The sequence below is a fragment of the Accipiter gentilis genome, chromosome 14, assembly GCF_929443795.1.
Source record: "Accipiter gentilis chromosome 14, bAccGen1.1, whole genome shotgun sequence".
Taxonomy (NCBI): Eukaryota; Metazoa; Chordata; class Aves; order Accipitriformes; family Accipitridae; genus Astur; species Astur gentilis.
Genome location: NC_064893.1, coordinates 9,035,952 through 9,320,333, shown reverse-complemented (window position 1 = coordinate 9,320,333; position 284,382 = coordinate 9,035,952). Strand labels below are relative to the sequence as shown.

The 284,382-nt window shown below is 38.6% G+C and overlaps 7 protein-coding genes across 13 annotated transcripts; 2 read left to right on the top strand and 5 right to left on the bottom strand.

Moving 5' to 3' along the window:
- The first annotated feature begins 71,849 nt into the window (after window positions 1-71,849).
- NPHP3 (nephrocystin 3) lies at window positions 71,850-98,868 on the top strand. Its single transcript, XM_049817051.1, has 27 exons — window positions 71,850-72,467; window positions 72,836-72,961; window positions 74,211-74,361; window positions 75,886-76,038; window positions 77,353-77,486; window positions 77,738-77,898; window positions 79,791-79,938; window positions 80,477-80,551; window positions 81,090-81,269; window positions 82,639-82,742; window positions 83,451-83,565; window positions 84,441-84,584; window positions 85,134-85,231; window positions 85,715-85,817; window positions 86,429-86,511; window positions 87,567-87,705; window positions 88,521-88,685; window positions 89,206-89,303; window positions 90,148-90,270; window positions 90,619-90,808; window positions 90,951-91,192; window positions 91,585-91,660; window positions 92,762-92,889; window positions 95,104-95,344; window positions 97,299-97,424; window positions 98,300-98,415; window positions 98,616-98,868. Exons 1-27 carry the CDS (start codon window positions 72,114-72,116, stop codon window positions 98,794-98,796), a joined length of 3,954 nt encoding a protein of 1,317 aa, XP_049673008.1. The 5' UTR covers window positions 71,850-72,113; the 3' UTR covers window positions 98,797-98,868.
- Window positions 98,869-100,915: 2,047 nt separating this feature from the next.
- UBA5 (ubiquitin like modifier activating enzyme 5) lies at window positions 100,916-111,669 on the bottom strand. 3 transcript variants are annotated; one of them, XM_049817063.1, is made up of 12 exons: window positions 111,427-111,668; window positions 110,232-110,277; window positions 110,051-110,140; window positions 108,764-108,873; window positions 108,253-108,339; window positions 107,651-107,735; window positions 106,701-106,805; window positions 106,396-106,523; window positions 105,066-105,201; window positions 104,512-104,587; window positions 103,674-103,780; window positions 100,916-103,104 (listed from the first exon to the last, which is right to left on the bottom strand). In XM_049817063.1, exons 1-12 carry the CDS (start codon window positions 111,570-111,572, stop codon window positions 103,021-103,023), a joined length of 1,200 nt encoding a protein of 399 aa, XP_049673020.1. In that variant the 5' UTR covers window positions 111,573-111,668; the 3' UTR covers window positions 100,916-103,020. The 3 variants fall into 3 exon arrangements, with proteins under 3 accessions (XP_049673020.1, XP_049673022.1, XP_049673021.1); XM_049817065.1 differs by lacking the exon at window positions 111,427-111,668 and having other exon boundaries at window positions 110,056-110,140; window positions 110,232-110,253; XM_049817064.1 differs by lacking the exon at window positions 100,916-103,104 and having other exon boundaries at window positions 103,679-103,780; window positions 104,512-104,580; window positions 105,058-105,201; window positions 111,427-111,669.
- Window positions 111,670-111,967: 298 nt separating this feature from the next.
- On the top strand, window positions 111,968-146,155 carry ACAD11 (acyl-CoA dehydrogenase family member 11). Its single transcript, XM_049817052.1, has 20 exons — window positions 111,968-112,104; window positions 114,043-114,142; window positions 114,376-114,501; window positions 116,150-116,311; window positions 116,771-116,935; window positions 118,518-118,665; window positions 119,285-119,406; window positions 122,079-122,185; window positions 122,329-122,452; window positions 124,180-124,257; window positions 124,649-124,787; window positions 124,900-125,007; window positions 126,185-126,283; window positions 138,787-138,853; window positions 140,358-140,443; window positions 140,712-140,783; window positions 142,695-142,849; window positions 144,636-144,752; window positions 145,205-145,314; window positions 145,782-146,155. Exons 1-20 carry the CDS (start codon window positions 111,968-111,970, stop codon window positions 145,894-145,896), a joined length of 2,337 nt encoding a protein of 778 aa, XP_049673009.1. The 3' UTR covers window positions 145,897-146,155.
- Window positions 128,278-133,794, bottom strand: ACKR4 (atypical chemokine receptor 4). Its single transcript, XM_049817066.1, is given in 2 exon segments — window positions 128,278-130,247; window positions 133,715-133,794. Coding segments are annotated over 2 exon segments (1,161 nt in total). The 3' UTR covers window positions 128,278-129,166.
- A 1,245-nt stretch (window positions 146,156-147,400) lies between the features above and the next one.
- Window positions 147,401-205,698, bottom strand: DNAJC13 (DnaJ heat shock protein family (Hsp40) member C13). 2 transcript variants are annotated; one of them, XM_049817049.1, is made up of 57 exons: window positions 205,467-205,698; window positions 198,597-198,677; window positions 193,580-193,655; window positions 192,936-193,085; window positions 192,549-192,590; window positions 191,245-191,445; window positions 189,948-190,154; window positions 189,772-189,867; window positions 189,530-189,621; window positions 188,589-188,755; window positions 188,410-188,489; window positions 188,163-188,332; window positions 187,214-187,313; window positions 186,879-186,986; window positions 186,174-186,329; window positions 185,316-185,372; window positions 183,883-184,004; window positions 182,634-182,709; window positions 181,512-181,607; window positions 181,217-181,360; window positions 180,049-180,063; window positions 179,459-179,541; window positions 178,082-178,235; window positions 175,783-175,886; window positions 175,545-175,704; window positions 174,462-174,524; window positions 174,031-174,132; window positions 173,772-173,876; window positions 173,170-173,372; window positions 172,624-172,708; window positions 172,031-172,185; window positions 171,070-171,115; window positions 170,696-170,850; window positions 169,874-170,075; window positions 169,002-169,117; window positions 168,084-168,162; window positions 167,356-167,491; window positions 166,070-166,254; window positions 164,570-164,644; window positions 164,247-164,366; window positions 163,226-163,405; window positions 162,160-162,327; window positions 161,449-161,562; window positions 160,994-161,110; window positions 160,258-160,435; window positions 159,158-159,249; window positions 157,565-157,664; window positions 157,033-157,107; window positions 156,759-156,871; window positions 156,174-156,343; window positions 155,759-155,801; window positions 154,654-154,827; window positions 153,636-153,815; window positions 153,246-153,386; window positions 152,611-152,754; window positions 151,716-151,815; window positions 147,401-148,366 (listed from the first exon to the last, which is right to left on the bottom strand). In XM_049817049.1, the coding sequence occupies exons 2-57, from the start codon at window positions 198,662-198,664 to the stop codon at window positions 148,269-148,271; spliced, it is 6,738 nt and encodes a 2,245-aa protein (XP_049673006.1). In that variant the 5' UTR covers window positions 198,665-198,677; window positions 205,467-205,698; the 3' UTR covers window positions 147,401-148,268. The 2 variants fall into 2 exon arrangements, with proteins under 2 accessions (XP_049673006.1, XP_049673007.1); XM_049817050.1 differs by lacking the exon at window positions 180,049-180,063 and having other exon boundaries at window positions 147,402-148,366.
- Window positions 205,699-223,704: 18,006 nt separating this feature from the next.
- On the bottom strand, window positions 223,705-244,713 carry LOC126045656 (prostatic acid phosphatase-like). Of its 4 annotated transcripts, none has more exons than XM_049817059.1 (11): window positions 244,586-244,713; window positions 238,798-238,893; window positions 237,539-237,625; window positions 236,424-236,576; window positions 233,686-233,784; window positions 232,094-232,198; window positions 230,929-231,061; window positions 229,432-229,514; window positions 227,546-227,652; window positions 226,809-226,978; window positions 223,705-225,862 (listed from the first exon to the last, which is right to left on the bottom strand). In XM_049817059.1, exons 1-11 carry the CDS (start codon window positions 244,697-244,699, stop codon window positions 225,744-225,746), a joined length of 1,266 nt encoding a protein of 421 aa, XP_049673016.1. In that variant the 5' UTR covers window positions 244,700-244,713; the 3' UTR covers window positions 223,705-225,743. The 4 variants fall into 4 exon arrangements, with proteins under 4 accessions (XP_049673016.1, XP_049673017.1, XP_049673019.1 ...); XM_049817060.1 differs by lacking the exon at window positions 244,586-244,713 and adding an exon at window positions 242,932-242,979; XM_049817061.1 differs by lacking the exon at window positions 223,705-225,862 and adding an exon at window positions 225,999-226,397.
- Window positions 244,714-253,734: 9,021 nt separating this feature from the next.
- LOC126045661 (prostatic acid phosphatase-like) lies at window positions 253,735-267,697 on the bottom strand. Its single transcript, XM_049817068.1, has 10 exons — window positions 267,584-267,697; window positions 266,147-266,242; window positions 263,532-263,618; window positions 262,727-262,879; window positions 260,485-260,583; window positions 259,264-259,359; window positions 256,707-256,839; window positions 255,358-255,440; window positions 254,363-254,469; window positions 253,735-253,891 (listed from the first exon to the last, which is right to left on the bottom strand). The coding sequence occupies exons 1-10, from the start codon at window positions 267,695-267,697 to the stop codon at window positions 253,735-253,737; spliced, it is 1,125 nt and encodes a 374-aa protein (XP_049673025.1).
- Window positions 267,698-284,382: the final 16,685 nt, after the last annotated feature.

The following is a 284,382-nucleotide window of genomic DNA, read 5'->3' as shown; positions in this document are numbered from 1 at the left end:
ATGCTATATTCTATCAAGGGGTAAGATAATTTAAAACATTTTTTTACTAACTATCAACTAAAAATACACCCTATTTCTGAGTCTGACTATATACAGTTCAAGAAATTTGGCTAATACCCTTACCCTCACAGTCATCAGAGAAGTTGTCACCACTGAAAACCCACTGCTTTTGATATTTTTTCTTGGTGAAAGCAAGAAATTCTTGTCCAGGTAGGTGACAAGCCAGTGAAGATTTTTTTGTGTTTGTCAGTCTGAGACAGAGTGTGTCCTATCTCAATCTTATGTTTACCATCCAGATTAAAGCAGAGGTCATACCAAAGGAAGAAGATACTTGGCATGTGAAAGACTATGATGAGTTGCTGGACCACTGAACTGGTGGTTCCAAAGTAGGTCCCAGCTTGATGGTATTATAGAACAAAGGGAGATACTTGTGATGCTAATGGAAAAAGACCCAAACAAACAATTTGGCTATTATGATCATAGGCTCAGGCCAAATTATCAACTGGAAAAAGTAGTTCATAGATAACAGTTACTCTGGACTCTGGCGAAACCAGTCTGGCTCAACTGCTGCCTGTGCCAAAAGGAAATGGCTCATCTGAGAAAATGAATGCTTTTTGGAACCAAGGCTGATGTTGGCAGGGCTTATACCATCCTACAATAATGCAGTGGACATAGCCAAGATTAAAAGGATTTGTAAAGCATGATTTACATGATAGGACAATAGAAAATGCTATTTACTGCTCACCTTTCTAGCCCCGTTATTCATTAGAGTAACACATGATGTTTTCTTTGAAGTCCAGAGGTGGAAGAAAGGCTTGGACAGACTTCATTGAACTGTAAACTCCCTGCCTACGTTCCATGCACATCAATGTTGCTTTGAGATCACTTCTGCAAGGCTCTGAGCACATCCTGAAAGGTGCTCCTTCCCTCCTTCCCCAAGCATACTCAAACTCTGCCTTCCTCCTTTTGCCTCAGACTCTACTACATCATTTTCCATTACTAAGTTTATCTGCTGACTCGATCCATTGGCAACCTTTGCAAAGTTCCTCTATTTATTATTTTCACTCAGCCTTGTCTCTTCTGTTATTTCTAATACACAAAGAAGAGTAAGAAGAAAACCTAATATATATGACACAAAGTTCCTATCTTCTGGTGTGTTTATTGGAGTGATCTTGCATTGTTGCTTCTATTCTGACCACAAGGAACAGAACAGCTGTTTTTTCTGTCCATTGGAATCATTGCATGTGCCTCTCAGGCCATTCATTCTGAGCTATCTGATGCTCCTCTACTTGGTTGCCCTGTATAATGCTTATTGCAGGTAAGGAACAAGAAAATTGCTCCCAAATACTATGTCTACTGCCACACAGCAATCAGCTCTAGGGAGGGACTACTGCTCCTTCATTCTCTACCCTTCTCTCCTACGGCAGACCTGAGGCTATGGCTTTGGTTTTCACAAGCTCAGGAGGATCAGGCCAGCACCGTACTTGACAATGGGAGCTTCAGCCCAAAGCCACAGGACCTGAAACAGTTGCTGTGCCAAATCAGTGCCTATGCAGTTCCTTACCACCATGGCGATGGGCATGATTGTCATCCAGATGATGAAACAAAATTGATCCTTTGGGCCTTTGCAGATCACTGAAAATCCCAATGGTTTGGATGAAATTACTTCCAGTGTCGTGTAGGCCACAGTAAGTGATCTGTGCCCAATCTGTGCAACGATATTGTCAGGAAGATGATGGCTTTGCATTGATAAACCAGAAATGCTGAGTGCTACATGGCCTAAAATGTTCAGGAATCCCTTTCCCAGAACCAGTCCAACCTGGGTAATTATATTCTAGGGACTTAAATGCCCAACAAATTTAAAATGGTCATTTGGGTTATTTTCTCCTCCATCCTCTAAGCCTCCATCCTCTTGCTACTTCCTATTAAATAAAAGGCCTCATATTTATGTAAGACACAAACTCACAGACATTATACAGACATGCTACTATGTGTGTATACCTTTTTGATGTGCTTTGAGGTGAAAGGCAGTATATTAACATGAGATTACTATCTTTTCTTCAATAAGAAATCAAAGGGAAAAAAGATCAAAAGGTAGTGATTTCATATAAAACCACAATGAGAGGTCTCTGTCTTCATGTTTTGTCTACCAAGTTATTTATAACCTGTAACTATTACTGCCCTTTCCATGGTGTAACTAGGTTGCACATTGTAGATTATTAGAATGATTATTTGGTATTGGTCAAACCTTAAGGTCCTAATTAATTCCTAGTACAAGTGAAATGATTAAAGTCAGTCACAGCTTTATCTACAAATGGAGTAAACCCAGACCGTTTTCTCAGCACCTGGCCTACTGCTTTATTTCACAGTTTTATTGTCATCTTTATCTTCACTGCTTTATCCAACATAAAGCATTTCCACTGGCTTTCTATGAGAATGAGACTAACAAAGATGTGTCATCCCTTGGAGTAGCTTTGCCAGGACCAGCTAAGAGGTAACACAAACCAGCACTGCCTTTTGGTACCACATGTTGCTCTTTTTTCCAACAGATCTAATTATGAAGTATTGCTTAAAATCCTGCTTGTTTATATCACACTGATTTCCAGAGAAGGTTGCCTAAGTAAGGGTGTAAAATGAGAACTGACTTCAGGTTCTGATCCAGCTTTCAGCAACCACCAATATTTAAGAAGTAGACTGAGAGATACCATCAATGGCAAAATGCACTGAAGGGAGACTACACAATTTCCCATGCTTTAAATTCAGTACCTCAGTAGCAATAGACAGGTTTATCCCTACATTAAATATCAAGTTTCAGTTTGCATTGCAGATTTATTGAAAATTATGATGGGAAGCAAAGCATGAAAAAATGGAAAGCGGCTAGTGGGAACTGCTGCATTTCTGGGAATCTAACAACAGAGTACACAATACCTACATTTCTGAATTGAAAGTTGAGAGAGATAAAGGGAGTTTGACCTGAATATCGGATCCAAAATATCGGATCCAAACTCTGAAACTAAATTTGGTATTTTCCCTCCATATCCATACTTGCCTTTTATTTACAGAGTGTGCTGTTCCAGAATTAGTGATTCCAGTGTCATCATATTTCTTTGACTCATAAGGCAAGTTGGATGTGAAACCAGATTCAGATTTTTCAACTCAGCCCAAATCACAGTGCATGGCTGGTATAAAATTTCATTTAATTTACCCCTCTATTTTAAATATCTAAACAGACTAAGTCCCACATCCATTATAAGTAAAATAAGAAAGACAAAGAAGTAAATAAAATCTCAGAATTTTATTACACAGAAATGCTTTGAAAAATAAATTTTCCATCTGCAGGTTAGCAGAGAAAAAAAGGAATTCATTTTTACTTCTTTTTCAGTAAATGCCAAGTGTTTCATGTACTGCCTATAAGCTGCCAAGTTTCCCTTAGTCTACATACTAAGTGAAATCTGATCACCTTAAAGCTCAAAAATATATCAGAGGACAGAAATAATAGCTGTAAACCAGGACAGATGTCCTTCTGATGAAGTGATGCCAAATTATACTTCTTTCATCTCATGGTTATGTAGATGCTAAAAAAAATGCAATGACCTCCACTACTGTACCCCATAAAAATTATAAGAATCTGAACAGTCAGCAGTTAATTCGGAGCAATGCCAAGTGCTGTTTTTAGAAGATGATTATGTATCATTCATTTCACATCCCTTGTTGTATCATTTGTGCAAACATCACTGGCATTTTACTGAAGATATGATTTTATTCTGGATCTCCCCTAAGTATTAGTTTAAGTTATGGAGGAAGGAGCAGAATCTGTGCTGAACAATTGTAACCCATTAATACAATGGATTGAAAACATGACTCTAACCTTATTGGTTTCATATTTTGATTAAAGGAGTCTGATAGAGAAGCAGAAAAAAATCTTAGTGTATTGCACTCAGAGAAGAAAGAACATGTGACTGACAAGGTGCTAAGAAACAGTAGGAACAGGGGAAGGATTAGTTACTCTGGAGTGCTGAAATCTTGAGTATCATCCCATATTGAACCACTTGAATATCTATGCCATACTGCATATTGCATGTGCCACATAAATTACAGAAAATATTTTTACATGTTCATTGCATTGTTTAGAAACCTTTTTGGGGAGTAAAACATTTCTATCTAGATGCAGTAGTAACAATAAGGACAATGCTCAGGTCTTCCTCTCCAATAAACTGCAGTGTTTTTCTTAAGAGTACCGTATAATTAAAACCTATTGCCTCTACAAAGGAAGGCCTTTTAATGAATGCTTTTGTACAGCTGGTCAGGAAACCAGAATGCATGAAAAATTCCGAGATTTCAGTCTTTGGCTCCTCTCGTTATAAAGAATTGCCAATATTTTCTCAGGAAGAATGAGAGACATGCTGAACACAGATATTTAAGTCAAGGCAAACAATGCCTTACATGTGAAAGGCACAGTTCCACTGTCCCGCCCTTCTTGAGTTGAAGAGCAACTTGAGTCTCCCATATTCTAAACAAGAGGGAAATCTAACCATGCATCACAAGAGTTTGTTGCTCTGGTGCCAAGAGCGGTGGAGTTCTTACACAAAGCACAGTAACTGAATCCAGGGAGTCTCAGACTCCCATCCTGGAAAGCTAACCATGTCAGTGTAAGGCACTCATAGTGTGTGTCAGTGCTTGCTTGAGACCTTGTTCCATATTAAACATACTGATGAATTAACCAGACCTGTTCATATCCCAAATGAGTGCCTTTGTTAGTGGCTATTAGCAGCTGTGGGATCTTTCTTCTCCTCACCTGCCCCTGTTACAGAAGCCCATATCCTGAATCTAAAAAACTCCAAAATTGGCACATTTCTATTTTACTGTTTCTTTCTCAGAAAGTCAGAATTTTTTGAAAAAACAGACTCCCAAAGAGAAAAACTTGTTGAATAACTTCAGTGATGTATATGCTATAGGGAGGTGAGGAATTCTTTCAGCTCCCCTTTTTAGCCTAGTGAGATTGACAGAAAGCTAGTTTTTAGGCAGCTGTGGCATTTTTCAGGAGAGGAAAATCATGACCTACCACTTTGGAATACTGTTTGTTTTCAGCTTTACCCAAATGTGCCTTTTCCCTAGCAGGAAGAACACAGTTTAAAATTTGAAGACATCCTTGTGCCATAATGATCTTTTCCTTAACAAGCAGTTTGAAATAGTAGCACAAATGTGAAGGAGATGCATTAATAGTACGTTTGGCACCTTAAGGCCAGCAGCAAATGTATTTCTCACCTAGTGCTAAAATTTGCTGTGCAGATTGGACAGGTAATCCTTGCAAACTTTCAAAGGTACTAGTGTACCATTAGCAAACACCACCCTCATTTTAAGAGGCTTAACTATCTCTAATAGGTATCAGAGGCTTCCTGTTTGTCAGAAAAATAAATTTTAAAAAACATGAATGACAGTATAACAGAAGTTAGAAAGGGAAGAGATCTATGAGCTTCTGCAATACATTTTCCTACTGAGGATTCATTTCCTTATTCTAATTTATCTGAAATGTTCAGGTGTGTTCTAATTTTAGCATTTTGAGAAACAACTTTTTAAGAATATTTGAAGAAATTGACTTGCTTTTACAACAGTGAGCTATATGGGAGGTGTTTTTCCTTAGAGAGCAAGGAGTCTAAAACATCAGCAATCTGTTCCTGTGTTTGGAAATCATTTACCTACCACCCGGGAACATTACAAAGTGACATATGGTACTGTCATTGTCTGCCTCCTGGCAGCTAGTGGAGGGTATCTACATGAGAGGAAAGTTTAGCCTCATTAGCACTAAAGAACTACTAGAAAGAAGAGAACCATATTTTTTTCCAAGCGGAAATTGCACTTTTAAATAATTCTTAAAATATTGAAGCAATAATTAGAGACTAGGAGGGATCGAGCTTGCCACACTACTATTTTTAAAGCTAGAGACTTAAATAAGAAACAAAAGAGAAGAACAATTTAACACAATAAATAATTCAGCAGTGGAACTCATAGCCACAGGAGAACACATTTATGAAGAGATTCAAAAGATTACTAGATAAATTCATGTAAGAAAAATCCTTAAATGGCTATCAAGTATTACAGATGCGAACTCCAACCCAAGAGGTGCCCCTAATGTGTTAAACTGACAGAAGTTGGGAGGATGTACTGATAGAAATGTCACTATATGCTTATCATTTTTTAATACTCTCTCTAAAGCATCCACTATTAGACATTGCCAAAGATATTGGGGAAGGTCATCTTCTTGTCTGACCTGCTGTAGCTGTTCTATGTGAGAAATGTTATTTACAAAATCATCAGTCATCATGTAACCTGTGAGTCGAAAGGAATACCAAGGCATACCTTTATTACGTATTTAGTCATGTACTTTTATTTATGTGTCTAAATACAGGTGTAAATGTCAGATTATAGGCATTCACTTTCAAAACTTTTAGCTAAAGGACTTTTTAAGAATGAAACATAAACTAGCTGTGTAAAAAATGGATATATGGCACCTCATATGTGACAGTTATGACATAATTTTATACAGGCTCCAAATATTATTTCAAGACCTTTTAACATCCTGCAGTCTGCCTTTTATGTTTATCAGCCTACATCTGCTCTGGTTGCAATAAAGGAAACCTAAAAGGAGAAGGACATTTCCAGTCTACAGCAGAATATATTTGCTAATCACTAAATATAAGCAAGAGTTCAGCTAATATCCTCTGCCACATCATTTGCAAATCTATGATAGTCACACATAACCTGTTTCCTGTTATTAAAACAATGGAACTAGTTAAGTAACTTGCATACACCTGTCATGGTTTAACCCCAGCCAGCAACTAAGCACCACGCAGCCGCTCACTCACTCCCCCCCATCCAGTGGGATGGGGGAGAAAATCGGGAAAAAGAAGTAAAACTTGTGGGTTGAGAAAAGAACGGTTTAATAGAACAGAAAAGAAGAAACTAATAATGATAATGATAACACTAATAAAATGACAACAGTAGTAATAAAAGGATTGGAATGTACAAATGATGCGCAGGGCAATTGCTCACCACCTGCCGACCAACACCCAGCCAGTCCCGGAGCGGCCATTCCCCGCCCCCACTTCCCAGTTCCTAAACTAGATGGGACTTCCCATGTATGGAATACACCGTTGGCCAGTTTGGGTCAGGTGCCCTGGCTGTGTCCTGTGCCAACTTCTTGTGCCCCTCCAGCTTTCTCGCTGGCTGGGCATGAGAGGCTGAAAAATCCTTGACTATAGTCTAAACACTACTGAGCAACAACTGAAAACATCCGTGTGTTATCAACATTCTTCACATGCTGAACTCAAAACATAGCACTGTACCAGCTACTAGGAAGACAGTTAACTCTATCCCAGCTGAAACCAGGACACACCTGGAGAAGGAATGACACTAACAACATGGGTTTGAAGTCCAAAGGTTGCAGTTGGTAACCTTGCAGCCAGTCTAAAGTTATGCAGATGGATTAAGAATTTACTAACATTTCAAATGCAAATGGTTTATTGATCCTGGATAAAAGATTAATCTGGTGATTATGTTTCTGGAACTTATGTGATTTTATTGGTGAACAGCTCTAAGCCATGGGGCAAAAAAAGCCACTAGAATGGAGTCAAGCAAACCTTTCTAATGGGAAAGCAACCGAACCTCATCTTCTCTTCTGTATGGCAACCCTAGTCATCTTTAGAGATCAGAAGCCTACAAAGGATGCAGAAAAAGCTTAGTCCTAAGCAATCTGCATGAATTTTTTTTACCTGTCCTTGGACTCTCAGGTTTTAGAAGGACTAATGAAATCACCATTCTTTTATATTTTAGTGGAAAACCTCTTAGCAGTTATTTTTCATTGCTGCTTAACAGCAGCAGTAACACAGCAGCAGAAAAGATAACTCCCTCCTTGATGTGTAATCCCCCATCACACTTAAATGCTAGATAGTATCATAGTATATCTCAGCCATGTAACCCTTACTTTTACTGCTTCCCACGACAGCTCTAACTGAGCTCCACACGCTCTAGTCCCTGGTGGAGATAACAGTTGACTTCTGAAAACCATACAGCAGCATAATATGGCACTGTGCTGATGCATTCTGCAGTAAGCGTGTTGAAGCCTGTATCAATGGTCTCTGCAGCTCAGGTATGCCCTGCTCTGTTTAGTGCTTCTCACAGAGATGTCTCTGTTTTGAACAGTCATGACAAACCATCTGTGCTGCCAGTGGACTCCGACTGGAAGCCTCTCCACAAGAAAAAGCATGGAAAAGCAGGGTTACAGGGCTAGGTCTTTAACTGGTTTTGATCCAAATAGCTCCAGTAATGTCAGTGGATCAATGTCCATTTTCATTACCAGAAGATATGGCCTACTGTCTGTGTGAGGAAGCTACCAACTTACTTTTTTGAAGAGACATAGTGCTGGACATAAAGAATTTGTAGTTCCTGAACAAAGACCCGATTTCCTCCTGCTTGATCTTGCTATCTCTCAGTATAGGTATAGCCCTAGCCTGCTCTTTCATGACCATACAACATCGAGTTGGACTGGGATTTAGACTGAGAGCTGACAGATAACATTAACAGCCTCTGTGAAGAAAGAGACAGGAGTCAATCAGCGAATGAATTCTTCTGTAATGGAAGTAGTGCACAGGGAAAAGTATGCAATGGAGTAGAAAAATATCTTCCTGATAATAACATATTCTTACAGGCAACATCTTGTAAAACTCCAGGCTACACTCCTGAGTGTAGCTTCCTTGAGGAAAGCAAAAAGGGAAAACACTGACTTAAAAAGCTACCGGATCAAAACTAAACATTTTGGGGGGGGGGTGGGGGTGGGGTGGAACATGGTGAAAATTAAAATTGGAGGGATAGTTGGGAGCGTGCTACATTACTGACATGTACAAAACTGGACTTTCTGTTTGAGTTTACATCAGCAACCCCAGAAAGCACTTTGAGATATGCAAGAAGCTCTTTTCCTCAACATTTAATGTGTATCCCGCCCTTTCACCTGGTTTTGTAAGCTTGATTTTCTGTGCAATGATCCATAAAATGTAAGAGAGGGGACTGCAGGGTAGTAGTTAAATGGAAATACTACCTTATTTTTCTAGAGTCAATAGTTTCCAACACATTCAAAAAGTCAAAAAGTTGTCTTTCTGGATTGTAAATATGGACCATTTCATACAGACTGGTTGCAGAGTGATGGTAACAAGGAAAGCAACCTGAAGCACAGTTAAGGAAAATTGTCCTTATTTCTTTGCAAAAGGATTAATCTTCCTACCATCACTCAGGAAACAAGGCTTTAAAAGTCACACTGGGTGAAGGAGGGAACCAAAAACAGCATGAAGGAGTGGGGAAAGAATGTCTCTTGTTCTTAAATAAAAACTCCTTAAAATTTGCCAATGGCAGACAACATTTTTATTGTCACATATTATTCTCTCCTTTATATCAAAGCACCAGATTTGCAATGGCAGCCACACAAGCGGCAGATTTTATTGTGGCCTAATATTTAAATGTTGGCAATGGAAAAGCAGGTGCTGCCACTGCACACAGTGAACAACAAATCTGTCAACTATCTTTTACTTTACTAGATTCTTAGTAGAGGGCTTATAGCTGTCAGTAGGTCTCACACCAGGGAAATGTCATTGATTTCAATTAAATTCTTCCTTGACATTGGTGTAATTGAAAGGAGGCTTAGGGCCTATAGTTTCCTTCTTCCATCTTGATAGTATACCCAAGTTTTACTTCGGTCTCTTGCAAAACAACAGAGAGTAAATGCATTAACATGTAAGACCAAAAGAGGAAGGTAATCAAAGGGGATGCAGGAAATAAAACCACTTTTATGCCTTTAGAGTTTGATGTGTTAAATTGGGAGAGCAGTAAGATTTATTTCTTTGTGTCATATCATCCAAAACCAACATATCTCTCCAAATTTGCAATTTAATGCTAAAAAAGAGTATTTACTTTCCACCCATCCTCATAAATAATGGACGAGGTCTAATTTCTGGTTCAGATTGCTGCTGTTAAGATTAACGGCATTTTACTTGCTTTGGTATGCAGATGGGGAAAAGCCAAAGGACTGTCTATGAACAGAGATTGTGCAATCTTTTCCCTCTTGCTGTTGTTGCTGCAACCATAGTTTTGGATGCAGCCCTGACAACTGCCATTTTTTAGTTATTTAACAGCTGAATGTGTTTAATTGGACACGAGATCAAGTTCTACCTCAACTGTTATGGAGAAGGCAGGGAAGCAGAAATGTGCCACATGCACATCTGCTACAGAAATCCATTGCGCATAGTTGCTCTGTCACCTGGGTTGTGCACGACTAATACTTATTCCTGACTTCAAAAAAATGCAAGTAGTTCAAATGGCATGCATGAAATGAACGGGTAGTCAGGTCAGAGCACTTTCACTTATCCTCACCTAGCAAGCAATCCATGGCCAGCGGAAAAAACACCCTGACTTCTTATTTCCTGTAGGAGGGAAAGGGTGCCTTAAACTCCTGTTCTTCATGACACCAGAAAAGAACAGCTTAGGACCTTCATTCAGTGCCAGCCTGTGACACAAGTGTAGGCTTCCATTTGATTTGCGCTGACTTTTACAAGGAGGAGAAGGAGAACAGAATCAAAGTTGCTGGTGGCTTTTCAAATATCTAATTACCAAAGAAATCAGTCTTGATACAGGGAAGATGTTCAATTTCATCTAATTTACAGCATTTTGAACAGAAAACCAGAGAAACAATGAAGAGTTGAATGCCATCTGCTTTGTTGACAAGACTGAAGGAAAGCTCATCATATCTGACTACATTTGATGACAACCTGATTGACAGCCAATATCAAATACAATAAAACCCCAACATAAATGAATCCTTCTCCCTCTCCCCAAATTAGAAAGCAAGTCAGAATTCTGATTTACGTTACTTTTACAAAAAATAATAAACATATATTACTTTATGCAGGTTTACTTAAATGTATATTTAACATTATAGATTTGCAGAACCAGAACCCAATACTCAGTGCCAATTGAAACCGACATGTTTTAGCTATTGTAAAGGTCAAAATTGGATATATGCATATATGTTCCTACATATGTTCTTATAGAACATTTCCTTCTTCAAGGCTGGAAAAGATACTTCCAAGATATCAGAATACTAGAAATCTCTTCAGCTGAGGCTGAGTGGAGCTTGAAGTGCCCCAAACCTTGACTTCAGATGTACAAATAACCTTGGCTTGCTCTAACAAATGAACAAATTAAAAAATATAAAATAAAAAAAAGCAAGGAGGCAGGTAGAATATGACCAATACGTGTTTTCTGTAGACATGACCAAAAGATTTTCCAAAATTATTGCACCACTTACTTACATTAATTACTTTGAGAGGATATCATAGATCACTACTTCCTACATTGCAGGTATGTCTAAATAATTGTGTTTATTCTCCTACTTAAAAAAGAACAATTTTTCTCTTTCACTAAAAATAATTTTTCCTTACTTTGCTGGAGAGGTTTTCCTTCATCATTACAAAGTTAAAGTGAACTCATAACTCTCACCAGAGCTGAAATTGGTTCAGTGTTTAGTAGATCTAACATTCCTATGTATTTTGAAATGGTAACACATTAAATAACATAGCAAGGAAGAGTAAATTACTAGGAGTTTGGTCATCCAATCTTTGTATATAAGAACCATTCTGAAGTTAACAAGAATAGCACAAACATAACTAACAAAATACCTTATGCAGAGAAGAACGGAGAAAATCCACCTACGCACTTTTTTTGCATGCATTACCTCAATAAACTGATTATCTGCAGACTCCTTATCATCTGTGTGTTCTCATTCTACCCTCCTCCCATCCATACAAATTTCATTATGCCTGAATTTAGGCACAGACCTGGACCTTCTCATGAAAGTTCTTGGTCCAGACTATAATCAAAATGCTTTAAAAATAGACACCTCTTCCTGACAGGGCCTTGTGCTTGGCTGCTCTTTAGCACTGCTGGGTGCTATAACCATGAAATAGCAATACTGCAACGTGAAAGAAAGGACCATTAAAATGATAATGCATTATTAAGTGGGCACTGATCTGGACCTTCCAGACAGGTATTTGTCACCTGCCTAATGAGATTCAGAGTACAAAACAGACTGAGAAATTCATGCTATTACTGAAGGAGTTGCTCACATGAAAAAAAAAATCAATGGAAGAATCATAAATGCAACAAAATTAAACAAGTGTGCTCCAGGGGAACAGCTTCTGGCTGCAATAATGGAAAGATAAAATGAGGGAAGGGATCTACATGCAACACCTCTTACCATTTTCATTTGTCTACTAGAGCTGATGCTTAAACCATCCCTTCTGGACTTTGAAAAGAGGTAGCAAAAGGCTGAAGTGTTTGGCAATAGCTGCCTTTAGGTTGCTTTATGATTATCTGGTTGTACCCTTTCCTTTACAAGCATTTTTTAAAGTCAGAATTAAGTTTATGCTTATGTATATTTTGATTTGTTCTTTTATGATGAACCTGCCCAGTGGCATTTGAACTTGCTTCCTATATTCCTTTCTCCAATCTAAAATCTTATTATAATGTTATTATGGCTTTTTACGGCCATAGAGAGGCCAAAAACTTGTGTTACAAAAGCTATTGAGTCAGGAAACCTTGATGTCATTGCAGTTAATAGTAAATCACAGGTAGAATGGGAGCTGTCCTCATTTAAAGTTAAGCAGGTTCTGTAGTTCTCTCATAATGATGTTTTTTCCATGATAGCTCTCAGCCATATCATCTCACCGTAATTTAGAACTGCTGTATCTAAGATGTCCACTAAACAGGTGAGGGAGTACATAATGAAGGTGAATTGCTGTTACTTGGTACAAATTACAGGCTTTTTTATGTCCTTTGAGAGCACTACATTTAGAATAACAGAGTGGATGGACCCAGAATGTCTCTTCTTGCAGCAACCTTTTGCCTGTTTGAAAACTGGTATTACATTGCCTCTGATTACTCTTCTCTAGGCTACTTTTCACATCCTCCTTGTGTAGACTTCAAGGGGGTTTTCTGCTGTGTGTATGTGTTTGGTGGGGATGGAAGCATTTGCTTCCATTACTTATGTAGTGTTATTGCAAACCCACTGTATTTCAAATTTGTATACATGAAATAAAAATATATAAATTGTAATGTACATTTTAATATGGAAAATCTCTATACCATGATGCCACCACTCAGCGAAAGGACACTGTTAGTTTGCTGTTTTACTGAGGAAAAAGTTGAATCCAACACAAAATGCATTTATTAAGGCTAGGAAATAATATTTTAAAATCCTAGAATGGATGTTACTCACGTGACCCTCCAGATTTACAATACAATCTTTTTTTCAAAATGCAACATTACTAGGTTTCAATCTTTTATATTTAAGTTCTGTAATTATAATGAGATGAATATTTTATCCTCTATCATATGATCACCCTAGGCTGTCTAATTTTAGACCATGAACCGTATTTTAACTAATACATTAAAATGTAAGATATCATCCAAAATTACTTGGGTTATTAAATACATTGATATATGGCGTGAACCTTACAAAGCACTTTCACTATACCTCCATTTACTGTGAAATCCCTATTTTCTCCACACTTATCACATTGTAAATACATGACAAACTATATCAGCATTACATTATCACAGAGAAACCTGCAGAACTAAAGAGGTTTCATCACTCAGAAAGTATGTGGCTCTGTGCAAATGCTGCCTATTCCTGCTTTGTTTCTCCCAGTGTTGCTAAAATCCATGTCTCACTCTGGCAACCTCCACTATCCAAGGCATGAAAGACAATGTCATGGAGCCAGTCCTCTTGCATCAAGACATTTAGATGCTCCAGCATATCTCCCCACTGCTCTGTTTTCTTCCACCCATTGTCTCTTTCACTTCCCCTACTGTTACTTCTTCTATCTCTTTTTCCATTACAGAGGATGCCAGAAGGATTTGAGCCTCTTTGCTTAGCAGGCTACAGCTGTGAATGCTTCCATCCCTTGTCATGGTACACAGGATCAAGCTCAATGAATGGCAGCATTGCTTTGCCAGATTTTAGGACACTAAGGAAGATGACAATACATGTGTCGTGTTCCTGATAGGAATAATTGTTACACACCTCTGCAGCTGATTCCATTTGACTGAGAAGACTCAATACTGTCTTGCCAAATGTCTCGAAACCCTAACTTGAGTACCTCTGCAGAGCACAGCCTCTTACTAGGTTTAGGCTAGTCTTCAATATCAGGACCTAGTCTGGATTAGTGCTCAGGGCCATCTCCATGTAGAGCCAGAGACTGCAGAGACAAAGTCTCACTCTCCAACATTACAGTTACTTGTACACTTTCCTTGTTAGATCAGTCCAGTCTTATCACTGGCCTCTTTCACATCTGCACCTTGAGGTGGGACAGATGGCAAAGAACACTGGTACAATTGTAGAGGCTTAAAGATGCCCTTCTGTGTCTGGCGTGAATATTGCAGACCCTTTCAAACTTGTCTGTTCAGCACATTCAAGTCTCTGACTGTGACAGAGGAAGAAAATCTGCATTCTTGTATATATATTGTATGTATATATATGTGTGTGTGTGTATATATATATTCCAGTTGGTGACGAACCCAGAATGCAGACAGCCAGAGGACAAAGTGCTCTCCCTGATACTGGCACTTGTGTTTCACTGTACTAAGCTGTTTCAATGGATTATGGCATATAACCAATATAAATTTACTGCCTGGCTGGTAATACCAGGAAAACTTAATAAAATGCTAATCAACACAATTGAATAGATGCTTTCCTCCTCAGACTTCTGAGAAAATACTTCTCTAGATTCATTTTGAAGGTGTCTCTCTACAACACAAATTATTTGAAAAGTCTAGACACATAAGTATGCAAATTCCCTAGGAGCTCTAAGAGCTCTGCTGCAAGCTTCTGGCCAGATGATCTCTCTTGGAGACGTATTCTTTGTGAGATCTCCTAATGGATTCTCAGAGCTGCAAAGTGCTATACAACACCTTTGTTGCTGCCAGCCCACAGTCCCCAGAAGAGAACACATCTGCTCTTTTACATTTCAGGTCACTTACTACGCACGTGCAGTCCATAGTCATGCTTGGGCATTCCCTACAGAGCAGACCAGGGTATTAAAACTTGTGTAAGCAGGTTATGCACATCTTTTGGTCATCTCTGAGGTTAATTAATATCCCATAACAAATACAAAGTGGATATTAGTTGTTTCAAGAATGTTATCTAGTACTCACTGAAAATCTCCAAGTATGCTGCAAGTATATGGGAATTTTAGAATAATATCCCCTAACTTCAGAAACATGACTCTGTGCAGCACCTGGAGGTTATTTAGTGTCTTTTTAACCATTTCGCTAAAAGGTTGAGGTTCCTTACATATTTGGTGACAATAAAGAGGCAGACTTCTTCAGAGGGAGAATGCATCCACATGCATGAAGAGCCTTCTCTCCACACAGGTGTCCATACTCCTATGTACCTCTTAACGGAAGCACACAAGAATATTGCTTTTTCTCTCATTTGTGTGAATCAGAAGCCAGTAGTATTAACAAGAGAGAAACAAATCATGTTCAGCCTTTGAAGTGTTCCTCCTTGCAATTAATTAATTTCTTTCCCTTTGTGTTGTGGTTTATTTGTTGGGTTTTTTGTAAATCATAATCTCTTGTATCAAAATAGAAAGATAGTGACTTATAGTATCCCTCTCTTTTGAAGTTCCTTTTAGAATACTACTCTGATGTGAAGCAAAGGCATAATTCAAAATTTGACTGGGTTTTGCTGTCATATGTTTTAAAATATATCCTTTAAAGTGTGATGACAGTTTATTTAAAATGGGGTTCTAAAAATTGCTATTAACTTACCACTTCAATGTCCTTTCACATAAAATCTTCTTGCAGAGAACCTAAAGAAAAAATAAAGCTAGACAATTATTTGGCTGAATTTGTAGGTTCATTTCAGCCTATACTGTGATTCAGCTGTTAGCTAGACTCCATACTTTTCTCTGTGGGTATTTTTAAACGGCTATCTTCTCCTCTCTTCTTTTAGCACATTTGCCCAGAATGTCTCCTTTGTCTTTACAGCCACAGCAGTGAGACAATTTCATTATGAGGATGTTTCTCAATGTTACCTCTGTGTTAGAAAATACAGGGTATTGGACGCAGCTATTCCCAAATGTAAAAATTTAAAATGTCTTATAAGTGCTGGTTTTAAAAGAGAACGTAGGAATCTGTTGTTTTTCATGGGAACAAACATTATCTCCTACAAACTCAACTCTATCGGAAACAAATATCAAGTAATATACAACCAGCGTGCTGTGGTTGTGCTGCAGTTTCTACAGAGAATTTTGGGTATTACACTTCTAAAATAATGACTAAATCTATTCAATATCCATCCTTAGAAATATAAAAAAAATCCATCACCTGAAAATGCTTAATGAGGCCTAATATAAGGAGAGTCTCAGAGTAAGAAAGCACTATATAAATAAGAGCCTTTAGATGTCTGTGCTGTAGGGAGTGTAATTGGAATAATAAATGGGGAAGTGTATTATTGCATACTCCATTAGTCTACGCAAAACCCAGAGGTGGTTCATAAGCTTAGCAGCAGTAGTACATACATTGTCACCAGAATTTTTTTCTGGAGAAAAAATGGCTTGGCATTAAACTTCTAATCTGGAAGTCCTTTGCTATCTACTAAATGTATGGTATGGATAAATATCACATAGTTGCAAATTTATCTCATTTTCAGGACCTTCCCCAGAGATAATCTCTCAAAGCTGTGTCCCAAAACTCACATAATGATTTCCTCTCAGGTTCTGGGAAAATCTGTTATTTTAGCATCATGTTTTATATTGAAATTAATGGACCTCTTGCAACAAATAACACACTTTATTGGGTTTCTGTTTGCTCAGATAATATTATTAACAATTGTCACCAATATACACTTGAAAAAAGTCAATAATCTGAAATAAAATTTGACACTACATAATTGGAATTGCAGATAACAATACAATTATTTTACAGAAAATGTCCCCCCTCCTTAAGAAACAGATAATATAAAATTTAGATTCCTTAATGCAGATATATCAGTTAAATTGCTGATTTTATAATCTCTGCTCACAATGGAAAATTATATTCCCTTAAAAAAACTAATTACCATTTTCAAGCATTTTCCCTAGCTCCTAAGACTTATATCAAACCCTAACAAAGGATGGAATTGCCATAGCAACTGCCAATCTGCTTGCTTTTTATTGCTCTTTTTGTTTTCTCACTTAGAAACCCACATAATAAAACCATTTCATTAAATGACCAGCCATGGGAGACTGAAGTCAGTGCTTTTGGAGAAGGCAATGCTTTTCTACCAGAGTAAGACATTGAAAGTATAGAAAACAGCAAATGCAGATGACAATTACAGCCTAACTGCACTTTGAAACTTCCAACAGGATGATCAATCTTTGTCAGGATCACTGAAGTATCCAAGAACACACTGTTGCTGCAGAAAAAAAACATTTCCTAGTATTGCTTTTACAAGTTTTACTCCACATCAGGAGATCTTCATTGGTCTACTGGCCTCTAATATGTCAATACAATGTGGCTCAGCAAAGCTGCAGCATTAAAAACCAGCTTCTTGGCATGGTAGCAAGACCTTTCACCTATATTCACTTAGGCAAGTTATGCCCTAAGAACACAGTAAATTCTCATCACCAGACATAACTGAATGGCAAAACCATGTGTAATTTCTGAAAGGAATGAAATAAACTGTAGAAACCAATGAACTGCTAAAAAGGGCCCTTAGGACTCCTTACGTACTTTCTTCAAAATTAAATAATAGCTCTGAGAAAGCACCTAAATGTTCGAGCTCTATGGTACATAACTCTTATTCTGCCTTTATTGCCACTAAGAGTACTTTTGATGAAAATATATTCTTAAATTGTATACATGTTGAGTGAAGAAACTTGAGAGTCTGAAGGTGCTGGAGTTTCACTCATAGAAAATCACACTCTTGCCTTGGCATCTGAGAAAAAGGTTCACTGGTCATTTATTCAAAGACTGTCATTCACCACTCAGAAATGAATGAAACAGTTAAATTCTAAGAATGTTATTGTCTTCAGCTGTCTTAAATTCTGTATAATTGTTCCATGCAGGATTCTTTGCAAACTTATTTAGATTATTTTCAATTCTCCCTACAAGCTCACTATCGCCATTTATTTATATCATGTCCAAGAGCATGGGAGTTGTAAGGTTGTTCTGGAGAACAGGACAAATGTGGGATTGCAGAGAAATATTTCAAAAATGTCAGCTGCGTATAGCATGCGATGATTTAACGGGCCATATCAATCATTCTTGCAATTTAAAGGCAGTACTGGTTTCAGTTCAGCTGACAACATATAAAAAGTTTCTGTGACCTGTTCCTGAGGTTTTGACTCATGGTAGTAGAATGAGGAGTGGGAAGTGGAACATTCAACAGCATATTCATCCTTTGCCAATATTGCCTGTAATTAAAGTCACCCAGCACTGCCTACACAACAGATTGCTTTGGGATCCTTCTAAAGCATGGCCACCCAAACAAGCTTTTTCTATTTCTGTTCTTAAACTCACCATGGTGGTGATACAACTTCTCATTAAAATAATCAGTTTTAATATCTCTGAAATCCAGATTAAATGGAATAGACTTCCAAACAACTCCTAGTTTTACTAGAGCAGCAGGACAAAAGCACTAGCATATGCCTTACCCATAAAACATTAGTAGCTGCTTCAATAATATCTGGAGGAGAAATGGTTTCCATAGATATTGAAAAACTTTCCAAAGTAGAAACAATGTGATATTTGTGCTTTTCATCACAAATTTTGGTTTTAGTGTAGATGCTGGAAATGCCAGAGATCTGCTTACATATTTGGGTAGTGTTATTTGGTGGATTTTTTTTTTTTTTTTTTATGTTAGAAAACTGACACATGTCATAAAATGAAAAATTAAACAAGATCTTTTTGACTCCAAAAGGGTCTCAGCTTCATAATTCATCCCTTCTGGTCCTAAAACCACACACACCAAACTCCAATTCCTTCTCTTTCAAAAATTGCTTGAAACAACTTTTTCCAACACCTCTCCTTTTTGGGGGAAGAAGTAAAAGCAGTCTCTCGATCCATCTTTCTACAGAAAACAGGTAAAAAAATATCTATGAAACAAAACAAAGCTTAAAAAATACGCACTAGAGGTCTCTGCTGTGACCTGACAGGCAAATCAGCCCCACCAGCACCAGTGGATGTCAGCAGCTGTACTGGTTGTCTTTCTTCCCTTTTAATTTTTTTTTTTTTTTTTTTTTTTTTTTTCCATTTAGGGTGCCTCAAGCTTTTGTCTGACTTGGGGTTCTATTTGCTGACTATTTCCTCATGAGTGCGGACTACTGCAGCTTTCATTTTGAGCTAGATCTTACGCTGCTGAGGATCCAGGCTGAAAATGAAAGGCTGGATTATAGGTTAATAGGCCCTGTCACAAGCTGCAATAATCTCTTTCTCTGCAAACATGCAAAAACTGCATCAAAAGCTTCTACACATACATATGTATGTATAATTTCCCTTTTTACGTATACTGTGTATACTTTTTAGGTATCTGTATATTGATTAAAAATAGCTTTGCAGTTTCTAGTGTAACTACTTAGAACAAGTATTTTTATAAAATAGATCATATTCTGTGACTTATTGCCATAAAGAAGAAATCCCAGCCCTTAAGGGAAAATACAGAACTTTAATAAAATTTACACTTAAAACTAAATATCCTATTTCTGTAGTTCCTTAAAGTCACTTGGGCAATAGATGATGAAGAATTTGCTTCACCAAGATCAAACATTCTTTGCTGAATCATCTTATTAGAAAATCTGCATGTTTAGTTGGTACTTATTTCTTTTTAAAAAATTAAGTAGCATTTATGACAGCTTTTTGAAAATCACACTTGTAGTTGTATTTCAATTAAGAAATGTAAATATTTTAGATCTGAGATGAATAACTGCATTATACTTCCTTCCTAATTTACACGTGAAAGTACTTGATAGCTATTAATGAGGTATTTATTACACTAGATAGTACATACACCTCTAAGTACACCAAATAACACACTATTTCTTTGCAATCCAATTTGCCCTTTCCTTCAGTGGATGGCAAAACTTCAGGTACCTCAGGAAATGCAGAAACAGGACCAAAGCCCATTTTTGTTACATACAATAGAAAAACCCCAAACTACCTGAAATAAGCAATGGAATGAAGACTATGGTCTGTACTGTATACAGTTCAGGAGTAGCGTGATAATTTGTAATGGGTAAAGAGACACTATGATTTCACCTTATAGAGTAACCTTTAAAATCACTGTGTCTCTACAGAAGAGAGATCCAATATCCCCTGATACGCAGTGCTGTCTCCAGCAAATGCACCTGCCTCTGAAGACCCTGGTGACGGTTTACAATTCCCAAGAATCCAACTGTCTTGCACCTTGTTCTCACTGAACATGCATTGCTATTCTGGACTGGCACTGCTGAATTAAGTTTGTCCCATGTGTTTTCCTCAGAGTCTTTAATGAATGTGAGCTGCCTAGAAGCAAAGCCTTTGGGAGCACAAAGCAAACGAAGGAACAAACTTTTAATCAAAGAACCTAAGTATGCTCAGAGCTCAGTTGTGTGAAAGACAGGGGAAGCTGAAAGGTTCTCAGCACCCCATAGGAATAAGTAAATACAGGGGAAGGTGAAAAGCTTGCAGCCAGAAAGTCAAAATCACCCATTCTCAAAAATCAGATTTTATAATGCATACCATGTAGAGAATGATTCACTAATAATGGCTAATTTGCCAGAAGAAATTATGTATGTTCTGAAATTAAAACCCTAATTAAAACCATATTAAATTTTGAGATGCATAGAGCTGTAGTCTAAACTGTAGGTTTAAAAAGCTAGTTAATGGCTTTCTGATATCATTCCCCTAAAAAAATGTAAAAAAATCACTTTCCCCTCTTCATGTAAAGATTTTAAAAGAAATTACATTTTGCCAATTCAGACAGAAAAATTATCCATTTAAGGGCAACTCCGGAATTTCCAAAAATGTGTCAATTTTTCTGTGAATTAATCATTACAAATTACAGTCATTTTGAACCCCTGTTGCTCAACCAATGTTTTGCAGTTATTTTCTTAGGCTTAAAATACTCATGTGAGGACATGTTTCATACATCCAAACCCCATTTTACAATAGTTTTTACTGAGAAGAAAAGGAAGACATAATTTCTTTCTTATCTGACTATGTAATTCAGACGGGGAGGATTGCATATAACAGTGAAAACCTCATAACCCACCTAGAATAGAATGTAATATCCCCAGGTGATCTTCAGATTTGCAAAACAGTACTCAAAGGTGAGATTTCTGTATCTTTACAGAAGACTTATTTTCACAATAACACTCTGCTGGATAAGATCTATTCAGATAAGAAAACGTTCCCAGATACGGCTCCTAGAAAAGGTTATAGATCCACAGCATCATTTATCAAAAGATATAAGTACCCTTGAAATCAAAGGCACATGTTCAATTCTGCAAGAGCATGCCTGCTCCCGAGCCAGTTAGCTCTGCAGTACAACCCGAGTACCCAGGCGTGCTGGCAAAGAACTGTGAAACCCTATGGCACGATTCTAGGTCATGTCAAGGTCTCTGCACTGTCTCATGAACCTACCTAAAAAGGCTCTGTGCAGAGCAGAAGGATACCTCTGCACTGTAATGATGGTGACGACAGCTTAGGTATGTAAACGACAGTTTAAACTCATCGGTTAGCTAATTCTAAGCTAGGTAGGAAATTTCAAAATGTGTACCTGTAATGACACAGAGCTCAGTTTGTGCCACAAAAACCACCGAGTAAATAAAATAAACACCTAAACTGTTATTCTGTGTTGACCCTGGCGGCAATAGCCAAACTAATTAACTTACAAGTAATTTCACTGTGTTCACAAGACCGTCACTGCTGCAATACAAACACACAACACCTGCATGACAAATGTCCACTTGTCCTGGCAAGAGGAATGGTATGGAGGCTGCAAGTGCAATGTGCATTTAGCTAAGCTTTATGCTGGTGAGAACCTCTAGTGCCCGAGCATCTTCCGATAGAATCACAATCACTCCCTTCCAGAAGTACAAACTAGTTCTATAGCCAAGATTATAACTCTTACATATGTATTTAAGCTACCCCAAGATTCATGCTGGGGCTGAGGAGGCTTTATATTTGGCTGCCTAATTTAAGACATAATCTCTGGGGGCAAACAAACCCTGTACAGGTTTTTCCAATAAACAAGGTTATAGTCTTTAATCAACTCACTCCATTTTACAAATCTTGGATTATTTTAATAAACATATCAAAGGGAGAAAATAAACTAGCTAGTACTTTTGATGCTGGATAATAGTTCTTGTTCACTTTTGTATTTTATTTAATTACTCTGTAGCTCAGACACTTGCAGATATACCATTTTAAAAATATTTCAGATGTGGTTAAAATATTAGGGATCTCTTTCATGTATACTACCAAGATGGGTCTATCTGCCAGACCCTTATAACACTTACTTGAAATCCAGCATCATCTATTGATGGAAAATAATTAAATTTTGAATGTGAATAGAAAGTCACTTTTCTTGGGATACTCTGAACATGTTCACTTGAAATACATTTCACTTTCTGTAACAGTTCCAGATCTAATGTTACAAGATGCTGAACACCTTCCTTTCTTGAGGGCTGTACCCAAAATGTTTTTTCCAAAACTGTGTATATAAACTGTTTTCCACACAAGATCTTTTCTGCTAGAAAGTTACCCCTGCTTTAAAAAAGCTGTTGGCGTGGGAGGTGTTGGACCAGATGCCCTCCCAGAGCCCTTCTAACATAAAATATTTTGATTCTACTATTTTAAGGCCAGCCAAGTTTTGACAGGACACAGCACACCATTAGATGTAGTGCCACTAGATACAGTAGCACAGTCCACAAAAAACCCCAGGATATCAACAATTAATGCCTGGAAGATATGTTTCTAAGCACTCAGAAAGGCAACAGAGAGGTGATCAGGCTCAGCTCTAGAAATGGGCTCTGCTGCAGAGTTGAGATACAGATAAAGAACTCCTAAGTCTCAGCAATTGAAAATGTATGTGTTTAGGTTTCATTTGGATATATGTGGATTTCAGAATTATATAATTAAATGGAAGAAAATCCATATGTCAAATCACAAATAATCCATCTGAAACCTTTGGTCTACATTTATTTTCTATTGGGATTTTGGGCCAAATTTCACTTAGCTGTCATTCCTCTTAAGTGTCTACTTTGCAACTGTGACTTAAAGCATCAATTGTCACACCACAGTGTTCTGAGAGCTTCATTGCTGGTGATTACGAGAGACCCAAGGGTAAGGAAAAAGTTCTCCACAGACTCTTGTATTCTGCGGATTAGTGATGATAGATCTGCCTCTCTGGTTCCTGCTTGAAAATATAAATTCAGAAAAACAAAGGACCTGGCTTTAAGCCCATTGTGATCAATAGGACAAAGCCTATTAATTGAAGTGTCCGAGGAGACTCAGAGATGTCAATGGAATATTGCATCTGACTCTGGTTAACCCTACAGAAGAGCAGTAACTAATCATGGGATGGACATACTGTAAAAGCCAGGAGCCCTGAGTGCAACTCCTTTCCAGATCCTTAGTTGCTTCTGCGATAACTTTCTCTTGAGTGTTTTAGGTCAGAGACTTGTTCCATCTTGAACCCCTAATTCTGCTCTTGCCCCTCCCAGTGGGGCACACAAACATTTTTGGAAAGTCACTATGAATTTTCTAACTGGAACTGAATTTGTAGCTCAGAGTGCAGACTAGATCTCCAGGAAGACATGACCATATTCACCTGTTTTGAGTTTAGGGGATGAGGACACAAGGAAATCACGACTTAACTTTTGAACTTTCTGTCCACCTACCACGTAAGGGATTATAACGTAGCTCATCGTGGGAAGATGTCTCTGCTGAAAGACCATATATTTAAACATGGTACTTGCTATGGAGACAACACCAGCACACACACTACTTTCCTATTAGTTATTTGCAGTACTTTCTTCCTTCTAGCAACATAGTGGGAAATTCTAATAAAGTTTATTAGTTAGTCTGTGAATTTTTAACCCTTGAGAACAAAATAAGCCAGCTGCAGGTTGTCTTTATTTTGGTGTGAGTTTAATTTTGTGTCCTCATTCTTAAATAAGACATTAGTTATAACTGAGTACACTGTTCTGTAATTAAGCTGCCACAGGGAAGATGCTGATATCTTGGAAACATCTTTACAAAGAGTCATTTCTCTTAATGAAGCCTGCATTTTATAAACAAATTGTTCCCATTTCAGAAGGACTTATGAAACCAGAGACCTTAAAAGTGTAGTATGGATGTTTGCAATTAATGTAATTGTGCAATAACACACTATTCTAAGAATTAAATATTCTATCATCTTAAGCACTGGACTGATACGCCAATGGGGACGACACTAGTCAGAAGGGTGCTTGGTGACTTTATGTGGAACAAGAATGACCTATTTAGAACCATTCTATCTCTGCCTTGAAGAAGGAGCTGCAGAGTTTTAATTCTTAATTATGAAGAGCATCATTTATATTGTCTCAAGCTTTCTGTCATCTCTCCAGCTCATCTCAGTCTCTGACAGCTTTCAGAATGAAAGTTTTTTTGCAACAAAAAGCTGCTCTAAGATCTGGCTTTTATTTCTATTTATTTATGACCCTGTTTTCTACAGTCTTATTACCAACTGCTGAGGAATATTCTGAACTCTCAAGCACTGTGCAGCTGGGTTCCATCCTAGGCTGAAAGGACATGATAGTAAAGAGCACCATGAAACTTGTTACACATTTCACAATTCAGCTTGATTTTTAATTTTGCACTTACAAAGTCCTAGAAGTTTTCTGTGTTTAATGACCTCCTTCTAATTTCTCTATGCACGGTCTCTACCTGGGCCCAGATATTAACAATTTCAGAATCTGATTTAAAAGCCTTCCAGTCCTCCCTTACTCTTTCTCTTTTTGTTGTTATTTTTTAATCCTCTCTCTTCCCTTTCTTTTCCCATTTTTTTCCTCTTCTTCATTGTCACAAACAAGTAGTAAGGTCATTCAGTTCAGTGTACTTCAATTGGTCTAGATCCAGGTCAAATCATACTTTCACAAATCTTAGTTCTATACAACTTTAAATTAATGACTATCCTACTTGTGAGTCCAGGTTTGTCTGCTTCCTGCAGTGGACATACCTTCAGTTTATGGGCTCTCCCAGAGCATGGAACAGTCTATCCAGGGAAACAAAACAATTTGTAGTTCAAACGTCTGCAACACTGGTATTTATATGATAAAGAATCATTCTGTCTGGAAAGGGGCAAACTGACTGATCCAATAAGGTATTTCCACCCCTGATTAATATCAGAAATTCTTCCAAGTAAATTATTCTCCTTTTCAGAAGTATTATTTATTTTATTTTTCAAACCAAAATCCAAGTAATTCTACTACTGTTCTGGGGCTTTTGCAAATGGAAAAAATACAAAAGCACAGTGAAATGCAAATAAACAATGCTATAAAATGTAGTGCTGGAAATACTGAAGTAAGAAGTACTTGATTTGATTAGCAAACGTTGATGTACAGTGAAAGAATAGATCTCTATTATTTTTCAGTCTGCCTTGCACTGTTATATCCTACAAAGAAACAGATTGCCAATTGGGCTAATTACTGACCAGTTCCAGGAATTTACCAGTTACAGTTGAAGGGGGACTCTGACTGCTAATGGCAGGTTCCTGACTGGATTAATTTTGCAGGAGTTCCTATTGACATTTTTATTGGTCTCATGCTATAGATATGTTTTACTGGTCTCAGTAATGGTAATTAGCACAGCTCTGCCTTTAGGTAAACACAACTATATTATTTCTAGTATTTGATCTAATGCAGATATCCCTGTACAGTGCTGCTTGGTGCTGGGTAGCTGCAGCCTTCTGGCCACTGATCCTGCACAAATGCTGAATCTTTTTATTCAAACATTACATTTTTCAGATGACACCGAAATTTACTGCTTATGGGAGACTTTAATAAGGATAAAAGCATCCAGAGCAGGTGGATAACTAACAGAAAAGAAGCTCCTGTCTGTAGAGACTTTGAACAATATCACAAAAGAGAAATTAAATTGTAATGTATGGTTTAATAATGGTCCGTCATATACTATCCCCACACACACACACTAACCTTTTCAAAATTATTTTGCAGAGATTTTTCTGACCACATGCTAAAAATAAAAGCAAATAAATAAATACAGATTAGCAACTCTAAGTGGTAAAGCCAAAGGCAATAGATAAAAAAAGCACTTGACCTCTCTTATTGAGTCCTTGAAAATCTTAAGCTTTTAAACAGTAACTGTTTAATAATAACATTAAAATAAATAAAATAAAATAAACCCAAAACACCTATGTGAAACATACACCCAAGCCATTTTCTTCTATGCTGTGTGTATGATTCGCATTCTGTTTAAGAATTGTTGTTGGTGGCTCTCCCAGAAAAAAACTGCTGAACTAAAGGAAATTGTGAGATTTTAGAAAAGTAGACTAAAATAGAACAAATAAAATTCAGAAAGAAATGTAGCACCTGCTTGGACAAGGCAGCTATACTAACACAGCTAAGGATGATGTATTAACCATGTGTTAATGGTATCGTCCTCCTCAGTACCTTGAGCAATTTCAGGGAATTACTAGGCTTCTGTTAGCTCCACATAGACAACTGTCTACCATTGGAAAATCACTTATATTTGACAGGTATCACAAGCACACTGGGACTTGGGACTAAAGTACATTACAATGGGCACAAACAGCAATCAGTCCTACCTGCATTGGTTCTGGGCACAAAGGATTTCCAGTTCTTTTCTTCTCCAAGCTCTGAAGTCACAGTATACTCAAATACAGAGGGAGAAACTTCCCTGTACCTTTCTTGTTTCTTCTGATAAAATGAAAAAGAAAGGCACAGCTATCTTCCTGGATTTTGGTATGTTAGTCACTGAAAGAAAAATTCATCACTTTCCCCTGGAAAAAGAGGTGGGCTTCTCACCCTGTGGGTCACAGGTCTACATTTGACCTTTTTACAGGTTAATCAAATGCAAAATAAACCACACCTTTATCTCCTTTTCCCCTTGGATTTTTTTACATTGTTCAGTTGCTGTATCTTCCAGCAAAATTACTGTTAAACAGATGACAGTTTTAAATGCCTCTCCATAAAATGCCAGAAAAGCCCATCATCTCATCTCCATAGGTTTTAAATGATTTGGAGTTTGCAGTCAAAACTGCATTTTCCAGTTCAGTGAATCCTTTCACTGACTATTGCTCCAACATCCTTGTTGTTTCCCATTACTGAACGGAAAGTCACCATATGACTCATAATAATTTGAATTTAATTGTAAAGATACGACTTTGGTCCAAGAGGATAGTATAGGAGGGAGGGGCAGGGGGATTGTTCCCTTTTTCTAAAGCCGTGATAAGATTTCTTTGAAACATTTTCAAATCTCCAGCACAACATGTTCACCCCAATTCTGAAGGTCCTTATTAGATTTCCTCTAATCTAAAATATTCCTGGGGTTTCTCGCTTGTGATGTTATTGCCTAATAAATGGTGTGGAAACTTGGAATCTTTCATAAAAGCTCCAACAACATGAAAATAGTTTCCATAATGAATAGATTTCAATCTCTAACTCCCTCCGTAGAAATGTTTTAATCATGAAAGACAGAATGGAGTTCTTGTAGGCCAGTTGTTTAAAATAGTAAAGAAAAATATTTCCATCTATTATACAATTGTGAAATATGGCTTGGTGCTTTGTTTACAACGGGCAAGCAGACGGTTATTTTACTGAAAGAATTGACTGGTGTCATGCATGGATTTTTGAGAGGGAGTGTATTTGTGCTTTGTGAAATCCTCATATTTCTGACAGTCTGAAACATGATATTGTTCTCAGTCTACATCTTGATATTATTTGTAAGGGGATAGCCAGCATTTGGAGTAAGAAAGAACCTTTCCATATAATATTACTTACATATATTTGAAGCAAATGAATAGCTTATATGAACAGCAAGATTCTGTCAAATGCAGTATTCTCCCATAGCTTCATGGTATTGCTATCTCTAGAATGATGATAAAGAGGATAGGGCATCAATCTGAATTTCTCATTTTCTACCTCCACATTTTGAAGCACTAAAGATGGAAGGAATACATAAAGGCAACCAAGTATGCAGATACTGTTGAACATCTAAATAACATGAATCTGGGCTCTACCTACAAACAGGACTGCAACACCAATATTTCACTCCAGCTGCACATCCTGCATTTATTAGCAATTAACACCATTTTGATCTAATTTCTAGCTTCTTCTATTCCTTTTTACATATGCAACATGTACCACACAAGCATTTGAGTTTAATCTTCTAGTGGGAGTGATAAATATGGATGTGATGGGAGGTTCATGACTCCACAGCAAAAAACCTCTGGGATTTGATTTTATGTATAATTAAGTAATTTAAATATTAATAAAATAGATTATACAATTTCATTACTAATCTAATATTGGATGCACAAATAGGGAAAGAGTAACAATAGCCTTACTGACACATGTAGCTCCCTGTGACCACAAATGCCCAGAAAAGCATGTTAATTCCAAGTGGTTTACGGGATGACAACTTTATTAAACTATAGATAGGCTTGCATTGGAAGAAGTAAATTGACTGGAATATTTACTTAAAACCAGTATTCAATAAATCCTTGAGTTTGAGTGAATTTTAGTTTTCATGTTAGAATAATTTGCCCTGAATATAGCAACACAATTGTATTTCAGGGAATTGTTTAAAAAGTGTTCAAGATTCTCTTGAATCTATCAGCAAACAGATTGGAACATGGGGCAAGCAACAACAACAAAAAGAGAACAGATTCAATTTACAATGGAAACCAAACATTTGCCTGGAAAAACAAAAAAAACAAACACCTTGAAAAACTGTTTAATTCAGAAGTTCAAAATAGAATATTTTTTGTATCATTAATTGAAAGCTTAGTTAGAGCAGAAGTACTACCAAATAAAGGCAAGTAAGTCAAAATTAAAAAGTCAAGTCAACTTCTCTAACCACAGCTAGAAAGCCATCAAAAGCCAAAAGCAGTAAGGGATCTAATGTGGTATTAAAGATATTTAAAATATAAAGGTACACATATACTCCAAATGAATGAAGATTGAGACAGCATCTAACAAGCCAGGAATCATTCAACACTATCATATTCTAGGAATATTTTGTATCTCTTTGTCTCTATTTATAGGGCCTATTAATAAGGCCTTTCTAAAATTTATGAACATTTTCTCATTGATTTTCTCCTTGAAAGTACATTTTGTTATTCAAATAAATGAATTTATTTTAGTGTTGATTATGACTATACTCTTACGGAAGAGATTTATACAATGCCATTTAGAAAACCAGAGATTTTTCATAGTGTCTTATCCTTTTGAATTGTCAACTAAAGTTCATCCAAAAATGAAGGGTTATATCAGGCATAAAAACCCATAGGGAAAAAATAGCATGTTTTAATAAGAGAAATGTGTTTTTAATAATAACATATGTGGATGCCTACTGGTTTTATTTCTATTAGCTTGCATAAGACTTTCCCATTGGGGTAGCATATTGATCTCCTAACTCCTGCTAAAGTGTTGCATGTTACTATATTGACAGAAGAAGCGGTGGGATAAAATGCTCAGTAACCCTTGAGCTAATAATCTGAAGAGCTCCACAAGGACCTATTATAAGAAAGCAATTGGATGATATGATGACCAGATTAAATGGAATGTAGAAAATTGCAAGGAAGTGGACACTGGAAAGAACAATTTAAGCTACTCGTATGCACTGATCCTCACTTTCAATATTACATGCAGGTGTGTGATCTCATCCCAAAAAATGATACAGTAGAAACAGAATAAAGAAAAAATATGACTGTGCCATAGAGACAGGTAAAGACCATCACAGGACCTTTCCTAATGAGAAGAACCTCAAGAAAAAAAAAGTTAGGAGTAGAGGAAAATAAGACTCCAAAATGGTTCCCAACCTGTACAGGAATATTCAAAAGAAAAAGGCAAAGAGGATTTCATTGTAGGTAAAGAGCCAGTGTGGGAGGGGAAAAAAGATACAAAGAGACTATGCCAGAAAAATAGAAAATAAGACAAGCAGGAACATCAGCAGATCTTCTAGTTCATCCCTCAGGCCCTAGACAGCCCCTAAAATGAAAGTCTGTATTTCATGCTTGCCCGTGACTTATATTTCACAGCAGTCCCATGGGCGCTAACGTAACGGTAGTGACGATTTAGGCCAGAGATGTGCAATCCTCCCACTGACACCAATATGGAGAGAGGATTCCATTGCTCCTAGTTCTGCAGAATCTACCACATTTGGATCTTTGGGTAAGGTCATGGTTTGGACATTCAGATACAAGTTGATCAAAAGCAGTATATTAAGTAATTGAATGTTCAAAAAAGGCCCAATTCGTATGCCCCACAATGTCAAAACAAGTAACATGCACTTTATTTGTATATACACCGTATTAACTAGTGGTGTAAGATATTACTAAAGCAGAGAGTCTGGTAGAACTTTAAAAAACAACCATGGTGAACCAGGTTGTAGTAAATAATCAGCAACTGCAACTTCTGTACTACCTTGGGTCGGGCACATCCTGTCCCACAAGCCACTTCTCAGGCACTGGCATTTTTTTCCTAGGCAAAGCAACACATTACAGGAAGCAAAACACAGCATATTTCAGTATGCACTGTAGCAAATAACATGCTTCTGAGTCAGGAAGAAACTTCTACCCAAGTGTGGAACTTCCTTAGTCACTTTTTGAGGTATTCTTAAGATACCACAGTACCAGGTGCATAATAAAAGCCTGAGAAGATTAGGTTAACAAAAAAATAGGTCATTTTTATCAAGAAATATTTTCATAATCACCTAAAGAAAGCTATAAAAATAATTTCTACTTAATCCCTTCCAAAGAAAACAACTGAATTATAAGAGATCACGAACAGTACAGTCTTTAAATAAAATTAACATTTGAAAAGCAAAGATGACACAGTTAGTTATTCTCATCTTGGCATCTTTACTAGGGTTCTGGTTTCCCTTTACCCATCATTTCTGGAGATACATGTTGAAAGTAACAGTGTTCATGTTGTTTTGGGCTGAATGGGAGAACATGAGTGTCTTGATTGCAATTCCCTTCTGGAATTTATTTGTGTTGACTGCTGACCAAGCTGTCTGAATCTTAACAATAGAAAGACAGGAATTACTTAGTCACTGTCTCTTTTCTTCTGTGTCTGTTTCAATTCTACACATCTCTGCATACAGTGAAGATGAAAAGACATGCTCATATTCCTGTCTGGATACAGGCTCACAGTTTGTACAGTATTTGTCTCTTCTGTAGACATATGGGTAATTGATCTGTTTTATAAAGAAAAATAAGCAGCAAATGTCAGACTTATGCCAATTTTATCAATACTGGATTTTAAAACCCCCAAACATAACAACTACAGTAAGAAAATTTTGCTGGAAAAAATATGTCCTGACTTTCATCAGTTGCAATTATGCTCTTGTATCAGTGGACTACTGACAATTTACAGCTTGGGGTACACTTCTATACTACTACTACTTTGTAACTCTTCTTTTTCTGGGATTCTTGATTCTCTCATTTCCTTTGTTTGCAGGTTTCATGTTCACAAAAGGATTTACTGCACTGTCTGATATGAGCAAAAGAGACTGTCAACAAAGAAAATATTGAATGTAATGGAACTCTTGGAACTGTCCTTATACTATTGTTAGGGCAGAAACAGCACCTAGGGAAAGCTGCCTCTGAAGGACCTAGATGCCACATAGATAACATCTGTTGATTTATTTCTCCTTTACAAATTGATTTGCATCTCGGGATTTTTTGTCAAGTTACTTTATCTCAAGTATTTCTGAAATGGTAACTTGAAGAGGTAAAAAAAGTGAAATAATTTGGGGAGAACTGAAAACACTACATCACTGAAATACAGTTTGAAGTCTTACAATGAAAAAAGTTGCCACTCTAATGAAGCCCCAAATCCTACAGGAGTCTGTATAAAAGGGAACAAATATTGAACTGTTGAGGTAGGCAAATGGAAGCCAAAGGTTTGCACAAACGAAGCAAAAAATATCTAATACAAGTAACTAAGTCACTTCATATTCAGCACTTCTTGGTCTAAGTAAATTTTGGTTTATGCCTTCATTACTTGGTTTATATGTCCCATTTATTTTGACAAATCAGCCTCTTGGTCTTCAATATCGTAACTTTCCGGATTTCCCCAAAGGCATCTTAGTTTTTCATTTCCTTTGATGGCAACCTGGCTAGAAAAAGTGTTTGTGCTTTCCTCTAGGCTAGCATAATATTGGCACAGAATGTACTCCACAACTTTTATTATGTTGAAACTTACAGAGTTAGATTTGATCTGTGTGAGGCCAAAGAGAACTTCCAGTAGCTATGTTATTTGGTTGACTGGGGAAAAAATGTCAGGATTAGCTCAGAAAGAAGACAGTCAAGTTACCTGTGTTGATGACAAGAAAGGACTTGAAAGGCTAACCTGGAATTTATTTTCAAAAACTCTCTCCTTTTGTTTCTGTGGGAAATGGATACTATTGCAACCATTTTTCTACTATCAAACATAGATTATCTCAGTCTTCTTCTTTAGTACATTTATTTTTCATGGTATTAAAATTCTGAATGCTGACTAGCAAAGGATGAAAAATAAAGACAACTTCCCTCAAGTTTAACTCATTTTACTAAAATAAAGTTTTCCTCAAGCTGGCAAATTACTATCTTAACCATTCAAATATTTCTATAGACAGGTTCAATTGCAATTACAGGAATGAGCTGGCAAAGAGATGGAAGAAATGCAAATAAAATTGATAATTTATATGAACCCAAAGGTAAGGTCACATTTCCAGATAGCATACCAAAACCTTAACAGTGTAATGATATTTAAAGGCAATTTCAATGGCACTGTATTAATTTCAGTGGAATTGTACCCATTTACCAGAATAGCAAATCTGATCCATGTCAGCATTTTTCAGTTTATTACAGAAAACTATAACTAGTTCTGACAGCTGAAAAATGAGGCTACAAAATTAAGACTGGGTTGTTTTCCCCACCCCTCACTGATGCTGATTAAGTGCAGAACAGCCTAAAGGCTGTGGAAAGTTCCCTGCCATTACAGCTTTTAACTACAAATAGGTGGCCTCCTAAATGGACTTAATGTGTGAATTACTAATTGCAGATTTATTATCTGTACTCTACAGTAGGAACTGTTAGATCATCCAAATGCTCATTTTGATTCCACAGTCTTAAACAGCTAATCCTGGAAGCAAACCAACAAGTAGATACACACATTTCCAATATAACCTTGAATATCATTTTTGAATGTCTTCTTACGGCTTACTATTCCTGATGACCAGATCAGCTGAGCTACTCATAGAAGACTGTCTTGGAATACCTGGTCACCAGTCAGGGTCTAACTCACGTTACCGTTGCCCACTTCTTGGATGAAAGAGTTAGTCAAATTTGGCACATTTCAGATTAGTCCCTCGGAGAGGAAAAACTGATAATGGAAGCAGAAATGCCTTTAATGTAACCTCCTTTGTGTACAACAGGAGTAAAAACTCCTGTTTCCCTGAACCTCAGTAAGGAATTCCCTGCCTTACTGCAGTCAGCACTCAACCCAAGACTGCCCCTCCCTTCATTTCTCAAAGATCATTGTGACTTTGGCTTCTTTGCTGTTGAGTCGGCTGCATTTCCTTTTCCTTTTCCCCTTTCTCCAATCAATCCTAGTTTCTCCATGTGCTTTATCATTTCCCAAGAAAAGGCTTTAGCCTAAATGGTTTCTGCTCATTCTTATGCAGCTTCTACTATTTTTGCTATGGCTGAACAAAAGGCAATTAACTGCTCCTTCATTTAGACTGAACGGAAGGACAACTGCTTTATACAACAGCTTCAACCCAAATTGTCACAAGAATTATATTTTTACACACACATAGATTTCTTTTAAAGGTTTTTTTTAATTCTCTGTTACATATATTTTGCACATACTAGATTTTGGAACAGATTGAGGACTGGTGGAATTAAGCAATCCCCATTGTCAGAGTTTAAGAAATGCTCATATAAGCATATGGTCTTCTTTATAATAAATCCATCAAGGCCTTGCTTCTAACATTAACATGCTGCATAAGAATAAAGTAAAGCTATGCAGGACACATGACTTCTACTAATGATATTTTTCTGTAATAAGAAGCAGTGTTATGAAAAGTCAATATAGAGAGCAATATACAAGTACAAAGTCACACTATGTGATCCATTTTGCACAGCATGGATTTCAGTGAAGATCAACCCTACATGGCAGAAGAGCCATGAGGAATGAAAAGGATCAACACTAATATGATTCTAAAAAGTGATTTGTAGAACTGAATAGGAAAATAATCACCTTTACTACATAGCATGTTTCCCTCTTTCCCCCCAAACAACCCTGTACAAATGTTACTTTAGAAATAATTCTAATAGGACTTTTCAATGAGGGCAGGATGAAAAAAATCTTTTCTTGGTTCCTCATTTAATTCAGGTAAGGTACACATCATTGTTAGAAGTGGTTCAAACCAAAACCACTTTGAACTTCTTCAAAGCTTGTCTATTTAATCTTCTAAATACATCCACCACCAAACACATAGCCTGACTGTACTTCCAAAGAATGTAAAACATTTAAAATGCATTCACTGTTATATGCCAATTAACACCACCACATAACAGCATGTAGCCTTTCCATACACTGTGATGTGATGTTACTCAACAGAATAGCTTTTGCCAAAATTATAACAGTCTTCAAATTGTCGTCTTCTCACCCAATAGTACATGGGAGCCAAAGCTGCTATTTCAGATATATAGATTGTACTCTTCTCATTACAAAAACATTCATATAAAAAGACAAACTTGTGTTTTGAATATAGTAATATATTTATTATTATTAAAACAGTGTCACTAATAAAAATTATAGAAAATATAGGCCTCCATCTTCTGCACTGCTTACAGAAATTTAAAAAAATCTGGTAACGCGTAGTGTGTCATACATACGGCTAAATTTCTAAACTTTAATGAAGACATGTATCTATAGCTATGTCTTTCCTTTTTGAAAAAATATATAACCAGCTGGCCAAGTTACACTGAATTTGAAAAGCATGAAAATATTGAACAATTTCACAATTATAAGTTTCACAATTAAAAGTATAGCTAATGTTTTCAGCATTCAAGTAGATACAGTTTTGTTATTGAGTATCAATTCTGTGATGGCTAATATAGATCAATAACTTTAAGTATATTTCTACCACTCTACATGATCATGTCTCATAATGACAATATATCTCAATTACAACAGCTATTTTACTTTACAGTATTTTAGCAGAAATCTCTGTATATGAAGGAAAGTGAGAACAGTAAAAATTAAGTAAAGAATTTCAGCAGTCTGTTACAGCAATTCTAAATATACAGCAATCATAAATTTACTTTTAGAAATTACATTTTTGGAACACAGCTAACTGGGAGGATACAACAGAAACCACAATAAGCAAAACACCTCCAGATTAGTCCAACATCAGAAAATGCAAATGACAGGCTCACACAGCTGGGTTTGCAGACAGCAACTGAAAATACCCTCAAGCCAACTGCACAAGAAGAAAAAAAAGCCCACCTGTCTCAAAGAAAACTGGTTTTCCCAAAGGAGATTGCAATGCAGAAGCAAGGAGTGCTGGAAAAGACAAGTGTTCAAACAAGCTTCACTGTCACACCTTTCAAGAAATCTCAACAAGATCTTCACCTGGCAGTCTTTACTCTAACAAGTTAAAAGTGACCTTACCTAAATAAGAGCTAAATAAAAAGACACACAGTTGTTTCACTGATGATGTTCTTCAGTAAAGCTCACTGAATAAACTACTTGTGAACCACTGAAAAAGAATTACAGATAAATTCATCTGGAAATAAAATGATGCTTTCAGGCTTATGAAAATATAGAGGACAAGATGATGCATAAGATATTTTGAGTGTCTGACTTTTCTGGAACGAAGAGTGGGAAAACTCAAAATTATCTTGGTTTTCCAGCCAAGGAACTACTTGGTGAAACATAGCATCAAAATGTGAAAAGAAATTAACACCATTATGGAAACATATCTATGCCTGGTTTCCTACAGAAGGCTTGAGAGTTAACGAGCAACTGGCATTCTACAGTCACTGTTCATCCCACCAATTGTAATTATTTTATTAATACCTGGGTATGTGTTGCATCTGCTTAACAAATGTTTAGAAGGAACATCTCCAGTCCCTGGAAGACATTTATGGTTTTGTATAACTTGAGTTGTGTTTATCACAAACAAGCCCTGATTAGAAACCAGATCTTCAAGCACCTGGATAAAAACTTTGAGTAGGAACTCTTGCTCCCCCCCAGCCTCTCTTTAATATCCATATCATATATATGGCTGAATTTTCAGCTCAGAAGATACAGAGACAGGAAAACTTGTAGCTTTGGGAGCTGGAATCTAATGTATGACTAACAGTAAGAGCAGGCTTTCCTGCTGCCTAACATTTAACATAGTTATATCAGTGCAGAGACTTGAAAGACTGTATAAACAGAATAGTGCCTTTTGTAGAGATATTACTAAAACAGGACAGTGGCACACACACACAAAGAAAAAACAAACAAAAGGAAGGCTAGCCCCAAATAACCTTCATTCATTGAACTGAAATAGATTCTGTTTATTTTTTAAACATAGACAGTCATGTTCATATGCTATGAAAATGGATGACAGAAAATGGACTTCAGAGGATTTAAATGTAGCACTTACAAGAAAGAAGTGAAATGAGTGTTCAAGATATAAAGCTGTCATGGCCAAAGTCTGCAAACTTTTGGCTACTTGCAAAATCTTGTTTCTATTAACAGTCATACTAAGTTTGAAGTGTGAAAGCTGAAGACTAGATATTTGTATCTGCAAAGATTTAAAATAATTATTAATGTTTTAAGTATTATGATTGAAAAGCAAGAACAAAGAGTTCTCAGCTTAAAGGTACACTTTAAACAGAGGTTTCCAGCTACATGTATCTCTGCAGAAGAAAGGACCATCAGATTCACAACTGGGTAGGTAATTCAGTGTAGCTTATAGAAAAAGCTTAAACCTGATATTCTATCAGGCCTCAGAATATCTTTTTAAAAAACGTCTGTGAGACAGATTGAACAGATTATACCCAGCATTTCTGGGGTTTTTTTGGTTTGGTTTTTTGTTTTTTTGCTATTTAAATTGTTTTTATCAAACCACTTCCCTCAAAACACACACAGGCCCTGACCTTACCTCTACGAGTACTTCATGAATATGTCAATTATAATGGCACTATTTCAACAGGATCATGATAACTCTAAAGAGTTAGTTACTTCCTAGGCACCAAATGGACTAATTTTCTCCCAGCTCGTTTTTTTCTCCTTCTTTTCTATAGCTTTTGAGGAAGTTGTGAGAAAATGGAGATACACTTATAAGAAGTGTTTTGTCAGAGCTCATATTGTAATTCTTAATCCATCATAGAGAGTGCCCAGAGCACTCGGTGGATGGCTGCAGATGGATTTAAAAAAACTCAGAAGAATAATAAAGAATCAGATATATTCTGCACTCATTCTACATACAGAAAATATGCCTTTTCTATTCTTACTGAACTGACCTGCTGTTAAACTGGGTTAAATATGCTTTTTCAAAAGGATTTCCACCTTGAGCATATATGTCTCATACATTTGACCCTTCAAGGTCTTTCTAATTAAAGACAGACTATATGATCATTTGATAAATGCACTTGGAGTTAATGTAATTTACCATGGCATTTCTAATACATTACAAGACATTTTACTTGGATTCCAATATGAAATAGAACTACTACCAACATAATGAAATCATTACAGCAATTAACAAAAACACAGTTGTATAAAATCCTGACCCTCCAGCAGAAAAACCTGAGTGGAATAGTAGCTAACACAAAATAGAGAGACCACTTCCATCAAAGCAGAGACAGGCACAAATGCAATCTAGCAAACAAACGGTACCAGGGTTAGGGAACTTGACATTGTCCCAGTCTGCTACAGAGCTTAAGCTCACACAAACCTAGTCTTCACAAACTCATTTAAAATGGTCTGCTTGGGGAAAAAAACTTTCAGGCATTCAACAGTTGATATATTTGATATGCTGACCTATCCTCCACCTGTTCCAAATTCCTAAACTATTCCAATCCTGTAAAAACAGCAAGATCAGGAAGAGAAAGAAATATGCCTGTTGACTTAACTAAGCAATCCTTGGTTGCAATTTAATAATAAGCAAGGGAATGGTGTTCTGCTGTATATGTAGCATACTGCAGCAAAGGGATAAAAATGATTGAAGGGAAATGTCCTGACTTACCGAAACACTGAGGCTCTTTTCCCTGAGCATCTCACACTCTTCATCTAGAGTAATGAGTAAGCCACTGCTCTGGATATTGTGTTCACATGACCATTACCTAATGTAACTGTATAAATTCCTTTAAGCATCACCTCTATCCTTGACTGCTTTGAGTCAGTTTATTTCAGATTAGTGTCCTGGTTTCAGCTGGGACAGAGTTAATTGTCTTCCTAGTAGTTGGTACAGTGCTATGTTTTCGAGCTAGGTAGGAGAAGAATGTTGATAACACACTGATGTTTTCAGTTGTTGCTAAGTAATGATTAGTCTAAAGTCAAGGATTTTTCAGCTTCTCATGCCCAGCCAGCAAAGGCTGGAGAGGCACAAGAAGTTGGGAGGGGACACAGCCAGGGCAGCCGACCCAAAGTGGCCAAGGGGTCATTCCATACCATGTGATGTCATGTCCAGTATATAAACTGGGGGGAGTGGGTGTGGGGGGATCACCACTCGGGGACTAACTGGGCATCGATTGGTGCTTAGTTGCTGGCTGGGGTTAAACCACAACAATTAGTAAAGTGGTTGTCTAGCTGACTTTGCCACTCATGTCATCCACTCCCACTAAAGCTAATGCAGCCTGCGGTTGATTTGACCACTGCTAAGCACGATGCCTTCTCCTTGTCTATTCCACTTGCAGCAGAGACTGAATGCCAGTGAACGCTCTTCTTAAAGTGATGCTGAAACTTTTGGTGATGCAGGTGCAAAACCCAATCAATCAAATAAAAATGCTTTAATATCAGGCTCCATTTGAAATGGAATGGAGGTGATGCTGAAAAAAAATAAAATCCCTGATAAATATAAAATCATTAGTGAATTAATTTTTTTTTCAATCTTAGAAACCATTTCCATAAATCATCAATCAATAAAACACTCAAATCCCTTAAAAAAATTTCTCTAGCTGTATCCTTTTGATGCTTCCAATACACTTTAAAAATATTCAGACAACTGAGAAGAGCATAGTCAGGGCCTTGCAGATGCCATGGATTCCTGCAGAGTTTAAGACCAGCTTCCTGCAGAGTAAACAGGTCTTGCATCTAAGAAACTGATTAAAGCCACTAGCTCCTTAATAAATTAGGGGCCTTTTTTACTGTAAGCAATAACTAAGCAGCTGAAAACTTAAGGCAGTGAATATACTGAAACTTTGCTGCATTACACTCAGGTTGTATCTAAAATGCACTCACTGTGCCTGCACACATGGGAACTAGCTCAGACACCAACAGTAGCACAAAATGACTGCATGTGCAGTATTTGGTGAGGAGCTGGGTACGTATTTGGGCTTTTAGACAAAGGCACTGCATCAGACAGCACTGGCTTCAGATGGAAGCAGAACAGGTAGTAGGAAATGGAAGATGGAGAGAGACCAGAGGAAGAGACAGAAAGAAACTAAGGGGCTATAAAGATAAAAATGGAAGCAGGTAAGAGAAACCAAAGAATACAAGGGGGGAACAATCGAAGCATTTTTGTCAGATTTCATACACAAATTATTTACGTGCAATGACTGAATAACCACAGTGTGATGTAGAAATAACCTACAAAGTCTCCGCTACTCTGAACCTATAGCCCTCAAACTACAGAACGTACACAGAAGGGAATCCCCAGTGGTGACGAGCTGGCTCAACACCAACTTCATTTAACAGTGAGGGGCAGAGGAAGAGACAGCAGTGTAGACACTTCCGGCAACTAGATCATTAGCATGGACATTTGGTGCATAGGTGGAACAAAGAGCTAATAAAATATCCCCTACCACTGCATTTTTATCCTCTTTAGAGGCTGAGAAGATGCAGAGAGTAGAACATCCTTTCTCATGTGCTGTCAGCAAAATAAAGTGGAGGCAGATAGAATAAAGAGGGAGCAGATCTAAAGAATTGTTTTGGAAGTTGTAGTTTTGATTTCTGCACATTAAAACCACACGCATATGTACAGCAAACTGTGGCCATATGGATAGTGGTACTATTTTTAGCAGTAAGGATCCAACTGGACATTCTCACATGCAGAATCCTGTATTATTTGAAATAAGGGAATTGGATCTGAAAAAGTAATAGTTATAAAGCAGCCAGATTCTAAGGGGATTAATATCAAACCACAGTATTATTGATACATACAGAAACTACACAGAACTATCCCACCACAAGATGATGCAAAAGTACCTAATTCCTGACCATAACCATAGTTTAAATGAACTTTCTAGGTGGCTGAAAGGCATAAGAAGCACCGGTACTCTTCAGGCTCTGCTGCCACATTACACAAACTGCAGTTTGGACAGTAAGCCATGCTCTAGTGCCTTATTGCATGTGGCAATCTATAAATAATAATCAGATGGAGAAAATCAGACAATCAGACATACAATCTTATGCTGACTGCTGAGTAAAATTATCCCCTGATAGATGGTACTAGACTTCCTGTTTATAATGCCTATGAGATATTCCTTTATTCTTAAGTCTTTGTGTGAAAAAAATGCCAAATCTCTTCCTAATTAAAGTGCACATTAAGACCTGAAAAGTTCAAATAAATTTCAAATTGTTGTACATTGTCAAATCGTTTTAGCTGTTGAAATGCTTCAATTTATTTTTTTTCTGCACTGAACAATTTTCAATGTTGGAAGCAAGCCAAAAAGCCCAGCTTGGCCAGATAAAAAACATCTGGAAAAATACCACTTTCTAAATTTGTAAATTAAGCAATGAAAATAAAGCTGGGGGAGAAAGAAAAAAATATCTCTGTCCCTGTGCAAGACCCTTTTATGAATCAAGCATTAAATAGCAAAAAGAGCTAATAGAAAAAAACCCCACCCAACTTCTAGAGCCCCACTTCAGCTGGATGCAAATATTGTTATGCATCAAAAAACAAGTTTATGCCACAAGCAAGAATTTGTACTTGCAAGAATCTGTGCATGTGAAGAGAGGTATATAGAAATATAAATAGGGAACTTGAGTTCCTAGAAAAAAAAACGTTGCTCAGATGAGAAAGAGAAAGCCTGAGGCTTATATAAAGCCATACAAACAGAGCATAGCTTTGTACAATGTGCGTTTCAGCTCCAGCTATCTATACCTTGTCCACTTACCAAACACAGACCCAAGGAACAGCTGGAGAACAAGCAGCTGATGGACTAGTTGTCATCAGGCAGGATTTTTTCCTTATTTTGCTCTTTTTCCCATCCTACTCTCCTAGTAGAGATTTAGTCAGGCAGTGCTTTGACTGGAAGCATTAATGTCTACCCTGACCCTATACAATAGATCACACTAAGTTCTGTAAGTGGAGATGCCCATCAGATAGCTTTCATGTGGTTAGCTAGTGTACCAATTAAGCAAAGATGTGGACATGACTATGAGTTACACTGCCAGTCACCTATGTTAAATGGAGAAAACTAATAAAACAATGTTACTTACTTGCAAAGCTGTGAGAGAGTTTAAAGAAGCATTTCTGCTTTTATTCTTAAATTGCATCAGAAGTATATAGCTGCTGGTTTATTTTCTAAACCCACGACACTTTCCTTTACTCGCTGTCATATAATATTTATAAGGTACCTACACCTCCACCCCTAGGGTGCTTCATGAGCAATTAAAACGCAATCATCATAATAAAGAAATAAATAACCTTAATTAAAACATTGCACAGGAACCTTCCTCAGATGCAGAGCCAGTGGGGAGCTGTCTGTCTTCATGAGATTTTACATTTCTGTCAGACTGAGATCCAAATGCAACATCAGGTTTCATGGACATCATCCAGATTTATTTTATTCCCTGAGGGCCATGGGTTCATACCCCACCAAACAGATGACACTCAAATGTAGATTACTTATTTGTTAGGTAAGATTTTTTAATTGCTTCATTTAATTGCATTTTAAAAAGAGTTCTGTGTGCCTGGACCACACATAATCTGCCCTACTTTCAAAAACAAATAGAACATCTCCAACAACGTCTCTTCCCACTCTACATTTTGTTTTTCCACTCAGGGCTTTTATATTATAACCTTCGTTACTTCCTTCTACCACTCTCCCTTCATGCTGTGTTTACCAGCCCCTTGTCATTCCAGGCAAGGAAGAAATCTGCAAAATATTCTCCCCTACCTGTTACCCATCAGCAGGCCTAGATTGTTCTCAATTAAGTTGTTTTAATCCTCAGTTTTTCAGTGTAATATTCCCCAGAGGGAGAAGAAGACCACAGCAAAAGAATTCTTCTGGTCTGAAGTACGGTCGCTTTCAAAACCACTACACTGACCTTTTCTGGGTACTAAAACTTCAGAACCAAAGGAGATGAAGAAAAAAGAACTGATTTATTTAAAGTGATTGGACACAGAATCACAGTTCTTCCTGGGTCAACACTCCTATTTGACAATATAATTTATTTTCCAACTCCAAAGCAATTTTTTTGTGCTTTGCTTGGCATTTTGTTTAAAAGCTTCATATAAAATTATCCATCCCTTTTAAATATTTTGATACATATTAAGGAAATTCTGAACAGTTTATGATTCATAATATCAAGTCTGCCACTGCCACTTTTAATACACAAGCTTACCTGCCCCAGAACATGTGTCTAACTCATTCTTTCTAGTGTAACACCAGAACATGTAAATGCTCTGCCAATTTTGAAGAGCATGGTGGCAACAACCATGACTCTAGAATGTCTCTGCTAGAGATACTGACTGTGGCACCACCCTTTCACACTTTTCATGAAGAGTCCAGGCCCTTAAGGATAGTGATGTGCTCTATTACAGCTGTAGCAATGATGATGGCTATTTTCAAAGTAATCCATGCAGCTCTTCCACCCAGGACCTTTCCTCGTGAAAGTTGTCATGAAGCCAAGGGACTCAGGGCAATACTGAAAGGAAGATATCCCTCATCTAACATGGAGGCACAGAGATTAGTATGGATGGCTCTTCCCTCAAGTGAGTGCATGGTTTCCACAGATAGGTGGAAAGAGGTATATCTCACCTTCCTCACAAGCTGGCCACCTCTCTTTTTGTTTGGATGAAGAGAATCCATCTAAGAGCTAAAATCATACTGCTGTGTTCAGCTAATTCCATGTTTACAATTTACTGTAAGGTTGCTAAGCTGTATGTATAATCTATGATGCCTTTCATATGCTTTGAATATGTTATTTTCTAATTGTATCTGTACCTATTGGTATTCACTGAGGACCATGCAGACTCATGGCTCTCAAGTTTAGTACTGAAGCATTTAGATTCTGACTGATGCATTTTAATTTCAGGAGATATCTCAAGTTCTAGATAGGTTTCAGAAGAGTGAAATACAACAGCATAACATAATTCCCTTCTTTTCCAGGAGGAATTCAGGATCTTTCCTTGCCCAAGGCATTTACTATTTATTTTCAATTAATTACTGGAGGGGAGTTTATACACCAGGCTTCCTCCTATTATAACTATGTTTAGAACATATTCTCCTTCTTCTGAGCTGCCCTTTTATATTTTCATTCCTCCTCTTTTGAACTAAAGGGAAATGAATTATAAATAGCTAAGAAGTGTCAACATACATAAGGACAATATGGATACAGGCAGAACTTTTACTGTATCAATTTGAAACAAAGCAGCTTTGTATGCCATGATCTACTTAATTTAGTGTACAAACAACTATTCCTTTCACAGGTCTTCCTACAAGATACTTGTAATCTACTATTGTGCTCAGGTAAATACAGCTAAGAACTACATGCTGTTTTCTCAATGATAGCTGCATTTGGCAACTTCTGACATTACTCTTAGGATAGTTTTACAAATTCAAATAATGTGCTGGATGAATAGAAGGCATCATAGCCTCAAGACGATGTCACATATACCTCTGCATTTTATTTCTGGTATTCATGAGTGCATACGGCACACACTGTCACAGTGCAGGTTGACTGCATCCCCTCTGAAAAAGCAATCCAAAACCCCACCAAACCTCATGTCACCATCATTATTCTCTGTGAGTCCTCCTGTCATCTCAACCTGAAGCAGCTGCAAAGGCTGCAAGCAGTAACCAATCCTTTCTTTGTGTTTGTTGCAAACACATACAAACATCCTCTTCCCTGAAACAAAAAAAAAAAGTTTTATTCTTGCCTTTTGTCCTTTCTTTCTGAGAATGTGTTTGAATGATCAAAATCAAAACAGCAACACTGGTGAATGGACTGCAATTGTTTTATACCATTTCATACTACACAGTTGATCGTTGTTGTAGCAGAAAAAATCAATGTATGGTTGCAAGATGAAAAAATAGAACTTGTATATTGTATATAATCTACATAGCGTAGACTGTACTATGCTCTAGAAATTCAGTATGTCAGTAAAAAAAGACCTTAAAACTCACAGCTTTTTCTTTAAAATACAGAATTCTTCCACTAATAATTCCAAGTGAGTACAAGAGAGCCACACATTTATGAGAGACTTACTGTTTGTCCATTTCCAACTGAATAAACATTCCTGAGAGAAGAATTTGTTCTGGACTACCAAAAACTGTAACCCAGATCAGAATAGAATTGAGATTAGACTGAAAATGCATGATCCTACTAGATTTTCAAATAGCCAGACTTTGACAGCAGTTTAGACCAGCCTATTTGTATAACTATCTTTGCCAGAGAATGAAAGAGAGCTGGAGTTAATTTTGAAATTAAAACATGACTAAAAATTCAGTAACTGATATGTATGCAGGTACATCAAAATGGATTTGATTCTAATGAGAAGGCGAAAGTTCTTTTAACATCTTAAGTTTTGGGAGGAAATGTTAAAACTTTAAATTATATCTTCTTGATATAGATAATATCTTAGGTACATACAAAAGAGTATATATGTGTATATATGCATATTTATATGCACTATAAATATGATGTAGGTATATACAGTCTGTAATGTATATGAAAATGGTCAAAATTTTTATAATTACATCATTTGCATGGATACAGATAGGTTAAATGAGTATATCCATCCTTGCCTTTATTTCTGTGAAAGCTTATGGAGTTACAGGAAGGACATGCAAGACTCTCTTGACTTGTAAATTCTATTTTAAAATGCACCTGAAGGTGGGTGTTTTGTTCATCTACAGCCTTGTTTAGATGAGGAAGTTAACAGGTGAATTTGAAATTCAGTAGCTAATACACACTAATTTCCTGTGTTAACACTGTTTCCTGTATTAACACTAAGTATACAGAATAAGTAGAATAAGTATGCAGGATAATGTTTCACAGAAAGTAAAGAGATGTCCGTACTAGGAGACAGAGTGGAACTACAATTTAAAATTACAGTTACCAGTACAAGCGAGTGGGATAAAGAGAAAACTATCTTCTATATATTTTAATGGCATTCAAGCAAGTTTCAAAACAGAATAGTTTCAAGATTGCCCTCTCACAGGGATTTATAACACAGTAGACTGAAGAAGAGAGTTTAACTGTAACAGAAAGAAGCTAAAGGCTCTAATCTTGTACGTGAGATCTAGATCATTTTAGTGACTGAGCTCTTAAATATCTAAATATTTTGCATGGGTTTATAGTACAAAAATTGTAAGGAAGTCTTTATTGCTAATCTAATTGTAAAGTAATTACATGGTGACTAGATTTATCTCATACTTTTAAGTATCAGAGCTCTTTTCAACAGTCATTACTTAATAAAAATATTGCAAAAACATTTCTAAATCCAAATCTAATACTTTTCTCAGTTAAAGGAAAGTGGAAGTAATAATTTCTACATTCCCCATTATTTGTATTGTGGAAGCATGCAGCTGTAGCAATTGATTTGAAAATACCAAAATTCTTCCTAGTAGGATAAATGCTCCATTATACCATTTAATTTTACTCCTGGCAGTTTCTTCTCACATTAAGTATTCCTTCAAGTAAAGAAGCATCTTACAGTTAATATTAAATCAATGTAAGTAGCAAATAATTGCTTCTTAGATCCATACACAGCTAAGGCTTTTAACTCACATATAAAAAACTAGACTAGCCAAAATATTGTTGAAAATAAGGTTATTACCTCTTGCTGCCCTGCCTAACATCTACACACACAAGAGAACTCCAAAGGATGAGTGGAATGCCCTTTTCATATTTTACAACTCTCATTTTTTTCAAGAGAGAAGATAAAAAGCATTTTACATTTCATCCCATGGTTTGTCATATGTAATTTATTTCCATAAATTGGGAGAATTGCAAAGATTCATCTAAAGATCGTCAGACAAATTATGAGTTTAATTTATGCTGTAATTGAATTACTGCAGCTATAAAGTATATAATAAATGAAATAATAATTCTGAATTTAAGTTTTAGTTCATGTTAATGTCTTAAATTTTGCAATGTAATACTTGAGCCATAGCTAAAGTCCCTATCCAGACAACTGTATTACTAAGGTCACTTGTGATACATGCATGGTCATACATCTCACCTACCAAGGACAGATGTTCAGAATTTGTTTTACTGAATTTGTCTCCATTGACTTGAAAGTTGCACTGACTTTCAAAACATATTGCATTTTAAAGAATAGCTTGTTTATTCAGACTACAAACAAACAAATTTGGTTTTAATTCTCACTAGAGCCTCTCACTAGAGGCTCACTAATGAAGCCTCTCTTCAAGCACTCATCATGGGAAAGTATCAAAGAAATTTTCCTTATCTGTTTCCCTTGTGAGAGATTTGAGTTCCAAATCTCAAAGTGTTAAAATGATAAAGTCACAAGGGTCTGGAAAATCACTTTTGTGTCTTCTTCCTTCCAAGAAGCAAAATGGTGATGAACATAGTTGCAGAAACAGCAATAACGGGTTTGCACTCACAACATCGTAAGGGGCATACAGCAGTCAGCCTAGAAATATATTATAAACCAAAGTGACATAGAGGATTAATTTACCATGCAAGAAAGAAGTCTGATAACTGCGAAGTGGCATTGCCTCCCACCCCCCAAGAAAAAATGAATCAAGTTGGGTTTTTTTCCCATTGTAATTAATAGATTGTTTTAATTTAACTGCTGTCATTAGCTTCAGAAGACAATGAAGTGTAAGGACTAAATTCTGCCTTTACATTGCTGCTGCAGATTGGTAACTAGTGAAGTAGCTAAGATGTTGATGGCAGTACCCGTGATTAAGTTACAATCTGATGATGATTTGCCACACTCCCTGAAAAATGAAGCCTTACATCCACTGCATTTGTAAAACTGCAGACAGGCAAAACACAATTACTGTGTAAGTGAAAACTGCCATTCCATGAAACAATTAAAATAAGTCCTATAACTTTACCAGAAACCAGAACACAGCATTCTGTTTGTAAACAGTCAGTGCCATTTTTTAAATGGCCCTCAGAAGGATGGGAAGAAAACTGAGGACTAAATGTAACAACTAACCTTACAAGGAAAATTTGCTGTAAACCCTTGAGCATATAGCAGTTATGGATCGGTCAGACATGGGGCCAATTTCAGTGGCAATGTAACTTCTTAAGTCAACACAGTTACAATCTCTTACTTAGATCCAATTATAATAATCTCCCAAAGGAGTGAAGCATTTTATATCAAATGACTCATTTTGTAGTAAAACTGAAATCATCACACAAATGATTTCATGACAGTTTACAGAAACAGGTAAAACTCTCCCTTGTCTTCCACCAATACTACTCTGGAGCAAAGCAATTCATTCACTTGCTCACACAAAACATAAAGGGGTGACAATATATCAATATGTGCATGTAGGTGGACAGCTACGTGAGGAATCGAATCCTTCCAAACTACTGCTTTATAGAAACAATCTTTCAAAACAACATAATGTCTTACATCACAAAGACAAAATATCACCTAAAACTGGAAAGCAGAGGGGGAAGAGGTAGAAGGGAAGAGAGGCTGAAATAGAAAACCCTCCAAAAAATGAGCAGTGGTGCAAACCTGGTATTTTCTTTAGTTATTATCTAAGAACATACTGAAATGACTGAAAACAAGTAACTGATTGCTAAAAGTCCATAATCTTCTCCTTTTATAACACAGGTACATCATAGCAAATTTCTAGTCCATTTACTTTCTCTCTAAAACCTTTGAACTACATGTCCATATTTATAAATATAGGGAGAATATATATATAAAATGAAAATCTAAAAGGAGATTTGCTGAACACAAACAAGATAGTGGCATACTCGGTACAGAACAAATAAGATTATTTTTTTTATCTGTTAAAAGTTTACTGGCAGTATCAGTATAAATAAGCAATCAGATCAAAACAGACATGATATATGTAAGACATGAAAAAAGAACATTTGGCATGTGTTGTAGACATTGAAAGACAGGGACAGTTTCTTTATAGGAAATATAAGATTATATTAGGATTTGATTCTAGTAATCCCCTGAGTTCTTCAGAAAATACTTATCTGCTGATGCAGAATTCTGTTCATCACTAAGATCACTAAGCTTGTGGAAAGAAACAACAGCAGAGAGCCTGAAAGACTGATTGTAAAACTGAGATAATCTTTAATAGACATGCGTTTTGAGCAGCTAGACAGCAGACTTTTCACACATAAACCAGAAGACTCGTACAGCTGTGATTAATGGGTATTGCTACCAGAAAGAAAGATCAGTGACTACTCCAGAGCAGTTAACAAAGTATTTCTTGAAAGTCTAGAAAGTCAGATAAGCTGGAAATAACAAGACCACTTCTGCAATCACAGGAGAATAAATTGTCTTTCTTCTCTAAACTATTACAAGAAGCAAGTACTGTCCCCTTGTGAAGCCTAATTATGTATATGTATTACATATATAAGTTATCCTGTACAGGAATACAGGATATTCAAACTCAGTAGAAGGTCATTAGAAGAAAGCACTCAGAATGTGAAGGTCAAGAGGAGTGACAAGGATAGAGTTATCCTTGACAGTTATTGGACAGTTGCCTTGAGGCATCCAATTTGTATCATTAATCTACACCAAGGCTCCTGCATGAAGATGGAATATCCTCAATAACACTAGCTACAAGGATGTTATTTATCTATACTACTGTTGTTATTTTTTAATTTAAGACAAAATGAAGGTTACTCCGAATACTTGTCTGGAGAGCATTTTCTTTGCAGAAGTAAAAGTGAGTCAGAAAGCAGAAACCTTGTAATGCAGTAGTCTAAGAGCAAAGCCTGAAGTAGACTAATCTTAATTGCCAAATCTTTCTGCTCCTACTGGACTTCAATGGGAGCAAAGGCAGCTCAGCACCCTGTGCATTGTACTCACAAGGACTTGTTTCCAGCCAAACCCTGCCTAACTTTGAGAACTAGGAGTCAGATGATTTCATCAGCAATGAACCTAGACAACACTTAGACTGGATAAAATGGGTTAAATTTCTTTAAGTTGTTTGGGCTTCTGATGCCCTGTAATTATTGGGAGTGCTCTCTCAAATGGAAAATGTCCAGCAGCTATTAAAAATAGCCTTATAACAAACTCAATTTAATTGTCTTGTGGATACCATGAAATTGAATACACTAAGGTCATTAACCTTCAATACTCAAATTCTGTTTTTCTATAATTATGTTTACTGATCACAGGAACACTGCGTATCAGAGTCAACAATACACACATTACACTACTAAACAAAAGTGAAGGCCACAGGGTCGGTTGACCTTCACATTTAACATTCATAGACAAAAATACTTTCTAAAGCAAGCATTTTTTGTTTTAGACCACTTCCCCTGCTGATGGACATCATTCTAAACCTCAGAATTATGCTATGTTCCTTCCTTTGGCATGTTTTGCCCTTAACAATGTAATGAAAATGCTAGTGCAATTCATATTGCGTGGTACATACTAGCTATTTTATTGCTTATGTTATATTTGGAAATAAATATATATAAATTCAATCTATCCATCCTATATGTTGCAATCTCACAGGATTATAGCCCTTCATTTAAAATTCTGGGTGTAGTTTATAGAGTAATAAATACTTAAAAGCATTGTTTTCTTCATGATCACTCTTTCAGAACATGAGGTATCAATTCTCACCATAACTTTCAATACATTTACACTTAACTTCTTATTTTGTAATCTTTCCTTATATTACAGTCTCAGCACATATGGTATTTAGCAACTCCTTCTTATAAACTGTAGTGCTTACAGGTCATTTCAGAAGAAAACCTACTCCATGGAAACAGTTTGTTTTCTACATCACTACTGTTTTCTACATAATGTCTAAATCACTGATCATCTCAGCTGTCTGCACAGTAAGGGGAAAAACCAAGAGGTGGTAGAAATCTTAGCATATGATCAGGGCTGTGAAATAAATGGCAAAGCACAGATCCAATGGTATAACTCAGTTGCCCTGTATTTCATTCAGTTTGTTTCAGGAAGATAGAAAAGACAGAAGGTGATGTTAGCTTGCACATGAAGGATTTTCTCTGGAGCCTAGAATGTGGATGAATCCACTGAAAGTCTGAGAATGAAAAAGAATAGAGGATCTCTTCTGGAAAGCGTACTCATGAAACCAAATCAGCAAAATCAGATAAATCAAGATTTCTGTAGGCCTTTTGAAAAATCATTCAAAACAAACTGAGTGGTGGGAATGAGACATGCTAATTGTCCAGGTACCTCTTGAGGAAGTACATGTTTTGTCTAGTCAGCTCTTAAAACACATTGGTCAAAAAGAACTATGCACAAATACTCCTCAATATTTGTTTCTAATATAGGAAGCAGCTGCTGGAGAAGACTGAACTAGAAAGCATCTCGGTCTTCAATAATTTCATAGGAGAATATAGAGGAAAAAAATGTCCCCATGAAGGCAGTTGAACACTGAAAGAGGATGCTCAAAGAGGCCACCAAATCTCCATTCTTGGAGGTATTAAAAACTGGACAAGGCCATTAGCAACCTCATTTAAGTTGGCATTGCTTTGAACAGGGGTCTGAACTGGGAGGACCTCAAAAAGTCCCTTCCAAGCTATAATGTTTCCTTGATTCTATGATCCTTTATGAAATGGCAGCGTTCTCAGTCCTCAAAAGGGGAAGGAGAAAACAATGTGAATATACACTAAAACTGAACCTCAGTAAACTTAAGCACCAAACCAATATATACCTAGCTCAAAATCCTACCTGCATCAGTAGCTGACCTATGAACTGAAGTGACTATATTATTTTTGCATGAGAAGAATGGAAGGTGGCTAATATGGCACCAATCTTTAAAAAAAAGGGTTGAAGGGGATGCTCAGTCTGCAGCAAAAACAATTCAGGTTAGGCACTAGGAACAACATTTTAGTGGTAAAGGTAGTGAATCAATACAAAAGACCAAGTAGATAAGCTGCAGAAGCTCCAACACTGGAGACTGTTTAAGAATACGTTGGACAACCGTATACTCACCCAGTAACGTTCACTAACATGAATTAAACTGAATGACTCAACTGCCTTGTCTCACAGACATCCACTCATCAATATAACTAAAACCAAGATACTCCTACATTTTGGTTTGATCTCTCCGTTTTGTTTCCTTTACCAATCACCAAAGCTCTCTCATCAGTATTCATATACAGCAGCTGATAACTGCTTCTCAGTTAGACTTCCCTCTAAAATTCCCACACCCACATTACATCTAAATCTCAATCAAGTTAGAAAGCTCCGCTCCACGTCTAAGATTCTGTACATGCTATTTAACCATAGGATCTGGATCTCATTACCTGTTATTCATAACACTGTAACCTCCTTTCTATTGGTCCTGATCAGTGCAAGCTGGGTCTGCTTGCACATATCAAGAAAGCTGCTGAAAAAGCCATTTTCCAAGTTCAAATTACACAACTGTCTCTTCGCATCCTTCCACTGGTTCCCCTCTTTTATTGCAAGAAATCAGAAAAGACTGGTATGCATTCTCAAAATGTGCATATGTATCTCTACCCTATCAAACAATTCTTACTGAGATGATGATCTGCCAATGCTGAACTCATTTTAGGCTTACTAAATGAACAGGCAAGCAAGCAAACAGTAAAATAATTTGTGCTTCCTTCCCTTCTGTCCTTGATACTTTGGGCATCTGTTAACATCAACATCTGCATAGCTGCCTCGTTACTCTCCCCACATCTATCTTTGCTTAGGCACCCTTCACAAAATTGCAATGCTAGTTAAATTGCTGGTGTGCTAACACAATGGGCTGAAACCCACCCACTGACTGAAACCAGCCCACTGATTCCTTGTCTTCCCTTTTTGGTCTTCATTTACATCTATTTTATAATATGCTGACTTGTATTTAAGATTTAATTTTTCTCTTCTGTGTGCACAGTACCTAACAAAATAGCATAACAACGTTCCCACTACTACAGCCTGGCTTCTCAAAGGTATTTACATGTTCAAGGATCTGGATCTGAAAACCTATAGTTCCTTTGCTTAGTGTTTAATGTTACACAACAAACCTAAGGCCAGCTATTTCCTAAATGCCCCTTGTAAATGGGGAAGCTGCTGACTCTCAATCTCCCCTCTGCAAATAACTACACTCTTCTGTACAAGCTATGGTTTTAAACAAAGGTAATTCAGTGTTTCTCTAAGCTTAGGTGTTGTAGCTTACTGCTGAATACACATTACTTATACTATTTGAAGGCTTTTTTTGCAAGGACATAAAAGGCAAATGTAGATAAACAAGACATCTATGTGTCTGAACCACCAGAGCACAGTAAAGCCAAAATAAACCATTTCTTTAGGCACATGGAAAAGTGCTCAGTATGTCTTCCTTCAAAGAGCAGGAGTACAGTTCTGCTGTTAGATACGAGCTGGTAGATTTCATCTGCCTGCAGGTGCGATCCCCTACTTATTGTGATGAAGAAAGAAATATTATCAGAATGATCACTTCCCTCTCTGCAAGCAGAAAAAGCAACATATGAATGGTGAACCTGAAATCAAACACTGCATTGTTTTCATTTCATCATTGCTTGAAACAAGATTAAAAACTGTTTCACACTGACCTTATTTTGTTAACAGGGCTATTTTTTTAAATCAACCTTTTCTTTAACCTGCACTATCTTTGTGAAGTATATTAAGACTAATTTTATTCAATTAAATTCTTGTAAGCCTTTAAAACAAATAGACCAGACGATAAACTGGGACAGAAAAGCACTCAGGTGTACACCAATGACTTAAAAAGGCTTCTTCATGGCTACAGAGATCTGAGCTATCATATCCCAGTCGAGGGTCAAGGCCTCACCGTTGTAATTCCATAGGGATGCTGAACAAACTTTGCCTTAACAGCATTTGCCTTACTGGAAAGGCACTGAAAAGGGTTTTGTTTCTCTTTCCTAAGCTGTAAGTGTGTGAATGTTAAATTGCAGCTCTCTCCCTAAATCAAACTATTTTTAAGAAAACTGAAAGTACAGCAGTCAAAAGGCTGTCAGTCCATCTAATTTATACCATTACTGGCACAGACTCAGAATTGCAAAATATTGTAAAGTTGATATTTCTTTTCTTTTTAATTAAAAAGGTACTTTATTAAAATACTTGATCCCCATTTATCAAGGGGACATACATAACATGGTGACCTTTTTGATATTTAGCAAATATTATTTAAAGTATTAAATTAAACTGTTTATTTGAACTAAAACACTGTGTAGTGAAATATCACAGCTATCATATCTAAACACAGGGCTTCAGTGCATGCAGAATAATAATTTTAAAATGTGCAAAAAGTTATTCAACATGATAGAAAGCATAAGAGTTTTTCTTTCAGTAAACATTATCTGGCATTCATATATTTCTCACTATGCAACACCACAACTTTAATAGGGAAGTACTCAGACTGAAGCTGTCTCATTGTAAAAGAGGTGCGAACATTCTCCAGAAGTCTTTCAACATCTTCTCATAAACAACACTACAAATTTGATACTCTGCGTGCCCCTCAAAAGTTCACTTCTCCATTTGAAGACATGAGCCGCAAAGATCACTGCACCTTAGAAAGTACAGAAGGCTAAAGAATGGTTCATAGGGAACAGTTTCATAGTTTGGTTTTGTCTTTAAACAAATCTGCTTTTAATTTTGTGTTATCCACGGTTGTATGCCATTTAAGGAGGCAACAGCTCGCTAAAACATTTAGTTAGATTCTTCTTTATTGGCATTAAAAATCAAAGTAAAATTAGACCTTTTTTCCTCCAAAGGTTGTATGCATATGTTTTCTTTTACACACTACAGACAGTCTCTACTTCAACTATTCCTATCCCCTGGGAAGTTACATACCTGTATAAGCCTGAAGTGTAACAGTGCCCTTGTACTTTCTGTTAAATGCTTGCTATTGAATGCTTTGATTGAGTGGAAAAGCTAGAAGCTTGCTGTAGGTGGCTGAACTCTTTTTCTTGCTATGCAGTTAAAAAATATGGAAATAAAGTACCTAGGCAATCAGCCCCAGAGATTGCTTTTGTTCCATACAGATGAGGGGGGAAACAGTTTTCAAAAAGGATAAAAACAGCACAGGAAAAATGCAACAGTCAAAACTCTAATATGGTTAACCAGAGATATAAAATAGAATCTATGGAAGTACTTGACAATATTCCTTTAAATAATACTAGAAAGGTTTGAAAAATCACAGTCCTTGACTGCAGTAAAAAACACAATTAATCTTAAATTCAAAAAGAAGAAAAAGAAGATGCCCAAATATATGATACAAAGTTTTTTTATTGCTGGCACTTGGTTCTGAAGGGCTATCATTAATTTTTAAAGTTAACACAAATCAGGAAACTTCATTTTTATCTATTTCATCAATGAAGAAAAGCTCTCAGTATTCAAGCAATCTTAGGACTGTGAGCCATTCTTCTTAATCAATGTAGTAACACAGTTATTTTGTGTCAATTAGCCTATGCAGTTAAGTTAAGCTGTTTTCTCAGTAGTGGACATTGTTACAAACTACTGCAGGGTGGGGCTGCTGACATGGTCTTCCCTGGGTTGAAATGATGGTTTATATCCTCACCTGACTCCAAGACCTTGGCAACCTAGAAATCAGTAGGACAGTGTACATGTAAGAAACTCACTCCTCAGACACCTGCTGTTGAAGTAGAAAGAAACTGTTTTAAAGAAGCAGCAGTATGACAGCTTCTCTTTCTTGCCAGTGCCTCCAAAAACATTTTTTTTAAGCTCTGTTCATCTTTGGGTACCCGTCCTAGGGCTGATATAACTTGTAGCTGTTTAACTCATTGCAGTTCTTTATTTCTTGCATGATCAGTGATTGTTCATAGGTCCTATCCCAGGTGGATTTGATTCAAAACTCAGAAATGTCTCGAGATATTCATAACCAACTGCTACCCAAATTATCAAATAGCCTTTCCATACTACTTCGAAATTGTAGAAACTCCAGATTCCAATTTACTGGAAACTTTTGGAAAAAACAGGAGCTGATATGGATCCAAACCCAGAAGTTCAAATAATATATCTCTGTTCAATTAATATATCTCTGTTAATATAGGATGGGAAACAGAGTAATTGAACTATTTTGTTGTCATTGTGAAGTTATTAATACTACAAAACAAGCCAGCAGATTGTTTTTCTGATTCACTGGACAACTACATTCATTGCCATTCCTTGACATAAAGCAAAAAAAAAAAAAAAAAGGCATTTGAAATATTTTCCCACAGTAGAATTAACGTATGCAATCATATGTTACCTTTACAGGACTCTGTGGTCAGTGTACATAAAAGTAAATGAGCTACTCAATAAGATGGGAGCATGCATCTATCATTTCATAACTTTTTCACTCAGAAATCAGATAAGCGTTTTGTAAAATCAAGATTACTCACTCTTTTTTTCCCCCAGCACTACTGTTCCTCTTCTTGGCACTGTCTATCAAACACTTTGGCCAAACCCTTAAACTGAGACATAGCTGGATTTAAGTCAGTGGAATAATGATATTTTATATCAGCTGGTAATCCCTTTGTAGAAATCAGTCTGGCACTATGAGGTACCAGTGTTTGCCATCAGAAGCAGCAAAACAAATCATAGGAAATATACAGCTGTTATGTTATCTAATGACAAGATCTATTTATAGCTACTTGGCATAGTAACTAAGCTGATAAATTTCATTTTGCATTGTAGAAGTAGCTGCATTATTCAAAATGCATTTCATAGCCTGTTGGCCTTCAGAAACGTCTCCATTTTCCTGTCTTTTGATCAGTACCAAGCAAAAGAAAGATGGAACCAATCTAGCTAGACTGGATAGAACTAGCATACCTGAGAAGTTGAAGGCTTGGCCACCTAACTGCAGAGCTTGGTTCTGATGAAATGTGCAATGTAGCAAATTCACCTTCCATCAGCTCTGCCCCTTATGCTTGCTTTTGTGCTCTGTCAGTCACACTCTTCAGGCTTTCTGAAACTGCTTGCTCATCTATGTCGTCCTTTATCTCATTTATTGTATACTTCTCTCTTTTCATGCCATTCTGTTCTCTGTCTTCATTTAGTGGTTTCTAACTTCCACATCCACGTCACCTCCCCAGTCCCCTCCACCTTTTTCAAGACCCAGTGTCCATGCAGAGAACAATGAAACATTTCAAGATCTGAAAAGAATTTATAGTCATGTAACCTGACAGAGATTAAAAAAAAAAAATTCTCCTAGGTATTACAGAGCAGTCCTTGAATCTATCCCAAAATTTGTGGTTGAGAGAAATTAAGTGATTAAAAGGAATCTAATGGTGATTGAAAAATTTTGAGTGATGCAGAATTTGCCATCCTAGGAAATGCAGTTCTGATGTATTTATGTTGCTCCTTGCAGGAATAGGGTCCAAGTTTATCATTAGTCACTCTAAAAGAGAATTATAAGCATATATGCTCAAGGTGATGGAAAAGAAAGATACACTCACAAGTCTGGGCTTTTGCAAACACAAAAAACCTGATGTACGAAACTTGCAAAAGCTCTTTTTTGAAGACTTAAAATAACTGGTGCAAAGTCTCCTTTGCAGAACTTCCTTTTTTTTCTGAGCTTATTCAGGGAGATATTGAAACTCCAGAAGAGGTTTTTGGGTTCAAACCAAACTTTGTACTGCCACGTTAAAGAAGCTGTATTAAGACAGGATTACACTTTCTTTGGAAAATTTATGATGTGAACTGTGTAATTGAAATAATCTTGCTTTTTCTTTTTGAAGATTTTTATAGAATAGACTTTTTTTACTTCTGTTTTCAAAGAAAAGCAGTTCTCTTTCTTTACATCTTTTATTATATTCAGTGATATTTCTAGTGGTTCTTGATATTTTTTGCAAAAAGTTCTAGAGTTCTTTACAAGTAGCTTTTATTTTTTTAATCATTTGCTTTGTTATGAAACACGTTTGTTTGCAAAGTGAGTACATATCTTAGTGAAACATTTAGAAGTCACTTGTTTTTCTTGAAAGAAGTGGATAAATAGAACTATGTGGTTTCCTAAAGAATTTTGAAATGTGATGAAAATGGTGCCATGTGTGATACTATACTTCAATTTTCATCCCTCCCCCAGAATGTGTAGAAGATATATTTACATCCAGACTATGCTTTTCCTCTGCAAAAATGGAAACGCAAACAGTAGAAAGTCCTTCCCTGTCACAGCCGTATTCCAAGGTGAAATGTCATTTCTGGAACTGTTTGGGTTCGGTCCCTCCTCACAGACTTCAGGCTAATTCAGACCCACAGGAATTACTCCTGCATGAAGAAGACAGGTAGGCCTAAAGAGTGAAGGCTGTGGATTGCCAGCACTGCTGACTGTACCAGCTTTGCAGAAAAGACATGGATGAGTGATTCTTGCCTATATGTGCACACAGATGATTCAGTAATGTTTGTACTAGATACAAATGGAAAAAAAACAAGAGCTGTTGAAACTACATCCAAAGTGGATGTATTTTATCTCAGGACCAAAAGCCCGGAAGAGCAGCTCAAATCCAAATATTACATAATCTCATAATTCTTTATAATTTTGTTATCCAGTATGTTGTCACCCAGTAAAGACACGTGTCAGCAAACATCTCTGAACTGCATTCAAAATTTCACTGTCTTCCAAATTTATTCCATGTTACAATTTCAAATCTATTTAGTATGTATTATTTTAAAATGCTTAGCTAAAGCATTATAGCAAAGTAAAGCAAGAATGACTGAAGAGAAAGAAGATAAGAAAACCAAGTAGCAGGCACAAAAAAAAAAATACTTCTTTCATCAAAAGCAAACATAGTATTTACAACAGACATTAGTGAAGATTTAAAAGGTAAGGTTCTGCAGTCCAAGAAGCATAAAATATCATGTAGACTTTCAAGATACAAAAATGAAGACTAGAATAGTCTTCTCGGCAGTGGTGTTACGAGTCTAGGAAAGAATCATGTATTAAGAAAAATAATTCTTCAGGGCACTTAATATCTTTCCCCCTTGGTTTCTCCTTTACACTTTTAGTTCATTTCCTACTCTCTTCCGCCAGTACTACTGCTTACTATTCAGCTTCACAAGCCAGCTTGAGTGATTTAAGGGAAAAGCATAACAATATTATTTCCCATTTTCTACCTTTCCTAACAAACACAAGCATTCTTTAAAATAAAGAAATATGGGTACACATTAGATAGAGGAATTTAGGCCCCATTTTCACACTCATTCAGATAGAGTTTAAGACCAAATCAATATTGCTCTAAAAAATCTGATGAAAAAGTAAGTTAGACTTCTAAGTCACCTAGAAGCTTTTTTAATATTTTACCTGGTGTTTAATTAAAATATGCTATGGCCTGGAGTGCATCTCTGAATGAATCGGCTCCAAGCCGTAATAGGAAAATGTGTTTTTGAGAGGAGCAAGCACACAGCTGCTTAACCATATGGAAGTGTAGCTGCATGCAGCTCTGTGAATATCCACTTCTCACCTCCTCACTTATATCCAAACGTGTTGCCCTGGAGCAGGCTCCCACTTCCACCTTCACTCCCCTGCAGCCTCCTACTCTTACCATCCTTTTGTCCTCCTGTAATACTTCAATTGTTCTGAGAGCTCTAGCAGGTCACCCAGTGACATGACCTTGAACACTGACAAGCATCCTGCCAAATATACCAAGTCCTCCACAGCTTATTTTAGATGAACATTATATGTCTCTGGTAACCAAATATACATGCATCACTTACTGGAAAAATCAGCCAAACAATTTCACGTCCTTTCCATACAGCTAGAATCCTGCAAAGTGACGGTATTGGTTTGCAGGGGATATATACTGGTTTTTCAGTCACTCGCTATGTGTAGGTTTATACATTAATATGATTTGATCCTCTTCATTCTTAACTTTTCTGTAGCAAAACTTAAAAGGAAGATAGATGGGGCCCAATGTACAGAATTCTATGCTTTGAAAAACTAGATCATAAATTATGCATATGACAGCTAATGAAGAGCAAACCTACAAAAGGAGTTAAACAGCTAGATTAATATCAGAAGCATGAACATGTCTAAACCAATTTTCTTTACCTGATAAACTTACTGATAGGTTTCAAGTTGACAAAGAAATAATTTATGTACCACACACAAAGGCCGATTACTTTCTCTGTTGAATTTGGCATGGATATAAGCATATTCCCCATTTATTAGCACAGAATCAGAGAGGGGAACTTTTTAGCACAGACCTGATTGCTTACTAGACCTGTTTTTCACCAGTTTGTTTTAAATAACTGACAGAAGAAGACTCCAGTTCTTCTCCCATGATGACAATAGAAACATGCTATAAGACAGCAAGATACTCAAACATTTAACATATGAAAATTTCCCTAAGGTGTGACTAACTAAATAGGTAGCTCCTTGAACCTCATCAAAATTCACATGACTGCACTGAAATACAAAATCAGAGCCTGCTACCAAGCACACAGTCTCTACCCAACCATCACTGAAGAAAATGCATGCTCAATTCTGTTGCTCGTTCCCTGTGGGCTTCAGGCACTGCATCCCATCTGTGCTCTCATCATTTGTCTATGAGCTGTGTTCTTAGACTGGTATTCTGCTTTCACACCCCTCAAAGTGCCCGGAGGGTAAGGAGACACTTCATATGGAACATACAATTGCCTGTGTTCAGAAAAACAAACCATGCCATTTAAACACCGTTCTATGTTGCAGGCTGACCAAAGACATGTTGGCCTTTGAAAAGGTGAATCCAAACACTGTAGCACCCTCTCCAGGGTAGTAAGTTACTCTGTGTTAATACCATGCCCTAAACTGTAACAGGAGGAGGACAGAGACACAGCCTCATTTCCTTAGCACATCATGCAGAGAACATGGCTAAGGACCCTGGAATACAATTCCCAAAAGGCATTGCCACGTTCCCAACAGAAGGAATTTTGAGAGATTGGTTTCTGAAACCAAGCACCTGAGCTTGCTGTTCACTAGATATGAATACCCACCTCAGTGCTCCTGATGCACTGAGGAAGCACTGTCATGATATCCCAAGCAAAGGGAAACTGAGCACTTGTGCCCAGTTCATTTGCAAGCTATTCAGGTATTGTGGGGGAAAAGAAAAGCTCATTGCTACCTGAGTTCCTGACACAACCTGGCCCCTAACCCAGAAACTACAATTAGTTTCTTCCATCATGTGTGTACATAATATAAGTACAGCAGGAAGAATAGGGTTTGCCCTTACTCTCTCAATTTCTCTTCCATGTGGATTAATTTTCAAAGGAAACTCTGAATGTTTCAAGTAGCCTTGGGCTTTTCTTTAGCAGGTGCATGAAAATGAAGTGACAGGGTTTAGGGAGGATGGGGAAATAAAGTAATATTTTGAATGTTTCCTTTACTGTTAGATATCAGTAATGTTTATTCTAACGTATCACCTAATCTAAAGTCATGTCAATGGAAAGGCTTCACCAGAGACTGCAACAAATTGTTTACTCAATAAAGGTCATTCAATTGGTGCTGTTCATCATTTAGTTCCATTGTGAACATAAGCCCAGCTCTGACATTTAACAATTTAAAGCTAGGTAGGGTTACTGTTTCCAAGACTAGTCTCATTGCCACACAGAATTCTAGTAAAATTGTTTTGAAGATGCAGTGTGAAATGTTTCTTCTGATTTAAAGGCAGTATGTTTTTTGACAGGTCTGAGCTATGAATTTCATGGCTTTAGTTACCTCATTTAAGAATAAAGTGACTATCTGCTGTTTATAAATATGTTGAAAAAGTGTTTTATAGCATATTTTCTCTTTGAAGTCAATATAAAAGGTCTTTAAAAAACAAGTAGAAAAATGCAGAAAAGACTTTGCCTGCTTTGTTTTTGTTAGAAACTGCTCTGGGGAGTTAGGTCTCTCTTCTCATTGCAGCTTGCTTGCTTTGTGCAGAGCAGAAGCTTTATAAAAAGTTTAGCCCTAGTGACTGCAAAGACGGGTTTCTAATGTACTTGAGATACCAGCAGGTATTAAAGATTGTACCTCACACCAAGCACTTTGCATTGTCTTTTCCCAGTGATTTGTAGCACCTGTGCTCTGCTCCCTACCACACAGAAGATGAGAGATTGCAGTCTTCCAGTTGCCAGAAGATACTTTCATCTGTGTTGACTCCAAGCCACAAAGATCTCTCTTATCTTTTTCCCTTTCCTTTACCATATGTGATGTCTCTTCACACTGCACAGTTGTGTGTTAAAAAAAAAAAAAAAAAAAAGAGACAGAAGACTGAATTAGGAGCTAAGGGGATGAAGCACAGGCAGCAGTCAGACTTCTGCATGGAGCAATACCTGAAGGAATGCAAAGAAATGTCTGGCTGTTGCAACACTTGTACTTGAGTAGCAGGAGTGAAGAGGCCCTGCTAGTAGCTATCTGGTTGTCTTATTTCTCCTTTGGCATGCATTGAAAGATAGTGAAAGGTGGAATGGGATGGAAATGAAGCCTGGGAGGGAGAAAAAAAAAGAGTTTGTGGAAGGAAACGGACAGCATGGCAAAAAACTTTTCAGAAATGAAGTAACAATTATGCTGTATGTCCCTCATTTTGAAGTGCTCAGGACATTTTCAGTAATGTCTACTTGTAGTATCTTACGCAATTGTGAAATGCCTCTATGTGTACTGCAGAGAAGCTGTGGCTCCAGGTACAGAGCACATAAAAATACAATTGTTATGTAAAAGTGGAGTTGTCATGTTTCCCAGACACAAGTACTATCGACACAACGCAACTTGTAGAGCATGCTCTATAAAACCAGTATATGTCATATGGATCAGATCCATTGAACTTGAGCAGATCGAATCATAGAATTGTTTAGGTTGGAAAAGACCCTTAAGATCATCGAGTCCAACTGTTAACTGAGCACTGCCGATTCCACCACTAAACCATGTACCTAAGCACTATATCTACACGTCTTTTAAATACCCCCAGGTATGGGGTATGGTGACTCAACCCCTTCCCTGGACAGTCTGTTCCAATGCTTGACAACCCTTTCGGTGAAGAAATTTTTCCTAATATCCAATCTAAACCTCCTCTGGTGCAACCTGGGGCCATTTCCTCTCATCCTAGCACTTGTTACTTGGGAGAAGAGACCAATACCCACCTTGCTACAACCTCCTTTCAGGTAGTTGTAGAGAGCAATAAGTTCTCCTAGTTCTCCAGGCTAAACAACCCTAGTTTCCTCAGCTGCTCCTCGTAAGACTTGTGCTCCAGGCCCCTCAGCAGCTTCGTTGCCGTTCCATGGGCATGCTCCAGCACCTCAATGTCTCTCTTGCAGTGAGGGGCCCAAAACTGATAATCTGTACAACAGATGTATGTTGAGTTGACACTTCCTACAACATCAAACTCAATTCACAGGCACAGTGGAGCTGATGATTAGCATGTGCACAGTGGGCAATCTTCTATACAACGACCAGTCAGACCTACCTGATAAGAACTTGTACCACTTGACACTGTGAAGATACTCCTCAATCCCAGACTTTCAGAAGCTCACAAGATCACAACCACATTTCCTATCCAATAATGAATACGCTCTGTTTCCAGGTACATATACATATTCACAACTTATGAACTGAAGCCCCTCCAAATGTGGAGACACAAGGTACCAATTAACATACCACAAAAAACTCCACAAGTGCACATTTCTGCTGTATGCACTACAGACAAGTCTTTTTTCCTTCCTCCCATTCTCTCTGGTCACAGTTCATTGCTACAAAACTCCTGAAGGAAGATGAGTTGTGGCATGAACCTGGAATGTAATCACAGACCTTTACACCTTCAATCTAAAGTACTCCCAGAAGAGTTACTGTAATGGCATGCCTCACATGTTTCAGAGAAAAATTAACTAGACCTTTTGCCATATTATAGCACATTGGTCTAATTTCAGCAATGCCATAACATAGCTTCAGTATGTTTAAATAAGCTGTAACTTAATTTAATATATATCTGACCACAAAGCCTTTCTTCATTCAAGTCACATATAAAAAATGACATATGTTTAAAGGAGTATATGCAGCTCCACTGTTCTCCAACCATTCCTATTATGCAGTGGTTATCTAATCTCTCTATGTGCCAGTCAGCTCTAGCCTCAGGACATTCAGAATCGGCTGCAGTTATAAAAAGAGAAACATCATTTGGTTTCAATACACATCTCATATATAGAATTCAAACACAATAAACAATGAAGTGCTAAAAAGACCCTGCTAGTCCAATAGCCCAAGAAATTTTTTAGGAAACTATATAAACTGACTCCACAAATATGCCACATAACCGTTTAGAGACAAAATTCTACATCATGTAGTTGTCAGATTCAGCTCATACATGCAGAATTAATATAGCACACAAGTAACTACATGCTCTTTCTAATAATATGAACTCCATGGAAAATACCTAAGATTCTTCATTCACTTCAGCAATTTCCACACTATCCAGATTAATTTCTTGAAATGATATCCTGTTCAGCATGACAAATAAAAAAAATATAGCCTCAGCCCTCAACAGTGAGCACTTCTAGCTACACAATTAAAACTGGAGGGATCAATAGAAAACTAAAGGAACATAGTATTTAATTTTCAGGTAGATGAGAAGGACCCTTCTCTGGAAGGGTCAGAGCATCTAAGCCTTTACAGGGACCCATTCCGAGTTGAAATTAGAGTTTCAAATGTACATGCTAAGAACTTCTGGGAAGCTTTCTAGCATTTATCTTCTTAGAGCTGGGATCCAACATCCCACATGCCACGCCTCTGTTGGCACTTCTACCACTAGCCTAGCAACACAGGGGTTTCTGAACAATCTTCTCACAGGATATGAACATAATTTCTTCTGCATTTGATCCAGTCAGAAAAAAATATCTACGTGACTGTCCTTATAACTCCTAAAAGCAAACTTGCTTGTGCATGAAAATAAAAGAGTAACACCAATCACAAGAAAAAAATGGCAGGAAGGGATTAGCCCCTTGGATATCAAAGTAAATACTGATGTGATTACAGATTAGGCATGATTAAGGACCTTGCTAAATTGATACCTTAGTGAACTGCAGTCATTTGCATCATTGAATAAAGGTTGTTCTAGAAAAGAGACTTAGGTATGGCATCTTCTAGTACTGTCACACCAATCTCTTAAGCTTCTTGCCCTCATGGTGCAATCCATGACTTTAAATGTCTGACTTCTCTAGGCACTGCAGAGGGAGAGTCACACTTGACCACTGACAGAATACTGAAGAATGGAGACAACAGCTACCTAAAGGAATGACGGAGAATGGCTATGTTTTATACCTGATCACTCTTGAGATGTCAGGTGCCTCCCTAAACCAGACATCTAAAATGAAGTAAGAGTTCATTTCAACCTCATCTGGGTATAGCTGAGTACATCTGGAGACATAAGACTTTTTTTTTTTTACCTTGCTAGAAGAGAGGAGGAGTCCTAATCACTGAATTAGAGAATCATGATCCTTATAGTTCTTTCTCTCTGGCCCCATAAACCATGTATTCTCTGCTGCATGACATACTAGTTCTCCCCAGACAGTTGCAGAAGGTCCAAGCCCAGTCCTCCCTACAGCCTCTTGGTCAGGGCATCCTTCTGTGAAACAAAAGATTCAGGATCTAATTGCTATAGGCTAAAGAAGCCAGTGAACCCACTCAGGTATCAAGCTTTCGGATTTTTGAAGAAAATTTGGTCAGATTTAAGATGCTTGATTTGCAAATCCAGATTGGGATAAGCTATTGGAACACTCGGCTCTGCCAAGAAGGCAGATTTCTGGGTATGAACAATACAACGTGAAAGTACTCAGGAAATTTCCCTTGGGTCCTATTGAATTTCACATGCTCACTAGCACAGGAAGGTTTTGCAAAGAGCACTTTTAAGTGATCTTAGAAATTATTAGGCATAATCTTCAGCACATTTCTTCTATATTCATCCCTTGTTATGCACCATTGTAGTTTTGTGGCTCTAGTCTGAAGCAAAAAAGAGCACGGCAACAGCAATTGCTTGTCATTAATATCTCTCAGTTTTGCTGTTTATTTGGTCATCTCCCTCCCTTTCACTCCACTTCTCTGGTGAACAAGATTAGTTGTTCCTCAGCATTGTGACCACACATAGTATTAATCCAATTGGCCTGGAATGAAATGGCCATGAGACTGCAAAATCTGAGATGTCCTTCTCAGTTCAGTGATGATTCAGTGACAATGAAATTGATGTTCAAGAGCTCTCTTCTTGTAGGGATTGTAACTCATTGCAGAATTTTCAGTTAAAACTCAGTTCAGGCTTACAAGAAACTAAGGTTGCTTCAAAGCCTCTTTTGAACTTTTAATGGAGAAATGTCATTGAGTGACTTGCCGTAAAGAGTAAAGAATTTTATCTTGTCTGACATACTGAAACCATGCAGGTGAAAAGTTTGGTTCTGATTATGAATTGCATTGTTCTGAACCCATTTCTTATAGCTTATGTTGAAACATTTAATGAGTCCTTGCATTACCAGTTGCAAACATAAATATGGCTAAAGTAATAGATAGGTGTAGAGGCAGAAGATTCCTTTGCAGTGCTTTTGGACTACTATTTCCATTCTAAATAATGGACTGTAACAACCTTCCTACATAAGGGTATCTAATACCTTCATCAAAAATCAGAACACCTACCAGCTATTTAAGATTGCAAAGCCAAGCCCTATTCATACTGAAATCAATACACAACTATCTATGAATTTAATGGAAGCAGTATATGGCTCTCAAGACTAGTTAGTATTGTGCTTTTCAGATAATATTATCTATGACTGATAGGCAAACCACTACATCAAAACTTCATCTTTTATTTATCTAAGTGTCTCCTCTTTAGTTTGTCTTGAAACATCTTTCAAAACTGTCTTAATTCTTTAAGAAGCTTGATTATAGCTAGAAGCATGTAACTTCTGAACTAATACTTTCTTAACTCCTGTGTATGCGATTCCTTTCTTTTTCTCCCACCTCCTCACACAACCCCGTTTTCCTGAGGTCTTGCTGTCCTCTAGTGGCGAAGGGCTATGACATGTAACATTATAGTGGCATTTAAAAGTAGATGTCCTCTCCTTCATTATGATTTTCATCATCTCTGCTCCGGGTAATTTTCAGGTCTCGCAGTAAATGGATTCTCGAAAGAAGCTGATGATCTCAGCTTGAGAGACTGTAATAAAGTTACTGACCGAAACATAGTAAGTTCAATAGCTATTTGAACTTAGAACTCTGCCCCAAGGTTGAGTTTGTTAGGCAGTTTACAATTAACCACCTGTATGTTGTATCATTTTTAGCTTGAAAAGAAAAAGCAGATGCATCAGAAACTCTCATAAACATGCCTATGGAAATATATTATCTTAAGGCTTTAGATGGGATTTTCAGCATATTTCTTCAGACTTCAATTTTACAGTCCTACTTCTAAAACTTAAGTTTATGACAAAGTCTTGCTTATGAATGTAAACTTCTAACTTGTTGAGCTAATGATGACCTGTAATCAGTTTCTTAGTTACTCTGTCTCCTATACTCACTCATGACACCTCAAATTACTTGAACCCCAGTTATACAATTTCATGTCAGGTCACAGAAGGACTGCAAGGTGTAAACCAGTCATAATGATGGATATAGCCCCAGCCACGCTGGGTAATAAGAAACAAGGAAGAAGACCTCTATCTCCCCACCATCTAGCAGACATTCCCTTGGCTGCACACAGGTCAAGAACCCTACACACCAGTCATGGTGGCTGGTGAATCATGGTAGTGCTGCCACTTAGCATGAAGGTCTCAGAGGAGGACAGAAGCAGATGCCTTTCATGCTGATGAACAAAATGCAGGTGTTGCAACAGGGCAGAGATAACAAAGTAATTCTCATGCTCAGAGCTAAGATCTGGCAGATTCAGGCTTTTATGGAAGAACTAGAGTACCAGATTCAAAACAGATCATCTCAATTGAAAAATTCCCCTGACTTCATTGTGTTTTAAATCAGGCCTCATGTTATATAAAAGAAGAAGGTGAATAAGAGGATCAGTCATTTGGCTTATTCAGGTTTGCACTTCCTGTACAGGGTGGAGTCCTAGGGAAGAACAGCCCAATAATAAGCAACCTTTTAGAGCAAGGTCTTCATCGTCACTAAAAAGAGGGAAGTAGAAACATATATAATCCAGGGCAAAACTAATCTTTAAAAAAATTACCATACTACATCTTTTCACTGCATATCCTCAATAGAACTCTCTTAATCATGTTCCATCAGTCACAGATATTTTTGAATAATGAATGGTATCATAAAAAATTATCAGCTTGATTCAGTGCAGGCACAAACAATTTAATAGTGATTTATGAAGGGCTTCTAACACACTTTGCTTATGCCTGTGGTATATAGCCTTAAAAGCCACTCCCACATCTGACTTAACAAAAAGGATGTTGTGTAGAAGTTTGGTCAGCTGCCTTCCATTTAAAGCAACTTCTTTCAGGTCATTATCAACATTCATTCTAATCATACCAACTCTTATTTTTAATGGGTAGTCAATCTGTGGCAACCTATCATCTTCAAATCTTTCTCAGCTTTCTCTTATCTTGCCATATCCTGACCTTATACACTAAATTTTACAGGAATGCATAGGTAATAACATATGAAATATATTATTTTATAAAATGAACATCCACTAACTTGGAGCTGAACCTAATAACACATGTAAAAAACCAACCTTCTTTCAGAGGGCCAGTTCCTGCAGCTGTACTTTTCTCTATGGGACAGATCCTTAGATCCATAGGTTTTGTTTGTTAACAGTCACCAACCACTCCTAAAATGAAATAAAGAAAAGAGTAAGAAACTTCAACAATAAACCATGTAGTAATATAGTGGATATATCAAAGACAAAAACAATACCCCTAAAAATGACACATAAATGTTTTTAAACTGTAGCCCAGTCGATTTTAAGCAACAACAAATAAAGCATTTACAATGTTTGCACAAAATTGTCTATGCCATAAAGCATGAAAGTCCATGGGCTTCTAAGTAACACACACAACAAAAAAAACCATAGTCTCAGTAGGAGGAGAACATTGGCAGAGTAGTTGTTCCATTGCGGATCAGAAGTATAGATTGCATACTGACCCCGAAGGGGTAGGTAGAAGAGTAAATTTGTCAGAGGACCAGCCAATATACTGTATTGCTCATTACGTGGATTCCGGGATGGAGAGCAGTCTGGTTCTATTACAGCTGAAGTCATGAAGGAGCTTTACAAACTACAGGTCCTCATCTGACAAATGTATCTGTACTGCATCTAGCTGAGGTAGAGCTAATTTTCTTCACAGCAGCCTGTATGGTGCTGTGTGTTAGATGTGTGACTGAAACAGTGTTGGCAACACACCAGTGTTTTAACTATTGCAGAGCAGTGCTTGCACACTGTCAGGGCCCTCTCTGCTTCTCATTCTGCCCGCCAGTGAGTAGGCTGGGGGTGTGAAAAAGTTTGGGAGGGGATACAGCCAGGTCAGCTGACCCGAACTGGGCAAAGGCACATTCCATGCCATATAATGTGATGCTCAGCAATAAAATGTGGGGGTAGTCTTTCCAAAGTAGTTGTTCCTCAGAGACTGGCTGGGCATTGGTCTGCTGGGAGGAGGTGGTGATTGACTGCCTCTGCAACGCTTTTTTTTTTTTTATTCTCTCTTCTTTCTTTCCTTCACTAATTGAATTGTCTTTATCTTGACCCACAAGTTTTTCTCGGTTTTGCTCTTCCTGTTCTCTTCCCCATCCCACTGGGCTGGGGTAGTGAGTGAGCAACTGGTGGGTGCTTAGTCACTGGCCTGGGTTAAGCCACCACATCTCACACATGGATTGTCTTACTAACCTTTCTAAATTAGGTAAATAATGTCAATGATAAACATGAAGCTGTTCAAGTATCCCAAGTGTCTTCATTGACTGGTGAAATGACCGGGAACTTTATGGCACAATTTCTCCAGCATCAATACCCTCAAAGGACTAAGGATTGGGCTACTCCAATTGAAGCTTAAAAAAAGTAACATAACATGACAAAGCAATTTTTAAAGAACTTGGTATTATATTTTCTCCAGGCATCGATTTTCTGGGTCAATTCATTTTTGAAAGTTAAGACAGCTCATCCTCAGATATTCTGAGACACTGTTTCCAACATCTATGCAATGAACAGTTGGATTTCTTTCTGAATTGTCCTAATCGGTGATTTAAAGCAATCTTTTGATAGTTTACAAATTAGAAGTTGAAGCAAGCTATTCTAAACATTATCTAAACATCTAAACATCTAAAACAACTAAACATTAGGAAAACCAATCCATGAAGCAACAGGGAAGCAGTACAATTTTTCTGTTTAGAAAGGGTTGTGTTAATATGGTCTCTACTATCCATAAAAATTCTGTAATACACCCAGAGGCAACATTAGAGAAACAGCATTTACAGTTCTTCCAATCCATTTGTTAATGTCAAGTGGATTATTAGAAGGAATCCAGTAGCTCTTACAATACTACACTTTTTATTCTAGGATTAAAGCTTGGAAATTTTGACTTTCACGAACTCAGAATATGAGAACAATTCAGCTGAAGCACCAGCATGAACATGTCTTTAACTATTCCCAGAGCTCAAACAGCAGTGAAAGAGAGAAACAGCCAGATACCAACATGCAAATGAAGAAACCAAGAGCTTTGCTTTGTTACAGAATTACAGGCTCATTTGCTGAATCACCTAATACTGTGCAGGCTATGGTAGTGTCAACATTAGGGAAAACATAGTAGCACCCTTCCCACAATTGTCATGTGTAGTACCTGTCTTTTTCACTGAAGCAAGGTTTAACTGGAATAGATCACTAATGTAACCATAAATGATATTCAGACAAGAAATCAGTTTTTCCTTATGAAAACAAAGGGCTAAAGTTAGGGCAAACAGCACATATTCCCAAAACCCAGAGTTTTTACTCAAGGAAATAAAGCAACACCTTTTCTCTGTTGTACACAAAAGTAATTTTCCCCTCCAATAGATTTTGAAATTCAGGGATGTATCTCTGAAAAGACATTTCTAAGATTTTTTTTTTTTCTCCTGTTAAGGGGAAATGGCTAGCCCTGTCATGACTAACAAACCTGGCACATACGTGAGGCAAAACTTGCTTTAAAGTAGCGACCTTTTTGTTATTCGTGCCAACGGTAGGGCAGGTTCTGAGATTTGGGAACAAATGGACGTTCTCCTCAGCTTCGCGGATCTGCTCCTCTGAAATCCCCAAGGCAGGCGAAGGAACCAGGTAGGGTTTTTTGAAGATGCAAAGAGGGGAAATAGCATTATGATAATTAAAGGGGCAGATAACCTACAACTGCCTTATTCCTGAAAGGGAAGGTCTTCAAACGGAGAATTCATGAGTTTCAGATGAGGCCGAGAGGCAGCACAAGGTGCAGGCACCGAACTCAGGTGTGACAAGGCACTGTTACCCAGCACTTACTTCTTGGTGGACCCACTGCCATCTCTTCTCAGGTCATCTCCTCTGGAGTGTGCCAACTGGTCTCAAAGGTCACAGAACACTGAGGAAGAATTCCCCCAAAAGGTCTCTACCACACGAAAGCTTGTGGCACAACCTGCACACCTCTGTTTGGCCGAGGAGAACCGGGCGTTGTAAACGTGTAGACCAACCCGGGGTGCGGCACAGCCTGCAGGCTTCGGGGCAGGTGGCGGACCCTGTCGGGCTCTGCTCTCTGAGGAGAAAATGGACGCTTTTTTGGCTGAGGCTGCCCGGCCAGGCGGCAGAGCCCGGCGGGGCTGAGGGCTCCCCGGCGCAGGCTGAGGTGGTGCGAGAGGGAGCGGGAGGGTTTGCCGCGCCCTCGCGTTAGCTGCCGCTTTCAAAAGCAAAAACCTAACCCCCCCGCACTCTTCCTCAGAGGACCAGATTCCCGCCCTTCGGCCGCCGCCGCCAGGCCCCTCCCGCCCACCGCGGCTCCTCCTTTCCCCGGCCCTCGGGGCGGCTCCAGCAGCGCTCCTCGGGAGGCGGCCGCCGTGGGACGGGACGGGGCGGGAGAGGGAGGCGGACCGCGGGGCGGCTTCCTCCCGCCCTCCCTCCCTTCCTCGTCCGGCCGCCGCAAGGAGCGGGCCGTAGCCCGCGGGCTCGGAGGGCCCGCCGGCTCGGCCGGGCCGGGCCGGGGAAGCGGGGAGGGGCGCTGGCCGGGGCGAGGCGGGTAGCAGCCGCCTTTGGGAACGCTCCGTCTCGGGCATGTCCCCGCCGTCGGAGCCCGCCGGAGGCACCGGCTCCTCCGCTCGCTGTTAAAGCCTCACCCGGCCGCGGCGTCCCCCGGCCATGGGGACGGCGTCGTCCCTGGTGAGCCCGGCGGGCGGGGTCGGGGAGGTGATCGAGGACGCGTACGGCGGCGGTGGCGGCGAGGCCTGCGAGATCCCGGTGGAGGTGAAGCCCAAGGCCCGGCTGCTGCGCGGCTCCCTGCGGCGCGTCGGGGCCTCGCGGCCCGGCGGCCTCATCGGGGCCAGCTTCAAGTCGACGGCCTCGGTGCAGGAGCTGGAGTGCGTGGCAGAGTACGAGCGCCTGAAGAAGGAGTACGAGATCTTCCGCGTCAGCAAGAACAACGAGGTGGCCTCCATGGTGAAGAAGGAGGCCAAATTGGACAGGGAGAACAAGCGGCTGCGCGCCGAGCTGCAGGTAGCTCCTGACGCCCTCTCGGGCGAGGGGGCTCGGCGGCGAAGCGGGCCCCTCGCGCCTGCGAAGGACTCGTCTCGCTGCCTGGGAAGGCCGCGGCGGGGAGGCAATGGGTGCGATGGCTCGTCCTTCCCGCAGAAGGCGAGGTGCCAGGGAAGTGGCAGGTGCCCCCGGTGCCGCGCTGGAGAGGCGTCGGGGTGCGGTCAGAGCGTGCCTACGGGGACCGGGACCGGGCAGCTGTCTCTCCCCGGGAGCGAGGGGAGACGTAGGGTGCCGGGATGACATTGTTGTAGTCAGACCTGAAGAGTAGTCTAAAACCTTTTGTCGGCGATTGCTTTCGCTCAGAAAAATGGTATGTTAAATGTTTTCAGGCGCTTCAGAAGACTTACCAGAAAATACTTAGAGAGAAAGAAAGTGCTTTAGAAGCTAAATACCAAGCCATGGAGAGAGCTGCTACTTTTGAACATGATCGAGACAAGGTCAAAAGGCAATTCAAGGTATGGCTTGACTTTTCCTGGTAAAATGACCAAAAAGAAGATAAATGTCGCTTGGCCACATTCCCCCAATAAACTCTTCTCCAATAGCTTTCATGAGGCACTCGTCTTCTTAAAAAATAAAAAAGGGGGGTGTATCATAGCTGTTGCTGCCTATTTCCTTTAAGATAATCCTATCAAAAGCTCTCTGTAAAACTATGAGGAAAAAATAGAAAATAACTTTTTAAATATTAAAAGGAGGATATGCAGTGATGCATCTTAAACTAAATTCCTGCATTGTTTGAACACAAGAATATATTCATATTTGAGAGCGACAAGAAAACATGGGCTGCAAGCTGACACATACTGAAGGAATGTATAAACACAGAGTTCCATTATTTCTGAATAAGTTTTATATATAGCATTATAATGTTTAGCACTTGAAAAGTGTGTATTGGCTGCTAAAGTATGATGGCCAGTTAAAGACAAAAGCCTTTCTGCTTTTTGGAGGGGTGACTTGAAGGGCCAAGCTAATGCTTCTGCTTTTCCCCTGCTGCAGATAGTGATACTTCTACCACCCAAACAGGGCAATAGGTCCTGGTTTTGCACTGTTTTCAAGATTCTTGATATCTTTAATTGTAACAGGTGCTAATGTTTGGCAGATACATAAAACCAGGATTGGTTTTGACCTTATTTAAGAAAATGAGACTTTCAGAAGATTTCATCTCTTTGAATTTAAATCTAGGTTCATGTGTTCTTCCCCACATGATGGTAATATTTTACAAACAGGACAGCTGGAGGTGCTTGATCACTTTTTATCTTGGGAAATTTAAATTTCTGCAATGATAAAAAGTAAATACAAGAGTATATGTAATTGTAAAAATATACATGGAAGAATAAAAGGGAACCTTTGGAAAAAATATTACATGTCGTGAGTTTAGAAGACAATAAACTTTAAAAATGGCAAGTAACTTTCTTCACCTTTTAGCAGACTTCCCATAATAATGCAGACTTCTAACTTTCAGAACAGTATCCTAAGGTTTAAAATGGTAAAATTTTAAAAATAGATAATTTAAAACTGTGTTTTCCTGCTCATTTATGGGCTCCTGGTGGGTTCTTGTTTACATTTTCATGCCTTTGCCTGCCAAATGAATGCTAGAAACTTATTTTTCCAATTGAAAGCAGATAACATGAATTCAGGAACTGATAGTGAATTTTAAAAGGTTTATGGTTTGCATTTCTCTTTTTATTTTTTCTCCTTTCCTGCTCATAGATTTTTAGAGAAACTAAAGAAAATGAGATTCAGGACTTACTGAGGGCCAAACGAGAGCTAGAAGCAAAACTTCAGAGACTCCAGGCCCAAGGAATCCACGTGTTTGATCCGGAAGAGTCTGATTCTGATGATAATTGTACAGACGTTACGGGTGAGAATTTCATCCCCAGCATTTTGTGTTGGAACATGACTGAAGTCTCTGAATATTAAAGCACATGACAAATATTTATGTTCTTTTGAAAAAAGTTTTATTAATCCAGGTGAAAAGTAACATAAAGCAGTTTAAAGGGTAAAAGCAGCTGACTTGACAAACTTGATTTAGGTTGTGGGAACCCCACGTTTCTGGTCATAGAAATAGATGAAGAAAACAGAGCACTGTCTAGACACAGTGACTTGAACATGTTTTTTTTAAATGGTTCCATGAGCAATTCTGAGTTTTCTAGTCTTTTCTGAGTTTTTTTGATTCTAGATCTGAAAGATCATGTTCCAAAGAATCCAAAAAGCACGCCTGAAACGAGGGAATCTTGGAGAGACTTACTGTCTATGGATGATGAAGTGTGCCAGTCTCAGCTGCTGTACTTTTCAGAATAGCAGAGTTAGATATTTGACAAACATGAACTGACCAGAAGAGTTGTTTTATTATAGAATCTTTTGAAAGGGAAGCCGTAGCAAACCTGATGACATAAAAGGCAAAACCATGTGCGTGCTGTAAGAGGTATTTGATAGCACAGGGGGGATTCAGGTAGGTATGTGGTCAGTCCACTGACTTTGTATCTGGTTCAAAATAGAGCAATACTTGTAGCAGACAGTTAGCACCGTAACACTCTTAATTATGGCCACCATTACTTCTTGCACCATGAAGGGTTACTGAGGAAAAACTGCATGCAAGTGCTGTTGCTTAACCTTTGTTTTGCTTATTGAGACGTATCAACTGTCACATCTTGGAAGGAGTATAAATGTGCAATCTTTAAAAGTAGAAACGTTTCAAAATGCAGCGCTTTTTGCATAGTAACAATGCATTTGATAAACTTTAATGGTACAGGTAGTCTTGTTTCCTTTTCTGTGTTTTTTCTGTCTTCTTTTGTTATATCAATTTTTAAATTTGTACTTCCCTTCTTAACTTTTTCTAAGTCTTCCTCAACTTCCTTATTTTCTCTGTGGAAGATTTACTTAGTGTCTTGAATGTTGTTGTACATTGATTGGCAGAAGTGTAATCCAAGCATATTATGAAGAGATACTGTGAAAGCTCTTTCACACAGCACAGAGAATATAATATATTTCAATCCTGACATACAGCCCCTTTAGACTTTTTCAGCGCTGGAACATTCCTGAACAAGTTGTCAGTTTTGTGATGTCCCCAAATGACTGCAGCCATACTGTGAACTGATTTTCTGATTTGTAATGCAAGTCAGCATTTGAACCCAACAGATGTAAACAATCTATATAATAACAAATATTAGCAAATAACCTCATCCTTTAGCAGCATGGCTTCTCATTAACTTTGGACAAGCGCCCATTTAGAAGTACAGCACACAAAGGTGTGAGCAAATCTGCTAAAGGAGAAAAAATTATGTTCAGTGACATGTGGTGGTAGGTTTCAGCTGCAGTATTTAAGACTGATAATTTACCTTGTTTAGTGAAAATGAAGAGGTTTTTTTTGTTTTCCAATTCTTAGCTACTGGGGCACAATCTGAATACTGGAATGGAGGAGCTTTGGGAAGCGAGCCATCCATGGGTAGTATGATGCAACTTCAACAGTCTTTCAGAGGGCCTGAATTTGCTCATAGCTCCATAGACGTTGAGGGACCATTTGCAAATATAAACAGGGGTAAGTAATGGTGGTTTGTTTTGCTGGTATTATAGGTTTTTATGTCATTTTTCTATCCATTCTTAAGTAATTCTGTTCTTTCCTTTTCTGTCCATTTTTGGATACTTTGACTAAAGGGTTATTTGGAATTCTTCTTTGTAAAAATAAAAGGAACTGTAGCTGTACATGCTGAATTATGTTTCATGTATTTGGTGACTATGGTACTTGAAGCAGTGATTTTGGCAAACAGCAGACAATGGTGCTTTGTTGTGAGTAAACCAAATACCATTTTGTTGCTTGTGTTGACTAGGGAAGGTAGAGGTCTTTCTTTCCATATCTGATGGCCTTCTTTTTTCCATTTGTATTCAAATTCTCTACTTTCTGTGAACATTACATTTGTATTAGAATAAACTATATCCCTGGTTTTCTTCATTGGATTTGCATGGGTTTTGACTCTGCTTAGGGGGCCACTTATGGAAATCTGATTGCAAGACCAGGATGTATGCATCGTTATGTGAATCAGTGTTAGATATTTTCTTGTCAATAATTGTTGCTTTTGAACTTCGTTTCCCAAATGGCCTCTTGTAAATTGTCTTCCAGTGCTCTGATTTCCCTCACTGTTGTCCTGGCCCTGGAACCCCTCCTGCATGTAGTTGACCTTGCTGGCAGTTTCTTCCTTTTTTCTTCAGTCCTTCAGGCTCTGATTAAGAAGTCTGTGCTTGCAAAGTGGGAGGGGAGGGTCTGCTCTTGATGGCTCCAGCTTCATACACTTAAGCCTTTTATCATCCTGTGTGGTACTGAAAGGAGAACCTATTCCTTTCTTGGAAGAATGACCAGCCACAAAATGAAGAACCTAAGAAAGTTTTAAAATCCATTGCCTCTATAGGGAATTGACAGACAGTACTACAGAAAGCAATGGACTTTTGTCTCGAGAAGAGGAAGTTCTCATAATGTTTCTCTGTCATTTACTCGAATGGTCCAGTTGAAATAGATATAGATCTGGAGGGGAAAAAGTTTGATTATGAATGATTTTATTATTCCTGCATATTTTTACTTATTTTAAAACTATCAGCTTAATTCTGTAAATACATATCAATCCTATTTAAAGGAAGTATCTTTGTAATGATATTATATTTAACACTGTTGTTTTGCCACATTATCAAATTATATGGCTTTATCAGATGATATGGGTTCTCTAAATTTGAATTTAGGAAATTAAAATAGTTGAGTAAAAATGTTACTACTGTGTTAAGAGGTGATGACTTATCTGTTAAGCAGTGTAATCAGATGTGAAGATCTCTAGACTTCATTTTGGGGTTTTTTTTTCATTGGCAGATGATTGGGATGCTGCTGTTGCCAGTTTATTACAGGTTACTCCTCTGTTTTCCCACTCTCTGTGGAGTAACACAGTAAGATGTTTTATTGTTAGTACTGATGAGACTCAATCAGAAGTGGACATCTTCATTGGAGTGAGTACCTCACAAACTTATGCTAACTTATATGCTGTTTTGTTTCCACTGTGATACTTACTCAGCAATTTGTCAAATACTTCTTGAAAGCTTTAGTAGGTGTAGGCTGATTTCGGTGAAGTCAGTGAAAGTATTGTCAAGGACTTCAGGGGAAGAAACTGTGTAGAGAAAAGAAACTGAGATTTGTCTAGTAGGTCCTTAGTGCTATGCAGATTTAGTAATAAAGCACCGTTGCTCAAATTTGCTTTCAGAACTACTCACCAAAACTTCAAAGAGTCTGTGAAACAATGGGGTACTTCTTTCAAGTTGTTCATTTTTCAGCAGAAAATGAAAGGCCTCTTAAGGATGTAAGAAAATGGGAAATTGAAAAAAGCTCATTAGTCGTTTTGCTCCTGCATTTAACTTTGCCAAGGTAAGTATTTTCCAGACTGGTAAAGCAAATAGAAACTGGTAATTTATGCAGAGTGCATAGCTTATTAAAACATATGTGATGCTTTGCTCAGTACATTTCCTGAGCTACTATCTCCTAAGTGATACTCCTTCAAACTTTAGGTTTGCTAGTGCAGACAGTTAATAGAATATATCAGCTCTGTATCATTTCTTTTTTCTTGTAGCTACAGATTCTCTTATGAAGACACCTTTCATGCTGTATTTTAACACAGAAATGTTTTGCTTTCCAAGAGCAGCTGTCTGTTGTGCATATTGCTGGAGTCTTAGGAATTTAAGATGGCTGGTGTGAATGTCCCCAGTATTTTTCATTTGCTTATCTAGCCTTACACCTGGCTGTAGTATTTTGATTTTATTCTGTCACATGTTATTTTCTATCTTTGGTTGTTTTTTGGACTGATTTCACGGGTCTCCTGTGTGGTACCTTATGCTAGCTTTCTACAGCTTAATTTACTGAAGTCATGATGTTTTATGACAAGTGATGATGCAACGTGTTCTGTCTGTTCAGTGAGTAATTTCCTAATCTTCTCGAAGAAGAAATATGACTTACTAAATGAAAACCACCAAATTAGGAATACTTCTGGAATTGTTAGGACTGTTTCTGTTATGCATTTAGCAATTTTGGGTGGAATTTGATTTTGATGTTTGGGGGAGGGAGGGGTGTCCTTTTGCTGAAGAAAAGAGAAAAAAGGATTAGAAAAGATAATATTAAGAATCACAGAGTGGTCATTCCAAAACATCTGTATGAATGCAAAAATCTGAAAATAATTGGTATGCATTAAGTTTCATACTAGGAGTAGATTTTGAACTCTAGGGATTTCAGATACTGTTGTATTATTAGAGCTCTTGTATTAACTAGACCTCCTGTTTCTGTAAATAAAATATCTGTCCAGAGAGAATTAAAGGCTGGTTTAGGACACTAGTAGCTAAGACTTACAACAGTGGCGTGCTTCAGGGAACAGCCAGATACCACAGAAGATGATGTTTTCTTTTCATAGAGGAATCAGACTAGAGCTGCCATACATTTATGCTCTCAGAAAGATAACATCGGCTCCTGAGGGTATATTGGCACTTCGCAGGGATACTGTTGCCAAATAACCCAGTTTTAGGTATGTGGGTCACAAGTGTTTAAGAACAAAATATGCAAGACAAAAACAAACCATAAAGGAGTGTTCCTGCCAACAGTATTCACTTAGAGAGTTCCTCTTAGAAAAACTGATGAAAATTGTAGTGCTCGTATCAAGAACATAATATTTGAGAGACCCTGCCTGCTATTGTCAGCATCCCCAAGTTGTATAGTTCCTTCTGTGGAACAGCAGTAGATTGCTAGGAACAATATTCATGGATATCATTTGCATATATAAATACAAAGTGCTTTTGAGTTTGGAGGTGTGTAGTTCTCCTTTTCAACTACTATAACTTAGAAGACTACCCTACATCTGACAAATACTAAAGGACTTTTCCTAAAAAGGTCAAGGAATAGAACAGACCCTTCAAATAAGTGAAGGCAGAGCATGTATACAATGCTTATTAATTATGTGTGAATCCATGTTCTTTCCATGCAAGGCAATTACTTTTCACTCTGCATATTGGTATGACCAAGGAAGATCAACTTTAATTTACATCAATAAATGGTTTTAATGCTTCTGGTACAAGTAGCATAATTTTTTCTCTTAGCTTTCCTTGCTTCAGAGTTTATCTTAAATTCTCTGCTGAAATATTTGCTTGCCCTTTGTTATAAATAGATACGAATTTTGAATTAGATTTTGCAGTGAAACGCATCTTTGGAGCTTGTGTTGATTGAACGGTTTACTACAGCATTGTAATATAGCACAAGAATGCTGATTTCCAATCTAGTTGTTTGTTGGAGGACTGTGAAGAAGCCTTCTTGAGAAATCCAGAAGAAAAACCCCGGCTGATTTACCACAGAAAGGTGGATGGCAGAGTCAGTTCAGTCTCAGTGCAACAGTTAATTGAGCAAATTTCTTACATGAACAAAGCAAAGGTATGGCATTTTAAAGACTGTTGAATTTTAAAAGGCTTGCTTTCCTGCTATAAACAACATTGAGTGCTAGTAGTCTCAGATTTTAGGAGAAACTGCATTATACTCATTGCTCTGGATGCTCATTATATGAGCAGATTGATGAAGCTGAAATTTATGAATATTATGAAATTTTCATTAGCAGGGGAGAAAAAAAGCCACTGCATTTTCACTGAAAAAAAAATATCCCTGTGGTAGAAGGATAGAATTTCTCACCTGTGATTAGCCATTTAAATGGCAAAATTTTTTATCTAAGGTCCCTCTGTAACCACTGAAGAGAAAGAAGTGTACAGCCAGAGAGATTCCTCCCATCTGAAAATAGATCAGTTGCCATTTATTTCTCTTTACAGAGGGAGCTGTTGAGAACAGCTGAAACTAGATGCCCAACTTTTAAAATCTTAGACAAAATGAATCCCACCTAAGGAATGCAACAGAATGCAATTGAAATGTGTTCCAGAATGTTTTTGTTGGTTGCCTCATGCTTTCCCATTTACTTTTTCAGGTGATTGACCATATTGGGGGTGTGGAGGAAGGAGCGTATGAAATCTATACTTGTGTGGAAAAGATAATTAAACAGGTAGAGTACACGATGCATTTCAGCTTTTTCTGTTCCTACACTTTAAATGATGTCAGTGTGATTACTATATGCTACTTAGATGTAATTCAGAGGATCTTTTTCTGTTTTATCACTAATATCTGCCAAGCAAAGAAATCTCAAGTGGAAAATAAAACCCAAAACTGAGCAGTGCTTTTACGGACAGAAGCAGAAATAACGGGAACGGGATCTATTTGTGGCCTAAATTCCCTTTTAATTTCTCTTTATCCATATCATAGGATAAAGAAAGATTGGGTAGTCCATTCGCTCCTTATCCTTCCTTATGGTGAGTTGCTTCCACTATGAGAAGACTAAAACCAATGTCTCGAGAGCTGTGCATTCAGTTAACTTGGTTTCATCTAATTGCTCATTTACTTGTGTTCTCTGCTAGCCTCAGAGGAAATGAACATACTAATGTTGAAAGAGCTGCACTCATATACAGTGGAATTGGGACAAACAGTGCCTGCACTGTTAAGAATTATAGGTGCAGTTTTCTCCATGTAATTTTCTTTTTACTTAGGATATATTGGGGTGTGAAATGACAGAACTAGAAGGCAAGGATTTGGGTAATAAGGAAGAGTCCTCTGCTCCTGAAGAAGAAGTTTTTGGTGATGTATTGTGGGATGCCCATGACGAACAAGAACAGATGGAAGCTTTTCAGCAGGCCTCTAATTCAACATGTGAGCTGGGATTTGAGAAAGTAAGTACATTGGAAATGTACATGGATGAAGAGAAAGTCATCACTCATTTCTATCTCTTGTTAGGCAGGATTTACTTCTACAGAAGAAGCTGTGTCTGAGACCATCCTTGAGGCTATTGCTTCTTAGGCTAGAAGAAGCCATATGTCTTATATAGAAGGCTTGTTTATTTTCTGGGAGAGATGGCAATTTGTGTGTTGTTCAATGACATTGATGAAGAAGCAGTTGTTGTTCCTGCACTGGAGAAAAGCACTATAACAGTGTGCCAGAAGTAGGGTGTCCTCCTAGACTTTGGTCATCAATAGAAAAGGCTCTGAATGTCTTTGAGGAAATCTGAGCTCTGTCTTGACGCCTGGAGTTAGGTCTTTCAGAGGTGGCTAATGAAAAGATTTCATATCATCATGTAGCCATACATATGGGAGAAGAACATAGGAAACGTCAAAGTAGAGAGCTGCTGAATAGGTCAGTACTTACTCATTACTTGAAATAAAATTTTTAAAACATTTCAAATCGGGTATCGGGAACAGTTATATGTAGGGAAAGTATAAAGAATGTAGGAAGGAAAAATGTTGAAGTGGTCATGGAAAGTGATGTGACTGCTTATTTGGGCAACATTCCTTGATGTTACATTATATATAACATAAGCATGCAGTTCCTTTGTTATTGTATTTAAATTGTTAGCACCCCTATTTTTTTAGCACAGTTTATTCTTTTACTTCACTACTCAAATACTGGCAATGGTTTTGGGGGATTGTGCCATCTTTACTATGTTCTAGAACAGTAAAATAATAGAACATTATGTGTATCTTAATGCGCCTCCAATTCTTTTTTGCAGACAAAATATTTCTCCCATGTGGATGAGGTGTTGTTTTTGTTTTTGTCATCCTGAGCTCTGCTACAACATTCTTGGGCATTCATGTGGTGAAAGAAAGCCTTTCTTTTGCATGCTTAGTGCCTCAGAATTCATGGCAGATGCCAGCTTCAAAGGTTTTGTCCTGGCAACCATATCCAATGCAGTGGAGTAGCTGCAGGGGGAAAAGGGCAGCGAGGAAGCCTGAACAAACATAGTACCCAATTGCTTTACTGTAGTAACACTGATTCAGTTTATTAGCACTGAAAGTTCCATTTTAAATAGTGTTTTGAAAAAAAAGTTTGTTTATTTTACAGTTCTTTAAAAGAGATAATAAATTCTGTGGTTTGTATTTCATTACAAAATTTATTTCCATTTGTATTATATTGCATTTCAGTAGTTACTCCCTTACATTAATAAATCTGTACATGCATTTGGTATCTAGATGGTTTACAATACCAAGCACTATGTTTCTCCCTTCAGCAGTGTAATATTTTGTAATGATTGTTTATTTTTTGTAGTATTTTGAACGTCTAAATGACCTAGTAGCAGCACCAGCACCAATTCCACCTCTGCTTGTATCAGGAGGGCCAGGCTCTGGGAAATCTCTCCTTCTATCGAAATGGTAGTTTAAACTTTTTATTTTTTTGCTATGAATTTTTTGAATGAAATTTAAGAAAAAAGTCTCCATTACATTTCAAACATCATATCAGTTTAATTGGAGGTAAAATGGGAGCATTTACAAAGTGCTGAACTTAGTGAAGTATCTTGGAAAGATTTGTTATAATTGAGCAGCTAATTCCATCTGGACTGCCTTTAACATCTCCCTGACTCCAGTTGCAACACCCTACAGATCTGTCTTTGCACAGCATTAATAAGTGGTTTCAGTAGCCCAATAGTGTTGCCCTTCTCTGATGCACAAGAGGGGTCCTTTTTAACTGAAATAAAGGAAAGATCAGACCTAATAATTTATCATAGAAATGCATTTTATGGTCACTTGTAGGCTATGACAAAATTTGCTGCCATAACAATAAATCAATAGTGTCATTTTTCTTAGAAGCTTAGTGACGTGTGACTATCCAGTGCCAGGAAGGGCACTTGTTGGTGGCTGTCAGTACTGGGGAAAGCAAAAATGGAATCTGACATAAAAAGTTCAATTGTATCTCAGGAAATGTCTATCCTATTTTGTAAGATAGCCGTGGAACACTTCTAGCTCAGACACTCGTATCTCCTTTGGCAAAACTGATGGTTTTTATTTGAGATACACTTGCAAAATTATAGTCTTTTAAGTGCTGCTTTTTTTCTCCTTTTTTTTTTTTACTTCTCACATTAGGATTCAATTGCAACAGAAGCATTCACCAAATGCTCTAATTCTTTATCACTTTGTTGGGAGGCCCATGTCTACTAGTTCAGAATCTTCATTGATAATTAAACGCCTTACTTTAAAGGTATACTGTATTATTATGTACCCTGCATTGCATGATGTGCCTGTGTGTATGTTGAAAGATAAAATTTTCTACAGGTTTTTCTATATCAGTTAAGAGTAATACAAATGTAAGGCATTATAGAATAGGGGGAATCTGATCCTACACATTGAATGCAGATCAATTAAGTAGCATCTCTGGGATACTCATAATAGATTGGCATTAGTAGTTGCTTCCAGTGACCTATATTGATGGCTTATAAAATCATATAAGCTTCTTCCAGAATTTCCTGCCATCTGGCCAATGAGAGAGGCAGGTGGTATCTCTTCTGTCTGTGTTTAGAAACCTAAGGCTGTATTCACCAGTTGGCACCATATTGTTCCTAGACTAGTCTCTCTCCTATGTTAATTTATTTTTCAATTGTGTGTTAGATATGTGGGGAATAAGTGAGGAGTATTTTTGTGCCAGGGTCTAAGCTTTCTTTTCCTTCTCAGGGTGGCACTAAGGACCTCCCAGGACTAAAACCTTTAGAAAAATGAAATGAATTGTGCTTTCCTTGCAGTTTTTTCATGTATTTTAGAAGTCTGCCTATTTAATTTGTGCAACTTGAAAGCCCTTTATGTCTCCAGATTCCTTGCCCATTGCATAAACTCAGGTTATCTCTCTAGAGTTTACGCGAGTTCAATAAATACTCATTGTTCTGCATATGCCAGCTTTATGCATATGCTAGAAGGAAAGAATTCTGTGTAAACTTGACTAGAAAAATTGTCCCAAAATCATGTGTTGGTTTTGTTTTGGGTTTTTGGGGTTTTTTTGACTCTTGCATCTATAGGACTTCTTTCAACTATCCTAGTTGATTTTTAAGGTAGAAAATGTTTTATATGTTTATAATTCTGCAGCTTATGCAACACTCTTGGTTAGTGTCACCTCTGACTTTGGATCCAGCTAAACTTCTGGAAGAGTTTCCCCGCTGGCTGGAAAAACTTTCTGCACGTCATCAAGGCAGCATTATTATTATTATTGATTCTATTGACCAAATACAGGTATGTTTTCAAAATACTTGCCATTTGTCAGTCTAAAGGAAACCTTGACTATTGTCATAGGTTCAGCTATATCTATGTAACAGAAATACTAATGTTTGCTTTGCTCTAAAGAGCACATACAGAAAATAGTTTTGCAAAATGTGCAGATGAGTCAAGATCGTTTTTTGGTTTCTGTAGATAAATTTTGTGTTGGGTTGGGGTTTTTTTCCTCCTAAATTTATCCTAAGACCTTAATTTTTGAGCTGTCCAGTTACATTATTTATCCGAAGATTGAAGGCTGTGAGCTGACTTATTGGGCATATACATAGCCTAGTCTTTGAGGTGAATATTTCAACAGTAGTATTCTTCTGTTTTATTTAATGTACAGTCATGCTGGTACATATCAATGGATCACTTAGTACTATTTCAAGAACCAGATTGTGAACAATTTTTAAGGACAATGAAGAATTTAAGACTCCTTTCACTAGGCTGTGCAGTTAATGAAATGTATCAACATCTGGCATTGTTTTGAACAACCTTTGTATTAAGTAACCAAAATTTGTTTTTAAGCAAGCTGAGAAGCATATGAAGTGGCTGATAGATCCACTGCCAGTGAATGTGAGAGTGATTGTATCGGTGAATGTAGAAACATGTCCACAGGCTTGGAGGTATGTTATATTTCTGAGATGTTTCAAAGTAGCCTGGGTTAGAAATACTGTTTTAAATTAGTCATTTGTTGAAGAGCAAACAGCCAGATTTGTCAAGACCTAGAGATTTAATAGGATAAGGTTTTGCAACCATTGAGGACAAAGAAAGCTTCTCTATTGTAACTGCAATGAGGACAGGTTTTAGCTGTTGGGAAACCAGGTTTTTGTTTTACTGTGATGGATCCATCCACATGACTACATGAAAGAAGATATTAAATGCAGTCATATGCACATAAAGAACTGCAATACCATGATATAGATCCAGGATAAGGCTAAAAGTGGAATTTGAATTGTGATGACTAGAATTTCTTAGTAGCAGAAAATAGCTTCAATTACTGCTTTCATATAAATCTTTAAAAAGCTGTGAAACTTCGATGTATTTTTTTCCTTTTGTGTGCTATTTAATAAAGTCTGATTTTAGGACTTTGTTCTCTCTTATCAAAGGTTGTGGCCCACTCTTCATCTTGATCCACTGAATTCCAAAGATGTTAAATCTCTCATTAGTGCAGAATGTAACTCTGCAAATGTTAAATTGACTAAAGAGCAGGTATGTCTGTTGCAGTTCTTCTGAAGCATGTTACTGTAATGTAACTTTTAATGAAAACAAGGAAAGATGAAATAAGCACAGCTGCCAAAAAAAAAAGTATTATATTTAGCTAACTAAATACTACTGCTCAAGATAGCATGCATTTTGAGTATTTTTACCCCATGGCTTATAGCACTGAAACTGATGGAACATCATAAATTATTAACACAAAAACAGTGCAGTTGCACATATTGCTGTAAACATGTTATTTTATTTTAGAATAATAGAAGGTTTAGTATTGCATAATACTGCAACAACGATTGGCAGACTGAGGAAAAAGGTATTTTACCTCTTTGCCTTGGAGACGAATTCTGTAAGGTAATCCTTATCTGAGAGATGTAATGGTTAGATCCTAACTCTTTTCATCTTAAATCAAAAGGAGACTTTCACTCCTTTGTGCTCCTATTGCTAGAAAAACATGTAATATTTTGTGCACTAGTTATCATGTCATAGTCTTCAGGTGTTACAGATAAAAGCATATCTAGAACTTTTATTTTCTTGTCAAACAGTGAACATTTTATTGGTATGGTTAATTTCATCTTGGTTCACAAGTTTTGTTTAAAATGTTGTAGGAGAAGAAGCTTGAGAGACATTGTCGTTCCGCCACAACTTGCAATGCTTTGTATGTCACTCTCTTGGGCAAAACCATTGCTTGGTAAGTTGAGATGATCTTGAAATTACTATGCTTACCACTAGATTAGAAGACTTGAAGTAGGTTTGTTAGCATTATGAGATACATTCATTTAACATAAAATGATTTTTGTTAAGAAAAAACAGTGGAGCAGTATACAAAGTTTTCCCCCTTCACTGACTGTGAATGCAATGGCAAGAAAAATCGGAGCGTATACAATGGCCATTTTGATACTAAGTGAATCCAAATAGTTGTATCTGTCTGTGTTCAGCTCTTCAGTTTTTATTTTATTTTTCTGTTGTTCTGCTTTCTGGGTATGTCAGTTGCTTCAATGCTTTTTAAAGGTATTTGGAGAATGTTGGTATTGTTTTGTTAGACAGTTTAATTCAGGTCTGTTGTATTTACTGATGTACCAGATAGTTTGCCTCATAGATTTTTAAAGCTAAAAGGAAGTTCAACAACTGTTTAGTTTAACATCCTGCTTATGGTACTTTTCCCTGTAATTCCTGCTGTGGAGGAAATTAATCTTTCCTCTTGTGCAAGAGAATACTTAATAAGTGCATTGGCTTATTATTAACCTAGACTTCATCTTGTTGAGAAAGATGCATTTTTGGTTTAGAGACTCCCAGAAGACGATACACAGATTGATGATTTACTCTGGGTGACTGATTTTCATTATTTTTTGTTTCTTTTTTATGTCCTATAATGCTTAATTGCTCCTGAAAGCACACTTTGTAAATGCATTAAATGAAACAGCAGCATGTGGGTTTATCTTTATCCAACCTGATGTCCTCATACTGAACTCCTGCTGCAGAAAAGAACACTGCAACTTACCTTTTTCTTTTTTTTTGGTAAATAAAAATGTTGCTGCTATTTAGAACAATCAGACAATATGACAGAAGGTGGTTTTTCAGGAATTCACCTCTTCTGTGTTTTGTCTTACCAGGTGCTGTGCACGATAAAAAAAAAACGGTAGAAATTCAAAGCACTTTTGAGATAGGGCTCTTCAGTAGTTTCAATTCATCTTACTCAGCCAGATTTAGTATGCTAAACGATACCCTTTTTGTCCTTCTGTTCAGTGTTGGAAATACAGGAAATATTGATGAAACCCTTCAACAGTGTTTCCAGTGTCAAGACACAGTGTCACTGTACAGGCTTGTTCTGAGATCAATTCAAGAATCATTGCAGAGTGATAAAGAGAGAGGTCTTTTGAAAGAGGTAAGCAGAGAATGTGTCACTATTTCTACAGGTAATGTATATTCTTTCCTGTAAAGAGTTTTTCTTAAGTTAAAAGTAAATATAAATATATGTTGATTCGTATGTATGATTTGGAGATTACTGTATTATTCATGTAGAAAGGACAAATTTATTAATCTAATTATATCTATTTCGTAACTATAGAACATATGACTGCTTTGTGTTAGATTTCAGCTAAGTTGTCTCACAAAACAAAACAGAACTTTTCCACTATGATGTAATATAGAATTAGAACTTCCTTGCTGATCACTACCCTGATCCCTGATTAACTACATTGAGCATAGTAAATGTAATCAAAACATGGCATCTTGTGAATACATGGCACCGCTTACTAGATTTCCAATTCCTCTTCCTACCTTTGCAGAATTTCCCTGTTGTGTGGAACGTCTTTTTGATTAGGACATGATATTCAATAATTGCCAGAAGTTCTTTGGTGCTGGCAGCATAAGACCTTCAGCATATTTTTCTTAGATAGAAGTTCCCTATGATAATGGGAATTATTTTTCCCCAGTGTTATAGAGAAAAGTCTAAGGAGCCATTTGTTTGTCCCGGAGTGTCCCATTTGGTGCTTTATCTATTAGAATATTAATCCATTAGCACACAAGACTGTTCTTTGATGATGGAAGAGGGAAAGGGCTTGTGTAGGCAGGTTTGGGTTTTTTTTTCCCTTGATGTATAAAGTTATACACAGTGATACACAGTATTTTTCTTTGAATTTCAGCGTAACTAAGCTCTGCAGCAAATACTGTGTAAAATAATTTTTCTGCTTTATGTAGATGCTCTGTGTCATTGGTGTTAGCCACAATGGTGTGAGTGAGTCAGAGCTGATGGAACTTTATCCTGAACTGTCTTCTGCAGTGTTAGCCTCGCTTGTTCACAGCTTGCACAAAATGTGTTTGCTGACATATGGCTGTGGTTTGCTGAAGTTCCAGCACCTCCAGGTAAGTTTTGTAGTTCTAAACGTGTGCAAGTGAAACCCCACCCCCTAAGTCCCTGCTGTTTTTTAGGTAAGTTCTGTTGTTTTAACTAGGTAGGCCATGATATGTTTGTGTTTGCTCATCCATTTTCCTTAATGTCTGGTCTGATGTTAGAATCACCTTGAAAACTACTAGCACTGTGATACCAATATTGGTCAGCATTGTTCAGCAGTTGAAAACCTGGCATTTCAAACCTTCAGAAATTTCTGATCTGTTAGTTGTTAACTCCATGTGTCCTAGAAAACACTTGTTCCACAAAAAACAAGCAGAATTGAAGGAGAAGGATTATTATCTGAATAACCAGAGCTTTGGTTATGTAGGACATAATGTAGGACAATCTGTTTGTAGTGCCTTTGTCATTGAAAGATTTTCATTCTATGAGACATCAAGTGTTTCATAAAGAAATCTTGCATAGCACGCTGTGTATCATCAGCATTTAATAAACAAATTACATGCATTCTCTTTCAATTGTACTCTCTTTCAGGCTTGGGAGATGGTGAGACTAGAGTATATGGAAGAAGGTGAAAATGTTATTTCTGCCTATAGACAAAAATTAGTGGAGTACTTCACCATACAGTTAAGGTAGGTCAGAATTCCTCAAGATGTGCTAAATTGCAGGCTTTATGCCTCTTGGATGTTTTTGTTTTCTTGATATAGCTTATTTGACTCATTTTAGTAAATTATTATGGCAAAATAACTCTGCAAAACCCTAGCTGTCAGTTCAGCAGTTTATTATTGATATGTTGCTTTTTAATCTTGGAAAAGATTGAAAACTATGGAGGTGAATGGTCATATAATAAAGTTATCATGTGAAAAGGTAGGGCATGAATTTATACCACATCAGTTGTTTTGTGGTAACTGATCCCCGTGTGGATTTTTAAGTCCCAGTAAATGCTAGGAAGTTTGAGGCTGCATGGAACCTGAAGAAGTCACAGAAGACCACTTGTGTTCAGCAAGGAATTAGCACATACACAAGAGGAGGTCCAGTAGAACAGCTGAACAGCTAGAAGTTCATATCCAGCTTGAAAACTGATTTGCATTTACAGTCCTGAGTTAGTGTGTCCCAGCTGTGGGCTACTGCTTACTGCTTCTCAGAGCACCCACTGTTGGGTAGCAGAAAGCCAAGAGGGCCACAGTGTACCAGGCAAAGGAGGCACAAGGGGACAGTGGGCTGCTGCAGCGCTGCTACCAGCCACAGATCAGCCCATATGGGAGGGAGGAGCAGCTTTGTGTGGGGTACCTGGGGGTTCCAGCACCCTCTGAGATTAAATTAAAAAAGATGTGAGAAATAGGAGTACATAGGTCTTAGTAGTCTGTTTAGACATTCAGGTATGGTAATTGTATGCTTGCCTAGTCTTCACATCAAATTGACAAGTTCTGTTAGGCCTCTCAGAGTTTTAATTTTGATTTGCTTTTCTTTCAATAGTCGAGACCGAGTGACTTGGAGAAGTGCAGATGAACTTCCCTGGCTCTTCCAACAGCAGGGCGATAAGCAACAGCTACACAAGTGTCTTTTGAATCTCTTTGTGTCTCAAAACCTTTACAAAAGGTACAAAGATAGCCACTTTGGTGGTTATAAACATTTCAAAGTGATTTTTTTGTCAATATAAATCAGAAAATGACAGATATACTTTAAAGGAACTTAAATAGTAGAGGCTGAAGTGCTAAATGCTGTTATCATATAAATCACCTATTTTTTTCTATTTTGTTATGCTTGGGGGTAGGTAAAGGGATAAATACTGCTGTTGAACAGCATTAGTGGCCATGGATTGTCTCTGTAGACACTGTAGCATAAAGACAAAATTCATGTATATGGCCCTTTTCTTTGAAGCTAGCATCAGTCTGAATAGAGGGGTATCAGAGATAAGATGAGCTTCTTATTTCCTTGTTAAAACAGGGGACATTTTGCAGAATTGCTGAGTTACTGGCAGCTGGTTGGGAAAGATAAGAGCTCTATGGCAGCTGAGTATTTTGACTCTCTGAAAGAATATGAAAAAAGCTGTGAGGGAGAGGAAAGTATGATCTGCTTGGCTGATCTTTATGAGACCCTGGGACGGTTTCTTAAGGACCTAGGTCTTCTCAGTCAGGTAAGTACATTTAGAGATTGTTGTAACAGCCAGGAGGCAAATCAAGCAGAGCTCAGTGTGTGCTTTCTGTTGCAGTTGTTAAATTGTTGTAGCATACAGGATGCTGCCTGCTGCCAACATATTCTGAACTTCATTGTTACAGGCTGTAGCTCCTCTGCAGCGATCTCTGGAGATTCGAGAGACTGCGCTGGATCCAGACCACCCAAGGGTGGCGCAGTCACTCCACCAGCTGGCAGGAGTTTATGTTCAGTGGAAGAAGTTTGGAAATGCTGAACAGTTGTATAAACAGGCACTGGAAATCTCTGAAAATGCTTATGGAGCTGAACATCCTCGGGTAGCCCGTGAACTTGATGCACTTGCGACCTTATACCAAAAACAGAACAAGTAAGCTTAACTACACTGGTATTTTTCTTTTATGTGGAGGTGGTACAAAGATAACAGCAAATATTTTCTTCCTGAAGACAGAATGTTTCTTTGGTTCTTTCTTAGAGTTTCATAACTTCCAATGCAATCATAAGCATCCCCTCTGTAGGGACCACCCAGTAGGGGCCAACTTTTGTGTTTAGTTGTTCAACAAACCTCTAACAAGTTAAAGGAGGAGCATTGTCTGGTCCTAAGCATTTTGGATGGTTTTATCTTTGACAAAAAGTGTGAATTTTTTCAAGATTTTTAAATTCTTTGCAGATTTGTATGTTTAAATAACTTAGAAGCTTTCCAGAATACCCAATGATGCTACATCTGGCATTCTTTCTAACACTGTAAATAACTGTTTTCAGATATGAACAAGCTGAGCAACTGAGGAAAAAGTCCTTCAAAATACGCCAAAAAGCAGCAAGGCAGAAAGGCAGTCTGGTAAGGAAGTATTCGATATTTAATAAAAATGCAGGGCATGTTGTGGCTCTGCTAATCTGATGCTCAAGTGCTTTTGATAATTGAGGGCTTAGGCAGTGAAGTAGCCTAGCAGCAGCTTTGGTAACTGCCCTTTCAACTCTGCTGGAAATGCAGATGAATCAGTACAACTGGTATGGAATTGAGAGAGGTGGAAAAGAAGTAAGTGGATATATACGTTTCGGGGGTGCAGAATTACTGCTGATAAAATTGGCTGTCAAAGTGGCAATGGTAAAAGGTGTTCACCAGAATAACTGAGATCCTACAAATACTATTGAACACAGTGCTTACTGCAATGGATAATCCTGGTAATAGTATTAGGTGCCATACTGAGTTTTTCCCTATCTTTTCTTCTGTGTTTTTCAGCTACAGAGTTCCTCTTGTTTGTTATGTAGTGCCTGTACTGTAAGAATTCAGCTAGTAACTCCAGAGCTCTAATTATAGCTCTAATGAAAATAGTCAAAAGCCATAAAAAGTTGCTATTTCCACAGTGCTTAAATATAAATGAATTTGGATCATGAAGATTTTGCCCATTTTTTGTAATGAGTTCTGCTGCACAAATATTAAGACTGCAAAGATCAAGAACGGGCAGAGTGTGTAACAATGACTGCGCTTTTTACTTGTAATTCACTCTGCATGCAAGCATTAGCTTGGCAGCCCATTTTACAAAGACCCATGTAAAACCTTGAGTAATACTTAATATGTATTTGTATATGGAATTTAGAATAGGATAACTTGGTTTTACGTTTTGAGCTTATAAGCCTAAGAATTTGATCTGAATCAGTTATTTGAACCGCAGAGTTCAAGCAAATTAGCATGTATGATACAGGGAAAATAGAGCTGTATGACAGCACAGTAACTTAGATTTCCTTGAAGCGTGTTTGGTGAAATTCACTGTTAGATTGTAAATAAGCAGAATGCCTATGTGCCATTTAGCTTGAAAACAGAACTTTAGTAGGATTATTGTGCTCCCTCAGCACCAAACAGTCTTCTGATTTTCTGTCTTTAGTTGTACAGTCTAAAAGTAACGGTGATTGGCTTACCTTACCTTGTGCTTTGCTGTAGCGCGGCTTTGCTCTCCTGCGTCAAAGAGCCCTGCAATTGGAAGAGCTAACGTTAGGCAAAGATACACCGGATAATGCTCGAACCCTCAATGAGCTTGGAGTCCTCTATTATCTGCAGAATAATCTTGAGTAAGTTGTATTAATTGTGACACATCCCCTGAGTGTTCCCATAGATCTAAATGGAAGCAATGAATTGAGAACTAGCATTAAATGTAGACGTATGATCAAATACTTATATTGCTGTCCTTGATTCATTCTACTGGTTTGTTTACTATGAAATTCACTCATATTTTCTAGAGTTGATGCTGTTAGCATGTGAGTATTTACCAAGTCAGTTCATTTTCTGCATTCAGAATTGATGTTCCACATTTAATTTTAACCTAGCCTTCATTGCAAATACCAGTTCTCTCAAAATTTATGCCCCTTCTACTCAGCTTCACTATTTTGTGACCCTCCTTTTTAGAGTTCATCCTTGAACAGCAGGATTGTTGGTTTTCCATGAAAAACACTCAAAATGCTAGTGTTACAAGGAATCATGAGTTAAATATTCACTGTGGTTGTAATCCTCAAGCTCTTACCCTGTTGGCCTTTTTAAAGGCAAAAGAGGACAGAGCAGCACAAAGGTGTTCTGAAAGCAGATGAAGATAAGCAGGGGTGTTGAAAAGAGGTGCAGAACAGTTCTGATTGCATGGTTAGCCAATCTTCACATCAACTTCTTCAGTCCACGGAGTAGTCTAAAACTGTGTGTGGTGAGGGAATTGTAAAGTCACTGTATGGAACTGAATCTTTTCAGAGAAGAAAGAAAGTGTACAGCAAAAAAGCACAAAGTTCTGGAAGTATTTTTACGTTCTTCCTGTATCTGATTTTTATGTCGCCAGTAGTTGTTGGATAACTACAGAAGTATATCATAATTTAGGATCTGCACACAGAATCTCTGTTAAATGCAGGTCCTTCACAGTGAAGGAATTGATTTTTAACAGTTGTTGGAAATGCGGGTTTTTCATCAGTTTACTCTCATGAAGTCATGACGAAGTGATTGATTATAGAGGATCAATATCTAATCTCATACAAGATAATTTTATATTCCACATCATTCATACATAGTTCTGTCCAACACAGCCTACTTCTAGAGTAACCATACCTCCACTATTTCATAGGTGAGCATAAGTATAAACTTTCTTATAGGGAAGGTTTAAGTAATTTTTTTTGGATGGATATTGTGTCTCTGTTCTGAATCAGCAAGTCCAAGATTGAATTTTTTGATCATTTGATGTGGTTGGAATGAAATCAATGGCAGAAGGATATGTCACTTTATTAGTTGTTGTATGTTATATCACACATCATCTTCTAGCCCTTGCATAGAGTGAACACCTTTTGACACTTGTCTGAGAGCTCCAGAACTGAACCTACAGTTCTGTCTATAAAGGTCTTTTTTTTTTTTTTTTTTTTCTCTAATGCAAAATGGATGGGTTTTTCCCATTGACTAAGCTGACCTCTTGGGAATAGTGTCACACAGAGTTTGTCTGTCAGGATGACAAACTGCGTAGTTGTAATGGATGCTGCCAGTATTATGTGGGGATCACCCATCATGATAGAGGAGCTGCTGTAAAATCTCTAATGGAATAGTAGCACCCTACTCTAGTGAGATAAATATGCCGTTTTGATAGGGAAACGCTTGAATGGTGGCATTACACAGAGTCTTTTCCACTTTGTCACTTCTAGACAGATTCTACTGTGAGCATCTAGCTCATGACATATATAAAACCTGTTCTAGTCTCTCCACCTTTGGTGTGAAACCTGTCTGTTGAACCCTATAATATGTTCTATACTCTTTAAAGTCACTTGAAAAATATATGGTGTATTCTGAACCTTTACCTCGTATTCCTCTATTGCTTTATCCATGGAAGTACTTGACTACTATGAGGAGTTGCCCAAAAGCCAGTAGAATGTTTGAATTCGGAAGGATTACTTGCATAACTGAAAATGTAGGTTCAGTTAAAGAAAAGAGCAGCTATGGGGTAGTGTAATGTTTGCTGAAATTTGCTAGACTGGCTTTTCAGTCCTGAACAGGGGGGATCCAGGACTGCACAGGAATATATTAACTAGATCTCTGTGTACATTCTTATGATTAGCCTGCAGAGCAGGACTACATCTGGGATGTATAGTTCTTCACTGTGTAAATGAATTGCTGATCCAGTATTTGCTTATTCTGAGGCAAGTCCATTACCAGATGTCAGTATCTGTGCAGTTTCCAAGGCTGAGTTTGTTCTGTTTCAAACAGTCACTTCAGCCTGTATGGATGTTACCAGCTTTAAAATATCACTGAACGAATGTGTTCTATAGGACAGCAGAGCTTTTCCTGAAGCGCTCCTTGGAAATGAGAGAGAGAGTCCTGGGACCCGACCACCCAGACTGCGCGCAGTCTTTGAACAATCTGGCAGCCTTGTACAATGAGAAGAAGCACTATGACAAGGCAGAGGAACTGTATGAAAAAGCTTTAGACATCAGGAGGAGAGCACTGGCTCCAGATCATCCCTCCTTGGCTTATACTGTGAAACATCTGGCGGTGCTGTACAAAAAGATGGTAAGCACAAGCCTCTTACCTTTTCTCATCCTCTAAATTAACTGTAATGCCTTGCATTGTTACAGCCTTCAGTCCAAAAGGAGTGGGGCATGGGGATTTAGTCAGCTATTGGTGTTCTACATGCACACACATAAAAGATGTAGTCAAGCAGGCTCAGTCTGTTTCAAAAAAGCCCGGTAGCTTTTTCAAAACACACTTTGCTTAAAGAAAAGCTATTTCTGAATAATGTCTTTGGTGTCCTGCATGCTCAGTATTCACCACGAAGAATTTCTCATTTGGTTAAAAGCTAGTGTTTTGGCTGCAGTGAGGGAAGCTCTTCCCAGCTGTAATTGAGTTCTTCACCGTCTACTGTGTGACATCCATGTACAAGAGTTTGGTCACATGTGTCTTAATGGAAAAATTAGGTTTTAGGGTATAGTGATAGTTCCTTTTACACAACGACCTTGAACTTTACAGTCAAAGTGAGAGTAACTTGAAGGCTCATGAGGGAGATAGTACATTACAAATAAACTGTCTGGCTGAGCTACCTCCAGCTTATGTTGATTCAGTGAAAGATGAGAGTTACTCCCTTGTGAAATGCACTATGGGGAATAACATTAACAGTAGTGTAAAATTCTGCATTTCAGCATTTCAAAATGTTTTATGAATACTTTGTTTGCAGATGGTAGTTCTAACCATTTGATACCAGTGTAAGAGTGATGTAAAGTTTTCAGCTGTTGAACCAAGATCAAATTCAGAGGATGACAAGAATTTTTTTCTTTTATATTTTCACATTTTACCATTCTTCAAAGAGTCCTTGAAGATAATCCCTTGGATCAAATGCTCCTGTAGTTTTCTCAATAATTGTTACCTACTATTGCATGCATGAAACTGTTTTGGGTCATCTATTCTCTGCTCACTTGAGCTTCTAATTTTCATGCTGCTAGAATGTGCAAAAGCATGCAATATTTGCAGCAAAAAGCTCTTTCCTAGTTTGAAGGAGCACAAATTAAAAACCATGGTGAACTAGTGATGCAGGGAAGAGTGGAGGAAGAGAAGGGACAGGAATCAGATGTAGAAAATCACAATTATTTATAAATAAGTATTTATTCCAGATGAATTACTCATCATCTTCAAACTGTGGCATGGTGATGCTTTGAAGAAACAAGGAGAAAAATTTAATTTTGCAATTATAGTGAAACATTATATAATGGACATTTGCAGTATTTAATTTTTAATTGCTATTAAATATGAGAATTCATATTCTAATAATAAAAGCCTAAGCTTACTTCTGAAGTATATCCAGTTAACGTGTGAGCAGATTCAAATTTGGAAGAAAACAGATTGGCTAGAAAAATAACCTACAGTAAAACTAGTTGGAATACGAGAGTATTTTAGAGAAACCAAAGTCAAGAAGCCAAAGCCTCAACACGGTGAATGGGAAGCAACAGGTACTTGAAATGGCATTGGATGCTGCAGCTGTTCCAAAGATGATGGGAACACCACTTCAGTAAGCAGAAAACTGCTCAAAAGTTAGGGCAGCTACCATTCCCGTTCCTGTATCACCAGTAAAAATCTAGGTCCTTTAAGACAAAAAAAATAAGCTCTGCTCATTTACGGCAGGATGAGGAAATACAAATGGAGAAAATTATTTGGATGAAAGTACAACTGAAAATTCTTTCTAACAGCCTTCTTGGTGAGACACTTCTGGGGAAAAAAATAATTTAAAAAATGTGTTTCTCAGCTATGTCTCTTTCTTAACTGGAAGTTGAATATGCCCAGTGTTTTGGAAAATTAGGTTCTAATAAATATTAACAATAAACAATCTGTGCAGAATATAGCTATGAATTAACCAAAGTTAAACCCTTATTCTGGAAACAGTTACATCTTCTCCAAGGCTTTTTGTTTAAAACAGATTTTACTGTTACCATTTTGACACAAGACAACCGAACCATTTTTTCCCTGTTTTTTCTAGGGAAAACTCGACAAGGCCGTTCCTCTGTATGAACTAGCGGTTGAAATTCGACAGAAGTCATTTGGCCCAAAACACCCTAGTGTAGCAACTGCTCTGGTGAATCTAGCTGTCCTTTATTGTCAGATGGTAAGTTTTTCATGTCTTACATGTTTATTATTCCTGTCTTTGGTTTTTTTTACAATTCGTACCTAAATGATACCAAAGAAACCTGATCACACTTAAAAGAGAAATTTCTTATAAGACTTGCAAATTCTTAGGTTCCATTTTAAAAATTGAAAGGATATTTGGCAAGGGGAATGTATGCAGGGAACAAATTGCTGTAACTGGCATTTCACAAGGACACTTGGGCTAATGCTCTTTAGATGATTCAAAATGCCTGCATGCTTTATAGGACTAGAGCTAGAATACAGCATTTTCAAGGATACGGCAGTTAGCACAGTATGATGGAACACAGTTCCACCACTGACTCAGGAGGGAAACGTAATCCTTGGAAATTGAGGAAGAGTGCTGACCTTGATCAACTGCAGCTCTGTGTAACTAAAAATTTGAGATGGCTGTAGACTTTCTAGTCTACAACTAGTATGAGATTCAACGGAGATGCAATCAACTTACCAAATGCCTTACTTAGCATCAATAGTAGTGAGCTGTAGATTGTTTTCATGTTTTCTGTATTTCTATGGTCTGCATATCTGATTTCAAACAGGGATTAAAGCTGCCTCAGGTAAAATTAAAGAACATTTGGTAATGCAAAAATTTTACAAACTGCCTAGGAAGTCCAGACCCTAATTATTGTAATATGAGTGGGAATTGCATTGGCAAGTGCAAGCCAATTGCTTTAACAGTCTCAGTTATCATCCTCATCTGTCAAGTATCTAGAACTCAAAACACCTTTTTGGTTAACTATGCATGACTTTGCATCTAGGATGTGTTGATACTATGTTGGAAAAAAGAATAGCAAATGTAGTATACATCTGTAACAAACAACTCTTTACTACCCAAAGAAAAAGCAGATCGAAGCTTTGCCTCTTTATGAACGTGCATTAAAGATTTATGAAGACAGCTTTGGCCACATGCATCCTCGTGTGGGGGAAACTCTGAAAAACTTGGCTGTGCTAAGGTAAGATTATATGCTTCAGCCCTATAAAAGCAAATGACTATAAAAATTACTGGATGAAACAAAATAGCCTGGATTTGAATACTTATGAGGAAAGTAGAGTGCCTTAAGTATCTTTGTTGATAGCATGGTGTGCATTTCAATTTAAATGAATTAAGAGACTTGTTTTATGTGTTTCAACTTCGTTTTACTCTTCTCCAAAGCTATGAAGGGGGAGACTTTGAGAAGGCAGCTGAACTTTACAAGAGAGCTATGGAGATAAAAGAGGCAGAGACTTTGTTGATAGGTGGAAAAGCAACTTCTCGACACTCATCAAGTGGAGATACATTCAGCTTAAAAAGCGCGTTATCACCAAACATTTTCCTGGAACATGGACAAAGGTGATAAAACCTGCTCAAATAAAAGGCAGTCTCTATTACTGTTTTAAAGCAGACATAAAATTATTACGAAAACCTATTTTTCCTAGGCTACTGTATTATTTTGGGACTGACACTGTCTTCATAAATGACAGAGAAACAAATGTTTAAGCTTGAAATCCTTCCACATTAACTTTGCAGACTGTATGGTACAAAGTGAGCTTCTTTCATTGTATATAGATAGGCATATTACTAGCTGAAGCTACAGCTAATACCAAAAACTTGTGGATTTGGTACCTCTTGGTTTAAGTACCAGGATTACAACACGTTGAACCACTTGCATATACTCTATGTAGTTTTTCCTTCTGTATTGTAACAGCCTGGCTTAGAGGATTTGTGTATTTTTGTTTCATCAATCCTTTCTGCCTTGTCAGAAGCTTTTAAAGTTGTTTTTTGTAAAGAGAGAGTAACTTTGCAAAAGTCAAAATACCATTCCACCTGAAGTTTTACCTGCAGGGTCATTTCAGCTTTAAGCAAACTTACATTCAAGGGACTTGTGCAAAAATAATTGGTTTCCTTGGGAAGCTGATATATCTAAATACATCATCAGCTACAGTTAAAGCTGCTGTCAGATTCAAATGTGTTCAGTAAAAATACTTCCAGTGAGGAATTGGAACAAAGACGATTCCCTGTTGTTAACCCTTTAGCAGTACTTTCACTATTTAATCTCACTGAATCCCTTAAAATAGAAGAATGTTTGTACTAGCTGGAAGAACATAGTGATGCAGAATAGTTTGCAGTCAGTTAAAGAGATGCTAATCAAATCTACCTGCCTATTGGATTTTGTAACACTCTAGTCACCTGGAAGAACCAGTCTGAAGTCTGTTCTCATTCAGTGCATAAACCCATGAGCCAATTTAAATAATACATACTATAAAAAGACTTTTTGTAAAAAAATTGAATGTAAAAATGAATTGAAACTTCGCTGTAATGTTTCAGAGGCAACTGATGTAAAGATTTATGTGATCCAGTTTGAAAAATGCAAATGGCCTTTACCTCCAAGGGGTAGTTAGCTTCCACTGTGTATTTTTTCCATCTTAAAGCAGAGTTAAAGATAACGCATTTCAGCCCTTGTTCTGGTTAGAAATAATTTAGTACTTTGGTAAGGCTGTATTTGACTTTCAAGATTAAGATTTAGTTGAAAAAGAATCAAAAATAGCTCTTGAAGGTATTACAATACAGCAACAAGAGTTGACACTTTGTAATAGCTCTGTGAATATTTTCGCCTTACTTCAGAAAATGGGTTTTTAATCAAAGCAAGAGTTTCTCCACTGTATTCCAGCCACCTTGAAAAGTTCTGAAAATTGGGAAGTTCTTTGCAGGATTGTTACTGAACGAGGAGAAGTGCAAAAGAAAAAAACCACAACGCTACCACCAAAAAAAAGCACCCCCCAAAAACCCCCCTCCAAAACCTCACCCATCTCTGCTTGTATGTGTTTCTGTTGCCTACTCTTCTCAGACCTGGCACTTCCCTCCTCTAAAGCCAGTATTGCGAATCAGCAGGTGTCCGCTCTAGTTTGTCACCTCTGTTCTGACTTTAACAGGTATAATGATGTGTCTTGCTCTCCTAAATAGCCTTCCTTAATGTTGCTAGCTTAAATAAGAAGCTACTTTCTAGACTGTCAGTGTTATACCAGACTTGTTGCATTTAATGATTTCCAATATGGACTATTACTGTTCTATAGCAAGTAAAACAGGATGGTGAGTAACAGTGGGGGATCTTGCAGGCCCCATGTTGGCTGCAAGCTTACACAGCTGTAGTCACAGTGCTCGAGACAGTTGTTCATGTAGCTGTAGTTGCACAGCATGGACATTAAAAAAAGGAAGTAATTTGTATATCTGGTGTATGCTGAATACTTTGGTGTAGGAGAACTCCCACCTCAAAACAGAAGGTGAGCAGTTTCAATGGAGATTTCATCATACAGTCACAGTATCAATATCTCAACCTTCATGACACTGTAAAAACTGAAAGCTTCTTTTATAAGATTGCCAAGTAAACAAAGCTGGACTAAACCATTGCAATATGCTTTGTTAGTTCATAAGAAGTCATCATAAATTTTCCATTATGTTTTATAACATACTTGTATAATATATACTTATATCTTTTTAATTAAAAAAAGATCCTTAAAGCTGCTTTTTTTAATGCTGTTTATTTTTAAGTAATTTTAGCCATTGGCACATACAGTGACCTTAATGTATTTTCTAATTATTTTGAATTCTTCCTGTATATATAACTTGAAAGTCTGAAAGTAACATGAGAACCATTTCACATACTCTGTAAGAGGGCATCCAAAAGTGTATGAATTTGCTTATAAAACTGTAATGAAGTAAAATGGTAAGCAGTTGCCTATTGTAAAACTGTCAGTTGTGTGATGGCAGTCATGTCAGCCAAGTAGTTAAGAGGCAAGATTAACTGAGCTGTTGTAGGAATGAGTCAGCCATTTGCCTCTGGATCTCCAGACCCAGGCGTATGCCTCAGTTTTACTGTTCCCAACAGAAAGGTAAAGTCACAAAGAAAGGTAAGTAACACTTAAACTGACACTTGGGTCAAGCTAATTTAGACTTAGTGACACCGATTCAAGTATGTACCTTTTTAATGATCTCATTACTCTATTCCCATCCCTCTTTACAGTTCATTTCTAAAATCTGGTTTCTCCAAAACTGAACTCCATCCAAAAAAACCTCTTCCATTTTCCAGCATAATATACCACACTCAAATCCTACCCCTAACCTCCCTCACTAGCTTCAGAAATGATTTTTATGTAAATAATATAATTAGTGTCAACTGTGGAGGAAACAGATTTTGACATTTGTAACCGTTAGTTAAAACACATTTGATTTCTAAGCAAGTATTCATTCAGCTGTCCTAAGAACCAGAAGCACCTCCATGATATTACTCTCTGTTTATATGTTGGTCAGATCCTGCTACCATTATGAGCTGGTTCTGTGTTGGCTGCATCATGGTGTGGAAAGGTTTTTTGAACAGCCCAAGTTGGAAATATTTGTATTATAGTGCAAAGGCCAAAATTTATGTTCTCAGCTAAACTCAAGTAATAACCCAGTTCTGGATTAGACACCCACAGTAGACAAAATTTGGTACTTCCAGTTCTGCGGGATACGGGCAAGACAGGATGTGTACATTTACAAGTCAGGTTAATGTGATAATTTAATAGATAACATGACCTTACTAGCATTATTTACAAGACAAATACGATAGCTCAACTATTGCACTGAAGATATTTGCAACAATAAACAAAGTTTAGAGCATCTAATTTTAGAAGCTTTCCTATGCAAGCTCAGCTGAAGTATGTTCCATAATACAGCCCATATGATGGGGATAGATCAGAATCATAGCTAAACTTCTAGTAACCAACAAAAATACAGTATTTTGATTTTCAAAGTGATAGACAAAATCTCCTGTTGCTTCCAGTGTTGCTGATAATTCTTAGAGAATCTGCCAGCTGAAACGGTGACATGCTACTAGCCAGTCTCCTAGTGTAATTGCCTGCTAACCAAAGACTTTGCCTTGCTGCAGCACACTCAAAGCACTACCACGTACAAGACATACTGGCAGCTATTTAAGAAGAAGCAGTAGTAAACCACTGATAAAATGAGGGAAGTTTAAAAAAAAAAATCCATCCCATAGATATTTAAGGCAGATGAAAAGGCTGGAATGTTCTGTTTACCCAGAAAAAGTAACCGCAGTGCGGTCCAGGGCAAGCATTTAGAGAGACCAGTGAACAACGATGGGGGCGAGTGCCTGGAAAATCAGGAGCAGCAATGTGAGTGAGGCAGGAGCACCTGCCCTTGACCAACTCGGTCCTCTCCAGCAGCTGTTGTCCTTCACTGCCTCTGCGCCGCATGCTGTTCTCAGCACATGATACCGCATATAATGTGCTGCACCTGCTTTTATTAGTTTATCCATCTCCTGTTATTTTCTACTGAATATCTGGACACTAGCAATGCTGAGAAATTAAAATTTACAGTAGCACAACTCCATATGTTAAAAGACGTGAACAGACAACAGAACGTAAACACCCTAAGTGTGTTTCCTTCCTGTCCCTGTAACAGTTCCATCGCAGCAGAAATGTAACGATACACTTCAGTGGAGGTAATGACAAAGAAAAGTCTGGTCTTCTCAAAATCCAACATCAATCCAAACTCCCAAAAGTTGTTCTTCGTGTTTGTTTTGCTACAGGTTTCTCATTTTGGCCATGAGTTCTTCCAGGCTTTCTTCAGACTCTGCTACTGTTTCCTCAGTTACCAAATTCTCTTCCTATTAGGAACAGGAAGAAAAAGTTGGCAACAAAAACAGCAAACAAAAAACTCCGCAGAAATAAGCTTTATTGCCATTATACCACACCATTTGCCTAGAACCAAGCACTCAATTGCAAGATCAGGCATAAGTGATCATAAGCTTAAATTGTAAGCTATCCTGACTAGAACCTAGAATGTTCTGGCTGCAATAGATACAGATTCTATATTCCCCAGGTATACTCATTGCTCTTTGACTACATATAGCTTTTATAAGATAAAATACAGTAAAAATCAGTCACCAAAACATCAACTGAGAAATTCACATTTGTTTTCCTTCCCCCAGCCCCCCAATACATTCATTCCTGTTGCCTGAAAACCACGTTCACAGTAGCATCCATACCTGAAGAAATGTATTTCACAGAAACACAAAACTGGACTGTAGAAGGCACCAATTGGATATACTGAGGTACAGTTTCACAGGAATTGTTCAAGATGGAATTTTACTTCAGGTTTAAAGGGCAACTGAAGTGGCTGGTATTATAATCTACAATATGTATTTCAAAAATTGATAAAGAATAAATACATTACCTTTTTTGGGATAGTATATGCTACAGTAATTCCCTCAGGAAGCTCAGGTACTGGGCCAGATGCAGCCTTCAGCTCATCTTCTGAAATTTCTGATACTAATTCGATGCCTTTGCATTAAAAGTTAGAATAAAAAGTTCTTTAATCACCATGTTATCACAGTAAGAGGAAAATGGTAGCGACTTTTCCAAAATAAAAGAAAAAAGCAGAAAAGGCGGCCTTCACTTCCAACTACTTCATTCCATTATCAATACAAAATATTTTCCCTTTACAATATACGAAATGGTTCTATACAAGTAACGTATGGACAAAAAATGGCACTTCTCCTATAGGACATCCTTGTCCTTACCATTTAAATCTTATGGTGAGGTCACTTCTCCCAATGGTAAGTGAAGATTATTTTCCATATCATGTAATAAACAATGTATATATCAACTCTTGAAATGGTTATTTAAAACACGCTCACCATGCCTTAAAACAATTCCTTCCAATTTAAAGCCCTCAGAGGAGTATAAAAACCCACGGGATGTCTCAGCACAGTGGTTACGGAAATGACCAATGCTCTTTAGTTATATATTTAAAAAGAACACACAGTGAATACATCCCCTCACATCTTTCATATTGTCTTCAGACCATTCTCTTATTTCAAACGGCAGTTACATTTTGAGCCTAAAACCTGTGCATTACAGTAAAAAAACATCAGCAAGCCGTGTTAATGTTACTGTCAAAGGCTGTGAAAAAACAGCAGTAATTAATGCAGCGTAAGTTGCAAAAACAGGAACCAGAAGCCTGCATACCCTATGGTGTGTTCACCCAAAACAGAGACCAGCTGATGACTTACCCCAGTCATTGTCTTCGTGTACTATTTCTTCTTCCTGTTCAATTTCTTCTTGTTTTGGTCGTGCAGCTTCTTTTTTCTGAAGGAAAAACACAAAAGCATAAAAAAACCATAATATGTACAATAGTCCAATTTTCAACAATAGCAAAGAAGATCAAATCTAATATTCACACTTCTTTTAACATTTAAGTTATGCAGTCACCATTTAGATCTTGGTTAGGCATAAAAAGGCAGAATACCTGCAAGTTAAAAACAAACAAACAAACCCATTAACACTCAAAAATACATGACTGCCAGAAAGGTGGAGCAATTACTGTAGGAGAAAATACTATCTAACTGAATGCAAGCCATTCTGCCTACCCTTTGCTTTAAGATAACTTTAGGTACTGTATTTCTAATTTAGAAACACGTGCAACCATTTGAAGACAAGGCTGCTGAAAATTGGAGTTGCAAAGAAAACTTTCTTTTACTACAAATCTGTAGCTTGCTTTGTTCTTAACACTAAGAAAGGGGGAAAAAAAACCCAAACAAAAAAACAACATCCAAAACATTTTTACCTTGTAATTTTCTTGCTGTTTTCTGCAATTTTGGTCACTACATTGTGGGTTTGGCTTCATAGACATAGTTGGAAAGAAATCCTGCATCGCATTGTAACCAAGATAGTAACTCACAGTACCAAAATTCAACAGGTATCTAGAAATACAAACAGAGAAAGCAGGCCCTTATATACAGGTGCAAACCTAAAAATTCAGTTGCTGAAGGAATATTTTTTCCTCAAAGAACTTTTAGAATACACTTTCACACTAGTGAAGTTGCAAAAAGTTACTGTAATTGTCTTAAAATAAGCTGTAGTCACCTGCAACACCATAACTACATCAACATAGAACCTGGTCCTCTTGTGCTGTGAGTGTGTGAGAACAAGTCAGCTACAGTCTCAGAAAAAAATATGTTCAGAGCAATACGTAAGCAGTTTTTGTAATACAGGGCACCTGAGTGTTTCAACAGGAGAGTTTTCAACACCTCATCAGAACCAGTTTAATCATCTTTACTGTAGGGTCAGATTTGCAATGAAAATAAAGATTTAAATTAAGCTGCAATGTTTGCATTCTTCATTAAAGAAAAAACACATGCTGCTGTGCAATTCTGTATAGTACCTCTCTGCACAGCTGAAAATGGAGTTTTGTTGTTTTTAGGCACACTTGCAAACAGTACTTGTATTCTTTGTAACTAGAAATTTTAGGATAACTGACAAAACCAAGCTAATGCTAAGAACAGGCTAAATAAGATCCTATTCTCAAAGATGCTTGTAAAACACAGTGTATCATTTTGAAACTGAGTACAAAGTTGTTCAAATATTTTCCTTGCTGATACATGCAGTTCTTTCAGCAGTTGCAGTCATGTGACAGTACTTTTTGAAAATACTAAAATATGTTGTATTGCTATATAACTATTTTTAATTCACCTCAGGTTTTTAGAATACAAACACTGCAAGAGAAATTATTTATTCTTTGTCCAGGTACAAAATTTCAAAGACAAGTCAACACTGTAGCATTTTTTGTCTATAATTTAGTGATGTCAAATGGGAGCATGTTTAAACGCAGAACTAAGAAAAAACTGTGAGCGTGCGTACACAGTAAGAGAAATTCTTAGGAAAACTCTGAAGACATTTTCATACCACTGAAAAGTTCTACTAAAAACAGCAGCTCCAAAGTAAACACACCAGTGATTCGAGCAGTATATATTTCAGCCCTGTCCAATGATGCCAATACTTTCAGGAAATATGCCACAAACATATAAAAAGAAGCGGACCCATCATTATGAAATGTTCCTTCAGGTTTCTTTGTCTTAGTGTGCTCTACATTGAATAGCAACAACTCAGTCACTTACTTCAGAACATTTTGTACAAGAATTCCTGCCACAACACCCATAGTTGTAGGAAGACTAGCTGCACAAACTCCTTCTCGTTTTAATGTTTTCTCATCAATATTTGCAGCAACTACAAGTGGAGGAGCACACTGAGGGGAAATAAACACATGAAGTTTAAAAAAAGTATTAAAAAAACCCCACAGATCACACAAAATTTTAAGCTACTCCATCAGCTGTGCCAGGATCACATTCACTAGCCAGCTAATCTTCATATTTCCAGTCCCGCTTTAAAAGATAAATGAGCAATTCAGCAGAGCACTGCATACCGCGAAACAAGCAGATTCACCAGGTATGATCAGCTGTATATGTCCTGACACTGCATTTTCACTCACTCCAGATTCCATCCAGATTTGTCCAAGTTCATTGCAGGCCTTACAAACACAGAAACACACACATCAGCACTGCAGAAGTTTAATGAAAAGAAAAAAAACCAAAACCTAACACATTGTAAATTGAGAGCAATTAAACACATTGATCTTCCTGCTTTGAGACAAAAAAAAGCTATGATCAGAAAAAGGAACATGAAAAGGCAGAACAGAAATTTTTATCAAAGGACAAATTAAAGTTATCTCTGTGAAGCCAACCCTTTGTGCTTTCCTGAGGATCTGAGATTTTTGAACACACACAGACGTTAGTGATCCAGTTACTAGTACGCTACAGAATCTAACGGCATGAACTACTTGTAAAGGCAAGGGTACAGTGATCTGTGTGCCTCCAGTGCGTGCAATTTATGGATCAAGTTAGCTTAACAGAAAACATGCATTTGGCATGTACCCTACATTGGCTGCTACTATAAAGAAAAGCAGTTTGATTAAGTACATAGCCCTAAGGCATTTTTAGTATACAAAAAGTCATATGAAGTATACAATTAGCTATACACAGTCTTTAAAAAGTTTGTTAAGATTTAACATACCAGGCTTTGATAATACCTTTATATAAACAGGATAATTTGGAAGGACAGAGAGGGATTATGACACTTAACTCTTTTACTAATCATCAGCTGCCAGTAACTTGGAAGTCTGTAGTTGTATTTATACATATAGAATGTGTTTTGTAAGAACTGGGTAAAAGCTCAGATTCTGCTTCCTTAAACCAAGGAGGAAATTTCTTGGAAGATTCTTGGTAAGGTCCTGTCTTTTCTCTAGTCCCCACAATTCCTAACATTATTTATAGGAGAAAATAGGCTTCCACAAGCTCATGCCTTTGATGGCCTTACCGTGTTAATTGCCATGCGAGCTTCAAAGTTGTCCACGCAGCTTAGAACAAGATCGACAGGCGTCCCTTCCTCTAGTGCACCATTACTGAAACGAGTATCACAAGTTTGCATGAAATTGCTGGCAGAACAAAATACCAACATGGCAATCAACTTGCTGCATTAGAGTACAGAAGCATATGGGAAGTGTATTTCTAACAAAACTTGTGCAAATGCAGAACAGGATACAACTAGCATCTTAGATCTACAGTAGAAACAACAGTGTGCTGAAGCTGGGATTTAAATATATGGGCATTTTAGATTAAAAGCAGTTTCATATAGTATACTCTCACAGTACAAAGTATTAGAGAATTGTATCTTTCTACAACATAACTGCAAATGGGAAAAGTTATTTCAGAACTTCTCTGTCAGATCCGCTAATAACTATTTTCTTTCTTCATTCTATAAAGCATATCTGAAACTACTCCAAAGCAGTCAAAGTGTCTTTATATATACATACTTCCCACTGGCTTTCAATTGGAAGTCATTAAATTGAAAAAAACCCAACAGTAAAAATGTGAGGCTGTATTTAGAGCCATATGCCAGCAGAAGGTGAGAGATTTTACCTTATTCTATCCATGAAATGTTCAAAGTTGTCCAGTGTTGTGATGTTGTAGTTATGTACTTCGAACTGAACATCAGGATTAATATTCCTTATGGAGGAGATAATACGAGTCAATGTTAATAAAACTAATGATAATTTGCATTCTACTCCCTAACTTCACAAGTGCTGCTACAGTTTTAGTCTTCCAGTCTGAAGTCTAGAATACACCCGTATTTGTCAAAAATTCACAGATTAGATGAGAGAGGAAAAAAAAATAAAAATCACAACATACCAAAGTGGTACAGTTTATACCAAACTTCTGAACAAAATTAGTTATACTTAAAAAGACTTACACTGAGGTTTTGGCCAGTACAAAAAATGTCCTTAAAGTATTAATCATTCCCACAACTATTTTATACTAGAATTTCCAAACTAGATCATGCCACTTCACAAGCGATTTAGAATGAAACATCGGTTTTCTGGAGCAGCATCCTGCGTAAATACATTTTGATACCCACTTCTCTAAGTTTTACCTCAAAGTATGCTCTGCTGCTTGCACTTTGCTTAATCCAGCTTGATGAGGTTGGAAGAAGAGTCTGTTCATGTTTGCCAACTCCACTTTGTCATAATCAAACAGAAGCAGCTATAATAAATAATGTATTAACATATGTGAATCTCCAAGGACTCTGCAACCACAGCACCATGGCAAGGCATTTTAAACAGCAAAACTCATTCTGAAACCAACAAAACCCCAACCAAACCACCACCCCCGCCATCCCATTGGTTCACATACAAAAGGCACCAACACTGTAAGCACATGAAAGACTGAATTCTAGCTGCTGTTCACCAGGAACGGATTTGTTAAGTCATGAAAACCACTCTTAATAAAAAGCAATCTGTTCATTTGATCTAAACTAAGAATATTCAACAGATCATCTACATGAATGCTATCACCTCTGTTGTCACATTCCTACTTGCTGTTATGGTATTAACTAGAAATGTGTAATTTTGTTCACTGGTCTTGGCATGTAGTTCTTCAAAACCAATTCACTTAAAATACCTACATAATACATAGACATGTTGATTATTATAAATTCTGAATCAACTGTCCAATGTCCTTTCTTATGCCTAAGATGCTGGTCTTCAGGAAACGCTTCTTCAGAGGAAGGGAGAATAAACTTTGCAATAAAAAAATTGCATCACCTCTGTATTAAGAAACTTCTTAAAGTTCCAAGAGTAAATGGGCAAGCTTTGACTGGAAATACAAACATCTAAGCCATTCCCCAAATTCCTTCTTTAAAGAAAAATCCTGTTCTATTAACTCTGGAGGTTCTTGTTATTTCTACACACACCAAATTATTTTTAACTGCTGCTAAGTTTTTAGCTCTGCCACGTGATGAACTGATGTTTGTGATAAAAATATGTTTGACATCCACCACATTTCAATTTCATGAATATCAACTTGTTCTTATAACATGCAACTTAATCTTCTATGCGAGTTACTCCCTTCTTTTTCTTTATTTTGTTTTCCTTTTGCAATAATCCAGTATGAAGGTTAGATAGATGGGCTCATATAAGAGCACGGAGAAGACAAGCATCCAAACAAGAATCATCTACATGATACAGGATTAATCCCTAAGTAAATCAATTCTACTAGCATAAGAAAAACACAGACTCTTCATTTGTGATGTTTACCCAAGAGCCGTGGTTGAGTACTTTCTTGTTTGGGCAAAATCAACTGAGCGAAATCGAATCTAACTCTTTACGAAGACGACTGGTCCATCTACTATAAAGCGGCAGAAGAAGAAAACTCTCATTACCTTACCGATGCCACACCTTGTCAACATTTCAGCAGTCACACTGCCAACTCCACCTACACCTACTACTGCAACTGTAAAGGTACGGATTTTCTGTAGAAAGAAATAAAATACAGATCAGTATATCGAAAGTGGTTCTCACAGGGAAAATATGCAGGCTGTTTTAATGCAGACAGAATCCTACCTCATAGTCTTTGACAATTCCCATTCTTTTTAACGCCATCAATCGACTACAAAGGAAAACAGCAACGTTATATGGAAAATGCTCTCTACATTTCTAATAGCAACTTTGCTTTTCAGATATTTAAAATCACTTTTGCCTTAAAAATAGCCCCACGAAGCACCAAACTCAAGCCTGCTGTTTTCCCTGCAGTTGTGACTGCCAGCTAGATAGTCTAAAAGAGATAGTAGATACCTTCCTGTGAGCAACGGCAACGGAGTACTAACCCTGCAGAAACTCATGGACTTATTCAGATGGTACGAGTAACATCAACGAAAGCAGGAGAATCCGTAGCTATTTTTGTAAATTAATCCCTGATTTACAGAATGAAAGCCTACACTTTTTTCTTTAATGAACCATATGGCAGCAGGCCAGTGAAGACTCTCCCACTGTTTTCTGATCAATTTGATTAGATTAGCTCCAACATAATGTTTTAAAAAAAATTAACTACAGAATATCAGGTTGTGAGGATAACTGGAAGAATTTTAAAGTAATGTTTTATCCTGTTATTGTATTTTTTCATAGAAAGTATCAATGAAGGTACAAGTATCAACTTGTATTAAAGCAATTCATCCGGGGGGCGGGGGGGGGGGGGAAGCATCAGATTTCCAGAACTGCTGAGCATTAGAAGGGGTCCCAGATGCTCAAGACTGCTCTAAACCAAACTCTAACGCAGGTAAGTTTGAGGAGTGAGAGTAAGACCTCACGTAATGCCAACACCCGCCCCACTTACTAGCAACTTCGCTGAAAACCTCACAGTTTCCTCTCTCTCCCCCCCCCCCCTGTACCACACAGGAAGGTAACACAAAGCAACTCCGACGTGCGGGCCCCGCCAGCCCAGGCGGTGGGAAATCGGAGCGCACCTCTCCCCTCCGCCCCGCAGAGCGCCGGTCTTCACCATCGTCCCGACGCCCCCCTCAGCACACCCAGCCCCGCCCTCCCTGGCCTCGCCCACGTCCACACGCCTCCTCCCCTTCACCCAGACCCACGGCCGGGGACCCCACCGCCCTCCCTTCTCCCCAGCCCCCCACGTCCCGACTCGGCGCCCGGGGCCCCTCCCCGCGGCTCAGCCCCGGCCCTCTCCCCACAACCCAGTCCCCGCAGGCGCAGCCCCCCGCCCCCGGGGGGTCCCTCCTGCACCCCCTCAGCCCGGCCGCACCTGTAGGGGTTGGAGTCCGTCACCTCCGGGCTCATGCTCTCGATGCGGGCCCGCGGCGCCGGCCGGCCGCCCCTCTCCCGGGCCAGCTCCTCCTCCAGCTCCCGCACACGCCGCTCCAGCTGCTGAAGCCGGCCCGGCTCCGCCATGGCAGCGCCGGCAACGCCGCAGCGACACGTCTCCCCGCTCTGAGGCGGCTTCCGGGAGCGGCAGGGAGCGCCGTCCCCTGCCCGCGCCGACGCCTCAGGCGAGCGTTCCCAGCCGGAGCGGAGCGGGGCGGAGCGGGGCGGGGGGCTCCTGCCGCCCGGCAGCGGGCGCCGCGAGGGCTCTGGCGGCGCCTCGGGGCAGGAGCCAGCCGGGGCAGCGACCACCGCCCCCGGGAGAAGCCTCCCGGCTCCGGGAGCCCCGCTGGCCCGCCGCCGGGGAACTCTTTCCTTGACGGACCAGACCGCCCTCCGGCCACCGCGGCGGCGACGGCGGGCGGGGCGGGGCGGGGCACCTCGCCTCCGTGAGGGGAGTGGCGGGGCGGTGGGCGGGCGCCGGGATGGCGGGGGAGCCGGGCAGCAGCGAGGTGCGGCGGCAGCACCGCTTCGACCAGGGCAGCTTGGAGCGGTACCTGTGCGGCCGCCTGGCCGGCTTCGCTTGGCAGCCGGCGGGGCCTCTGGCTGTCAGGCAGTACAGGTAGCGGGCGGGCCGCTCCCCTGCCGAGAGGGGCGAGCGGCGGCCTCCGTGGCTGTCGGCGCGGGCCCTCGCCCCTGGGTCGCCCTCAGGCGCGGAGCCAGAGCCCGGGCGCCGGGGGTGCGCGCCCCTGCGGGGCGAGGAGAGGGGCCGCGGCTTTGCTCGCCGCCCGGCGGGAACGGCGGCCAGAGTCAGGCCCCTCTGCCCCGGTGATGGCGGACAGCGGCCGTCGAGGGCACGGCTGGCCCCTCGGCCGGCGGGAGAGGTCAGCGCCGGCGGCCGAGGTGTCCTTTGGCGGGGACAGACCCTGCGGCCCCGGCTGGCCGTCGGCAGGAGGGCGACGCGTTGGGTGGGCTTCCCGCTGTCCGCGGAAAAAACGCGTACGCGGTGAGCTCCGTTGCCTGCTCGTCAATCTCGGTTTGTGTGATTGATCTTTAATTGCACGGCAAATAATAATGTCCAGAAGCACATATGTGGCTTAAGAAATCAATTTAAAGCGCCTGAGGTTATCTCCGGGTAAGCAAATCGATGCAAACAGTGTAACGCTGTGCTGAGATTCCCGTTAACACCCGGAGAGCAATGCGCTGTGCCAGTGAGGTGCTAGGCCCAGGCTCCAAAGTCGCTGTTGGACAGAACGTCTACTTTATTTGCATTAAGCAAATAAGTGGTGTGGCTGCGTGACCTAGTATCAGGAGATAACGATTGGAAGTTAAGTTATTGCGAAAATACGTATCGGCTCCTTTGTAAACATGATGTCGACTGCTTTATCTGCGGCTATCAGTAAGAAACAGTAAACCATTTTTCACTGTCTTCTAATGCAAACGTAAAACATCCCCAGCTATACAACTCATATGTACTTCAACTGAGGAAACTTTAGGAGGGGCTTCAGGAGAGTAGCTAATGGTAAAATCTGCTAAAGAATTGCCAGTATTTGTGCTTTTACTACTTTGTTTGTCTTGAGGTTGCACTTCAAGGCTTCCACCAATCTAAATCTCTGTTGTGCCAGGCAGAGTATTTGTCTGTGCAGAACGCTTGTTAAACTGCATTACGGACTATGCCCTGGCCGCCTTGGGGAGAATGGAAATGTTGTGGGGAGCATGAGGGCAAAAGTTCACTAGATTATTATTTTCTGGTGGTTTTCTAATCTTTTATTGGACTAGGTTGGAATGCATCTTAAAAATTATCTGGAATGAGGAGAGGAAGGCCTGTAGATTAATGGCACAGAGCCTTGAGGAAAATAAGGATCAATGAGCTTGATTGGGATACGATTGAGAAGGTGTTGTGAAGGGTTTAACTAGGTTGTCCTTCTCTTTTACATGTGTATGTGATTGAAAGGTCTGATGCCTGTGATTCTTTGTCAAACTTTGCAGTTACTATAGGCGGTCCCTTAAGTGTAGCATATGTATGTGATGATCAGGCTAGTATACAGTGAGGCTTGGTACTAGAATTCCTCAATTATTTGGAGAGCTTTCTCTATGCTTACGATGTTCAAAATACAGCTCGCCAAAGGACAGATACAGTTGTTGGCTAGTGTGAATTCTGCTCTGTTTAATTTCCTCCAAATCAGAAAGCTTTAAAGTTAGTATTTACTGCATACCTTGAAAATACTAAGGATGTATCTTTAGGGAGGAGAGGTAAATCTCCGTTTCACAGGAGAACAAATTGAGTATCTGTGACCTCTCTGCAGTGAAAGAAGACATCTTTTTTATAGGTAGGAGTAGAACTTCTGACTTCCGGTTTTGTAGGCTATCACTTGCATCCTTGTAGGACTGTATTTGGAAAAAAAAAAAAAAAAGAAAAGCAGCTCTTGAGAAGAACATTTTCCTCTGTCTTGCCATTTTGTTCAGGCCACGTCACAGTGCATTTGCATCATTTCTGTTAAAAGTTTGCAAATGTGTAAGTACTTGAATTCGCAAGTAATTATAAGCTTTCTCTTTGTAGCTCAGGCCAGTCAAATCCAACCTTTTATCTTCAGAAGGGTGGGCAGGCTTATGTGCTCAGGAAGAAGCCCCATGGCCCTCTTCTACCTAGGGCTCACAAGGTAAGTAATGTTCTTCAGCAAGCTCCAAACACTTTGTATGCAGGTGGCTAAGTCCTGTACATGATGGTGCTGCACATTGTTGAATGTGTCTAGAAATGCAATGAATTACTGGATCATTTCTGGTCTTCTGTGGTAGACGCATAAATAAACATTTGAGAGGATATATTGTCATTCACTGTACTCATTTATGTTTAGGAGCTTTTCATTGAACCTAAGTTCTGTGTCTTCTTCAGATCGATAGAGAGTATCGTGTGCAGAAAGCCTTATTTTCAGCTGGATTTCCGGTGCCTGAGCCCCTGTTGTATTGCAGTGACATTTCTATCATTGGAACAGAATTTTATTTAATGCAGCATGTGCAGGTTGGTCCTCCAATGTGAAAGATTTTTTCCTTCTCCCTACTACAAGCTGCTTTTAAATTGTTTAACACTTTTCTGTTAGAGTCTTATTCATCATTTACTATGCCTTGTGATATAAACATAAATAACCCTCTGATATTTTTAAAAAATGCTAGCTATCAAAGATTGTCACTGATTTCAGCTTCTCCAGGACTTATTTCCCACTTTGTCAAAATTTTCAGCTCAATATTTAACCTCTTGCTCTTGTTTTGAGCTCTCAGAAGGATGTCTTGAAATGAGGCAATATTACTTCTGTGAAAAGCATACACAAGTCAGAGGGAGAACAATCAGGCTATGAAGTTATATTGAATCTTTGGATATCCTGGGACCTGTTTAGTACTGAAGATAGGAATCTACATACAATCACCTTTTCTTGAAAACCAAGCAGGATTCCAGCTCAAACACTAGTTTCGGAAAGAACATTGCGTAGCTCTCTCCATAGCCCATCACTCTGGGAGTGCCGTAGCTGAATATACTGTTTCTGTTAGATTTTGGTCATTCTGAGCGTAAGTCTGCTGTATCATGTCTTTTTTTTTCCTGTGGGAGGAGGATTTGAATTCAGACCTCTTTCATTGCATCCTACTCTATCATCAGATTCATGGGGAAATTAGAAATGTAAGAGTTTGTGGGCCGCTTCCTGGAGATTAAGTTAACCTTCCTACAAAAACCATGAATCAAGAGTAATAAAATGTAAAAGCTGTGAAGAATTTGAAGCAATTTTCTTACCTTAAAGATGGAGAATTTTTCTGGTTTTGACTAGAACGAAGTTATTTCTTAATGAGAAACCTTGCTACTGATATATTTACATTTCTAAGGATGTAAATTTACAGTCTATCCATTCTAATATGGACAGCAGTGCACTGTTTTTAACAAATACATTGTGTATTTAGAAAACAATCATATGTTTATTGTGTTGAATAAACTATTACACAATACAAAATCTGATTTCTAGATTTGTTAGGCGGAATCTTTCAGCAAAAAAGTTCTATTGATGCTTTAGCTGTGTAAATATATTGAAGCCATCATGCGAACCAGTGAAATTGAGTAACTTAGAGGAGAGAAGAGTCTGTCTTTTCCAATCTGTTACTGGCAGGGTCAAAATTAAAGGAGAAAATGGAAAACCACACCCATCTTCTACACATAAGAAACTGCTTTTAAGGAGAATGCAAGTGAATTTCTTTGGATTGTTTGCCTCTTTATACATAGAACCCACCCATTCCCCTCCCCTCCCTGCCTGCCCCTCCCCAAGGTCTTAACTGATATTTTTTCCAGAAGTTAGCTGTTAGACACAATACAGCAACAGTTGGTTTTTTCCTGGTACTTTCAAGCTGGAGGATATCTGGTTTGAGTGCTCTAATTCCAACTTTCATCTACTGAATGTATATGTTATTTTAATTGCCTTCCAATAGATATACTTTATACTGATGATATGAGATTACTGTGAATCCCTTCATCTGTCCTGGGCAAGGAAAAAAGTAAGTGAGGAAGGCATTTTTGATTGCATAGGTTGTGTTGGTTCACTACATTTGTTTTTCCTCCTGAAATGTGTAGCTTTACTTCTCTTCATCTGATGCGTACATCCCACCAAATATCTGATTTATGATGTTTCTAGGGTCGCATCTTCCGAGACATCTCAATGCCTGAAGTGGGCCCAGCAGAGCGTTCTGCTTTGTATATTGCAATGATAGAAACTTTGGCGCTGTTGCACTCTTTTGATTTACAGTCATTGGGTCTCCAAGGATATGGTAGAGGTCCAGGATACTGCAGAAGACAGGTACAGCTCTTCAAAAAATTCTCTTGTTTTGTCAGGTCTTTGAAGATTTATTTGATTTGCAGGCTAAATTGTTAATTATTAACTATTTGTAAAAGTAACCATCATATTTTAGCTATTAAACACCTTCGTGTATTTCAATTATTTATGCACAGTATAAAGTTACTACTACATTCAGATAAATTCTGTAATGCTATACTTGGAGAATGGTATTAATTTGCTTTTGGAATAATATTAGATTTAGGCTATGTGAATAGGATTGAAGTAGAAAATAGAGGTGGTCTTCATTGCATCTTTTGATCTCACAGTTCACATCTGCAAATGCAAAGGTACTGGGTTTTACTGAATTTAGAGGTAACGTGGCAATAGTCAAAGTCCAGAAGCATGCGCTTCAGAATTTTGGGCTCTTGAAAAACTTGTGAATCAGTTGGAAAATCCATTGAAGTGTTCATATTTCTTTAGGTATCAACTTGGAAGAGACAGTATGAGGCAGCTGCTCCTACAGCTATTCCTGCCATGAACAAGCTGGCTGAGTGGTTAGCAAACAACTTGCCACCTGATGATAATGAAGAAAGCCTGATTCATGGGGACTTTAGAATAGATAACATCATCTTCCACCCAACAGAGGTATTTGAAGCATGTTTCTGTATGTTTAGTAGTTTTTGGTCCTCCATTTTTTTGTACTCCTGCTGTGTAATGAGACACATGTGGGCATTTTAGCGCATGATACATCTTTGAAAGGAACAGTAGAAAGCTTAACTCTTCTCTATAGTCTGTGTATGGTGTTGAGGTGACTAATACAGTCCTGGTTTTCATTGCAGGAGCTAGTTACTCAATTGATTCATTAGCTCTCGCCCCTACTTCAAAGTCCAGGAACAAAACATTTTATATGCATAAATCCTATTGAATTCAGTGCAACTTAAGGACATACTGAAGGCTCACTTCATTAAACTGTATGAGCATCTGATGCAAAGCCCATTGAAATCTGTGGCATGGCTTCAGTTAACAACAATGGCTTTTGGAACAGGATCTGAATGCATGATATGTGATACTAGTGGAAGCAAATAAAAATCTGCCAAAGCTGATTATTTGGGGAGCTTATGTAGATCACAGAGACCCCTGAAAGTTCCTCATTCATCTTCAGGGAAACGGATAATTATTTTTTTATCCCCCCCCCCCCCCCCCCCCAGTTTGTGGAAGTAACGTGTGTTACCTGTCTATTGACATAATTGCATTTTCATTATTTTTGTCCATGCTATTTGCTGTGTTGTGACCAGAAGATATGCCTGGGATTTGTAACCAAGACTCTGCAATGCCTGATTCACAACAGAGCAACAGATCCCAGGGATTCCCGCTGTTACGCATAGATTAGTTGCTAGACGCTGTTTGTAGGCTTAAATGTGCTGATTGACTCCCTGAGCAGTCTCAGGGACTCTCCCAGCTGTTCCTGAAGTAGTTGAAAGAATTGACCAAACTGTATATAGGTAATTTTAAATAATCTGTGGAAACTGTTCCTGTATATGCAGGGATGACTGTGTAGGAAAGTCTTTTGCACGTAGTTCAAGTAGCCGTGGATCATGAGTAGACTGGAGGGGTTGTTCAGGATGACAGGCCAGCTGGATTATAAGAATTCATCAGAATGACAGTTTGGGGAGTCTTAACCCATCCAGCTGAAGACACCACTGCAAGGATGCTTGCAGCAGAGGCTCATGTCATTGTCTGGGCAGTGATTGACTGTCCTGTTTAGGCAATTCAGTTCTGCATGTAAGTGTTAATCTATGCATAATATTGTGATAAATTAGGGGTTTTAATGCATGGTCTGTGAGTATCTGTGCAACAGGACTGGAAGCAGAAACACCCCAACTGTCAATACTACTGTTCTTTAGGATATCTTATTTCAATCATATTTTGACTAGAAGAGTTTAGAAGTTTCTGGCAGGAGGAATGCTACTCAAAAAATGTAGAATTTAAAACAGATTTTCTTTGGAAAAATGCCTGGTTTTCTGCTACTATGTGAATGTTAATTTCCTGCAGATCCTTACATAGTGCTAAAAGGAACTGGTTTTGCTGTAGACAGGTACAGTGCGTGTTTTTAATTTTAAACATATAGTAACTGCATAGAGCTGTTGGATGTTAAGTGGGTTGTGCATTTGTGGATGGGGAGAATTTATCTTCTAGCACTCACTCGAGGTTTTTATTTTTCTTAAAGGCTCGTGTTTTGGCAGTGCTGGACTGGGAACTTTCAACTGTTGGTCATCCTTTAGCAGATTTAGCATATGCCACTATGTTCTACTTTTGGCCTACATCTAATAAGGACTTCGGTCAAGGAGCTATCTTGGGTTTCAAAGACACCATAGGTATGAAACTGTAATATTTTTGTGGAAATTAATTCTAGGGTTGATTTCTATTTGATATGTTACCTTTATAAACAACAATAAAAAGTTAAATTAATAACCACATCATTTTGCACTTGAACTTTTCCATAGTTTTCGTCATTGTAGGCAACACGCTGATAGGTTTATGGTAGTCCTGTTTTAACAAGCTGTGGCTTAGCCACAGTATGTGACTTCTGTAAAAGTTTATTTTGAACCTTTCTTAGAGATAATGGAAGAAAACTGGAATTTAAATGTAAATTTATCATTTATTTAAAAAAAAACAACAAACCACACACCTCCCCCCACCCTACCCCCTACCCCTCCCTGTGTGGTGGTGAAATTAATTATTGATTTCCTGAGTGGAGTGGAGATGAGGGGTGGTAGGAAGTGTTATGTGTATCTGGAATTCTGACAACTCCTATTTCCTTTTGGCTCTTCATATCACATTTAGGTCATGAGAAAAGATAAATCATGTTTTTGACTATGTAAATGGAATATCTCATAAAGCTGAAAAGCTGTTCAAATGTTTGAAGAATAAGGTGGAAAAAATCATAGAAAATGTTGAGTATTCTAAAATATTTTGGTTTTTTTTTTTTTGTAGAAACTCCTTCATTTGAAGAACTGGTTTCCATTTACTGCCGCTGCCAGGGTGTTAGCACTACTTTATCCAACTTTAATTTTTTTCTTGCTTTGTCATATTTTAAAATGGCAGCAATATCCCAGGTAATACACTCACATTTGCTGAAATGTCACATAATTTTATTATGAGTATTTGTAGTCGGTAATACTTGTTCAACATATGAATAATATTTTAAAAATTACCGGAACCATTGTATTTCAGTTTGTTCCTTTAGAAGCAGTATCTTAGATGCTTATGACTGATAACTCTCTAAGATGGAATTCTTGCTACATAAAATACATTGTGTTAGACACAGCTAACTTCTTAGGAGAGCAGGATTTATGAAAAAATGTTTACGTTTTTACAAAAAAAAGTGGATATGTGGATTTTTCTTACTGATGTTCCAGTATGCAGGCAGTTTTGTCATTACCTTTTTGCACTCTCTGGCTAATTTAAATCCTGTGTTACAGAGAAACAAAGATCTTTCTAAGTTTCTGCAGCTTTCATGAAAGTAGGTAGCAGGATAGATAGATAAGATCCTGTTGGTGCCACCCACAGATGAAAAAGGGTGTGTTGTGAACTCAGCTTGTTATGAGTATAGGAGACCAATCCTGAGATGTGATTATGGGAGAAAATAAGTTTCCTTGATTCATTGTTAACAGAAGTAACAGTTTAATTAGATATTCAGCCTTTGTAGGACATAAGTATATTTTAATGAGTTGCAGCATGAGATCTGCATACCTAATGTGGGATAAGGTACCTGGTATTGATTTGGAGTAAGAGTGTGTATGTGGGTAGTTAATTATAATCACAGGTGTGTACTGTTGTTGGTTGGCTTAAGGGTAATGTGATGGAAAAGGACTTAACTGCAAGGTTCAAGCAAATGACTTGAACTTCACTCGCAGACTTAGCTGCAAGGTTCAGGTAAATGATTTATTTGAACTTTACTTACAGACTTAACACGCCACTATTGCAGGTTTTACAGATACAGTGGAGGAATGCGCTATTGCAATTTTTTAAGGCAAGAGTAGTAGATTATTACAACCACAAGCGATTCACAGACAACCACAAGCACACACGCATTTACAAACTTAAAGCATAAACAATATTCACTTACCCCTCCAGGTAAGGGCTTCAGTCCCAGGGAAGTTACCTCGACTGGCGTCCCGATCAAGGGGAGGAAGGGTTTCCTTCACAAGCCAACTGTATAGTTGGAGAAGTGACTCCTCCATTTTCAACCTGAATCTTAGGGTTTTTATCCCCTGACTTGTGGAATGGTGTGTATGACTATGTCTGAGTGGATTATGATATATGCCTAAATGGATTACATATATCTGAGTGGAGTTTCCTCTTATCTTTCCTTTGCTGGTCTGTAGTTGTTTGAATACACAAGGTTGTCATTTGAAACCAAAGCTGAAACTTGGATTGAGACTCAGGGCATACTATTTGTTAAGGGATTTCAAGGCTCAGTTCAGGTTTTGGTTCTTTGAATGGTGCAGCCACTGCCCTGTTTAGTTTAGGGTTTATCAGAAAACCCAGGGCTAAGCTGTCTACACAGCTCCCCTCTGCAGAGAGACAGGGCCTCAAGGCAATCCAAGGCTGGGTGGCTTTTGTAACCCCCCCATGAGTCACCTGTGTGCACTAGACATGGTGAAACTTGTTTGCAAACTATGAGCTGGACAATTCACCCAAAGGGGCAGGCTGAGTTTACTTGCAGTAGTGCAGACATTTCTTTTTTTCTTTTTTTTCCTCTGCTACTTTTTGTGATTTGCCTTTAGTTTGGTTTAGCTGGGGTATGTTTTTTTTTCTCTTGCGCACACCTGTTTTTGGTTTGTGTGGTGGGGTTTTTGGCCACAGGGGTGGCTTCTGTGAGAAGCTGCTAGAAGCTTCCCTGGCTCCAAGTTGGACCCGTCTCCGGCCAAGGCTGAGCCCATCAGTGACAGTAGTAGCGCCACTGGGAGAACAGATTTAAGAAGGGGAACCTGTAGTGAATGAGGGGATTGGAATGTGAGAGGAACACCTATGCAGAGACCGAGGTCAGTGAAGGAGGAGGGGAGGAGGTGAAAGGGCCCATGCTGGAGCAGATTGTGAGGGACTGCAACCCATGGGAGGGACCCCAAACTGGAGCAGTTCGTGGAGAACTGTCTCCCATGGGAGGGACCCCACGGTGGACCAGGGGAAGAGTGAGGAGTCCTACTCCCCCTGAGGAGGAAGGAGCGGCAGAGACAAGGTGGGATGAGCGGACCCAACCCCCATTCCCCGTCCCCTTGCGCCAGGAGGTGGAGAAAACTGAGAGTTGAGTTGAGCCAGGAAGGGGCGGGGGGGGGAAGGTGTTCTAAGGTTTGGTTTTACTTCTCATTATCCTTGTTTTGATATGATTTGTAACAGAATAAATTGGTTTTGGTTTTTTTTGCCCAAGTCAAGTCTGGGTTTTGCCTGTGACCATAAGTGGTGCATGATCCTTCCCAGTCCTTGTCTGCACCCACAAGCTTTTCCTCCTGTTTTCTCCTCATCCCACCGGGAGGGGTGAGCCAGTGGCTGCCTGGTCCTTTGTTGCTGGCTGGGCTGAAACCACGACAACCAAGCATCTCCAGTGTATCAGAAATTGAACAAAAACAAAATTAACATATCCCAGTAAAATCTGTCTGGTTGCTAATTTTTTTCCTTTTAAGACTATGTGCATTTAAGTGTTACTTTGATAGTTAAAGAAATAATCAATGCATTAGTCAATTTTAAATGCCTAATTATACAATATATGCCTTTCATTTGGTTTTAGGGTGTGTATGCTAGACATCTCATTGGAAATGCTTCTGCAGAGAACAGTCATGAATTTGCTAAGATGGTGAAGCCTTTGGCAGAGAGAGGGTTAGAGCTCTCAAAAAGGTAAGAGTAGTCTAAACTGCTGGTCAAGGGCAAGGCAAAGCTTTTACAACGTCTTCACTTACTTAAATGCTGTATAAACCAGCTTATATTATTATGAGGGAAAATCTGGTTTAGTAGTTATTGCACTGAACGTTCTTCTCTAGGTCATCTTTCAGCAGCACACACCACAGCATTTCTGGAGGGCTGTTCCATCAAAGTAGGAAAGGCCAAGAAATTTTGCTGAAGGTCAAGCAGTTCATGAGGCAGCACATATATCCAGCTGAGAAGGTAAAAGCTTTTAGTAAACCTATTTATAAATGAACATTTTATGACTAGATTTTATAAAAATGTAAAACTATGTATAGAAGTCACGTCCTGCTCTTTGGTTTTTTGTTTGTTTGTTTTTTTCAAACAGCTGTATTTTCATGCAGTGATGTTTGTGGCATTGAAAAATATTAACAGAAATCATGATAGTCTGCATTAATTTTTTGCAGAATTAAAATGTTGTATGCATTGTTAATGAAAGCTAAGAGTTACTTTTTAAAGTTTAAGAACTACTCTTTTTAAGAAGAGTTGCTTTTGAAAGGTATTTGCCAAAATACTTCAATGCTAACAAAAACCTAGAACTCTTATGTACTAAACAGAAAGATGCTTGGTTAAAAAATGGAGTCGGCTGGTTTTAACCATACAAAGTTGAATGTTTCTGTTTCTTGCCTTATTTAAGTGTGACTTTTATGACAAAAAATGGATTCCATAATGTGTCAATGTAGCCTCATTCCTGAATATATCTAATACCAGCGAAGGTTTGAAATCAGATAATGAGAAATATCCACAGAAGTCCCTAATTAGTGGAAGGGAAAATGAGATGAAGCATTTTACTTCTTAGCCTAGGGAGATTAGAAATTTTCCGCCTAGAAACTTTTCAACTTTTAGCCTCATGAAAGCACAGATGACTTTTGTTGTAGAACTGGGTTTTTTGGCTTTTTGGTATTTTTTTTTTCTTTTTTTTTTTTTCAGTCAGGCAGAAACGCAAAGAACATAGTCTAAAAGATTTGTGAATGCATCTGCCTATCACAAGGAGGGGTTGAGAGCAGAAACTCTTGATATGCAAAGTTTCTTAAAAGTCTGTCTCTGTCTAGTTTTAGATTGTCCAAGGAAGCCTTGCAATAATTAAAGTACTTGCTTTTAAAAAAAACAAACAAAAACCCCACGAACAAGCCATGCAAGGCAAGTTTTGCAGCTGAGTACTGTTGTGCTTGTAAGTTATTTCTGGTAACAGGGATTGTGAATCAAGACTTGTAAATTCTACTTTGAAATTTGTCTTATTGTGTGATTTTTCAGAACAGGGCACTACTACTCATTCTAAAACTAGTTCTGGACCAGCTTTGAAGTGCTGTGCCTCTCTAAAACATGCTTGTGAAAATACTAGGATTACTGATTACAGAGTTTTACTTAGTACTAGGCACTGGTGCTCAGAATGACTGCTTACATAATCTGTTAAGGAATTATTTTGACAGGAAAAGAAAATATATTCGTTGCAGTTTTTTTCTCAGTTAAAAAAAGATTAACTGGCTTATATATCTGAATGTTGTGATGGGAAACCTGAATCTTAAGTGTAGGTATGTCAGGCTTTTATTTGTTGTTTTACTTCTGGGTTCATGCCTCTTGTTCGTGCTGTTGGTAACAGTTACTTACATCATCAGAAAACACTGGCCTTCTACCGTCATCATCACATACTTTAAACAACCCCAAATCACTTCCCTGTATGAAATAAGGTACTGATTGGGGTCATCTCCATGACACATTTAAAGTCTTGCAATATGAACAGATTGCAGTTTGATTTTTCAGTTATATTTTTAATTGTATAATGCAGCCAACTGCATAATAAAAACCTGTGCTGAATATTTTTTTACTGGTTTCTTGGGGTGTGGCACTGGAAAAGACACCTTATTATTATTTGTGTATGTTACATGTGTTCTTAATTTAAACAGCATCTTTTTAATTGTTTCTCTAAGGAAATAATAAAATACTATGCTGGACATGCAAATACTGAGGAAAAATGGAAGAAACCACCACTGCTTGAGAGATTGAAGGTATAGGATAATAAATATTCTTGAGCACTCTAGCAGTAAAAGAAACAGGCACTGACATACAGCATAAGAATGTTTGGTGTATCCTGTTGGAGAAGTTACTCTGTATGGAAGGAAACAGTGTGAGGAACAGTGAAAGGAAAGGAAGAAGGAAGTGTGCAAAAGGAGGTGAGAGATACGAATGAGGAGAAAAGCAAAAGTGAGTTCTGTGAGGCGTATGTCTGAACTTTAAGTCAAAAACTACCTATTGAAAATAGCTATTGAAACAAGGCATTGGATACATTGGACAGTATGTTAGGCAGGAAGGAAGAAAATGGGCAGCAAGCCAGAATTTAAATTTCTTTTCTTTTTTTAAAGCTTTATTGCTAATGTTTTTCTCTGGTTCTTTTAACAGGAAATGGCCAAAGTAGAAGGTCTGTGGAACCTTTTTCTCCCAGATGTCAGTGGTGTCAGCCAGCTTGACTACGCGCTAATAGCTGAGGAGATGGGGAAATGCTTCTTTGCTCCTGAGGTTTTCAACTGTCATGCACCAGGTTAGCAACCCTGTCCCATAACTACAACACTGAGACCGTTAAAAAGTTGGGCATCTTAAGCCTTACGAGTTGTGTGTCTCAAGAAGTAAATATGACTACTGATTTCTTACAGACACTGGGAACATGGAGGTCCTGCATATGTATGGGACTGAAGAGCAAAAGAAAGAGTGGCTGGAGCCTCTCCTAGAGGGGAAGATTAGTTCTTGCTTCTGCATGACAGGTAAATTTTTCTCCACAAGAGAGTTAGAGGCAGTTGGCAGAAATTTCACATGGCATATGCAAAAAGTACAAAACTACAAATTGTTATGTGTTAATGAACTAATGAAGAAATTTCCACTGTATCTTGTGAATGTGTTTGAATATGAAATGATCTATGAGGTGTGAATGCAAAGTGAAGCACCCTTGCTGCCCTTCCCTAATAATTACCGTTTCTCATGTTTACAATAATTAGTATTTGCTTTCCATATATTTTTCAGTTTACTTTTAGTACTAGTAAAATACATTTTATTGTACCAAACAGGTTTACAATAAAACTTACCCTTTTTTGTAATGTGCTTTGGGTTCTCTAGGAACATACAATTAGATACAAGTATGATGATTGTGATGAAAGTTGTGTAGTTTTGCAGTATGTTGTAGGCAGAGGTTTTAAGACATAACCTGAAGATAACTTGCAAAACATACGATGCACTTGCTTTATGTCTGCAGCTCAGCATTATATTAACTTTTGCTCTTGCAAAATGCTTGTGGCATTCAGCATCTCTGGAAGGCCTGGCTCTTGAAATAGGCAGGTAGCTTTTGAACATGTGATGTTAAAATCTTGATCTTGAGGGAACTCAGCCTTGCAGAGCTGGACCTTTATTTTGCAAATTCTGTTTTACTGTGTCCTCAAGAGGAAAATGGTGCTTTTGTTTTAGAGAAGGTGGCCTATAAAAGAAGTTAAGGGTGAAAGGAGAGAGGAGGAATCTTTCCTGTTCCAAACAGTCATTGAGGACATTTTGCTGGCAACTTCGCGTAACCTATTTCATAAACCATCACAAAATATCTTTATTTTCACTTGAGAAGAGCCTAGGGAAAAAAAAGGCAGAGGAGAGATACGACTGTAATCTATAAGTGCATTGGAAGGGGGAAGGATTTAAAAACATCAGGGAAGGAAGAAGGCTGTAAAGGGTAGTCTGAGCCCAAGAACAAGGAACTTTAAACTGGCTATGGATAACAGGTTGTTGGAAAAGAGAAAAGCCTGTGACCACCAGCAGAGTGAGGTTCTGAAAACAGCTTTTATTCTGGGAGAGAAACAGTGTTACTGTCAATAGAGTATATCCAGATCCCTATATTTGTGGAGGTAGTACTACCTGTATATTTAATCCAGTGGTTGGTTTTTGTTTTTTTCTTTAACACAGAACCTGATGTGGCTTCAAGTGATGCCACCAATATGCAATGCAGCATTGAGCGAGACGGAAACAGTTATGTGATCAATGGCAAGAAGTGGTGGAGCAGTGGTAAGTATGGAAACCCTAAATAAGAATGGCTAAGTCTAAAATTCTTTCCAAGAACTGATAAAAATATTTGTGCTCCATTTCTGAGATGGAAAATTGTCTCTACTTGAGTAAAGGCAATAGAATGTAAAGCAATGGAAAGAGCTGAATCGATTTTTTGTTCTATGAAGCAAAGTCCAAGACTCAAATCCAGTTTGGGGTTTTGGGCCCTTTTTGGAACTTCTGAATTTCGTTCACAGAATGAATACTACTATTGTTCTTTAAATGTTACCTCTTCCCATCAGGTAACTTACACATTTATGGCCGTAGCCTTTGAACTTTGTTTTTATGAAGCTGTCTTTAGCAGCTTGTGTGTGAGGTTTGAGTGTACTGTGTAGTTACAGTAAAATTTGGCTGCTTTTTAAACTAGCCTGTAATGCTGTTGGACTGACTGTTACAAGTGATTTTCTTATACTATACTTCCCAGAAAAATCAATGGACTGCACTGTAATAAGTGGTAAATGTTCCTGATATTGTAGTACTGTTACTTTTTTACCAAAACATATGTGACAGCTACTTGAAAGTCATCATTCCTTGGGAGTTTGCAAGCCAGCTAAATAAACTGGGTTGCTAACTGGAGTGAAACTTGAGCATTTCATTTAGCTACCTTTGGCAGCTACCTACTGATACATGTTGGTGCAGTACCTAGCCTCACCAGAAGATAGGTGTCTCTGTCTTTTCTAGTACTGCAGAACTGGCTGCAAAAGGAGGCATGGAATCTTGTCTCTTGACCTGAGAGTGTCACTTAACTGCTGGCTGCTATGTTTGCTCTGGGTCAGTGTCTCCCAACTGTGCATTGGATTTCCTAAGGAAGTAATGGGAAAGTTTGTAGGAGGTCACACACGCAATGTATTATTTGTAAAATTAGTCACATGAATTATAAAAAGGAGAGTAAACATAAGTAAGTGATCTTGATTTGGTTTGTCTTGTTTCTAATACAAATAATTAGGACAGTCAGATTTGCCAAAGGATAGATGCATAAAAGGCTCTGCAGTTTCAAGAAGTTTGAGAAACACATACATGCAGCTCTGTCTTAGAGTCTCCTTTTCTGCCTGGTTGCTTTTTTAGCTTTTTACTCTGAGTGGGACATTAGGACCTTGGATATTTGGGAATTCCAGAAGCCTGACAGCCTGGTCATAATGTCGCTCTGGGTGCAACCGCTCTGTATTTGTGAAGACAAGTTATAAAGCACACATGCAAGGAGTCAGTTGCTTTGTGGAAGAATTGGAGTTTTTTACCATGCTTTTCATGGGTGCTTTGCACATCTACAGTAAATCCAATATGGCTTAAATATGTCAGATTTATGGTGTATGTGTAGAAGCACTGCCAAGCACTTCTGACTTACCCATTCACACCCTTGTATTTTTCAAAATACTGGGCACAAATTCTGTAAGCTTTTGTCATCCAAACAGAAGAGGCTTATGTCTTGTTTATGCTACTGTTGTTTCTTCTCTGTCATTTTACAACTTCTTCTTCCAGTTCATAATTGTGTAACTAGGAACAGTGTCTAAAGATGAGAGATTCTTGTTGGCTTCATAAGCTGTAGATCAGGCATTTTGTCAGAGGCCATGGGATGTTTGAAGGCAGGGACAGTATGCTATAATACCACTTTTTTTAACTCTGAAAGCTAATACATCAGTATATTTTAAGTGCTTCCAGAGAGTCATGGAAAACTGCTGTTTTCCTGGAATCCTCACCAGCACTGTGGCAGGGGACATCTTTGGTACGTCTCCATAGAAAAAATGTAAATCCTACTGACCATGAGCTCTATTTGGAATGACAACCTCTCTCATTCAGCAGGCAAGGCTTCTAGCCTTTGCTGGTTGAGAAATGCCTATGATGAGGGATGTCAATACCTACTAAAACAGAACAAACATAAGGATATGAATAAGTGACAGCCAGTGCACTTTTTGTATTCTTTGATTTTATTGTATCCATATATTTTAGCAGATACAGTTATTGCAGTGTTTGATTAATTTTACAAATTCTGACTAGAAATTCCAGGCCCTGTATCTGAAGATTAACTTTTTGTTACATTTCTACGAATGCTTTGACTGCACTACTTCAGCATTTACATTTGACTTTATGTTTACAGAGATCTAGAATGTGTCTCCCATGGGGCACTAGGCTTGTTGAGGTTTAGGGTGAACAGAAAAGGAGAGGTGAAAGTTTATTTTTAGTAGTTAGAGAGGAGTTACTGGTTTTTGTGGAGGATTGTTGTTGTTGCTATACATATGTGGAAACACATAAAGAATGGCTCCCCCACCAAGTTCTTAGCCATGAACTGATACCTCATTTCAAGCTGCAAGTGTATTTACAGAATGATAGCTGAAGAAAAAAATGGAACTGACTTATAGGCAAATATTCTAAAGTTTTACAAAATAGGTGGAGAAACACAAGGTTATTAACATTTGGTAGAAAAGTTCCTATACTGCTGTTTTATTGCTGCTGGGGTTTTTTCTGTTTTAATTATATGTTTAGACATGTGCAGATTGTTCATTACACAGCTATTTACGTGCCTAGTGCTATGACCCTTTTAAATTTAAATCTTGGGCAGTTTTAGGTGTTTGGGTTTTGTTGTTGTTTTGGGAGGTTTGGGTTTGTTGGTTTTTTTTTTTCCAGTAAGTATCTCTAGTTGTTTCTAGAAATTTCAGTATTTAGTTCTTGCCTGATGCTTGATTTTGATCAACATGTTCACTTTGAACTGCACTGTAGTGTCTTGGCTAGTCTGCAGGCTCAGAAATTAATCTGAAAGTTGACTTGCAGACAAACAGCTGCTGAAATAATACCCTCAGAATTAGTAAATAATTCCCTTGGTTAGATAAGATAATGGAAGTAATGGAGAGTCTATATAGTGAAACTAACTGTTTCTTCAGTATGGTCTTCATAATTCATAGAAATTTCTTCAGGTCCTCCATTCTGTTGTTGCCTTCTCCAGTATCCATAATTTTTTGCGATTTTCATAATATGCGTTTTAAAAGAGGCGCCCAGAAAGGTGTAGAGAAGAGGGTTCAGGCAGGTGTGGAACAAAGCTATGCTCTTGGTGACCTGGAGTGTGATGTCTATGGTTTTACTCACATCACAGTCAGTAATCAGCATGTAGATGATATCAATGGCTCGCCAGAACTTAACAATATTGTACGGTACCTGGGTAATAATGAAAGTAGCCACTACTGCCAGCAGAACCATGAAAGGTCTAGTTTTTTTAGCATTTGCAGATCTAAAGATTGCTCGAGCAGTAGCTGAATAGCAGATCAGCATTACTAGGAAAGGAAGCAGAAATTCCAGGATAATTTCCAGGATTTGAATGGTTGCTTTTAAGAGTGTTTCCATGTTCATTGGAAATACAGGAAGGCATTCATTCCTGTCATTGTGTTTCTTGACTTGATTAAATATCAGTTCAGGGATACTGAGGAAAATGGCAGATAGCCAGACACAGAGGCAGGTAACACTGCAGTGTTTACCGGTTCTTCTATGACCCCGGGATTCAGAAGTAGCCCTGTATCTATCCACACTGATAGAGGCCAGGAACAGCATGCTGGAGCTGAAATTCATGGTGTACAGAGAAGAAGTGAGCTTGCACATGGCGTTTCCAAGTTCCCATCCCTGCACTGCATTTGCAGCCCAAAAAGGGAGTGTAAACAGCAATAGCAAATCAGCAATGGCTAGATGCATGATGTACACATCCGTCTTAGTCTTCGGTTTCTTGCAATAGGCATAAATTGCGACCACTAATGAATTGCCAGCGACTCCAACAGTGAAAGCCAATGCATAGAACACAGGGAGAAATAATTTACTGAAATTTCTCACATCATTTTTTTCACAGAGAAGCTCATATGTATTGTAATCTATAACAGAGTTGAGCTCATCCTCCTCATCCTCAATCCAGTAATCAGTTGAGTTATTCATATCCCAGCCGATGGCAAAGCTACAAGACACAAAAAAAGGGGGGAGAAGGGAACACCAAAGAAAGATATTGGGTTTAAGTTTTAAAATTTCTGTTGAAACCTAAACCCCTTGCTCGGGGTTGCTTACACATCTCAAGTTTAAAGAAGTTGGATATAACAATACATAAGTAAATAATCAAATTAGAGCTAGACAGTGATGGAGGCAGAACAGACTGTCTCAACTTCTCACATGAAATGGGGTAACTGACTACATCCGTTTGTGCAATGCAAAGTGAAATGGATTCGGTTGAAATGCTTTCATTAACTTTAGTGTTTGAGATAAGATGCTTGGGGGTGTGTCGTGGTTTAACCCCAGCCAGCAGCTAAGCACCACGCAGCCGCTCACTCACTCCCCCAGGTGGGATGGTGGAGAAAATCGGGAAAAGAAGTAAAACTTGTGGGTTGAGATAAGAACGGTTTAATAGAACAGAAAAGAAGAAACCAATAATGATAATGATAACACTAATAAAATGACAACAGCAATAATGAAAGGATTGGAATGTACGAATGATGTGCAGTGCAATTGCTCACCTAGCTTGGTCCCTGAGCGGAGATTCCCTGCTCCCCCTTCCCAGTTCCTATACTAGATGGGACGTCCCATGGTATGGAATACCCTGTTGGCCAGTTTGGGCCAGGTGCCCTGGCTGTGTCCTGTGCCAACTTCTTGTGCCCCTCCAGCTTTCTCACTGGCTGGGCATGAGAAGCTGAAAAATCCTTGACTTTAGTCTAAACACTACTTAGCAACAACTGAAAACATCCGTGTGTTATCAACATTCTTCGCATACTGAACTCAAAACATAGCACTGTACCAGCTACTAGGAAGACACTTAACTCTATCCCAGCTGAAACCAGGACAGGGTGCAGCTAACAGGTTTCCACATTTCAGCTGAAGAGCCATCATTGCTTAAGCTGCTCTGACTCAGTTATGTTTGACTGTATTCCATTAAAAAATAAATTTATACCTTTATAGGGTTGAAATTACACCTTCCTCTCTACAGCCTCTGCGAAGCAAAGGAGTACAGCTGAAGGTTGTAAATGCTATTACAATAGGGTGGATAAGGAATACTAACAGGTTAAAGCTGAGAGGCAAGCAGTAGTGTTCTATGCCTACTGTCATAAATTTTGCCAAATTTGGGTTATGAGTATCATAGGGAGAATTTGCTTGTTTGTTTCTCAGGCACATGTATACATGCCCATTACATAAAGGACAGCAGTGGAGTCAGATGCTGAACAGTGGTGGAACAGGTTTAGTTTAGTCTCCATCCCACAGAGCGAGCTGCCTTATGCTGGTGTGGAATTTCTTACAGAACCAAATTGCTGTGTGTATGCTGCATCTTACAGCTGGAGACTTCTCAGGATATTATGCACAGAAAGGAATCTTATCACATACAAAACTGCTCACAAGTACCCAAACAGCTCAGAAGCTCTGCTGTTTTTTCAAGTATGATCTCATGAGAGATTGACTCCGTAAACACTAAGGCTGTATTCTCACTGCCAGTTTAGGGCTGAAGTTTGAGGGTTCCTATCTTCAGACTGTGTCTTAAGCAAGTCATCTCATACGGTATTTTCTTTTCCTGGAATTGTGTTCATTACTGATTTGCTGAAATTCTTTCTGTTGTAAACTACAGTCCTGCAGTGCCCTGTTTTCTTGAAATAAATGGGATTAAGATTTCTTAACACCAGTAGCAAAAAGTAGGCGAGAATGAAAAACACATCCCCCTTTCTCATCATTTGCAGTGCTTCAGAATTTAAGGCCAATGTTACTGAAATCAGATTCTTATCTGGTATTCTGCCCCAGAGCTACAATTTGGCTTTTTCAAGCTTGAAAAAACTCCCAAATACCATTTCTGGTTTTTTAGACAAAGATTTAAATGAAGGGTTGCTAAATTTATTATTAACACTATCTCTGAAATTTTTTTTTGTTCTGTCTACCATGTCTACCAGGAAAAATAAGTTACTGATTGATGTCATATTCAGGGATGCAAACCAATTAAATAGAGAGAAATGAATAATTTCTATTTTTCTGTGATTTGGTTTTTTCCAGTGAATCTGTTATCTAAATTTTTTTAAAAGAGTGTTCGCTAGAAATTAACTATTTGGTTTGGCTTCATCCTTATTGACTTCGTTGGATTATTTTGTTAACTTTTCAAAATGTTTCCTGTTAAGCTTTAAACAATGATTACTCTTAAGTCTGTCATTTACTGTTGCCCAAATAAGGTGTGCAGAATGGAAAAATAAGTAATTCTATTTATTACTTCAGTAAGGGATGTCTATTCTATGCCTCACAAGTTTTGTTAGCAGGATTTTTCAGCAGGGGCAATCTTTTGCAGCTTTATGCTACTTTGAGGAGAAATTCAGACATCGGCAGCAAATGTATTTTATTTTTTTTAATTTTTTTTTTTTTTTCAGTAGAAGAGAAACTGCTGCAGGGAGAGTTTAATGCACTTAGCCAAGATTAGAAGAAAATGAAATTTTAAACTGTAAAGATTTGTTGTGGTCTAGAACATTTATTACAGGACCCATCTGGGAACTCTTAATCAAATCAGATCACTGGCAAGTTTGCTTGAAAGCAAACACTACACATTTCAGTGCAAACTTTAAGAAGTCTGTATATCACAGAGCGGTTTGGCTGTGACAAGGAACATGCTCCACTGCCTGATATGCTTTTGGCTGACCTGAGTTCATGACAGAAACAAAGTTATCTGAAATGCAACAGTTGGTATTTCTTCCTCAAAAACACAGTTATGTTTTGGCTAAGGTAGCTATTCATACTTGTTATTCCGGTTAATGTTGTTGCTCAGGCACACGTATACATGCCCATTACATAAAGCAGAGCCGTCCCATGGGAGTCAGTAGCTGAACAGTGGTGGAACAGGCTTAGTTTAGTCTCCATCCCCCACAGCGGTCCGCCTTAGCACATGTGGAATTTCTTGCAGAATCAAATTGCAGTGGGTACACTGCATTTTTCAGCTGGAGACTTCTCAGAATGTTATGCACAGAAAGGAATCTTTTCATATACAAAACTGCCCACAAGTACCCAAACAGTTCAAAACCTCAGCTGTTTTTTCAAGTATTGTTTCTAAGAGGTATATTAGTAGATAATTAATAGACAGCTTTGCATGTTTTCTTGCAGAATTATCCCAGCCTTCCATTTAGATACAAATTCAGTGTTTCTGTGTGTTTAAACTTGACAGGGGATTGTATGAGTACATGTTGAGTGAAGTTAATATCCCCAGTTTAAACAGACAGACTTTTTCTTTAACAAATTAAGTATTCTGTTCTTCTACTGAACAAATCTAATTTTAAGACTGGAAATGAGCATGTCCCTTAGTGAAATGATGTCTCTCCATAAAGCCAACTTATCTAAGAGTAAATCCTAGCTCTTCTCTATGTAAATAAGTATATCACGCTTAATATACAGAGCAGTAAATATTAAAACAAAACTAACCTTCTTTTGTCAGCGCACTAATAGCAGGTACTGCAATTGAGATGTGCTTCAGTGAAATGATCTGAAATGGTCTGACACATTGCCTTTTGTCTTCAAGCACCACACCCTCATCTGGAAGTCAGTTGCACTTTCAGTTTGACTTGCCAGTTTAAAAAAAAAAAAAAATTAAAAAAAATTCCTGCTTTCCTGGAAACTCTTCTCATGTTGAACATGTGCATTTCCTACGTTCCTCCCTGTTCCAACCAGAATGCGAGTGTTCTTTGGAAGGTCAAGACTCTCTTATTATTTCACTGTGTTGTTGGTTGTTTTATTCCTGAAAGTCCAAATGTTTTTTTTTTTTTACATCATCAAAAGGCTTTTATCAAATCACACATTTAAAAGGTGAAAAGCAGAGAAAGAGGGGGAGGTCTGTCTGGGGCAGAGTTACCTGTAGGTAACTATATTCTTATATAGTGACCTGTAGTCACTATATTCTTTCCTCAGGGCACTACTGTGCTTTTGATGGCTGCCTATGTAAGGTTTTAAGGGATCCTTATATCCCCTTTTTAAGTAACTTTTTAGGGGATACAATGGAAAGATTAGTTTGCTTTTTGTGAGATGGGGAGGTTGTTCTTTCAGTATGTGATATTGAACAAAACCAGGAAGATGATAGGGAAAAGATGTGAAAGCAAGTGGTAAATTGTCAACCAGAGTATAAGCAGATGGTCCTGCACCCTGGGGGAGAGTTCTCAGGGACTTTAATGTTACTGGTCAGACACAAAATCAAGTTAGTGTTTGATAACATTTCTACATAAAGTGCGAGCGTGGCAGATACCGTAAGAGAAAAATAGAAAGATGCTTTTCCATCCATGAGGTTTCTTCCACTTGCAGTGTGCTCTCTGCATTATAATGAGTCAATACTTTTACAGGAAAGAGAAGGTAGAGAAGTTCTGCTGTTTACATGCAGACTAATATTTCTGCACTGAGGCATGGACTTACCTGTTCTAAGAATTCCTAAAATCACTGGATCTTGCTTAAATTTCCACAATCTCTACAGCTTCAAATTGGTCTCCTGTGCAAGAGTACCTTGTGCAGAGTGTCAGGAGCCTTCCATGATCTTCCAGAGCTTTTATTTTGTTTGAATTATCATGTATCCTGTAGCAGTCTAATGAGTTTCAGTAAATGCTATATTGATGCCAAGCAACAGAGAGAGATTTTGAGCAGACCAGAGGTCAGGTTTTGTGTTTTGGCACACTGGCTAAATTGACACACCTGCGATGGATGGATTAGCCATCTGTCTGTGCTTCAAATGTTCTGGAATATGTGAAAGGAAAGGTTTTTCAAAACAGGCAGTGAAGAATGTAATGGGCAGATGTTTTCCACACACTTCTCGCTTCATCTGCATTTACGAGAAAGAAAAATGGGTTGGGAGAGGAGTTGGAGTCTAGAGGAAGAGTGCTGCAATATTTGTGCATATTTCTGCAATGTTTTAATCTTGAGTTATCACAGCACTTCACGGGTGTTCTTCACAGTGGCAGGTAAGACATTTGGGTTGCTTCCAGCATGTCTGCTTCTTGCAAGTCATGTTGTTGCTTAGAGGCCCGAGCTATATCTCTTTAAACTAAGTGAATCTTTCAGTTCTGAATGGCCCTGGTCTCAGTATGGTCCCCAACAAGATAGAATAAGTGGGGTAGAACTGAGAAAGCTTCCAGGGAAATATCACTGTGTGATGCCTGCAGAAAAGATGGTTGCGTTACCCGTGTGTGAGAGGTCCTGTGGGCAGGCTATAGGAAGGCAGTTCATGTAAATCCTGTGCTGTTTATTACAGTGCTTCAGCTCCTCTTAACTTTGCAGGTGCAGGGAGGACATAACCTTCCAATCAGAGTACAGAAATAATACTGTCATGCAATACCAGATTTCAGTATGGCCCTATAGGCTCAAAAATAACAAAAATTATTTAATAAGTAAGAGTGACTACAAAATGACAATGGGCCTAGTTTAACTAACAAGCGCTTGTGGCTGTGTAAAAGTGGGATGAAGGTGAGGAAAAAAATGTTCCTAAATGTTGTTGAGAGCAGCTGCTCTCACTGGCGCCATGTGAGACTGCGAGCTCTAGCTGGGAATGACTAGCAGCCACATACAGTGGCAGCACTGTGCAGCCCTTGCTGATGAGCTGCAGAACCCCAGCATTGTCTGTCTTTACTGGCTGTAGCCAGTCTGCTCGCAGCTCCATTATAATCTCTGCCAGATGCCCAGCAGTGTTATCTGGAGAAGATGAGATAGAAGTACGGAACGCATGGTGCTAGTGGATAGAAATTACTGCAGGCTCTTTGGAGGTCTCCTTTTCTCCATTACAAGATCACCATATTACAACAACCAATACCACACTGCCATCCACCCTACTTGGTCCAGTTTCTTCTTGTAGGAGAGTCCAGAACATGTGTTTATCAGTGCTTTTCTAGGAAGCTACCAAGTCTGTAATGTCACCATGAGCCCTGATGTTTAGCAGAGAGAGGTAACCCACCAGGCAGGAGCCAACATGGCAAGAGTCATAGGTTTTCTGGGCATTCAAGTAGTAGATTATCCTGCCTTTGTTGTCTCAGCCAAAAATTTGAAGATTGGACACTGAAAAATAGATAACTAGATTGCAAGAATTAAATGCTATTCGCTTCTGAAACCAGGTTATATGGTAGCTGCTTGAAAGGTTGTACTGCCTATGTCCGTGCCACATTTAGTACTCTCCGCCAGAAAGAACCTGTGTAAGTTCATTGTGTGAATGTCAGAAATCTTAAGCATGTTACACCCCCTCATAGCAAAGATTAGGCTTCTAACAGGATTGTGATCAACCATGTAAGCACATTTTAAAACATTGTCTTTGCCTATGTGAGTGCCATGAAGAGTTAAAAAATATAATACATTAGGTAAACTTACAATGTTTCCCAGTGTAGCAACACTGTAGTTTAAAAGTTTTGGACAGGTTGTGCAGACATATAGATGAAAAAGGTTATTAAAAAGCGTATCAATATGGAAACAGGCTTTAAACTGACCTTCTAAAATCTCTCCTATTTCCGTTTGTTCGATTGTGAATTTCTTGCAAAATTACTTCTAACTCCTGCCAAAATGACGGTCTTCTCTGACTCTTCCATCCAGGCAGTCTGCATTTCTTCCAAAGCATTGGACTTTTTCAGTCTTGCGCTACAGCAGAACTTCTTTCTGGCATTTATGGGTCAAACTTGCATAAAATTTATTTGGGGTTTTCAGAATGTCAGAATCTAAGGAGTGGAAAGGCCAGGAATCCGCCTTTCTTTGTTGTGTTTGGATGGGAAAAAGCACATATCAAACAGAGGTATTCAGTTGCCTTCCAGAAACTTGTACTAATGATATAGAGCATCTAACCAGATGTCTAGCTCCCAGTGAACTCCTCACTAAGTTCAACATGAAAGCTTCTTCCAATTTTTTTTCATACAACATGGTGAAATTTGCCTTTTTTTTTAAGCAGATGTGACTTGAGGATTGTTTACAAAACAGTTTTCGAACAGATTCCAGAAAGTCTAAGTATCTTCTGTTGTAAAACTCACTTCAAGATAAATGCGGTTTAGAAAATAGAACTGGTGCAGTTCTTTGCCCTCTGTGGAAAAAGAGAAAAGTCAAAATCCCCTTAAGAATGTATCATTTCTCTTTGCAGGGTAGTACATTGCAAAGCATATGTTGTGTTATTTTGGGGTTGGTCACCTGCTTGTTGCAGTTGCCCAAATGAGCCAACTGTTTGATATCTACTGGTTTTTTTACCAAGCTGATTTATTTCCCCCAGCTTTTCACTCAGATATTTTAGCTCATTAGCACTGTATAGCTCATGGGTCACAAATATAACTTCACTTCACAAACAATGGATGAATAACGTATTGGAAAAGAAGAAAGTAAACAGCCAGCAGTCTGGCCCTCAAAACAGGCTGTGTTTATCAGAATGAAATAAATCTCTCTCCCACTTCCTGGCCATCATAGTGGCTGTTCTTAGGAGGAAGGACCTGAGCTCAGAGCCAGGTGGTTGTATTGTCCAGACCTGAGGTGCCCAAGCCTTGTGATAACAGCTGCCACAGAAGTTAAGTCATCTTTGTTTCTGACCTCAAAACAAATGGAGCTGGTGCAGATCAAATCTTGAATTAAATCTCTGTGAAGCTTGTCATCTGCATTGAGATAGCAATAAAGAATTAACTGATTGTTACATACGTCAGGTGTAATCCTGCCCCCTTTTCCCTAGCTTTATTGTCTGTGTGAGACTTTGAAAGGAATGGGATCATGCTTTGGTACTAAGAAACCTTTAAAGAAAAAGATAGTGAGGATTAAGGCTCTTGGAAATAAGATGCCATTTTAACTAATGATAGAATTTTCTGTAGGACTTGTGCATTAAAATGCTAGCTTTATGCTACAAAGACAAGTCTCAAATAATGTTATCAATGGCTTGAAATGCTAGCAGATTGCCTTCAGGTAAGGATTGCCACTGAGATCTTTCTTTGAAGTGCAAACTAAAATCATTTGCATGAAGGGGGGAAAAAACCTTAATTCCAGACAAGTTAGAATAAAGCAGTAGCAAAGTCATCATGGTAACCCTTTGATAGCCTTATTTGCGTAATTTGCTTACAATGTGGTCAGCATTTCATTCCCACGTAGATTTTCCAGTCTTTATAGTTTTAAGTTTTGCTTTTGAAATGTCAGCGTCTTAACCTTGAGGTATGCTTTTGTATCACACTGATGTGTTTAGCTGTAACAGAGACAGAAGTAATTAGATTCCATTTCAAGTACCTTCCTGTTCTCTTTTCATAGGAATCGATGATGGAGCTGGATTCTGGAGGGTTTGGATGTTTGGCTTTTCATTGTTCCCCTCCACACAAGTCAACTCCTTTTCACATGTTAAGCAATAAGTTGTATTTTGTTTCAGTCTGATTACTCAGAGTATAAACACAGAAGTAGACTGCATGCTTTTGCTCCTGTAGCACGAAAAGAAGAGACTAAGATTTATTCATATGAAACTTAATTTGATTCCACATTGAGATTTTTATATTGAAAACTATTTTTGTGTTTGTGACTCTTTTAAGGTGCTGGGAACCCAAACTGCAAAGTTGCAATTGTAATGGGCAAAACCAAAAACTCCTCAGCATCCAGGTAAGGATTCCTAGGAGATTCAAAGAGGTACATAAAGCTTGTTTCCTGGAGGAGTCACTGCTTGCAAAACTTCTGTTAAGTGAAATACCATTAATTGCCTTGATCAGTTGGATGTGCTCATGAATTACAGGTGAGTTTTAAACCTGTGCATGTGTCTGTTGCTGACCAAGCTCCTCTTTTGCTGTCAGCTGCTGATGACTGAAGCCTCCCAACTTTTTCACTGTTACCAACTTGCATCGGCATGCTTCCCCCCCTCCATTGCACTAGCTCTAGTGTTTGTGCAGCTGTGTGATGAATTGGATCAGGAAATTTTGAGGGTTCACTGACTTTATCTTAGTCACATTAGTTTTAGTCTGCATCAGTTGTTCAACCAACAACTCTCTCTGGCTTACAATTTATTTCATGGGTATAGTATATAAAACAACTAATGAGAGGAAGAATTGCTTACTTAAAAGATAATAAAAACAAAGCTTTTCAGAGCTTCCATGAACTGAATGAGTACAAGTGAAAGTACATCAGAGACCTGAAGTTATCTACCAAGTTTTTCATGAAGTTATCCGTAGTTATAGAAAGTTAAGTTTGAAACATGGGATGTTTGTTATGTGAAGTGGTGTGAGCAGAGAGCATTGCGCATCTTTAATCAGACCTACTCATTCCATTCCTATATCTGTAAATGTAATACTTCCCTCTTCTTATTTAAAATAAATATGTTGTTCAACTCTTATTACTGAACTAAAATTGCCTTCTACAAAAACTTAGGCAAGTGATGAATAAAATGCTTTGTGACTGGTTCCATTAAAATCACGCAGCTTGTAATGCAAAGGAATTGGAACATTTGTATCTCTTAAGCTGGATTTTAGCTCAAATTCCACTGATTATCTTAAGTTTTTACATTTGGCTAGGTTCCATTGAGAAGTAAATAGTAATTTGCTAACAGCATACAGGATGGTTTGTCCAGTGGCTCTACAGACAGCGGCATCTCTTGAGCTCTTGGAAGCTGAGTGGGAGTTCATGGAGGGGATTATGTGATACTGTACTTGCTAGAACTGGAGACTGAATTCAGGGAGCTGGGATGTCATCTCCAGTTCTGTGTGACTAATAACTGACCTTAAATATTCTGAAGGAATTTAAACATGGGGATTTTTTTCCTAAACTATAGGCAAGCTAAGATGATGATGATGATGATAAACATGTTTTGAGAACAAGAAAGGCAGCAGGGGAGAGAAAATGGACTGAGTGATACAGAACTACTTGCACAGAAGTTTTTCGGTCATGGTGCATTAGGTGCCAGTAGTACATTTTTACTTGTTGACTGGTGATTCAAGGAGTGTTGAAGCATGCAGGCTGCACTGCATGCAAGCAGGATGGCTGCAGTTAGTATAGGTAAATCTCAACGTTGACTTTATGCGAGTGCTAAATTGAGGATAGAAAATAAAAAAGCGGAGGGAGTAGACAGAAGGGAGCCTCAAAGTTGTGATTAACTTGTGCATTTTGTCTTGATCAGGTACGAGCAGCACAGTATGATTATTGTTCCCATGGACACTCCAGGGCTGAAGCTGATAAGACCCCTCTCAGTGTTTGGCTACCTGGGTAGGTGATAATATTTATCAGCTACATGTGTATTAATTTGTTAGCAGTCTCAGAAGCTGCAGTAATACTAATAAATATTGTATATGAAATAAATAAGTGAAACGCACATATAGAAAAAGGGTTAGGAATTGAAGGCCTGTATTTTCATCCTCCTCCGTATGAAATAAATAAGTGAAACGCACATATAGAAAAAGGGTTAGGAATTGAAGGCCTGTATTTTCATCCTCCTCCGTTTTACCCCACTGGTGCGTTTTCTCTATCCCTGTAGATGAGATCCATGGAGGACATTTTGAGATACACTTTAATGATGTGCGAGTACCTGTCTCCAATATAATCCTGGGTGAGTTTCAGTATTAATTCCTTTTCAATACATCCAGCAATGACCTAAGTTTTATGAAACAGTGGTTTATTTTATAACTCACTGTAAGTTATCAGAAACAGCTATGGTCAGTTGAGCCAGGGTCGCAAACGCATGTAAGAGGGAGCCCACTCTTCCTTCAGCAGTCTACCTTCTTCTTGAATGTAATTTGTTTAGAGCAGAAAGGTGATTGAAGGAAGCAGGGCAGCTGTAGCTGTCATGCAAAAATCACTTCCCTGAAGTAGAACAAAGCAGAAACTGTCAGTGGCATTCTCTCCCCAAAACTAGTTCTCACAGACTTTTAAATTCTTCTGTAGTCCATGGCCATCCAAGCCTGGGTGCCTGCAGACTTAGCAGAACCAGAAAAAAAATAAATGAACGGATGACCAGGCCAGCACTGTGACCTTCTGCAGAGAGAACTTTGCTTTATTTCCCCCACTTATTATAGATCCTCATTTCTTCTATTTCTTCTCTGCTATTTTTATTTCACTGAAAGAGCTTTCTCTCTTGAGTAGCCCTAGGACCTGGAAGCCTCAAAGTCTTCCCCCAGATTCTCATACCAAATCTCATAGATGTACGGCTTAGACAAGTGTACTCTGCTGAGTGAAAAAAAATGGCTGGCTGGCTGAGCCCAGAGGGTTGTGGGGAATGGAGTTAAATCCAGTTGGCAGCAGGTCACAAGTGGTGTTCCCCAGGACTCGGTGTTGGGGCCGGTTCTGTTTAATATCTTTATTAATGATCTGGATGAAGGGATTGAGTGCACCCTCAGTAAGATTGCAGATGGCACCGAGTTGGGAGGGAGGCTTGACATGCTTGAGGGTAGGAAGGCTCTACAGAGGGATCTGGACAGGCTGGATCGATGGGCCGAGGCCAATTGTATGAAGTTCAACAAGGCCAAATGCCAGGTCCTGCATTTGGGTCACAGCAACTCCATGCAGCGCTACAGGCTTGGGGAAGAGTGGCTGGAAAGCTGCCCGGCAGAGAAAGACCTGGGGGTGCTGGTTGACAGCCGGCTGAATATGAGCCAGCAGTGTGCCCAGGTGGCCAAGAAGGCCAACAGCATCCAGGCCTGTATCAGAAATAGTGTGGCCAGCAGGAGCAGGGAGGTGATTGTTCCCCTGTACTTGGCACTGGTGAGGCCGCACCTCGAGTACTGTGACATTGAGGTGCTAGAGCATGTCCAGAGAAGAGCAACCAAGTTGGTGAGGGGCCTGGAGCACAAGTCTTATGAGGAGCAGCTGAGGGAGCTGGGGCTGTTTAGTCTGGAGAAGAGGAGGCTGAGGGGAGGAGACCTTATAGCTCTCTACAACTACCCGAAAGGAGGGTGCGGTGAGGTGGGTGCTGGTCTCTTCTGTCAGGTGGCTGGAGATAGGACGAGAGGAAATGGCCTCAGGTTGCAGCAGGGGAGGTTTAGACTGGATATTAGGAAAAATTTCTTCACTGAAAGGGTTGTCAGACATTGGAACAGGCTGCCCAGGGAAGTGGCTGAGTCACCATCCCTTGGGGTATTCAAAAAGTGCATGTAGACAAGGCACTCCATAACATGGTTTAGTGGGCGTGGCTGACGGTTGGACTTGATGATCTTGAAGGTCTTTCCCAACCTAAATGAGTCTAGGATTCTATTTTTCAGTGTAAGATTTACGACACTTAAATTAAATCAGGTAAAGCAAACCCTCTCAGAAACCATCTTAGAGTATGCTTTGTGCTGTAGGTATTAACAACAGTGTGTCAATGTAGAGCTAGTTGGAGTAAACAAGCAACAGTTCTGTAAAATAAACTTTCAAGAAGCTTGCTTCTAGCTCTAGTGCTATGAGGCCACTTCTGCTTGGAGCAATGGATCATTTCCAGAGGGAATCAAGGAATGTGCATGTGCCTGTTTTTCTTCCCAACCAGGAGAGGGCAGGGGCTTTGAGATTGCTCAAGGTCGGCTTGGGCCAGGCCGCATTCATCACTGCATGAGGTCCCTTGGTGCAGCTGAAACCGCTTTACAGATAATGTGCCAGCGTGCAGCACAGAGAGAGACTTTCGGGAAGAAACTATATCACCATGTAAGCATGTTCCCTCTTTGTCTCAATTCACAGGCTCCCAGCCATCACCCTTTGTTTTGCCTGCACACAACCTTGTGACTCTGATAATGGATACTGCAATAGATGTGCCCTAACCTTGAATTCCTATTCATAATGCCTTAGGTGGCAAAGATAAAATCCATACTGCAAGGCTCCCATTTCTCACTATAACCTATGGGTGGGGTTTTTTTCCTTGCAATGAATTGGATATCCTTTGCTGGATTTGAATACAGATGTTGTCACTATGCTTTTTTTTATCTGCTTTCACTGATCAGTTTGGACAGGTACTTTTTCAGGCATACATGTTTCTGTAGTTATAAGCCAAATTCACCATTTTGGTGTATCAAATTTGTTACTCGGACATCTCCATTCATGATTACAGGAGACGCTCAAGGGTTTAAATTTGACTAAAAATTTTACTTCTCTGATTAATTATTTGTACTTGCTTACAAAAGTACAGACCAAACCAAGGCCATATTGGGATTTTTTGCCTTATCTTGCTCTGGAATTGAAATACTGTTTTGTAAGGAGAGCTCACTAGAGTCATAAAAAGATGACAAGTCTGCTTTTTATGGGAACTATCAGCATTTAGTTGTTGGCCTATCACATTTCAAGTATTCCTCAGTCTTATCCAACAGATAGGATGATGTTATTGGAAAAAACAAGTAAAGGCAACGGAAAGAGGAAGCTGAATTAGTGTCTGGCACAGGTTACAGAAAATTGTTTGTACAGAGCCAGAGGGAAGAATCTTACATACCCATTTTCCAGTCATGTCACTGCCAAACTTCCATTCACAACTGTAACCTAGAATTAATAAGGGTTGGATGAGGTACACTGTATTTCTCAGAAGGTTGTTAAAGTAAAACCGATGTTTGATGAAGCCACAGGCAAGACCTGGAAGCCAGCTGCATAGCCCATAGCCAGCCTAACCTCAGAGGTGAGGCTGTTGGGTGCCTTGGGTAACAGGCTGACTGTCACCACCACCCACATGGCAGCTAGTTACAACTCTGGGAGCTGCCAGGAGAAGAGCGTGTCTGAACACCTCCACCCAGCTCCACACCACCTTTGCTGACATTAGCTACGCTGAGCTCCCAAACTTTGTACCAAAGCAAGGGCTGCACATTTGCTCATGCCTCCTGCAGCAGCCACAGCTGCACCATCTGCAGTCCAGGCAGAACTGTGTGCCAGAGGCTGGCTTGGGCTCCTAATACCTTTTGTACTGACAAGCGTCATGTGAATGGTTTTTTTCTACTGTGGTATGTTGGCAGCAGAGTGGAATTAGCTAAGAGGAGCAAGGAATGGCTGCCAAGACCATAACTCTGTTTGGATCAAGGGAGCTACTAATTTATGATCAGTGTGAACAGAGAGATGCAGCTGTGCACCCCAGTGTGTAACTTGTATACTAGGGCATGTTACACAGAGAAGGTTGTGAATCCTGGTAGCAGGGAGTAAAAAGCAGGCATTGAAGGGCTTCATAAAAATGGCTAGCAGGCAGGGGGTCTGACCAGTAAATGAAAGTGTACCAGAATCAGGAGTTTTTTGCCCTTTCCTCTTTCTTGCCAGGAAAAGGAACTGCTCTATTCTGTCAGTCACCATGTTTCTCTTTTTTTCTCAGATTACATGCATCAAACTAACTTTAATTTGCACAAGAGTGTCTCTAAGCAACTGCCCATACCGAGGACTAGGGGCATCTTCCTTAGCGCATGTTTACCTAGCCCTAGGAGGAGGTATTAACTGACTTTCTGCTTGTTGGCTTTGGTTTCTGCAGGAAGTTGTTGCCCACTGGATTGCTGAATGCCGCCTTAGCATAGAACAGGCTCGACTGCTTACCCTGAAAACAGCCAACAAGCTTGATATGTTGGGCAACAGAAAAGCAAGAAAAGAGGTAAGTTTTTTTTTGGCAGCCTTAAGCTAGGACTTGGGGGATGCAACACCTGTGCATTCACTAGTTGAAATATAAGTTAAAACACATTGCTAAACATTTTTCTTCTAATCATAAAGCATAACTAACTTCATGTTGAAAATAGCCTTAAGATGTGCTTTAGATTGTCACGAAACTGGAAAGTGGTCTCAGTTAAAAACTTTTAGATCAATCTGATAAAGTATTTAAAAATTAAAGGAAGTTCAAGTATTGCTTGCTTGTCTCAAGACAACAAGATAGTTTTGGGTGACTGGAAAGAGTTTTACCTTACCCAGGGACCAGGAACAGCAAAGCTCTCATCCAATCCAAAGAGAAAGGGTTGTACTGTGAGATACCCATCTTCAGTAGAAGTGAGAGAAATATTTTCACTTGCTTTTGAAACTGTTACAATAATGCAAGTTCTCTTCTAACTGCAGATAGCCATGACCAAGGTAGCTGTCCCTCGAGCTGTCCTGAAAGTGATTGACTGTGCAATCCAAGTGTGTGGTGGAGCTGGAGTTTCCCAGGATTTTCCTTTGGCTTCTATGTGAGTAAAGGGAGACTTACGTATAGAGTCTAAGCATTTCTTTTAAGATCATTTTATAACACCAATACATGCTGTTTCACCTGGGTAGCCCAAAATAATGGTCCATGTACCTTTAAGCTATAAAACTTTAAAACAATCTTATTATAATTCAAATCCAATGCAAAAGCAAAGCTGACACTGGACTTAAAATAGTTCTTATCAGCAGCACAGAGGATCTGTTTCTAAAGCTCAATCTTATCCCTTATGGTCTTGGGGAAAAACAAGCCTTCTGAACTTCAGCCCACATATCTCAATCCTGCCAGGAAGGAGATGCTGCAGCATCTCCTATGTAATAGCTCTTTTCAAAGAGACTGTTTTTGAAAGGATGGCTACAGGAAAAAACAGTGCTGAGAACTGCTGCTGCCAGCCTGGCTTGTTGCTGTGGCGGGATTAGAAATCTACTCCTAATTCAGCTCCTTCCAACACAGGTTTGCTTACATACGGACCTTGCGCCTGGCAGATGGGCCTGATGAAGTTCATCTCTCAACAATTGCAAGGTGGGAACTGCTTGATCAGTCAAAGCAGCTAACTGCAAAAATCTAAGGTCAGCATAAAGCCATCTCAAATGGATGGAAGATTTAGGAAGGATTTAGTTCAGTGCAATAGTGTTAAGGTAAAATTGGATGAATACAAAAACTTGTTTCTAGCTTGAAGCAATACATATTCTCTCCCTCTTTACTTTTAATTATTACACTTAATATCAGGGACTTGCTTTTAAAAGTTTGCAGCATGCCATGTAAATACCAGAATTTGTCCAGGTTCTTTGTAACACTAAATAAAATCTATTTTCTAACAGGCCTGAAGTGCTTTACTTGCTCTGAGCCAAAGCTCTCTTAGCCTTTTATTGTAGGCAAAGCAGTTTTAACTCAGCAGTTTTTCCCAATTTAGTTTATTGCAAGCTAGGATAAACTTTTAATTTTTGATGAAATGATGATTAAACACTTAGGGTAATGCCTTCCTTTTCCCTTTCCAAAGCACAGCTGCAGTCCACCCTCTCTCCTGCTCTCAGCTGCACTCCATTTCACTAAGGCAACAACCTTCAGTCCTTCCCCCACATCCCCTCAAGTGAGGCTGGGGTCAGCATGGAGCTGTTTGCTCCTTGCTGCTTACACCTTTGCCTTGTTTCTCCAAGTGTATCTCATCACATTTTTCCTTACAGCTGCCCCTTTTGTCTTCCCTTGCATCTGTCCTTCTCTGTCTCCTTTCATGCACCCTCACAAGCCTCCTCCCATCTCCTGGCCCCAGCTGCTCCCACCCTTTCTTAAATATGCCTAAGCATAGGTGGCACCTTGCCCTCAGTGGGGAGCCAGCAGTGACTGGCACAGGACAGTTCATGGCTGCCTCTGCTACCAAAACAGTCTCTGCCATTTACACCAAACACCTCTGTGAAGTTCTCAAAGGTCAGAGTTCCTGAACTCTGCTTCTGTAACAGTCCTCTTCAGCAAAGAGAACTTGCTCATATAAGAGGACAAGGCAGATCACAGCATACTGCACCATCAGTAGTTCTACTTGCTGTAAAGTCAGGACAAACTGCTTTTCAACTTAACTTACACAGGGTTGATCAACAGTTAACCTAAGGATACAAGTGTTTACTTTTTGCATGAACAAACCACCCTAGCACACAGTGTTGGAGCTTGGAGAGAACAGGCCCTGTTTGGCTCAGTCTGCAGGAAGAGATTGCAGCCAGTTCTGTCCTGGAGCCACTGAGCGTTCAACTGAAGGGTGTTCCAGCTAAAGCTGCCAAAATCAGTCAGGATGGTACTGTTTCAGAGTACCTAGAACTGGAAGCTTTCTACAAATAAGTTTCTTACCTCACATCACTTCATTATACCCAAAAAGAAGATTATAATCTCTTTTGAGAAAGCAGTAACTATTGTTTATATTTCCATGCATCTTGGTTTCCTCTTGCTTCCTGCCAGGAATGTTTCCTAGGAAGCTGAGAAAGTCAGTAAGTCAGTGGCTGAAGTGTACTTCAAATAAAAAAACAACCTATACTATACCACTACCTGTGGTTTAAGAGTTCTGCTCCAGGCTGTCAAAACCAGCCCAGTGTTTCCCAAGCAGGAATGTCCAGGAGCCCTACTGAGCCACACACAAATCAGGTCTCTGGCCACCCTCATTTCCCACACCTTTAAAACCAGCTAGGTAAGAATACCACCTTTATCTCATTAACAAGGCTCTTAATTCCCTTTATTTTAAAATTTTATGTACATATGAATGATCTGTATAATGTACACTCAATATAGAAAGTTTTTATATACTGGATAATGTATAGAACATTTCACAATTACACTAATTTCTTACATAACGTGTCAACTTTTAAGTTTTTTTGCTGAAGCTTTATCAATTTGGTCAAGCCAGTTATACATACAAATGTCTAATGCTGTTTGATCTCAGGAAGATAATGTTAATGATTAAGGACATCAGTGAACTGGTGCAGGGACCAACCCTCTGCAAGTCATGTTCAACAGGAGTGATCAACATAGACTGGGAAAAAAAAAGGGATGCCCTTTTAGCAGGGGTTGGTGAGGTCAAAGTGATTTTAGCCCAATTCCTCTAGACTGTAGCTCAACTCCAGTCATGCTAATTCATAAAATATAAAAACTAGGAAAGTTTGATTCACAGTCTTGTAAACAAATACAAAGGAACAGAATGTGCTTACGTACAACAAGAAAAAATTCTTGTGTACCCATTTCAGCTGATCCACAGAGTGCTTTCTTGTGTTACAGTGATAGTTAGAATCTGACTTTTTCAAAAAAAAACAAAACAAAAAAACCCCAACAGTCATAGAAAAAGGAATAACACTGTCATTAAACACTTGGAAAGGCATTAAGTTCACTTCAATGTGTTGGAGGAAAGTGCTGTTCCTCATCACTGGCCAGTCTGCCTTTGTCTTCCACAAGAATTTCCAGTCCTTAGCTGACATCTCCCACTTCATTGTCTACTGGGGGTGGTACATTGGGCATTACAGATGATGTCGTCCCTGCAGTAAGGTAACCAGCAACTCCAGGGCCTTTTGGGAAGAAAACAGAACATTGGTGATGAGGTTTGATTTTAAAGAGCTATTGAACAGCTTTGTTCCCTCTGGTAACACTCAAATACATCATCTAAGTCAAGAAGACACCTTAAACAAGAACACTGAAGAGTTTTTTGTTTAGATTTTGGAATCTAGGAACACTAGGAATTAAGGCATCTTGGTCCACTAAGTGGAATAGCTTGTGGAGGCCATTCTCAGACTTGCTCAGCACTTTTCATTCCGATGTGCCAAGTTACAGAAGAACCCCAGCCACCAGCATTATCCATGTCACTTTCCACCATGGAAGTGGCAGTGAAGAGGGGGTGGCCTGCCTTTGCTAAGGCAAGGACCTGCTACAGAAGTGAAGTGAGCTCAGGCATGCATTCTACTGCTGGGCTCCACATTGATGCTTTCAGTGTTGCAAAGGTTTTTCCCAGCTGCACATTTAAAGGAAGTTCAGTTGGCTGCCCCATGAACAAGCAGAACTACCTTACACTTGGTCTAGGCAGCTCTTCAGGCCTTCAGTGAGAGAAAGGAACAGCACCCTTGGGATATACAAACTCTATACTGGAGATGCAGAACTCTTTACCATTAATAAATCTCCATGTTGATTACTGTAAGGGCAGTCAGTTTTGCACTGCAGACAAAGCCCTTCTCCCTCAAAGCTTGGAGTTTAAAATTTAGTCATACAGAAACTTTAAACAAATGCACTAAAAACTCATGTTGCAGCATGAGGCATTTCAACAGCAACTCTTGTCAGATTAACAACTGCAGAACACATTCTGGCATCAATACAGTGGTCAGTTTGGGATTAGACTTTCAGTCTATACTGCTGAACTTCAACATGGTGAGTTCTGCTGGGTCCTTTACTCTTCCCTCTTAAGTCATCCTCACCAAGTTGTCCCACATTTACTATCCCTTCATGCCCCCCCCTCCCTTCTCACTACAGCATATGGTTTCTTTCCTTGCAAAGTCCTACAGTACTACTGCAAGCAAGAAAGCAAAGCAAGCAGTACCTTTGCTGTAAAAAACAAAACCACCCCTAAACAAACAACAAAACCCCCAAAAGACACTTTCTGGCTTCAGAAGGGGGCTTCTCTTTGCCAGCCCATTGGTGGCACCTGCCAAGAGCCAGACCCGCTTTTACATGTCCTAGTAAAAGAATTCCACTGGTTCTCTTGCCCCTCAAACTTTTCCATGGTGGAGAATTCCTAACATACTTCAGAAGTTTAGTTCATCTGTAGTGCCAGCAAGTATCAGCCACTGCAGTCATTAGTTTTCTGCTCCTGTGCGCTTGAAGGCAGCAAGTTTTTCAGTGTTGCAGTTGGGACCACGCATTTGTTACAGTTCTATGACATGCATCTATTACTCAGATTGCAGCAAGTGCAGCGTGCATTTTGCAAGGTGGTATCTACCTGCTTTAGAGAGCTACACAGAAGTTAGCAAGCTGCCTGGCAGAGCAGATCTAAAGCCCACTTCTCAGGTGAAGGGGACTGCTGCCAGTTAGAAGGGAAGGAGAAGAGACACCTGAGGGAAGAGAAATAAGCAAGGGAAGTTTCAAGGGAAGTGCAAACAGCAAAGCAATTTGAAGCAAGACGTAAGGCAGAAAACAAGATAATGCAGGTTAAAAATAAAGTTTGTAGTTTGGTTTCCATCTATACTATGCATTTGTACAGCATCTTCATTCTACATTTGCAAGCACTTAAACATTAGGCAATTTAAATGCAGAAGAGGCCTTAAGGCAATTGGATAGCTGTATTGCCCCCAGTCTCAAGCCTGACAATGTCTGGTATGGTTTCAGTTCTTAGCCAGTAATCAGTCAGCATTTACTTCATATTCCTAATTTGTAGTATTTATAGAATACCAAGGAAATTCAGCACCAAGTGAATCAAGTGCTCAAGTGTTCTTTGTCAAAGTGGCATTAAATGGTACAATAAACAGAAAACTCCTGTTCAGAGCTAAAGCCTTAAGTCTTTCCTGCGTGGAAAAATGCATCAAGTGTCACAATATACCTACTCTCAAAATATTAAGCATCTGCTTCTAGAATGTCTAATTCCTGAACTTGAAAGGCTCTTCATTTTCTCAAAATACATGCTAGTATCTAGCAAGAAAAGCTTTCCTGTCTATATGGCCATCTGATTTATACCTCATTAATTCAGTTATGCTCAAAAGCTTTACCAAGATTCCTGTATTGGGTTAGATGAGAAAGTTCCATGCAGCACACACAAGTGCTCATATTGACTTGTCACAAGGGACTTTAAAACCCTACCTGGGAGGCTAAACTTTTAAGACCAAATGATTGTTCAGCTGACGGCTACTGAGGAGTCAGAAGTCTGCATCATGTATTGCTTTAGGCTAAGTTTGCTACAGTGTCATTAAAGTATTTTCAGATACAGCATGTAAACTGTGATAGCAAAGTTTTGGACTGTGATACAGCAGAACACAGTCATTAAAGATGTGTCTATCAAGCACTGTACACAACTGAAGGAAAAAACAGAATCTGATTTGCTATGACGTACTGTTCTAGGATTATGTCCTCACCATGCCATTACCAGCAAAGAAGTTTGCATCAGTTGCTATCCTTTCTGTGCACACAACAGAGCACACACAGCTAGAACGCTCTTCTACACTGCTAGTGGGACTAAGGTGGCACTGTGGAGTGCATTTCAGTCTTGGTGGCACAAGCAGGGGACTCGCCCAGGGTGCACCACAAGTGCATTCAAGTATATGCTGCAAGCTCCAAGTACAGGCATGAGGCCGTTCCCACCCAAGAAAAGCCCTGCCAGTGCACCCAGCCTGACTGAAACATGGCCTCATGCTTGAAGCTATTAACAGTCAAACTGTTCCAATACTACAACTACATGCTGAACACTAAAGCAGCATAATTCACATGGCACGATTAATACAGACAGTCTAAGTGATTTTGAAGAAAGTTTACTCCTTCCCTCAACCTTGGAAAACAATCTGTTGGAAAACAATCTGTTTGAAAACTCAAGTAGACTGATCCTGAAAAAGCATGGGAAGTTCCTGTCATTCATTAGTTCTGATTACATCTCCGCTTTATCACTACAGGGTACGTGCAAGACTTGCCAGTGTCCAGATTCCATTGCTCTGATATTTTAGAAGTAGGTACAACAAATACTATATAGAGAAATACATTCTCAACCACAAAAAAGTTTGGCTTTTGTTAAGTGTTTTAAAAACTTACAGTATTTTTACAGCATTGAATGTTCAGGCCACATGATAGCACTAGATGCTGAGGATAAACAGTATCTCCAGAGTCAAGTCTGACAATGAAGTAACAGTTCAGTATGAATCAGGACATAAACAGGAAAGGGTTGCTAACCTGTGAGGTATCCTGCTGTTTGTGTCTCAGAAATGAACAAGTCATGTTTCTGATCCTTGAAGGCACTCCACACAGAAGAACGAGACAGGATTTCATTTACCTACAGTATTTGAACAGATTAACACAGTGAGCAAGTAGCATTTGTAACGTTCTAGGGGACCAAACTCATTCTCTATAATAAAACCATTCTGAATGTATTACCGCACAGCATGGCAGTAGTTCAGGCTGCAATACAGAATCACACACTTCTAAGGAGACTGTAGCAACTTGCTTTTCCATTTGAATTGTGCAGCTGAACGCAATGCAGAAGGCTCATAAAGAAGTCATTTAGTAGCTTGACTTTCTCCCCCATTCCCCAGTTAGGCGACAAGGAAAACCAACCCTGCAAGCAGCCACTTGCCATGCATCTAGCATTTAGGTAGAACAGGACTTTTCCTGTACTATAGCAAGACAGGGCCAGCTTGGAGGAAAGACCTGTCCCCAGTTTGCCTCCTCCTGAGAAAGCTTTCAACACAAGAGTAAGAGAAAGGCACCAAGAACTAGCACAGTTACTGGGACAAATTTTACCAACTTGAATATACATCCATAACACTGCTGCAGTTGTCTACAACAGTATTTATCCAGGAAACAAAGCAATTTACATTTCTAACACAAGTTCTGAAGAGTTTTTAGTAGAAAAGCTTATAGAACGTTTCGGCACTTGGGATTTGCCTTTTTTATTAGTGCTCTTCACATGCACTGAACCAACGACTTCTCCACAAGAAAGAGATGTAGGCGTTCCAACCCATAATGATTTTGCTATGTAATGTTAACTTTTTAGGTGGAATTATGAGGGATGTTCAGAGTTTGACCTTCCAAGTGTACAAAGCCTAGTTAAGGACTTGTCAGTACTTGCCTGTTCTCCATACTGCAGGCTGCGAGACATGGATTTCAGAGTTTTAACAATCTGAGCTTTTGTTGCAGATGGGCTTTCCAGGTTCTCAAGACCAATACCTTCAAGCAGCTTTAGAAGGTAAGGGACCAAATCTGCCTTCAAAGCCTGCAAACATACCCAAATGAGTTGTCTTAAGATGGACTAGGAAGTTCCATACAGATGTTTTACATTACTAGCATTAGTGTGAACTAAAAGTACAAACAGCTATTACAGAGTATGTTTAGGCTAGTCAATTTTTCCTGAGCTATATAAACACGTACAAGGGAACACAAAGATACTGTTCAGCAGTTCTGCTCTGTCTAGTTGTAAACTCAGGTGAATTAGCTAGAATTCCTATGTTACACTTTCTCAGCAGACAGAAGCCAACACTAACCTATGCATTAAGCTTCAGTGCTCAGGTAATATCTTTGAATGGGTCTGCATTTTGGATGAAGGACCAACTGCTGACTTCTCCAAAATGAAAAGCACATTAGTTAGATAGCTGCTGGGAAGCCTCCTGGACGCTTAAGTTGAACAGTACCTCTGTTCTTATACAGAGTTTAGATACCCAAATATAAAAACACCATGTTTTCACAGTCTGAAAATATGCTACTTACCTGGGCTACTAAGTCATTTTGTTCCTTCTGAAACATTCGATTAAGTGCTTCACAGGCTAGACCAACTATATCCGATCTCTTTTTCATTCCATTCATGAGAGGGCTAATGGTCTCTAGTGATGCCATTGCTCGAACACAAAGCTATAGAGACAGAAACATCCAGAGTACTTTATGCTAAGCTTGACAGTTATGGCAGATACGGTCAGCCAAGACTGTAAATTTCTCAGCATCTTTAATCTATCGATTCCCCATTCATTAGCTACAAGTCTCTGCTCATCTGGTACACAGTATTTATAGTTAGAATAATGACCTTCTAGGAACACTGCTAAACAATACAAATAACTCCAGTTAAGCTTTTTTCTCCCCTTGAGTGCTTAAACGATTCAGTACCTCATTGTCAGACAGTATGTGCATGACACGAATGGCACTTTTAGGAATGGCATTGTTCTTGTGATTCATAGCTTGGATGATCTTGTGAAGATGACCAAGTGGAGGAACTTGATCAGCTAGCTGAGGCTGGGCACTGAACAGGCACACAGTTGCTGTGGTAATGGTTTCTAAAGTCTCCCCCTGCAGAAAACCAAAACCCAACAGAAAGTAGACATTCACTAGTTTCATGAGCACAGATCACAGAAATTTCTAAGCACTATTTTCACTATCTAGAGAAGCTAGCGTCTGGCTGCAGCCTCTGCATGCACAGCAAGACTTGCATGGTAGAAGCAGGATAGCATGGATGTTTAGGCTGACCACCTGAATGCCTTAAAGGGCTGCAATCTGTGCAGCAGCACTCACCACACGCTGTATTCTGCATGCCTATATGAACTGCTATCACATATTTATTACAGATGTATGTTTTACTGTGCAAGTTAGTTCCCTCCCTGTTTAAACACTGTTTAAAATTCAGTTTTTAGTAATATCATTAAGTTACTGACTTGAACATCATTCTCATTCAAACTGTAACATGTTACTTCTACTGCATTAGACTAATTGTTAGGTGGCAGCCTTGTATAGGTCACAATTTACACCAGAGTGGGAAGTTAGTGTTGCAGGATGCTAGAAGTATCAAGAGCTGAAAATGTTTAGACGGTGTAGAACAAGTGCCATTTTCTTAGGTTGGTCAATCATGGAATAATTAAAGACACTTCATTTGTTAAGCCTTATCTCTACCACAAAATAAGCCTCTAAAACTTATTGAAGCTAGTTCTGTGGCTTCAGGGACTTTAAAAGCACCGACTTATGTTCAGAAGTTGCCTAAACATACCTACGTGCTTTTGCAGGGAGTCAGAAAGCAGACAAAAAATATCATTCATGTTAGGAAGAAAGTGTGAGAATCTAAGTTAATCAGAGACTAAAAGACTAGTAGCTAAAGACTGCTAAACAAAGATCAGAATCAGAAAAACCATCTTACATGGGGGTTATTTTTCTCCAGTAGTTCAGTAAACTTTTCCAACAGTGCAATGAGAAATTCTCTTGGTTTCCGTAAAACCCAGGCCGGCTGGGCAATAAAAATCCTTAGGAAGACTCCCCCCACTGAAAGTTCACCTTCTGCCTCACCATACACCACAGCAAAGTCTTCAGGCAGCTGTTGAATTGTAAAGTAGGAGGACTTATTAGCAAGGGTATTTGAAAGCTGCAATTGTTTCTCTAACATCATGACTCTAGGTGGTAAGGGTCACTGAACTAACTGTATTCTCCAAAACAGAGCTGTGCAAAACCAATAAACACTTAAACTTGAAGAAGCATGAGGTAAGAAGTGAGAGTGGAAAGAACAGTGCAAGCAGTACTACTACAGTGGACTTTGAAAGAAAAGAACACAAGTAACCAAGTCTACAGCTACACTAGTGGTAAACACTAGTTCAAGAGAAATATCAGTAACAAGGCTGATAGAACAGCCCTTTCCTTCCTTTCTTGCACACACCAGGAGAAGGTTTCTCCCCATCAACCTAGGGAAGTTTCCAGTTTCCACCCACATCAAAACAGCCATCCTACATGTGTTTAGAAGTTGTTTTAATGTTGAACTAGACAACTAGTCATGGGAGGAAGCCATGCCTGGCCTTTCACAGATATTGGGAAAGGCTACAGGCTGAAACATCTCACCAATTGACCTGATGTGATGGAATGGCTCAGGACAATCATTTTTGAGACTCAGTGGCTTACTAACATTCCCGAACATTTGCCAAGAGCAAGTTTACTACAGCTATGTAGTAAGTAACAGGACTCTTTCCAGCAAACCAGTATTGTCTTTTGTTGCTGACTTCCGGCAAGTTTTAGAAGGACCTGAACTTTCAGAAAATTCAGAATACTACTGGCAAAACCACTGCCAATAAAGTGTCTGCTTTCAAGGTGCAAGTAGTAACAAAAGCATCAATTCAACATTAAAACAGTTACATTAGCACAGCAGCGAGTTCCTGTCCATACTTAGAGGAAAGCCTGTCAGTTACATACATGCATATATTACCAGCTGGCTTAGAGACTCCCTGGAGGCACTCAAAGCAGAAACAGAATACTTTTACCTTCCAGTTAGTGTCAGGGTTGTCCCTCTGAAGTTTAAAGTGCCTTTAAAAAGAAAATAATTTTTAAGAAGCAGTAAAAAAAGGCAGTCATCTTCCCCACTTGACACCTCAGTCTCCCTCCATCATTGTGAAGTAGTTCCAGTTTTAAACCCCATTTTCTCCTCAATATAACCCCCTCCCAAATCTTACAGCAGTGAGCAAATACCTGGATTGCACACAAACCGCACTCGGCATCACTGAGTTACAGGTACAATATACAAACAGTGAACAAGTTTCTCTGCACTGAAGTCTGGCTTGCAAGAATTCTACTATTTACAGGCAGAGCTCTGTCTGGCAGTTCTTCTATAGCAGCTCTGGTTTACTACCACTAAAAGAGTGTCTCAGTTAAGGAAATACTTAGTTGGTCTCCACATACTCAAGCATCATTTCTCGAACTGTTGTTGATACTCTCTCCCTGGAGTTGTCATTCCAAATTAACTCAGGATTTTCATGAGTTCCCTCGAAGATATGAACAGCAGCTTCAGGGTTGTCTCTCATGGCATCCATGAAGACTCCAGGTAAAAATTTCATTAGTGTAATTCTAACCTAGAAAGGATGAACAGAATTGACATTTAGTATACCATAAGACAAACTGACAGAAAAATAGAGAACTCCAGGAAGTCCAGTTATTGGTAGTGCTATAATGCCAACTGCTAGAATACACCACCACCAAATAAAATAATGCTATCATTTTAAATAGCGATAGCCAATGACAGGTCTGAAATCTAGGTGTCTAATGCTAAAGTCATTACAAATGGAAACCAAACCACTTATAGTTGTTACAATAAATACAACTGCTTCTAGAAGTCTGCTCACAGATTAAGAATTAACTATTTTGAAAGGGTCAGCTTGCTCTTCACATGAATGTTTCAATCACAGAAGAGCGGGTTTTGTCCCATCTTTAGGCAGAGACATGTGATACCAAGACAAGAGTTCCAACAAGAGCTGTTAGGATTCTTACCTTTGGACCCACCAGCTTATCTGCAGTCATTTTGGCAAAGAGCTCTGCTGTTTGGGCTCGGACCTGTGGATGTGTTGAGTTGCAAAACATATCTAGTAAGTAGATTAAAGCACCTGTACAACGAGATAGGAAAACATTCAATTTCTTTTCTGGTCACAAGTAGTATGAATTCACCAATTCCACACTGATTGTTCCAAAGGGAAGAGGTAAGATTTGGCCACCGTATTTTGAGTCCAGTGTTGCAAAAATGTTCACTTCCAATGTAGTACTGTACCTTTTGCCATGGCCTCTTTAATTATTTTTGTACTAGATGACAAAGCATACAAAGTTTCAAGGACAAGTTGCCGACCTGTCAAAATAAAAAGTATTAAAAGCTTTGTGCCATCCATATAGACTATTAATTAATCAAAGATGAACTAAACTGATCTTAACAGAAAGCTGTATCAGAACTGCAATAAAGCTTATGACAATTGCAAGGCTAGGGATTTCTGGCTAAATTCAGTTAGTTAAGGAATGTCAAATCAATCATACAGTCTAGTACAGCGTAACTTAGATGTCTACTGCCTAAATCCCCTATAAGGATCAAGTCAGTGAAATGCTACACAATTCTAATACCTGCAATTCATACGTTTCAGCTCACGCATTTCAGACAACAAACCGGTTACATAGAACGTTTTTTTTATTCATCCCCACTGAAGTGCTGTTTAAACCTAAAACTCAATAGTAAGCTCAGCCAGCTGCATTCTAATTGATTTCCCAGTTGGAAACCCTTTGCCTTGCAAGACTAATAATTATATGATACATACTTGAAGGTAAAGAATGCAGAAGTGCCAGTAAATTAGCAAGAACCATCGCCTCAGCAATATTAGTAACACATTCTTGGTTACTTGTTACTATGTTCACTACCTGTAAAAGATGAGAAACAACATCTGATTATATTCCAGCTGTTAAGACATTTTCCAGAAAATGCAGTGTATGAAGTCAGTCACCTCACTGGCCAATATAGCTAATGTTTACAATGTTTACTCCTGCCACCAAATTGTCATGTAACCTCAGGGAAGAAGGGAGCAAAGACACAGGCAAGAAGCTATCAATTGTTCCTCCAAGGAGGAACTCACACCTTGGAACCCCAATCTTGTTACTTTTTAGGTGCTACAATAACAGTTACACATTGTATTGGTTTTGTGTGGCATGGTTTTGGTAGCAGGGGGTGGGGAGGTACAAGGGTGGCTTCTGCAAGAAGCTGCTAGAAGCTTCCCCTGTGTTCGAGAGCAAGCCCATACCAGCCGGCTCTAAGACAGACCCGCTGCCGGCCAAGGCTGAGCCAATCAGCGATAGTGGTAACACCTCTGTGATAACATTTTTAAGAAGGGAAAAAAGTTGGGACAGACGGAAACAGCCGCCACAGTGAGGAGTGAGAACATGTAAGAGAAACAACCCTGCAGACACCAAGGTCAGTGAAGGAGGGGGAGGAGATGCTCCAGGCACCAGAGCGAAGATTCCCCTGCAGCCCATGGTGAAGCAGGCTGTCCCCCTGCAGCCCATGGAGGTCCACGGTGGAGCAGATGTCCACCTGCAGCCTGTGGAGGACCCCACACCAGAGCAGGTGGGTGCCCGAAGAAGGCTGTGACCCCATGGGAACCCTGCGCTGGAGCAGGCTCCTGGCAGGACCTGTGGATCTGTGGAGAGAGGAGCCCACGGAGCAGGTTTTCTGGCAGGACTTTTGACCCTGTGGGGGACCCACGCTGGAGCAGTGTGCTCCTGAAGGACTGCACACTGTGGAAGGGACCCATGCTGGAGCAGTTCGTGAAGAACTGCAGCCTGTGGGAAGGGCCCACGTTGGAGAAGTTTGTGGAGGACTGTCTCCCGTGGGTGGGACCCCACACTGGAGCAGGGGAAGAGTGTGATGAGCCCTCGCCCTGAGGAGGATGAAGCAGCAGAAAATAACTTGTGATGACCGTAAACCCCATCCCCATCCCCCTGTGCTGCTGGGGTGTTGGTAGAGAAATCTGGGAGTGAAGTTGTGCCCAGGAAGAAGGGAGGGGTGGAGGGAAGGTGTTTTGAGATTTGGTTTTATTTCTCATTACCCTACTCTGGTTGATTGGTAATAAATTGAGTTAATTTTCCCCAAACTGAGTCCGTTTTGCCCCTGACAGTAATTGGTGAATGATCTCTCCTGTCCTTATCTTGACCAGCAAGCTCTTTGTTATATTTTTTTTTCTCCCCTGTCCAGCAGAGGAGGAGGAGTGATAGAACAGCTTTGGTGGGCACCTGGCATCCAGCCAGGGTTAACCCATCACACACAATCAGGTTTGTTCATGCTGATTATGTAGAGCACCCAGACAGGAGGGTTTGGGGTTTTTATTTTTGGTTTGTTTGGCTGGTTTGGTTTTTTTTACCTCCAGAGCCAACTGCTGCACCTGGCCAGCTCCATGAACACGCAGAAGAGAAAATATCAACTTAAAGTGACCTATGCATTCACACTCAGAACCTGCAAGAAACCAAATAAATTATTCTCTTCATGTTAGCCAAAGCATTCACTGAAGGCCATCCCAAGCCCACATTTCACTATACAGAGGAATGTTAAAGACTACATGTCTGTATATAGCCTGCCGCAGTAGTTGTAACAGCTCCTACAGGACAGCACCTCCTACAGAATTAGAAGATTATGAAGTCCTGCCTATTAGTCTATCTTCCACAAAATCTCAGGTCAACAGTATTTCAAAAGCAGAGGATACTTCCTCCCTTTAAGGCAAGTAACAGAGCTAGTTCTTGGACTACCAGTTACTTGCACTCTTACAAGACAGCTAAGCAAGTTCAGGTTTTTTATTTATCATTGATTATCAGTACTACTCTTGAAATAGACTTGCCCTTCTGATTCTCCCAGCTCAGAGTAGGGTTGCTATGTGCAGCGGTAACAGCTGCCTTCAGGCTTACAACTACCAAATAGAAAGAATCTAGTCTGAGAACAACCTAAACAGCTGCTACTAAAAGCCATGATAGGAGAATGAGTTGCTTTTAGAACTAATATATAATACAGTAGGAAAACATCCTAACCATACATCTATGGCTTTTCCAGTCTGCTCATAAATCTTTGCTGCTATTAGCTGCCCACTCTCAAGAGCATCTTCTCCTCCTGCTTTAGTAAGGCCCTGGCATGTATTTAGGTGTTGACTTGCTAAAAGATTCTTTGAAGGATCACAGAAAGTTTCATCCAAGTTTGTCTTCCTGGCAACAGCAGGCTAGAATTAGAGTTAAAAACCCAATGTTTCAGAGAAAAAAATAGATAAAGCTTGGATTTCTTGCAAAACTTTAATACATCTACCGATATTGTTCTCCAGGAAAAAAGCAAAAAACCAAGCCTATATGGCTTAATGCTAAAGTCTGTTAGCCAGCAAAACAAGCTTCCTTCTTGCTGGAAGATAAAGACTACAGAGGTCCACATTTTTTAAGGTTGTCCACAAGAAAGCCTATCAGGGAAGTTCAGTTTTAAGCCTACCTGGGTTGTGTTTTATCACGTTTCTCAGAGCCTCCAGGGCCATTTCAACTCTCCGTAACCGATCTCCATGTTGATTGGACTCTACTTTCCCAGTCTGTGTTATTGCCATTAGTGTATGAAGGTACTGTGCTTGTGAGCCTATGTAATCCAAGAGGCTTGCAGCAAATGCTTTAGGAAGCTTTAAATTAGAGAGAAGAGCATTTTTAGCTGTGATGCAACAGTATTCACGCTAGAAGAAAGCGTATCCAAATAACTGTTCCTACATTTCACATATGCTTTTCTTCCAGCCAGGCAGACAGGAAACACTTTTCTACTGGGATCACTATAACTTCCAGAGCACATTAACCCTATTTATATCTAAACATACCTTTAGAAAGCTACCACTACTTCAACAGTACTCTTGAGGTGTATGTTTGTCCATATATAGATGGACAGCAAAGCCACTAGGCAGAATCGTTACCTCCTGGAATTACTGAATCAACCGGGGCATCTGCAGTGCAAGCTTGTAGAGAAAAGGCATTAAGACATCTGAAGCAGCACATCTTATGACAAACTCATTGTCCTTTTTAATTTATTCTGCTCCAATAGAAAGGTATGCCATAACATCCTGATCATGCTGAAGGAAGCTTCTGTAAGATTTCTGTATTTTCTCCATTCTGTTTGCACTGACAGATAAAGAGGAAGAAGTAACATTCCAAATGCTAGTTTCAACAGGAAAGTTTTAGCTACATCTCACCTCTAGTTGGAAGGTAGGGACCTCATTGTAGACCCTAACAAAAATCTCTCCCACAATAAGTTCCTTTGCATGGTCGCTGAAGACAAAGTCAGATCCATAGCTCTTGTCACAGTCACCCTTTAAGCAGAGATAAGCAGCACAAGCTCAGACAGAAAATAATCTTGTAGAAAGTGTAAAGCTATAATCTGATAATGAAATAGACAATACTTGAACAGAAAATGTAAAGCTTTTGCTAGAAGTCAGAAGCTCAAGGCATACTGAAACATTACAAGTAAAAAACCCAAACTCTTAGGTTTTTTATTTTCTTTTTAAGACTACTGAATGAAGGAAGTGACTTAGGAGTAGACAACAATGGATACTTGTATTAACTACACTACTGCATTACAAGTGGATATACCAAAATACAAAACAGTTTAAAAAAATAGTAGTGGGATTTAAAGTAAAGGGTATCTTACTCTCTTAACCATGCTTTCTTGTTGAGATTCCAAAAACTCTAGTAACTCAGCTCTTGTCCCATTGTTCCAGATCAAGTAGGGGTTCTCTGTGTTACTGTTCAGCATCTTCAGAGTCTAAGAAACAAGGAGTATTTACAACACTTTTGGATCATTATGTACAGTAATCAGCATGCTTCACTACATTAGTTAATCCAAGCTCATTAACAGCTAGACCAATTTCATGAGCAAGTTTAAAGTGTCAAGTTTCCTACATACTGGAAAAACAGTATGTGGAAGTTATTTGGTACAGTACAAACTATATTTCAATTTTTTATTTATTCTGCTTTGAGCCAGATGTACTTCAGATTCTCCATCTATCTTTGACAGTGAACAGCAACTATCAGTAGTACCTCCTTGTAGATGACTTGCTTGGCACCTCTTTTGAAGAGAGCAGTTTAGCCTTTGCTCTCCATTATCGTTATATCCTTTAGCCTTCAACAGTTAACTTCTTTGCTCCTGTATTTGTTCTGCAAATATTATTCTATAGGGTACTGTTCCTGTCCATAGTGTTTGAGGCTAAAAAAAGCTTCTTTTCCTTGCAGTTATTCTAACTGCAAAGAAAAAATCACACTGCTGTTCTCTGTATCAGTTGGTTTAAGAGTCCAATGTTTTAGAATTGACCAGGTATTCCTTCCATAAATCACTAGAAAGTTTTGGCCAACAGATGCTTACCTCAGTAGGACTGACCACAGCAAGTTTCCTTGCAATATAGGGTGTCAACATTCCAGCCAAGCTTTTCCTGATTGTTGGGTTTTCAGGTGTAGCTTGTTCTTCAGAGAGATACCCTCCAAGGCGACTCAAGGCCAGGAGACTGAGCTTTGCAAGGCTATTTGCTACCTCCTGAAAAATACAAAGATGGTTATAAAAACCCTAGAGCTTACTGAAGAAATATCAGAATGGCCAGAAAGAGTTGTCCAACACTACTGCACCACAACAAACAGAATTAGTATTCTCTATTGATCTGTATCACTAATTATGCATTGATGTCCAACAAAACACTAGGTGCTGCAGAACAGCACAATATAATCACTATGTTGTGGGCTTAATAAGTGCAGTTAGAGCACTGGTAAGTAGGAAAAACTGAGGCACCAAGGTGAGCTGAAAGCTACAGAAGCTGTTTAGTGTAATAGCTTCTGACCAGACAACGGTTCCTGCTAGCACAGTCAAATATCAGCATAAGCCTTTTATGACAGTGATACAAGAGTTAATAATTACTATAGACTGTTCAAAGCTCATCTCATCCAGTAGCTAAGGAAGAAATGCCATACTTAGAGGGTCACCATTTAAGGAAATGGAACTGTAAAGCCACTTACATAGCTGTGAGGCAAGGGGACAATATTACCCTACAGTAGGCATTTCATATAAGTTCCTGATATCACTAGACAATCCCTTCAGTTGAGCCTCAAGAGAAAAAAGACTTTTTTATTCCACTAGCATAAATTTACTTTTTTTTTACTGTTCACTGTAGATAAAATCTCTGCATTAAATCTACCAGAAACTACAGGGTTTGGCAGCTTTAACATTTGAACTCAAAAACATGAGCTACTCTGAAAAAGCAACACCAAATCCTGAACAACAATATTTACACTACTACACAAAAATCCCCTCCCAAAACTGCTCTATTAACATTATTGTTCATGTAATTCAATGATTCTAACAAGTATTTGAATATTTTGTTAGTAAGAGATGGCAAGCAACAGCCTTCGGTATTTGAAAGCATGCACCTTGTTAAGATTACCTGGTGATTTGAATCTTCACTTTTCTGAATACCGCTCTCTTCTAGCGTATAGTCATAGTTGAAGAGGTAACCCAGTAAGTACCAGAGAACTCCAGCTTGGAACAAGTGCGTTTGTAGCCAGTAATCTAAGGCAAAGGAGCTAACGCACTCTACTCCCAAAGAAGCTACTCGTGGTATGTTCTGAGGGAGGAAAAAAGTTTGCCTTAGTACTTGTTACCAAAGAAAGCCAACTGTCTTCCTTACCAAAGATGTAAAGCCAAAACTTGCTAATTCCAGAGTATTAAGCAGCACAAAGATTAAAATTGAAGTAGACAGAAGAACATATGCAGTCGAAGTTAAGTGTCTGGTAGCCAAAAAACTGATTAGTCGGCATCCTTTAAAGGAAGATTACTTGAATAGTTATTTTATATGATTAGAAAGCATTGATGAACTAGTGGAAAAACAATTCAAGAAAGTGGCAGAGATTCCCAGATGAGCTTTCTATGGCAATAGATGTGTTCTGCAGGGACTAAGGAACACACAAGCATCTATCGTCAGTTACTGGTTTTACAGTCTTATGTTTTCACGTACCCCATATGAAAATTTCCAGACAAGCTTTCCTTTCTTAATTCAGACAGAATTCAGCATTTATATAACAAATTCTAAAGAGCTAAATGGCAACAAAACTTGAATCCTGTTCCCAGAGTTTATGCTGATTTAGGAGTCTATCTGCTTATGTAGGATCTAGCTCTAGTACTTTTATCTGCTGGTTTAGTACAGTAAACCAACCAGCTAGACATGTCAGTTAAAAGGCAAAAGTAGCTGGATCTTTATAGCGATTACATTTTAAGCCCACTAAATGCATTCAAATACAAGCGTTGAGAACAGGGCAGTAGAGTTCTGTATCCCATAATGATTAGCTGGGATCTTACAGAAGGGTTTGATCAGTCTCTGCAATTCTCCTGTCTCCCTTAAAAGCAGAACATTTCCCTAAACATTTAACAGTTAAATACCCATTTAGGCAAAGGAAAGGAGCTCTTACCTTGCCATAATACAGTAGTCTGCAGAGGTCCTTAATGATATTAGGCATTTCTGTAATCTTCTCTCTGCATTCCTCAAACTGAGCTGCTACGCTGTAACACTTACTAATATATCCACATACCTACAAAAAGCAGTATTTTATTCGTTCCAAGTGGAGGGGAAATGCATGTTTACAATCCTATTTTTGAATATATATAATACTACATCAATGTTTGATATTGTATATACAGACACTTATATTTATTATTATATTGTATATATACACACTATACTATATAGTTTTCTGGGAAGCTGATACAATCAATTAAAGTTGCTGCAACTTACCTGTACAGACATATCATCTGGTTTACTAGAACGAGTCAAGACTGCTACACAACGATTAAATGCTTCTTGCAATACCTGTGAGGATTGGATGATGCATAAGTTCAGTCACAACAAAAACTGAAAGGCTGGCAGAAATAAAATATTAGCTGGTAAACCCATTTGTAATAGCTAAAGGGAAACATTTGACATTCTGCTCCTTGCTCAGATGGTTTGTAGGGGCAAAATTCCTTGCAAGCACTGGTACTAGCCTTTGGTGCTTTAGAGTTGATAGCATTCTCACATGTGAACTATTACCTCAGTAAGTTTGCAGATGACACCAAGCTGGGAGGGAGTGTTGATCTGCTGGAGGGTAGGAAGGCTCTACAGAGGGATCTGGACAGGCTGGATCAAAGGGCCAACGCCAGTTTCAGAGGGTTCAACAAGGTTCAGTGCTGGGTCCTGCACTTGGGTCACAACAACCCCATGCAGTGCTACAGGCTTGGGGAAGAGTGGCTGGAAAGCTGCCTGGCAGAGGAAGACCTGGGGGTGCTGGCTGACAGCCGGCTGAACACAAGTCAACAGTGTGCCCAGGTGGCCAAGAAGGCCAATGGCATCCTGGCCTGCATCAGAAGTAGTGTGGCCAGCAGGAGCAGAGAGGTGATTGTTCCCCTGTACTTGGCACTGGTGAGGCCGCACCTTGAGTACTGTGACATTGAGGTGCTGGAGCATGTCCAGAGAAGAGCAACCAAGTTGGTGAGGCGCCTGGAGCACAAGTCTTATGAGGAGCGGCTGAGGGAGCTGGGGCTGTTTAGTCTGGAGAAGAGGAGGCTGAGGGGAGGAGACCTTATCACTCTCTACAACTACCTGAAAGGAAGGTGCAGTGAGGTGGGTGTTGGTCTCTTCTGTCAGGTGGCTGGAGATGGGACAAGAGGAAATGGCCTCAAGTTGCAGCAGGGGAGGTTTAGATTGGATATTAGGAAAAATTTCTTCACTGAAAGGGTTGTCAGACATTGGAACAGGCTGCCCAGGGAAGTGGCTGAGTCACCATCCCTTGGGGTATTTAAAAGATGTAGATGTGGCACCTAAGGACATGGTTTAGTGGTGGACTTGGCAGTGCTCAGTTAACAGTTGGACTCGAGGTTCTTAAGGGTTTCTTCCAACCTAAACGACTCTGTGTTTCTAATATGAGCAATGAAAAGCCCTTCTGCCAAGTGACTTGTTCACACTTATCTATTCTTTCACATACAGAATGCAGCAGCTCTCAATAGAGTTTTGTAAAGTACAGAAACATCATATGTAGTTTGTTTATCCACAGTTCAGACAAGCCTAGCTCCAGAAAGAGGTACACTCTGCAAAATGCTTCTCCTAGTGCATCCAGAATGGGACAGTAAGAATGGACAAGGTTATCAAGACCGAAAGTGATTCTCAATTACAGCTGATGTCCTATGCATTGAGGATCTAGAAATTTTAGCTGCCAAAAAGATTAAAAGAATTCATTTCAATAAGTTTCTTTCCATTTACCTCAATTCCATTTTCTCTTCTTAGTTCTTCTGCATTTAATGCTGAACAATTGACAGTATGGAAAGCAAGTTCTGTAGCAGCGGGCAACAAAGCAGATTCTTTGGAAAATAGAAGGTCATCTGATGTTTCAATGGTAATAGTCTTTATCAGCATAGGATAGCCTGCATACTTGTAAGGTTTCAACTCTGAAAGAGCAAAAAGTCAAAGCTTACACATACGCAGAGTCTAAGCAATTTAAACGACTGCATAATTATCAGTAGAAGAGATATCAGATATATAAGGACTAGGAGTCAAAGAAAGCCAAAACCTGGGAAAACTGGAGCAAGACTGAGCAGTCCACACAATCTGGCTCCTTGTCAGATAAGGCTGTTCATGCTAGAAGCTGACGGAGCTTCAGGGAAAGAACTCATTTAAGATTAAAAAAGACTTATCTCCAGCTCAGCAAGCCCCCAAGCTCATAGCATTCCAAGTGATGCTTGTCTGTATGCAGAGAAACACAAGTATAGCTTGCTTTGTCTGTCTTAGGCCAGGATTGTCCAACACAATAAGCCTATAAGGACCTTTTCCAGTTTGACACAGCAATAGTATGTTTTCAATAATTATATTTTTCATTCCTTTAGGGTTCAGCCGTGCTAAAGAACAATTTCATCTTGCAGTATGGAGCTGACTACAAGCTGACCTACGTAAATCTATGCTAATGTTGTCACTGCCTCCACACAACGGTTCTTAGTTTACACGTAGAAAAACACTGTTCACTCTTCAAGACTTGTACATGCCAGCAGCTGCCAGCTAGAGCCAAGGCTTAGGGTACTCTAGCTATCCCTCTTTCCCCACTGGGCTGTGAAGGAGGTGGTACTGCAACACACTCACCAGAAGACTAACACCACTCAATTTCTGCAAGATTGTCTCATTTTTAATAGCCACACAAGTGTAATTTGTACCCAGAATCTGCCATCTGGGTGACTAAGTACTAGTGAGGACTTTCTGCACAGACAGAATTGTAAGTCTAAGTTATATATGGAGGAAGATTCAAACTGATTAGTATGGGAGCAGAGAGTTTCAAAAAGCTATTCATGCTTTTTTGAAATAAGTTTTACTGCAGATGAATTTTTTTTCATGGAACACAAAGTCCTATGTTGAAGCCCTTAACCATAGCCACATAATGCTGTGGCAAGCCAGAAACCAGATCAACAGAACACAGATTCAAGAACAAAGGAGATTAAAACCAACCACAATGGCCACTAAAGGAATGAACATAAAGCATTCTTCTGAGCCAGCATGCTTACCTTCCTTATGCCTGTTGAAGAGGATGCTTTGAGTTTTCAAGATCAAAATTATGTTTTCTGGATCTGGCCCATCTATCACCTTAGCAGACTTTGTGCATAGGAACTCATATGCTTTATTAACTTTTTCAAACATATCCTGCAAATAAAAAGGAATAGTCTTAAAAGTTGCTAAGATCCCCCTAAATTACTACAAGTCTGCAGTATCAGTTTAGATGCAAATAAAATAAAGCATTCCAGGTTATTAGCCAGAACACTAGTTTTGTTGCCTTATGGCACTTCAGAAAATACTCTGAAGAACCTTAAGAACACAGGTTCACCGATAAGTTTGTCTCCAAAATTTTGCCATAGGCAGGAGACTAGAACTACGTACTACTTTTGTCATGGTGGAATTGACTTAGAGTTCAACTGATTGTAAGAATGAGCAGAAGATGCAGTCTGTCTTTGAAAGGGAACAATAGCTTATTTAGGTCCTGTATAATTCTTTGAACCTGACACTGAGATGTGGGTCTGACCCAATTACATCAGTTTACTGTAGAAATCCTAACATTCCTTGACTGACATCAGGTAAATTACTCATCTGTAGTATTAATCTGTATTCTAGTATTCATCTAGAGCATAGTTTTTAAAAGGGAGAAAGAAAATTTAAGTGGGCATTTCAGAATTCTTAATACATACAACAGCTGAATTTGTCCCCACTTTATAACACCACAAATTTGCATTGTACATACCCTGCCTTCTGGATTCTTGTCTGGGTGATATTTTTGCGCCAGCCTGAAATAAGCTTTCCTGATCTTGCTTTCATCATGCCTATGAGAAAATAAGTCCCATTACATTGAGTAACATCAAAAAAAGCCAGAAAAACAAGCCTAGATTCTGACAACAGTACTCACAGTAACTGCAATTAAGTGAAAACTACAAAGCTCTCATATTTCAATTTGAAAATCCTGCTTCATCAGTTGACACTGAGAAGGGGTAATCCCATGGCCACACAAAAGAAAAATTTTAGAAAGTATTTTAGTACCTCTTGTACTGAATAGACTAAATCAGAAGGTCCTTGAAGTCCCTGAATCTTCCAAATGAAGAGTCTAAATGAGCTATAAGTGGTAAAAGTTAGTAGCTCCTCATTTGTAGTAAGTGCACTGTTCTTGAAGAATAAATACAAAGTGCTGTCAGTTCTCTTCTAAGTCAGAAACCAGTGGCAAGAAAGGAGGTAAAACATCCTAAGGATATTATCACCAAAAAAAAGAACAATATTTGGCAGGGGGAAGGAGGATGATTAGAGAAACCAAGTTCCACTGTGAACATAATCAAGTTCAGCCACACTCTTTTCTTGCTATGGTTGAGTCTAATATGCTTGTCCTGTACAACAGCCTAGTGAATGCTTTAAAACAGAAATCAAAGCATTATTTCCCCAGTTTCAGCTTATCTGAACACTTTACAATTATTCTCTCACTGGAGTTGGATTTTCAAGCTTTGTTTCTTTTTAAATAAAGCAATCTTCCACTGTGAAATAAGTAGGTGCTAGACATAACTGAACTGGTACCACTAATTGGTTGCAAGTACCAAGATAAGAAACTTCAGTTTGTCCAGCATACAGAGTTTATGTAAATGTACTTATACAACTTTAAATAATAAAAGCAACTTACTGGCCTTGTCCTTTGGGAAGGTTAAGGACTTCATAAGCATCATCTATTGACATGGTAGGTGGCTTCTTTTCTACCTCCTTCTTCCAAGCTTCTAGTGTATCTTTCAATAGTTTAACCTAAATAATTACAATTCATTGTTTCATTTATGCTGACACCAGTACACCATCATCTTTTTTTAATAAAGTGCTGCTTTATTAATGAATCCTTATCACTCATCATCCTAAGTTTAAGACCTAATCCTTTTAACTTCAGTAACTGTGCTTCCCCCTCCAGTCAATAAGTGATTAAGACTTTGCTTCACTACAGTGCTGTATTTTAAGATAAGAATACCTTAAGATTAAAAGGTTTATGTAAAAGTCACATTAAAAGAGGGATAATCACTTAAATTGTATGCAGTTCACATCTCAATACTACAAAAACTGCAACAAAGCTGCATGAGTAAGTAAAGCTGCTTAGACAGATCTAGACCATAGACTTGTATCAAAAAAGATCTCATCAATTAAGGTAGTGTACTGATACCAAGTTAGCTCAGTTTCTTGTCCAGTGTGGAGAAGTAAGAACCCAGAAGTGATGATTTCCCCCACCCCAATCACTTGAGGTTCACTGAAACACTCTGAAGTTTCTTGGATGCTTTATTTTGCTTTTTTAATAGTCACCACAGGGAGGATATACTTAACATGCAGTGGCTATATAGCATGAAGACTATTCTACTTCAAGATAAAGAAATGTTTAACATATTTGCTTATGAACTGAAAGTCAGGATCAGTTACTTGCAAACCTAGCATTTGATTCCCTTACATTTCATTACAAATTCCACTTTTAGGACTCTGAAAGACCAAGAACCAAATGAATCCTAAATACTTCTTACTTACTGGATCTTTAATTGGCCAGTCTGGAAATCTAAGTGTATCACAAAGATGCTTGAGGTAATAAATATTACAGAACAGCTCATTTTCCAGTTGTGGATAGTTGATAACTGGGATAGGACAGTATTGGTAGAGTGCTCTTGTATTGCTTTGAAGACGAGGGGTGAAGTCAGCAAGATGAGCAGCAATCTTCTCTATCATAAGACGCCTAAAAGTTAAAGTTTGATTTAACACTTGCCAAGCAGTCCTCAATCCTCAGTGACAATGATTTCTTCCGAAAAAGCTTTCCTTAGTAGTTTCCCACATTTCAGAAGGGATTCAGAACAGGATTCATATCCTACTCTGTTATAAAGCTATTCAATGCCATGAAAATTAGTTTATTAAAAACAATGTCAAGTGACATTTTGCCTTCCTGCAACACCTCTCTACTTTTTGGGAGACCCTAAAAATGTATTGTAATATTAGAGGTATATCTCCTAGACAGGTGCTGGTAATAAATGAGTAAAGTATGAAGCAGCCCACAAATAGTGAAAGTCTCCACTCATGAAAGGAACTTAAGTATGATAGAGGCAAATGTAAAGCATGTTGTCAGATGTTCAGGGAAATATTCCCCTTCCCTGCTGCCGATTCTGCTCCCCCTCTCCCTGTTACTTGTGATAGGAGCAGAGGGCAATGCAGGACATTGCCCTTGCAGAAGGCAAACAGAGGGCAGTAATGAAACCATGGAATCCAGGTATTTTCAGCTTTCTTTAGACATGTCAAAGACAAGACCTCTTCAGCATGAGATATAGTTCAGGTTTATTTGTCCCTCTGACAGAAAACGGTTACCTCATTTCATTGCTCCAAATTGCTTCTGGAGTGTCAAATTCTCCAAGGAATATCTCAGAAAATTTTTCTGGTTCATAGTTTTCTAAATAACACACCATTGCTTCAGGAAGAATATGTCCAAGTATACTTCTTTGAACTATATCTTGACCTTTTGTCTGGAGAAGAGATCACATTGTCATCTCAAAGGTAATCTGAATTCAGTCTTGCTAACCAATTAGAGATCTAAAAACCCCACCCACTTTTCCCTTATAGTTCTTAAATTCTAACTCTTGAGAACTTAGAGAAAGAACAAGCATCAAGTATTGCTAAAACAACTACAGGTGGTCTGCAAAACTATTTGGAAACAGAGGTAGTTACTTTTGCAATCTACTCACTTCTTCAGACTTGAAAGCTTGTTTTGTATGTGTGTATTTCAAAAACCTAGAAAAGAAACAGCAGTTATTTTCTGTTTAATTGATACTTAAGGCACCTTTAAAAGATAAGCAGACCAACATAGCCCAGCTGGCAAGTCCCATTTACTTTGATATCAGAGTAACAGCAACAATTGAATGCATCTCTACAAAGTCCATCAAGTCCTTGGGAACTCACATGTTACAAATGTTGCCTTATGTTGATCATTTCAGTTTGGAAGTCCTGTTCCTGAAAGCTTGTTTTCTTCACACACACACAAAAAAAGAAGCTGATAGAGACACAGACAACCTTTCCCTACAAACCTCTCCCTGCACCCTTAGATCATCATTGCAGGGATGAAACAAGATGATCATACACTAACTGCTGACAGTCGTGTTACACTAGAGTCATCATGTAAACATGCAATCATTTCCCAATGCATTTTGCTATAGAAGAGACTTAACTGGAATTGTACAATAGCTTTTTATGAACTGTTGGATTTAGAGGAACAGTACTGGAATGAACTGCAATAGCCACCTGCACAAGCAGTGCATCTGTGTCAGGCAGTACAAGCTGACTTAACTGTTTCAGGCTTCAATACTAAACAGGGTACTAGATTTTTCCACTGCTTTTGATACCCGATTACTATCAAAAACTACATTAGCATATCAGTAGCCTATATTAGTACTCTTTAGCACCTATAATGATTTGTTCTTCTACATTGAGCCATGCTTAGTTGTACTGTTAGAACTATATGATCAGACATGCTCTTGTTCCCTCCGTATCAGGGTCATAAGCAATTCACTTCAGTGACTGACTAGACCATGTGGAGGCAATTCTAGACAGTGTTTGCTTGCAATCTCATGTTGGTTCTAGCAAGCCACACTCTGGAGCATTCAGAGCATGACTGGTCAAGAGGTATTTTTAGCTATTCTTTTTCCTCACCTTGCAATAGGAAGTACGTTGGAACCTGTGTACATCATGATAAAGAAGAATACTCCACTCAGATAAAAACGAGGTAACTGAGGGTTATCTTGCATGACATGAAAGAGCAATATAGCAACTTTTTCCACAAGGATAGGATCAAAAGTCAGTAATAGCTGAAATCAAACACAAGCATTTACATTAGCTGCTTGAGTAGTGCAAGTTACCTAGCCAAAATTGAAGTTTTAACTAATTCAGTATTGGGATAAGCCAGTAAACTTACAAGAATTTCAGTTAAAGAAACTTCAGCCCAAAAATAACAGGTTTGAATCACAGAACATTTAAAGCTGGAAAGGACCTCTGGAGGTCATCTTGTCAACCCTCCCTGCTCAAAAGCAGGGTCACCTACAGCTGGTGGCTTTTCAGTATTTGAAATATTTATTAATATTGAAATTTGTAACAACACCCAGTGAAACAAACAACTGCTTATCCAGAGATCTGCAGAACATTACAGATGTCATTTGATGTGTTTGTCCCACTTAAAGTATTCACATAGGGAAGATGGTTGAGTAAGTCAAACTTGCTCATCCAGATATTTTTGAAGAGTTGCTTACCTGAGTGATATGAGGAAGACAAGTACTATCTGACAAAAGCCTTTTCACTCTAGGCAGAGGTCTTATAATGGCATTGTCTTGATCCCTAAAAAATAAAGCAGCACAGCAGTAAGCACACATATGCCTTTTCTCTTTCAAGAATGAACTTCATTAAGCCATAAGGATCACGCTATTGAGATCATATTCAGTATCTGGTTTCTTTTAACTTCAAAGTTTGTTGTTAGACTTGATAAGTGTGGCTTAATGTTACACACTAAAGCAGCTTTGTTTAAGTTAAACTAGAGCCTGCCTGCAAGAGTGAGACTACACTGCTATGCATTAGAAACACACATAGCTTGTGCATTCATTCTTGCAGTCCCTTTCACAGTATTAGTATTGCCTCATTTACAAACTCTCTATTTGCCAACAGAATTAATTACTACTACGTAAAGGGGGTCTTTAATACAGTTCATTAATGTACTGCTTGGTTTTTAAGAAAAGCTTCAAGATAGAATTTATACATCTGCCAGAGAAAGTTAACCACTTCTGCTGAAAATTAGTGTTTACCTGCTGGGAAAATATCCACACATTGTGATGAGCATGTTGAGTACAAGTGTGGCAAGGTCAGTCTCATTCAACACAGGCTGGCCACTGGCAAGCAAGCACCACTTCAGCTGAGGTATGACCTGTAATGGTCGCCATCCATCCATACCTTGAGCCCAGCAACGTGTTTTTGAAGTCAGCTTTCCACTGTTCCATAGTTCCTGCATCTGTTGTGAGATTAGAGATGAACTTAGTTGATTCAGCATTCAGAGCTACCTTTGCTCCTAAACATTCACACTCAAGACAAGCTTTTAACTGCTGTATGGCAGACTACTATAGTTGCATGAAATTCCAACATGTTTATAACTGTCAGGAAACATGAAGTAAAAGTTGACAGATTAACTGTAGCATAATTGGGGCATGGAGGGGTAGGCAGCCTTACCAAAAAGGCTGTGGTTCTTGGCACAACATCAAGTCTCTTATCTAGCTTTAATCCTTATTTAAAGAGTTACTTAGAGAATATAGCTTTGCATTGTTTACAGTTTGTCCTCTCACCATTTGAAACACACCCAGTCACCAGGATGAAAATAATTTGTCAAGTTAGAGAGTTTGAAGCTGACAGGTACCTCTTGAAAGCTGTAAGGACCACTCCTTTCTTTGTCAGCATTGCCAAAGTACCATTCTTTCTCACTCTCCCTCTTCATATCAGGTGCAGCCTCAATCACATTGCTCTAGAAGTTGATGTTTATAAGAATAGCTTTAGCTTCAGTGTAAATATCACATTTCTACAGGAAATGTGAAAAGGACATTGTTTTTTTTTTTTTTCCTAAGAATTGTCCTTTTAGCAAAGCAACATATGAGTAGTAAGAAACGAAGGCCACATACCTGCAGAGGGACTGTAGCTCTGCTTGTGTGAAGATGTGCCAGAGTAAGCAGATCTACAAGGATTCTAATGCCATTTGAATCCATAAGGTCCTTCACATTTTTCTGTTAATGGATAAACTGAGTTAACACCAGCATTTTCTAGACAAGAGTTGTTACAAGTACTGAACAGTTTTATTTGAATAAGTGTTCATGAGAAAAGTCAAATCATTCTCTGAACTGGCTAGAATGGTATAATCACCACAATATCTACACATTTTCTTCAGCTTTCTCACCAGTAAATAACTACCACATCCCAGAAAGCTGTAGCAAACATTGTTTTAAGACTTCAAGACTTGAATTTTTGCTCAAGTTAACACTGAAAGACAAGTTCAGACCATTTTATACAGCTGAAAGACCAATAAACTACTGTTAAGTGTACATGTCCACCTTACCTTATTAAGGATCAGCTTGTTGAGAAACAGTATCAATCTGTCCCGCTCAAGCCTGTCAGTGCACTATTGCAATGGAAGATAACAAGTTAGTATTTGATAGCACATACTAGAAGTTGCCTTCAAAAGTCAATAGTTGCACTATTTACTTTTTCCATGCCCAGGATAAAACTGCTGATTATTACATGTCCAGTTTCATGCACAACTAAAATGTAGTTTTCTGCCACTGAGGAGGCAAGGCCTTGTTGCCTTCCATCCCCTTTGTTGCTCTGGATCCAACATTCAAACCCACTTTTCTGCTAAGTCTGTTGTTCTAAAGGTACATTTGGATTCCCTAGTGAGCCAGTTAACAACTACAGGAGAAAGAATGCTTTCAGCCAGCAGACAGATTGGGTCTTTGATGTTACATCGCTGGTAAGACTATGAAGAGTCAAGACAAAATAACAAGACTGCATTGGTTCAGTTTCACTTACAATAGCCATATCTAAAACCCATGCTGACATTAGCAAAGAACCCTTTCTCCAGACTGCACGGAAATGTATTTTTGCAAGCTGTATCAGTTGTCAGACATACCTTAACAGACACTTAAAGGGCAAAGTAGATACCACTAAAAATCTAATCCATCGTATGTGCCCATCTAAGGCTACCATTTCATTAGGTCTGGAGCTGTTGCTACTACTCTCGAAGTCAGTATTTCAAAATAATACAACATGGAACAAGGGTCTCCTCTTAAAAAGCTTTACGCTTCTGCATTTTTCAAAAGCAAGGACAAGATTAATATCACACAAGGTTCCTTCACACTATTTCTGTACAACCTGAAAACCTGTTGGCTAACAAAATGCAGATATAAAGATACTAGTTTGAAATACTTTTATGATCAGCAGGTTTTTTTAGAGAAACTTCAACAGAATCAAGGGGAGATACTAGGAACACTTGGTGACAGCATGGGGGTGAAAAGTATTCATGCTGCAGCTTCACATTCTGTAAAACCAAAACTCTGGTTTCACAGCAACTTGAAGGATGTGAACATATGTTGGACTAGCTATATGTTAACTATTGTATCAAGTAATTTTAAATAATTCTTACCCTTTCCAACATCCCAACAATGTACTTGGTATCAGAAAATGGTCCTATTTCTTCATGACATCTTCCATAAACGATGGCCAATGCTTGCAGACATAAGCATTTCATATTAACTTTTGGGGTAAGCAAGAAGCGATGATAGAGTTCATTGAAGAATTCGTATCTAAGAAAGATGAGATTTTAGTGAAGAAAACAAAACAGAAGACCTTGAGAATGAGATACTATCTTAATAATGTCTCACGATTTTTTGATTGCTCCACTTTCTTCAGTTTCATCTTCTTCCAGTAGCAATCTTAGATAATAATCCCCTATTTTTATTTCCTCAGAAAGGCACTCATATTTTACCTGTAACACAGAACAAGTAAACAGTAAACACTGTTTCTCCTTCATTAAGTTTATTCTTGCATAACAGCACTGTACTTGCTTGCATCCATAAACTCAACAAGGTTAGCAACCCCTCCTACAGTCTGAGGAAGACTGAAATCTGCAAGTTTGCTGTTAAAGAAACACACATCTACAAAATAGCCCATAAGCTATTTTTCTTCACCAGAACAAATGAAGTTTCCCATCTTACTGAAATTCCAGCTTTCAGCCTTTAAGTAACTTGTTTTCAATATCAGCTGGTTTTATTAACTAAACTTACAAAATACATTATGTATTCAGTGACTCAAGTAAGTAGTTATTCCATTGCAAGGTATTTCACTCAATGTTACTACAAGTATGAAACAGAAGCATGATGTAATTACTAGTTAACTTGCTATTATGCTGGGTAATAAAAGCCTAGAGGCATCAGTATACACACCAAGAAGCTGAAGTGAAATTGTACAATGACAGCCATCATTAACTTCAGAGCAACTACATTACATTTCACCAGATGCCTCAATGCTCAGTGGTTTTAAGCATTTGGCAAGCACCACATTTAGAGGTGCCGCATAAACATACCACAAAAGCCACTCTGTACAGTAGGTTTTCTTATCTATAGTTTGCAGGCCACTGTCATGAGGCCACAAAGTTATCTACAGATTTGACCACAGCATGTGATACAAAGACATCCCACTAACTAGTACACTTCCAGAGCAACCTCAAGCTACTATCCCCCTTGGCAAAGTGACAGGTTCCACAGCTGGCAGAGAAGCCTTTGTCATCACTACATAGTTAGTTCAAATACTTACAGCATAGCCTGATAAAGTATTAATTTAAAATATTTAGAAGCAAATCTCTGAGATAGTAGCTGTTCAAAAGACAGTCTTACAGAAGCCCCCTGAAGCCAGTCCCAAAGCATCCTGGGCTGTAACTGCAAGAACGCAGTGATACATTCCAGCAGCATAAGCCACATAAGAGAGCAAAGTACAGGTAGGAAACCTGTATTACCAAGTTTCAGATCTGTACTTTTTATTCTGCCACAGTTAGGACCTCTAAAGTACAGAGATAGAGTTGGGATAGCAGACACTGTGGTGCCCAGAAGTCCTGTGCCTGACCCATACCTGAAGAAAACTTTGAAAGCTAAATGCCCATGCAAGAAATGCCAGTCCAAACCCAAACTTAGCTATTTACTGCATCAAGGTAAGAAGTAATCTGTAGCTGTGTGAGGGGGATAAGCTACATACATGAAATAGTTCTTTCTCCTAAAGCATTAGCTTGATGTCTTGCAATTCTTTGCTTTACCAGAATAGTCAGTCAACTGATAATTCCTCAAAATCAGCAGTTTAGTCATTTCATTAGTAGTCCTCTGCTCAAATTTCAACTAGAAAACTGCACTGTGACAAGGATGGCATTGGGAATATCTAAGAATATCTTAGAGCTGAATTCAAGTGTGGCCTTGATGTGCTTTAGCATTTACACATTAATTAAAATTGTGTGGAACCATAACAATACTGGAGATAAGAGTACAGAAAGTGCCTACTAGCACATTACTTGAAAACATCTTGCAAGTTGTTTTGAGAAAGCTAAGTAGGACCATACCAATTGCTCTGCAGAAGCCTGAAAGACTATTTTAACTTTAAGTATTACTGTTCCTATAATGTGAAAACAGTATCCTCTATAATTTACAGAGCAGTGTGGTTTTAGCCACATAACCTATTCAGGGTTTGGCAACCCAGTATTTAACAGCCTTAGCATCACTGAAACATGATGGAAATAAAGACAAGGAACTTGCTATCAGGAAGAAGTGACTTGTGAAACTACCCAAAACAAGTCTGATGGAGCACATGAAAGAACAAATATGACTTATCTTAACAATTTAACACCAACTCTTCTCTTTTCCTCTTAATGCAAGAATACGTCAAGGGTTCTGATCAACGTTTCATCTCTACAGTGTCATTTGTCAGGCTGAAGAGGTTTCAGTTTTGCCAAATGACACTGAAGAATTGTACCTGTTCACAGCCTCAAGCCTTAGCAGTTTATTCCATAACCCCAAAAGAATTCTAGCTTGCAGTAGGGACTGTCAACACAAGATTCACTCATGTGGTTATACACAGAAAAGTGACATTTTAAGTAGACATATTTTACATATGTAGCTTTTCCTACAGTGGGTCTTTTACCTCAAACTCCTGATGGTTCCATGAGATAACATTAGCACTACCAAGTTCTCGGTCAATATTAAACGCTCTCATCTCAGACTCAAGAGTATCTCTCAGTTCTTCCCGTGTTTTGAAGTTCCAAATCAAGTTTGATCTAGCATGATCCTGAAGAAATCTAAGAAAGAAGTCACATAGTTTAAATCCCACAAAGCATCATCTTAAAGGCAGACAAGACTCAGCTGGCAAGCTAGGGAAGATTAGCATTAGTGGACCTTAATTAGAAGGCACCGAGTAGTGGTCTAGTTTGTTAGAGTAATTATGGGTGTTCACTTGTATAGTGCTTTCATAGTCATGGACATCAGCCTAAACTAAAGCATACCTGCTGTCATCCCTTTTGGCTCAATTTGTTATCTGCATATAGTTGATGACCAGGAGATGCACAAGCTATTCGTTGTATCTGCCAGTAAGGGCTACAAGTGAACAATAACCCAGGGCAGCAAACATGCACATACCAAGTGTATGTTTTAAAAAAAGTAGTTCATGCAGGAAAATAGAAGTTGATGTCTCAAGTGTCACAAGACAGGCAGTAGACATTCTTCAGTGGCAGTTACAAAACAGCCTTTGGATCCAGAGACTGGCTGAGAGCAGCACTTTAATAGTTGCAGTTTAGGAGCAGGCAAATTTTCCTTTCATGCAACACTTGTGCAGAATGGACTATTTTTGACCTTTAGAAACATTAAGCACTGAATGAAACAGTCAAGTTTATGGAATTTCCCCAAGCTTGCTTTCATAGTTTGTTGTACAGTCAAGCTTTATTAGTCTATTTAACATAAAACCCCTAGCCAAAGTGAAATGATAATCTCTTTTTTTCAGAGGGAGGCCCCTCCATTGTAAACTTTGACAGTTTTAAGAACTCACAGGTAATCAAGCTGTATTTAGGATCTGTGGCACTACTTGAAATCTCATATCCATGTGTTTTCCTTTTGCCTGCCTTAAGCTCAGTTTTATTCCAATTAAAGTTAAAACATCTTGAGTAGCTTACAGGTTGATGCAAACAACACAATGCTTTTCAGTGCTACTTTGCTTAGCCTTCGACATCATGCAGATCTGCACCTGCAGTTTGTGGCTCACTCTTCCTTTTGATTCAAGGGAAAAGAGGATTTAGTTTGATGACATTTAAGAAACTTCCCAAATTTCACCCTTTCCTAAACACAAGCGAAATCCTTAAGCATACCTTAGAATTTCATTTTTTATAAGTTCCTGTTACAAAGCACTTGCACTGTTTCAAGGCAGGCAGAAATAGGAATCAAGTCACAGCAACTCAGAAGATATTAACAAAAATATCCAGCCAGGTAGTAACTTGTATCAGAGACCATCATATTAATCTTAGTATTTTACCTGTAATAGAAGAGATCCCAGTTTGCTTCTATTTTTATTCTTTGGCGTCGTTTCCTTAATATCACTGGCTTTTGAATAATGTTCTGCAAAAGGGCCAAATTTAAGAAGTTAGTAGAAAAAGATACTCCCCATTTTCCCTTTTTAAAATAAGCTGGGGGGTTTTACTCCTTCAAAAGCCACAATAAGTTAAGTATCATTAATAAGGTCTCCTTTTCTTGCAAGTAGTAGCAACAGACTTTCACAAGTGTTATTTACACCAAGTTAAATCATGCCAGAGAACCTTTCAGCTGTTTAACAAGTCATTCATTTAGAAGCAAGTTAGCCCTGAGAAAGGCTTCATTCCCATCACCATAACCACTCATCAGCTCCAAAGCTGATAGAAGGGAAAACTCACAACAAGAATGCTTTGCTGTTGAAAGAAAATGACTAGAGCAAGTCACAGAAATAAGTCACAAACCCGACCTAGCCACTGAAAGGTTCCCTAGTTTGATCAAGCACAAAATCAGTGTTATACTTTACATGAGGTACCACATGCAAGCAGAAGTCTGAGCAACATAATCCACACAAGTGGCAGAGACATACAGACTCACCATATTGTTTCTGTCCTGATTGTGATGGAAAGTTGGAAGAAAAAGAAAAGGTACATTTAACAAGCCACAGCCACTGAAGTAATTCAAAGTGGTAATACTAAACTTGCTACTACCCTTTCCAAGCTACACTTGCATACATTTACTGCAAAATTAAACAGCTCAGAATTCCAGACAGAACCATGATTGTTTAAACTCAGCATCTAGACAAGATGTTTGAAGTGCAATTTGCCCTTCCACCACCGTTTTCCAGATTTCCCCATTAATACTTTGTTTTGAACCTAGTTCACCATTTATTCCAGAAATATTACCTGTCAAAATTCTGCATGACTGTCCACATCAAACTTCAGCTGGATTTTACCAAGTTAAGGCTTCCCTGAATTAAAGCTTACTGTTGTGTTAAATCAAGCACAAAGACAGGCATTTTCAATACTCTGCATTGTCCTTTTCATCCTTCCTTGCATATATAATAGCTTGTTTCACTTTCAGAATGCATAAAAACAAGCTTAGTCAGGAGACTAAAGAAAGTTAAGGGAAACATCTCATGATTCAAGAAGTCTGTCATAGAGAACATGACAATAAAATGAAAAGAAAAAGGAGACCAACAGTAAGAACTCAAGCAATGCTTGAGCTACCCTCTTATGAGATCAAAACAGTCACGCTTCAATCTTAACCATGGTTTATTTATAGTCTTATGTTGCAATTTAAGTATTAAGATACCTATATTCAAGGTAATACTAAGCTTCTTCAAGCAGGTTCCATAACTGAAATACCACTAGCATAAACAATATCCATAGTTTAAATGCAGTTTAAAGCCATGTGGTTTTGCCACATTAAGGCATTTCCTATTCTCCTGTATAATTACCTTGGAAGACACGCACATAAGCTGCAGTCCAGTGTGGTAAGTTTGGCTGAAGCAAGAAGCTAAACCTTAATATGTATGCTGAATGAATCCATTTGCCTGCTTTACAGTTCTCCCTGGAACCCATTTCTAACCCAAGATGAAGATTAGTAAGAGGCAGAGAGTTTACTAAAGGAAGGAGAGCTATGAAGTTTCTCACATTCCTACACTTCTATTACTGTCAAGCTTCCCTCTGATTTCATGGAGTTGTAGGTGTTCCTTTCTACACTTAGTTAAGTTGCTGTAATGAAGAGCTTCAAATACTTTTACCTCTTTTTGAGCTATGCCCATTCTATCTCTCCAGTGCATCAAGACTAGATCCACCTTCTCTTTGGCAAATTTTTCAACTTCCTTCGCAGCTTTTCCAGCCAGTCTCTGCCACTCTGGCACTTTATTAAACTTGCCATACTGATCCTGCAGAATAAATCCTATTAGTTATTTGCAGTTGCAGGTCTGTCAACATGTTTGATGCAGGTCAATGCTACAGTCAAGGGTCTGTATTAGAAGAGTCACTAAGACTGTACATCTATGTAATGGAGCAGGTAAGACAGCTACATTTACTTACAGTTGCAATTTTTAAGTTATCTCTAACATGCATCCTATCAGCATCTTTTTCAGGAACAGGATCAGCACTGTCAAGGTATGCCAGCAAACCTGGTGGCTAAAAATATTTAAAACCAGTGTAAGCACACACGTGGCTACTGGAACAGAAACCATCACATTAGGAAACAAGATAATTTCTTCAAATTACAGATTTCAAAACAAGATTTATATTCTACTCTAGAAGCAAAGATGTACAGCTAAGCAGCTTTTTTGCTTTTATTAGTGAAATGCCACCATCCTCAACAGGACAATTCAATAGAGGCACATCATTAGCTTTGGTACAGCAGAGGTCTTGCCTATATCCCATTTCTTAAATGAACACTTAATGAAGGTAAAGACTGCAGGAAGAAAAGAGTTGAACCCACAGCAATTGAGGGGGATGAATACACTAACACCAGAATCTATCCATATCCTCTGATATGGATTGAATGTTGCATGTGACATTAGAGATGAGATAGTCTCATCTAAGTCTTCCTGAAGATAGTGACCAAGATCAAGAGTTTGCTCTGCCAGAAATGAAGGAATTGTTATCTTGAATTTAAAAGTTGCTATTTTTCCAGATTTAATAATTCCTTACAACACAATTCTTTGAACTAGTTTCACTGAAGTAACCTAAGCAAGAACCTTTCAGGAGGCTGTAAGGGTGAAAGAACATGGGAAGTATTAGCTAATATATAAATTTAGCTACATTATAAGCAAACAAATTTGGACAGGTATGAAAGCACAGACAAAACTCTTGCCTTAATTTTTAACTGGAACTAAGTATTAGAGTATGTTTACTATGTCTCCCACATCTTTGTCCTTTTAACAAAGAAAAAAAAAAGTCAGACACATTTTTAAGCTGTGTATTATACACTATTTTACAAGTGGCAGGAACGTAACAGAATACTTCAAGAATCTGAGATGTTTTGTACAAGCCATCAATACCCTTCAATTAGCAGATGCCAGACTGACCCCCCAGGCTAGATTTCCCCCCCTGGAAGGGAAAGGGGATATGGTTACTATATAGACTATCCCAAGTTTTCTAACACTACAGGCTCTCAGATTTTATTCTTTCCCTACTCCGTATCCCATTTGTACTCACCAAGATGCGTTTCAACAAGTTCATAGCAGTTTTGTTCTCAGCTGTCCAGAGGCCAACCAAATGTCTACTTAACTGCCTGAAAAAGCCATTGAAATAACAAACTGCAAGTTTGTATTTTAAACAGATTTTTAGACTATTAAACTGACACCCTCACCATGCTGGTGAAATGAAGATGAGCAAGAGCTTCATGCTCTTGAGTGAGTAAGAGCACAAAGCATTATGTTGTTCCAGTTCAAGTATATACTTGGCATGCTTTAAAGTGTGGCCTTTAAGAAGCTCCAGTGAAGTTAGTGGAACAGTAGCAGCACATGCTTTTTAATCTAGACCTCAAAAGAACACTTGAGCAATAGAGCAGAAACTAAACATCTAATGACTAAGTGTAAGTTTATCCAGTCAATCTTACATTACAGTTAAGAGTCTAGAAACCATCAAGAGCTGTTAACTGCTCCACTTGAAGCTCTTAATACCAGTTATTGTCTAGGAAAGCCTTTCTGGGAGCCTGCCTTCTATGCCAACTTTCACTTTCTGCCAACATTTGTCACCAGGGTTCTACTGCACTGAAGTGTGACGATCAAGTCATTAGTAGCTCCAATCAGAACTAATGTGACAGACTGTTTCATACTAGCTCTCTCCTGAATGACATACAGTGGCAACAAGTTCCACTTGTCACTACATTGCTTAGCAATTCTTTAGGTGCTTCAGGACCATGCAAGTTAAAGCTTCTATAATATTGTATTTGGGTGGAAGTAATTGAATTATCACTCATCTTCCTCAGCATGCCCTCAGGCCCAGTTTCAAGAGCTCACAAGTTCTTCTGACTGTTGAATTCATGGAGTGATTTCTATATAAGGAGACTTCTCTGACAGGATGGGTGACCCTAACTGCATGCAAGATGTCTGAGATGTGCACACCAGGATTTATACAGCTGTATAATAAAATTAAACCTTTTTACAAGTTCCAGGCATTCTACTTGCCTTTTCTTTCTCTGAATGTTTTCAGAACAAAAAAAATCAAAACTTGAGCCTTTAATGAGTAACCAATCCAAGTGCCATTTTGGCAAAAAAATTATCAAAGGTTCATTAGGTGGCTACAGTCTCAGCTGAAGCTTGCTCTACTTAAACATACCAGCTGCCAAAGAAAACATTCTCCTGAAGAACTGCAAGTTTTCTTCCCTGACCTCCCAATATTTCTAGTGTTAGCTAGGCCATTAGACTTTTTAAACATAATATATCAAGTGAGACTGACATACCTATTTGTAAGCATCCTCTGATCTGTGCTTATTGTAAACATAGCAGTGTGCAAGTGACGAGGTAAGGCACCTTCACTGAGGGCAAGATCTTGCATTTTGGTAGCAATCTCTTTGTCTCCTTCCTTTGGAAACAGGGCAAGATGATTACTAAAGAAAGAATCTTAGTTAAGCTGCTTTTACCTTAGTCTACAGTTCTAAGGCCTTCTTGACCATCAATTATGTCAACTAATATCCAAAAGCCAGAAGCTATAGTATGATGGGCTTTAAGTGCAAGTTCTCGACAGCAACTGATCAAAGTTGTAGTAAAGCCACAGACCAGCTTAATTGGTAGTTATATCCATAAGGACAGTAACTGGATAGGACAAGATGCATGTCTCCCATCATAGGTCAGGAGGCTGGAGTACATTTACAAGTACCATTTCCACACTGCAATTGCAAACTAGGGTTAAACAAAGAATGACAACCACAAGTAATTGCCTGATGCTTGACTTCGGTCAGCAGCAACCATTTAAGAATAACTGGTGCTGTTCAGTTTAGATAGCCACATGGATGAGACTGTCACTCAGTCAAGACACATTAGTTACAATGAATAGTGAAGAAAAAGCTTTTGCTGCATTTTTACTTCCCCATGTCCCACTATAGTTCAAATGATAGTTGTAATGAACAGCATAGCAACTTTTAGCTAATGTTATCAGGTATATCAGTGGAAACTTGCATGTCTATACAACCTCTATTTCAAGTGTTCATTCACTTCCTTTCTTGGAAAGTACTAGATGCATTTCAAATGCATAAGCCATTGTGATATGATGAAGCACTAACTTAAGCCCTGAATTTCAACACAGGAAGTGTTGATAGTCAGTTCACAAGGTCACCCTGCAACAATCATGAGCAGCCCTTGAGAAGTATGGACTTGGTCCATGCATCACGTAGTATGGAAACTAACAAAGCCAAATCAACCTTTGTTAAAGCAGAAAGAGCAAGAGCAGAGGCTGACATCACTAGTCTGCTCTGGGACACTACTGCCTGCTAATCTCAGTCCCACTCCATCTGGATATGTATCCCAGGAAATATGGCCTCTCCTCCTTGAGAGGCTCTTTTAAACATGCAGAAGCCTGGTGGCTCTGAGGTATGTGACTGAGCTACATACAACATTAACAGCCAAATCTTGACTGCAGTATGAAACATGCAAGGCACTACCTAGTGACTCAACTCACATGTCCTCCCAACCCCCAAGTGTAAGATAAAGCAAGTTGCTATGTTAAACCACTCACAATTAAGCAGGTGTCCTGTTCCTCACCTTCCCCCTTCCCACCATCACCACAACCACCAAGAGAAGCTAATATAACAAACTTCTATTGGCAAGCAATTGCACTTCTGAAATAGACTAGACATATTTAGTATGCTGTCCCAGGTAACACTAGTAAAAATCTCACCTCTATTATGGCCTTCATTACCAAACCTGCTCCTTTCACAATTGCCATGGAAGGGTGCTAAAATAGAACATTGACAAAATTATCCAAGTGCAAAATTTGAAGATTAGATCATTTGATTCAGTTTCCTTAACTCCTCTACATGGCTGTTTTACCTCCAGTTCTGGGCAAAAGTTAGTATTGCAGTTTTGTGAAAGCTAGCCCCAGAAGAGTTCCTACCTTACACCTTTAAACAAGAATCTCATGTAAGTATCAGATGGACTTCTTAGCACTGAACAGCAGTATATACCAGAGAAGCTGGAATAATGCTGGGGAAACTGACACAAGCTGACACTAACCAGAGAAGCTGGAATAATGCTGGGGAAACTGACAAAAGCTGACACTAACCAAGCAGTAAAAGAGCATACTGGTTTTACAGAAATAGTTGACATTTTAGCTAAAAATCATAGAATTCTTACAGGTTTACTACTCAATAGGATATTACTCTTGTTTTGTAATTCTTTTAACTCTTGTTTACTGAGAGAAACAAAAAAGTGGCAGATTCTCCAAAGAGAAGAAGATCTGTGCATCTGCTGAATCTAGCTTAATACTTAACTGGTATTTTAAAGTATTTCTAGAAACAAATCTTAGGCAGTCTATTCTACAATGATTCGCATATCATTCACTATAGAATAACCACCTCAATCTGGTATCTAAAGATAAAGCAATAGATCACTAAAAAAACTCACCAAGGTAGAAAAGGTTTAGACACATTAACCAGCTGAACAGTAGACAAATTTGTCTTTCAGGAGAACAAGAAAAAGTTCATGTTCACCAACTACCTAAAGATTCCAATAACAACAATAAATTACAAAATCTTACCTGAAAGAGCTTAAATAGTGTTCTTCCATTAGATGCCACCATTTCCAACAACATGTCAAACTGCTGCCCCTCAGTAGTCTCACTATATGGAGCACATAGGGCAAATGTCAGGAAGTCCAGAAGCGAACTAATTACTAGGGCACCTGTCCCATGATCCTGAAATTAGGAAGACAGCTATGTAATATAGATACAGTGCTTCTCCCCTGCCCAAGAGTATTCATGCAAGCTTTACTCAGTACTCATGATGCTGAAAGTGCTCTTCCCTGTCATACCATGAAACATTCTGCAAATAAAAATTACAAGTTTAATTATGCCACTACTCTGAGTATGGCAATAGTCTAGTAAAGTATTTGCTCCCAGACCATATCAGACACTCATGACCTCATATACTGGTGTGCTGCAAATTCTTCTATTTTTATCCCACAAGTACCAGTGTACAATATCCTTTTAGTTAAAAGGAACAACCAGTTTCCGTATTAAACATGCAAACATTTGTTCCATGATTCTTCAGTATAGACAGCTACATTCTAACCTGTCAAGGTCCAAGCCTATTTAGAACAAGCTTCAGTGCCAGACATAGCTAAATTTTCTGCACTTCAATTGCAGGTACAAATATATTCAAAGATATATCCAAGTACGACAGAAGTGTTTTCATAGCAATTAGGAAAGGCACTTGAAGCCATCTGTCTTCAAAATTTGACTTACCACATGGGAATTGAATTTCTCTAGTAGATTTTCTAGAAACTTCTTTGAAGAAAGAAGGGAAGCTTTGTTCAACTGCTCCTGCCTCAAGTCGTAGTCATCATGCATTGGCTATAAAAAAAGTATTCACTATGCAGTCACATTTCAACCCTCAGTTCTTAACAGCTGTAATTCAAAAGCCACACTCTGAACACATAAAAAGCACATCCTACTTCAAGTTCAGCAAAGTTATTTCATGTTTGAGCACACTGCAAGTTGAAGGGCAGTCCCTATTTCTACACCTTTCAGTAGACTGAAGTTCACACATTAAGTGAAAGAATCTGCAATTTAGTACTTACACACATAAGAGCACAAAGCATGTCAATAGAAGCATGGGTTACTCCATCGTTGTTTCTTTTGAGGGCTTTCACAACCTTTACTCCTAATCGTTCTCGAAATCTTTCGGAAGGAAAGCAAAACCACCAAGATTAGAGAGGAAACAGAAATCTTAGTTTTAAGATAAGAGTCCAACTGGGGACCAAAAGTGGCCTGCATTCGGCAAGCCAGTACCTTGATGTTTACATAAATTTGAGACTCATTGGTAAGAAAACATTAACATTGACTTCACTGTTAACAATATGCCAAGAAAACATTCACCAAAACAAAGACATATTTCTGTAGTTACAGGATAGGGATAGTACAGGACAATATTCAGAGAAATAGAACTTTATAAAGGTCTCAGACTAAGCATGTATGTTACTCTTCACATCATTCAGTTGCCCCATAGTCCAGAGTCAGAAATAGTCCAAAGAATTTTTCATTTTAAGAACATCAGGCAATTTCTGCTTCCTTATGTTATCCAATTAAGACACAGACTCCAAGCAGCCTGTATGTACTGTAGGAGTACAAATCAACTTCCTAACATCACATTTTATCTCGTGTTGAACTGAAAGTAGCAATGGCATCAACATACTTTAAGAATGAAGAATTGCCTACTTCAGGGACAGATGAAGGTGCATTTTAGAAGTTTTTCCACTGGGAAAATCACTAAACCATATTTGACTCAAGGCAGAGAGCATTTAGCAAAGGAAGAATCAGCTTTATAAACTGAGCATCTCAAATGATCATTAGTACGTGTTAGAGCCTGATAACAGCCTCATACTACTGGAAGTAATCATGTAGAGAGTCTTCCAGTCTTTCAGAAGTGAGGCTTAACTCCAATTCTCAGTTTTAAAGATAAGACACCATCAAAAGCTCAAGAACTGTTTTCACCTACTACTTCCAAACTTGAAGAGACTTCTCACTTACTTTGGAAGCTGAGTAAAGGCAAGAAATCCTGCTTTTGAAGCCACTAGTCGTCTTACTGCTTGGAATTGGCTTTCGAGCTCTGCATTAGATGCTGCAATATCTCCCTCCTGAGAGAGCAATGCTGTTATGGCGTTATTAATGAGTTTCTCCTTGTTTTCTGAGAACAGACCCTGATTAAGAAATAACAATTATTATCTTTATGCATTAACAACATCTTAAAGAGGATGGGCAGAGGACTTATTCTTACATCTTGTGTAACTGCATGTAGTACCCCACTATAGGAGATGTTAGCATTGAACCTGAACACAGCATCTGCAAAGTTGCCATCTGGAAGAAAACATAACAAAAGTTAAGTGTACAGTACCTGACTAAGCAACTGTATGCTTTAAAAAACACTATAAAACCATATAATAAGCATCAGCTTACTTGGAGGAGCTGCCAAAAACCTCAGATGAAGGCTCTCTACCTCTTCATCTACAGGCATACTGAGTAATCCCCAACGCTGGCCTTTGTGTGTAGAGGTCATTTTCACACAGACATCTCTGTTACCAGAGGCTCTCACTCCATCCAACAAGCTAGCCAGGAGAGAATCCCTGGGTTGGGAGAAAGACAGACAAATAAAATTTAGATCAGAAAAGTGATGCCAAAGAACAAAGTTAAGAAAAATAGGCCAAAAAAAAGAATCAAGCACAGAATAAAAGGCAGTAATCCTTGGAATCTCTTACTAACACTGGTGCTATCAGCTACACCTCTGGAAGAAGTCACCAACTTTGAAGTGTTTCTTTATGAACTGTAAGAACAGAGCTGTCTTTTACCCAGTATAGCCAGCTGCAGCATTTCACTAAAGGGATCAACTCTAGATTATCTGTTAATGAGGTACACATGTTGTGAGCCAATTCATCCCTGTGCTTTTTGCAAAACCTCACTTAGCAGGATTAGACTGTATTACAACTGCAAGCACACTCAGGGACTGTTCTGTTGGTTGTTTTAAATAGAATCCACTAAGACCATCTCAAGCAGACAGCTCAAGAAGTTCACAGCCTTCCTTTCCATATCACTTAAAAGTATGCTTTCTTTCCTTGTCTCAGATATGCTGCTTAATCAAGTACAACATACAGAGAACAACATTGCTTAGCAGAAACAGGCTGTGTCTAACTGTCCAATACCCTTACATGTTCATCAGAAAACTTCTGGACAGATTTCCTTGAAGATCCCGTAACAAATCTTGATTTGTAAGTAGCAGACCACTAGAATAACAAGGCTTTGAGTTAACACTTCCAAGGGTTGGAGGTTATGAAGCTGAGAAACTAGGAGCACTACAATGGCAACTTTCATTTGAATTTATAACCCACGGTAGTTCCAGTTACCTTTCTGTTGAAGAGTATTTCCGAATTTGTCCTTTGATAAATTCAATGATAAAAAGCTGGGGGTTTTCACAGTCACATACTATTGCAAATACCTAAAAACAAGAGGTAAGGGTCACATGAAGCAGTGTTATTTATCTACTCTACAAATTAAGGCCATCTTATGTAGACTATCAAATTCCTACTAATATAATCTTGTAGAGCACCTATTTGAAGAAGTGGTACTAAGAAAGGTTTCCTCTTACCTCGCCTAAAGGTTTCAAAGTTGCTATGTTATATGTAGCCGGATCCCGCTCAACTAAGCAAGCTTCTGTAAGAGCTAGTACTCTTTTCACAGGTTCCTTGAAAAAACAAAGGCATGTTAGGAAAGAATTCTTAGCACTTAAGAGGAACCAAGTAAGTTAAGTTTTGATACCCTTACCAAGTGTCTAGGTGTTATTTTTTGGACAACAAACTCTGCTAAAGATGTTACAGATTCATCGTTGCTGTACTTTCCAAAGCGCAGATTCAAGTATTGCTCAAATTCTAGGGATTCTTTCCTTATCCGCAGGGAGATACCTATGAAGTTGCCAGCATGTTCTATTGCACTTTTGATAATTTCCTCCCTCTGCTCAGATGCAAACAGGTGCTGCAAGTTTTGACAAGAAAAAGAACAGGTGAAAAATATGGCATAGGTCAAGAAATCACTTCCATAAATAATCCTCCACTATATACCTAACAGTAGAGAATCTTCCCAGCAGCTGGGCTTGCCTTTGCTGAGTGCAAGGTATAATGAGAAGCAGTATTTATTACACAAGAGATCCACTATTAAGTTCACATTTGCCTTTCAAAAAAAAAAATCTATAGCAGCTATTCCTAAAGGATACTCTGCTACATATTAGCATGCCATTAAATAAAGGTCTGCATGACCTGCCTGTCCATCCTTGGCAACAGATCCTGACAGCCTGGCAGGAGTGAAGAGCCAGAAAACCACAGTGGTAGCCCCAGCTGTTATCTGTAAGGGCTGCTACCCAGCCTTGCTAGGCAAGGTTAGGGCAGCTCTAGAGAATCAATTATATATTGCTAGTTTTACGCCAGAGAAAAGCATGCTGCAGTACAAAAGACATGAAAACCCTGATCTAGAGAACAGACTCCTACTTTCTTAGTAGTGACTGAGGTAGCTATATTTAACATTAATAACCATGAATTAATTTCTATAGATTCATTTCAGCTGCTTGCAGTATAGGAGACAGAAACCCTTTTAAGACTGTGACACCAACATTACACTGCAGTATTTCCCAAGCAAAGCTGCTGAATATCAGATCACAGGCCTAAAAAAGCATCACCACTGACAGATCTATTTCTGAATAGAATCCCTCCATCAGTTAGGTAGATTAGTAATACTCCTGTCACTTCTGTAACTTTGAGAGGTGTCAGGAAACTCCATATCCATACTGCATTCATATTCATTATCCAAATATAAATAACAGGATAATTTATGCTCTTTAGTTTTTAAACATACAATAAGCAAAAAAACCCCCAAACATTGTTCTCAAATGTTTTAACTAACTTCCAATGGAAAAGAGGTTTTAAAATCTGTCCACAAGCCTTGAGGCTCTACAGCTGGGTCCCAAAGATGCACATACTTGTATGGTCAAACTATGTTGAAGCTTCATTGTTAAATATGCAGCTATAAACATCCTAAGAACCATACCAAGATGTTTTGTTTTAGTACTCACCAATCTACTAAATCCTCCATAGAGGATACAGAAGCCTCCCTGATAGCCAGCAATATCGACAAAGCCTTCAATGTTTCTGTAGTCATAGGAGCACAGGACTTTATTTGTTGCAGGATCAATTTGGTCAATACCTCCAGGAGTCACTTCCAGAATCACAGGTTTCCTTGTATCACTCCAGTGATGTTTATAGCAGTTATACCTCTGCAGAGAAAGCTACTATTAGACATCTACACACACACTGCTTTACTACAAAGCAATACTCTTCCAAATCTAGTAAGCAGCATGGGTGTAAAGTTCAAAAAAAATTCTATCATTTCCCCCAATGCTCTTATTTAAGAACACTATGAATCAAAGGAAAGTAGCTGTCAACTCACAAGGAAGTTGCAGCTTAAACAACACATTTTGAAGATAACAACAATCCCAAAACAGCCACTCTAAAAGGGACTTTCTCTTGCTGCAGAAGGTGGTCTACTCAGAAACTATGTACACTGTGGTTAGACAAGGAAACAGCTATTGCACCAGATGATGTTGTTCAGCTAATCAAGACTAAATTAAGGTAAACTTAACACTACAGTGCAAGTTTTTCATCTCCTGGAGTCATATTCCATTACAAATACAGTCTTATTGAAACCAGCAGAAGAGGTCTGTTCTAAACTACAGTAAGACAAAGGGGGCCCCCGTATTCCAGCAGTGTTACTACACTCATCACTGAAAATTTATTCTATGCAATGCTTTAAGTTACTTTTAAGTGCTATCTTCTGTGACTGGAAGACATAAAACCAAATATAAAGTCCAGATCTGTATACTGCCTTGCTTATTACTATACTAGCAAGTTCATTAAATGGTAATCTTGTCTTTAATCTGACCTACAGAAATCCTCCTAGGAAACAATGTTCCCACATCAAGTGTTCAGGATGTTATGCAGAAAACTATTTAGAGTTAGAAAGTGCTGGAAGTAGTAAACATTTGAATAATGAATCAAAGCTTTGTTTTTCTCCTTCCTTCTCTCCAGATAAGAGCTCCACATGGCAAAGCTCTTCACTTCAGCAGTGACATTCAAAGTCTTTAAGTGTACCTCCAATAAGGCTCAGGCCAAGTGAAGAGAACTCAAGCCTTCTACTGTTGAAAAGGTTCCCATTGCTTTTGAACAAACTCTTAATTTTCTCCTCTCAAAGCAAGTCTTCAGATCCAAATTTAAAATAGCTATTTTGGGTAGTGCATATAGCACAAGCATAACACAAAAAGTTTAAGTCTTTAGACCATTTCATTAAACTGCATATGATCCAGACAAGCCAGACACTTACCCGTCCTGTGATTTTTCCTTCCGAGAAGTCTGTCCTGAATCTCTGTTTTTAAAAAAGTTAACCATAAATGAATGGAAATGATAGCCAATCTATCCAGAAAGTCTACATTTAAGATGACCCTGTTTTAAGGGACTCAAACTAAGCCTCCTTTAAGGCTCACCATTACACTGCAGTTTAATATATTCAGTATTGGTAGCTTTACTTGCTATTTAAGAATCATGCACTAGTTGCTACAACTGACACTAGACCAAGTTCATTAACATAACAGCTCAAAAGACAACTTGCTTTCCTACTTTTTATGTAAGGAAAGAAAGCATAGTAAGCTACAACAAATGGTAATGATAACCAAGTACTTACTGCTTGCTTGAAGAAAAAAATAAGTCTTACCAGTGCCTCTGTAAGGAGTTCAGTTCTGTGCTCTGTGGAAAACTTAAGAGTTTCAGACTTTTTTCCACTGCCTTTGCGAAAAGTGAGACTAAATTCTGTTCCTTGTCCTTTTCCAACAGGAGAAATACTACAGATATCTCCATAAGGCCACTAGACAATTGAAAGTAATTAGGTTATACTGTTAGTAACTTTAAAGCTACATCTCCTCCACTCAAAAAACCTTAGCACCTATAAGTGAGTTGCTGTAACAAGACAATAACTAGCATGCTCCGTGAAAGCTTTAGCTTGAGCTTCCTATTTGATACTCTGCAAAGTAAGTGTCCTGACTCCCTTCAGGCACACAGCCTTACAGTGATCAAACTTATCCCAGTTCATTCAGAACAGCACACCCAAAAGCAAACTACTACTTATTGGCCAATAAAGACAAATTGCCTAAGAGTATAGAAACCACTGGATATTTGTAGAGTTAGTGAAGGCAACACCAGTTTTCCATTATGTGTGCTTTTGTAGCAGCTGCCATATCCTTCTGGTTTTGCTGAGATCTTGTCAGACTAGATAGTTTCTTAAGACTGAATGCCACTCCAGATGGCATCAATGTGTATAGTGAACCCAAGTCAGAAATCAACTTCAAAAGTGATAGTTACCTGATTTGTAACTTCTAGCGTATTGGGATTGTATGTGGTGATGGCATGGGTTCCAACTGAAAAGACTCGCTTATACCTAGAATACAGAAGTGTTAGTTTCTCCAGAAGTCACAGAAAAATGCTTTTGAACTGCAAAAATTATGTTTAAGAAGCTATATACAAGACATTGTTAGGAAATAAATATGGAATTTTCTGTTAGTTTGCAGTTTACCCTTACAATATGTTAAGCTCCTCTGTTCTACGTATCCATAAAGGGGACATACAAGTTAAGTACTACTAAATATATTTCCTTATGCATATCTTTTCCTAAGTTACTGGCTAAGTCAGGACCAAAGACTCTTGGAACTTGCACTGGAAGGTACTACCAGACAAGGAAAAAATTCTAAAAGAAGTGAAAAACACAGATAGGAAAAAAATATTCCTGCAATACTCTAAAGCATCTGTCTGAAGCTCTCTCAGACAATAGTTGTAACATGAAATAACCCAATTTACACACCTGGTCACAACACTGTAACAAGTTAAAGTGTTACTACGGCCAAGCCTAATTTTCTTCACCATGAGGAAAAATAAAACTAAGACTTACTAAGCTCAGAAAGACTCAGATCACTGAAGTTGTAGTTCAATATGCAGCTAGTCATTGTATATTGATATCACAGATATGTTAACTGCCATAGTGCTTAAAGAATACCTGTAGCAGGGTAGCTTGCACTTCAGGCATATCAGAAACAAGCAGCAGTGAGCTAAAGCTAAAAAAATTTAGATGCATCAAGTGCAAAATGGAAGCCTTACCATGGTTTCATTTCCTAGACAATCTTCACAGCATACCCTGAACCAACTCTTTATATAGAGACTATTTACATGTTTCTGAATCAGAAAGTTTTGCAACTGTCCTGGTTTCAGCTGGGATAGTTAATTTTCTTCCTAGTAGCTGGTACAGCGCTGTGTTTTGGGTTCAGTATGAGAAGAATGTTGATAACACACTGATGTTTTCAGTTGTTGCTAAGTAGTGTTTAGACTAAGTCAAGGATTTTTCAGCTTCTCATGCCCAGCCAGCAAGAAGGTTGGAGGGGCACAAGAAGTTGGGTGGGGGCACAAACAGGACAGCTGGCCCAAACTGGCCAAAGGGGTATTCCATAGCATGTGATGTCATGTCCAGTATATAAACTGGGGGGACTTGGCCTGGGGGGGTGCAGGTCACTGCTTGGAAACTAACTGGGCATCAGTCAATGAGTGGTAAGCAAAGGCAATGTGCATCACTTGTTTTGTATATTCCAATCCTGTTGTTATTGTCATTATTACCATTATTAGTTTCTTCCTTTCTGTTCTATTAAACTGTTCTTATCTAAACCCATGATTTTTACCTTCCCTCCCCCCCCCCCCAATTCTCTCCCCCATCCCACTGGGTAGAGGGGAGCAAGTGAGCAGCTGCATGGTACTTAGTTACCAGCTGGGGTTAAACCACAACAGCAACATAACTAACCCGAGTTTGAAACAGTAGATTACTGCTACTGGTACAAACTTCCTGCTCTAAGGTACTTCTGTCTGGAAACAGTCCTGCCCAGAAAGTCAAGCCAAACCTGAACCAGAGCAAGTTCTACTAAGTATTCTCTGACCAAAGAAACAGGATCTGAACACGCATGCCTTTCTTGAACTTGAACCAAATAAAAATACTTTGGCTAACTGTACATATTAAAACTGATTCAGCATAGCAATTGAAGTTTCAGTTCTGGGTAAACTGTGGGTTTGCTAGGGAAACAGCGGACAGGATCAGCCAGATGGCTAACTACTCTGGATCCACGCCACACTAGACACTGTATCAAGCAGATTGTTTCTCCCCTCTTTCTGTTCTTGTGTTGCAATCCCTTCTTCTCTCTCACTTGCCAGGTCTGCAGCACAAGCCATCATTTCTGTATAAGGTCAAACTCTGCACAGGCTTCAGATACATTCAGAGTTGCTCCCTCATGTTATTTGACCTATCCTCCCTTCTTTCATAATAGCAAGGTCAATAGTATCTGACATAGTCAATCTCACAAACTTCAATCCCTACCATTTTCCATTATTCAAACTTGTGCAAGTTCAAGCCACTACTGGCCCAGAGGAGTTTACCTAGGAATTAAAGTGCTTATTTTCTTCAAATCTTATAAAAACCTGTAATAGTGAAGCAACCTGCCACCTTAAAGATCTTTAATCTATTTTAAAAACCTATTTGTTTTTCCACATATTTGAATTTTCCTTATTCAAGGAAAATTGCAGGTCAAGAGAAGTCATAGTAATGAGGGGGAACATCTGAAGTTACTCTAGTTGCTAATAATTCCACTATATTCAGTCTGTCAAAGAATGCTCCAGTTCTTGGACCATAAGAAAATCCTTTGAACAAACCAACTGTTCCCTCTCGTTGCACAATTTAGGTAGGTATTCTGCCTTTATATGCTTGTTTATGCTGTTCTAAAGAAATTTATTACTTGTTTAAGGTTTTGTTTACTCACTTAACATATGAAGCAGCTTCATGCTGCTTTGCATCAGAATAAGGATCTGCAATGATCACACATAATTGAAGACCAGCTTCCAAACATTATAGCCCCTTCCTTTTCTCCCCTCACACTGAAGCCAGCATTACAAGACCTAGAAAGCATATTTATTATCCAGCATTCTTAATATTTGATGTGACAAGGAACACAAAACAGAACAGCAGATTTGCCAAGTTACCATTTCCTTCATCTCCTCTCTCCAGGCAAATTCAGAAGACTCAAGTCTTGTTGCACAGAGGAGACTCAGAAGTCAGTTCTTACACATGGCCTAAACATACTCTTGTCCAGAACTTGACCTTTAAGTATGTAGAAAGGTATTTATACCTCAAGGCCTTGAAGACTTTAGCATTAATTATCTCTCAAACTACTCTGCAGTACAGCCTAATGCCAGGCTGTTTTGAGAAGAATTTGAAGCAAGTGTCCTCTTCCCAGTTAAAAGGCTATTGCCTACTCTCTAGTTTCTTTGAAGCACTGTAGAAGTCAGAAGTTACAATTATTTTTTTTAATCAGGATGAACCTGGTAGAAAAATTCTATACCACCACACTCAAGTGTTCATGAATTTTACAGAACTACTGAGATACTGGAGCATCATCATCTATACTACTAGAAAAATACTTTAACTGCCATGCACACAGCCCATATGCAGCAAAGTGACAAATCATATGAAGAGTCAAAGTGATTCAGGCTCATTTAGCACTAGACATTAAGTTACTGTTTCTGGGTTGTTTTTTTAAATGTTAACCACAGATTACATTGAGAACATGTAACCATGAACTGAGTGGACTTCAGTATTCAAATAAGCTTACTAAAAGCCATATAAGCTTCTGCTGCAACACAACAAGAGGCCAACTACTCACTTTCCCCTTCACTATGTGAAAAATAAAGTGTGACTGAGATATTAAACTAAGCCTCTGTTTTAGACTTTAGGCTTAGTTTGAAGTTCTAGAAGACTTCATAATTTATCAGAATGCTACCGTCAAAGTTTGAGATAATACTACTGTAACTTCAACAGACTGCATCAGGTAGGAACAGGCTCTTTTATGAAAGGCATTGGGCAAGAGAAGCAATTCGAGTTCTATGTATTTAATTTTCACCAAGTGGCTCAGATCACACGCACACTAAATTTGCACATATGCCACAGGAACTTCAGAGGAAGACACCAGCTATTTTCTGTTGGGGAACAGAAAGATTAAGAGGGACAAACTGCTCTTCTACCCCAACATAGTATCTTATCACTAAAGAAACAGTTTATTCACCCACGCCCACACAAATCCAAATGAATGGATCTTAACTCAAGTAAGACTCAGTTTACACAAATATTGGATAAAATTCTAATGAGGTAGACCTAAATATTAAACCATTTATTTCAAGTCAATCAAGAATCTGTTTTAGCTAGAGGAAAGATTTTGCCCTCAGACAGCTGCTCAGCCTAGTCTGGACTCTGAACTACCCAGGGCTTTAAATTTGCTGACAAAAAGGCAGGGAGCCCTTTGATTAGACACTGAAGCAATCTCATGGTTCTTCAAAGCACAATTGGGAAAGATCTGTGGCTGCCACTCCTTGCAATCCCATCCTCCTTTCCTTCCCAGCATTCCCAATCTTTGATAGGCAGAATTCATGAAGTATCTAGCAGCAGACAGCCAAAAAAAAAAGCTAGTTTCAACTTACTGGTCAAACACCAGATTCAGACATCACCTCTTAGTATAATCATTAGAATAAAGCAGTACTCATGCTCCTGAGGTACAGACAACATACCCTCTTTGTTCTCTTGATGTTTAGGTAGCAAGGAAAAATCCCAGTTGCACGGCACTACTATGTACGTGAGAAGGAATGATGGGTAAGGATACCAAAGAAGGTCCTATGAAGCTTTAAAGAGTATGCATAACAGCTGATTTCCAATAAAACTATCCATTAAATTATCATAACTGTTATCTGTTATATTGTGTTTGAAGTTCCCTAGCTTTTGCAGACAGAAGCATCACTGAAAATTAATTTTTAGATCCAAGACCCCCACGAGGGGTGAAGTTTATTTCTAGTAACAGAAGTCTTAGATATAAGTCTTAGAAATAATCTCAGTTAGTAGTTTAACAGATAATCTGTTACACAACATGTTAAGTATATGTGTGGACTACTGACCCTCATCTATTAAAGTACATAAGACACTACTCCGCCAAGAACCTGTTCCAAGAAGCATTTCCACTTTAAAATTAGTGCCTTATACAGTAAGTTCAGGAGACTCAGAAGCCAAGTCAGGTGGTCCATTTCAGAGCTACACTGAAGTGTGGGAACACGTGCAGAGGAAGGCTAAAACACAATGTTTAAAATCCAAATTAATTCCAGTGAAAATACATTCAGCTCAGAGACTGAGCAGCAGGAACCTTTAGTTCAATTTTCATCCATCAATACAGGAACTATGCAGTTAAATCCAATAATGGGGAGGAGAAATGTCACACAAAACATTAAAAAAATAAATCAAACTTAAACTTACTTTCCCCTCCATGAATGTTTTGTTGTGTAGAAACAAGCAAGATCTCTGTTTTCTCTAATTATATTCATTCTGTGCCAAGACCTGAAAACAAAAGAGACATCCTGTTAGTACTCATGATTTTAATTTAAAACCAAAGTTCACTAATCATCAATACACTTCAATACAAAAAGTCTTTGTTTTTAAACACTCAAGTCAGCTTTGTCAATTCCACATAAAAAATATTAGGAATACTTATGTTTACCAAACAATCCATGGACTAAGTTGCATATGCGAGTTGAACATGAATCATTAGTTTCCCCACTGATTTTGTTACACTAGTTACTCTTTTAACAGTACACAGTTACAATAATTTATGCCCCATTATTTGCCATATTACTGCAATCACACTACTTTTGCTGCATCTTTGCACATTCAGAATCAAGTGTATTTTATGTCATCTGCAGAACACTTAACCCCTGAAAATTGTGTAATATCAAAATGATTTGAGTACCCTGCGTATGTAACTCCAGCTAAGCCAGATTCCTATTGCAATTTTTAAACAAGCAGCTAAGAGATATCTGGATAGATAGAACAGCTTACTTCCCAGTCTGAAACAGAATTTGAAGTTGAGAAACTTACTTATTAGCTAAGCATTGTGATTAAATAGCTAAGTACATTTTCTATGCTGTAAAAGCTTCAAGCCATCCCACCACTAACATCCTAACATGCTTATTTCATACATGAATACCTATTCCTTAAACACGTGCAGGAATTTAGTGAAACTTGCCCACAACTGCTTGACCAGATCATTGCTTTAGGAGCTGCTAAGTTCTAAGGAATGCTTCTTAACACTAAACACTATCTTCCACAACTGAGACAGATGCATGCGGAGTACTTGGAAAACTAACTTCCCTTTTACTTCACTTTGCTGTTACTACATACACAAGGCACTTAAGTGGACATATCCTGATTAAATTGCAAGAATGAAGTTGTCACTCAGTTTACTGCTACAGCATTAGTTTTATTTTCAAATGTGTCAAAACAGGCTTCCTTGCTCTTGATTACAGACTGGGACTACTCTCAGGTTCACACCATTAACATGGTGGCATCCCCCAAACTTCACACACTTAAGAAGCTAGTCTGCAAGAATTCATATTCATAGCTTGCCTGAAGCAACACTAAAGTAATCCAACCCCAGCCAGTACCCCACTAAAAGTCAAACTACAGCCCCAGTTATCTTTTTGCATTCAGCTAGCTCTACTTGATTTGGCAAAGGAAGATTTCTCATTTTGAGATGGATGACCTGTAACATTAGCTCATTGCTAATTTCTACCCTTTACAACTTCAGGCTATTTTCTTTCAGAGCAAAGACTGTAGCAGTTATGTAGTCATGAACATCAAGAATGGATAGCCTGACTGAAACGAACTTAAGAATTCCTTCCCTCAGGTGAAAAACCAGCACAATCATCACTACCTACAAAAGAGAACTTGTGGTACTGCCTCTGGAAAAAGAGAAAAGCAGTATTTACATATTTCAATGACTCAATCTTGGAGGCAAATTTTCAGAGTTAATACCTCATTGACGTGTGGCAAGTTAAATTCTCTAAATCCAGTTTTTGGAAACAAAGTTTAAAGGGGGTAAGATATTCAACAGCATTATTCCTCAAGCTCTCCATTTTGCCTGTTTTAAGAACTATGTTGTATTATTATTATTGCCATGGATAAGTATCACCACAGTGCACTCTGTCCAAACTACACAGATCTTACTGTATAGTAGCACACTTTAGAGGTGATAATTTTGTGTTTTAAAGTTATCTTTCAGAACAAACTGCCAGATACTCAATCTTCATACCTCCCTTTTTAAGCTGTTTTCTTGACATTGACTAATGTATAAGTAAAAATAAAATAAAAGGCTTATAACAAGACTAGCTCCACTAAGTATGGGATTATAAGATCTATTTATCTCTAATTCCAGTTTTGCCAATACCAGAGTTCTCTAACCAGCTCTATTAAGTCTCCCAGACCTGAACACCACCTGCTCTAGAGTATTTAAAGCAAGATGTTCTCACCCTTGCAAACATCTAGCCTTAATAGTGAACTGAGAAACACTCATTTATGAACTATCAGCACCTTCCATTAATTTTAACACCAACATCTAACTAGATTCAGGATATTGATACATGAAGTATTGTACATGCAATGGAAGCAACAAATTCACTAGACTGCTTTTTTTGTTTAGATTAAAACTATTGAAATCATTAAGTTTTGATGCTTTACCCACTGTGCTTCTGGACAGTGATTGTAACTATGTCTCCCACTGAGAAGACTAGCACAGAGGCAATATATGCCAAAATCTAGTAACAATTAATTCTTGTACACATTTTCCAGCAGTTTAACAGAGAACAAGGCTAACAATAGCCTAGTGTTCTGAGCTGTTATGCTGAAGTCCAGCAATCATTTTTCAGTTGTCTTTGGTTCCACAGTAACAGCAAGATGAAAAAAATAGTTCATGCCAAAGACAAAGACATTTTAGAAGAAACCAAGAAGTTATCCTCCTTCACTCATTCTGGCAGAACCAGTGTGGCATCACTCCTTACTACACTATCTACAGAGTGATATATTGTAATTTTAATATCAGAGATAATAAAACCTGATGTGCTCTGCAAAGTCAATGGTTATACTAATAATCAAGTTTAGCCATATTGCCAGTGTAAGCTAGAGCAGCCTGCTTAGTCATACCATATTAATTTCCCAAAATAAGAGAAGATTCTTGCCACTTTTACCCCTTCTTCCTATATTCAAAGAGACTTTAAGTTGACTGACTTGACACAAAAATTGAGTTAAATTATTTCGCTCAAAAGCATCCAGGCCCCAATTTTGATGTACTGGAGAACCGGATAATAGAAAAATCACAATTTCAAAGGTTATTTTGAACATTTTGCAGCAATAGCCATTGGATATCCCATACTCACAGCTCTCAAAGGTTTAATACTAGAGAAACACCTAGTTCAGTTGTTTTATTTCCAGTGGAACAGAGACAACATGTAGTTTGAAAGTAGCAGTTTACAAACATGTTTCATCTGGTTGAGAAAGAGAACATGCTGAATGCAAAGTATAGTCAAATAATCTGAGGTTCCTGCAGGCAAAACATTTGTCTATGACTTGCAGCTTCTTTTGGGAACCTAACTAAAGCACTCCCCCAATAACTGAATACTTTAATTAGCTTTTTCACAAGACAAGTTCAGCAATACTTTCCTATGTGGTTCTTGTAGTGCTGTAAATAGCAGTGAAACAACTTTTGGGGGAAAGAGTTGAAGCCACATTTTTGTGTGCTGCATGTACTAGAAATAGCAACCCCTAAAATTAAAGGGTCTAAACTGCTGCCAGGACTCCCTCTGCCTCAGATTAAACTAAGTGAATAGGTGTATTACACAAGCTGTGTTCAACTTGCATACACTTTCCACACTTCCAGGATTTCACATTCTTCAAAGTTACCATCTGGGAAAACAGAATCTATTTCAGGAAACAGAGACAAGTCAGTCTCAAACTAACACTGATAGAGTTAGAAACAAAGCTGTGACCTTGCAGGCATCAAAGCAATACACACAGCTGTAATTAAACTGAGGAGTGCTTATGTATAAAGTCAGAAGTTTGGACATGGGTTCAAAGTTTAGCACAGAATTCAGATTGACTTTTTTCCCCGATAATATTATTCCTCCATCACAAAGCTTCCATATCTTTCTTAAGTGAAAGTTTAACCTATACTAAGGTAGTACTTCAAGCCCCACACGGGATTATTATTCTATTCCACTGGGGGGAGGAAGAAGAATAGTGATCATGAACTGAGATTTCTTGGGTGGGGGAAGAATAGAAATGCTGATAAACAGAGATTTCTTTTTAAAAATTTATTCTGGCAAGGCTAGAATACAAGACAAAGTTCCTGGAAAGTCTATACTATGCAGGGACATCAAACTCAAGTGTGACTTTCCTGAGAGAGATAAGACATGCCAAGAGGATAAAAACAGGGGCCAACTGGAAAGAAGTGAGAGCAAAGCACTGAAAAAACCAAGGTTCTGTTAATCTGTGGTGCTACACACCTACCTTTTAGCTTAAAGGTCTGGAGCGTGATTTCCAGTCATCTACTCATCTGTAGCTTTAAAGGCATTATTTAAGTAAATGAGTTTTTCTGCATTTAAATGTTTTAGGTGTCTAGGTTTCATCTGCCTTTGACTGCTGTGTGCACTACATGGTATTTTTGCCTTCAGACAGATTCTTTTCAATAAACACTAAACATTTTTGCCTTCCCTAAACAGAACTCCACTCTTGAAGTACTACAGCCTAATTAGCTGTGGAAACTGAGATTTCTTAATCTGTTGTGCAGCCCTTTTTGTAAGAGGAGACAGAGGTGAGACCAACCAGATCCTTAAAAGAGGATTAGTGTAACCTGCCTCAGTGATAGCAGCATTTTCCCACCTTCCATACTCCAGGATGCAAACACACTGCAAATTTTAACTCCACTACTACCAGAAATGCTGGTGATGACATTAGTATCCATCTTCTAGCTGACTGCTCCCATTCCCTCACCAAGGACCAGTGCTGAGGATAACCAGAACCTTCCACACTTGGGGTTTTTTTTCCATCTACACTAGCATTATGATGTATCAATGAACCAATCTGATTCACCAGCTAGACAGAGGAGTATCAGAACAAAAGGATTTACTCACTAATGGAGGGAAGGAAATAAAGTGTTCCTTTCAGTCATAGTTTAGCCATCTTGTCATATTTCTTCAGAATATTGGTCTATTTTGTTTTATTAGTGAGGTAGGATAATTGTTAAGTGGTTTTTGGCACAAGAATAATTTTTTTTTAAGCAAATTGAGATGTTAAACAGTTGAAGGTTAACACTTCAAGATACAGTTGAATTTCAGCTGAAGAATTATTTTATTAAGTCAGTAAGCTTCACTTACTGAGCTTCAAACACAAGTTAAAACAGAAGTCACCTGCTCAGTCTGAAACACAGATCTGGTCCTTAAGAAAACCCATCCCCAGCAAACCACTTAAAATCTGGAAATACACAGTGATTCAGTCCCTCAGGACAGATACATGTTTGGAAACTATGAAAAATACCACATGACACCCAGAGGAACGAGCAATACAGATGAAATAAATCTTTAGAAATTTATTCCAGCAAGACTAAAATACAATGTAAAGTTCCTGGAAAGTCTATCCTACACAGGGACAGATACTCAGCTCCGAATCTCCAAACACTTAGAAATCTGTTGGAAGTGGAAAAAAATGTCAGTAATAGAAAGGAAGCAGCAATTTCTGGTTAAGTGTTCTGGCACCTGTCTGCCTGTAGAAGGCAGGAATTAGACCAAGATGCATATCTATAAACTGGAGCAGGCTAGAGCCAAGCATAGTTTTTACAACTATAATACGTGTCCTGTTATTTTGAACTAAGCCATGGCAGACTGTTTGAACTGCATCTTCCCAGCTCAATTCAAAGATGAAACTTGAGTCACTAGCAGTCCCTTTGACAGCCTTCCTCCTTTTCTATGCATCTCACTACATGCAAGTAGCCTATGTCAATGATCTTCTAATTATCAAGAAAAGGCTTCAACTTCAAAGAACTTCACCAAGGAATATTTTCTTAAATACAGTATTATTTAATCAGTGTTAAGTAACAGGAAACAAAGCAGCTATCTACTCGACTTCATCTTCTCAGACTCACTGCCATAGATCTTATTTGTGAAAAAGAACAAGAGAAAAAGGGAAAATACATTTCAGATTACATTAACTTCAAAAGCAGCCACAGAAGAAAGAATAAGTGCATTAATAGGAAGACTCCAAATAAACTTATATGCCTATGTTTCCCTCCAAGCAGCATGCTCAAACATTCCCTTGGCTTGAGAGCACTAAGCTGAAAACAGAAACACCATCACCACCCCAAAACTGAAACACTAAAGTATTTTTACAGTCCAGAGCTTGGCCCTCAGTAGAGACTCAGCTATCAAGGTGCAAGCTCCACACCACCTGAGAGGAAGATCTACCCCACAGACTGTTGGCAGCTCATTGCAGACAGAAAACCATTTAATATGTCTACCTGATTTGATTTTCAGAAAACAAAAAGCAAGTGAAAAGCATCCACGAGAGAAATTCAAAAACTCTTGGGCAAATAAGCACATTAAGGGTAGATTTTCTGACAGATACATTTCAGTTCTGCTCATGCTCTTCAGGCATACTATTACCACTCAAAAAAGAAATAAAATCTCATCTCTGCGAAAGCAAGTCTCCTCCTCATCTCTCCCACTCTTCATAATTGTTTCCCAAAGGATCTCACGAGGGCTATATTTTGATCTGAGGCCAGGAGGAAAGAAATAACGTATCTTTTCCTAATGGACACACTAGTACTCATCTAGGAAAGAGAGCAGGCTCTGCCCGGCGGCTACAAAAGCTGCATCAGGTGCAGAGCGCGTTCAGCGCAGCGCCAGGCAGGCTGAGGCTAGAGAAAGCCCAGCTCTCCTCAGCCGGGAGGGGCTCGACAGGAGCTGGTAACCACGCGGGTACCGCACCTGGGGATCAGGGCCGCGGGGGACGGCCGCTCACCGCCCCCGGCGCCCCCCGATGCCCGCCTCTCACCCCTCCACGGCTGGGGCAAGGCGGGGGGGACGACGACTTCGCCGGCGAAGACATTAGCCCCGGGGCAGCAGAGCCTGCTGCCTCCGGCCCGGCCCTGCCCCGCTCCTCACAGCCCCACCGGCCGGGCTCGCCCCCCCCCCCCCCCACCCGCACGGCCGCCAGCGGCAGCACCTCGGTGCCCAGCGGCCCCGCCCGGGGCTGTGGAAGGAGGCGGTGGGCGCCGCCTCGCCTTCCCCCGCCGATGGGATTTACCTGGCCGGGGAGCTTGCGCTGCCCGGACCTGCCCCCACCAGCACTGCGCTTCCAGCCGCTGCCGGCGATAAGGGCGAAGGGCCGCCGAGCGGAGCCCTCGCCCTTCACCCTCCACCTGGCCAGGGGGCAGCCGCTACACCGCTCCAACTCCCTCAGAGTCTGGCGCTGGAGGCCGCCATCTTAGCTCCAGCAGCAAGACCGCCCTCTCGGCGCAGCCGCCGTCAAGCCTGGGGCAATCACGGGACGCGGTCAGCTGATATACCCCTCCCCTCCACTCCCCTCCCGCGGCCGCGCGGGCCCGGCGCGCGGAGCCGCCCCTCCCTCTTCCTTCCCTCCCCTCACCCCCTCCCCTCCCCTCCCCTGCCGGGAACCCGACGGGACGGGACGGGACGGGGCGGGGGACGGGACGAGGGGGTAGGGTGGCTCCGCGCGCATGCGCGGGGGGTGCAAAGTCCCGTCCGGTCCCCTCCCCCCACCCGCTCCCTTCCCCGTCACCTCAGGCCTTGGGAGGGCGGGCTCGGGGCGGGCTTGAGCGCGGCGGGCTGAGGCGAGGCGAGGCGAGGCGGTCGCCCAGGACCGTGAGCGGCTCTGCTCGTCTTGTGCTCTCTGTTGTCTTTTAACGGAGTTTAGTCTGGTTGGTCCAGACTAGATTGGTAGTGTCCGAAGTGCCCGGCTCTTGGAGTCTCGCCATTGTGTCTCTTCGGGGGTATGGGCAGCGGCAGCAGTGCCAGTTTTCCGTGCCTTCGGCATCCCGGTAGAGCATTTTTGAGGCCTGGTACTGGTTTCGTGCTCATCACGGAAGTATGTAGCAAATGAGAGAGGTACTTTAATTGTATACAAAACGTTACAAACCTGTAGTCTCCGGTTTTGAGAACGTACGTCATCAAGCCATGAAAGGCATATTGAACAATCAAAAAGTGCACTTTTTAATTATGCGTATAATTTGTGTGATGGTAAAAATAATGTTAAATCCCACGTTAATGTTGTTGAACCACTGACTTAACGTGGTTGGCTAACCACCTTCGAAAGTTGTTACAGGACTCTTAAGCTCTCCATTGACTTCCCATATTCTATTCCAGACATAAGATTTCCCAAAGATGCTGTAAACTACGGCAGCATTATAACAGCTTGCCGTGATCTTAAAATGCCTAAAGACTGACATAAATGTTTTGAAATATGGCTCATATTAGAATGTGAGCTTACCATGCCTTTCTTTTAAAGTAGTGTCCTTAAAGTCTGCAAATGAAGAGAGAATTGAGGAACAAATTATAACTGGAACTAATTATCTTGGAGAAAAAATGAAATCACAGGAATTATATTGCTATTTTTTAATATCCTCTTCATTGTCATATAAACCTTCATGTCTTACATTTTACATAAGATATTTAAATACTAATAAGTCATTCTTTTGATAAATCTAGTCCTCTGAATCTGGGGCACCATGGTAAAATAGCAGTAATGGGAAAATAACATTACTTCGGGGAAGCTGTTAAATTACTTTTGGTCACAGAACTTTGAGGGGGAAAAAAAGATTTAATATTAACGTACTAGGAATTGCAGAAAGCTAATTTCAGAGGGAGGTGATATTATTCAGAAGAGTCTCTTTGGCTGAGTGCATGGAAGAATTTTTGGAGGGGCTTGGATTTTTTTCAATTCTTGTTGATCAGTTGGTTTGGAGGGTTTTTTCGTTCAGGAGGGTTATATTTTGTCTTAGTACTTTTTTTGTGTTGTTAATATAGGCAGGTGAAACACACAAAGTAAAGCAACAGGTTGTTAGATGTTTATTACTTGAGACCGAAGAATGACATTTGCATAATGAAATTGGTATAACAAACTAGGAATCAATATTTTCATAGCCAGATTTTTCATCAGACAACATAGATTATATTTCAGCATATTTATTCAGCTCAAGATAGTCTTTCAGTAATAAACTATGTGTTTACCTGTCTATTTTCCTTTACACACTACCTCTAATTTTAGACATGCTTTTGTCTAAGTAGTGATGTTAACTTTGGTTATAATGCAGAAGAATGATAAAAGGAAAGGAGGATACAGATTAGGAGTGAGAAAATACTAGACAAAGTAGAATAATCATTTTGAAATTACTATTCAGTGAAAAAGCAAACAAGGAGGTGTGTTTAGCAGTTCAGACAGGAAGTTATGGAAATAATATTGTACAACATGGTAAAATACCTTTCAGAAACTAAAGTAGATCAGGATTTCACAGCTGTTTAATTGTAAAGCATGTGTGAAATTATAATTCTGTGCAGACAACATCTTTCTAGTTTTCTTGGTAATTTTTTCTTGTGAGATGATACTACTGGATATTTTTAGAGATAGGGCCTTGTTTTTCTGTTTACCTAAAGGTTTGTGGAAAGCCTGGAATACAAAAATTGTGTTTTTAACACCATTTTCCAATTTTAAAGTTTAAAATTTTGTTTTAAAAAGCTATTAAAAAGAAAGCGAACAAAATCCTCACTCCATTAATGTCAGTGGCAGTTTTATTATTAGCTGTGATATGGGTAGTGTTTCACCCTCAGTTTTCCCAGTCACTTACAGAGTCAGGAGCCATATTAGAGCCAGTCTCATTATTAAAATAAGAATAACAAAGCACGGTTTTGCTGCCTTCCTGAAAGATAAAATGTTACATTGCTTCAGTCCACTTTGGAGAAGCAAACCCATCTTCATTAGTTCTAGATCCTTCATCTGAAGAAGTACTGCAAATGTCAATCTGACCTTCTCAGTATAAATACTGTAATTTGTAAAATTCAACTCCCACCTGAAATCAGTAAGGTATGATGCCTTTGAAAACCTCTCTCCTGAATCTTGTCACTTTTACTCCTAATTTGTTGCAGATGCCAAAATACAAGTTACACAGAGGGCCTTCTGGGAATCAGACGTACATTACTTCGTCAGTCTTCGTTCTTTGTTATCCCAAAGTTGCATTAAGACTATGCTGACAATTTGCCAGCAGTTCAAAGCTCACATCAAATTTTTATGTATCTTGACATATTTTGTCTAAAAGTAAATGCAGATAATATTGATAATTTATCTTCTCTATGAGGTTAATTAAAAGGTAACTTCTGGATGCTCCCTATTAATAATTCTATATTGCCTGATAGACTCGTTAAATGATAACTTGTTTGTAATATCAGCTAACAGCTTGATAATAACTGCAGCCTAAGCTAATTAGCTTCATGATACTGTTACTGAATTTTGTTGAATTATTAATAAGGAACATCTTCAGTGCAGTGATTCATGCTAAACTGTATTCATATTCATACCATTCCTTTTGGCTACAATAAGCCCTTCTTTTCTGTTTGGATAATCCTTTCCTTTTGGCATCGACATATGTGCAGTAAATACCACCGTATTAACTTTTGATCTCTTTATCCACCCATAGCCCTGTATAACTTGGTCTTTTTGGTGTGTCTTTTGAAGATAATCTACAGATTATCTTTTAACTCCTTTACCTTCCAATGGATAGGTTTCAATATGAGTTGCAATCCAGTCTTAGTAGTTTACATGGGTATATCTGACATAAGTACAGTGAATGTAATAGATTTACTTAATATCTCAGATGTCATTCATAGTACAATGTCTTTTCCTGGACCTTAATAGCAATGGACAATGGTGCAACAACTATTAGCAACAACTATTAACAGAATTGCGTTGTTTAAAAATGTGTAGTTATATTTTTTCAAAGGAAAAATTATAGGAGAAATTCCTATTGTTTATTGCATGCAAAAGAAAATAGCAACCCTTTCATAGAGAAAGTCCATAACTACCTTCTCTTTTGACTGCATTTAGCCAGGTTACATACATTTGAAAATACTTCATTCACACATGTTTAGTGGAAACCTTGATGAAATTATGACAATGAAAAATTCCAAATACTTAGTTCATCCTGAGGATGCTTCATTTTAGTATTGCAAGCCTGTTTAAGGTAAACTGCTCTTTGAAATATTTGGCTCTTGGGGACTATATTGTGATAGAAGGTACTGAAGATGTCCCAGTCTTTTCATCTTCCCACTGTTGACACACAGCCCATGCAGTGGAATGGCCTGAAACACAGAGGCATTGAAGGAGTAGACTGTAAGAAAGGCAACGGGCCTAGGGAAAGAAGTTGGAGCATAGGAAAGGAAGACCAGAACTGGAGAGCAGATGCTAGCTGAGACCAATGTGGTAGGAGTGGGGTTTGCATATGGGAATCACAGAATGGATAAAGATCTTGGAACAGCTGAGAGGGGAGAAGGGGTGTGACCAGTTAACTTCAACGGGCTAGACCTGAGAACTGGGAAGGTAGGAAGAGCTGTAAGGCTATGATTTTGGAAAATTTGGGAAAAAAAGACTATGAACAGAAGAAGCACTTATGTAGGGAGAAGAGAAGTTTTTCTCAAGAAGACTGGTGCAGACAACTCACAGAAGAGGGAAGGTAAAAGGAGAAGAGTAAGGAGAGAAACACCTAGATCTGGCATAGGGAAACACTGTTAATGATAGAAATAGCTGAGAGGAAAGACGGAATGGCTAGGGAAGGAGATGGACTGAGCTGACGAATACTGTGAGGTATAGGAGCTGAGTCAACATAGGATGCTAGGAAGATTCAAAAGTAGAACCAAGGAGAGCTAGAAAGGACTTAGCAGAGCAACGGGCTGAAAAAGACAGGCCAAAAGAAGCAGTACCCACAATAGTCTGCTAAAATAGAACCCATGTTTTCTCCAGGATGACTCCAGCTGGGAAACCTAATGCCCAAATGTACTTAACATCCTCTCTAGTGGATGTCAACTTAACTCTGTTGCTAGTTACTATTAATTCTCTTGTCAGAGATCTATGTTGCTGATCTGGATGTGGTATATGATATAATCCCACATCATAATTATGTAGATTTTTTAAGTAAACCTAGAGAATTATACATCTACACACATAAACAGCTATACAGTACTGACATTGTAAAACCAAAAGACTAAGAGTTAAAAAATTCTAGAAGATTAGGATTGCCTTTGCAAATAGTTTCATGCTTATGCACCATTTTTCTTCCATGGGAACTTTGCCTTATTCAGTCCACAAGATGAAAGAACTCATTGAATCAACATGTATGCGATACTGTGTTCTGTCCACATTGCTTGGTTTACTGGCCCAAGATTTATTTAGTATATGCTATATGAACTCTCTTATTCAAGCTCCAGATTTATTAATTTCCATATTGACATTTCTGTGACATTCTTCAGTACACTGTCTGAGTGCTCCAGGAACATGAATTAATTTATTTTCACAAGATCCTTCTGCTACTAATATTTGACTGGCTGAAAGTATATTAATGTTTCTTTTTTTGTATATTCTTGTGTATAATATCTAAGTATCCTAGCACCAGCTTTAACAATCATGTATCTCTTCGCAAAAACACACTCCTCCTGTAAATGAGCAAAACTGCTATTTGATTCTCTCCCTGTCTCTTTTTATGGACAGCAGAACCAAAACAGATGATAGTATACATTGCAGGCTTATTCAATATATTGATCTATGTGACACCATGTCATGTCATGTTTTACATGCCTTACGTTTTTGAGAACGTGCTCCTACCTTATGAAATTCAAACACTTAAGACTTTGAATTGTCAATTTCTTTGACAATTTATTTGTTAAAGGTTGATTCTTGTGGAAAGGGCTAAGTTATATTTAAATACTAGCTCAGGAACAGGAATGCTACTAATTTAAGAAACTGGAAGTTGACAGAGTGGCCAAGATTTGTGTTCAGCAATTAAGGTAACAAAAAAGAAAAAACGCCTTCCAGAAAAAGTGACTTTGAACACTGTTCAAAATTTTTCAGAAGCAGAGTGAATTAGTGGGACAGTAGGAAAATTCAGTCAGAGGGATTTTTTTGGTATCAGGGAATCACAGTAAGATTCCTCAAATGTATCTGTAGCTGCAGTGCCTTCCAGGTATTTAAATTTGGTCGTCCCAACCAAAAGGACCTCTGAAAACCAAGCAATAGGTTCTCTGCTTAGGCACTGCAGTATTCATCAGCAAGAGAAATGAGGGGGTCACTTACATGTACTTGATTCTCCACTCCAGCCTATACAGCATATAGAGGAAAAGTAAGTACTAATCCTCTGATTCCCTAGCCTGGGATCAAATCCCAGAATTAGAAATAAAGAGTGAGATTGTAATGCTCAATGAAAATAACTGTGAACAAAGCAACAAACAGGAATTATTAACCTTGCCCACAGTCCCTTAGGGAATCAGAAAATTCTTACTATTTTCAAAGAGTAAGAATGTTCTTGAGAATATCCAGCCTTTCCTCCAAGAAAAATTGTTCATGAAGCACATAGACAAGAACAGAGGAGATTTTGATGACGTAACTTGCAGGCCAAGCCATTGAAATGGTAGCCTCTTGAGAAAGAATGTGAATTGGAAGGATTCTTGCATTTTTCCTTTTTTTTAAAAAACCCTCCCATAGTCCAGTAGTATGCTGTTTACCACTTAGAATGACTGGTAGCTGAGAAATGCAAACTAACCATGTATGAATGGTACAGATGCAAGGTGGTTTTGCAACAACAACAGAACATTTTGTGGCCTAATAATGTTTTCCAATTCTAATCCATCTGTGAACAGATCACTACCAATAACAGCAGCACCAATGAAAAGACTTTTGGCTAAAAAATCTAAGTTGTATATGTAGAAGTTGTATTGGGTTTATACAATTTAATCTCAAACATTACCTTTGTACTTGACAGACACCCCCACCAATATCTTGATCCCCTATGTGCAGGATCCACAAGCAGAACACATTTTCAAGGTGGATTTTACCAAAACATATTTTAGTTTCATGAAAGTTTGATTCAACAACAGAGCGCAATTATCTGTTTACAGGCAGTCCACGTTCATTCACATCTGCTTTGCTGAGCTGTGTTCAACTTCTCAAAGCATTCAACTGTTTCATTATGGGATTTCACCAGACACCCCAGGCTCCAGCACCATGGCACAGAAAATGGGATGCACAACACCTGCTGCTCTCCACATTTTGGCTGGTGCTGCTTAAAAGCTGCCCCTGCTCTCTACAGAAACTGTTTACAAGTATTTCAAAGGTTAGTATAGCTTCACGTATATGTGGTTTGTAGTATACACTTCTTACCTAGGCTGCTCTCTGCCTCCCTTTGTTTACCATGGAAAATTGAAAATTAACTGTAGTGGCTTTGCTTTCACCTCACTCCAGTTAGAACGCCTAAAAATCATCAGCAATGGTATTTTACTAACCACTTGTAGCCTAACATCCTGGTGTAAATTCCCACCACAAAGGGTGGCATGCAAAGCCACCCTGTCCCTGCATGGCAGAGCTTGCATGTCACACACTGATGGCACAAGATACATCTGATTTAATTGCCATTTAAACCTGAAACTCCTGATGGAGCCAGAAAAGGCCTTGATCCTGGAGATGTTTCAAGCGAGCTGTGCCTCCTCCTCGATGCAGACAGATCTCAGATCTGAAAGGTCATGCACAATTACCCTAGAGTCCTTGACTCTGAATCCCCAGATAACTCCCAACCTTATGGAGGCTCTTCTTTTCCCTCTGACAACTTTCAGGACTTGACTTCAGTGAAGTACAACATTTGTCCTTCAGAAGTACTGGCTAAAATGAGAGCCGGGACTTAACATGGACAAAAATACAATGTTCACTCTTACAAATTAAGCAGCAGAACACAAACTGCTAGGAAAAAAAAATACTAAGAATGTCTCACTATGCAGGCTATCTGAACTTTTCCAGACTATATTTTTATTCAGTCCATGGTTTAGGACCGCTCTAATTAGGACAAAACCTCTCTTGTTTGTGACAGTGGAGCACATAGAGACTGGCATGGGGAATCAGTTTGTATTGTGATTCCACTGTATATTACAATCGTTTGTATCACGCCTGTGTTGTGATTTCGGCATAATGCTGTATCATTCTTCTAAATCAAAATCCAACATAATGTCAAATATCTTCAAGTAAGTAAATCTGGTATTAAAACATCAAACCCTCCTGCCATCTCAGACCTGTTGGATAGACCAGAGCCTATAGGTCAGGACAGGCAGCCACCAAGTGTCCTTGGTACTACAGGGCCAAAAAGCTCCAGCTAGCCCACAACTCGCTGATCTTCTTGTCCCTGTAGCACCAAGGAGACATGGAGCAAGCAGGATCCAGACAAGCAGAGGTGAGTGGCTGCTGTCCTTTGGGCAGTGCACTGAGGAGACTCTTTGCTGAACCATGGACCAGATCAGTCAGCTTGGCAGGAAAAGGCAGCAGATTAAGAAATGGGACATCTGGGACACTGTCTCTGGCACATGAATTGTTGCTGGTGCTCATGCAAATAATGACATGGTGGAGCAAAACAACAGGGTTGAACCCATGGAGGCGGACTCACTGGTATTCCCTGTAGGCATATGTTCTCACCCTCATGCACGGGCAAGAGGTCTGGTCATTTATACAATGAATGTATTACGCTCACTGTGCAGAACCAGTGATCACTAGTGCTGGTCTGAACCGGGGTGGAGAATATCACCAGGCAGCACACCCCGTCCTTGGAAGAAGGCCCAAAGGAGATGGGCACAGGTATTCTGCTTATGAAGCTCATGTTATGAGCTATTTACAGTGATAATCAGATTACATACATGTTAACAACAGAAGGAGAGTGTAGTTTTATACTGCAATAACTCTGAACTCCTGCATTGCAAACCACGGACATAGAGAAGCTAATAGTTTGCCTTTCCCCTGTTACTGAATGACATCTGCACTATAAGAATGCCAGACACAGTTGAGTCATAAAAAAAGCATCAGTCAGCATAATTTTCAGGCTCTTTCCCTTTTTCTGTAATAAGCAGAAGCTGGACTTTGGAAATTTCTGTTTTCTTTTGGGTTGGTAGATTTTTTTTTTCTTAGATCTTTATAGTTTCACCTTTGTTTTTCTCATGCTGTTGCTGGTTTCAGTTTTCTAATTATGACTGCATCATTGAGTCCCTCACCAATTTCTTGGTATTGCAGAGATACCAGCATTTCAGCTTTCAGAAGTGTTGCTTCTGATGACAAAAAAATTATTTTGCCTTTAATATCCTTAAAATCGCCTGTAATAAGGTGACTGGACCATTTGGCCAAATTAATGGAAACAGAAGTATATGAATCTGAGAAAGCACAACAAGCAAGACAGAAATGCACACAATAAGTTAACACCATCTCTGGCATCTATTTCAGGCAGTATATTATCCATATTATCTTCCCACTCCTTTTGCTTTGCTTTGACACAGATCGTGACCATCAAATGGTATGTAAGGCATATGTTGTTGTTTTTAGGCATAAGCATATGGATGCTTATGTAATCTTATTTAGTGCTAGTTTGTAATGATACTATTAATGCTTGGGGTTTTGGACAAATTTCCCTGAACTTCTGCTGTCCCATTTTTAGCGCAAGGCAGAGAGGTAAGAAAAGAAACTTGAATGCATCTCTATTTACACCTCTATTTCTGGAAAATACTGAATTATTACTGTATTATACTAATAAAACACATTTTGATTATATGACTGAATTAGTTATTTGATAATTACTTAACAGTGAACTGAAATTAGCACATATGCTTTTTTAATTAGTTGGCCAGCAAGTAAATGCTATCCACTTGAGAGGAGGGTAGACTAAGATGTTTAAAAACACTTGAACTGTCCCTCAGTTGAGGTGATGTTATAGCAGCCATGAAAAGAAACACATTCTCTATCATACAAGCACAGAATTCTCTTGGTCCAAATTCCATTTCAACAGTTCATTGTTCATTACTTCTCTTCCACTACTGGAGTGTCAAGAATAAAATTCATGAATGCATAAACCAATTTCATAATTGCTCAAGGTTTTTACTGATGCTTTTTCCCCTCAATCTGCAAAATAAGTTGTTACCAAAAAGGCAGTGAGCATCTTCAAACTGAATCTTTTATGAAGAGGTAACTATTTCCGTAACACCAGATATGCTGATTTAATTACTTCCGATGTGAATCTTACAGTCTGAAGTGACCTACTCTTAAAAGAAAACTTTTGTATGCACAAGTAAGATTGAAGTCAAGAAAGGTATAGAACATGCTCTATACAGCAATAGCCTAAAACTGAATTGTTAGTTTATTGCACTTGAATAAACTAAGCATTTTGGTAGTCATTAAGAGAAACTGAAGTATTTTATTTATTTATTTTCTGCTCTTTTCTTATGCAAAAGTTACTAGCAATCATGTCTTTGAATATAACTTGTTTTCCTCTCTGACCAATGTTAAGAGATCTGGTGCACTCAGTTTTTTAGGAGCACTAATAGAGCTTTTGACAGAAGCACAGAGTGATGACTTGGCACTTGGCAGATAAAAGACAAACTGTTCAGTCGTGGCTTTAAATTTATTTCAGTTCAACCAGTGAACAGTGGTGCAGCATGGACTTTGCTGATTAAAAGCAAAACTAAAAAAACTGAAGCTGGGTTTGACAATGTTCCAACTTTTAACAAGTTCATCACATGGGATTCTGTTTCCTTTTACATTCAGTTCCAGATAGCTATTGGCTTTAGGCATCCCAATGCAGAATATTACTGTTTTGTTGTGTTTGGTTTTTTTCCCCCTAGAAGGAACTTATTTCCTTCTCTCAACATCCTAAAGAGATATACTCCTGCCCAAAATTTGAGATGTTTTCATCTTACTAGTTCTTTGTTTAACTGCTCCTGCCTTTACCACGTAGGAGGACCTACCTCTGCAAGCCTTTGCTTATGCAAGCACTCTCAATGTGAGCGATTGTAGTCAATGGGACTATGTATGTGTGATGAGTAATCACACAGGTGAGGAGGATTCCAGCAGGTGGCTACAAGTATTTTACATATCTTCACATTCCCTTTTTTCTTCCCTATTTTTGTCTCATCTATACTCTTATACATCTCTTTGTGTGTTGTCTTGAATGTACTTCAAGCAGCATTGCTCTGTACTACAAAAGGCAACACAAAGTTAGTAATCAGTTTCTGATGATTAATTCAGCTATCTCAAGAAATGCCTTTTTTACTGTGATTACTACTATTAAAAGCCATATAAATTTGTTGCAACAGTTAATTTGCTTTCAGTATATCATACTTTTCAGTAGTTACACTAGTATAATATCTTGAAGGGAAACTTGGAGGTGAGAATTTCCTTGCCATGAGACATTTCTCAAATTACTCCAGGCTTATCCATTAATAGCTTGTTTTTTAGAGAATTTTTATGTTCTTGATTTCCCCAAAATTAGAGAACTACAAAGTTTCAAGCTTACTAGGCCAGAAAAAATCTGTTTATAGAACAAGTATGTCTTTTGTTGACTTCTGATGGAAAGCTTGCATCTGTGTGTGACAACAGCATTTGACTTCAGATGACAAAATGTTGAAAAATCCCCAGCTGAAATTCCCAGTGTCAGGCTGAGTGGCCAGATATGATGGGATGGATTTATCATTGTAATCAACAGGAAATGAGAAAATACAGGTGGGAAGTCTGTGGTTGACATGGAGATTGATTACAAAGCTAAGCCTGTAATCAAGAGCTAGACACTGATCAAAGATTCTTCTCATGTTCTTCCATTTATGGATTCTGTCGCATTACCTGACTACAGGAATTGAGCAGTTTGACTTAATATACTTTCCTTTCCCTACTATCATGAATAATTTTGTGCAAGATAAATTTGAAAATTTAAGTTGTTGATTAAAAAGGTTCCTAACTATACCTTTAAGGCATGCAAAGTCATCGAACACATTAAACAATTAGCTAAATCTGGTGCTAACATGCTTATCTTACAGTATTACATATTTTGATTAAAAAAAAAAAAGGAAGAAAGAGCTATGAAATGCATCTAACTTGTTAGAGAAAGTAACTGAAAAAAGTCACACACCACTTCAGCAGAGTAGAAGATACCAAAGGAACAGCACATAGCACCAGGGAGATACTGATCTATCAAGCACAATGTAATTATTCCTTCCTTTTATGTAACACAGATTAAGATGGACACAGACTAACAGAAGGTCAGAAAAATGTAATCATCCTCTGAAATTTAGCCATTGAATATGACTGAATACGAGTTTTTGTCTGTGAAAAAAATTACTGATTAATCCCTGAACGAAGTGTATAGTGAAGTCTTTTTTTCTGAGGCAGCAAGATTCGTTCATTTGACATTAACCTACCTATCAACTTCCTGCGTACATGATCTAGAAGAAAATTGTTAACAATCTCTTTTCTACTCCTTTAAAAAAGAAGTTAGTTCTGAGAGGGGAGAACTGGCCTTTTAACATCCAAGATGAGTTTGGCTCCAGATTCTGAAGCATCGAAGTGGGCTTTCTTAGTTTAGGTGGAAAGCTGCAAACACAGAGGGCTTGTATAGGCAGTAGATGGCAGACTGCTGCCAGTAATCAGTAGGAAATTGTGACTCAAGCTTTTCTTAATGCCCACAGGGCTGTAGTTAAAAGTGATGTAAAGAGAGCTGTAAAGGTGGAGAGACTCCTAGGATTCAAACAGACTACCCACTTTTATAAAGCATGCCAGGGATACTCTGGTAAGGACTTGCTAGGAGAGGGGATGTTGTGTCTATGCACCCTGCATTATCAGTTCCTAAAGTAACTGTGGCAGCTTACCCTGCCCAGCAGCAGCTGGGTGACCTTGATCTTGCTTTGGAGGATTTGCCACTCTTGACGGTTAAGGTAGTGCTCTCACGGCTTTGCCACCCCCACAGAACAATATGCTTGTAGTTTACTCACTACTCAGAAATCCCTCTTGACTTCAGATACCTTGAGGAGCTTTTTAACCAAAACAGAGTTTAATACATGGATTATTAGGTCTGAAGATGTCTACAGATAAACCAAGGCCTCCACTGCTCTCTACATACATGTGTCACAAATTTTGTGTCTCAGGTATTCTCCAAACAGCAGATCATCCCACTAAAATAGCTTCTCTACAGTGCCGAAAAAGCTGGGATCCAGTCTTTCCACAAAGCTTTTTTTCATGCTTGCCCTTCCCTAAATGATGCTAACCTGGAACAAATCTCCTTTCCTCTATTTAGCAGATTTGTTTTAGCTTAAATTAATCTTGAGGGGTTTTCACAATGCCCTCCTGCTAATAATTAATGTATTTAGGGAAATACCTTGTCCCTTAGCGTTTGTCTCGTATGTTTCATTGCAAGGGAAGCTTGTGGTGCTTCCACAAACTGCCTCTCCCATCACATTTGTTTTTCATGCCATTATTTTGCTGACCACCAAAGGCTCTGTTTAGCATATACTGAGACATTTCATTACCCACCTAGGACTAGGCTGTTGTATCAAAGTAGAGAACTGCCCAAACACTGCTGGAAACCACACAGCCCTACAGTTGGTGAACACCTGGGGGAGATGCCCATCCACTACACGAAAAGATTGGGTCTAATTTATGGAATGATATGCTTAGCATTTACGAGATTATCTAGAAGTAGATTTGTCACCAGACAAGATTTAAAAGCAAAAGAATCTATAAACATAGATTGTTTGTAATGGGAAAAGCATTACAAAACTGCAAAATAATAAAATATTATGGAAATTACATTTTTATTAAGTTTCTACTATTTTAAAAATTATACCTCCTTAGCTGATTCTGTACTTAAGTTGAATTCTGAGACTGATCCTTTAGGCTCTGTTAATGGTTACTGGGACATGGGTATGCAGAAACTTAGTTATTTTCCTTTTGCTTTCCTTCTTCTTTAACATTTCTACTGCATGCTTTGGTTAGACTAGATTATGCTATTAGTCTTCAAGATGCTTTCTCCTGCTTGTATCTTCCTTAAAACATGATGGAATAGCTTTACAAATTATACCTCATGAAACATACAGATTATCTGAGTTCCTTTCCATTTGCACTGTTAGCTTGCTATCAGTTTTGCATCAATTGCTTAGCGTATAAATGAAAGATTGATTTGAGAATGGGGTGTCCGGCTCTGCACAGTTCTGCTCCTTCCTCCCTCATAGACACTTATTCATACTTAGGGGAAATCTTGAGTGGTCCTGTCACAGTACATTTACGAGGACCCAATGCACATGTAAACACATGGTGGAAAACAAAAACATCTCTGAGAAGAAGAGAAAGAGTAGCTTCAGTACTATCCCAATAATTTCCAGATGGAAGAGCTCATTTTCAAAAGTGTTAGATTTTATTAATAGAAACCTCCCAAAATCGTACTATTCTATGACTATGCCTGTAGTATTTCCAGTTGTCTTAGGATTTGCTTTGAACAGATGAGAGTCTGTAACATCTTTCTGTCTCAGCAATACAGGTTTTTTAGAGTTTATCATTGTTATTTCAGGATATTTGGTCTCTTTCTTGAACAGTCAAGACTTATCATCATCAAGAGCCTCATATAAGGCTTTATGTTTTCTGTGATAACAAATGTACTTAAGACTACATTCTAAATCTACATCCTAAAACAGAAAGATAAATCATTATAAAATGACACACTCAAGAAGAGTCAGAGTGCATTTGCACTCTCCAAAGCGGCAGTTACTTCACTGAAATAAAGAATAAAGTTTGTTGAGAGTGCTTAGACTGCTTTTGATAATGCAAGCTATGGTTATGAAAATCTCCTAGCATTTTGTTCAGAGATATTTGTCTGAAGCATCAGGTAAATAATTATTAAGTAATTGTACTGTTGCCTGCAATTCTGCAGAAAACAGGATTCTTCTTAAGGCTCAAGTGAGTCAGTCTTCTTTACAGAGAAGTGGTATTCAAATCATAGTGAAACATCAACCAGACAACCAGACCAACAAAGACAGCTGCAACTCAGCTCATGGCTTTTTTACAATATTGCTATTACTGAATGTGTGGTCAGAAAGGGAGATATCTAAATCAATAGAGACTATGCTTTGGTACATACACTAAGGTTGAGTGTGGTAGTTAGAATGAAGAGTTGAGGAGATTAAAGACCCATTTGATTCATATCTATGACTAAATAGTTTTGGTGGTTAAAACATGTAAGACTAAGCAACAACAGCTTGTATTGCTCGCTACAGTTTAGTGTATTTGTTGCCCTTCACCTCCATCCTACCTGTAGTTCAGAGGTAAGTACAAATAGTCATACAAGAGAAGAAAACTCAATAACTTGCCAGAGATAGGCTACCCACCACATAGTGCAGTTTAATATACCCTGCCTTTGCCAACTTCATTTTTCCAAACAGTGAAGTGAAGTGAAAATTAGGCCTTCATTTGTCAGAAGATTTTCATGTGCTTATTTGAAGGGTCTTAACTTAGAAACTAAGTTAAGATGATCCACATCTTCCTTTACCAAGAAAAGAGGAGTGTTTGTTTCTTGTGCATAAATGGATTAATAAAGCTCTCTTCCACCAGGATATTACAGAGGATAAACAAGATTCTCATGAAGGGCTGCTTATATCACTAGCAAATGCTCTCATCTTTTTCCAAGTGTAACATGCCATGTTTGAATTTAATTCTTCTGCCCTGGAGGTGGTCTGTATTGTAAAAGTACTTCTGTATTACTTTCATAAGTGAAAAAACTGTCATACAACAACCAGTAATTTACTGATCACTTCCATTTTAATCTTAAGTGCCTGTGGTTCAAAACTTCTGAACAAGAAGTAGGCTTCAGATCTGCTTCAGCTCTTGCTGCTTGAAGAGCAGCCAGGAGAAGCTCTGAGAATGCCTTAGAATGGAAAGAATGGAGGAGCTCCGCTTCCAAGAAGTACTGGAAATGTCCTCAGTCAGCTCAGTAGTTGTGGGTATTACAGAATTTTTCTAGTCTTCATGTAATTCTTGATCCAAATGCTGTCAAGACTAGTATTTTAGAGAATGGAGGGCATGTGCTTACCTATTTGGGCCTTAAGTTACAGGGGTTTGAGTCCATATATCCTTTTAATTCTCATCTTCCTCAAGAAAAGTCTTTATGATCATCCTGCACCTTACAACCTTTCTTTCTGTAGTTTATAGGGTAGGTGAGCTAGCAGAATTGCTATGTCCTTTGAAGTCAAGGTCTCCCTATAGGAAGAGGGCAAAATCTTTAGCTGCCATAACCAGAGCACAGAGAAATTACCTTTTTTTGACATGGACATGACTCTGGATAAATATAGAGAAACAGAGATGGACCCAGGACCATTTTCTTTTGCCACTATCTATTTTGAATTGATAAATGGTACCTTTCTTCTCCCTACAGATTTGTTAAAAGGTTACTGCAAGATGGACGAACTTGACAATGTACTATCAAAGAGGAAGTAGTACTTTAAGAGAAATTACAGAAATTAGCAGAACTGGACTTCAGACATGTCTTTTTAACTGTCTTTCCAACTATATCTGATCTCTTAGACATGGTTTTTCAGGCCTTGCCAGTGCTAAAATCCTTTTGGAAATGAAGTTGCCTAGTCATAGAAGAGACCATGTAATGTAATAGTTCAAATTATTTGCTATTATTTCAGTAGCAACTCATGTTTATTTATTTGAGTATTAATACTTGGCAACTGATAGAAGCATTGTTGTCTAAATCAATAAAGCTAGCCCTTTGTAGGTAGATGTCTACCTTCCACCCCCATCTTTCTTTATAAGAAATGCTTTAAGGAGTACAGTTGTTTCAGCTATTTCATGCCAAGAATACAATCCTATGCAATATTGCTGACATCACCTCAACATGGATTCCTAAGGGCCAAGGTTATATGCCTAAGAATAAGCAAGCCTCTACCCTCATCATCACTCTCAAATTCCATCACTTTAAATCTTTCTTCTTCTTCATAGAGTAGAACTTTTTAGCATTTTTTGTTTGTGGAGAAAATTTTAGAAACATAACCTTTGTTCTTTGGGATTTTATCCAAACTCAAGAGGTTTTGGACTGAACAGATTTTTTATTTTTTTTTTAATAGAGTGTATTTGTTATTCTGTTTTCTGTATCTTGCCATACCAGAAAATTTATTTAAGTGAGAAGAAATAATATCATTTGGATCAAATGTCCCTACATTACAGGTACAAATGAACATGTATGCTCCAGACTGAGCTGGTGTTACTCTGGAAATCAGATAGCTATGCTGTGCTGACACAGTGTGTACGATATTCAGGACTCTGAATAAACAAGTTCCAGAATGAAATCAATTCCATAAGAGGAGGTTGTTACTGACTGAGCTGGAAAGTGCTGTGTATGCATTGCTGTCTACCATATGCATCAGAAAACCCTGCTGCAGCGTTGCTAGTTGCTACCCTAATTATCGTAGGGGCAGATGATGTTTGTGCTAGAGGGCAAATGGAAGAGCTTGATGTTATCGTTAGTGTTATTCATGTCAAAGCATTAGTGTTTTAAAAATCTGTTCTTACAGAAGGAGCAAACCCAAACATTCACTTTTGTCTGGAAACTCTAGGCATACTGAAAACTCCATTATTTTTCACTCACATACAATTGCAAATGTTGAATTGTTTCTTTAATGTACTTATTGCAGTGCTACAAGTTGCTTGGAGACAAGATATTTTCTAATCACAAACAGTCTGCAGATTATACTAAGCAAATTGAAAATATGGCTGAAAAATTAAAAAAGCCATAAGCTTGTCTGAAACTTACAACCTTTTACTCCACTGGAGAAATTATACTTGATTTAATCACAGCAAGACAAAGCACCTTTACTGTAAATGAGATTCAGGGCCTACATAACTAATGTATTACATCTTTATTGTACCTTCATTAATTCTTAGGTTACATCAACTGAACCTATCCATTACATTCTGTGTAACTTGTGTTCAATGGATCCTTTCTGGAAGTGCATGGACATTTTCAAGTATGACTATCTGTTAACAAAAAGGTGTCCCTACAATAAAATTACTTCATGACACCTCCTGCTGCAGCTAGTATTGCCTCACCTCCTGAAATTCTCTGTAACAGCTTAGGCTTGGAGTAGCATAAACCACAAAAGATGTCTCAGACACTTCACATTTTACTTTCTGTCTGGACGTACTTCTTTTTTGTAACAAGCAATCTTGGAGAAAACATGCCCCATTCTACTTCTTGTGGAGTGCAACTGACTGCCTGCCTAATATATCAAAAGCAGTTCTTACTGCACATTATCAGTCAACAATACATCTTCACTTGTCAACCATGTGACTGCCTCTAATAAAAGTCATACTCAGTCTATCTTTAAGTGAGTACCAGCAGCGCTATGGCCATGGTAATACAGAGCTCAGTATCAGGTTATCACTGAGTATATATATATATATACATGTATGTATATTCAGGAGCCAGGGTCAGTTTTGCAGTTTGTCCTGAGCTTTTGCCCACTGTTAGTACACTGCTAATAGTATCAAAGACAGCTCAGGATTGTTTCCTAGAACTGCTGTAATGCTTTTGACAGCAACATAGACATTCCTTTTAAGTTTTTGCACTGAGGATAGAACTACTAGTTACAATCTGAAGCTTGTACATCCAAAACATGTGATTTAAAGATAGCCTTTCATCTTTTTGACAGCTTTGCCCCAAATTGTTATACAATAAAAGATCCTTACCATGTAAGAATCAAATCCATCACTTGATTATGATATTTCCTAAAATAGATAAAATGGAAATGTCAGGGATACTAGTAAAAGCTTTTTACTGAGTGGGAAATACTGCTTCAAAAAGTGGACACCTCAGTAGTTGAAGTTACTACCAGAAAATGCAATGATGTTTAGAAAGTGCTATATTCCCACAAACCTTTGCTATTCTGTTTAATTTATGCTATTTAATATCAATACATATACCTAAATCACATTTTATATGTGTAATATTAAGGGCTGATCTCTAGATCAGTGGTAGCTGACCCAAGCTCCTGGGCTCCAAGTTGCAACCCACAGATGTGAGTCAAAGTCAGTCCAGAAGCGGTGTATTCACATTGATGTGATGCTGTGCCTGAGCTAAGCGGCTCCATCTCTCAGCTTTCTCTAGACTTCTGCACCTCAACAGGACCCATTAGCTTGAGCACATGATTGCTCATTATATCTGCTGGGCTGAACCTGCTGTTGGCACGTATCTGTATAGTTGTCTTGATTTTTAAAAAGGCTTCTCCGTGGTAATGTAATTCACAGTATCCTCTGCAGGACTACAGGATAAAAAAATCTTGATTCAGCCTTTGAAACATATGGCAATAAGCAGTATTTTATACAGCAATATTAGTGCTTACAATACTAGTTTATGATACGAGAGAGTAATTATGGAAATACATACCCTGCCCTTAGGACCTTACAATCTAAACAAAATCTATTGCACAGAAGAGATCAACATACAAAAAGCAGAATAATTGTTTTCATACTTTCAGTGCATGTCTTGCTAACATAAGGGATTTTGAACAGAGCAAGGAGTTAAAGTGTTTATTGTAAATGAAAGGTGATGAACAGAATGATAGCTTGAGGAATTATTGTAAGAGTGGCTCAAAGAAATAAGATCATGGAAGGGACCTGAAGCAGGACACAGAACAGATGCATTGTAGAAAAAAGATGCAGGGCAGAGGATCATTCATGACTGGGAGCTCAGAAAAATAGGAAAGCAGCATAGCAACAGAAAATAAATTTTAATGTATTTACTTATCCAATTACTGAAGTTGTGGACACTGACCAAGATACTGTTGCACTAAGCTTCTTGCTTGATGCCTGCATATGTGACTGAGCTCCCCCCGGTTTCTACTAATTTCAGTGAGAGCTATAGTAGTGTAACTCCTCTGAAAAGCAGGCTGCAGACTTTTATTAGCTGAAGGCTGAGGTCAAAACTCACGCATAGATTTGCATGAATAAATGCAGAAACAATATGCCCAAGTGCTGGTATGAATCTTTTAAACACAGTAATTGCAGCTTCTGCTCACTGAAAACATTTTCCTGTGCATCAACAAAATAATAGCCATTTACAAGAAGTAAGGAAAATATTACAGACTGCAATTTTCAAGAAAGACTCACTGAGCAGCAGAGGGCTACATGGTAATAGGCGATATAAAAAAAAAAAAAGCATAGGCAATAGCATCCCTTTACCCCACTGGTTGACTTAAGAGTGATTAATTGTAGTAGAAAACCTAAAGATATAAATTGGAGTAATTCCATCCTCCTACAAAAGTAAATTCTTAACAATAATGTATTTCTACAGTATTTCTCACTGCAGATGTTTAGTCTTTCAGGAGCTAGGCCACAGACACCTGAGCTCTTCAAATTTATTGAATATGCTTTGGAGACTAATTTGGCCAGAGCAAACTGATGGATATAAGCAACTTAAAGGATTGCTTGATGTCTAGCTACTCTCTCTTTCAGTTCTTTACCTCCGCATTAAATGTCTTGGTAATTGTTTCTGCGCCTGCAGCGTCCATAATGATAAAGGAGGTAAAGCAGTACAAGGTCAAAAATGAACAACAAGCCAACAGCAACGTCAAATCCGATAAAAATATCTGTGAAGGAAGAAACAATAAAGGAAAAGGGACTTAATGAAAGACATACATGTATATCATTTTATATACAGAGATAACAGTCTAATTACAAATATGTACAGTGGAAATATAGTTACATTTTGTTCATATTTCTGGCAAGATCACATGGCCTGCATTTACTGACATATGCAACTTAAGTATAAAAACATATACTTCAATCCTGGAAATGCACAGATAGCTTCCTGTGCATGAGTAAATCTTACTCCTACATTTTCACAGGGCAAGAGGGACCATGTATAGTTAATGTAAATGAGGAGTTTCATCAGGGATCAGCAAAATACTGAATATATGCAGAAAAGGGGAAATACCAGGACTATTGGAAAGGAGCATGTATTGCCTTGCCCTTCACTGCCCTCCTGGAAATAATATTCAGGCAGGAAGAGGTTATATCAGCTGTCAGCTGTTGGTAGTCCGAGGCAAATAGCTGCTATATCTGCATGGATCAGCTGATCTCTGTCTGTATATTGGAGGTTAAGGTATCCTCAATGCATAGTACCTGTGCCAGAAATACAGATGCATCAATCTTACTGTGTGTGTGCAAGGCATTTTTGCTTTGCATCTACAGAAGGTCTGTCCAACGTACACAGGACTCCTTGCATAGCACCCACATCCATACTTCTGTCAGACATTTTCAACAAGCAGAGCTGTAGTTTTGGCCATGGCCTTTAGGTAGCTCCTTATGTGAGTCTGCTAATAATAGCACTGCTTCACACTGGTGGGCAAGTCTACTCTTTACATTTTCAGAGAAATTTAATTTCTATCAGCTTTCCCTGTCCATAGTAAAGCTGGTCCGCACTTGTTAAAGGTGGACATCTATATCTATTGTGTGAAAGGTACAAAGTTTGGAGCCATTGATACAATTTGTGCCTCCATGTCTTACGTAGAAAATACAGAGCTGTTACACTACCTTTCATTTTGTCTTTCTTCCCACATTCTTTTGACCAATTTTCTGTAATCACAGGAGAAACTAGTTCAGCAAACTTCTCAAGCGGACAAGAAGAGGTGCATCCTGGCAGGGTGAGTAGGTAAGGATCCTTTGAAGAGTCATTCCGATAATGCATTTCAATGCTATATCGCCTGATTAGCAACATTGAAAAGATTTTTTAAAAAAGGTTCTTAAATAGAAGGTTTCCTATTAAGAGACAGAATGTTGGAGACAGGCTCTAGCATCCTACTCTAGAACCTGTTCTTTGACAATGGAGGCTTTGTGAAAGCCCACTTTGCCAAAGCTGGTTACATTACTGCACAGATCACCAGTCAGCTCAAAAGGTCCTTCTGAAGGCTGCTTGAATGCCAACAGCACCAGGCTCTTCTAAGCCAACTGATTTACCTTGGTATTTATGAGATATCTTGGAAATGTTGTTGCTATCATTTCAAGAATCAGGAAAAATTATTTTACCATTTATTTCCAGCTGGTAAGGCCAGCTGTCTTCCCATCTTTCAAAGTACACAGGTACATGCACATCCAGCAAACGTAATTTTTTCTGGTTTTAATATAACTTTGTGCCTATGGACTGCTCAGTTATGTATCAGTTTAAAATTAATTTGTATCTCCTCACAGTATTTGAGAGGAAAATGATTTGGGGGAAGGGGGAACCAAATTGCAAACACTATTTGTTCTTGCATAGATAAGAAGATACTTGCCCACTGCTTTCTTGGTAGAGTTCAAAAAACTGGCAAGCAGCGTATGGTGGCAGTTTTCCATTGAAAATATTGAGAGCAATCTGGAGGGCCCCAACTGTGGTGTCATGCTATTGGAAAAAAAGAAAAATCCATCCTTAAAAGTCAGTTAAGTTTATCCAGAGTAATCAGACAAGAGTGGAGAGGGAGTGGAAATCAAGATAAAACATAACCTGTGTAAATTTGGCCACAAAAATATATTCAGTATATTCTCCATTGGGAAAAACATGTTAACAGATTACAATAGACAGCAGGGGGCATTTCCAAAGAGTTAGTGCAGTATGTGTCTTGCACCATCTGGCAGAATTTTGGAGACGGAGATACTGGGAGAAAGCAAGATATGGTCTGAGTAATAAATCTTAGTTTTTCAGTGCATTTTGCTACTCCTTCCTTCAGGAGCGTTTTTGGTTCTAAGGTCAGATTAAGGCAGTATAAGGTAGTATATCCTATGGCATTTCAAGATACAAGTACTATTTTTAGATAGTATACCAGAGAAATAGTTGTGTACAAAAACTATTCTCGCTTCCACTCCAGAACTTTTTAAATTATTGTTCCTCTTGTTTGGACTTATACAATAAAATCTCAGTTTGGCTTCTATTTTGATGGAATCAGTTATCCACCCACCTGCAGTTTCTTCCTCTCCCCATTAGCCCTCCTCTTGAAGGGTATCCCAGGAGGAGGAGCTGCAGGAAGGAAGTCCAAACACCTTGATGCCTAAATTTTGCAAGCATCTTTATATACTTATTTGCTAGGCTTATTTATATTACAGTTTAACAGCTGTTTCAATTATTAGTCAGGATCTGGAACTTTTTAGACTGATAAGTTTCAAAAATAGGAGTATACTTGGCCTCAAGGCATTAAAACAGCAGTGAAAATTCTGGATGTGCTTCTTCCTTTTCAAAAAGAATATAGTAGGGCTAGAAAACACATAGAAAAGGCAGCAAGAAAGATTTAAGGTATTGAGTGGTTTCTGTATGAGGAAAGATTAAATAGGGTAGGACTCTCTTGGAAAAGGAGAGATGGAAGAGGTGTGATAGAAAATAGTAAATTCATGAGTGACCCAGGAAAAGTGAATAAAGAATAACTATTTCCTGTTTCTCACAATACAAATGCTAGGAAGGAGCTAAGTATTAGGTTTCAAAAAAAAAAAGTACTTTTTTTCTTTCAACACACAAGTCATTGCCACAGGATGTTGCAGAACCAAAAGTATAAATACATTTTAAAAGTGATTAGATAAATTGATGGAAGTCTGTCAAGATCTAGTCAACACACAGACACAGATTCTATCTTAGGAAGTCCCTAAGCCACAGATTGCTGGAAGGTTGTATCGGGGGAAGCATCACTCTGTGCTGGCATTATTCTCACATTCTTCCCTGCTCTTGGCCACTGTTAGAGACTGGATAATGAATGAGCTAAGTGGATCCTGGTCTGACCCAAATGGCCCTCTGCATCCTCTAAAATAATAATAAAAAAAGAATCCACAGCTGTATCATCCCTTTCTAAGCAGAGGAAGGGTTTGGAGGTGCAGCTGAAGTTCTGCTATGTGCCAGCATCTCTGGGTCAGGAGTACTTAAGGAAAGATGCAACATATAGAAACTGCATCATTAAGTTACAGAAAAAATGCATGATAAAATACATAGTTTTCTTTGCCAAGTACAATTTGACTGAAACTGAAGTGAGATCCATGCTTCTGCTATGTTCTTGTACATACTGGTGGTCAGCTCGTTAGCTGAATTGAACTGTATTATCTTACTCTTTCATTTAACTTACAGGAAGACTCTGATTATTCTCTTTAAGGGTCTTTTACTGGTAAAATCATAGCAAGATTTATGATAGATGAAAATACTCACTGCAGAGTAGACCTCCATTTTTCTTTGTTTTGAAGAATTGGCAGCTTGTTTAATACTATTTAAAATAACATTTACAAGGACACCTTAAAAAGATGGGAACAAGGAAGAAGAAAATGAAGATATAACATTTGCATAGAAACCAAAAAGGCAAAAGATTTTGTGTATCAAATGGAAAACATCTACTCAAGCCTGATACTAATTTTTTAGCTTACTAAAAGTTTATAACTAGAGAGAAGATATTACAGAGGTGAAATATATCATTCATCATCCGGGTCCAGTGAAGAGGCAGGATTTACAGGAAATCATCTAGAACTATCCTGAGAACTGGGGCTAATGACACTTCCAGTTCTGTTGTGCTGAGACCTCCTCTCCATCATTTTTTGTCTGTTTGGAGTGTTGCAATAATGACAGCTGTGCTAGCCTCTTCCTGTCTAGATGCTGAAGAAATATTTTTAACTGTTTACTTCCAACAAGTCACACAGTATCAATTCTTCACTTTTCTAAAGCTCTTTTGTACTCCTTCTCCAGACCAGAGATATTCTAAAGCCAATGGGATAAGGGCAACAGAAATTCCCTGTAGCACTATTTATACCATTTGAGGGAAAAAGGGCATAACTGGTATGCCCATGAACACTAGAAAAAAAAAAGTCCTGACCACAGGATACGGCCAGCTACCAGCTAGTGGGCTTTAATGCAGGTCTGAGCCTGTAATTACTATATGGCTTGATCCAGTGATGTATATGCCAAGATGATGAGCCTGCTAATAATTCTTAGCCTAGGTCTAGACTGCAGGGTAGGTGCATTACAAAGCCAAGCCCCAAACGTTCCACCCTGCAGATATTCAAGCTCACTTGTTTGGGTTTCCTGCTCATGGACACCTGGGGATCATATGATAGATGTCTGGGTTGTGTCCTGAAGTAGTGTCAGAATGTGCATAGCCTATGGGCCCCAATTTTGGAGCTAAGCAGTAGTCCCAGTTCTTGCAGTATAGACGTAACATGAATTATCTTCTATTCTGATCAGACTGTTTTGGAGCAGCTTTGTATCAGTCTCTCAGAGAGCTACCAATATGTTGCTAAGGTTTTGACACAATATATAACCAGTACATCAAAGGAAAAAACAAGATCAAGAAATAATTAGAATAAACATTGAGAAACAGAACTTAAATTTAATCTAACCTAATATCAGACAAGTAATGATCATACCCGTGAGGGCTTGATTTTTTCCCTTGGATTTCTATAAGCTTTCTCAAAATCCTAATGTCTTAAAAACTATGGGATAACTAAAGACATTAATGTTTACACCTTGTTTCAGTATCTCATCCATGCAGATGTCAGCGTTCAGCACATATTTTCATGCTTAATATGGCATCCAATATCCATAGTTACAAATCAAGGTTCTGTATCAATAACTTTGCATGAGTAAGGTGACAGGATGTTGCATGTTATCATAAGCATTTTCTCCTCCTTTCTGAGAGCTATGCATTTTTTTATTTACCTCCTTGTAGTCGTGATTTCTCTTCTGTTTTATAAAGCCCAAATAGCGACAGTAAGGACAATTCTGCCAGTTTTTCCAGCTTGTCGATTACATCTTTGGTAGCCCATACAGGGAGAGTATAATTGTGAATAGCCTAGTGATAAAGGAAAACAAAACAATGTTTTTTTCTTCTACTGAGTTCCATCATCCTATTGCCCAGCCTCACACTACTACATTTAGACTCTCTGAGGCTATCCTGCAATTCTTTGCCCAGTGTGGTTTCACTCATGAGCATGCCCTGAAATACACTTTGTGGGAATGGGGATCAACCAGAAGTGGGTGAATGGGAAGAGGGGAAACACCTGTGTGAAGGGGATCCCTTGTAGGTATAATGTGTTCTTGCTATAGAAATACATGGTTTTGGTTTTGTGAGTGTGAAAGATTGCTGACATATGTCTTATCCTCTTCCTTTCCTCTGAGTCTTCTGGGTATAACCTAGCCTCAACTTTTCCTGCCTTCTCCATAAGGCTGTCCAGATACCAGTTCTATCACTGGCCATTTACAGACAAGTGTCACTCTCCACTCATGTAAGAGTGACAGTGTCTTACAGTGTTTAAGTGCCTCAGTGTGTGGAGGGTATGTTCAACAGCCTTCATGTGCTGCTGATAATAACTGGGGCCAAATGGGATCATCCCATGCTTGAGGCTAGTCTGATTTTATTCACTGGTAGAATTCATCATCTAATTTTTCTAACTCATAGATCATGATCTTACCTCTAATTTTCAACATCTAAGTATTTTGTTGTTTAGCTGTTGATAGGCTAAAGCAAATAATTCCATTTTCCTGTTAAAAATCATAAATATGCCCTAGGCAGCATGCTCAAATAATTCTACAGCAGCATATTGGGAAAGAAAATGAGGGAATAAAGGGAATGGATTTTGATACTGGTGCTTCAGAATAAAACTTCGCATGGAAACAACAGTTTCCCAAGCTGTAAATCATGTTTTTGGGTTATCTTTTACCAATTTGCTAAATTAGAACTTAGATTCAAATAATAATTAAAAAAAACCAACGAAAAAACAAATCCAGAAGAGAAGGCAACTCATTCCTATGAAACCACATTGTCATGGTTTAATTGAATCCCAGCTTAGGAGTTCTTTTCCGACCACTATTGTCTTATTATTACCTCACAGTGTAGAGTATCATATGTATTCCAGAGCTGGAAATTGTCCAGTATTTTAAGATGATTTAGTTCAAGTCCTGTGTTAACTGCCACTGTTTGTAAAAAATCCTGGGGGGGGGAGGAAGTGAAGAATATACCACAAATAGTCAATACATATGGAACATACATGCATACAGATTCATTAGCACCCAACCTGGTAACACAGTAGTGTTTAACTTTACACAGGTGAAACCCTTGTAGCAGAATTTTGGTTGCAGATTTCATTTTGTAACTATTTCGAAGTACTGATCTCTATTTTAGACACTGCTTTTTCTCAGCCCTGCTATGGATAAGTCTGGTGCTCTTTCTGCTGCACTCTTCTCTCCCTCTTCTGACTGCTCCAGGAGGCTACCTCAGTCACCTCAAACCTTCAGGTATAAGGAAGAGGAAGGCACTACGGGAAAAGGAACATGAGAAAAAAGATGAGGAGAAAATAGAAAATTAAAGAGAGCTGAGGCAAATATTCAGGATGAGGCAAAAAGAAATTGAAAAGGAAACTAGGTTTTCCTTCTGCCATTGACAGGGAGCTGAGTATCTAAGTAATGGTTCCACTACAATTCCCATAGGGATTCGTGATACATGCTACCACAGAAGAATAAAGGGACTCCTTAATATCTTTTATTCCCATGTTACCTGTTTCATACTAGTAGCTGAGAGAGAGGATAGCTGTGATGTCAGAACTCATCTCCTATCGCATGTGAGGGAGGCTGACCAGAGTAGCTGAGCTAGCAGACAGATAAAATTAAACCAAAAAAGGAAAATGGGTTTAGCCCAAGCAGTAAGTCTGAAGTGACTTTGAGAGAATGTGTACAGGTGCAGTCAGGGTATGAGGAACATGAGACACCTGCTTTATTTGTGCAGTAGTGCTATTACAAAGTGCATGGTTGGCAAAGGAGAGCAGCAGTAACTACTATCTAGAGCAATTATTATCCAGAAGAACATGGTTGCTTGAGGCAGGCATGCCATCCATGTACCTACATCCTGCTGCAGCACTGGAATGGGAAATTTTGAATCTCTGACTGTGAAGATTTGTGTCGGGGCAAAACAGAAGCATGTCTTGTGATGGATCCAAAATGCATCTCAGAGAAATTTACGTAAGTCAGAGTGTTCGCCTGGTTGGGCTTGCTTTAATTCTCTGTTGCAGTGTCAACTTCAGAAAATCACAGCACAAAGGCATAAACCTTCCCAAGTTTAAAATTTATCAGATTTTTTAGAACTGGTTTTGTACTACCCTGTAAAAATGGAAATTTCTTCTCCCTTCAGATCAAGGAACTTTAATTATATGCAGCTCCAAATAGTTTCAGAAAATTAATGTTAAATTCACTTTTCAAAAGATTAATATAGAAAAGTATGAGAAATGCATAAGTATATAAAACATACTTTCTGAACATTTTGGCCTAAATTTCTTATTTTAAGAGAGTCCTCAGGATTTTAAAAAAATTTTTTTCATGTATTTATTTTTTAATTTTATCAAAAGGAAACAATGCAATTCCATAACTTCTACATATTAGTTACTTTCCTTTTTCTTTTGCCTTTTCCTTTTTGTTTTGTCTTACCATGTATGGTTGTATTCTATTTTGAAATTCACTAGATGTTTGTGTTTCATTCTGAAGTTCATCAAAAAGGGGACAGTCAGGCAGAGGAAAATGCAGCCTCTGAAACAAGAGAAGTAAAACTTAGAATAGTTCTAGAATTAATCAACACACCTCTAGTTTTTCTATTGCTGAGATTGCTGGTGTAATATTTATTAGATAGATTCATGGCTGTGCTACAGCTACTCCATAATGGTTTGTTTGGATACCTTGTTCATGAATTCAGTTAACATAAGCAATGTACTGTGGTAACTTGACTTTTCAGTAGCTACTTGTGGCTATAATAGCTTAATTTCCCTCGGTTTAACTGATTTTGGCAAAAAGCAATTATGCATATATGTCAGGGGATTGCTTTGAGAAATGGATTAGGATCCATGATAAGGAAATTAAAAAAGCTACCATTTCCCTCTTAATTTCTACAGCTTGACTCCACCTGTTACTGGAATCTGAATTGCTTCTGCATCTACACATCCTGCTCTCATCTCTTTGGAGGTAACCAGTATATTATGGTAAGCATTTTAAGTACCACTTAATGGACAGAACTCAAAACAAATAAACTGTGCTCCTGAAATATCAAAAAGCTATGAGCCTAATGGCTCTGTTCTTGTTTAGGAGTATCATTCACTTTTAATAACTGCAAGTTTATGCATTAAGATATCACCTCATAGTACATATTTGATCTGAACCATGTGTAAATACGTATGCATCCATCAGACTGTGCTTTGGCAAATATGCTTTATGCCACTTGCAGAAGGACAGATGATACATGATCCAGCATAAAGTGTCAGTAAAAAGTTATGATGAACAAAATAAGCTTGTGCTAGTTCAGCACTTTATGTCACACCACTAAAGCATTTTTTACCCAGCACTAATATTATAACCAAATAATTTCAAGGAACTGACTTAATACACAGTGGAGAAATTAACTTTAATATCTATGGCTTATGTATGTGCAAGAAGGTCTACTCTGTCTTGGGGTGAGCATTAGCAGACTGTGCTTCCAGTGCATCTCTTTTCTCTTTGATTATCAACGTGAAGCTTGCAGCAGCCACCAGCTCACACCAGCACACTTTCACTTGGACAGATTTCCAAGGATGCATTTTTTCTGTAACAGCAGCACACTGGAGGGTGAAGGCTCAATGCTGCAATATGAAACTGGGGAATGTTGTTTAATTACACAATAACAAATGTTTCTTTTGCTGTACGGTTTAATTATCCCCCTCTAGGTGATATTAATTAAGGCACTCCCTTTGGCCTCATTAAGCATTACTCAGTACTGTTGCCTGTCAGGTCTTGATAGATCTCAGTGGCTGAAAAATAAACTGTGATTAGGTTTTTTTACAGGACTGTATTTGGCCTCAGTTTCCCACTTTGTGTTTGTGTTCCCTCAAACATCTGCTTGGTTTAACAAGGGAACAATGTGTTTTCCCAGGTGGTTTGCATATGTAACAGGAATTTTGAGTTGCAGCAGAGGTGTTTCAGTGAAACATCAATTCCCACTCCTGAAGCAGCTGCAGAAGTGATGACGTACTAGAGATTGCTACAAATGAGGCTGCCTTCTCCAAACAGGTCATTGCACTGCACTGTGATTACCCTAAGGGCTTTGAGGTCTTATTTGGCCAAAGCTCTGACCACTTTGATGCTTTTTTGGTCTTCTGGTGAAAGAACTTCCCCTAGTGTCCCACATTTAAATAACAGTGACAGTATTATTTTCTGTTGAAGGACAGAGTTAAGTTTCAAGCTGAATCACATTGTGCCTCATCCAGTTTGTGGAAACCCTTTCTCTATGTACCTGCTTTCAAGCACGGCCTCCAAGAATGGAGGAATGCCAATGGGAGGCAGGTGCGGCCATCCCCTAATGACAGAGTCCATCCTCTGATATTGGTGACTGGACAGGCAGTTATTTAATAGGGTTTTTGTATACATTTCCTTAAAGTCAACTTCTGTCCTCAAAGGCAGAAGAAAATTAGCCTTTCCGTCATTACACTCAGTAACTTTTTATCCTTGTTCAACACCCTGTTCCTTACACAGTCCTTGTCACAGAAGCCAGTGAAATTATGGTCTAAACCTGAGTCAGCCAGAGAGAGCTACATACAGTATAACTTCTGCAAGACCTATTATTCAAGTAGGTCTGCTCTTGTTATGAACCACAAGGCAAGTACTAGGGTTTCATTAAACATTTGTATAGCACTGAGCCTAACAGGGCCCTTGCCTGTAATTAGGATGCCTGAATGCTACCAGAATAGGAAAGTAATAATTGAGAGGTCATTACTGTGGCTGGTGAAAATTCCATTCCTTGAATAAACTATGGAACAAACTTGCCAAGCAGGGGAGGTCTGTCTAGCTGATTGGTGCTTAGAAAAGCACTTGTTCTCTATAAAGGTTTAGGGCAACTTCCCTGTAATACTGTCCAAAAGTGTCCCTGCCAGGAGAAATGTTAGAGCTGTACCTTGAAGAAAATGGTAGTGTGGACAACAATTCAGGTATTCTGCAACTATAGAAGGAGGGTTTTCATGCAGCTATTGCAGTTGACCTATGACATGCTTGTCAGCCAGTAGCTGCAGTTGATGTTTTCTATTAGATTGAACTCAAAAAGACTAGAAACTATTTTTAAACACCCACCCCCACCCCCCCCTCTTTTTTCTCTTTTTTGCTTCTGGAAAAGTTTGAGGTGTTATAGGAAGTGTCCAGACAGTACTCACCCGGTCTGTTGATTTTTGCAAAATATGAACTGGAATGGGTTGCCAGAGAAGCTCAGGGTTCCAAATTTGGCTGCTAGTTGGTGGAAAGAGGCCAGAAAGGTATGACTGGGCACTCATAATGGTGCGATCATAATCTGTACTTTGGATGTAAAACTGAAGATAGAATGGCAAAGAGTTAAAAATAAAATGGAAACAATAAAAATAATAAGGAAATTTTACCCAACTCATCAATCCTGGCTTCTCGTTTTCAGTTTTATGTTTTTGCATGAAGTCAAAACAGTGAAACCATAACTCAGCTTTCTAGGGCCCTACTTCATTTGCATAAATGCAATTGCCAAAGCATCCTTCAGTTTGGAGTCTAACTCTCAGACTGAAATAAGAAGAATAAGAAAGCATGATTTAAAAGAAGGAAGCTCTCAATCTTCTGAGAACAGAGGAACATTGATACATGTAGATGTGGCATCTCTAGGGACATGGTTTAGTGGTCGACTTGGCAGTGTTAGGTTTACTTTTGGATTCGATGATCTTAAGGGTCTTTTCCCACCTAAACGGTCCTATGATTCTATGATTCATCTGCTACACCTCAGGAATTAAGGCACTTAAAACCATAAACATCTCTTGGAAGCATGGCAAAGCTATAGTCTTTTATGCCTTCCTATCAATGCATCCCTCATGTATAGACCAAAATGGTAGTGGTATCTGCCCCACGATGGATATGTAGTGTATGACAAGCACATCCAAACAGCTGTTAGACCTCTCTTTTACAGGATGAAGTATGTGAGCATGGCCCATCACATGGCTGGATATGCATTCACCTTTCAACAGGGTAGAACAATATTGGGTCACTATGTATAAATTTCCAATTCATTCAGTGGTTTGGAGCTGTTCAGTCCTGGAAAACTGGGCAGTGGAAGACCCTAAGTGAATGTAGGAGCTGAAAGTTAGGCTTTAGTCTATGTTTCTACCTTGACATAAAAGCCTGACTTTCAAAAATGTTCTTCTATTACCTTAATTTTTCCATTAATGAAATGCATATGATGATGTGCTTTTATCTAGCACAAGTCCATAGTTCCTCTATGCCAGAGAAATGTCCTCCAGACAGTTCTGCTATATACCTCTTGCCGGTTGTATGTGCTGTTCAGAAAGTTGGAGTATCTTTCCCTCGTGTACTGTCCAAGTTCAAATAGCTGCTGCATTCCAGTCTGCGAGGCAAGCATACAGATGACTATTAGATTAAGGTAACTGGAGACTCTTAATGTAGAAGTTTCTTTTCTATTTTGTTTTTTGTCTTCAGCAATCAGTGATCATTAACCATTTGTATAATGTACTGTATATGTTATAGGTGATCTAGAATTTTTAACAGAAATACTCATTTATATCTATGAAAAAATGATACATTCTGAAATGCTAAGACTCCAACATGTGCTACAGGAAAGGCAACGCACTTGATTCTATACAAATATTGTTTCCACAGTGCTGTAGCTCTGTAGATGCTCCTGGAGTTATTCATGATCAACATTGTTCCTTACAATGTGTGTCAGTTAGTGACAGCTGAGAAAGGAGGATTGATAACCTAGTATTTATTGTTGTCATTGCTCTGCTGTTTGATCAGCCTGATAAATCTGTGGCTTGCATTTCATGCCTTAAGTGATGTCCTTCCATCTTTGCCTTGGTGCACCTGCATTTGTCTTAGATTGCACACTGTCTTCTGTTATTAATTTCCAAAGCTGTGAGCTGAAATTTTTAACTTTCAGCTGTCAGAGAAGTACATTCTTACTACTGTTGCTAAAAAGATAATAAGATAGCAAAAAGCTCTAAAAAAAAATCTGTGCCAAAGCAGAAACTTTTTTTCTTCTTACAACATAAGCTGTATACCTGGCAATAGTAATGTGTTGTTTGAGTGTCTGAATTTTACAGATCTTTCAAGCCTCACTTCAAACACTAAATGCTGAACTGTCTCTGATTCATTCTTCTGCATCATGATGAAGTATTATTAGGAAATGCATTAGCCTTTCTTTGTTCCAGAATTTCATATGTCAAATACAGTTGAAGCTACAGCTTGATGTTGAAATGCCAGAGCAAGAAGTAGGTTCAGTGCATCCTAGTGAAACTCTGGGCTGAAAGCAACTTTATTAGAAGTTACATTGTCCCCAGAAGTAGCCTTCTCCTGCAAGACTTCCCTTGTTTTGTGAGTAGGTGGTTGCCAGTCAAATGATGAGATGTGAACTCATCGCTTGACCTGGTGGGCAGGTGTCATTCCTTTACCCTGTCACAGGGCCCAGGGCTTAATGATCATTAGAACTTCATCAATGTTAAGAGTGCCTACTTCCTATTTTAGTAGCATATATAAGTTCTTCTAAGAAAGTCAACATACCTTGGTAAGTTGTCCAAATCCCTGGGGCCATTCACTTTCTTTGTGTAGATCAGTTGGAAAGTTTACAACTGGTGTTCGGTCACCATGTCGGAAAACCTAACAACATTACCAATAAAAAAATTCGAGTTAATTACTGTTAACATTCCTTTCTTACCTAGCTAGAAGTCAAGCATATGTTATACTTCCAGTGCCATTTTTCAAATGAAAATATTTGAGAGTCTGCAGAAACTAGTCAAGTAGGATTGGAGTACATTCTTTACACACAAGAATAGGTATAATTATATAGCAATTTAGTGGGCATGAGCCTGATGATTCTTCCTCCTAGAACATAAAATTAGTCAGCCAAGATGCTAATGCTGAGATTACATCCATAACTAGGCACCTAGACAAGAAATCTGAATTTTGGACACTCAGCACCTCTGAATATTAAACCAGTTACTGATGTGCTTATATGAGTATTTAATTACTTTGGCATAGGCACTTGAAACTTTTGGTAACTGCTTTTTTCATAGCAGTATCTTTACAAGTAATTCCATGTACACATGGATCATATGTTTGATTTCTCAATCATCCTAAAATATAAAGATGCAAAAGTATAAACATTTACAGTTAGCTTACTTAATATTTATTAATACTTTCACATACATGTATGAAAATATTTTTGAAAGTCTGTAGGATTTTTTTTTCTGTTAAATTCAGTGAGAGCAAAGAGTTTGGTCGCTTTCCTATCCTGGACACTCCAGCATGGTGAATATTAGTGTGATATGTTCAATCATATGATTTTTACATCAGAAACCTTAAATGAGCCTTTGTGTATTTTTGTTGCAGCATACAAAGAAAGTACCAAACCTAGATTAAGTAGTTCTGAAAAATTCTGAATTACCCTCCCTAAGTATGTCATGGGCTTAGAAAAATGAAGTCCACAAAAGTTTCACATGAAAGGAAATGCTGGAATACAAATTCACAGGGCTCCAGACAGTCTTCCAGGATGCTGATCCAAACTGTTGTAAAAGTTACTTTTGTTTGTATCAATGTTCACATAACCAACCTCATTCCTGACTTTGCAGAATAAAATGACAATGTGGAAGCATAGTATATTTGTTCATAAAATGACATTTATTCTATAATACCTTACTGGTATATTACTTGTTTATAATTAATACTCTCCATTGCCTCATTAAGTCAGATCATTCTTGCCCAAACATCAGAGAGGTTTGTACATGCTGGTTAGTTTGCCACTCCCACTGGGAGGTGTTTTATGTTTATGTTTTCCAAAGTAAACACAAGCAGTGTGGCTTAATGTTTTAATTACAACACACACCCTTTTCATCAACTTTTTGTACTAATGTGCAGAAACCTGTGCTAGAGCAGGTACTTCAGAGATGGAAAATACTATCCTTTAAAGGCAAAGGTAATTGGATTTCTCCCTCTGTTCGTTTTCTACAATAGACAGCAAAGTTTGCTAGAGTAGATGTTACCATTAGAACCATGTAGAAAACCGGTTATTATGTTTTTGCTTTGCTAGTTGAATTTCACTGAAGATGTGGCCAACCTGAAATTAGTGTTTTTTCAGCAAATCAAGGAGTTTTTTCACTATCATCAACAACATGAGATCAACATGAAACTGCACAGTTTCAAGAAAAAAACACCTTTTTTTCTGAGTTCAAGTATAGCAAAGTAGTCCATAAGCTCTTTCTTAAATATTTTATTTTTGCTTCTCTATGCAATTTCAAAATCTGTACATGTCTTTTCTTACTAATCTGGAACCTCAGTCGGTTCTCACTGCACCTCTAGTGAACAGGAGAATAGGTAAAGAGCTACATTGCCTGGTGATTGATTCAGTTGCATACAAGAAAAATGAGTGAGAAGGACTTTTGTGTTACTGCTTATTTCTTTGGTGTTTTGACATGCTGACATACATAGGTGTCAGGTAGGATTCATTAGCTTTTCTGGACAAGCATGCCTCTGTAAAGAATGAAGGTTAAATTCCCAATTACATGTAGCTGCATACTTTCTTGTTAAATTATCCAGCTTTACAGAAAAGCATTTTTATGAGTAACTGACGGTTGCTCAAACTGACTGACATGATTTTTTTAGGCAATATGTAGCAATGAATCAACACTTGGTCAATAAAAATGCCCTTTTTATTAATGAAAAATTACTGAAAATGTGTTAGATTTTAAATACTGGTGAAAGGGCAAAAGAGATCAAGGTCAAAAGATTTTCAAATATATGTGGGAGCCGGAGATGTAAAGAAAAATATTTTCTTTCTTTGTAACCTTAAGAAATGGAAGCAGTGGAGGGTGTTCTCTTTTAAAAAGCAGCACAGCTTCTTTAAGTCCACACAAAATAGAAAAAAAGTTCAGTTCCTTGTTTGTATTTCTGCATCTTCATTGCACAGTGACATATAAATATGATATTAACACTAAGTTGGAAGTAGCAAGAAAGAAATAAATACTTCTAAGAGCAGAACCCTGGTTTTAGGAATTGAAGGACTAAGCTTCTCAGCCAACTGGTCTTTGTTTGTGCTCAAACCTACTTCTGAAAATGACCTTGCTTCAGTTGCAGCTGGAAATGAAACAATGACCTTATGAATGACCACTTAACCGAAAAGGCTCTTTTTCAGTCATAGCTACATTTTAGGAGACTTTTTTTTAACTTCAAGAAGAGCTTGTGTATTTGAAAGTTTGTCTTTTTCATTAGAACACCTGATACTGTTAGGGAAAGAAAATATATCCCTACAAAGCTTGCCTTGCTCATCAGTATGTATTTCTCAACACTCATCATTTGGATTTTGTTAAAAAGGAGCTGATCCTTCAATTTCATTTAAAAATATGTGTGCTGCAGCATTTATTACTCCTGGCCTACAGATTGCCTTCCTGACCTTTCAGAAGACATAGAACATGGCAGGATGAGAGAAGAGGAACAAGGAGGCATCATAAAAGGTGAAAAGACTAGAAATGAAGAAGGAAGGAAGGGCAAGGAGGATGTACACAAGAAGAGCAAAACACACCTGTTTGGTATATTAATCTCAGCACTTCTATCTGAAGTGTTTCACCTCAGTCAGTTTTCAAAAGCAATAGATGGATAGGGGCACCACTTCAGATGGAAATGGCCGCATGACTCACTTTGGCCAGCATTTGCTTACATTGTTGTCAGGTGAAAAATCATATTGGAGAAAAACTGGTGTGGAGGTTAGCGTCAACTGAAAATATGGCATATGTAGTATATATAAAATCTTCATTCAGAAATGCCATGAATTACAATGAATTATCTGTCTCTGAGTAATAGTGAGCCTCTTACAGACATTTTTACTGACAGACTCAACTTCAGACAGAAAGATTTCTTACTTTGAAGCCAGCAATAGGAATGAAGAAACAATAGACAAATGGAACCAGTCATGCTGCCAGTTCAGGGAAACCACTGATGCAGAAATACTGAGCATGTTTAGTCAAGGTTTCAGATGGCTTGGCTTGGTTAGACAAATAGATAACATGCTCAGTCAACACTTCCTATCCTGAGTTACAAGAAGAAAGACATAATGAAATCACAGTACCTGAGAAACCACACTTCTCTGTGTGTATGACAGGTAAAATGAGTGCCTTTGTGGAGGCAGAAGTTATAGGTCAGAACTTCTTTATACAGAGGCAATAAATCAGTACTTCATTTCTACTTGGGTACTCGATGGTCCTATATATTTCCTATTTTCCTCTCTTATGTCTAGTTTAAATTCTGTGCACAAGAATTATGGTGAAGGCTAATGTTTACAAGTGAGAAAATTAAAATAGCATTTTGACAAATTGGCTTCAGTTAGAGTTTTTCAGCCAAAAGTACTTGCAGCCAGTAATCAAAGCACACAGTATCGGCACAAAGAGGGAAAGTGTGAGGAGAGAGCAAGGCACTTTCCCAGAGCGTAGCGCAATTCTAGAAGTGAGCAAAAGGGAACATTTGTCTGTTTTTTCTCCCCTGCAGATGCATTTTATATTGTGCAATTCTGCTAAGAAAGTTTTAAAAAACTCATTATGACACATTTTCACAATGCAGTAATAGTCTCAGGTGAAAACATAGCAACTTACAGAGTACAGCTGGAAAAGGGCTATTAAATTACCTCAGAAAGATGCCTTTTAGACTTACCTTGATTGTAGCCATTACATCCCATTATATCAGTGAAATGTTCTGGGCCAACTCCTATCCTATTTATTTATGCTAGGAATTCTGTTCCCATGAAAATTCAATCAGTGAGTTCAGAAGACAAATTCAATTGCATGCCCAGAAACCATGCCTTGAGAAAAAAGATGTATGTTGATAGTAAGATTAAGTGTACTGTAACTTTTTGGGCAGATTGGTCAGTCTGAGGAAAAGTATCAGGGATAAAAAGATGACAGTTTAAATGAAATTTAGCCATTATTTTAATATTAATTGTGATAAGCTACTCTGTAAATAAATAAAGTGCTATCTTTTCTTTTTTTTTTTTTTTTTTGATAGGTGGGGAAGGTGGCTGCATAGTTGTGGTAAGCAGCTGATTTTGGATGGGAAGCCTCTGTCTCCATAATGGTGAGCATTTCCTCTAACTCTTTCTGCAAAACCATTCCTTGTTAGAACACAATAACAGCTGCAATTCAATAAAAGACTCCTTCCCTTCAATGAATTAATTCTCCAAGGCTTGCTGACTGCCTGATTTCATCCATGTCCTCTTATCGTTGAAGCAACACTAAAGTATATTGCTATACACAAAATGTTGCTGTAATTAGCATTCAGTCCCTGCCATGTATAGTGTCTGATAGAGCAATAATAAGCCTCAGCAGGAGTAGGAACCGTTTTTTATTGTGCACTCTGGCCTCTCTCCAAGTGGCACATCTACAATGCAGCCAATAGACAAGCAGATATGAATTATTTTATCTAGAGCTACACAATATGTTTTGGACACTGTACTTCTGTGTGTTATCTGTATGTGCACATAATGTTTCCAACAGAGAAAGGTGGAAGAAGATGATCTCAAAACTCCTATTTATAAATGTGAATTCCAATCCCCACAGCTTTGTATTGAAAATATCCCTTTAGACTAACTATTCTTTATCAGTACACCTCTTACTAAAAAAAGAAATTAGAATGAAAAGGACTATGATGCAACATTCACGATCCAAACTGTTTCATTGCATTAATCTCTCCTGAGGTATTGGGGAAAGTGACATTGAAGTAGTGTCTAGTTACTTTAAAATAAGAAATGTCCCAGCAAAAAATGGATTACAGTCCATTTTCAACCTAACTGCAGTTAATGCAACATCTATCTCAAATCTCTACATAAAAATGCCCTTTTCTGTTTCTTAGTATCTTGCTGTGATAATTCAGTTATTCTGAAATGGAAAATACTTTTGGTTTTGTAGTAACTTCTGTAACATCATAAACTTCAGCTTCCAAGCACAGAGAAGGCAGGCCATAATCGCCAGCTCTCAGGCTATGCATCAGAGCGTCAGCTAAATTAAGCAAGAGCAGGTGAACTTAGACCTCAGATCTCAGTCTTAACTCCTATGCACTAGTGTATCTACCACAAACCTAAGCTGTTCAGTTATCTACAAATAATAACTAGGGGTTACAAGATGGAAATTCTTATAACTAGAGGCATTTTTATCTTCTTTAAGTAAAGTCATTAAACTCAGTAAGCAAAAGGGCAGCAGAGTAGTTACTTCTGTCTAAAAAGAGGCAAAGCAACTGCACAACTTGTTTGATTTGACAGCCATATCAAATTCCCTGTATTCCCCACAACAAAATAGAAAACAAATCTACTTACTACAACCACAAACTTCAGTTCTCTTTCTGCAGTACTCTGTTGAAGCAGAACGAGGATAGCATGAAAAGAAAAACACAGGATCCTAAATGGGTTGGGAAGCTGTATCACTCCCATCCTGGCAGAGGATGAAAAAGCCTTTGTAGCTCTAGCAGCTGCTCAGGCTGAACAGCCCAGACGTCAGACTGTACTTTCAAAAGGGGTGGAACTGCTGCCGGTGAATTTCAAATCCAAGAGGAATGTTGTGTGACTACGCAACAAATTGCATTGCCCTTTGTTTTCAAATTACTGTTTACATTCTATTTAATCAAATCATAATTCAGTTCCTTTTTCTCTGTGATATTTTTCTCTTTTGGAGTGTAAGGATGAGGTTAAAATATGAAGGAGTTGCTAAGCATTCCTAATGTTTCAACCTGCCTGTTCTGTTCCACTTCTCAGGGCTTGGAATTTTTCCAGACTATAGTATGGCCACAAGGATGAACTTGGAACCAAAAGCCAGGCAATACTGTTTCTCTTTTTTCTTTGCTGCTCAGTTAGTCCTCTTCTCAGGTTCCCTCCCCTCCTTTTTTCTTTTCTCTTCTACATTGTCACTGTGAATTCAGAATAATTATTTCAAACAACATTTCATGTAGGTTAAAATTACCAGTGCCTCAGATAAAATAGTTGAATAAATCTTGCAACAAGTATGTTCTTTAGGCTCTTCGCTGGGCAGTTATTTGCTCTTCAATTTGTGTGTGTTGCTTTTCTTTTCCCTTGGAGTATATCTGTATGTCCCCTTTTGTAACTGCTTATGTCCAGTTCTTTTTTGGCCTCAATTATTTGAGAAATTTCTTGTGAACAAGCCCTGGAGCTCACATTTTTATTGTTACTGATAAAGAACACTCGTTCTGATAGTAGCTCACTGGCTTTGAGAAGATTGCTCAGCTTGCCTCTACTGACTTTCTCTCTACAAAATAAGAATAACAGTATTCTCTACAACAGGTATTTTGCCATTTACTAGAAATTCTGTCCCTAGGGCCCTAAACCCCACTAAGCCTCAAGTGCTCTCTTTGAGTTGTGTGAATGACGTTATGTATCCATTTTGTCTGAGGAATGGAAGTGGAAGGGAGGAGGACCAAGACTCCCAGACTTCCCCATCTCTCTTGTCAGTCCATGCCCAGTTTTCAGCACTGACTTGAACTTCTTTCTTCCTCCACTGTTACATCCCCACCCTCCTTTTTGGTCTCTCCTGGTGTGATTGTGCCTATGCAGAAGGCGTTTGAGAGTAATCCATACTTCATAAATTTATAATACTTTGTCTTTCTGAAAACAAATGTAAGCTGATCATCTTCCTCTATCATTTAAGAGTGCAGGGCATAAAATATACTTTCTTTAGAGTATTTTAATATGCCTCAGAAATCAAGAATGGATGTTCTACTTTTTTAATCTATATAGTATTTTAGATAGGTGGTTCCTAAGCTTTTTCAATCAAGCAACCCTTGTTGGCTCTCAGAATTTTTTCTCGTCCTTCCTAATGCCTTACCATGAAATTCATAACAGATTAGTTTTTATAAGATTTGCTGGTTTATTATGTATCTTTGATGAGTGACTATGACTAATGTAGTCTCATTATTATGGAACACTTTTAGTAACTTCACTTCAGACATGAACTCAATTTTTTTGTGATGCTGGATGGCATCATTCAGGAATGTTTGAAAATATGTAACAACTGCATTTTATAGAAAACCTTTGCCAGCATCTCTTAAAAAAAGATATTTCAACCCGAGACCAAGCATATGATAAATAGTTCTGCTTTCTGTGGCTTCACTCTTCCCTTTGGCATGTATACTTCGCTAGTGAGATTATTTTATGCCCAAAGAATGGACACCACAACATCTTAAATAAATCTCTACACATTCCAAAATGGAAGAATACCCTCATTCACGTGCCATAGTGGTTAAGACGGGGTCCTGTAGGAATCCCGTAGGTAATCTGTAAGTATGTTGGTAGCACATATTTCATTTGGAAATTTTCTTGCTTGTGTTGGATTGTCTCAATTTCTACTGTGCACTTGGCAGCTATAAACTTGTCATATCCTGAAACAATTAAATCCTTACCCTTTTCAGTAAAAGTTGCTTCAAAATAAATAAAAAAATCATTCCTAAATCAGTCTAGTTACAGTTGTCCAAGCATTATAATGCAAGTGGACCTAAACAATTTGAATCACATTTATGTTAATTTGGCTCATTGGCATATATTTTAATTATCAAATTATAGATTAAGTAGAATTAGCTTAAACACAATTGTCTATTTTAAGTGCATGTATCTATCTTTAAGGCTTGCTGAAGCATAGCTAGATTGGCTTTGAAGTAGACTGGTTGCAAAAGAACCCATGCTTTAATGTACGCAAGGGTTACCTTAGGTAACTGCTGCTGGTGGAGCACAATCTATACACTGAAAGGGTGGAAGTCATTGCAGTCAAGGCAGCTGGATATGAAACTGCTGCTGGTACTCATGGACCAGGCTGCTCACATGGGGAAACAGCTCAGGTTCTGTCACAGACTGAATTTGCAGATCAGCACTTAACTTACTTTGGATTTATCTGCAATCATTTTTTTCAAGCTTTTTTGACCTGAAAAGGGGAAAGAAAAGAAAAATTTTTGTTTCAGTGAACAAAGCGACACGTTTTCCAAACACCATTTCAAATAACTTATGACAAAAACAAAAGACTGTCTTGCAGGCATGGGTTGGGGTGATTTCACCCAATTGTGGGGAGTGGGAAGGGACAAAGGAGTTCATCTGTGATGCAGGAAGAATTAACTTGCTTAGGCTGGTGATGGGACATGAACCTGTACCTTGCACTACAGGAGAAAATGCCCTAAGCACAAAGTTACTATTCTAAGGCAGGCCGGGGGAAGAAAGTGTCTACTCAGTGTCTTCTAATAATTTCTTAGTTTGTCCCAAATTTTTAATATTCACCTGGTTACAGGGTACTCGGAACATTTCTTTCTGGTTTTATGATTAAGATATTTGCCCAAGACGTAGGAAGCCTAATTTGTACACCAGCCAATATGTAAACAAAGTGAACAGTGGTGAGAAAGAGGCAGAAAGCACTATTCCTCTTCACTTTCCCCTCTGAAACTCAGCAGCCTGGTGGTGATTTTATTTCCTGGAAGATGTAGAGTCAGAACCTTTTGGTAAAGGAGGGATTTGAACTTGTCTGCCACATCTCTGATGAGTACCCTAAGTACACTAAGTGAAAAGAAGGAACACCTACTTGTAGCACTGCCGTAAAACAAATCAAAATTACTCAATGAATTTGATCCGTATTTGTGAGTTATGTGAAGTTTGGGGTTTTTTCTTTCTTTTTTGATAGTCACTCAGCTCAGTAAATAACCCAAAGAATAAAGGAGGTGGTGGAAGGAATGAAAATTACAGCCCTGGCAGTCCACTGCCACATTTCCCAGGCAGCACAACATTACTGTTGCTTTTCTGTTGTTCATTCCCCATCTTGCTGACATTGTTTCAGTGTATGACGGGAAAAATAGTGAACATCATGAGCTACATCTCGCCTGTATCACAGCAGCTATGACTATTCAGGTTACTGTATAATAGCAAGACTTCTTTAAAACATGACTGGACTGTCTATGCATTGTTTGTGAAAGAAGAGAGGGAGTTGCATTTTCATGTGATCCTGCTTTTGCAACATGATATGAAAAAAAAATCTTTTCCTTTGCATTCTAAATAGTTACAAAGCTGAACTGTAATTTTTTTGCTCATTTCTTCTTTAAGAGGAACTGAAATGAAACTGTTTATGGTTTCATACCTGCAAAAGACTATGGGACAGATTTTTCAAATGGAGTCAGCTGGTGCAGTTGTAGAAAAACATCATTTAGAGTTTTATTATTTGTTCACTGACATGCCCTATTTATATTAATACAACAAGATCTGGGCATGATGTTTCAGACTTAATGAACACTGATGTTTATTTTTCCTTGGAGTAAACAAGGTATAAAGGAAGTCTTCCTTTCTGTGTTTCTACAGTGATAGTCCTAAGAACAAAAAACATTGTAAAGAATGTGTGTGATGGGGTTTCTGTTGAATAGGGATGAGGGGAATAAAATAATTTAGAAATATCTTAATTTAGAAATTAAATTTGAAATTTAATTTTGCTCAACAGAAATCAGAATTTTTAAGGTACACTCACTGGGGCCTGTAGCTGGGAAGAAGACATGGTCTGATGATGTGATGGAAAAGGGGGACCTTCTATCGGTGTTCTGTGAGCACTGGCCTCAGCTAGGATGCACTTCCAAGGTGAACTGAAGTGCTGAGGCCAGGGTCCAGCTCCACGATCCCCCATACCAGACAAATCTGTGGGACAGAAGGGTCTTCATGCAGTTCTGAAAATTTTTAAGAGGTGGCTTTGGGTGAGGAAGGAGGGGAGGAACTGGGAACTGGAGGCTAAAGAGAATCATGAAGAATGTCTCAGCTCTGTATTGCATTTTCTATGTGAGCCTTGCCCAATCTAGGAAACCAGCAGAAAAGTTACCCTTTGATGGGAGAAGAATGAGACCACCTTTACAGCTCTTGAACTTCTAAATATCTGGCAAACAAAACATTAAAAGCAACTCAAGCAACACAAGTTGGCACAAGTTCAGAAAAAGGAGGAATAGGAACAGGTTCAGAATAGAAGAGTGGATGCCTAGAAATTTTTTTTGGCAGGCAAGGCTACAATCTTGTTAGAAGACTAATACTGATAAAGATGGAGTCTTAAATTTTCCTCCCTATTTGCTTTCTTTTAGCAATTTTTTTTTTAAATTACTTCTTGTTATGGGAGGTGTGATGATCAGCTGCATGGTTTTGAGATGAATCATTTAAACAGCTTGCAATGACTATACTATGAGGGCTGCCAGACCTGGGAAGGCTTTCTGCTGGTGTCCATTATGGACATTAAGGTAATATGGAAAAAACAAGCTTGTTCTTCTTTGCATTAAGAAACAGCTAGAACTGGTTGTCTCATGCTGTTAGAAAACACTTTTACCCTTGTTTGGATGCTATGGTAAAAGGTGTTTTCACTAGTGGGAATAATTTGGTTTTATCTGTGTGTTTGAACTTCTTTGCTGTGAAATCTAACTACAACTCTTCTTGAACTGTGTTTCTTATGCGAGCTTAGGAAGCACAGGAATTGTTGCTTGGGCCCTGCTTAGAAGAGAATGGGCTTTTACAGTGAGAATTCTGAAACTTAGATTCTTGCTAGAGGGGAAAGGGATCTTTTTATTATTTTGATTCCTTTGTAGCTTATGCAGTGCAGTTATCTGCTTATGCTGTAGTTCTAAAAAGGAATATAAATTTCATAGGCTTAGCATCCATTTTAAAAGGCTGATCCAAGGAAAGGAAGCTGGAATATAAAAATTTTCTCCATTTCATCTATTACTCTGGTTCTCTTTGAAATGATCCACAGGCAACAAGGCTGTTGGCAAAGGTCTTATCCACCATGAGAAAATAAAAAATAAGAAAGCCCAGTTCTTCAAGCAAAGAATTGTCCACTATTTTCAGAAGTTAGTTGCATCTGATTGTTCTGATCAAGCTTTTGTAGTAAGAACACAAACTGTTTTCGCACTAGCAATATTAGAAAATGTGACTAGTGAAGGATTGCCCAGCATGTTCTGCATGTTTTAACTAGCATGTAGCTCTGGGTTTTTTTACTTTGTGTTGCCAGTAGGATCTTTTTGTTGTTAATGTCAAGAACAGTATGGACTTTCAGACTTCCCTGAAGCACAGACTCTATATGATCAGATCAGAGAATACAATCAAGGTAACATAAAAGGAAGGTGTTTAAAAAGATGTTTGAAACCACAAATTATTTTTCTTTCAAAATTAACACTTGGCCTTGCTGTCTTTTTGTAAAGAGATAGAATGACTCAATATCTGAAAGCCTTGTTGGGTCAGCCAATTGCCTGCCAGGCCTTCATGGTAGCCAGCCTGGCTGTTTGTAGGCTTCTCTTAGGTCTAGATCCGTGGTCCACTCTTTCTGTAAGTCTCACCTTCCTTCTGTACAGAGGTGGGGTATTTGTGCATGTATAAGCCAGAGAAAAGAAAAAGACAGACATATCTTAAGTAAACAGCCATTATCCTAATTTTTGTAGCTTCTGGGATCTTTTTGTGTAAAATGCTTCATTACTTCTTAAAATAAAGTATAAGGACACTGGAATGACTCCTCCTTTTGGGGGCTCTTTTTGAAGCACTGCTTCCCTCACCAATTCTGGAAGTTCTTGTCTCATTCTTCAAAAGAGGGCAACATGCCTTTAGACGTATTTTCCAATTTTGCTGTAAATTAAGGCTATAGCCCTTCAAAACGCTAACTACAATTACATTCTTGAATTAGTTCAGCCAAAGACCCTTTGGAATGAATAGATCTTGAAAAATTACTCTGGTTTTGTATTTCACTTGGGTTTTACCACTTGATAAAATAAATTGAATGTTCATGAAGGATAAGTCACCACTTTCTATAGTTTTGGTTTGTTGTCTTGAGGAATATTTTCTTTTGATAGAGATCAGGAGACGGTTGGCCATGCTGATGGAAGTTAGTGAGAAGTGTTAGACTGTAGACACATCACAGTGTGGGACGAATTGTTTCATAAAGCTAATCACACTGAAGATCATGGAGGGAACACCTGAAGGTAAGACAAAAAGAGAGAGTCATTCTTAGCATATGGTCTCACTCTCCAAAAACATGGCAAATCTGTTAATAGTACCTCAACAAGTGGGTAGCTCAGACTAAGTGCAGAAAAGTTAACAAATTTGTTCCCATTTTGATGGAATTAGGAAAAGTCTGTTGAAAAGGTGAGCCAATCCACACTGAAACCTTCCTGACCAGCCAAAAGAGCACAGAGAAATGTTTTATTGCCTTCCCAAATATGCTCAGCTGTACTCACTTCCTATGTTCCACACTATGGTCATCATCATGTGGAGGAAATTGGCTCTGATTCATACCACCCTCAAGTACTGCTACTCTCTTGTGTGACCTGTAATAGCAATACTTGCCTAACACCTGCATTTCCCTGTACTGGGGTCACAAGTCATCTCCATGAAACTTCAATCAAGCATTTTCTGGAAACAGCTCTATGTTTCAGAAATGGTGTCTCCACGTAGAATAGCTGTGTAGGGTAAATTTTTGAGCTCAGTCTCACACTCCTAGATTTCATTCCAAAAAATCACATTTATGGGCTTTTATTCATTAAATGCTCTGATGCATGTATAATCAAAGTATTAACATATGCATTAGCAAAGGACAATATTTGAGATTATTTTTTGACAAAGCTGAAAACAGCTGCAATCAGTGATGTTGCAGCTGTGCATGTTAGGTGTAAATGTGACCTGTAAACTCTTTGCATCACTCTTCAGTTTGGTTTAGCTTCCTGGAGTTAAAAGATTAGCCATTCCAGCCTATCTGCATTCACTGAGAATTGGTAATGCACAGTGGCTTAGCACAGTGCAGTCCCTCTGTCAGTGTGCTGCACTGTGCAGGCTGTGGGGCAGCGTGCCTTGGCATTTTCCCAAGTGCCACTCATGCACAGCAGAGAGTTTAAAACTCCTGCCTGCAGGAAAAGAGTTATGAGCCCCAAAATTAGGATCTGGACCCAGCAGTTACTGAGATGGAACCATTCTGAACTAGGATAAAACAGGGGAAAGTGCCAAATTTTGATATGACAATATGACAAATATTTTGATTGGACAGTCAGTTTTGGTTGTCATCTCTTTTGTAGTCCATATGTGTTTTCAGCACTCAGGACTACTAATTAAGGCAGTCATGAGCAGTGATGCTGGACCTGGTGTAATATGCCTGAACACCATCTAACTTCTACTTAAGCAAAATTTGAGAATTGAAACAATGTACAGCCTTTGTGTTGAACTTAAGGGCTAAATATTTGTGTCTTCATTAATGCCAAATTTTCATTATATGATAGATAATTTGTTTTATTTACTTGATCAGTTGCACAGTTTACTTTGTGAAGGAGGGGAACTAATTTCCACAAAACTTAGATTACTAGGGACCACGGTATAAACATGAAGTATTTATCACCATCTTCCATGACTGTATTAGTTGCTTGGCCTAAAAAAATCATCAGAACCAACCTCCCCCTCCCCCTGACAAATTACCTTGTGCAATTAAATGTGGTAATTTCCTGATACGTTTCCTGAGAATTTGTAAGCAATGAATATAGTGAAGAAATGTATTTTGTGAATCATTAGTTGCTATTATTCATTTATTCTGGCTAAACTATTTCCAATCTGTTCATGGTTCCAAGATATTTAACAGGAAATTATTTGCAACCAGGTGAGTTGGCTTGTCTGCATTCTTCTAATCTCTGACCTTTCAAATTCCTCTTGAGATCAGTGATTCAGAAAGCCATATGGGATTTTTTAATGTTAGGTACAACATTTGATCATCAAAAAAGTGAGGACGCTTTTGAATCCTGGGGCCTGTTTGCTTTTCATCTTCCTTAAAGGAATATAGAGCTAGATACAAGAGAGACAATGTAATTCTCTGCCTTCCTGTTCCCTCATTCTGCAAACGTAAACACTATCAGTGGTCAAAATGGAAAGTTAGACATCCTAATATGAAGATACAGACAACCTACTAGGGAATGTATTAGTATGCCAATGTATGTCTGTATATGTTTGACATTCTGGTAAGTACCAGTCTGGTATACTAGTCAATATTCATCTGTTTTGATCTCTGAATGTCTTCTAAAATCAAGGGAATGCATAATGTTGTTAATCGGCTTGGACAAGTACTCTACAGTTAGAGTAGTTAAGGTGAATTGTTATAATTCAGTGCATTTGTATTTGCTTCCTCAGCAACTGAAGCCCTTTTTGACTGTACTAAAACTCCCCCCCCCACCCCCCCTGAAAAATAGTACCCTAAAGCCTAACCAGCATTGATTCCATTTTACTGGAAAGTTGGGCTGGAATAGATAAATGTATCAATGGAGTAGAAATCATGACCATGGGCACACTTCTGTCTTACTGGATCTGCATATTTTTTCATTTCAGACCAGACCCCTATGAAAATGACTGTTACTTCAAATGAGCTCTCAGCAGAAGATGTAATCCTGACTTTACTTTTGGGTACATGTGCCCAGAGCACTTAACTTACCTTTTTTTATGTCTTACATCCTACATTCTCTTGTCCAAGAGTGTACTAGAACTGGCGAGACCAGCTGAGTAAATCTCTCCAGTGGACAACGAAATTTGCAGCCAGGGAGAGTGATGGGGTGAGGATCTCTCAAAGAGTTATTCCGATAGTACATTTCTATGGTGTATTGCCTGTTTCAAAATACAGAAGGGTCAAAATAAAGTTAGGTATGCAGAACCACACAGCCTTTCAATGTTGTAGTGATCGTACTTTGGGACAAACTTTTAGCCAGCTTATTTGTCTGGCTGTTAATATGTATCATTAGTACTCTGAAGAGATCTTTTAAACAATCGATGGTCAACACCAATTTGCATGTAGTTTGTCTTCTTGGTAGAGAGTCAGGGAGTTAATCAGATAAAAAAGGTAGAGTAAAACCTCTCATAACTGTAATGAAGAAATACAGAGAGGGTTTTCAGGCTGCAGTGCTGTGATTCTGCTACTGTCAATAACTGCTAAATTGAGTCCAATTATAATAATTAAAATCAGTCTATAATCTTCTCCTGTGTAGTGAACCTTGTCTATCCAGTTTAATTAGTCTGGGGTACCAGTAAATTGCTTTTTAGAAAAAGTGTAAGTTAGCAGTACAGCTTGCAGATACTTACCCATTTTTTTCCTGGTAAAGTTCAAAAAAATGACAGGCGCTGTAAGGAGGGTGTTTCCCATTGAAGACATTGAGTGCTGTCTGTAAGGCAACAATGGTGGCTGCATGCTGTAAACAGAAGAAACCTTTAATTAAAGTCCTATTGAAAACGATTACATATACCTATTATTTAACAATATGTCCAGTGCATTATCTGTCCACTTAACATTACTTGTGTGGCCTCATTAATACTTGCACTTTGCCCTCTGCAACACTGAGCCAATGCTGTCCTTTAATGGCTGGACAAACCGAAATGCTGCATGTATAACATCTATATATATGTAAATATTAAGAAGTCTTAGTCACTTGTAGTTCTTATCAAAGTTAGTAGGAGCTGTTAAAACTTCTTTTAAAAAGAACTGGTGGGTTTGCGTGTTAGGTGAACAGTATCCAAGATCAGATCAGTAAGCTCTTTGGCTGATATATACCTGATAGGTCATAATCTAACTGCAGTTTCAAAATAGGAGCTTTTTACTGAGAGCAATCAAAAAATTTCCATCTCCAATGACAGTGTTTTCACATTCTAAACAAAAATATAAAGTCACAAATTAGTAGCTGGATTCATAAGACCTTCTAAAATAACTAACTTTGACTTCATTTTTCTTTTTTCTTTTTTTCCTTTTGCATCTGAAAAAAGATGCAGGAAGCAGGAGGTTTGTTTCTAAATTGTCTTTGTGATAGAGCTTCAATAAAACATGAGGCATGGATTTTCAGTTCTCTGCTCAATCAAAACAATATTACAGTGAAACAAGCTATGACACCAGGTGGAAAATGGAATGCTGCAGGTTTCAAAGTAGTATCTGTTCATTAAAGACTGAAAACAATCTGATGATATTTAAGGTTAACCAAATAAAAAAATGCTTGTAGCTGTATTTCATGAAGGAAATAAAGTTTCATGGCTTTCACTGCATTTAATAACTGCAGAAAGGCAGCATAAAAGAAACAGAAAGGACTCACCGCAGAATACATAACCATTTTTTGCTGGTGTGAAGGCTTTCTAGCATCTGAGATATGCTTTAGAATAGTTTTTAAAAGAATACCTGAAAGAAAATGGGAAAGCAATGACAATGAAAGGGATGCTTGTGTTAACAGCTGCATCACTTGGTACTGTTTTAACACAATCTGTCTTTAAATGCACCAGATTTATTCAATTGACTTTATAGGTAATTTGTGCAGACTGCCCTGGTTAATTCTGATACTATCTTTTATATGAACAGTGGACCTCTTTTACACCTGTGTAAAATGTATGGGGGATCCCTAATAGCCTCAACAGCTTCAAACAGTGCATTCACACCTGCTTTGTGCCAGCAGAACAGTGCAAGAAGAGCAGGGTAACGAATACTACCCTCTTTTGTGTGTAACTCCATTGACTTCCTGATTTCCAGAGGAAAAGAAAGAGCATATCCTTTGGACTCTGGGCCTTCTTAAATTATGTGGTTGTCTGTATTTTGTTAATGTTAACTGCTGAAAAGTTGTAAGACAAACTATATTAATTAAATCAATGGCTGTGCTGGTATGTTAGCGTAAGGTTGGAATCTTGACAAATGAAAATCCTAAAATGAGAGCTGTACATGCTAGCAGAATTAGACTCGTGTATCGTCTTTGGCTACTGGCACATTTTTTAATAGCAATTGTTAGTAAAGCAAGAGCAGAGGTTTGAACTTTGTGCTTAGTGTTGTAAGTTGGAGCTCCAAAACAGCAAAAAAATTGATCCATGCTTATATGTGATTTGTCCTTGTAGCTCACAGATCCTGACTGTACAGTATCCATATAAAACAAAAATGAGGCCCCAAAAGTGACAGTGGATGAATGGAGAAGAATGTCTGATTAAAAAGGTATAAACTATTTTTAAATTTCAGCTACTATTTGCTGAGCAGAAGAAAGTTTAGAAGAGTTAAATAATCTCATTCTAGTACTCTCAGGAATGGAATATGAAGACTATTAGGCAACAAAGTTACCAACCTAGAGATTATTACAAATAATATTTTGTTAAGTAAGTTAAGCATGATGGCTTACATTAAATCCAGACTTGATTCAGTTCAGCAAGAATCTGTATATTACTTTGGATTTCTTATACAGTGTAACCAAAATGACACCTTCTTTATAATGTTGGATTAGGATCTTTGTGATTCATATCCTCACCATCTGTCTTGCCATTAATCAAAATCTTTCAGTGCTGATCACCAATATCCACATCATGGCATCTTTTGTAGTTCTACTATGGAATTGGTAGCAAAGTTTATTATATACCATTTCTTCTTTCCCATTCTACTCATGGTTTTTAATGGGGTTAGAATTCAGCTTACCTCCCTGCAAACGTGATTTTTGTATTTGTTTGTGGAACCCAAATTCCGCCTGCAATAACAGTTCTGAGAGGTTTATCAGCTTGGTCCTGACACCATGAGTAGCCCAATCAGGTAAAGTGTAATTGTTAATATCCTACAGTGAAGAAAGAAAACATGGTGATTTTCTTACTGATTCCTACTGCTGTTTGTTCTGGCACAAAATTCAGAACAAATTCTGAATGTTTCACTCAAGTAACATTTTCTCTTTATAATAAAATAATAACTGTATTTTGCATTTAGACAGCTGCAGAATTCTTATTTATAGCATCACATTGCTTAAAACAAATTTGAAGGGCAGTGTTCAACAAGAAGAGGAAATAGAATACTAAAAATTATGTAAAAAGCAACTGGCATTATTTATGCCAATTGCTAACGCAGTTGTCAGGTGCAAAAATATCACTTTTTGACTCCTTTGGCCATCTGCTGGGATATATCCTGAGATCTTTACTGAAACAAATCCTATCTAAATGTCAAGATTTTAAGGGCTGGCAGCTCTGAGATATAACTGAGATCCAGAGATCAAGTAGGAATATGTATAGCTGTAATTCGGATATACCGGAGCATGAGGTATATGTATAGGGATTAGATATTTAGATGGAATTCATACCAACTTATACCAGGTCTATTGGATACTGATGCAGCCCTCAAGCTACAGTGGAATGGATTATTCTTTCCTTGGGGATGCAGCCCAAGGTATATTAATGGTCACAACTGTGAGAAGGGAAGATACACCCAACACTCCTGGTCGGCATTACCCTGAGTTCCTGTTTAAACAAGGTTGGTATCTTTCCTTTAGTGCAATGTAACCTCTATGAACTTGAGCCATCGGACTGAGCTCACCAGAGGGAGTCTTGCAACAAGTTCTAAGGAAAATGCCAACTACTTAAATGATTCGTTTAAACAGTTGAACAATAGAACATGTTAGGTTAAACCAGCTCAGGTCACAATGTATCACTTTCTCTGTTAACAAATGTGATTGATGTCTTGAGGAAACAATTGGCTGGTTGCATGCTATTTAAGACAGTGCTGCAGGCAAGCAAGGACCTCAGTCTCCAAGTTACCTGAAAGTTAGATGACACTTAGTCAAAAGTAACAAATACAGAGAGATACATGCTACTGTGGTTTCATGAACTGTGTTTAAAAAACTATGTAAGAAAGCTCTCTTTGTATGCTTGAAAGGATGAGAGTGGCTTTTATGGGAGATGTCTTAATTGATACCCCCAGAGTCTTCACTGAGTGCTATGAAAGACCAAAACTCATCAAATCTAACACTAGAAGGAAAAATGCAACTAATTGGTTTTGGTTTCTAGCATTTAGCTAGGTCCCTGATGGGAGCTGTCAATTTTGCACATTTCTTTGGTGACACAGGTTTCTTAGTACGATATAGCAATTGACATAAAAAGTTGTGGTCCTGAGCTATCCTGCATTTGAAAATATGGAAGGGTGACCTCACTGAAATTATAGTGAGATGTCCGAACATGTTAATGTTACGTTTAACTTAAAGCCCTGGCTAACATTCAAGACTGCTTTGACCAAAGTTGGACCTTTATTGAAACTGCAGGACAGAAGGTAAACTCATTAGCATCACACCCAAGTATTATGTGTTGCTTGTGAAATCCACTGCATCAGTTTTCTAGGGGATATCTCAATACTAATGACCAATTTATCATTAATATTTGAGTTTAAAAATAATTATGCATTAAAGCATTTGTAGCGAAAGTTGGCTGCAACGATAACTTTTTAACATAACACTCTGCAATTTTCATTTGCTTCAGCTGAGGTAAGTCTAGACTTTGAAGTGACATGAAATGGGGCTTGTTGCTGAATTAAGGGCACTCAGGAATTTTTCACATCCCAGTCAGAGGTACCAGACTGTGGGACCTAGATGGCCATGACAGTTGGGCACCACAGTACCCCTTTTGTTATGAAATCCATGCTTTGTGATGTGCCTGGTTCCTTTGCTTAGAACAGGCTCCCAAACTTGCACAAATAGCCATTTGTGTCATTCCAATGGCTGCTTAATTCCTGAAAATACTCTGACCACTACTGTCCACATGCAAATAATGCCTTCTCTTGCTCATACAATTTGCATAAAATCTTTGTGGAAGGATGCTTATGTTTCTTTGCCAACAGCATATTTTATGCCTGTGTATTTCTGGAGGCTTTGGAGGAGTAACAAGACAATTTTATGCAAAGGTATGCTTTTATCTAATTCTCCATATGCAGTCACTGACAGAATCGTGGATTTGGTAGGCCAAATTTGTTTATGTTCCTTATAGTGGTGGACAACCCCCTCACACAGTCATAGTGTCTTTACAGGATTTTCAGTTACAAGTTTGATGTTAGGTGAGGGTTTCTGGGGAAGAAGCTGAAAATAGTCTATGATTTTAAAAAGTTTGGAAGCACAGACATACCCTCTTCTGATGTCTTACAAACAATAGAAATAAGAGCTAAAACCAGTTTTGAGGAAGTGTAAGTATTTCTACTGGACCTTAGGAATTTTCTTTATATTATTTACCTCATATTGTAAAGTGTCAGAGAGCTTCCAAATTCTTTCAGCGTTCAACTTCTTCACTGGGTATCCTGTATGAGTGGCTAAAAACTTCAGAAATGGCTGGAATACAAAAAGACAAACTTGTAGTACACAGGGCCTTTTAACATCATTTCTATACACTGCTGTACTAGTACATAGTAATTTTTAGAAACAAGATAGTCTTTGCACTTTGCACTTAAGCAATGAACCATTCCCTAGTGGCAAGAGAATTTGGCCTATTCATCTAGACAAGGTTGGTGATCTGAGTCCAGATTTGAAGGATGGTGGTGGTTTATGCTTCGTGGAAATGTTCAGAAGGGGGGTAGAGGGGACACAGATGTATGAGGAAGTCTGGCAGAAATCCAAAAAGTGCTTAAAGGAAGTGTGATAAACAGAATTATTCTGATTTTGGTACTGAGCAGAAGGGAGGTATGATATAAATTTCATAAAACCAGGAGTTACGATTCACTTGCATATAATACCCAAATGTAGAGCCACCGATAGGTGGCCGAGGCCCATGGCTAAAGATTATAGAAAAGCAGGTGAGTTTGATAGTGTCATTTCAAATAAACCTGTGAAAAAGAAAGTCACAGCAGAATAGACAAGTGATTACATACTCATGGCAAAGATTTTGATGGTGGAGAAAGAAAGGAAAGGATACTTTACAGAGGCAAGATTGAAACATAAGTGAGAACCTGAATGAAGACTTTGGGTGTGAAACATGAACAGGTGCTTGAGGAAAACACTGAGGCTGTTATACAAAATCTGGGGAATTTTGCTGGGGGCATTTTGTGGTGTAAGAGGAATCTGAACTAGCAAAAAGTTATACAGACAGAGACATCAGAGGAGTTGCTTTACATGGGAGTAAACACAGAGAGGTATTGGAGTGATTTGAGAGGTATCAGCACTGATTTGATCTGAGTTTTTGTTTTGTCTGCACTCCTAGAAGGTAGGTGGATTGTTTTTTTGCAAGGTAGTCAGTAATTTATCTTTTCTATGACTTCCAATTTTCAATTGATGGGAATAGCCTAGTCCAGCTGAATCTGTAATGTTGTAATTGGTTTCTTGGGTATGTTGTTTGCACCCACTGTGAGGATTAGAGATCTGGAAGGACTATATTGGCTGCTATTTTTTACACCTAGTTGTTAGATAATATTGACAGAAGTGGTACATTTTAATTAGATTTCCAGAACTGAAAATACTTACCCTGTACTGCTTGAGTTGCCTTTGGAAATCCCTTGTTGCAAAGGTTTCTCTCAGAAGCTCATTGTATTTTGGACAGTGTGAGAAAGGTAAGTATAGCAACTGAAAAGAAAATTGTGAAACACTAGTTAGGCAAGGTGCTTCATGTTTTGCAATTCAATATACCCTTGCAGGACTGTTGTTCTGATTGGCTGCACTAGTTAGGACAAGCTGAAAAATAATTTGGGAATGTAGTTTTCAGGGATATTCATCTTCAGGACTGTAAGAGTCATACTGATGACTACTTACAAAATAATCTTTAAATGTTCAGAGGAATAATAGCTGCAATAGTTCAAAGTTAAAGGATTCATTTACACAAGATGAAATTTTTCCGTTGACAGAAGACTAACACAAGCCTTCTTGAACTGCTTTCTGCTTGGCTTCCCCAGGGATGATTTTACTCATTGTGTTCAGTTTTCCTTTAAACACATCATCACCTTTTTGCAACAAGTTACCAAGCATCAGCTGGACTACAGTAGGAGTATTTCTGCATATTCACCTGTATAAAGTGGACTTACCACAGCTTCATTTAGTTCAGCTAAATCATAGAAACTTGTGAAGTTTCTATAGCTCAGTTTTGTCTTTCATTAATTCAAGACAGATGAGGTTAAAGGTTACGTGTGACTGCATAACTTAAGAATTTGTTAATTCATTTATCTAAGCTAAACTGATTTTATTCTTGTTTGAAGTTTTTTGTGTTAAATTTTTAATAAAAGTTAAAGCAAAATTTGACACTTAGTGTTTTTCTCTAATGTGCTTTTTGTCTTTTTTTCCAGTAATAACGCTCTATCTATGTAGTCCCACAGTTAAAAGAACTTTAAAAAGAACTTGAGAGTCCTAAAGGGATAATTAGCTTGGAAAGCTAATTAGCTTGGAAAGCTTCACAGCAGTTCCTCAATCCTTTAAAAAATATAATCTATCTATTCCAGAAGGTAGGAAAGTATTTCTGAATTATAACCTTATGTTCATGAACAGGCATGACTTTACCAATAAGTGATGGACACCTGTTTTGGGTAGTAGGATACATGTGGTTTCAAGCTTAGCCTGTATGTGTAGTAAAGATGAATAGAGTTAAAACACAAAATAGTTTTAAAAAGTATGAAAAATTTATATGTGTTCATGACAATGATTTGTTTGAATAAACTTACTTGCTCCCCTAGATGTGAATGAGATGCAGCTCGATTGCTGAGTTTGCTAGTGGTATTGATACTGGCCAGGTATGCTTGACTTTGCTGGGATACCATCATCTGTGACAGTGTCAGAAGCAGCTCCTGACTCTACGCCAGGCTGTGTGCATGAACAGGAAGCTATGTGTCTCCATATCCTCCATCTTCATGCTCTCATAACCCCAAGGTGAGAATCATTGCTCCATGGCCTATTAAATCTGATTCCCCTATCATCACAGACTATGTTAACTAGACTTGTAATCCAACACGCTTTATCTTGCATCACATGTGCAAACCTCCTCTCCCAAACTGGGACTCAAACTGTACACTCCTGATCTTTTCTGGCTTTTTACCATAGGTTTTCCACAAATGGAAAGCTTTCTCCCTAGGACAAGTATATGCAGGCTACAGAGCTTCTATGCACACAGTTCATTATAGGTCCACAGTGAGGAGCTGAGGAAGGGAGAGGAATAAATACATTGCCCTATGAACTCATACTCCTAAAGCTCGGAGTCCTCCTTCCTTTTCCCTTTTACTTTTTCCACCAACCCTCAAAGTGCATGCGCTGACCTTCAAAGTGCATGGAAAACAATCCTGCGACTCAATTCTCACTGTAATCAAAGTCCCAGAATAATTCTTTTGTCTTTTCCATTGGCTGCGGACTAAGAAATGTTGAAGCACTAGTGAGAATAGGTATGCTTCCTATTCTCACACAAAAAAAAGTCATGGTTGTAATAAGTTTGGGATTAATCTACTTTTATAGTGGTTTACTCACATTGTAGGTTAATTATTTTTCTCTGTACCTAGGATTTCTGTTTTCTTCCTTCTTTGTTAACTCCAGGTCTCTGATATGTAAGTCCATTCCTGTGGAAACTCTTGACAATATTTCTACTCAGCTTATTAGGCCTTTCTGCACAATGCTTGTAACATAATGTACTTTGCGTTGCCTTTACCATGCCCTTTATCCTGCTCCTTCATCTCATATCCTAGGTATTTTACTAATGATTAAGGGAAATCAAATGCTGATAGTTTATACTCACATTATCATGTGACAGTGGCACCGTGTGAACTGGAATTGGCTGCCAAAGGATTCTGGGGTTCCAAATCTGGCCCTGTGTTGGTGGATACAGCCCGGCAAGACTTGCTTGAGCACTCATAAGTGTGTGATCACAGTCAGTGCTTTGAACATAAATCTGAAGCGAGAAAAAAAAAGACAAAATTTTGGAAGGTCATTTCTCCTGGTACTTTTGTTTGGTTTTTTTTTCTCTTGGTAGGAAAGAATGGGACTGGTACTGTGCTGGGGAAGCTGCCATTAAAATAGAGTGGGCTGAAGAAGGACCATGAGAAAGAAGGAGGAGGGAGAAAGAATGAAGCTGGAATAGGGCCTTGGAATAAAATTTTGTTAGACAAGGAAGCTGCAAAATGGTAGTATTTCCCTTAGGAGTCCTAGAGAAAAGCATAAGACCAACTCCATTTGACCATCTAGACTTTGTAACATCATGTAGGCACCAAACAGCACTGAACAACTGCACCCTAAATGAAAACTAAGCTGTATCTGCACTCCATGTGGAAGTGTAGCATTGGAGGTACGTGACATAGATATCCTGCCATACAACAGTGAGGCATCTGAACCTGATATACGGCCTAAAAAGATTTTCACATGGTTTTCAGTTAACCATCAGCCTGAATAAGAGTTGAGCCACAGTTTCAGGGATACTTTGAAAGTACATTGAATTCCATAGGTATTAAGTTTTCTCCAGCTGCACCAAGTTCAGATACTCATGCATTCAGGAAGTCCCATTACCATCCATGAAAAACATCCTCCCTCCCCAATCCAGTACTTGCCTCGCACTGCTTGTATACAACACTCAGGATATAAGAGTATCTCCTCCGCATGTACTGGCCAAGCTCATACTGTTGCTGTATGCCAAGCTGTAGAGGTAACAGAATAGTGTAAGAGGCTGAAAAAGTGTGCTATGCATCCATTCCTACAACCAAAAAAATGAGATAATATTTCATATTATTTTGATAAGGACCTTTTTCCTTTCTAAAGTGAAGGAGGAAAGAAGACAGGAGAAAAAAAGCAGTAAAACTGCTGCGTTTACAGTATCGGATAATATTAGATATGTCTTCCTGATGGATGCAGTTTTGCATTTTGCTCTACAGAAAGCTATATGTATGTTTAGCCAAGCTAGTAAGACTGGCTGAGGGGCAGGGTGACTTAAAGCAGGTGTCCCAACACTGTCTGTCTAGTTTCTGGTCTAATGCTGGCTCGCAGCTGATTAACTGGTAGTGCAGACAGAGCAATCACATGTCCATGAATACATGTCCAGGATAAGAATCCCATAGATCATAACCAGTGATTCCATATGGAGGCTACAGTTTTAGCTCAAGCAAGATCTTATTTTTCAGGAAGACAGAAAATCTTGAATAGAAGACTTCAGGTAGAAGTCCTCCAAGCCTTCAGGTTTTTGCTGCAATGGTTAATTATTATCAACAGTCTGAAACTTTTGATTCTTGGTTCTTGCCTGACTATGTCCCCAGCTTTCACCCACTGGATCTTGTTACGCTTTTGAATGACACATTCTTTACCATCATAGATCTTATTCCCAGCAAGATAATAAGATGGAATTGAGTCACTTAATCTTAATCTCTGTGTTAAACTAAATAGATGACAATTCTCTAGTCTTACAGCAAAGTGTGTTTTCTAGCCTCAGCATTTTAGTAGCTCTTAGCTGAACATTTTCCAACTTACCAACATAATTTTGTAAAGACATGACATGAGAATCACATGCAATGTCCCTGCAATGGTCTCAATATTATCATCTTTTTACTTGTACCTGCTGTTTCCTGGCCTAAACTGGAATATATTCAACTTTGAGCATGTAATCATTACTCTGCACTGGGATGTCAAGTACAGTGACTACTCATTGCTTCCTAAAGTTCTTTTCTAAGTCATAGGATCATAGGATAATTCAGGTTGAAAGGGACCTCAGGAAGTCTTTAGTCCAACCTCCTGTTCAAAGCAGAGTCAGCTATGAGATCAGGCTAAGTTACTCAGGGCTTTATCCACAGTGCCAGTCATGGCCCACAGTGTGTCTATGTGATCACCTCTTTCCATTGCTGGAATTGTGCATCCAGTTTCCTAGGGCATATACTTGGCCTAGGCTTCTGCTCCAACTTGCCTAATATGTGTGTTGTTAAATCCTGACACCTGGGTCTTGAAGCCTGCCACACCCTGGAGCAAGCTGGCATGTAGTGCTGAACTTGCATAGTGTATATATGTGGAATGATTGAGTCACAGCTGAATTAAAGCATAGAAAACTGGTCTGTTATTTCTGTTTCTTCAACGGAAGTGATGTGAGAGGACACAGGCCTGACCTTGCACTGGAGATCAGTTTGACCTCCTAAGAATGGCAAGGAAGAGGAACTCCTCAGGCAGTTTGTTCTATTCTGATTTTGGTGGAGACCTTGCAAGTGACTAGTTCCCCTAGAAGAGAGAAACATGTGCAATATGCTGGACCCACTGGACATAAGGTGTGCGAGCGAGCGAACTTATTCTACAGCAGCCTAACAGAGACACACACCTCACAGTCTGCCTACACATGCACAATAGCCATTTACCTGGGACATCCAGAATTTTGGCACATCTAAACTACTTCAGTGAGGCTGCCTGGTTCCCAGAATAACTAGGGCAAATAACTAGTGGATTTATCCATCCAAACAACATATTTTGGGGAAAAAGGAATGAAGCACAGACACAGTGGGTACTGCTGGTGGGAGCAGAGGAGAAGTAGTGTTAAAACCTTGTGCCCACATATTCCCTTACAGCCTGATAGTACAGGAGTTCACCCTTGGTTCCCTTCACAAGACGAGGCAGCTAATACAAATTAGTTAATGCAGAGACACAGTTTCTGCAGTGACCTTAGCTGCTGCTAGTTACTATCATCAGCTGATGCTTGTGTGCAAGCTCAGCTCTGCTGTATTCCATCAATGCCTGCACTAAAATAACTGAGCTTTAAATCACCTCTCTCTGGAATAGTGTGAGAGAAGTTTCTGCTAGTACTGATCTTAGTAGTTGATGAGCTATGAAGCACTCCTGCTTAGCGGAGATTGAGGGTGGTCTGTGAGCACTTCCACCACCTTATGCTACTGATGGTTAAAGCTTCATGTTTGGTGTCAGGTCAGTTGTGATGGTCACCAGTGCCTGGCTTCTCACAGAAGACTCTAGTCTGCAAACAGCTCAACGTACGCTGCTATTGGACCAGAACAGGCTGACTCAGTGCCATTTAAAATCAGTGACTGCTCGTAGCTGTAGCTTCCTAGTAAGTTCTTTGGCTGTCCTTTTGGAGATCTGTATATAGCAACTTAATATGGGCTTTCTCCAAGAGAAAACAAAGTTCCAAAAAACAAATATCAACAGACCACCTTCCAATATTGGCCCAGGTAAGCAAACGTACCTTGGTAAGCTGTCCATATCCCTGCTGTCTTGCAACTTCTTTGTGCTTGTCAGTTGGAAAAAACTCCAGTGGGGTATGATCACCATGGCGAAATACCTGATAAAATAGGTGGAAGTCCCTCTGTGTTACTGGGATTTTGTAATGGATATAATTAGTGCAGTCAAAGGAATATGCAATGACAGTGAGTACTGTATCTGACAGATGGTAGATATATTCATGGTGCTTTTCTTGGGTCTAGATAGATACAATACCCATTTGATTTATTTAGACAAATGTAACTCTTTTTTTTCCCTGGCATTTGAAAAGTAATTAACTCAAATCTTTGCAAGTTATAAAAACTATAAAATATCTTAATATATTTTAAAGATGTTTTATATATTTTAGGAGGTACAGACCACAACATTAAATAAACAGAAAACAAACAGAAGCATGTAAGTAATTTTCCAGAAATTATTACAACATTAATATTTTGGTAGGACTAACTGGGAATTCAGAAGGAAAAAAAAACAAACTACTGCTCTAGGTACAGTTTCTGTGGCTGACATGACTGCTGTGAAGTACTCTTTCTAGGCAGAAATTAGCCTTCAGAAGCCATGTGTTGACTTTTTCATCACAAAAGGTGATAGAAGGGTCATCTAATATCTAAATACAGACTAAGCTGTTACTCTGAAAACATTGAACCTGTTCTGGAATTTCACTTCAGATAAAAGATACATCCTTAAGGACACATCAAGATTTTTCATTCCTGCAATGAATTGTTTCCTTGTCCAGCATAATTCCTGTAGATATGTGTCATAATTTTAAAATTTTACCACCAGATTTTTTTTTATTTCTTAATCCAAATAGGGAGAAATAAAATCGAAAACTGCAGCACAAAAAAGTATGCAAGTGATTTACAAGCATGTGCAATATTCAGAACAAGGTTCAGGCTTCCTGCAAACAAACTGTACGTCATAATCATTGCAAATAGCATTAGTTTCACAGCATTAGTTCCGTGTTGCTTATTCAATGCCATTTTATGCTTGTTTGGGTTTCACATAATGAAATTTCTTTTGCATATTAATCCATTGAAATCACTGGAAAAGCGGAAACTCTTCCATGATAAAGAGGGTTTTTCACAGTTGATATTTAGTTAGGAAATCCTGTTTTACAATTTAAAAAATAATCCTATGTGATTCCTCTCTTAGTGCTATAAAAACAAGCATTCTTTGTCAATCCAGAAAGTTAAGTTCATCTAGGACTGCACAAAGGAGACAACATTATAAAATCTTATTTAAAATTGAGGATTTTTTTGTACAATGCAATAGTGAATTATGAATATGCAGGAAACACTTAAATATTCAAAATGTACTCCCTCCCCCCTACCCTAGAGTACCAGAAGAGCAGTAAGTGACAGGTTTTGAAGAAATTCCATTTGCCCATGAACTACCTACTTACCATGGACACAAACTTCAGTTTTCTTTTAGCTGTTGTTTGGTGAAGAAAGATGCAGAAAAGGCAGAACATGAAACACAGACTCCAAATTCCACACACCAGCTGTCTTGCTCTCATCCTAAGGGTAGCTTTCAGCTATTTTGCACACCAAGGTCCCTGGCTGGACATGGTGATACAGTAGGTATGTGGCTAAGAGGGGAGGAGTCAATTGTGCTCAGTGAAGTCCAAAAAGTGGGCTGAGAGCTTGCCTCCTCCTCCCTTTTTTCCCTTCTTGGGTTAGTGCTTTTCAGGGGATTCGTGAAATGGAAAGTATTTTGCACTTGTACTCAATTTCTGTGTCCCACATATAACGTGAAGTGAAATCTCTGAGCCCTCTAATTCCTGCCCCTGGCACTTGCAAGGCAAGTGAATGTAAAGAACTAGAAGTTGCCTTCTATTATTTAAGCTAAGATTTAGTATGGGTCAGTCAGCCTTCTCAAAAGTGGAAATACTGCAGATATGCTGTCTCTCACTGTATGCAAAAGATCTAGTAAACCATCCTCATTCCTAGTGCTCACACAGTCTTCTCTGAACACTTTGTACTAGAAAGCTAGAAGGAGCAGCACTGACAGCTGTTCTTTTATAAAGGATCTCAGAATTTTTCCCTGGATTTGACTGTGGTCTGTAGGAGGAATAAACAGCAGAAGTTTTTGTTGCATGGTAGCAGAGATAAGCCTAAATTCACTGAAAAAAAAAAATAAATACATGAATGTACTTTTCATTTCTACAGTTGATTGACTATGTCTCTAGTGGCCAAGCATGTGCCACTGTTTTCTAGAACTATCCCCCAGAATTTCATACAGTTAGGTAAATTTTTTATTTTCAATTTTTTTTTTCTGCAAACACTCTCATTGTTACAGCATCATAAACCGATTTTTTTCTGTCATTTCCCCAGTATGTTTTAAAACAAGAAAAAAATCTAGCTCAGAGACAGCGTTGCAAGAGACAGGATTGATCTTACAACCTTATTGGTCTATGTTCAGTCACATTCACATGTTAATGAAAGCCTTGTTAACATGTAAAAATTGAGGGTGATTTCTAAGTGATCAAAACCTCTCTCTATGTAGAATTTAAAAGAAATTACTGAAAAAAAAAAATCATACTGCTGCCCAAAAAGGTTATATAATCTCAAGCTAGTTTAAGGCACATATAACAAAACTTTCCTTTGTAATTATTATATAGGCTTGTCTAAAGGGATCAGTTCTCTTTCCTGAAGTAACAATGCTGTATCTTTCACGTCTGTCAGAGCTAAAGAGATTCCTCTATGAAACATTCAGAGGTCACACTTTCTTGGTGCAGGATGGTTCATCTGTCATTTCTGGTTTTGTGCCTGACAAGTCTAACAGCACACTCACGCAGAAATAGAAAAATATGGGGAGCTACCCACATTTATTGAGAAAGAATTTTTTTATTTTTTTTTTAATTTTTTTTTAAATGGGGATCTGGGGGAGATGTGGGTCAACTGATTAAAGCTATTCACACCCTGTACATTTTCCTGCCTCCACTGGCTGTCATACTTTAAAAATCTCTTTGAAGAGACTATGTGTTATGCTGTTTCTAGAGGACATGACATCAGACTACTCCTAAAATACACTGCTCTGCAAGGCAAGGTTTTTAATTAGACCAACTGGTATCACTGAGAAAAAAATAGGCAAGTTCTCAGAATCACAATTCTCCATTCAGGTTCTTCAGATACTGTAGATAAGTCTAGCAGGGAGAGCAGATATACAACAGGAGCAGAAAGGTTTAACTTATTCTTTTCAAGCACCCATTGCCTCACACTTTATGTGAGATTTCTTTAACAAGGAAGGTGAAATTACTCTTACTTTGGAAATGATAAAATATTAGTTTAAAAACTGATACTTGCTTCCTTTGATCTGATCTTGGTGCTGCTAATTCTGTGGGGAAAGATACATAAAGGGCTGGAGTTATTTTAAAGTATACCACGTTGCTTAACTCTGTTCCTGCTGAAGGTCATAGAGTGAGAATGAAACTGTGCTGTGCTGCGTACCAGCATTCCTGAGATTGAAACTCTAGAGAGCAGGAGATGGAGCTTTCTTGGCAGCTAACTCATACCTACAGAAATCCCTTGTTGCAGGTGGTGAGAGGTGTGAAAACTATAGCTGCTTTCAAAGTCAAGGTAACTTTCTTTAAGGTATTCTTTAATATGCCTCCAGCCTGTGTTAAAACAACAGTTGAAGGTGGAAAAGGAGGAGATAATCATAAAGACAATAAATGAACCTCCCTCACTTCCTTCGAAGTACAAAGGAAAATATATGAGGTGTAGACCATATGCATTTATCTTACCAATAAACTTGATGAAATATTTATGGGATCATGATAAACATAATACTAGTAAGCAAGTAAAAGTGTGGCTTTTTGTTGTGTCCTGTATTGTGATATCTGAAAAGTCGTGTGTTAAGAAGTGCTGCTGGATCTTTGACATTGTTTAGGGAATGTAAGTTTTCATTAACAGTCCTTCAGTGCTTTAGAGTAGGTTCAAGGTTGAAGTGCTATTATTGTATTTAAAAACTTAGTAATCCAAAGGACAAAATTTGGCCCTCTACCCCCAAACTGCAATATGAAGAATCTTCTCCAATCTGTGATGCTTACCACCTCCCCCAGCTTTTAAGTGTAGGATTAAATCTGCTTGGTATTTAAACACAGTGTAGGATTGGACTTGCAGCTTGAGATGCTACTTCTTCATTGGCAGTGGAGGAGGATCAGAATCAGTTGAAGATACACTGATGAGCATGTTAGAATTAGTAGGGGTAGAAGGAGGCAGGTGTAGGAGGACTTCCCACCCTGCCTCCCCTCCTTCCCCCTCCCTGAAATGTCCCCTAGTAGGATACTTACTCCAGCCTTTGGTGTTGAAGTCATGAATGTGGATTTTGCATTTTTGATGTCCATATCCGCTTCCATGCCTTTTCCATATCTTCTTTCCTCAGCCCCAGTCAGATCAGGGCTGTATCTGTCCCTAAATAGAGTTCCATTTTCCTCTGGTTTACAGTGTACCTGTTTGTCTGTTGCTTGCACAATGTGATTAAACAGTAGAGAAAAGTGAGGATATCATTCCTTCAGCTGCAGTAACCTAACAGCCAGAACAAAAAAATTCCAACTCCAAGTCACTTGCTTACTATCTAAATAGATAGGTATCAGCTGCCTCTATTTGGCTAATGCTTACCATAGACTTCTTTGGTCCTTTATGTTAGGAAAACAAAGTCATGTCATGTCACCATGGCTGTGTCACAGGGGCACATTACCCCTACCTCAAGAAGAATTCAGCCCCAATCAGATACACACTTTCTGTTAATGATTTCAGTGCTGGCATGCAATATTCTTTCAGCCCATTTTAAGACTGAGTTAGAGGCATGTTCAACTTTCCTGAGGAGCTGGGTCAAGGCTTGTCAGGAGTATGAACAAAATGGAGCATCTGTGCCCTGCAAATAGGGTGATCTGCAATGGTAACAGGGGCTCTAAAGAGCTGTGCATGATGTTCTTGCTGCCACTGGCAGGAGACATCACCTTCTGCCCCATATCCTCTGATCCTTCCTTAAATGGCAGCAGAAAACAGGAGACATCAGTTGGCATTGGGACTTGTAAGGAGTGGGGCTGTGGTTGTTCTTAGGCCGTTCAGCATTCTGTACAATTGCCTTCTGTTTGGGTTGAAAGCTGCACTCTTGATGTCAATCTGAGATAAAGTACTTTTTTGCATAGTGGCCAGCTTCTCCACTACGCTGATGCAAACATAGAGTAACTGCACCGAAGCTGAACTTACTCCAAGTACATTTCCCTTGAGGTTTACACAGCTGTTCTTCCACTGATGTTCGTCTCAGCACCTTCTAATCCTCTGCATTTTGTGGCAGTGTTTGGGATATGTGCATCTGCTGCTCCAGATCCTCGTTTGGTATGAGATGGATTAGCTCTTTATTTTTTATAGACTTGCACTGGCTTACAGGGGCTTCAAAATACAGGAAAAGGAGGATGTTAAAATCCATTTCCTCCACCTGTTCTGATGAAAAAATGTTATTAAAAAGCTGGATCCCAGTGTCGATGCAAAAAGAGATCAAATTCCAGATCCAACCTTCATCTGGAGTTTTGCTGGACTGTAAAGCTCCTGCCTTTCAAAGTGAGCACTTTCTCTCCAGTTTCATGTGATTCACCTTTGTCATCATAAAATACATGACTCGAGAAGCAAGACTGACATTGGAGTAGTTGCAGATTAAGATGCAGCTTGGTAGTTGTGTTTTAACAGATGATTACTGTAATATCAGAACAAAGGGATTTAGCTGGCATTATTCCACACAGTGGTGGTGCTTATTTTGGTCTTAGGCCATCAGTGAGTCACAAACCTGAATTTATGCAGTGTAAAAGCCCTTTATTCTTTTTTTCCCGAATTCCATGAATTAATTCAAGCAACCTTGCTTTGGTGTGGTGGATAGCTGTACCACATAACCAGACTGCCACTGCAGGGAAGAGGTAAGATTTGTAGGAAATTGCTAGGAGACAAAGATCTTTAGACCACTAACACTATCTAGTTATTTAGACTTAATAATGAGTTGTATGGGACTGACAGGATCACGTTGTTTTGAGAACGGGAGGTAACATATTTATCGTACTGGAGGAAAAGAACATTTTCTTCCAGCCAGCCATTATCACAGCTGTCTAACTTGGGCATAAACCAGAAGTTTTTCATCCAGGTGCTGACATAAGTCCAAACAATGACCTCCTTGTGTGTAATCAAGCATCAAGCTATTGTCCTTGTGCACCTTAGAATACCTGAGGGGTTTGGGTTGCTGCTTTCTTTAAATTTTAATAATTATATTTAACTTTGAGGTAGGCTACAATAACTATGATTAAAGCAATTGTTCTGCTCAGCTGGAATGATTTCTGATCATGCCCTAGCACAATGCTGCAAGATTTGAAATGCAAATATGTGGAAGGGAAGAAATATTCTTTCAATAACTTTTTTATTTCAGTTGGAATAAAACAAAAAGTCCTTTATAAAAACCCAAGTTGAGATCAAATATAAGCCAGCAATTTCTGATAAATATTGGATCTTGCTGGTAATAAGCATCATCTACCCATGTGGATAGTTTAGGTTTTGGTACTTAAATCCTGAATTAGGAGTGAAGAATTAGTAAATTAGCTGTTTGCTTCAGAACTTCCCTCACCTTCCCCTTTTCTGTTCTTTTCCTGTGCTGTTATCATCCTTCAGTCTCTTTGGATTCTTGGATTTTTTGGTTATTTTTGCTCTTGTTCATTTTAATCAGTGAAGCATTTCATGCTAGGCTGTAGGAATACTTTCATGGCACATTTCAAACCTTTTTTGACCAAGTGTTTTCTTGAGAGGTTGGTGATTGATTTAAATATTGCCACAAACATGTTCTGAATGAAACTGTCAGAACTGTTACAATGGAAGACTGTGATTTTATGCCACTGCACTGTGTCTATGAATACTAACTAGGCTGCATGGAGGTATTACTTCAAAGCTCTCCTTGGTATTTCCAATGTGACTTTTATCAGTGAAATTTTTATTGACTTTCAATATGGCGGTTAGAAGCAAACTGTATATTTTTGCTTTAGGTCATATATCCACTTTCTCTCATGTTAGGTTGAGCTAAAATAAATATTGCATATCAGGGTGATAGAAATTGGGATGTTTTGCAGACTTCCACTTAATTTAGAAGTGACATTGAGCTTGTTTGGTCAAGTATTTTGATCTGCTTCTACAAAGTACCTCAAAAAGATGTCCCATTTTCTTACCTACTATAATCCTGTGTTTTCCTTGTTTGTCTTCACAGACACATCCATAAAAAGCACAAAAGGTATAAAAGTGCCTTTTGCAAAAATATGGGATGAACTATCCAGAGGGCAATAGCTAAAATGATGAACAGACAAAATGGTACTGGCAGTTAACCTGTTGGGATTTTTTGGTAACTGTTACTGAGTTGGTGGGAGAGAGAGTTAAGTTGTGTGTGGGAGTGGTAATAGCCTCTAGGACCCATTTTCATAGAAAAAGAAGTGCCAGTAGAAGGAAGATATGCTTGAAGTCATGCAGGGAATTGGCCAAGGCCTTTCTGAGCTGCTGCCAATGCTGAGACAGATTAATGTTACCTTCAAATACTGATCATTCTTGGAAACAACAAAGCAACCCATTAATTAGCAGCTTAGTTGGTAATTATAATGTAGTTTTAGTTTTACAAAGTATGGTTTTATAGGTTTGATTTGTAACATGTTGGGCTTTCCAAGCAATTCAGGAAAGCACTACGCTAAGTACAGGTAAGCCAGCCAAAGTACCTTAGATACCTGTAGTACAATCCAGGCTATTCTACCTGCATAACCAGCTCAGACTTCAGTAGAGGTTACATGTTAGGCATGAGCACAAAATGGATAACCAAGATTAATGCTTCAGGTAACAGAGAAAAATGCTACCCAAAGGAATCCTGAGTTTAATAGATACATGATTAGGTTTATGGTCTTACTGACATCAGTAGATGCAAGGTGGTAGCCTGCAAAATAAGCTTTCTTTTGATTTACATTTCACCAGGCATGATAGAATTTGTCAACGTTCATCATGTGATTCTTCACATGTTTTCCAGACACACTGACTAGTGAATAATTCATAATGTACTTTCAGTTAAACTGTGAATCTCTTCTGTTTGGTCAGCTCTAGATCAGAGTATTGTCTAAAGTTAAAGCAAACAATGAGAAAAATTTAATAGCATGAAAGGAAAGTTTATTTTAGTGCAAACCAAATAAAAACTGTATGCCTAAACCTACACAAACTAAGAAATAGTGCAATGGTTGCAAAAATATTTGCCTATATCTACAGGCACCTCCAAGAAATACTTTGCAAAGGCATATTGCCATCTAGTGTTAAACTCTCTTCTATTCATTGTACTTTGGGCTAGTGTAGTTGCAGTAGATTCCTGACAGACAGTCTTGTGAGAATTATTGGAAAACCAGTAATAATTGAGAAATACAGAACAGCATCACTGCAACCAGATGTCAAGAACACATGACCATATTTCCAAGTTCAATAAAGATTAAGTTCAATGATTTTCACTCCTATATTGAGGGTTGCTGGCAATATAAATTTACTCTCCAGAAGGAAAGAGTTTGTTAAAGTCAGTGTCCAGTTCTTCTTTCAGTATTGTGAGAAGTGGTGATGGTGAAAAAACAATGTAATATTTTTTATACACTTGCAGTATTAACTTTTAAATAATTTTCTCCTTGTATGTTTTCACTTGTGTTGTCACATAGAAATTCAGCATCTTTCACAAGAAGTCAGCATCTTTGTAGAGAGAGACAGTTGCCTGGATTAATATTACAGAATGAGAGAATTTGAGTGGCCACAAAGATCAAGCTGGGATAATGTAGCTTCTTCTCTTCCTCTTTTCACATACTTTGTTGGGGTGTTTTTCTGCTTTTCTATGCACCTCACTTGTGAGTTTTACTTAATGTGAAACAGAGAAATTCTGTATAGTCTATTTTGATGGTATTCAAAGGTGACGTAGCTTTCACTTCTCTCTTTCCATGTTTTCTCTTAACTTTGGACTCACCTGATTCATAGCAATGACTTCCAGATGGTGAACTGGAGATTAGAATTTTATCAGCTAGCTGAAAACATTTCCTCTTAGAAAGGACTTTTGCCTTTGTGACATCCTGCTTTTTAGTTGTATAAAACTTTGCCATACTTCAGCAATTGAAGCTGTAATTTCCTATCTGTATGACTTAAAAAAAAAAAAAAAAAAAGTAGTTTTACCAAGAAACGGTATAACAAAAGCTCCAGTACATCCAGCAATGCTACCTTCCCTGTTAAGACTTTTTTTCAAATGATGGGAGGCAACAGCTTTCAACCATTCAGACTAACATATTTGCACAGAACATTTGTTGAAAGTTGTTAGGTGAGGGAAAGAAAAGGAGAAGGGAGAAGTTTGTTGTGTATTTTATTATCTGTTAACCTTGGAAAGGTAAAAGTAAATATGGAGTTTCATCTATTTCCTAACTATATATAACTTAACCATTGGACTGCTAATACATCTTGTCCTTTTTCACCCTGAGAACAAGCAATTGAAGAAGCATAAAAAGCTTTCCTAATTCTATGAACATATTTAAGAATAGCAAGTATAGCTTCTGTACTTGCACCCAGAAAGAATTGTCCAAGTCAAGTTAGCAGCATCTCTTGTGTTTGCTATCTGTTACTAAATCAGTTTGAGCTGGTGGTTTCAGATAAAACTTTGTTGTTGGAAAATCATGGCTGCAATGGAAATTTTTTTCTTATACACTGCCATATTCTGTTTGCTTGTCTTTATCTTCTGATACATAGCTCTGTTCCTTACTTACTCTTTTTCAAACAACTAACATCTGTTGATTGTGTAGGTAGTGGAGTTCATATCTGCAGTGTCTTTTACCACTTATACACAGATAATCAAACCCTACCACCTATATATCCTTATCCTTGCTTTCTCAGAAAAGGGGAAACCCCTTTGGATTTCAAGTGCACAGGTTTCAGGCTGAGAAGCCATTCAACCTTTGGCTTTTTTCCAATAGTACTGCCTGGGAAGCAACACTTAGAGACTTGTGCTCCATAAGAGTGGAGATGGCCAAACTTTCAGTCTCTATGATCCACAGACTGAGATCTTCCTGTGGCGTAGAGCTGCAAGATGCGTATCTCAGAGACTTGAGAGCTCTGGGAATGTTTCAGAGGGAAGGGATAACAACTCCTCACTTAGGATCACGAACTTTGCTGTGGGAAGAAGTAGACCAAACATGCAGCTGGAAGATGTGCTTTCTCAGCACTATTTGTGCCAGAAGCTCATGCTGGTTTGTTTCTTCACATAGTCAGGGATTTGGGTAAACTTTCACCCTTTGTGTTCATTGCTGCTGATTAAAAGATGGAGTTTTGGCCTGAGACCCTTTTTTTTCGCTAATGAATATATTGATTCCTAAAAAGAAAAAGGAAGTTCTCTGATCCTGAGGACCAAAAAAATTCCCTTCATGTCAACACAGTCCTGCTGCATGAAGAAATGTCAGTCACATCAACAGTGTGAAAATACCTTTGAAACTGTGACATATCCAACTGTGAAGCTGTGGGGGAAACTGCAACATCTACTCAAGGGAGAAAGGCAGTTAAAGAAATGGCTATTACAATAGCGAAGGATTTAAGCAAAGGAAAGGTCCTTTCAAACACTTGGTCTTCATAACATTCTGGCCAGATGAGTGGCTGAGAGTGCATATTGGATAGACTGGCTCAATAAAATGGAAATCGTAACAGCTGTTCAACAAAGTACCAGGTTTGCACAACTCCATTTTCATAGGAAGAACTCCAGTTAAATGGTAAAAAATCAGAGCCCTTGAAGTATGGATATCTATAAACTATCCATTTATCTGGGCAAACAGCTATAAAGTAGGGTTGAAGGGCCAAACTGAGCATGTGAGATTTTTATGCTATAAAATTGCTGCATAGAGGTAGTTTGTGCAGTGCTTGAGAAGTTCCTCTTTATATTAGTCAAGGAATCATTAACAAAAACTAGATGAGAGTGAAACTCATAAATCAACTGTTCCTCTTACAGATTGCCTGATCTCTGCTACTAATTTTTTCTCTAATTTTAAAGTAATGTTAGATGCATCTGGCAAAACTGGTCCGTCTGACAGTGTTTTTCTATTTACAGCTGTTAGTAAAGGTGTTTCTTTCCTGAAGCATATCTGTACTGTTTGTGGCTGGTATGTTGTCTGTGACAGCACTCTTTCCTGGAAAAACTGAGGACCTTTTTTGGAAAACTAATACAGGATGTAATGGTGGAAGAAAAATATTTGCTGTAGGCAAACCATGCATTTGTTATACTGTGCCTCTGTCTTAGTGTTTATTTCTAATCACATCTGTGACTCAGCTGTAGTGTCTATATACACATGCTTGTGCATGCCCCCCCCCCCCCCCCCCCCCCCCGCATTTAATCTACTGGTCTCCAAAAGTCTCAGTGACCTGCCTTGCAAGATAAAAGAAATTGTTTTGCTGTGATGTATAGAAACATTTGATGCTTGCATGCTTGCTTCAAACTCTGACATCTCTGATCTGTAAAACATGTTTCTTTCCACTGAGTTTGTCACTCAGGGAACATGAGACTGCCTTTAATGTTCTTTTGCTGGGTAAACAGAGCCAGGTCAGATCTGTGCTGTTCTTGAACTTCAGTGAAAGTGAGGCTGTGGAATATCAAACATGAATCTTCCCTCTTTCTGATGATTACCTTGTGCAATACAATAATTAATATTCACCTTGTGTCTTTTGTAAGAATCACAAGTTAATTAGCCAATGCATAATTCAGTGAGTTAATTTTTAAGTTCTGAAAAACATGCGTTTTCTGCTGTAGTGCCTTAGAAGTATGTAAAGGCCTAGAATATCTTCACTGGGCACATAGAAATATGAAAGTAGGTGTATTTCCTGCCCTAAAGAGCAAACAAAAGCAACCTATTAACAAAAAGGTCTAGCCTGGTTCATGTCAGTTTCCCTTTTCAGTCTTTTATGCTCTACAGCATTAAATTACATGTAGTTGTCACCTCTTTGCAATATTACAAGACGAGTGTTGTATGGTTGACAAACTGTTCATGGTTTTGGAACTATGTCTCAGGGTGAACATTTAAATAATGAGAAGAAAAGCAAGCAAAGATTCCTGTCAGCATTTCAATTGTATGAAATATTCTGTACTAGATCATAAAAGATTACATATGGCCTCAGTGATTTAAGTAATTTGGCTAAATTATATAGTGTACTAATATTTGATCCAAGCAGTCATCTTCTTTTCATAATTTTTAAAGAGGCATACATTGGGGTTTCAGTTTTGTCCATAATTTGTGCTGCATATCAATTATGAGGGTTACCCTAAGAGGCATTCTTCCTTTGAGCTTGTCAGCATAAAAAAGTATGTCTAGCTTAAACTTGAAAAGGACAGCAGAAGTGCATACTTGCAGTATTATACATAACAGTGATGAATTGAATGAATAGTTTCATTCTTACATGGAGCTGAAGCATACCAATTGTGTTACAGTGAAGGAAACAGAAATGACTGGTAAGAGACAAATGATGAGGGAAGAGACATTGAAGAAGCACATTTTCTGGTAGCTAGTGCAGTAGTTGGATGGAAGATGATTACTAGGAAGGCCTAATTTGATCTTCTGCTGCATGCCAGATTGAAAAGTCCATGTGTCAATAATATTTTTAAAACTTCTTTATGTTGGTCCTGTAATTGAACAAGTGTTTCTTCACTAACTTATTTCTTTTTTTTCCAAGGATAGTGTCCCTCCTGACCATGGCAGAGTATCTGTGACAGGTCCTAGCACTACAGAAATTGCTGTTGTAGGCTGTGCTGCAATAAGCAGCCTTCCACATGGCCAGCTACTCAACCCTCCTTCTTTTCACCAAAAAAAAAAAAAAAAAAAAAAAAGGCAAGAATGAGAAGGAACAAATATCTCTGAAGTGCTGTCCCTTTCTGAACTCCTCACAATTGAAACCTTTATGATTCCATGCAGTATGTGACCCCTTTTTCCCGGTGAATGGGACCCATCCAACATCTGATCTTGTTCACAGCAGCCCTGTAGTCATTTTCAGTTTCTTGTAGCCTATTTTGTGTTAGTACAATGCACATCTCAAAGCACCAGCTTGACCTGTGATTGCTTTTCAGGCAAAATGTATGTTCTATCAAAAAGAAAGGTGCGGTTTCAGAAGATAAACAGGATAACATCAGTGGTTGTCTGCTAGACACTTACATGGGCCTTTTATCCACTTCTTGTGGTTTAGGCCCAGCCAGCAACTAAGCACTACACAGCCACTCACGCACTCCTCCCTACCTTGGCAGGATGGGGAGGAGAATCAGAAGAAAAAGGTAAAAACTCATGGGTTGAGATAAGGAGAGTTTAATAGGACAACACAAGAAGAGAAAATAATGATAATAATAATAATAGGAGTAGTAGTAATAATAATAATAATAAAAAAAGAATACAAGAAGTGAGTGATGCACAGTGCGATTGCTCACCACCTGGAACCCAGTGCCTGGCCCATTCCAGAGCTATGATCCTCCCCACCAGCTCTCCCAGGTTATGTTGTGAGCATGATGTCTTCTGGTATTGAATATCCCCTTGGCTAGTTTGGGTCAGCTGTCTTGGCTGTTTCCCCTCCCAGCTTCTTGTGAAAATCAACACTATCCCAGCCGAACCCAGGACACCACACCAAGACCTATGCACTTTTCAAAACAGCTTTGATTTGTGACTTGAAGTAACAAACCTATGTTTGTGTAACTAAACTGACACAACACTAAGTAAAGCATCCAAGCCATTGTACCTTGAACCATCCCTCTTTTGAATTCCACTTAATACAAAATGACCCACCTCCGCAGCTATTGCATTGCTAACTTTCCATGACATACTCTGAAAGATGTAGCTGCCTGCACAGTAACTCTGCAAGCCAGTGTGGTTTGAGGAGAATGTGAGATTACTTTAGTACAGCTTAATGGCATTGCCTGGTGAATCTCTGATTTTCTTGTGAAAGAAAAAAAATTTTAAGAGCAGGTCCTCTGTTCTTCCATCCTCCTCCTCTTGGCATGCTCTGTATTTTGCAATCTGCTAAAATGACATTTCTGGTTCTTGCCTTCAGTTTCACAGCTGGTGGACTCAAAAGCCAGATTTTTGCATGAGATGAGGCTATCAAATTTTCAACCGCTGCACTAAGCCACAGCAGACTTTGTGCCTTTGTTCTTTCTCAGCCTTGGAATATAAACTCTCATATCATGTCATCTGTGTGGATATATCTGGTCAGCAGTACTAGTTGATAACTTGAGGGCAGAGAGAATGGATGCATAGCATTTTGGAATTTTCAGGCAGTGTTTGAGGAGAACCCAGAGAAAGCTGAAGGAATTTTTATTGTTAATCTCCAAATATGGACAGAATTACTTGGGAAAACTCAGCCAGGATAATGACAGATCCTGTTTTTTTGCAGATCTTAACAAAAGGTATGAAATGAAGGTATCCAGACAAATAATAAAGTACAACAGCCAGAAAAAATGGCCTCCATCACAGACCACAGTCTTTTTTAAAAGTATAGCAGGACAGTCAACGCTTTTGGCCAAAGTGTCAAAAAAAATAAGTATTCAGTGACCATAAATGAGATGAGATGGTATGGATTTGTCTGCTTCAACCTCATGATCCTTCCCCCTAAATAATATTGAGTTTCTCTCCCTGTGTAAGTACAGCTTTAAAGTCTGTTGCTGGGCGCTTGCTTTTTCTTTGTATTCAGAAAAGACACTGTAATACTTCCTAGCTCATGTTTGACTGCCATGTGGAAATATCTCTGCTTCACTGAGCTATTTTATCTGTATTCATCATTGTTTCAAAGTCTTTATTCTCTTTCTTTATTGATCATATTAGCATATTTTTACAGCTGAAAACCATCAAACAATTACTATATGGAGTTCAGGGTATGATTACTATGCTTTAGAAATTATCTCCTTCCTTACTGAATTGTGATATGCTATTTGTCCTTGGTTTTGAAGCATTAGCCAACTGTTAATCTGGCAGTCCCTGTACTGCATTTCTAATTGGGTGATAGTGTAATGGACATGTAGCTGGTTTTATGGCCACTGATAGGATTTTCAAGCTTTCCAACAGCTACTAACTCAAACTTTCTCTCTTGAGAGGGGAAAGAATTAATCCAAGTTGTGAGTAAATACAATTTTCATTAAACACATAACAGGTTGGTCCTCCCCCTCATAGACCTGTGAATAGAAACATGGGAAGGGGTATAACTGCAGCACTTCTGTAACATTCCCATGTGAAAATTTGAAAAGCTTTTCAACTGGTAATCACATCAGGATTGTCACATTCCCATCACACGTGCATCAGTTGCAGTTTACTCACAAGGAAATCAAGGCAAGAGAAAAGGTGACTGGTTGATGGATTCCCAGGAGATGAATTAAGAAGGTGGGATTTCAGAGCCAGATTGGCTTTCAGTCCTCTCTCCAATCGCAAAACCTGTGGTGTAGAAGCTAGTCTACTTTTTCTACTACTTTTTTCCCTTTTAAAACTACCCATACTTTCACTTGCTGGGAATATGAATTGTGTTCAGTCCTTTGATGACTGACCTGCACCAGACAGGAGCCAAAAAGTTTAATGATATTTTAATAATGAGATATGTCTACTGTTTTATGGTTGTAGTATAATACTCTGGATGGGTTACTCATGATTACCTCTTACCCATCCTATATTTTTTAGATTGGTTACACTGTCATACTAGGTGATTGGATTAGTTTTACCAATTAAACACTGTTACAATGTTAGTTTTATCCCACTGAGCAGTTCCTCTGAAATTGTTAGAAGATACTGCTAAATTAATAAAATGGAAACTGAGTCAAGAATTCATATTCATTTATTATGAATCTGCACAAATGCAGAATAACAGCCTGGAGCTGGCCTTGCCTTGCTTTCTGGGTCTATATTTACAGTTTTATCTTTCCTTTGGCTGAACAAGGTGACTTGCTGTCAATAAATTTTCTGTGGGCAAGGTCTGAAAAAATGGGGTTTATATCTCATATTGCCTACTTTACATCAAAGTTTTACCAAGCATTCCTTATTCATAATTGGATAAACAGTGAGATATCTGGATTGTATTAAGCTTTCTGAATCTCTTATTTACATTTATTTCAAAATTACATCTTAACAGAAACTGATCATGGTCATGCCTGGCTCAGGACAACAAACATGTCTATTGTCATAGCCACAATTCATTCTTTTACTTCATGGGGAATAGTTCCAAATTTAATGAGCGTCCCAGAGATCTGATTTTCACCACTCTGTCTTACTAAAAACTCTTACTAAAAACTCTCCGACCAACAGTTATTTATAAAGCAGCAGAGGATGTTTCTATTTTATCTGATCTTGTGGGGTTTCTGTTTGGTTGGTTGGTTGGTTTTTTATTTTACATATGTATCTCCACACTGGTCAAGACAGAGCTCTTTTGTTCTCTTTTCATGTGGTTGAAGTACACCTAGACTGACTATCTGTGCACAGTGATATTTCTGCCACATAGGAGATCCACTAATCATGCTTTTGCAGAATTTGTATGTGGATTAATATCTAGTAGTGATATGCATTATTGTGAAACGGTGTATGTCAAAAATCAGGAAGCAAATTCCACAATCAGAGCTATGTTAATAAAACTTTTTTCAAGACTAGTAACAAGTTTTGCTGGTCTAGTCTTGAGTCGTCAGTATAAGACTGTACAACATGTTGTTTGCTGTTATAATTGCTTTTTGCCTTATTGTGGTGAGTTTTTTGTTGGAAGGGATGACATTATGGAAATAATTATTGCTGTTTGTGTATGAATTATGGAGTATAAAATCCAGGTATAATGAAAAAATGGACATGGAGAAAGGCTGGGATTAAGTAAAAGAGAAAGCGTCTAAGGAAAGGCAATGACAAGCGTATTAATGGTGATGGGAATTTGTTTATTTCTACTGAGCACAGAAAACCTGTGGAAAACACTGCTGCCAAGAAGTATCTCCAAGAAGTCAAAAAAGGGATACAGGACTAATATTGATTATTGGAAAATCCTTATTTACATGAAATAGAATAAAATTTTATACACATGAAAACTCTTAAGTATTGGTTACAACCTAATTGAAAAGAAATAGAAATAAGTTTCAACAGTGGCCAGGCTGTTTCCAAATTATCCTTCTTTTCTTTCATATTTTCCCCAAAGAACCTACTTTTCTTCAAGGTTCCTTGACTAGATGGACCTCTAGGGTTTTTTGTGTAGTAGTTTTGGAATAACTGCTCCTATGTCTTGTCCAGTTTATTCTGCACCAGAAATGTCAGTGCCAACATGTGTTGGTGTCTCCATCTTGTAGTGCTCTGCTAGCATGAGTTTAAGGAAAATGCCCATTACTGCAAGTAACTCTTTCTGGATGTTCGAAAGATTCTATTTTTTCTTTTCATACTTACAGATTTTGTTATCTCCACTGAAATACAGTTAGTAATGGCAAAACCCTACAGAGGTCATTGACTGCTTAGGTTCAATAACATTCAGCAGCAGCAACCCTCCACTCATAATTTAAAATAAAAAAAATTTTAAAAAGAATTAAGAAGAGAATGCCTGATGGAGGAAGAGGGAGGAAAAGATTAATGGCATTAACGACTGAGAATTTATGCTCTCCTAATTAAGTAAGAATTTTGCTTGCTCTACCAGCATTCATTCAGAAATACACTGGTTTACCACACCGAATCATCCTAAGACACACAAGCCAGGAAAACAGATTATCTTGATCCTGAGAAGGCCTATTTCATGTGGCTACAGTATGCTAACTGGCAGTACTCAAAGAAGATGAAGTAGCTCTTTTGTACCCTCAATTGTCCTGTCATCTGTTGTGAATACATCTAAGTATATGTTTCTCATAGTTCATATTATAAAATATTCTATTGCCAGCAAGGTTTGAAATGCTTTACGTAACTTCTGCCATGAGCAGGAATTCCTTTTTCTCTCCTCCTGCTTGACCACTAAGATGAGAGCTTTCCAGACACATTGTGTGGGATTCTGGACTGAGAAATTTTAGTTTCTTTAAGTCAGCTGGCCCAGACCTCTGGTAGGTACTGATAGAAGTTTTGAGGAAGTCCTTTTGCAGGGTGGGACTCTGGAACACCAGATTTTGAGATAGATTTTTACCCAAGATCAGAAATTCTGCAATTCTCACCAAGGCTCCCAAACTCACTGCAGCAGA

Excerpts from the sequence above, each read along its gene's own strand:
- NPHP3 (XM_049817051.1), top strand. The coding sequence starts at position 72,114 with ATGGGGACGGCGTCGTCCCTGGTGAGCCCGGCGGGCGGGGTCGGGGAG. Across the intron at positions 74,362-75,885 it reads TAATTGTACAGACGTTACGG|CTACTGGGGCACAATCTGAA; the intron begins GTGAGAATTTCA and ends TCCAATTCTTAG. Across the intron at positions 84,585-85,133 it reads ATTCTATTGACCAAATACAG|CAAGCTGAGAAGCATATGAA; the intron begins GTATGTTTTCAA and ends TTTGTTTTTAAG.
- UBA5 (XM_049817063.1), bottom strand. The coding sequence starts at position 111,572 with ATGGCGGAGCCGGGCCGGCTTCAGCAGCTGGAGCGGCGTGTGCGGGAG. Across the intron at positions 106,806-107,650 it reads CTCGCATGGCAATTAACACG|GCCTGCAATGAACTTGGACA; the intron begins GTAAGGCCATCA and ends TGTGTTTGTAAG. Across the intron at positions 103,781-104,511 it reads ACACGAAGACAATGACTGGG|GCATCGAATTAGTATCAGAA; the intron begins GTAAGTCATCAG and ends TTTAATGCAAAG.
- ACAD11 (XM_049817052.1), top strand. The coding sequence starts at position 111,968 with ATGGCGGGGGAGCCGGGCAGCAGCGAGGTGCGGCGGCAGCACCGCTTC. Across the intron at positions 114,143-114,375 it reads TTCTACCTAGGGCTCACAAG|ATCGATAGAGAGTATCGTGT; the intron begins GTAAGTAATGTT and ends TGTCTTCTTCAG. Across the intron at positions 140,444-140,711 it reads CTCAGTGTTTGGCTACCTGG|ATGAGATCCATGGAGGACAT; the intron begins GTAGGTGATAAT and ends CTATCCCTGTAG.
- DNAJC13 (XM_049817049.1), bottom strand. The coding sequence starts at position 198,664 with ATGAATATAATTAGAGAAAACAGAGATCTTGCTTGTTTCTACACAACA. Across the intron at positions 189,868-189,947 it reads AAATAACACCTAGACACTTG|GAACCTGTGAAAAGAGTACT; the intron begins GTAAGGGTATCA and ends TGTTTTTTCAAG. Across the intron at positions 154,828-155,758 it reads ACCCTGACACTAACTGGAAG|CTGCCTGAAGACTTTGCTGT; the intron begins GTAAAAGTATTC and ends ACAATTCAACAG.
- LOC126045656 (XM_049817059.1), bottom strand. The coding sequence starts at position 244,699 with ATGGGAGTGATACAGCTTCCCAACCCATTTAGGATCCTGTGTTTTTCT. Across the intron at positions 227,653-229,431 it reads AAATGGAGGTCTACTCTGCA|CATGACACCACAGTTGGGGC; the intron begins GTGAGTATTTTC and ends TTTTTCCAATAG. Across the intron at positions 225,863-226,808 it reads GAAGAAAGACAAAATGAAAG|ATATTTTTATCGGATTTGAC; the intron begins GTAGTGTAACAG and ends CTTCCTTCACAG.
- LOC126045661 (XM_049817068.1), bottom strand. The coding sequence starts at position 267,697 with ATGAGAGCAAGACAGCTGGTGTGTGGAATTTGGAGTCTGTGTTTCATG. Across the intron at positions 262,880-263,531 it reads TTGTATACAAGCAGTGCGAG|ATTTATGTTCAAAGCACTGA; the intron begins GCAAGTACTGGA and ends TTCTCGCTTCAG. Across the intron at positions 253,892-254,362 it reads CTTTACCAGGAAAAAAATGG|GCAATACACCATAGAAATGT; the intron begins GTAAGTATCTGC and ends ATTTTGAAACAG.